The sequence below is a fragment of the Podarcis raffonei genome, chromosome 12 (genome assembly GCF_027172205.1).
Source record: "Podarcis raffonei isolate rPodRaf1 chromosome 12, rPodRaf1.pri, whole genome shotgun sequence".
Classification (NCBI taxonomy): Eukaryota; Metazoa; Chordata; class Lepidosauria; order Squamata; family Lacertidae; genus Podarcis; species Podarcis raffonei.
This window is the reverse complement of record NC_070613.1, coordinates 18,759,899-19,048,256: the sequence shown is the minus strand read 5'-3', so window position 1 is coordinate 19,048,256 and position 288,358 is coordinate 18,759,899. Positions and strand designations below refer to the sequence as shown.

At 41.1% G+C, this 288,358-nt stretch overlaps 3 protein-coding genes and 3 long non-coding RNA genes across 16 annotated transcripts in view; 3 read left to right on the top strand and 3 right to left on the bottom strand.

Annotated features, from left to right (window-relative positions):
- EPC1 (enhancer of polycomb homolog 1) overlaps positions 1–49,543 on the bottom strand; it is a 59,559-nt gene extending 10,016 nt beyond the window's left edge. The window contains exons 1-12 of one of the 4 annotated variants that reach the window (XM_053359762.1): positions 49,243–49,543; positions 48,349–48,540; positions 19,563–19,722; positions 16,949–17,094; positions 16,105–16,311; positions 15,790–15,938; positions 13,972–14,131; positions 13,593–13,769; positions 13,327–13,416; positions 13,087–13,235; positions 10,930–11,282; positions 167–285 (exon numbers count right to left, since the gene is read on the bottom strand). In XM_053359762.1, the coding sequence (XP_053215737.1) occupies positions 167–285; positions 10,930–11,282; positions 13,087–13,235; positions 13,327–13,416; positions 13,593–13,769; positions 13,972–14,131; positions 15,790–15,938; positions 16,105–16,311; positions 16,949–17,094; positions 19,563–19,722; positions 48,349–48,540; positions 49,243–49,302 (1,962 nt within the window). In that variant the 5' untranslated portion in view covers positions 49,303–49,543. Of the gene's footprint in view, positions 87–166; positions 286–10,929; positions 11,283–13,086; positions 13,236–13,326; positions 13,417–13,592; positions 13,770–13,971; positions 14,132–15,789; positions 15,939–16,104; positions 16,312–16,948; positions 17,095–19,562; positions 19,723–33,779; positions 34,503–48,348 lie in introns of those variants that run through there. The other 3 variants (XM_053359764.1, XM_053359761.1, XM_053359763.1) reach the window with 3 other exon arrangements.
- Positions 49,544–57,185: 7,642 nt separating this feature from the next.
- Positions 57,186–206,430, top strand: CCDC7 (coiled-coil domain containing 7). 4 transcript variants are annotated; one of them, XM_053359538.1, is made up of 79 exons: positions 57,187–57,361; positions 59,437–59,498; positions 60,920–61,151; positions 63,153–63,251; positions 65,150–65,236; positions 66,335–66,355; positions 66,464–66,496; positions 68,046–68,206; positions 68,692–68,756; positions 70,594–70,665; positions 71,728–71,803; positions 72,259–72,289; positions 72,811–72,900; positions 74,389–74,492; positions 76,163–76,244; positions 82,417–82,482; positions 84,613–84,939; positions 88,228–88,295; positions 97,688–98,018; positions 99,194–99,251; positions 100,029–100,154; positions 101,918–101,989; positions 103,520–103,627; positions 104,402–104,515; positions 108,574–108,693; positions 111,841–111,963; positions 113,175–113,294; positions 113,581–113,706; positions 116,021–116,140; positions 118,280–118,405; positions 118,940–119,059; positions 120,274–120,408; positions 122,846–122,974; positions 126,616–126,741; positions 128,783–128,902; positions 130,098–130,217; positions 131,153–131,272; positions 133,565–133,693; positions 134,925–135,044; positions 135,449–135,577; positions 136,124–136,243; positions 139,967–140,092; positions 140,813–140,932; positions 141,048–141,173; positions 142,354–142,473; positions 143,038–143,163; positions 143,917–144,036; positions 144,342–144,467; positions 147,668–147,787; positions 148,080–148,205; positions 154,541–154,660; positions 155,968–156,093; positions 157,165–157,272; positions 157,992–158,117; positions 158,835–158,954; positions 160,593–160,715; positions 164,711–164,830; positions 167,620–167,733; positions 168,345–168,464; positions 169,340–169,465; positions 169,705–169,824; positions 170,671–170,790; positions 173,592–173,711; positions 182,271–182,396; positions 183,042–183,143; positions 185,700–185,819; positions 186,333–186,434; positions 186,652–186,750; positions 189,404–189,520; positions 191,049–191,162; positions 192,852–192,959; positions 196,426–196,545; positions 199,441–199,524; positions 200,168–200,287; positions 201,003–201,146; positions 203,307–203,396; positions 204,600–204,686; positions 205,747–205,796; positions 206,170–206,430. In XM_053359538.1, the coding sequence occupies exons 3-79, from the start codon at positions 60,930–60,932 to the stop codon at positions 206,257–206,259; spliced, it is 8,862 nt and encodes a 2,953-aa protein (XP_053215513.1). In that variant the 5' UTR covers positions 57,187–57,361; positions 59,437–59,498; positions 60,920–60,929; the 3' UTR covers positions 206,260–206,430. The 4 variants fall into 4 exon arrangements, with proteins under 4 accessions (XP_053215514.1, XP_053215513.1, XP_053215512.1 ...); XM_053359537.1 differs by having other exon boundaries at positions 65,147–65,236; positions 74,392–74,492; XM_053359536.1 differs by having other exon boundaries at positions 65,147–65,236.
- Positions 206,431–208,443: 2,013 nt separating this feature from the next.
- Positions 208,444–230,685, top strand: LOC128398451 (uncharacterized). 3 transcript variants are annotated; one of them, XR_008327121.1, is made up of 5 exons: positions 208,444–211,169; positions 212,057–212,103; positions 217,648–217,906; positions 222,611–222,723; positions 229,656–230,685. It is a non-coding gene; the product is annotated as an uncharacterized LOC128398451 (long non-coding RNA). The 3 variants fall into 3 exon arrangements; XR_008327119.1 differs by lacking the exon at positions 212,057–212,103; XR_008327120.1 differs by lacking the exons at positions 208,444–211,169; positions 212,057–212,103 and having other exon boundaries at positions 217,456–217,906.
- On the bottom strand, positions 212,107–243,962 carry ITGB1 (integrin subunit beta 1). 2 transcript variants are annotated; one of them, XM_053359540.1, is made up of 17 exons: positions 243,606–243,962; positions 235,217–235,286; positions 234,186–234,271; positions 229,142–229,364; positions 227,917–228,087; positions 226,698–226,936; positions 225,598–225,753; positions 224,532–224,627; positions 223,603–223,692; positions 221,930–222,070; positions 221,632–221,834; positions 219,557–219,795; positions 218,902–219,124; positions 217,224–217,456; positions 216,731–216,897; positions 215,758–215,838; positions 212,107–213,298 (listed from the first exon to the last, which is right to left on the bottom strand). In XM_053359540.1, exons 1-16 carry the CDS (start codon positions 243,612–243,614, stop codon positions 215,764–215,766), a joined length of 2,421 nt encoding a protein of 806 aa, XP_053215515.1. In that variant the 5' UTR covers positions 243,615–243,962; the 3' UTR covers positions 212,107–213,298; positions 215,758–215,763. The 2 variants fall into 2 exon arrangements, with proteins under 2 accessions (XP_053215515.1, XP_053215516.1); XM_053359541.1 differs by lacking the exon at positions 215,758–215,838 and having other exon boundaries at positions 243,606–243,959.
- Positions 243,963–250,412: 6,450 nt separating this feature from the next.
- On the bottom strand, positions 250,413–257,544 carry LOC128398452 (uncharacterized). Of its 2 annotated transcripts, XR_008327124.1 has the most exons (4): positions 256,610–257,544; positions 253,352–253,457; positions 252,088–252,232; positions 250,413–251,425 (listed from the first exon to the last, which is right to left on the bottom strand). It is a non-coding gene; the product is annotated as an uncharacterized LOC128398452 (long non-coding RNA). The 2 variants fall into 2 exon arrangements; XR_008327122.1 differs by lacking the exon at positions 250,413–251,425 and having other exon boundaries at positions 251,603–252,232.
- Positions 257,545–273,290: 15,746 nt separating this feature from the next.
- On the top strand, positions 273,291–282,910 carry LOC128398453 (uncharacterized). The gene is made up of 3 exons (XR_008327125.1): positions 273,291–273,572; positions 279,163–279,245; positions 282,619–282,910. It is a non-coding gene; the product is annotated as an uncharacterized LOC128398453 (long non-coding RNA).
- The last annotated feature ends 5,448 nt before the right edge of the window (positions 282,911–288,358 follow it).

Here is a 288,358-nt window from a genome sequence, read left to right as displayed (position 1 = left end):
TGTAGTGTCCCTTCTAAACATTCTAGAGTATGGCTAAGATGTAGATTCGAGCGAAAGCCACTTTCCTGCTGGTTAGTTGCAAGGTGCTATGGCAACAGTTGGCAATTAGAGATGAACCCTGGTGGGAAAAATGAGGGATAAATCATAATACAGACAACTCCCTCACCTGTGAAGCGTTCGCAGAAGAATTACTATTTGCTTGCTGTTGATGAATTTGTGCAAGCTGCTGTTTCTGCATTAGTGCCAGTTGCTGTTGATGATGCTGGTATTGTTCGGCTGTAAATGCTGAACAAAATATAAAATAAGAGAATACCATATCAAAATACATAAACCTCGTGTGTACAGCCCTTATACTAAAATGGAAATGCAACATGTGCAGCTCCGAATCTCAGTACATATATTCAGTGTTCCTACTTCAGCCGGAGCTGCAATTAGCAGCTCTTACAAAAGGAAGTGTGCTTCTAACACTATGAAGCAATAAAAATGTGGCTTGCCATTCAGTAACAGCTGATTGCCATATTACAACCATCATACTAAGATAGAAAAGTTATCAAATATCCATTTGAATCCCCCTGTTCCTATTTTAGATAATGCCTGCATTCCATCCCATCAAATGAACATTTAATTTTAAAATGAATAAATTACTCCTTAAAAAAAAGCTTTATGAGGTTTTCATTCTGTTTCCCTCAATTAACCCACCTGATGTAGATAGAACGTGGGTCAAGATCTGATCTATAAGAACAGCTAGTTATGTTGATTTACAAAGAAAAACTATGTTATGTCACTTATTCATCTATGAAGAGTTCTAAAAGCAGAAACTGAATAGCATTTTGCTGCAGTTTTCATTTCAGTCCATCTTAATGAAAAACTCTCCACAGCCAACCTTTAAGCAGTTTAGGATAGAGAATAAGGTAATACTGTAAATCTAATCTAGACAGCACATTGGCAGGATTTCTTGATTCCATTTTTTGGTAGAAAACTCAAATCTGAGTATTATGGATGCTTTAGATTTTTGTTTTGAACATCTTAGAATATCAAAATAAACATTCTGCAACAGGAACTGGTTCTACAGAACATGGTCTAGTTTATCAACCCAGACTCCAAACTACAAAGAAATGCTCTGCCACTGTCAAGTTTCCAGAAACAAATTAGTTGTGCACAACTTCGCTCAATGCTAGTTAATACACATATTAAATTAAGAGTATTAATCTGTAAAACTCTTAAAGAGTATTACTACATTCACACTCTTTTTGACCAGCAAATATAATTCACAGCTATAAACACTGCAAGTCTAAACTTTTTTTACAAATTTGTTGCCAATATGCAACAATCACCAAGTTCAAGTATGTTGCTCTTACTACAAACCTGAGGATTGCCTAGGCTTTTGAGTTTCCCCCCCTCCTATTCAAATAGTGACATTTAGACCAGGTTTTTATTTTTTTTTTATTATTATTATTAATTAAATCTGCAGGCCATCCTTCATCCAAAGATCACAATATAAAGGTTGAAGCACAAGGACAGACATTTAAAACATGAAATACTACAAAGACAAGACTTGCCTAGACACTGATCTGTGGGGTTCAACTTCCACCAGTTTTCACGAACTGAATTTGAATCTCACTTGCAACTACACTTTTAAACAAAGGACATTCTTTGCTATCAAGTTAAGGGGTTTTTAGGTAATGTATCAACATATTGCTATGCATATATATAGCCTGCATAATTATATGGCAAGAAGGATATACACAAGCTACTGCTACAGCTCCACAAATAACCTTAAAGGGTACACCAGCAAGTTGGTCCACCCAATTAGTCAACAGTTTTGTTTGATGTTCAGCTTGCATTCCTGCATTCTTAAATTCTACCCAATGCGGAGATTACAGAGGAAAGCAGAAATATTTGGTGGCAATTGCAACATTAATGTAGCAACAACAATGCATCAGTTGGAAGCTCTGCCAGTTTTTTTTAATTGATTTTCTCCAGCAATATATAGGTACACAATGAGTCAGCAAGCAGTGGTGGTGATGATGCCGGCGGACGTTTTTCACATAAAGCCTGGTTCACAATAATATCTCTTCTTCTCTACCTAGTTGTGTAGTTTGAGCTTCACATGACACACTGAAGGAATAAAATAGCAGAAACTGGCATTTATATGGGTTAGGTTCCAATTAGCTTGTTTAGAGTAGTCCAATCAATTCCTCTGCCATGTGGCATGTGAAGCTGCTGATTGAGAAACACAAGCCTAAAACCACCTGCAGCATGAAGAACTTTGGTCCAATTCTTTGGATCCCTGTCCACTAGGTATGTGGTTAGAACTTTGACCGCAATTGTGCATCATTTTAACACTTCAAACAAGAACTCTTCAACTGCCTGAAGGTGCATTTAAGCTTGTTAAAATTATACTGAGCTCTACAGGAGGCAATCTGCAGATATTCTTGGCACTCCCTAGAAACTCTCGTCTATTTGCTCTGTTTTAACTAGGCTACAAGTTGCCTCAAGAACGTTTGTTAGTAAGGTTAATAAATGCATTCAGCTTGTTATAGCAAACACAAGAGAAAGTTATGTGGCATCTTAAAAACAAAGGGCTATAACCAATGTAGTTGTCCTGTTAGCACAAGAACTTCTGCCCCTTAGATACTGTGTTCCAAATTTGTTCCAGAGTAGACGTTTTGTGTGTGTGTGTGTGTGTGTGTGTGTGTGTGTGTAAATGTGGGGAGAGAAAGTCCAATTGCACAGCCAGACATCCTTGCACTAATTGTTGAACTAAATGGATACAGGATACAGTCCCAGAACATTATTTTCCGTAAGGGTAGCCAAGGGCCACTCCACACATGCTGTAAAAATTCTACTTAAAAGTCACATCTTTGCAGAGAGACTGAACAACTCCCCTAGAGTGTTAGCCACAAGTGACACACATTCAATAGATTTAAGAATCATAACATTTTCAAAAGTAAAAGTGAATTCTGTACAGAAAACTAAGTCTTAGTTCAGCTAAAACTGCCAGATATATTTAAATTTGCTTGTGAGGATGAATTTTCATTCACTCTTGCAAGCACACTACCAAGTCCGACTCTGGGGTTGCGGCGCTCATCTTGCTTTATTGGCCGAGGGAGCCGGCGTACAGCTTCCGGGTCATGTGGCCAGCATGACTAAGCCGCTTCTGGTGAACCAGAGCAGCGCACGGAAACGCCGTTTACCTTCCCGCCAGCGGTACTTATTTATCTACTTGCACTTTGACGTGCTTTCAAAGTGCTAGGTTGGCAGGCGCTGGGACTGAACAACGGGAGCTCACCCCGTCGCGGGGATTTGAACCGCCGACCTTCTGATCAGCAAGTCCTAGGCTCTGTGGTTTAACCCACAGCGCCACCTGCGTCCCCCTCAATTTCTTCTAAGTAAATTCTTAATGATAATAACTTACTCTTGTAAAGAGTTGAAAGCCCTGCAAGGCTTGCTTTATATAAGCTGCTGGGGAAATTTCAAGTACAGGACAAAATTCTTGTTTTAACATCATGGGCTGGACTATGAAACTCCTAATAATAAATGACCACTGACTCCGACCCATTGAGCTGTGAGGCGAAAATATGAGACTGCTATCTAAAGCAGCTACCCACATAGCTCAAGAGCAAACCCAAGGGGCTCCTGATAGCCTTCGATTTTTGAGATGGTTGAATTCCAACAAAGTTAGAAGTCCATGACACCAAAAATATATAATTAATACATGCTTAATTCCCACACCTGCATACTTGGATGTGATGCTTTCTCAAGGCAGGAAATGGGAAGATTTCAACTCTTCCCCATGCTCCACAGTTCATTAGTGAGTGGTGAAAATAAATCAAAAGCATGCATAGTGTAAACTGCATAAAACAGAGGATATATTATTTCATTAAACTGCAAAACTTAGGTTTTAATACCCAGGCTTTATGCTTTGATACAGAAAAGAATTATAGTGCAGATTTTATAATCCTTTTTCTGCAGTTCATTTTTAAGAGCCACATAAAAAGGGTAAAATATGTTGTTATGTTTTAAAACTGGATGCACAGTGCACTCATTTCCATATTTAATATAGCCAACCTTTTAGATTTCTATTAGTCAGTCTCCTGTTACGCTGTTGTCACTCTGCATACTTTTGCTGCAACAGATTGCTCTATAAACTGCAATTTATCTAATTGGCAATTACTTATTTTATATATGTTTGAGAACTTTTTTATTTTGTTACTTTATTAAAAGACATTTATGAGTATACAGACCTAATTACCCATATAGTTAAAGTCATTAAATGCAATTAAGAACAATGTTAAATCTATATTGTTTATTCGACTGAGTATTTATTGCGTATTTTATAGTTATATTGTGATTTTGGTGTTACATCTCTTTGCAGGAAATGTATATGCTCAAATTGTTGTTGTTGTTTAATTGTTTTTACTGTATTTTGTCACTGTAATTTTATGAGCCACCTGGAGAACTACATTACTGGGCAGCTAATATATATTCCATAAATAACATAATTTCTTGCAAGAAACCTTCAATAAATCATTAGTAAAGGTAAAGGTACCCCTGCCCAACAGGGCCAGTCGTGACCGACTCTATGGTTGCGCGCTCATCTCGCTCAAGAGGCCGGGAGCCGGCGCTGTCCGAAAACACTTCCGGGTCACGTGGCCCGCGTGACGAAGCTGTATCTGGCGAGCCAGCACCAGCGCCGCACATGGAAACGCCCTTTACCTTCCCGCTATAAAGCGGTCCCTATTTATCTACTTGCACTTAGGGGTGCTTTCGAACTGCTAGGTTGGCAGGAGCTGGGACCGAACGATGGGAGCTCACCCCGCCACGGGGATTCGAACCGCCGACCTTACAATCAGCAAGTCCTAGGCACTGAGGTTTTACCCACAGCGCCACCCGCGTCCCTAAATCATTAGTAGCAAGCCACAAAATCTGCCTTAACTGTGGAAGATTGTAATGCTGCAAGAAGGTATGAGAAGCTTACAGAATCATCTGAAAAACACTGCTAAAGAGATGCAATACATCTCAACGCTATGCTTCATGTGTCCATGTGAATCTCTATTTCATGCAATATCCATGGTTCATGCCTTAACAACTTTTCAAATGATACAAGGAAGAAAAACTCTACACAGGTTGGTCAGTTTAGGTGGCACATGATGTTTAATGAGCAATATTACTAGCAGTATGCCAACTGATACTATCAGTACACAGAGGCCCTTTCATATCAAGCAATCACACCTGTTGACAATGGTTGTTGGAATTGAATCCTGAGAAACAGATCACTTATCTATCATTTTTCCTGCTATACTTTGGGTCACATTTATCTTTTGTATAGTAAAAGGAGCATTTAGAATTGGTTCTCCGTGGCGATCATGTTTAAGAACAATGTTTAAGACCCTCCCCATGATAGTACAATCTGACTGAAATGTGTAAAATGCTCTTGTATGAAATTCACCTTCAACAGAAAAGATTCAGTAAAATAAACGAAAGGTTACAAAACCAGGCAAGTCACTAAACCATACAAAATATAATGCTTCTCAAAGCTCTACACAAGTTTTTACTTTCCTAACATTCCTCTGAAAGGCCACTTACTGGCAAAAACCCCACGTATTAGGCTACCAGACAAATGGGATGGGGGAAGTCATTTAGCCTATACAAAATAGGTTATAAGTGCCTGAAAAACCACTCCAAATTCAAAGATTTTCACTTCTATTCTATCAACCCAGTGAAATGATAAACTTGTTGATGTGTTTGATTTAAAAGGCATGCCAGCCTTATGATATTATCATGCAAATGCTATGGAACAGTTCTCAACAGACACAAGTGCTCGCCACATCAGTGAGCCTTTTCTATGCAAAACTAGCTCTCAGGTATCCAAACTAATGTTATATATTTCTGATTTTTCATCATTCATTGCTTACAATGTAAGAAAAATAGTTAAATAGTTAGTTGTTCTTTATTTGATGGTCACAAATCAAATATAGTCAAACCTCGAATGTAATTCATTCTGGAAGCCTGTTCTGAAATGTTTGACAACCGAGGGGTGGCTTCTGATTGATTGCAAGAACTTCTTGCACTCAAGTAGAAGCTGCATCGGACGTTTGGAAACTGGAATTTACTTCTGGGTTTTGGGCGTTCAGGAACTGAAACGTTCGAAAACAGAGCCGTCCGACAACCGAGGTTTGACTGTAATTATACCATATACTCAATATGGCTTGGGACTTGTGTTTCTGGAACACTTAACCCAACACCCCAACTTTCTAGCTTCTCAAAGCAAGCCACTGTTATAACTGAGTGAATTCTCAGAAGTCTGAAATACACCAATGCTGGTAGAAGACCAAAAAAGAGAAAAAATGGTAACAGTGGACATCCAATAGACACGCCTGATATGGCTTCCAAATTTGAGGCCCCCTCATACACAGCAAATATCGTCAGCATATTACTTTGCACTAATGTGCATGATGGCAGGGCACTATGAAATTTATTTCTGCTTATACTGAACTAGGCATGCCTCTTACAGTAATTATATATAGAAATGACAGTCAATCCACATCTGAGAGGTGTGGGTGTGGGTGTAAAATATGCATGAAAAAGAAACACAGTTAATGAAGTTGTCATCTGTCAGTTGTAAAATACTCTATAAGGCTGCAAACCAGCCCTGTGGAGAGGTTTCTAGGATCAAGAGCCTGGTTTTCATTCTGTATTTTATTTGAAGACATGTTGGATTTTAGGAAAAATAGGAACACTATTAGTAAGGTATGCATATTTTTGTCAAAAGCTTTACAAGTATTCCAACACTGAAGTTGCTGACAGTATTAGAATATCACTTAACATAAATGGATTTATGCCAAGGTCACAAGAGGCACTAACTAGTACAAGACCAGAAGTTTTGACGCAAGTGTTTAATGTCTGATATTGTTATTTCCTGGAAGAATTAAGCATAAATTCAAGATTTTAAAATGAAGAACTTAAAATATTCCTAGTTTGATGCAAAACACAATGAATGCTATAGTCAAAAAGGCACCTGGCCTTCAATGCATAGCTATATAACATGCACATCCTTTTACTTAAAAACTTTCCCTTCAAAGTGCTCTGTTGTCACATGATACATTATTAAAAGGACTATCAGATTATATCCAGAATTTCCATCCAACAGTAGGCTTGCTAAAATGGCCACATCTCAGATTTAAGCTATAATATTATGAAGATTTTATTTTCTTCCTTTCTATATAGTGTACGTAGTCTTTCCATTAGGAATGGACTGAGCAGCCTAATTTTGTTCTGCTTCAGTTTTTCTGGGACTTTAATAATAGGTTTGTCCTATCTCACTTTGTGCGGATATTTTGGAAGGACACTAAAAACTCTGTACAGATTTTTTAGACCCCCCCCCCCGCAAAGTAAGTTTGTGGGCATCAGAACTGTATTTCAAAATCTGGATAAGTACATTATCTGTTTGGGAGTTGTCTTCTGATCTGCAAGCGTGTTGCGTTGCTCTGCTGTGAAAAGTTTAATGAATAAATTATTTCTCCATCCTTACTTTCCATATTACAAAAGTTAAGCAGTTATGAAACTTGGGCTGTACTTCTCAACATACAGCTGATGTTTCTCATTTAAATACAAAATTTCCAAGAGAGTAGTAGTAGTCTGAACTCTAGTCAGAGACAGCTTCTCCTTTTTAGTGATTATAGCTAAACTTCCATTTATTATATGTATTCATAAATTGTCCATTTATTGTACATTTGTAACAATCCATAAAAGTATAATTGACAGATTATTAGGAATTCTGTCTCATTCTGAAGCTAAGCAGATCCACTCTTAAATCCAACATCATCACCGCTACAGAGAACACAGACTCCCACACAATTAGATTAGTAGGAAGTATCCCCAACTCATCATGCTAATTTGTTTTCTACCATGGCAGATTGTCTGGGCAGCAAGTGTGCCACCTTAGGCTGAACTGAAACAAGTCTAGAATGCAACGGTGAAGCTGTCCTTATCTATACAGGTTACTGCAGTGGCCTGACAAGCTTCTTCCCATATTCTACAAAATTTCTATAGTGCTATTTTTTTCTAACCAGCACTCTAAACAAAAATACAACCGAAGTAACTCTTTACTTGTCAACAAATGCTCTCTCCTCAATCAAAGCCTTCGTAGAAAATGATCAAAGCACAACCATGCAGTTGTAAGAGTCAAAGGAGGTTTACCCATCAACCATCATGGTTTTTACTATTAGTCACCGACCATAGTGTTAGCTAAGCTTCAGTTAAGAAGCTAAACTGCAGAGAGCTCAATGCACACCATATTCCCAAAAGGCTGCTCTGAATCTCTTTGCATATTTGGCTACTTCAGAAGGGTTCATGGCTGTGAAAACTAAAGGTAACATAATACGGAGAATATAAACAGAGTTTTTAGGAAGAAAAATAAATGAATACGGCAGGGGGTGGCGTGGCGTGAAGAGTTAACAAGTCTAAGGCTTAGACTCAGTGATCAAACCATGGCTATGGTGCTGCATCCAACTGTACCAACCTCAAAAATCCACCTATGAATCATTCTTAGATAACATTTATCTTAAGACTTCAAAGAACCTCAGACCTTACTATCAACTTTTAGATTTAAAATTTTGCAGCAGTAAATATATGCAACTATTGCTTGGGCAAATCAGAGCCACTTGTTACAACTACAGTCAAAGGTATGGTAAGACTAAATATTTATTCATCTGGGTGCTAACGTTTGGTAAGTAGACAACTATAAAGATTTCCAGCAACTATCCAAGGACACAGTTGATTTCTATGGCTGGAAATCATTTTCTTTTAATACAATATACTTTTGCACCTGGAAACTCTGAAGTTAATGACCACACTTATGATTTGCTCAGTGAACCTTAAAAAGCAAAGGAATGCCACAGCCATAATGCTAAGTATAACAGAGATTGGTATTCCAGGTATGATGAACCTGGTCCTGCACATTGTACAGGCGACAACCATTTTGCACATGAGTTCCGTTCCTGGTCCTGTGCACATCAGCAGAGTGTGCATAAGCATGTCCTGCTCCCGTTCTGCCCTCTTCCAGGTCCAAAAGTACCCACACATCATTTGGACACACCTAAAACAGTTACTGCCTGTACATAATTTGGTTCTCTTAAAGCAGTCCAGTACAATTTGTGACTGACTCATCAAAACTAACATGCACAGCCCACCAAATCCTGATGTTGCTGCTTATGAATAGTAAGACATGGCTGTTGGGGTACATTTGGTTTGGTAGGTCACAAGGTGCTAGCCCAATACTATGCTGCAATGACCACACAAGTACATATTTGGGACCATATTTGCACTACAAACTCTTTTCACTATTAGAATTGATAATACCTTGGCCCTAATGGAATAGGTAAAGGTAAAGGTACCCCTGCCCGTATGGGCCAGTCTTGCCAGACTCTACGGTTGTGCGCTCATCTCACTCTAGAGGCCGGGAGCCAGCGCTGTCCGCAGACACTTCCGGGTCACGTGGCCAGCGTGAAAAGCTGCATCTGGCGAGCCAGCACAGCACACGGAACGCCGTTTACCTTCCCGCTGGTAAGCGGTCCCTATTTATCTACTTGCACCCGGAGGTGCTTTCGAACTGCTAGGTTGGCAGGCGCTGGGACCGAGTGACGGGAGCGCACCCCGCTGCGGGGATTCGAACCGCCGACCATGCGATCGGCAAGTCCTAGGCGCTGAAGTTTTACCCACAGCGCCATCTGCGTCCCTAATGGAATAAGGAAACCACTAATAAAAAATAAAGTTGTTTTTTTTAAAAATGGAATAAGGAAACCACTAATAAAACTTTATCTAGGTCCAACACTACTTTGAATGACTACAGAGATAATAAATATTCATGATAAATGCCATGAATGACTAATGTAACTAGATCATCAAACATCTTAATAAAATTGCTAGGGACAACATTGTTGATATTCTTTTATTCCACAATGGTAGAGTGCTGTTTTTTTCCAAAGAGACAAACATGCATTGCTACTGAAGAGTTCAACAGAAGTTAAATACCGTGGGTGGCTTGTGGGAGTTTTGGATCAGAAAGGGACAAGTATACTATGATCACACCATAAACATTCCATAGCTATTATCTATTTGCAAGTTACATAGTTAATCAGTAAATCTTCAATTCTGGCAACTACTTCCAGAAATCATTCTGTAGGACAGCTATTTGAATAGGATGCAAGCAGTACCCATATCTTCAAGCTGTTCACCTGGTACAAGTGTACATTTTGGAAAAACAATTTTCATTTGACTTACTGATAGTATTGATTTACTTATGTTGTATACCTGTTATTCTAAACAACGGACTTCAAAGTTTAAGCTTCAGTATACCACATGTGTTAATTCAGGGGAGTAATTTTCTTTTTGTACAATTTGATGAGTTGCTTAAGATCTGGTACAGCAGATGTTATGGCATCACTGTCTATTAGGCTAATAGCCACTACCAAATTATTATTTTTCACTGGTGGACTAAAAATATTTGAGAGTGTTGAACTTTTCAGTCAAAGTTAAGAATGTTTGTAGGCAGATCTTTTCATGGTTAGCTGTTTCATGGATAATGCTGGCTCTCTGGTTTTAAACCGCCCCCCATCTTTCAGGTTTTGCTGTTTTCTTATGCTACATTTTAATTCTTAATTTTGTATCCCATCTTGAGAATCCCCACCAAAAAGCAAGCTAAATTGCTGAAATCAATAAAGAACGTCAAATAGTCGTAACAAAATTAATTCTGCATGGAAGGAGAGGTTTGTCAGACTTTATACTGCCGAGAATTTCAGCAACTGCACTTAAGTGCACAATGTAAAATAATATAATTATTAGCTGAGAAAGACATGGAGGAGCTAAAAAGTTGGATCATCTTTGCCAAAGACAATTTTAGTATTAGGTTTGTCAAAATCAACATACCGAAGTGTGCTGAACCACTGCTACTTTTACTTTGTATAGAGGTACTGCATGTCTGGGTCCCGGGTTGTGCTGTGCCAGTTCGATTTACACTCCTGTGTAATTTCCTATAGGAAAGTTCATCATTGTCACTGTCATGTAGGGATGGTGTCCGAGGCCTAAAATGCCGCCATCTACATGATTTGATATTGACTAGTATTTGACTGAGGTCTTTAGAGAAAGATCTGTCCGAGGTATTTGTTTCTGAGGTATTGGCAAATTGATTGATTGACGAGTGTAGCTGTGAAGAAAGCATTTCTGAATCCAGCTGGCAAAATGCACTGTTGTTCTCCGAATAGGCTCGGTCCAGTAGCACCCTAAAAATGGGAAGATTGTTTTTTTTATAGCATACAAGCTGAAGTGACATTTACAACCCAACCCCTTTTTATATCAGCCACGTTGGGGGAAAAGAAGCAGAAACAAAAATCTGAGAATCTTGCCACAAAACTTTCCAAATCAACTGTTAACTCAGAAGACCTCCAACATTTGAAGCATAAAGAATTGTGTTAAGGGCCATATGTGAAAGAGCAAGGCAGCATAAAGATTTAAGTTGTTATTATTAAATAAATAAAGTCAATGTGATAAGATAACTTATTTCAACATTCAACATGTCACTTCTATTTGTAATAAAGTATTTTTAATGTAGTTGCTGGATCACCCTTTTGCTATCAGGTTTTCCACAATGCGTTATATAAATCTTTAAGAAATTACTGTAAAATTGCAATTAAAAGAATTCTACAGAATTCTGAATGGGGAAAGATGAGGATACAGTGTCTTTTAAAGACATATTTACATTTGATTAGGAACTGAACAGGCAAAACAGAAAAGGAAGCAAAAGCACAAATTAAGTTAATAATTTTAGACAGCCTATAGTTGCACTTCAAACCAACAATGAAGAGCTTGTTCAAATACAATGCCAAGCCATGATTTGGCACTATGTGAACAAGCTGGAGAATCTCACTGCACACAATTTTCTGCTTCCTGATAACAGTTTATGGCAAATGAATCTGATTGTTTAGATGCAACGACAGACCATGACTTTCCTCAAACCATGACTGGGGGCAGGGAATAGCAGAATGGGGGAAGGAATAGCCTGTAAGCCTAGTGTTACTCTAGCCTTGTTTATGTAGCACCAAACCATGGTTTAACATTATGGCTTAGGCCTGTGCCAAGAAGAAGAAAAAAACCAAGCATGCTTGAAAATATAGCTGTTTGATCATCATTTTTTATATTAAAGAAAATATGCACATATTTCACCAGTTTTAGATCGAGCTCGACTGCCTGCAGATTAAGTGACTTCACTTCAGGTTTAGCTGATGGTTTAAATATTTTTATCTTCATTGCCTGTGACATGTTGCAAGATTTACAGAGCTTGCCAGCCCACCACTGGTAGAGAATATTTGCATTCACAAATGAGGATCACTTTCCCCCATTCAAGAAACCAATTATTTCTATCAAATGAGAGCCCCCACTCCTTAAACACTTGAAGAGTGGGCTGGTGTTTTCTGCCTGCCTAGGCAAGAGAGACAAAGTCTATTACCCCCCAATATTTGGGTACATGGGAAAAGACTTGAGGAAGGGCGCATCAGCAAGAGACGTACTCCAAGGCAGCAACAATGTCTCAACTCTTAAGTATTGTCCAGTAAAGCACCAGCTGAATTAATTTCCTGAAGAGAATCAGACTCTCATCTCACGCTGTGCTTAGGGACAGCTGGTAGTAGCAAGAAAATTTTCTCATAACTTCTGAGTGTATCCCAAGCTTACTTTAATGAGAGTTGTTGACACACCAGCCCCTTCTCCTGAAGTGCTGAAAGAGGAGCCTAGACTGCTAACCACAGGGTTAGCAATCGAGGCCAGACAGTAACTTGTGGATTCCTCTTTCCCATCTGAATACTTTCATTGCTCAAATGCTTCCAAACTTTCCTGCAGCAGTTGATTTAGAGGATTATCTTAACCAAGGTATATGTAAAGGTAAAAAAATCCTTTAAGGGCTAGTTAGTTTTTCAAGTAAGTACAAAAATCTAAACAAAACTAAAAGAACTTTATTGTACTGCCTTTTCACATTCTCACCGATACATATTGAAACTTTATGTTAACCAAGTTAAAGATAAATAAGCCTACCTTCCACCACGTCCAACCCGTCTACGTGAAAACCCAATGCACCGCTGGGGTATAGTAAGGGTTGTTAAGCAATATCTGTAACGCTCATCTCCTAACGCTCCCCCTTTAGGAGTACTCCACGGCCAGTCACCAGTTTGGTCTACATGAGGCTTGAAGAGAAAATTTTGAGAACAAATATTTTAGAATGTTACTTTCATTGTTAATAACAGTATTATTTGTTTGTAGAAACTCAAAACTTACAGCATAATACTGACAGCCTGCTTTCCTACGGAAAGCAAATGGACCATCAGGATCATTTTCTTCCTCAGCTTCAGAAGAACCAGATAAGACCTTTGAACATACAGGAAGAGAACACAGGTAAGAATCTGAGGGCACAATTTTCTTTCCTCCCCTAACTATAGCACAATTCTAAATCTCTCTATTCAGAATTAAGTCCCACTGAATTCAGTGGGCTTAGTCCCATGTAAGTGGTTATAGGATTACAGTCGAAAATATGGAAGTCATACTTGGGAAAGCGGTTCCTCATCAGAGCTGGGAAAGTCATATTGATTCATATCTTTAGCATTGAAGACTGGCAGTGCAGCAGGAGTTGTCTGTTGAGTAGCAGCAGTAGCCGAGGAAGGTACAACTTTGGGCTTCTTCTCATACTTTCTTTTGGGTCGTATAATGTCCGCTTTCTCTTGCTGCAAGGAGAAAATAGATAACCCATTAAGGCAAAAAAAAATGTCTGGGCAACCAAAATATAATAAAATTGGAATGATAAATTTTTATTAAATTTACTTTACACTTCAGTTATCTAGGATTCTTCTAGACTTGGGACTCTAAACATTTTGGCCTCATTTGAAAAAGCTGAATAAGTACATATATCTTCAAAGATTTAATCACCTTGTTGACTTTGAATTCCTTCAGTTCCATACTTTCTTGGTGTTTAAACTGAGTGCTATTAGGAACAGGAGCAACGGGAATAGCATAGGTTGGCTTCATGGGCTGCCGCTGGGCCATTACCTCAGACACGATCTCGCCATTATAATCGCCCAAATTATATCTGAAAATTATAAAAAAGCTGCTATAATTCTTTTTAAGCATGTAATACTTTAATATTTACACCTACACTTTGTGAAATCCTTTATTATCCAGTAAATACAGATATTATTTCATCTTACACAGACAAAATACTCCTATAGCCTTCCTCAACCTGTTGCTCTCTATATGTTTCGGACAACACCTATTGGCTGACTGAGGCTCATGGGGAATTGTAGGCCAAAACATTACAGGGCGCCAGGTTGGGGAAAGCTTTTATAGAACACTACAACAACTTCCAAAATTCTTAAGTCACAATTTCAGCAAATGGATTAGAAGTGTGGGAATTAGGTGACAAGTACTGATTTTCAGTCAGTATTATCTACACAGCCAACAGCATTGGATTAGTTCAAGAAAAGTAGATTATGACATGGTGGTTTTTCTCAACTGATGCCACAAATTTCTACAACGGATACCATGCAACAAACTGAATCCCTTTAACACTGAGAATAGTCCATTTCAAAATGCTTCCATTACAAAAGTTAATATATTTTCCTGAAGTTTTCAATAAATCACCAATATTTAAGACAGTTACAGAAACATGCCAGACTCAAATCCCCCTTGCCCCTCTTTCTTTTTCACAATACAGTGGTACCTCTAGTTACGAACTTAAATTTGTTCCGCCAGCACACGATTTCCGTTCTCATCCTGGGGCAAACTTCTCAACTCAAGGTAACTCTTCCAGGTTAGCGGAGTTTGTAACCTGAAGCGTTTGTAACCTGAGGCGTTTGTAACTCGTGGTACCACTGTACTGCCTTCACCTTAGCCTCTCATCCATCAACAAATGAATGGGAGCAACTTATGCGGTGATTTTTAAAAGAAGTATTTTTCTAGACACCTGCCTTGTGCTTGCCTCCGTTTCAAACTTACAAAAGGTGTGCTTCAAAAAGATAGGAACCTGCCTTATACAAAGTCTGACTATTGGTCCATCTAGTAATGCTTGTTCTGCCTGGCAGAAGCTTGCGACCGTCTCTTGTTAGGAATCTTTCCTAGCCCTAACTGGAGTTGTCAGGGATTGAATCAGGGTCAGTGACAATTTGTTAAACTTGCCCCCTCAAAGTAGCAAGACTTATCAAAGATATCAAGCTAAAAGCATGTGAACTGGAGCAAGCGATCTAAGAAGGAGCTAAGGAAAAATGCCAGGATGCATGATGCCACAAGTTTATGATTTGTAAGCCCAGTTTATTTCTCAACTTGTAAAAGGCGAGCTCATTAATTTTGACTGGTTTTAGGTAGAAACATCAGCATTCCATCCAAGTGAAATTGTAACCAACTGATGAATACATTTGTCACGCAGTCACTCCAACAAGGCAGGTGGGCTCTCATGAAAATACGGCATTGCTTTGTGACTAGAAGTGATGTTCACTACCAGATGTTCACTACCTACCCTATGACAGTCAGACCTTTACGATATTGCAGTGCGGTCCTAACCATGTCTACTTGAAAGTAAGTCCTCTTGTTTTCAATGGAGCTTACTCCCAAGTAAGTAAAGTTAGGACTACAGTCGGTTAAAAAATCTGAGCAAAAGAAATAGAACATTATCTCTATTATTTCTATTTAATAGTAACATTAACAATACTTTTTTTAAAAAATGAATTATTTCAATAGACATTAATTCTTTACCTCTTTTCCATAATTTCCAGTGTTAAATGCAGTAACTCCCTCTTACTTTTTTCCCGTCTCTTTATCATCTCTAGAATTGTTACTGCACGACTCAAATCCCGTCGCAGCTTAAGCATCTTTTCATATGATGCCTCATCATTTTTCCGATTCTGCAAAATAAATAAATAGTCACACAGACCACACAGACACCTGCATTTTTATAAACATAAACTCTTCTGGGCCATAACACAACCCATTATCCTTATTCCTCTTGCAGAGGCAAGCTCTAAATAGTGTACCTGTTCAAAGAATTCATATAAATATAAATACACTCACTTTACGAGTCTGCATCTTTTCTGTTCGCCTTCTAAATGCAACGTAAGGATCGTTTGTGCTGGAACCATCACGCTTCTCCTGTTTTACTGCTGGGATAAGAGACGGACCTCGACAGTTTTTCCTCTTTTTAATCCAGTACTCATATACTTCTCTAATCAGTTCATCATCTTCTTTCAAGAGTAGCTTGGCCTCCTGCAGGCTGACTGGCTAAAAGTAAAACGCAAGTGTGTCACTTTTGTACATTTATTTATTTTGCAACAGTTGTAACAGTTTCAAACAGTGATGTGGAGACGGCATTTCCCCACTACTTTACTTTTTATATAGAAAACATTTTCATTTCATAGAGTTGCATGCAATGTTAGCTCTACTCCAAGTAAACCCAATGAGATTAAAATTAATGAATCCATCTATTGGATTTCTCTAAGAAGAACTTTGTTGGATACAACCCATATGCTCATTAGTAACCATGAATATATGTCAAATGTAAATGCAGTATTAGGCAAATTTCTCAGATTCAACGTTTTTAGTTATGTTTAATAAATACAAGTAAAACAAATAGGGCAGGGATGGGGAAATTACCCTCCAGAAGCTGTTGGGACTCCAATGCCCAGCAGCCCCAGTCACTAAAGATAATAGTTGGGGATGCTGAGAACTGGCTTAACAACATCTGGAGGGCATCAGGTTTCCCAACCCTGCTCTAGAACACCAGAAAATTTTCTGATGCAAGCTACACATTTTCCGTTGAAAATTAACATATGCAAATGTGCTTAAGATTTTCTTTTAAATTCAAAATTTTCTAGCAAACCCACATAAATGCTTTCAAGTATCTGAAACAATGCTATACCTGCTGACCACTGCCTTTTTCCAGCCGATCTATCATTTCTTCAAATTGCAAAGGAGAAATATCAATCTTTTTCTTCAGCTTATTCACAAAGGCCTCATCTTCTGAATCCAAGTCATAATCTGGCTGCTCTGCATCCAAACTAAAAGCTGGAGGGGGAAAAGTATGTTTTATGCTTTTGTTCTCAGGTGTTCTGGGGAGAAAGAGGTAAGGCAGGGCAGACAGCTATTTGGACACTGGCCAGATTTGGATGTAATGCTCAAGCATAGTTCAGCATCACATGAACAAGCCTTGTTTCCTTCCAGGCCTACACTTCACCCTCACTTCTCCCATATCTAGGTTTAAAATAATTATGATTAGTTTCAAACACTGGCCCACTGAAGCTAATCAGTTAGTGTTAAGTCACAATTCCAGTTTGAATGAAAATGTTTCATGATATACCTGATACCATGGTCAAATCATTATTCCATTTAGCTCTTTACTGTAATCAATGACAGAGTGAATGGCTGCAACTCACAGAGGTTTCAGACAGAAGTCTTTCCCACCTCTGCCTGGAGATGCTACTAACTGATACTGGAACATATTGGAAGCAAAGCCTGTGGTTTCCCATTAAGCTATGGCCCTTCCATACTGAGCTGTGGCCATGAGAGAGGGACCTAGGTTTGCTCATGCAGTTGTTAGCCATCATATTGTTATGTCTGAACATAATGTTACAGCAGCTTTAAAAAGAGATTAGTTCAGTTTAAGTACTGGTTTTTACAGAGACCAAGTTAAAATAAATATCCTCTTTAAAAAGGTCAATTTCAATTTAGAAATATGCATACATGTTCCTGTAACATGGAATACTAACATAATTTTCTTTACAGCATCCTGACAATGTCGACTTAAAATAACTGGCTTACTTGCTTGTCAGGTTATACAAAGTTTTAATTAAAACCGTATCCTGAAATGACTATAGGCAGAAGTCTGGTAATGTGGAATTCACCCACTGAATCAATTAGGCACAAAGAGCTGATTATCTGCATCATCTTAAGTAAGATACTCTGAACTCTAGATACTTTCTCCAAGTCAGAAGCAAAAAAGGAGTTATAGTGCATTCTTGAGATTATAAAGTTATGCTGGAAGCCAAATGGAAAAGTCCCAGCTCACTGGTTGCCTGCCCCTATAGTAGCAGAAGCTAGACAACTAACGACACTTGTGTATGTGTGGTGGTGGTAAACAATCCCAGAAGACAACTTTATTAACCATAGTTGAATCACACACACTCACAGAGGTGGTCAATAGTTTGTTTCCAAGATGAAAAAGCAACACCACATTAGGGTTCCTTAGAAACACAGTGGTAGGTTTAGGCATAACAAACATGCTACTTTTCTGGAAACCACTGTAGTTGTGCTAACAGACAAAACACCCTAATTCCAGATACCTACAGTAAAGTTAAGACAAATATAACAACCATTCACCTGCCCTCAATGACCACCACCCACCCACCCACCCCACAAACCCAAATCTTTTTCCAGTGAAGCCTGGAAATTTATTATTACAGAAGGCACAGGGTGTATCAATCTACAGGAAAACAAGATTTTATATCATTGGTCTGCCCCACAAAGGATTGAAGTCACAACATTCTGTACTAGCTATGGTTGCTGAACAATCATAGGAAACTCCACTGAGCAAAGAACAGCAATTAATCCTAGTTCTCATGCTTTGGGGAAGAGATGCAGTCAGCATGAGAGATATCAATGAAAATGGATTCTCTGGCCAAAAGCACTCCCAGGGAAACAGACTTGCTCTTTCAGAGCAATTCAGTGCATCAATTACAACTATACATCTCTCTTCAAGATCACTTACCCCACCCCCAATACAGCTTTAGTTTTGCCTGGATTCAATACCAGATTATTCACCCCAATCCAAACCAAGGTAAACTTGAGACACCTGTTACAACGCCAACCACTGCACCCAAAATCAAATGGGAATGTAAAACAGAAGTGGGCATAATCAATGCTGGGAACCCTCACCCTAGCCTAGGTTTCTCAACAGTTCATTTATAAGATGCCAATTATGAAGTAGCTCCACTCCTATATGACATTTCTCATTCTCCTGCACTGTCTCCTATGACCAGACATGATAATAGTTTCTTGCAAGTACAGTGGTACCTCGGTTTTCGAATGTCTCCGCTGACAAACATTTTGGTTTTCAAATGCCATAAACCCAGAAGTAAATGCTTCAGTTTTCGAACATGCCTCGGAAGTCAAATGTGCCACATGGCTTCTGCTGAGCACAAGATCCTGAGGCCTAGTTGTTGGCTATTGAGTTTTCAGTTTTCGAATGTTTCAGAACAGATTAAGTTCAAAAACCGAGGTACCACTGTATGAAAATTGTTTACCTTTACTGCAGTCAATATTTAAATTTTCTAGTTTCTGCCAAATTATTTTAGTATGCAATATTATGTAATAAAAAGGTAAAGTATTAACACTGTTTTGAGAAAGTAAATTTCAAGGTGTCACAGCACCTTTTGTCATCTTGAAACTACCAACTCACAAAGTTACTTTTCCAGAAAACAAGAGTAAGGATGGCACTGCCCAAGAAACCCAAACAAGGGATGTAAAGATATACTCACGCTGTATGTGAATAAGCTGCTTTGGCATCTTAAATTCTCCAGGGTATATAGATTCATAATAAGCAATATTACTTTCCGCTTCCGGGACTGGTATAACCATATTATCCCTCTTCTCGCCATATACCTGCTGTGCTGAAATGGCCCGCTGGAGATGATGTTCCTAAAATTAAAAGAGAGGAAAGAGAGAAAAGTTGAAAGCCACAATGCACATTATTATTATGGGGGGGAGGTATTTTAAATGTTTTAAAACTGCCTCTTTGGAAAAAGTCCCCTCAATGTAAGAAAATATAAACATTACTTTCATCAAAAATTCTACCATTAAGATTTACAGGTTATGTGAATTTACAGTAGGTTAAGCTCACAATTACAGGATTAGTAAGTAACTAGGAACAGCACAAAGCAAGTCAAAATCTGTCACTAATAGTAGCACAAGACCACCAGCAACAACAACAACAAAAGAGTTAGCTAATAAGTTGGCCAAGTCCATTTTATTAATATTTTTTATTTTATTTATTGGTTTACTGCGCTTGTTGATATCAATAGTCTTTAAAGAGGAAGGTAAAAATTAATTTTCATCTCTCAAGTGAAACTGTCTTAACAGTTACTAAAGTAACCAAATAATCATAGCATCAACAGGGTGGGTTAGTGCAGATGTATTGATGGCTCTCTACTAAACAAAATAAGGAAACTGGTGGCCAGCCTCTCAAAACTTCTCCTCTCCAACCCTTCTCCTTCCTGGAGCGAAACTGCCCTTCTCTCACCCTTAACTATAATTAAGTAAACTATCAACCTTCATGCCCACTGAAGACAAGGTGGAGATTTGCTCTATAGAGGGAAGGGAAGACACATTCAAAAGGCTGGTTCCCATTTCCTGTAAGCTATAGTTCGAGATCTAGTGTTCAAATGTAGTTCCCAGTTCTTCAGACTATGGCTCAAAGCAGCCTTCCCCAGCCTGACTCTTTCCAATATTTTGGACTACAACTCCAATCAGTCGCAACTGGCATGGCCACACTGACTGAAGCTAATGGGAGTTGTAGTCCAAAATATATTGAGTGCACCAAGTTGGGCAAGGCTAGTGTAGAGAATCTAGAATATCCCTTTCCTGGTTTGTTATTTTTTACCACATGTCGGAATTCAGCAAACTTCACTTACACAACCCAAAAGTTGCCTCCAAACAAAATGGAGGAGGAGTTTACAATTTGAGGAGTTACAAAGCATGGTTTGGAAGCAATTCTTAGTTAACACTAGACAAACTCTGGCCAACCCACACACCACAGTAATGAAGTCTGATGATCACTGGCTTGTGGTAACATTAAGGCAGGCTTTTGGGGGGGGGGGAGAGGCACCAATGTTATGGAATGCCCTTCCTGCTGAAATACAAGAGGCTCCATCCATAGAGACATTCCACCTGCTCTTGAAGACATCTGTTAGGCACAGATACCTCTGACCTTGAACTGCCTGATCCAATTGTTTTCATCATTCTTTTAACTATTTTAATTATTATGATTTCTGACTTGTTTTACTATAAATTTTAATTATGGATGTTTTTAATGTTTTGATGTACTTGTTTTATTGTGTATTTACTTGTGAACCACTTAGAAGCCATTTTGGCATGTAAGCAGTACATAAATTAATAAATAATAACAAGGACAAATGTTATGGTCAGACAAACCAAGAAAAGTAGGAGAGAAGGATCTGTGGGAGAGGAAGCACATAAGCCTGTGGCCAGTATTATATCCATACTAGCTTCAAGTTTTTATTTCTGAACCTTTTTAACATGTTAAAACAGACAGCAAGTCCCTTTGGCAGTTTCCCTTTCCTTTTTGATGGTATAAATGTTGCTCTCATTTCTCAGGGTCTCTAATCAGACTTGCTCACACTGGTTGCAATAATTAGGTGGCTGCTCATCACTCCAATCTGGCAACCACACACACTGGGCATCAGTATTTGGAATCACATTTCTTCTCTTGTTGTATTCAAGATGAATGATCAAGAAACACACATATAAACCTCTGCAGTCAAATGCCACTACACACAACAACAATTAGAGAGCCGCGGTCAAGGTAAAAGTAAAGGGACCCCTGACCATTAGGTCCAGTCGTGACTGACTCTGGGGTTGCGGTGCTCATCTCGCTTTATTGGCCGAGGGAGCTGGCGTACAGCTTCTGAGTCATGTGGCCAGCATGACTAAGCCGCTTCTGGTGAACCAGAGCAGCACACGGAAACACCGTTTACCTTCCCGCCGGAGCGGTACCTATTTATCTACTTGTACTTTTATGTGCTTTCAAACTGCTAGGTTGGCAGGAACAGGGACCGAGCAACGGGAGCTCACCCCATCGCAGGGATTCGAACCGCCGACCTTCTGATCGGCAAGCCCTAGGCTCTGTGGTTTAACCCACAGCGCCACCCGCATCCCTTAGAGAGCCATGGTACTTACTCTTAAAGTTAAGTTTAATTAAGGCATTGTTTGACCTTGATTAGCAGCTGCCCATTTTTAATCTTAGTCAATTCAGAGAATTCATATAATTGCCTTTTATAATAATTATACCTTGGCTAAACAGAGAAAGCTACTAAGTGTAGACAGTGGTTAGCAGCTGCAGGAATGTTTGAACTACTGCTACCTTGCCAATCATGAATGTGATTAAGGCTTTGAGAATCAACTCAGCCAACTGGCACTTCTTAAGTATGATCCCCCACACACTTGGGAACATTTCTTAATCTATATTTTGTAGTGTGGTGTAGATAACCAGTATGAAATACATCCCTGATAAAGTCTGAAAGATTTAAAGAAATATGTGACCAGTGGTACCTCAGGTTAAGAACTTAATTTGTTCCAGAGGTCCGTTCTTAACCTGAAGCACCACTTTAGCTCATGGGGCCTCCTGCTGCCGCGCAATTTCTGTTCTCATCCTGGAGCAAAGTTCTTAACCCGAGGTACTATTTCTGGGTTAGTGGAGTCTGTAACCTGAAGCATCTGCAACCCGAGGTACCACTGTACTCTGAGTTGGTGACTAGGAAATAATTGGGTCCTGTTTACAAGTATTCCAAAGGGAGGATCAGGAACAAGTCATTGTTTCAGAAGACATTAATATGGTTCAAATACCACTTAAAGGCATTTTGAATTGGTGTATCCAGAAACTGGATGCTGAGACAGTTCAAATGTATTTCAGAGTTAATCTACGGCAGAGATTCTTCTGAGGTTAAAGTTTCTAAACAAAAAAAAACTATTAAACACTAACTTTTCCAATATGCCTTCAAAATTTTGGTTTGGGGAAGGCAGAGGTGGAGGAAGAATATAATTGTTAAGTCCATATATATGGAAGAAAATGGTGCTTCAGGTAGGCCTGGGCCTAAGCACTCCAAGCGCCTGCTGAAGCCTGAAATATTTAAGTCAAGAAGGAAGTCCAGAAGTTTCCTGCAAGCCTATTTTTTGAGAAGAGTATAATCTCATCCCTAAAGGGCTAAACTCAAATGCCCTGATCTTTGTTTCTATTGACTACAAGAAGCACTTCTGCAAGAAGTTACTTTGTTCACCCTCAACCAGTCCATTACTTATATCACACACTAATTCAGAATATCAGCCTTGGCTTGTGATGAGGAGGAGATAACAATTTGATGTCGTTCATAAGCTGACAATACTGAACTCCAAAGCAAAGCCCCAGGCAACTTCCCCCTTGGGTTTCAGGCAGACTGGTCAAATAGAATGAAAAAATCAATAGAAACCTGTGGAAAACCATACATTAGTGACCAAGCTGTCTAACAGGAGTTACCCTGCACCACTTCTGATACCAAACCATCACTTAACAGTGCCAGCTGGTCCGTCACAGCTAGGTGTTTCAGAAGGATATAACAGATAATCATACTGAAAGCTAGGCGATCCAGCAGAACCTTGCATTCTCCAAAGGGTCACATACCAGGACCTCACCTGTCCTCAAAAAATTCTCAAAGCTTATAGACAAAGGCTCTGAGATTACAAGCTGCTTTAATATCCTTGGGTGCACCTCATCAGGCCCAGGAATCTGAATTCATGTAGTTAGGTTTCCCTTATCACATATTTTTCTATATTGGACTGAAGCTCCCTACTCGGAGTAGGCCCACTGAAGTAAATAGATATGACCAGCTATCATTAATTTCAATAGGTCTAACTAAAAATTAAAAAGAAAACTCAATTTGTAAATATTGTAAATACTGACTGAATAAATTGAATTTTTAATACTAAATATGATCATTTAATGGCAAATCAAGCTATAGATACATTTTGCATTCTGTAAGAATCCTTAAGTATCAAAGTGGCCGTTGTTCTGTAAAGGATGCTAATGTAGAAATACATAATGGTACAAGAATATAGAAAACTTTGACAGACCCTTCCCTGTGTGAAAACTACAATTCAAAATGTTTCTTACACACCACACTTACACAAGGAGCATTTAGAAAGGGAGAGAAGGGAGGAAGAGCAAAGTCGATATTTAGTAATTCAGAAATAGGTTTCACGTATTTCCACATGCTCATAACCTGCAAGGTGGCGTAATTCTTCAATTCAAGAATTGAGAATTAAATACCAAAGGATTTCAAAACATTCAGGATTCCTGACTAGTAGAGACTTGTATTTTGGCTAGTACCCAAGTACAACAGTTTATTTAAAACAAATAATTTCACATTAAAGAAAAAGGTAAAGGGACACCTGACTATTAGGTCCAGTCGTGGACGACTCTGGGGTTGCGGCGCTCATCTCGCTTTATTGGCCGAGGGAGCCGGTGTACAGCTTCTGAGTCATGGGGCCAGCATGACTAAGCCGCTTCTGGCGAACCAGAGCAGCGCACGGAAACGCCGTTTACCTTCCCCCTGGAGCGGTACCTATTTATCTACTTGCACTTTAATGTGCTTTCGAACTGCTAGGTTGGCAGGAGCAGGGGCCGAGCAACGGGAGCTCACCCCATCGCGGGGATTCGAATCGCCAACCTTCTGATCGGCAAGCCCTTAGGCTCTGTGGCTTTAACCCACAGCACCACCTGCATTCCTCACCATTAAACTAAGAACAACCATATAGAGTAAAAATAGTACCAGTCACAATCAAGGCATCTAATCACCTTAACAGCTAAAAACAATAAGGATTGTTTGTAACGAGAACACTCAAGTGTTGTTACCCTCCCCATCACAGAATAATACCACAGGTGGTTAATACTGCACATGCTCCTAGAGCAGAGGTAGGGAACATTTTTGGCTCTATGGGCCAGGTCCTTATCAGGATCTGTCTTACAGGCCACATTTTACAGGTGAGTGGGGCCACCCACCTGCCAATCACATGGCTTTGCAAGTGAAAAGGGGGTGGATGCTTCAAACAGCACTTTTGAGAAGCCCTTTACAGAAGCTCCTTCAGTCCAATTTCAGCTACAAGAGGAGCATGGGGGCTTTTTAAGTACTTCTCAAAAGTGCTGTCTGAAACAGATCACAGAAATCTCTCCCCATCCTGCCACCCCACCCCACCCCCACATGCAGGAGAAGTGCAGGAGCTGCTTCAAACAGCACTACGGAGGTGCTTTGATCTCCTCTTATCAGGGGAAGGGCAAGGATTAAATCCTGCTGCCTTGACTGTGCAATTCTTTTCTCTACTGGGAACAGGGCACATTGCCAATGCAGGATTAGCCGCTGTCCTCCTGCCCATCAGTTAATGTTGCCAGTGATATTGGCTGGTGGGCAGGTGAGCGTGGTTTGAGGAAAATAGCCCTGTGGTCCAACTTGCCCCCCTCCCCGACAAGGCAAGGTTAGCCTGCAGGTCGAAGGTTCTCCACCCTTGTTCTAGACCAGGGTGGTTCAACTTTTACTATCAAGTGAGCCGCAAGAGTACTTTGTCATAGAGCCTGCGGGCCACACACTGCCTTGTCACATGGGGGGTGGGAAGCAAGGCCAAAATTGACCCCCCCGACCCTTGTGCTACCTTCTCAAAGCCAACTAAGCAAGGCACCAGGCTTTAGGAAGGAGGCACAAGACTCTGGCAGGGTCCTAGAGCCCTCCTACTTCCTTGCCAAAGCTGGGAAAGCAATTCGAGGAAGAGGCCGGAGGACTCTAGGAGCCCCTCAGAGCCTCCTTCCCAATGCTTAGCTGGCTCTGGGAAAGTCTTGCTTAGCTGGCTCTGGGAAAGGCAGCCCAAGGGTTCCAAATGTTGCTGAGGGCTGCCAAAAAAGGCCTTGAGGGCTGCATTGGATCACCCTGTCCTAGACCAACCAAGCAGCCAGCAAGTAATATAACTACAAGTACTGCCATTATGCCATGGAGGGTTATCTGGCACAGCCAACAATTCTACAGCAGAGCTTTACTCATATCACCAGGCCAGTGAAATAAATAATAGTAATAGTAGTAGTAGTAGTAGTAATAATTATTATTATTATTATTATTATTATACCCTGCCCAGCCACTCTGGGCGGCTTCCAACAAAGTATTAAAATACAGTGGTCTATTAAAATACACTGATCCACTACAACATTTGTGTAAACATACACCAAGATAGAATTGCTAGTGTCTCCCTTAACATGACACATGATGAACCTGGTATAAGAAACAATCCCATACTGTTTCTACCAGGAATGAAAATTTTAGATTCCCTTTTAATTCAAACACCCTCAGGAGCTTAACACTGAGTCTCTGTGGTAGCTTCTCAATTTAAAGCAGAACATATTGCAACTGAAGTATTTTCAGAAACAAAACCAAGGCTTCTCCCCCCTCCACGCAATACTGTTAAGATAGTGTGTCAGAGTATTATTATTATTTTACTTTCCAGAAGGAAAATTGGTTGGCAATGTTAATGCCTCCAATGCTTACTCCTAGGAATTATCTTGAAAGGCAGTATTTTTATAGCCAGAGGGACAAATCAGTCTATTTCTGGTCCTTGCCAATTTTACATGTGTTTACTCATAAGTCCATTCAGTTTTGTTTCTGCATTAAGTTGATAGGAGTGCGGTGGGGGAAATGTATTTAAATACAACAGGGTGCAGAACCGTTTTCTGAAGGCCACAGTTCCATCTTAGTAGCCTTCAGAGATGTCACACGTGGGGCAGTGTCAGAGGCAAAAGTGGGTAAAGCAGCAAATGTAACTTTTACCTTTGTACAGTAGGCTACTTTCTTGACACAGACCCTTTATCCAGGCAACCAAGGGGCATTAACAGAGTTCAAGGATACATTTCACCCAGGCTAAACACACAAGGTGGATGTAAAGGAGGGATAGTGAGTAGTTTGGTCTAGGGTGAATACCAAGGGGTCAGACAAAGAGGACTGGAGGGGCAGATTGGGCCCTAGGATTACAATTCCCTGTCCCTGAAGTATGGATAGTTATATATTATGTGCTTTTTTCCACAAAGTATGTATGTTATCCCAAAGTATTAATTTCTAAACAGGTTTTGTCCTAAAATGAGCATTTCTAACACTTTTTGTATTTTTTTGAGCCAAGAAACAATTGCAAAAGAAGTGTAAAATATACAGGTTAATTAGGTTCCAATCTGTGTATTAGTCTGGAAGGTACAAATGAAGACCAAACAAAACTCTCCTCCATACATATATAGCGGGGGTGGGGAACCTCTGGTCCATGGGTCAAATCTGACCCACCAGTCCTCGTCATCTGGCTCACAAGGCCATTTTCCTCCAACCACACTCACCTGTGGACAACTGCCTGTCAAAGTTAGTCCACAGGGTGCAGCAGATAAAAGATCTAGATTCTAGGCTCCTAGGCCTAAAAGGCTCTCCACTCTGCTATACAGCAGGCACGTCCAACTGGTCGATCGCGATCTACCTGTCAATCGTGGAGTGTTCCTGGTCGATCGTGAGCTTATCAATCTCCCCTCCCCCAATAAAAGAAAAAGAAAAAGATCAACAACTTTGGGTCCCCCCAAAAAAGCTTTTTAATAGTGGGTGTAGATCACTGTCGCTAGCGAGTTGGACATGCCTGCTATACAGGATCTATCCAGTTCCACAAGTAAGCATTAACCCCTGCACCCTGGAGCAAGTGGCCTTTACAACTGTACGCCTAAGGCCTACAGAAAGGCTAATGCAAACACATCCCACTAGGCCAGGGGTCAGCAACCCGCGGCTCCGGAGCCACATGTGGCTCTTTTACACCTTTGCCGCGGCTCCGGGGCGGATACTAGCGAGAGGAGGAGGCGCATTGTGTGCCCCGACACTCCCCACTGTGGCGGGCGCTGTACTGGCTGTGACGTCGCATGGGGGTGGTGCGTGCGTTAGTCACGCACCGTCCCGACATCACCTTCCCACCCGCTGTCAGATCGTGGCTCTGGAGATATATTTGTTTTAAATGTCGCAATGGTTTTGCAGCTCCCAGTTTTTTTTCTTTGGAAACGGGTCCAAGTGGCTCTTTTTGTCTTAAAGGTTGCAGACCCCTGCACTAGGCCTTTGAAAGTAGAGAAACAGACATATTTCAAGGGGCATGTTGTCAGTGAATGATGCTTACAAATTTGACCCCCAGGCATTACTAGATAATAGTGTTTCTAATTGTAGCTGTTTGTTTTAGTTAGTATAACTTAGTCTTCATTGTGCAATTTTAGATTTGTAATTGTGAGCCACCACATGAAAACACAGCAAAAATGTATTAAAGAAAAATACGAGGATTAGCTGTTGCTGAGCTCTTGGCACATACACATCTACTGCTTCCACGTATGGAAATTTTAGGTTTGGAGCTCTGTATGGTAGATCTGTCATCTGAAACAGTATCTCTTCATGACAATATAGATGCACACAGTGGAGTCCAAATGAAGCAGTGATTTTTATTTTATTTTAATAAGGTATAGTAGAGGGGGGATGTTTTAGACAGAAATAAGGCTTTGTAAGAATACAGGATGACTGGTGGCTGTGTCCATTGGTTTTAAGCTCTCACAATCACTGCTCTTGAAAATTAATTGTCAGTCTTGAATTATGGCAGTGCAGTGTTGAATTAAAAGTAGGGAAAGGTGGGGTTTAAAGAAATCCATGAGGGCAACTCTCCCCAATTTTAGCCAAGCCATGCCTTCACAGTCTTTTTAAAACAGTAGTGCAACAGCCATCACAGAAGTTAAACAGGAAGATTTCACTGTAATTCAAATATTGATTAGTACTTTGGTATTAAGGAAGATCCTGAATGCAAAACAAGAAGCCAGGTACTCAAAATAAACTGTTCCAATGACATAGCTGCCTAGAGCAATTAAAGCACAGACAGATACAGGGGCCAGCGAGAACTGGAAAAGGGCTCATGACAGAAGTTGGCAGTGTTGGTGATATATCCCGCCTTTCCTCCAAGGAACTCAAGGAGTTCTCCCCCTCCCCAATTTTATGCTCACAACAACCCTGTGAGGTAGGTTAGGCTGAGGATCAGTGGCAGGCTAAAGCTCACCCAGGGAGCTACATGGTTGAGTGTGGGTTCAAACTCTGGTCTCCCATGTCCAGCAGCCCAACCACTATACGACACTGTCCCTTTCAAGCAAATATAGCAAGGACTGAGAATCCACCTCCCTTTTTCTGCACAGCTGGAAGTGGCTCATAGCAGCATAAGACTTGATGCCAAAATACTTAGGAGTCTGTTATACAGCAAGCACTCTTTTCTGCATGGTCAAATAGAATGTTAAGGCAACACCCTTATGCCAATACATTCACAAAAGAGTCATGAGCCTATCAAGACAGAACAAGATCTCCCAACAAGTTTTCCATTAGAAAAACATATATACTTCTATTCTAAACACTGTATTACCAATGGCAACTGAGAGCACTTAATGTCTTGTGTCACTTATGCAAAATTAGCTTGAGTCATCCACCTCTGGACATTACTTGACTTCATTCATTGGCACTTTTCTACTTAAGCAGAAATATTTAACTTGGAAACCTTGAATAGTTACTGAAGTCAATTGACTCTCATTTGTTTAAACTTCTAAGGATGATAAGGAGGAGGAGAGAGATCAATGTGTTAACAGTCCCTAGAACATAACCTATTTTAAGTTGAACCCAGCCAGAATCATACTTTCATGGATCATGGATCTGTGTTAGCCAAGATAAACATTGAAATTATTCTTAGATGCAAGGGAGAAAGATGAATCAACTTCAAGTCAGAACTCAGGCAACAGTTTGAAGACAAAACAGAGCCACTTATATATAAAGTCATGCTTCTACATACTTGGAGCCCCCTGGGAATGCAGAAGTATGTCAATTTCTAAAGTAAAATTGAATTTTTTTTGGCATGCCACTGACAGTGGAGCTTAGATGAAAAAGAAAAAAGGGCTAAAGAAAACTCAGGTATGCAATGGTTGAGATACAGACTATCAGGATGTCAGTTGGGACTCAGCTACATTGGCAAAGGTAAATAGCTTTATATGCGTTGTATATGCATTATAACGGGATGCGGGTGGCACTGTGGGTTAAACCACAGAGCCTAGGACTTGCTGATCAGAAGGTCAGTGGTTCGAATCCCCGTGACAGGGTGAGCTCCTGTTGTTCAGTCCCTGCTCCTGCCAACCTAGCAGTTCAAAAGCACATCAAAGTGCAAGTAGATAAATAGGTACCGCTCCGGCGGGAAGGTAAACGGTGTTTCTGTGCGCTGCTCTGGTTCGCCAGAAGCGGCTTAGTCATGCTGGCCACATGACCCGGAAGTTGTACGCCAGCTCCCTCGGCCAGTAAAGTGAGATGAGTGCCGCAACCCCAGAGTCCTCTGCAACTGGACCTAATGGTCAGGGGTCCCTTTACCTTTATAACACTGTGACACCAGATGGCGCTGTGGAGTTCCTTTTTTTGCCAACCCAATTTCTCATACAAAGTTTAACTGAAACTCTTCTTTGATTTGTCTAGATCCAGCCTTGAAAAGAAATCCCCCACCAAATGGAATATGGAAGGCAGGATGAGAGAGGAAATCAATTTGCTCAGCACTGCACATCTTTTACCTATTGCCTGGGCAGGGAGGGGGAGGATTAGAATTGGGGAGATGCATGCTGATAGATCCTCTCTAGTCCTATAGTATGATGATTCAGTCTCTAGAGCTGATTGCTGCCCCCACTATATAGCTAGAAAACGCTCGGGTTGCAGGTGGTGGCACCCCGACCTATATGACACAGTAAGTCAGGGCTGGCAAAGGAATAGTATAGTGTTGATTATCCTTCCCCAACTCCTGAAACTCCCTCTCGCCACCTGCACTTCTCTTAGGAGTGGGGATGCAATGGAACATTGTTCTGCAGGCCCCACTTGATTCCCCATTTTAGCATCTCGTTCAATTTAGCAGTGTAGCAATTCATATATATCACTCTGGAAACAAATTGTATTATAGCTCATATTTTTAGTTCATTCAGTAAGGTGCAAGAATCCAACTGGACTGCATAATTTGAGACTTGATATAACAGTAGGACTGACACTATTTCATGCATAAGCATTTTGCAGCTAACAAAAGCATATTTTCTTGTAAGCACTTTTACTTGGATTATACAGTAGATTCTGCCCTTGAAGCAATTACGCAGCTGTTGCTGTGCACCACTTCCCTTACTCCAGAGCATTTCTAATGATTCAATGAGCACTTTGGCAGGGTAGCCAATGTGGTGACTTTCAAGTGTTATAGACTCCAACTCCCATTAGCCCCAGCCAGCATGGCCAAGGGTCAAGGTAGTCATACTGCACAAAATCTGGAGGGAACGACACTGGCTACCACTGAGTTATTGGTTACAGGCAAGTGTCCTTAGAAGTCATAATCTGATTCCATGCAGTTAGGTATACATAAGCCCATCTAAGCTTTTAAGCATGCCTAATTCTGCATAAAACCAGGCCTTTTGGTGCAAAAGTAGCAATTTCCATGCACCTGCTACAGAATATCACACAAAGTAGTTTGTCATTGTTTATGCCCCACGTCTTGGATGTCTTTGAAGCTTTTACCATCAGAGTAGCACAAACCTTCCCATAACTGGTCTGAATTAAAAGATTTATGAATGAAGGTATTATGGTCCCTTCCAACTCTACAATTCTATGACTATGTCTTGTTGTCCATTGTAACACTGCCCTCTCACCTCTGCATTAGTTTTTTCTGTTTTTGTTTAATTTGGACCAATGCACCCACAGACTCATTCACCTCCACTTCCCTCACTCATTTAATCTGCTGATTTGTCAGCAGGAGCGCAAACCTTGTGACTTCCTAATCCTCTCTTTTTCAAGTGCAATTACATAAATTCAGCACTAAGAAAGCACAAGCCTAAAATTCAAGGAGGCTGAATTACATAGACTAGTCCCAGGGCATTAAGGCTCAAAAGAGGGAGACAGGACAGAACAGGTCTTGCTGCTTTTTTGTGTCCTATTCATGCTTACTCAGGATTAAGCCCCATTTCTTAGGTTGATTTCATAGGACTGCTATCTTAGCTCTGGTACTTGTTCCATCACATATACCATACAACAGACAATGCCAACAGTTGCTATTTAAATTGATTTGGCATTTTGTTTACATTCACCACACAGTACCATTGGCTGAAGTAAATGCAATGCAGACGAATGTTGAGAGGTTAAAAAAATACTCATTTCACACGAGCTAGCTACCTTTCTACCTCTGTTTTAAAGGTACCTATACCGTGCACTTGTTATAGCTTGAGTTTCTAAGAAGAATTTCAGGAATTCCTACACACTTAAGAACTATTTCCCCAAGTGTCTTGGTATGCCTTAATTCATAAACTCATGACTCAAGAACTCTGAATTCTGTTATTAGAATATTCTTACAACTCTTCAAAATCTGCCACTTGACTGTATCATTATAAGTAACAGCATCCTTTCACATATAAACTTTATTTTGAACAAGCACATACTATTTAGAAACAGCAGGTTTCCTCCCTAGTCCTTTTTCTCTATCTAAACTTAAACCCCCGTCTTTATAGATTCTATCTACTAATATGGTTTGCAACATGCCTTACCAGAAAAGCTACTGCCCTGCATCTGCTTTACACAGGTCTTGTTTTATAAAGCAACAGAACCATCACCCCTTGCTTAAATTACTGTTAGCTCTACTAAAACAAACATTTAGAACACGTGCATTCAGAAAAATCAGGTGTCCAGATAAAGGCTGCAATCATAAGGCTCCTTACTAAGGAATAAGGACCACTGAACTTAGTGGGACTTCCTCCTAGTAAGTACGTATGCACAGGATTGCGAGGAAAGAATAATAGTGTTGTGACTCCTAACCACTGATTTATAAATCTACTAATACTAAAACCTTAGCTGTACTGTCAAGCGTCCCAAACAGACTTCAAAGCATGAATAAATTTATTCGGAGCAAGTAGGGAAGATCGTGCTTCATTCTTAACTGCTATTCTATCAATGAGATGACAGATGGTTCTCCTAGTAGTAATAATCAAATCACTTTTATCTGGAAAGGCCGTACAATCAAAATAGATCTTCACTTAGAAGACACCAACTTCTGTATTGCAGAGCTTGCTTTCTGCACCACTTTTCAATTAACAAATCATGTCACTAAACAAGCAAATGTTATACCTCAGCCTAAAGAAGAATGTGCAGGGGTAAGCTGTTTCTCTTACCCTTCGCTACCGGCTTAAGATTCTGCGCTACGCTGCCAGGACAAGCTAAGCTAAGCTAAACAGAATTCCAACTGAAATAAACTCTCTGGCGCGGTTCTAATGCTTTTACATGCAGCCTCGGCCACGCTACTAGCGAAGCCAGAGAAACACGCTTGGAGCACACATGGGCAGCCGCAACTTCCTCGCACCTTTCCCCGCCCCCGCTTTTGCTATCCCGGCTTATTGCAAACGCAGAGACGCCACCTAGCGACCGGACGGCGGCACTTCCACCTAGCCCTCTCGCGCCGCCGCCGAGGCTCGCGCTCTCTCGCACAGCTGCCTGCTGCACAAGGCCCAGCCCAGCAAAGTCGAAGCACAACAAAATGGCGGCTGGCCGCCGCGTCACGTGACCCCCTTTGTGCCTTTCGGGGGGCTGAAGGGAGCCGAGCCAGAGGCCTCGGCGCTCCAGCCCAGAGCGAAAACGAGCCTCGGCCGGGTGGGATGGGGGCTCCCGGAGGGAAGGCGACAGGGCTGTTGAGGGACTAACATCGCCCTCTTCCCTCCCCCCCCCCCGCACACCCGGGGGGAGGGAAGCGGGAGGAAGCGGGGAGAAAATGGCGGCCATTTTGTGCTTGCGGAGAGGCGATGGTGGGGGCCCGGGTGTGGGGCGATGGCGGGGCCCGGCCGGAGCAGGGATGGGAGGGGGTCTCTCACGTACCGACTCCTCTTCCTTCTCCATGCCCGTGGGCATCTGCGGCACGGCCCGGTTGATGGAGGCATACTCGGCTAGGTCGGGCAAGTCCTCGCAGCGGAAGACGGGAAGCGGCTTAGACGCGTCCAGCGCCCGGGCCCGAAACGACAGTTTGCTCATGTTAGTCGTCGGCGGCTGCGACTGCTATGGCGGCTGCTGCTCCAGCTGAGGGGGGGGAGGCAGCGAGAGCGCTCCGAGCTGAGAGCCGGACCCCGCCGAGCGCTCTCATGGAGGGACCGGGGCTCCCGCGGCGGGGCGGGGCTCGCTCCGAGGCGGGTCCCAGCGGCGCCGGCTGGCGCGGCTAGGCTAGGGCGCCGATTTCTCTCCTCCGCCGCTCCGGCTCTGCTCAATACGCCACGGCCAACATGGCGGACATTAAACCTCGACTGGCCGCCTCTTTCAGCCAACCCCAGCGCCACAGCCATTCCCACACTGCATCGCGCAAAGGCGCGGGCACGGCGCTGCTGGGGGGGGGAGAAGGGGCGCGCGGCGCGGGCACGGAGGCGAACGAGCGGGAGCGCTCGGGTTTCCCCCCCACTTTTTTTTTTACTGCTGCTCGGGGATGATGATGAAGAAGGTGGTCCCGTCTTCGTTCCCCAAAGCTGTCACTGCTCGGGAGTCTCCTTCATTGTGATGTAGCAGCAGCAGCAGCAGCAGCACAGAAGCCGACCCAGCCGCACGCAGTTCCCTCGCACCACGCCGAAGACTGGGGAGAGGGGAGGGACGGCGCCGACGCCTGGAGGAAGGCACGAGGCGGCCGGGGATGCCTCAACCCCAGCGAGGCGTTAAGGAGGCGAAGAGCTTCCCCTCGGCACCGGGCGGGCTGCTCCGCGCTGAGGGCGGCATGGCACACGGCGAGGCACGGGCTCCCGGCCAGGAGCAAAAGGGCACAACACCCAATTTCTCTGTAATTATTTCGGCTACAGGCCCGGGCAAAAAAAAAAAAAACTAACAGCAGCAGGACTCGCCTCCCCTGTATTGTCGCTAAACCATAATTTATCTACACACACTCCACCGAGTCACTTTGTTCTTTACTCTGGAAGACCGGGGCTCTGTGACATCAAAAAATTCTATAGAATTGACTGGGAATTGGGATGGATGTGCATATTATACACAGTTATTTGGAACGTTTCGTCTGAAATTTTCAACTTAAACCATTTCCCTAAATTTTTTGTTCACCACACACAATTTTTAAAGAATGCACCAGGGATGAATGAGATGCATACAACAGAACATGCACCTTGGAAAATTTTGCCACCACCTTCTGTGTTAACAATATTGAAGCCCTTGCTTTGTAATGGCTTGACTGTGATATATATTTTTTTGCTACTAACTGCATCAAATTATACAGCAGCACTTCTTAAGCTTTTTGAATTTGGCTACATTTTAAACTTATCCTTCCTTCGGCCACCCCCAATTGGCTAGCTGTCACAGGTTTTGACAAGTGAGTGCATGGGATTCTCACACAGCTGCCTAGAAGTACCTGCTGCATCCCTCACTTAACAGTAGCATATTTTAAGTAGTTATAGGCTCCACAGTTGAAAAACGTAATTTCCCAAACAGCATGCAAAGGTGCCAATGAGATTTGCTCCCATCTAGTCTTCTCTTCAACATCCTAACTTTCTATGTGAAGGAATATTTGTTATTGGGGACATCTTTAATCATAGTGCACCTAAAACAGTACCAGCCTAGTAGTTGTGAAAACCAAGGACCACCAGCCCTTTCCCCTAAATCAGCCAGCCAGGAAAGGAGGCAAGATGGGGAGAAGCTGTTATGAACAGAACACAGTCTGTGCTTCTTTGCAGCTTTCGTAATTAAAAAGCAGTTTGGATGGCTGTAATAGTAAATATTTGCAGTATCTTCCATTCCCAACTTTTCCAAAACTTTACATTTCCTTCTGAGTGTGGACATTCTGTTAGGGTTGACTGGAGAAGGGAAATCTATCTCATACTGGCCTGAGGAATTTGGTATTTATTGTAACACTAAAAACGACTTTACAACTTAAGCAATAGTCATTGTAGACCCTTAAATGCTGTGAGGGCAAAGGTCAGATACAGTAAATTAACAGAAAAGTAGGTATAAATACTAAATGTTTTAGAAGACACTAGGAAAACATGGCCAGGTGGTATAAAACACAACCACTCACTATCTATCTGTGCAAGGCTACAAATGTACTAATAGCCATGTGATTTCTTCACATGCAAGCTACCAGCTATCGTTCAAAGTGCAATAAATAAAACCCGTTCAACAGGTTGAACAGATTTGGGGGAATGCTTTAGGTGTCAACAGATGGTCACCTATCAGGACCCATTGGTTTGTTTTCAGACCTTACTTGAATACTGTCTTTTTCCACATTTGATCTGGAGCCTCCAATTACATTCTGCAGTCATTTGCACTGAAACACTTTCTGCATGGATTGCAAGACCACAGCAGACAGGAATGAATACAGTTGTACCTTGGTTTTTGAACAGCTTAGTTCTCAAATGTTTTGGCTCCTGAACGCTGCAAATCCGGAAGTGACTGTTCCAGTTTGCGAACTATTTTTGGAAGCTGAACGTCTGACAGGAATTTCAATTGGCTACAGGAGCTTCCTGCAGCCAATCAGAAGCCGTGCTTTGGTTTCTGGACGTTTTGGAAGTTGAAAGGAGTTCCAGAACGGTTTCCGTTTGACTTCCAAGGTACGACTGTACTGCAGACTTGGAGCGTTTGGAGAGCTTTAAGGAGCAGCTGCATGTACAGAATACATATTCTTGGGAGGGGAAGTTGTTCTACTATCACTCTGTGGGGGTGAATTGCGCCAAATGATGCATACAAATTTTCCACGAATAACACCAGTGATGGAAGGGGAGAGGAAATCTCTAACAGGGTTTATCTGGCACATATTTAAGTCATAAATTCAGCAAGTGCTTGATGAAAAAATAAAATGGCATTTCATATGCTTTAATAACATCACAAATATACAAAAGTCATGCCTCCCTCACTTTTTGCTAAATTACAATCTGGCACTATGGATATCTACTTGGGAGTTCAGTCAAATAATATATAAAATTTCTGTCTTAGCAAGCAACAGATTTTTGAGAAATTCGTATTATTTTGCATATTCCACAACATTTTCTCCAGTGGGAGGCTAAACTCTTTCAGCACAATCCTGTGCATGTTTGCTCAAAAGAAGAAATCTAACAGAGTTCAGTGGGATTTGCTTTCAAATAACTGAGCATAGGACTGCAGCTCAAAGTACAGGTAACTCTCCGAGTCTGTTTTGTGGATTATAAGGAAATGCTACATGGCATGGCTTCTCTCTCCAGCTCTTCCTTAGAGTGTTTGTGCTGCTCTTTCTTGGCCTAGGCATATGTACAGGCACTACACATAGCTGTGCAGAGGAAGTGTGCTGAGCAGTTAATGCAGTTATGAGCGAGTGCATAGCTAGGGATAGGACGAGTCTCTGCCATGCTTCTTCCAAGCAGCATTCGGAGGCTACAAACAGCCCCATTCTACACAAAGTTCTAACGGTGCTGGACCCAACAATCTATCGCAACATAGATTATGATATATTGTTGAGTGACCATAAAGAACTTCTAAAGTGCAGCACATAACATTCACGGGACACCACTACAACTTAGGAGACGCATGCCAGGCATGCCTGGAGTCTGGTGTGAAATACCATCACACATAGATAGAAGACATTGGGGGAGGACCATAATGTCACGGTCTTCCATGAGGATCTAGGGAAGAAGCTGGTTGTATCAGCTGAGAATTTGTAGCCATTACAACAAGCTCCCGCATTGGGCGGGGGGCCCTTTTTAAGAGGAGGTATAGATGTGAGAGGGACGCGGGTGGCGCTGTGGGTAAAACCTCAGCACCTAGGACTTGCCGATCGCATGGTCGGCGGTTCGAATCCCCGCAGCGGGGTGCGCTCCAGTCGTTCGGTCCCAGCGCCTGCCAACCTAGCAGTTCGAAAGCACCTCCGGGTGCAAGTAGATAAATAGGGACCGCTTACCAGCGGGAAGGTAAACGGCGTTCCGTGTGCTGCGCTGGCTTGCCAGACGCAGCTTTGTCACACTGGCCACGTGACCCGGAAGTGTCTCCAGACAGCGCTGGCTCCTGGCCTATAGAGTGAGATGAGTGCACAACCCTAGAGTCTGGCAAGACTGGCCCGTACGGGCAGGGGTACCTTTATCTTTTATAGATGTGAGACAACAGAGATTGTTCCAAAGAACATACAACATGGGCCCTCCTTGCTTTCTTTCCCGGCAATATTGCTTTAGGTTGGGCATCCCTATTTGCTTACACTCAAATTCCTTTTGAGCATTACCAGCCACAGCACCCTGGCAGGAAATATGGAATGCCCAAATAACACAGGTACAATCATAGATGCTTGCAGTGTAGAGGACCCTGGTTTGGAGAGTCAAACCAGGGAAAGTAAAGCACTTCAGGACTTGGAAGAAGCCGCCACTTTCTGTGAAGCCAAAGAAGACCTCAAAACTTTTCCTGCTTTTGATAATGATGGCAATGAAGGTGCAGCGGCTCCAGCTCCTGCAAGAGGTTGAATGACAAGGTGATCACCAAGTGCATTCCCCTTTGAAGAGCCAGGTCAGCTTTCCTCCAACGAAGATGAAGAGCAAGGCAATGGAAGATCTAAGCCATGAATCTCCAGATACGTTTAGTCAAGCAGAATCTACTGCAAGCTTTGTTGGGGCAGCTGGTTCATAATCTTCAGAAGTTCCTGTGTACAGCAGCTCCTTGGAGGCTGAAGTGGCCGGTTCAGAAGAATTTCCTCTATAGGGTTACTTCCAGGAGGCTATAGTGAACCCAGCCATCTCAAGCACCATTGTTCACCCTAATGCATCTTTGGCCTTTTCCTCCACTACTGAACATTTAGCTTCAATCAGCAGCCCTGTACCTGCATCACACTTTACAGCCAGCCATCATACCATCTTCTACATCAAGTCCAGATGTATTTATTCCTGTGCAATCCCGGTGCCAACCACCTTCTGTTCTATCTGATTGTGTTGCTGGGTACAGAGAGGGAGTTATTATTCCTCCCTACTCCTGGTCCCCAAACACATGTGACTTGCCCAAGGACCTGAGAGTAGTGCAGTTGTTCTATAATAATCACCAGAACTGCTCGATTCCTGTGATGTGCATCACTCCATCCAACAAGCAGTTTTCATCCAGTTGGTGCATCTGCACCTGGGGCACACACTGAAGCTGCAGTATCCTTCTCAGAACCGTAAGTTCCTGTTCATAGTCAAGTTTTTTTCCGAAGAACCCCAGAAGCCTATTTTTGTACCATAGCATGGAGCCCACTACCAGTTAGTGCATTTGTACCCTGATCCTTCCCCCTTGGAGTATGCTGTGCCGTTCCATGTGGTGAGATCCAGTGCACTGCATGGTTCAGCTAGCTATCTGTAAAAGAAGAATTTTCTAGTTGCCAAGCATTCCTGTGTTTCTTTTTCCTTTTTTCATGTTTCATTTGACACAATGATTTGTTATATAGAGGAGGGAAAAGTCTATATATTGGGGAAAGGGGTTACTACACTGCACATAGCATGCTCTCCACATAAAAAATAGATTTATAAATTTAAAAGCTGTTCTCCTTTGCGTATGATGACAGCAAGATGGAAGAATTTCCAAAGCATTATTTTGGTAGTAGTGAATTATGTCAAAATGGTACTGCCTTGCTTTTTGACTTATGCGTTTTTAAGTTGCAGCAAAAAGCTGCTTTTTGTATACAATTGTATTATGATGTTCCTGGGAAGAAAGACTGGCTGTGAATTGGGTCATACATGCAAATACACTGTCTTGCCGACTAAGACCAACACTTCTTTCTTCAAAAACAGACTGAAAATCTTGACACATACTTAACACATTTTCTAAATGTAAACACTGTACAGACATACAAGCAGACACATCTTGTTTCAATCCCATTTTATAGTAAAAAGGGCATGAAGCTGCCCATATAACCTCTCATTTAGTACATTTCTATCCCACCCTTCTTCCATCAAGGAACTGAAGGTGATGCATGTAGGATCTTGGGTGATCTCTCATCCAAACTGAGTAGACTCAGATCTGCTTTGCTTTAGCAAAGTTCCTGTGCCTAAGACCATGTGCCCTGGAATATACTAGTATTTACACTATGCTAGGCAGAATATGATCAAAATAAGGGAAGAAAGATAAATGAGCTCAGAAACACTGAAATGAAAAGGAACAGGATTTGCAAGGCAGGACCAAAAGACTGAATATATATGCAGAAATTCTAGGAAAGCAAGTTCTAGGGTTATTCAAATGCCGTGGCTGTTACCGAACAGAAAGTTACACATAAGACATATCATATCATATAATCAGAGATGTAGGATATGTGAGGGCTTGTAAAGAATATTACATCTTTTGCAAGATTTGTATTAATTTCACAATTTTACAGCATTAAGTTATTACAACAAGTGGCAATGGCTACTACCTTAGATGGTTTTTAAAAAGGATTAGAGAAAATCAGAGAGGATAGTCTATCAACGTGTATTAACGATAAAAGCTAAATTGACTCCCCATGTTCAAAGGCCGTCTCTCTGAATACAAACTGCTGAGACCAAATAGAGGATAGCTATTAACTTCATGCCCTGCTGTTGAGCTTCCTGGCAGTCTCTGATTGGCTGCTATTGAGAAAATGCCAGATTAGCTGGAGTTCTGGTCTGAGCCAATGGCCTATTTTTATACAAGATGGGGATAAGACCACTGGCTATTATATGGTAAGTTTAGGTTGAACTAAAGAAAGGAAAGTCCTTTGTAGAGTTTGGAAAGGTTTGCAAGGGACTTACAACAACATGCTGCGGCATCTCCATTAGGGTTCCAGACAGCCTGCTATGCCCTCTCCCAGGACACTCCATTCAATTCCTTTGCTTTGCTCACAGAAAAGCAACATTCAGTGGTACTACTGTGTAGGCTCAGTCCTCTTTAGGATGATTTTTTTGAGGAGGGGGGGTCACTTCCTTAGACTACCCCCTTAAAATTATCCCCTGTGGTTCTCCAGAGCCTGCCAATACACCTCTCTTGTTTCTCAGAGGCTCCAACTTTGAGTCACCTCTGATAGCACTTACCCACTGAGTTTACTATTAGAGGGAGTTAAGGAGGTGAGGAAACCAAAAGTGGATAGGGAGGATAGGAAACAAAAATGTGTGGATGTTTTGCATCCATTTTGAACCTTAAAATGAGTTTATGCTATGTCTGAATATCCTTTCTGGACATCTGTTACATAACTGACTCAAACCTTGGTTGAATGAAAATGTATTCATCCAACCAGGAATTGAGAATATCAACACCATAATCAATGTGAGAGGTCAACCCTTCTTCCTCTTACCTTGTCATTTCGTTTTTCTTAAGGTTAGCTGAAATGACATGAAAGAATACTCAATCATTATATTTTTGCTGTCATCTAAGAAGATGGCCATAGATGGAATTAAACCACTTAGGGAAATATTCCTCTGTTTCTAACAAATCAACCAGTACATTAAGGGTTTTTGTAAACAAGTCTTCTGTCTCCGAGCTTTCCCTCATTTACTTCCCAATTAGTTGGCCCAATTTTCACATGAATTCATTATAATGGATGCTCAGTCAGTTTAAAGAATTAGGCCACTTTCATGTATGGCAGGAGCTTGAAAAATGTATTATGTCTTCAAGTATTAACACTCCTGAAAATACATCACAATGGGACACTGCAAACAGAGCTCTGTGGAAAAGGAGGATATCTAGGGCTTTTTATTTTTCTACATCCCATCCTACTCCCAGTTATTTACCCAGGAAGCCTGGTATTATTAATGTCACTTAAAATGATCATTGTGTATAAATATGTTCCTTGCTTTATTCAGAATTTCTACATAACATGGATTTTTAATAGCAAAGAATAGTGTGCTGTCCAGGTGGAATGGTAGGAAGAAGGACAAGAGGGGCTTATGGGCAGGCAACCAATTTCTAAGTCAGAATCAATGGACTAATAGCAGTACAAGTCACAGGCTCCCTGAACCAGCAAGATTTTCTGCAGAATTTGTAAGTCTTGCCGTGGAGATACAAAATTGTCCTTTAAAAAACAATCAGAATGTGCAGTGCATTGATCTACTGTACATTGCTCCACAAGATTCTGTAGTTAATGGAAATATGGAAGAAGAAAATCTAATCAAGCTCCTTACATAGTACTTGATTACCTGCAAGATTACCTGCAATTAAAAATATCAAAGCATTTCATGCTTTTATTTTAACTCATTTAACCTAAAAACACACACAAGCACTTGAGGCCCTTTGAATGTGAACAGATGGGTTATTTTCCTTCTACGTTTGCAGCCATCTTAAAGACTATACAAAATTATTCAAGGTAGTTAAGCAGAAGCTGACTAGAAAGTGTCATAGAATGATCTCACATAACCAAGTGCTTAGAGAATAAAATGTCATATTGCCACACAGTGTTGATAGGTATGAAGTTAAATTTACTGGGGAAACAGTTTCTTACTGCATACAACACTATGGTCACAAAAGCTCCTAGAGTTCAAGAGAGCCCTGTTTCTCTCCTCCATCCACTGCGCTCTCTGTGTGTGTGTGTGTGTGTGTGCGCGCGCACATATAGAGACACCTACCAGGACAGCGTAGAGCAATGGCCTTCAAATGCAAGATCTACCTTTGATTCACAATCTATAACATGGGACCCAATTTCACATTTTCACTTTTTAGTTATAATTAATAATGCACATTATTAATCCTAAAACGGCAATTCACCATAGCAATACTTCCAAATGAAAAGCAGTTTATTTCTGCACTTAATCTTAGCTGAGAAGTGAATTGTAGGAGAAGTCTAGAAAGCCATAAAATAGACTAGAAAGTGAACAGAGTCCCCCTGCTGCTCCATAGAGAGGTCTCTCACTAGAGGCATAGATATAGAAAGGTGGGAGATGTGGTTGGCCGGAAATATGTATCTTATTTAAAAATGGTTCATGCCTTTCTCCTGCCACATTGCAGCCCTCATGAAAAATTATAAAATAAGTGTCTCAACATGTCCTAGCTCAGACCCCACTTGTACTGCTCTCTTTGGTCTAGTCAGCCTTAGATGGAATCCAATATGGCAGCAACAACTTTGCTATGTCCCACCTATGGGTCCTGACCCACTGGCTGAAGACCTACGGCCTAGAGAAGTAGAGGTGAGCCTACAGTATGGATACAGAATAGCCTCTGTGCCTAGAAAGTCTAAGTCTGCAATCCTATGTTTACCTGGAAGTAAATCCCAATGAACACAGTGTGGCTTAGTAGTAAGTAGACAACACGTAGGATTGCACAGCAAGGCTCTTCAGCTTAGAAACATAATAGCACAATGGGTTATAGTAGAGAAACATTAATGAGATGAATGCAAACAGACCTGCAATATATCTTATTCTTGTAACTTAACTATGGGCTACTCAGTTAAATTACCCAGTATCATTAGTCAAGATGACCATGGGATGCAAACCAATGCCCTGGGTACCACCTGATCCTCTGGCTGCTAAATCCTGAGAAAGGGTGAAGCCTCTTGTAATTTACCTTTTGTTCATCTCCTGCAAGTAAGTCTGCACTTACTCTCAAATACCTAGGACTAACCACTGTCAAGCTTAGAATGGGATAAGATATTCTTTTCCTTGCCACTTTCTGTTCCACACCTCAAAACAGGTGCAAAATGTATGTTTTAGCAACACAACCATTACTTGAAAGTAACTTGCATAGATTCAGACCTTACATACTCTCATTATCCAGAACTAGTTCATCTTCAGAAACAGTAGCAAGCGTAAGTTTATCTTTGTACCAGCTGAGCGATGAGCAAAAACAAACAAACTTGGTATCTTAGACCTGGCAGAGGCAAACTCAGCCCTCCAGATGTTCTGGGACTACAATTACCATCAACCCTAGCTAACAGGACCAGTGGTCAGGGATGATGGGAGTTGTAGTCCCAAAACATCTGGAGGGCCAAGTTTGCCTATGCCTGTCTTAGACTAAGCAAACGATCTTCAACTATTCATAGATATCACTCATTCATGTCTTGCTCAGGGCTTATTTTCTAAGAGCTAAAGTAGCAGGGTTCAAATTTATCTCAAAATAGTCGCATCCACTGATCACAAGCTTTACTCCATAATCCTAGATGTGTATAGGCTGTTTTGTGGTTCTTCAAATGGAAAGGCAAAGCCCTGCCACTAAACAAGCAAAAATGCTGAAACTTCTCCTTCCTGGTCTTACCTTCTGCAATATCTCCACATAATTCAGAATATCTTCATTAAGCTAGTATTCTCCATAACTATACACAAGGTCACCTCTTAGCTCAGACCCTTACATCAGCATGCTTTTCTTTAGCTGTCAAGTTTCCTCTAGATTGCCACTTCTCTGTCTTCTGTTATATGGTCTCTATTGTTGATTTGCGCTGCACAAAGTCATTCACTCAGGGATCCTTGCATTATCATTTTGAAGATACCATTCATACTTTCTGTCATGTTTCGTATGCTGAAGAAAGAATGCCCACCTCATCTATTCAGGAAAGTGTTAAACTCCTTAAACTCTTTTTTTCTGAACTGCCCCAGCATCATATCAGCTCTTGCATTGCCTTAGGAATCTCCCTTACCCCAATCTCACTTCTCATTGTCATATTGAAGACTCCCTTCCTTCATTATTGACTTCACTAGCATTAGCACCATGTCCGTTATATTCTGTAAAGAACCTAGCACATGGCCAGTAGTAGACAGAGTCACTGTAAATTTATTGTCTGTGGCAACGAAGAATTGGTAAAAGGCAACCAAGTAAAAATGATTTGTAAACTGTGGCAGTTGGGCTTTCTTCCATCTATACGCCATCAGGGTGCCACAAAACAACCACAAATATTTATTATATATTCTCTGCTTCCTCCCAGAAGGTGAAGAGCACAATTTTAACTTCACAACAACCCTCTGAAGTTAGGCAGAGGAAAGTGGCTCACCTAAGGGCACTCAGTCAGCTTCATAGTTCAACAGTGGTTTGAATCCATGCTTCCCATGGGTTCAACAAAATGGTGCCGGGTGGTAAATTCTGTGGGCTTATTTGCAAGGTTGACTTACAGTAATCTAAATAGATACTATAAAAATGCACAAATGTATAAGCTGCATAAGTAAGAAGATTTCCCTTCCAGCTACAGTGGCAAGAAAATCTAGTTTGGCACCCAGCTCATGCCACTTGGCACCAGCCAACTACACCTAAAAGGGGGTGTAGCAATACATCATAGAATCATAGAGTTTGAAGGGACCCCGAGGGTCATCTAGTCCAACACCCTGCAATGCAAGAATCCTGCCCACAGCTGTCCCTGGGTGGGTTCTAACCACCAAACTTCTGGTTGACAGTCAGATGCACTGACCCATTGCGCCAATATCCGCAGAGGGGCGACTTATTGGAGGATAGTATTTAAGAGGTATACCCATGGATGAACTGGAGAACAACCAGGCAGCATTTGATTTAAATGGCCACTACCACACTAAAGGTAAAGGTACCCCTGCCCGTACGGGCCAGTCGTGTCCGACTCTAGGGTTGTGCGCTCATCTCACTTAAGAGGCCGGGAGCCAGCGCTGTCCGAAGACACTTTCGGGTCACGTGGCTAGCGTGACGAAGCTGCTCTGGTGAGCCAGCACCAGCGCAGCACACGGAAACGCCGTTTACCTTCCCGCTGTAAAGCGGTACCTATTTATCTACTTGCACTTAAGGGTGCTTTTGAACTGCTAGGTGGGCAGGAGCTGGGACTGAAAGACGGGAGCTCACCCCGCCGTGGGGATTCGAACCGCCGACCATGCGATCGGCAAGTCCTAGGCGCTGAGGTTTTACCCACAGCGCCACCCGCGTCCCTTCACTACCACACTAGAGTGACCCAAATCTGCGGTTAAGGTATTTCCTATTCCTTTTAACTGAGAATGTTTAAATGGAAGTAGCAAGGAATGAACCTCAGACCTTTACACATGCAAAGCGTATGTTCTGCCACAAACATGGAGCTTCCCCATATACTGCTCTGAGTTCCTTGGAGGAACATAAGTATAACAAACAGCAAAATTCCACCTTATTACATGTAGTGCAATTGTGAGCAAATGGATGTGGATACTTTCCTATCAGAATGCAGAAAGGACTAAGAAGTCGTCTCTACTTATACACAGATAACAGCTGTTGTACGACTACCAGCCATGGCACATTCATATGCCTCTTATTTCACAGCAGCTGTGCATAGAATGCACCCATGTATCAAGGTGTCTGTAGCACTGTATGGTGCAATCATGTGCTGCACTGCCACATCTTATTGAGATGGAGGCTGCATGAGTTGCATTCCTAGATCTGTAAGAGTACATCCATGATTGGCCTTTTTAGGGAACCATTGTTGTTCCACAGTAGGGCCCATAACTAGTGAAAGCATTTTCTGTTCCTAATCTGCCCATAACTGATAAATTTTTTACTTAAATGCTCAAATGTAGATTTTTAAAAAAGCTATTTACCTAACTAAATTGCCTTCCTCTTCTTTATTAAGCAAATTTACTCAGAAACCTTCAGATACCTTCTGCAGCATCAAACTCCTTGTAAAGAGATTTCTTTCAAGGCTAAGAAAGAACACATTCCCTTGAGGTGTATGTTATAAATATCTGTGGTACAACAGACACATATACAAAAGCAATGTCCTCTAAGATTATTGTGTTTAAATGTGTGTGCCAAAGAATTCCATACCTAAATTTCTAATACAAAGAAGTTCAGAGTACTAGCTTGAAGAATTCCTAAAGAAAGAAAATTAAAACATTCCTTTACAATACTTTAGTAGATTTCCTAACCTGTTGCGTATTCTAATATATTTTTCATCATTTCAAAACCATGCATTTATAAGATAATGCCATTTATTTCATGATTTTGACATGTGGAACTACATCTTCCCAGCCATCTTTGCATCACATTAACCACTTTTTGTTTACATATGAACAATAAAGATTTTTGCAGGGGATGCTAAATATTTGTGTTCTTAATATGTGATATATACACAAACACTTAAAATAGTTTGAAGACTACTTGGAAATTTATAAGAAGCTTTATGCCATATGTGTCTTGCACCAGTTAATTTCCATGTTGATACAAATAAATCTGAATATTCCTAAAATATTTTGCTGGAGTTGAAAGAAATTGGCCAATCCTAATCTGTAGTTCATCTATCAATGCTTTTTTAACCTTCTAAATCAGGGAAAATGAATTAGGGCTTTTAAGGCTGTACCAGCAATTATGAAAAATACTATCGCATAATGAATATATAACACAATAAAATTATATAGGCATATATGAACCTACTACACACACACACACACACACACACACACACTTTTAAGCCACGGAGAAATAATCCTGGCGAAGGGATAAAAATTATTAAAGAATGGCATAATTCTTCACATACCTCAAGAGGATTTTTTTTAAGCAAGGGGGAAAAATCCAAACCCTGGCTCTAGTCTCACAAAACAACAAAGGACTGTGACGACATGTCTGTTATGGTGTACACTGTACTTCACGTATATGGATTTTAATATTTTATCTATCTATATTTTTACACACACACGCACAGTATGGTATAAGGTTGTAGGCTTCATTTCGTTAGAAGAAAAGAGGAAATGATACAATAGATCAAATCTTGCCCCACCTTTCCCCCCACCTTTTCTTGGTGAAACGAACATAAATTGTTTAGGAGCACCACAGCGCCACCAACACAGATCAATACAAAACAAAAAAGATTTCCCACCGTGTGCAAAAAAAAAAATCGCCTAGAAAAATGCCAAAAATTACAAAATGTCTCCCAAATGCACCTTCTCAAAAGAAGAACACGACACCTAGATGAGGTATACTCCTTAGGAACCTTTATATAAAGAATGCTTTGAGATGAGTGACCAAAGAGCAGCTTACTGGCGAATAAAAAAGGCCAATGTTTAGTAACAGGCATAACTTAATAAAAACCCAGTTATGTCAATACCCTCCTTCAATACACGAAGGGCAGTTTCTCTAGTACTTTACACCAAGCCAAACCACCCCCACCCCCTAATTAGTCACAACCACTAATATCTTAAAGGGTATTCCTATTACAAACAATACATTTTCTTTCTTTCTTTCTTTTTCTCTCTCTCTCTCTTTGTATTATATTTTGTTCCGCACGTATTTATTATTAACGTTGGAGAGTCCAACTCCACCTTGAAAATATCCGAGTTCTTGATGGCGCCATAAAATTAAAAAAAAATCAAAGTACAAATATATAGTTAGAATACAGTCACGCCTAGGGAGAAAAGCAAGATAGTTTTATAATACTCAGAAATAATGAGACGACGTTTAGTGTGCTTAATTAGGAGAGCTCAGACCTCGGGGTGGGGGTGGCGCGGGGGGGGGGAGGGAAACAAGCCTACATTGGATTCATCAACATTAAGGAACATGATTATTATTATTCTTTTTGCGCTAGCCGATTGCCGCGAAAAAGAAAATATAAACATACATATTTGAAAGACTGGGGAAAACTTACCTCGAAAGGCAAGCAGACAGCTGCCTCCTCACAACGACGGGAAGAAAATAGGTTGTGTATAGTTTCTCGCTTGCAGATAGCCGCCTCCACGCAGCCAAAGGATCCCCGAACATCTTGAAAAACCTTTGCAAACGACCACGGAGACCCTCTCCCAGGATCGGCGGCGGATCCCGGAGGCTTTTTGCTCGGGATCTGTGGGGGGCGTTTGGGTAAACCAGAGAAATATCCAAAGAAGATTAAAAGCAAGAGGCGGCAGGAGCCAGAAGACTCTGGGGTTAACAACTTTGTAATGGCAAACAGGCGTGTTCTGATTGGTTGGGAGGGCAGTGTCCCTCCACAGTCTGCACTATCCCCCGCTCTCCCCCTTCTGCAGCCTGGAAAAAATGCAGAAATGCAGTGTGCCATTTTATACAGGCTTTAAAAACACACCCCAAACCCAGCCACCGAAAGCATAGGCATCACATTTTTTTGTGTGACACTGCAAAACAAGAGCTCCCACAAAAGCTTTACAAAAAAAAAATTAAAGGTCTCCTTCAGTACATATAAACGTGTCCTTGGGGTGCAGAGAAAAGAGGGAAAGAAAAGAGACGCACAAAAATAATCCACACAGGGGGGCTGGGCCATTTCCCCCTCCCACCTCAATTATTTCTTCTAAAATCACGTCCAACTGTGAAACAAGGCAATTGCCTAGCCGCCCCCACCCCGGTCAAGGAACCTAGAACCATTTTTATTATTATTATTTTAATGTAAAGAAATGAGTTTGCCTGAATGATATCACCTAAAAAAGCCAGTCACGCCTGGAACAAAAATCCATGACTCCTTGATACAGAATTTGAGGGGCTGCTGCAACAGTAGGAAAGATTTCCTTCCCCCCTCACAAATCTGCTTACCTACCGTCATAGGCAGAGAGCCAAGAATATTAATTTCAATAGATACATCCATTGTGGTAGGCATAGTTATTCTACAAAGAATGTTTAAAATCCCCTCCTTATACTGACTGACAGAATTCTACCATGCTGCCCACAAACAAAATGGCTGTGGCACTGAGTTTTTTTGGATCCTCCCACCGTGCTTCTCCCCCCGCGGCCTCCGGGAAGTGGTAGAAATCCAAAATAAATCAGTACTCGAAGTACAATGCCCAATCCAAACTCCCCATGACATCAGGAAAGGCGAGGGGCTCTGAGAAGACGCGGTCCTATCTTGAAGGGATTTTTAAAAATTGTTTAAAAATGTGCATCAATCATTGGAAATTTACATGGCAGTGTAATCCGAACTTCCTGCTTTACATATGTATGAGGTCTTTCACCTATCTTGGCAGGCTTTCAAATTAAGTGGGCTGGGAAATTTGATGCTGTGTATCTTCAGTTGCGAGCTGAGTCAGGTACTCAGTCTCTGTGTGCTGGTAAAAATGAAGGCGAAACGCCTGGCCTAACAAAGAAAAAAAGAGAGAAAAAACAAAATCTGGCAACCCCAACCCTCCATTTCCCGTTTCACTCTTTGGGAGGATATATTTAATTAAACAAGGCAAGTTATTATGAATGTGGACTCTCTACAAAAGTACAAACATGGAACTTTGTGTCTTAAGTGTTTTGTATAATTATTTGTGTATATGCTATATGTATTTATGACTTCAACTAATATTGTTTATTTATTTCAAACCTTGAAACATTAGATATGACACCTTTCAAGTGCCAATTCTCCAGAACCTGCAATGCTCCCAACTGAGTTCTCATGGGTGTTGTTTACTTCAGTGAAAGGTATTTTATTAGAAAGCCTCAAACTACTTATAAAATAGTCCCCATTGAAGACTACTCTTGATCACAAGAATTGTGACTTTTTAATGCAAGCTATAAACTGCTTAAGCCAGAATGTTTTCACTTAAATTAGCTTAACTCCACTGGTGGCACTAATAAACTTCAATAGGACCAAGCTGGTTTAATAGATTTCAATGGAATATACTTACAAACAAGCATTTTATTCAAATTTCAGTTTTGCAACCTAATCTCAAAAGGCTGTTTTAGCTGAAACAGTAATACCCACATTACCCCCCACATTTATACTACTGTAGCATAAACTACATTGTATCCTCTGAGCCCCCACTCTGCTCATGACATTTCAATACACAGAAAGCCTTTTAATTTCTCTTTGTTTGGAAAATTGCTGGTATTGAACAAAAGATACAGAACCTTTTGATTCTGTGATGGGTCATAAGTGGAACCAAATATTTATTGCAAACTAATAAAAAATAATAGTGTTTTAATACTGTTATGAACCACCATGGGATTAGTAACATGAAAGGGAAGGATATAATTTAATAAATATGCAAACTTATTTCACAGCAGTACGGGTGGTGGCTGTGCCAGCTCTCTGGCACTGGTGCTTTCATATGTTAAATCCCATTAGATACTGCTTTAGTATTTCAACACAAAGGACTAGGTCATATGTAACAAAATCAAAAGCTCGAATATACATTTTTGGATTGATTTATGCATGCAGTGCCAACCCAAGACATTTTGGCACATGAGGTGGACCCCAAAATTGCACACACACACACACACACACACACACCCTGCCAGGGAAGAAGGGGTGAGAGAAGATCTACATTATGAACAACCAGAGAAGGAAGATCAACATAGGGATCTGTTGCCCTGGGGAATCCTGCCACCTAAGGCACTCACCTCGCCTTGCCTTTTGGGTGAGCCAGCCCTGAATAAAGATCTACATCAAGATCTGTTGCCCTTGTGGATCCTGCTGCCTTAAGAAGTCGCATCACCTTACCTCATGGGTGGGCTGGTTCTGAATAAAGATCTACTTTGGGATCTGCTACCCAGTGGCAGAGAAACCCTCTCCAGCAGCCGGGGCAGGACACCAAGGGGCAGGGCGAACTGCCCAGTGATGCACAAGCGACATTCGTATGGACTGCGCATGTGCGGCGACAGTACAGGATGCCGCACATGTGCAGTCTGTACGGGGTGCTGCTCACATGCAGCGGCCATACGGGTTGCCACTCGCACGGTGACCATATGGTCGTCGTGCGAGAGGCAGCCCATACGGATGCCCGTATGGACTGTGCGTGCCCTTGGCCGCTCTACAGCTGGGGAGAGGCAGGAGCCAGCTTGTCACCCCCCCCGAGTGGAACCCAGGGCGCTCCGCCCCCTCTGCCCCCCACTTCGTACGCCCCTGCTGCTACCCCTGTGGATTCTGTTGCCTGAGGCAGTAACCTCACCATGCCTCATGGGTGGGCTGGCCCTGCATTCATATTTATATATTTACAAATGTCTCTAAGCAATGTACAAGAAATAAAATAATTTTTTAAAACTTTCTGAAGGAAGGCTGTGATCTGACTGAACAGGGCCTTATACTGTATAAATAAATTATAATGTAGATGGTGTAGTTCTGCCCCAAAGCATTCAACATGCATGACTTCACCGACCAAAATTGTAATACCTTTGGAATATAATTCTTATATGTAATATAAGAATGGTTACCCAAAAGCATTCAAAATTATTCAGTCGGCCTTACCGAATAAATCTCAGAAAGCAATGGGAAGGGGTTTTGTGTATTCTGTGCCACTTTTTCTTCTTCACATTGGATTTTCCTATAAAATTTTAATAGCCATTGGTACCTGAAGGCAGACCTGGGCCAAGACATTTTGGCACCTGAGGTAAACCACAAAATGGCACCCTCCTTCCACCAGGGAAGAAGAGGGGAGTGAAGATCTCCACTGAGAACAAGGGGGGAGAGAGAAAGATCTACATTGGGAAAGGGAGGGAAGGAGGAGAACAACAGTGCTTCCTGTTTGCCAAGAGGCTGCTATAGAGGGGGCATGGCGGGTCATGCCAAGGTGGCGAAAGATCCAGCCTCCAAGGAGTGCACTGCAGCCATCGCTGCCACTTCAGCAGCACCAGCAGCAGTGGGTGATGCGTTCCTTGGAGGCCTGATCTGCTCTCCCTGTGGATCATAGCTGTCAACATTTCCCTTTTTTAAAAGGGAACTTCCTTTATTCCGAATAGGATTCCTCACAAGAAAAGGGAAAAGTTGACAGCTATGCTTTGGATCCTGCCAACTGGGGTTTTTCACCCCAGCTTGCCTGGATTGATTGGCCAGCTGTTTAACCCATAAGGTGAGCTGTTTATTTATTAAACCCTATACCTAGGGTTGCCATATTTCAAAAAGTAAAAAGCAGGACACCCCCAAAGTTGCTGTACTTCTTTCCATTTTTTTACAAAAATGCCAAAAAAAACCCCAACGATTTTTCGATTGACTTGCCTAAAATCTAGGACAAAGTGCCATCTTTCGGAAATTCCCCCCAGATGTCAATTCCGCCTTTGAAATCCCAATAATGTCCGGGAAAATCCAGACGTATGGCAGCCCTACCTATACCTAAAGGTCTCAGGGCGGTTCACAGAATAAGCTGGTCTGGAAGCTCTACTTGCAGCATATTGATGGTCAAGATGACCCCTGGCTAACTGGTAGCAGCTGCAGTGCTGAGCTCATGTGTGTTTCACATGCTTTAAGGTATCCACAGGTCCCAGGCATGGCTAGAGGAGGAGATAATGGTTAATACCAGACACCTGTGTTCCCATGTGACATAGCCTGCCTGGGCTTATAGAGATCTTTACTTGGGTGTGGACAAGCCATCTTCTTGCTGCGTCCATCCCACAGAGTGCTGTGAGCAGGGGCAAGGAGGGAGCCATCAGACCTTTGCTGTAAGTTTGTACCCTTCTTTAATAAATTATTAGACCTGATCAATCTGGTGGTTTAGGCATCTTTCTTTAGAATTCCTGCGTATCCGAAATCCTGTAGGCCCTCCCTTGACTCTGAAGGGCATTTCACCAGCCCTGCCTGAAAAATATGTGGTGATTATCTACTTGGACCTGATATCAATAATGGCACATAGGGCTCTACTTGCATTATTGGTTTGTTAACACGTAAGGACTTCATGCTTTCTTAAGGGAGGCGACCCAGTCTTTTGTAATTATTTCACCTCATGAATACCCAGAAAGTTCATGACTGTGTCAGACACGAATAACCCAGTAATTATGTAGCTGATACCATCTTGGAATCCTTAAGATGCCATCACAAAGAACAATGATAAGCTTACAAGCCCTGTTTAGCACACACAAAAAGCCTTGATAAACAGGGTAGTAAGTGATTTAAAAGTATCTGACTGTTTTGTGCTATGGCAGTATGGCTTGTAAAATGTCACGCTAAGAAGTTATTAGTGTTTGTTTGGGTTGGTTTATTCTAAGTAATTTATGTGAAATAAGGCAGCCTGGCTGCTCCCACCTGTCAGTGTTTTAAACCAATGAGTGAACCCAGAGCTGTGACTGATAAGGGGGAAGGCAAAAGAGAAGCAGCCCAGGCACATAACACCCATCTCCTGAAGGGACCAGCAAGGGAACTGTCGGGGTAGCATAGGAGCCAACTCCTAGGGGCACACAAATGGTGTTAATGCACCACTTCCTGTGACTGATTATGCGGAACAATTCCTGCCCCCCCCATATTTTGTTCAAGTTGGCACCCCTACAGGATAACCCTGCCTCCACCTTCCCTGGGACTACTTAGGAATCTGTGTGCCCTACACAAAGGCAGAAGCTAGGAAACCCTTGTGCAGGGAGCTGGTTTTGACTAGCTTCTGAAGTTGCCCTGATAATATTTTGTACTGTACTGTTTGGGGAAGGGATGTGGCTTAGTAGTAGAGCATCTGCTTTGCATGGAGGAGACCTTGGGTAGGACTGAGTTTCCTGTCTGAAACCCTAGCTAGACCAATGATCCTACTTCATATAAGCAGCTTCTTATGTTCCTATTTTTGTGTTAATAATTTAAACTTTAAATTGCCCTGGGTGTCTTGACAGAAACGTGGTATATATTGTTTAGAGTGGGTTAAAAAAAAATGTAAATGTTTTATAAAGGTGTAAGTAAGTAAGTAAGTAAGTAAGTAAATAGTTGTTCCAGACCACTGATAATGTTGGTTGTATCTTTTTCCAGCTCTACAAAATCATTTTTGAGGTGTGATGAGCAGAAGTACACAGCATTCCAAGTGCAATCAAGTTAGGATTTCATGGCCCCCCCACCCCGGTATGTTTTACTTTACACTTGCACTAAACAGCTTTTGGCATTTTAATGCCTATTCACTCAGAACTATCATTTCGGAACTCATTGCAATTTCATGTTCTTTTTTCTTATTTTTTGTTAGTGTATTTTTAAATCGGCATTGTGCCCTTTCAGTTCCATGCCTATGAGTTACTCAAGGGTTTCTTCTCACTTCTGAGCTCCTATGGAGCATCTCTTACCTACCCAGATAAATCTGTTGCTCCCCATTATTCAGTTCCTCATTCAAATAACTTATCAAAGTGTCCCCCATGCAATGCCTCAAATCCAGTTAACCCCAAAGGATCTATCACACACCCTGCCATTAAAGTTTTCACCCTTTGCCCTTAGTGCCTTTGATAGCTTCCTGATATGCACCAATTCTGTATGAGAAGCTCTGCAATTTATACTTTGAAATGCTACCCCAGTTGAAGGGAGCTGTGGCATTCTACCTCCAATGTGAGCACATCTCAATGTGAGCTGTGTCTGTGGTCAGCAGGGTTGTCACTGTTTTTTCCTGACAGAGATGCTGTTCTTTTAATAGCAACATAGTGGAAAATCTGAAGTGTGGGCGCTCTTGATGACATGGCTCTTTGAAACAATGCAAGAAAAATAAACTTTTGGCCAATGCAGGGATTATATATTCAATACCTAGTCAGATTTCCCCTCACACATGCGCTCTCCATTTAACATTCAACCTGATGAAAAGTTCTGGCTTGCTCACCGTTTTGTGACCTTTCGACTGGACATTATAAAGAGATTTTTGTTTTTGTTTTTCATAATAGAAGTTAGGTTAACATGTTAGCTATGTGTGTTACCATTTCCTAGGCTTGCCTTGATGGCTTCTGAGAACAAAATTATTTTGAACACAGAGAACTGGCAACTAGTGCCTCTAAATACATAATTATCTTTGCTGTGAAAGAAGCAGTAGCACTTTGACCCTGCTCCACTACATCAGTGGCCTTTAAAAGCTGCATGAAACGGGGAATTCATCAGAGGAAGTGTGGTGTAGTGGTTAAGAGCGGTAGACTCCTAATCTGGGGAACCGGGTTCGCGTCTCCGCTCCTCCACATGCAGCTGCTGGGTGACCTTGGGCCAGTCACACTTCTCTGAAGTCTCTCAGCCCCACTCACCTCACAGAGTGTTTGTTGTGGGGGAGGAAGGGAAAGGAGAATGTTAGCCGCTTTGAGACTCCTTAAAGGGAGTGAAAGGCGGGATATCAAATCCAAACTCTTCTTCTTCTTCTTCTTCTTCTTTCCATCATTGTACCTTCATGTACTTGTTGATCTCCAGCTGTTAAAGGCAGAGAACATTGTGTCAAGAAAAAAGATTGCAACCCAAGCAGTTGCCCAGGGACTGCACATGTATGTATTTGTAAAATTGTATCATTTTATGTTTCTAATATAAACACTAGGATACACGTTTGAAAGGTTTGGTTTTGGGTGGCAGCAGCTCCTAATATAGACCTATATTTTAAATAATTAGATAGGCACAATGTTGATAATTTTATTTGGTATGTATTTTATTCGGGTGATTCTACTGTGGTGCTGATTATGTGCTGTTATTCAACACCATATAACCCATGGGATGGGCAAGCTAAAACTGCCGTTTTAGGCTCATTTTGTTGAAAGCCTTCTTAAACTCAGCAATGATTAACTTCTGAATAAGACACAATCCAAACTGAAGGTAAATTGATGAGAACTTCCAGTTATTATTTGTGTGATCCTTGTCCTTCTTTTTTAGACTTGGGGGGAAGGGAAGAAGTCAGACTTGACTAGTGGGTTTTATTTATTGCTAAGAATCTTTTAGAAGCCTTTTGAGAGCCTGTTGGGGCTATGAAGTGGGATACAAATATTCTAAATATGGTAAAGAAAAGAAGTGTCACTGGCTGCAGTGGGAGATGGAGCAAACAGCAAACAGATAAACATTTCAGGTAGCCCTGCTGGTCGGGGGGGGGGGGAGAGGGAATCCAAAGGTTTTATAGGGGCCAAATAAAAAGAAATGAGCAAGCCTTCCAGTTCAACAACATTCTTCATCAGGTTAGATGGTAAGCAAAGGGAGGAAAAATGTGCAGAGGAGAAAAATGACGTTCCTGGGAGGTTGTACTGTATAGGAACATCCTTCTCTTCCCCTCTTCACTCTTCGATGAAGTGTTGAACTCGGAAACTTGCTAATTTCCTTGGTGACTTTTTTTTAGTCAGTCTCCTAATGAACATGCTACTCCCCTACTGCGTTTTCTTTTGAATCTTTTGTCTGGGGAGGGTTGCTTAAGAGGAAGAGAACCCTCATCATCAGGGCCAGATTTAGGTTTGATGGTACTGAAGGTAGTGGGGCCCTTTATATGTCCAACTGTCCTTTGTCAACAGCAAATTGCCCGTTTTTGTTTGTTGAATAAGTATCTACAGCAATTTACAGATAACAAAACACAACACAAAACACTGTTGCTGTATGTAGGTTTAATTTTGTTTTTTAAATCTTATATTTTGGAAATATACATCCAGTGTTTTTTCCCTTTAATTTTTTTGGGGGCTCCCAAGAGAGTGGGACTCATCATTAACCGGTGTCTAGGGCGGGTGTGTGACGGGGGGGTGGGGGTGGGGAGCGAGTCGAGCGAGCGAGAGAACCTCTCACAGCGCGCGCGCCACCAACGGCCCTGGCTCGCGCCCTCCTGAGGAGAACTCGCGGCCCGTTTGAAAAAGAAATGGCAGTTGACGCCTGGGGGGGGGGAGCTCACGCGCGCCCCCTCCCTCCCTCCGACGACGACGACGACGACTCATTCCTCAGAAGAGCAGCAGCAAGAAGCCAGGAACGTGGGCGGGAGGGAGGAAAAGAGCGGATGTGGGAGATGATGAGGTGCCTGGGTAGCTGAACGTCTTTAGGAAACCAGTGATTCAGGACGGGCAGCTCGGCCTTCGCCTAGGTGGGTCTCTGAAAGGGAGGCGAAGAACAGTAACAACCACAAGAGCTCGGTTTCCGTATATTGGGGCGTCTCCAGAGAGCAGCTTTGCCTCACGCCTTTTACTGGGGGTGGGGAGTGGGGCGTGACCCAAACAACAACAACCATCCGCAGCTACACTCCCCCCTCCCCGGGAAGCTCCTTAAACTATAATAATAATAATAATAATTAATAATAATAATAATATTTTTATTTATACCTCGCCCTTCCCAGCCAAGACTGGGCTCAGGGCGGCTAACAACCAATAATAAAAACAAGTTGATTAAAATACAATTTAAAAGATTAAGATACGACATTAGGGTGCAATCTCTTATGGACAACCTCATTATCTCACATTAAGGGTATTGCACTTTTATATCACCAAGAAGCTCAGGGTGGGATGCAAGTTCCCTGTTCTTCCTCGCCATCATCTCCTCACAGCAACCCTGTGAGGTAGGTTAGACGGAAGGAGCTTGTGCCTTTCTTTGCCCAACTGATGGCAGAATGGTATGGGCTGCCCTTGGTACTTAGTACCCTTAAGAAAATGGTGGTGTGTGCACTCCTGAAAGAATTTTCCCTATATGCAGAGATTGTGAACTACTGTACAGTTGCTAGTGTTCCCTTTTTGGGAAAGATGCATAAGAGGGTGGTGGTTCAGCCGAAGGTGCTCTTTAGATCCATGTCAATCTGGGTTTAGGACTGGTTTTGGAACTGAATCAGCCTTGATCGCCTTGATGGATCACCTTTATCAGAAGATGGATGCAAAGTGTGACCCTGTTGCTTTAACTCAGCCTCTCATTGGCTTTTGAGGCCATCAGCCATCATAATTTGCTGGACCAACTCTGTGGGTTTGGAAGGCAGTGTTTTGCAGTGGTTCCACTCCTATCTGTGGAGCTGGTCTTGAAGGGTGGAACCAGGTGACTATACCCTGGCAATTGTGTTGTGGGGTGTCACAAGATGCAGGGGGTGGTCCCTGTCTGCTTGAAGGAGGCAGTGGTGAATCTACTCCTCAAGAAACCCTCCTTAGATTCAGAAAATCTAACTAACTACTGGCCCGTTGCTAATCTCCCCTTCTTGGGCAAGGTTCATGAGCATGGGTTGTGGACCAGATGCAGGCACTCAATTGGGGTTTAGGTCCAGTTTGGGCACAGAAACTGCTTTGGTTGCCCTGTATGATAACCTCCATTGGGAGAGGGATGGGAAATGTGTCCCTGTTAATTCTCCTCACCTCTGCGGCTTTCGATACCATTGACCATGGTATTTTTCTGGAGTGACTGTCCAAGTTAGGTGGATGGCACTGTTTTGCGGTGGTTCCAGTCCTACTTTGATGGACACTTCCTGAGGGTTATGGTTGGGGAGTGTTCTTCAGCCCTATGGAGCCTTCAATGTGGGGTTCCTCAGGGTTCAATTTTATCCCATATGCTGTTTAACATCTACATTAAATGGCTGAGTGAGGTTATCTGGGCAGGTGGGAGTATGTTGTCAGCAATATGCTGATGACGCACAGCTCTGCTTCTCCTTTACATTTGCAGGTGTGGCAGTGGATGTTCTGGACCACTGTCTTGCCTTGGTAATGGACTGGATGAGAGCCAACAAACTGAAGCTCAATCCAGATAAAACTGAGAGACTGTTAGGGGGCAGTTCCCTAGACTGGTTGAATGGGAGGTTGTCTGCTCTTATGCTCCCTCTGAAGCAGTGGGTACACAGCTTGAGGGTACTTAGATCTATGGAGGAAGGGTGATATACTAAATGAATGAATGAATGCAAAATAATAATAATATAATAATGTCCCGCCATTCTTTGTTCTTTCAAATGAAGGAGCAACATATTACTTACCTGGGAAACCCAGCCAGATGAGTGGGGTATGTATGTATGTATTTATGTATAAATAAATAAATAAGCAAGCAAGCAAGCAGGCTGAAAATTGCTGCTTGCCATGCTATTTTAAATTGATTAACAGACAAATGCACAAATTTTCCTTCTCTAAAGTGCCCCCCATCACCCCATTTTCCATACCAGATTTTCTTCTTAAATTCTTTCTGCTTCTATTCCCTTATCAGTTTAGGAACATTAGATCACCTGAGAAGCCACTGAAACACTGAACAGAACTCTTCTGATGCAGGTACATTGAATCAAACAGAATATCGGGGAACATACAAACATATATAATTTGAGCAGAAGGGTCACTGAACAGAATTTGAGCAGTAGCCTCCTTTTGTCCATTATGAAAAAAGATAACTAGGACAAGATTTACTCTTGTGCAGCCTTCACCTCCAGCTTGAACAGAATGGAAGAATCATATAGAGTTGGAGGTAACCTCAAGGGTCATCTAGTTCAATCCCTCCAATATAGGTATCAAAGTTATGTTATCTCCAAGCATTTTATGGCCTTTTAAACGTGTTTGTGGGAGAGGGTTTTGTTGTTGTTGTTGTTGTTGTTGTTGTTGTTGTTTTATTATGTAGTTTGTGTTCTCATTTTGTATTTTTATGTTGTGAACTGCCCTATATAAACTTTTAATCAATCAATCAATCAATCAATCAATCAAATGACTGGGGCTCATCTGCTGCCAGCAAGGTAGGGACCCAGCCTGAAATTTTTTCAAAGGCATTCCCTGGAGACAGACCTGCTGAATTCTCTCCCTGGATACTTGAGTCTTCTGGGTAGTTGCTGTAGGGATAGGGGTCTCTGTTTCCCTTAGTCTCGGCTCTGGGAGGTTTGGACCATCAGCAGAGGATGAGTTATCTGGGTTTGGGTCAGGGGTTAGTATGACACTTCCTTCAATTTAGTACCAGTTTAATACGGACTTGCCATCTTTGTTCATCTGGTTTTTTAATTGAATTCAGGTGATGATTTTACCAACCTAGTTCTGATGTTTTCTGAGTTGTCATTCCATTACCCCACCACATTAGACTTGGGTGTGTGCGTGTGTGTGTGTTATAAAACACAACTGCAATTTCAGTGTCAGATATGGATGGCTAGCCCACCATTTTCAGGGCTATTGTACCATTAATTTGAAGTTTCCTTTTTATAGCTTCTATTCCCGTTATTAGTTCCCATTTGTTCACTTATGGGACCATGGTATTCATTACATGGCCTTTAATAAATCCTATTCCTGAAGGGTCTTAAAATGGCCTTTAATTTGTCCTGTTGATATGGGATTAAAATTTCCTCTAAATAGGTGGAACATTTTTTTTTAAAAAAATTATTTTATGAGTACAATTGTAATGCCTTTTTAAAAAACAGCTCTTGGTCTGACTGCAAAGAGGAAACCAGTAATTTAGCTAGCTCCTACTTTCCAGGACACAGAAACTGACTGCTTAAAAGCCCATTAAATAATGTCATGGATTTTTGAATGGAGAGAAGCAAACCTATTACAGGGCAGAAGCTGAAAATAAGTTTATGTGTGCAATAGTTCTGAAAAGTCCTTATAGTGCTCACATGAAAAATGAAATATTATTTTTTCCCAAAAATGTGTTATTTTGCTATTTTATTTTTTAATGATATGAACCAATATTGTTTTATTTCTTCCTAAAAAAATAACAGAAGAAGAACAATGAAGCCAGCAAAAGTGAGAATTAAGGATCAACCGCTATATTCCTCATTTAATGAAAAGAGGAAAAGTAAACAGGGCTATGAACCTGGGCATATGCTTTTATTGCCTTCAGCTCCAACAGAATCTGTTGCACAGTACTCTTTAGCCCTTCCATCAACAAATAAAGATAGAGTGCTAGATGAAATGGACGTGCTTAAGAATATCACTGTTCATCTAAATGAGGTAGGACAATCACTGAATTTTTGCATGTTCATTCCATCTTGACTGTTGAATTTAGTATGCCAGCATAGTTTGCATCCTAAATTCCTCCGTCCAAATGTTTCCTTTAACTAAATAATTAAAATTGCAAGAATTAATAGGAATTCCTATCTGAGTGGACAATATTAACTACCAAGGAGTTCAGAACCCTGAAAAGCTAAGCAGCTCATTAAAACTCAATCTATTCCTGGTAATATACCAAATCATATGCATCCTAAAAACTTGGTGCTAGTATCATGGCTAGGAAGAATAGCTATTATAAAAATTGTAAAACCTAGAATCAGTTTCTTCTTTTGAAATTACCCTATCATGGTTCTTCTCAGTGTGGAAAGAAACAACTGACCCTAACCACTGCTTTTATCTACAGAAAAGAAATAATTGAATTAAAAAACTTAGTTTCTGCTGTGATTTATTTTGTTGAAATAATTTTTAGAATACATTTTTTATTTGTATTACTTATTATATAATTTCTTATTGTACATATACAGTTTGCTGATACAGTTGTACCTTGGTTTAAGAACAGTCCTGTTTACGAATGATTTGGTTTACAAACTCTGCAAAATTGGAAATAGTGTCCTGGTTTGAGAACTTTAACTCAGTCTAAGAACGGAATCCGACCGGTGGAAGGGCACCAGTGGCGGGAGGCCTCATTAGGGAAAGCGCGCATCGGTGTAAGAACGGTTTCAGTTTAAGAACGGACTTCCAGAACGGATTAAGTTCATAAACCAATCATGTTGTTTGCCAAAGTTTTTGATACCAGAATTCTGAATTGTTTTTATATTATAAAACAGTAGCGGGCAACTTCCAGCCTACATGCCTGTTTAGCCTGGTGAGGCCCTTTAACCTATGAGTCTCTTTTGGCCAAACCACAACCACCTGAAATCATCTATGATTTTTTGTGTGGAACAGGTAAAGTGGCTGGGACAAATGGGTTTCCAGGCACTGCCATTCATCTGACTGGTAGTGCTTGAAAATCCCTGCTCTCGGTGCTTGTGCATCTCTTTGCAAGCAGATTACTGGTGCTTGCAGAGAGCTGTGTACCGTCAACTGATAACTGAATCATAGAATCACAGAATTGTAGAGTTGGAAGGTACACAAAGGGTCATCTAGTCAAAACCTCTGCAATACAGGAATCTCAACTTGATCATACATGATTGATAGCCATCTAGAGTCCACCACTTATTGTGGGAATCTGTTCCACTGTCAAACAGCTCTTACTGTCAGAAAGTTCTTCCTGATGTTTAGTCAGAAGCTTCTTTCTTGTGACTTGAATCCATTGGTTTGGGTCCTAGCCTCTGGAGCAGGAGAAAACAAACTTGCTCTACCCTCCATTTGACAGTCCTTTAGCTATTTGAAGATGGCTATCGATTTTTCAAAATATTTCCCCATGATCCAACTGTTTGTCGGTGTGGACAGAAAACCCTGAGGAGTGCTTTGAAGCTTCCCCCCCATCAGCTGACAGGGCTTCAAAGCACTGCATTGGGCTCCCTGGCAGCAGTCGCAATCAGCTCCTTGGTGATTCTTGCAGGGAGCCCTGCACAGTGCTTTGAAGCCCAGACAATCTGATTGGGGCTTCAAAGCACTTTGTGGGGTTCCCGATGATACTGTGATGTCAGATGATTGAAAGGTGGGCAGTCCTGCCTATCTATCATACTTGGCCTAGGGGGATAGGAAGGTGATAATTGGTTCTGGCTGATGGATCTAGTTCCCACCACTGTTGTAAAGTGTTAGCAATTGATGTTAGATCCCAAGAAGTATACAACTATTTTTCATGTTCCAAACTAACTTATGACACAATATTATTCAGCAACTATTCCACCTGCCTGAAACATAAACATTTGTACAATATACCACTGTCTTTATCATCAGGTAAAACAATGACTTTTGGCACCAGGCATCTAGTATAATACAAGTAGGGGGTATGACTAGTGAGAGATGATAAAAATCATTTGGCACTTTCTGCAGCTTGTACAGACAATGGAAGGTGTGTATGCAAATGAAGAAATGAAAGAAGAAGAGGCAGCGGCAGCGGCGGCAGCAGCGGCAGGGGAACCTACAGTACCTGTATGTTTATTGAATAATTTCACATATTCTTTGAATAGGTTTCGTGTATTTGAATAGGTTTTTTGTGTATACTGTATTGATATACTGTCTTACAATAGTATTTAAATATAATAGTTCTTACAAATAGTTGCTGAAGGATGGATAACTGTTGACTTCCAATTATGCTGTGGTACTTTTTTGTCCTAAACCAAGGATGGGAAATGACATATCTGGGAGCAAGATGTATCCCTCCAAGCCTCTCTTCAGCCTTCACTATTCTTCCCAGGTCATGCCCCCTTCCTTGGTCACACCCCTCACTGGTCCTCTGTGTCATCCTCTTTGGGATTTGGCTGGAATTTGTCCTTGAACTGTGACAATTCATCTTGCTTATTAGGATGGTGGATAGAAACCTATGATTGCAGGTACAAACTTCTGAGTTCTGTGTGAATGTAGCTTACTGAACAAAAGGAAGTCAAATTTGTTTGCATCTAGCCCCACCCACTTTAGTCACTTGTTCTGCAAACCACTGGCCTGTGAACTCCACTCCCATTCTAAACGATGCAATGGTGTTAAATATTTGAACAGCACTTTGTTCAAAAAGTAGATGTTACACAATTTTCCACAATATTTCTCCCCAAATACTAGATTCAGGAAAGGGCAACCAAAATGATCACGATGCTAGAACATTTCCCCTATGAGTAAAGATTACAAAATTTAGGGGCTTTCTAATTTAGGAAAAAAGACATGTAAAAGTTTATATGATATTGATCCCTCTCTAGTGCTAGTATCTGATGCTAAAATCCAGTGTCATCTGATGAAGCTTAATATTAGAACATTCAGGACAGAGAAAAAGAAGTACCGTATTTCTTTTTAATTCAGTACGTGATGGCCATGATGGCCAAACCTGCTGCCAGCACCCACCTCTTACCCTTAATGTTGCAGGTCTGGCCATCATGGCCATCCCTTAATGAATTCTGTAGCTTGGTTATCAGATTTAGGAAGAAATACTGTAAGGTTGCAGTGGTGGCAGAGAATAACTATTTATGCTGCCATATACGGTAATAGGCTCAATAATGCATTTTATTAGTTTTTCAGTGAATGCCACTTCATTCTCTTAACTTGCTTTGTTTGTTTATACCAGGGAGCTCAATTAGCTTTGCTTAGTATAAGGGTGGCACTGTGGGTTAAACCAGAGAGCCTAGGGCTTGCCGATCAGAAGGTTGGCCGTTCGAATCCCCGCAACGGGATGATCTCCCGTTGCTCGGTCCCTACTCCTGCCAACCTAGCAGTTCGAAAGTACGTCAAAGTGCAAGTAGATAAATAGGTACCGCTCTGGCGGGAAGGTAAACGGCAGTTCTGTGCGCTGCTCTGGTTTGCCAGAAGCAGCTTAGTCATGCTGGCCACATGACTCGGAAGCTGTATGCCGGCTCCCTCGGCCAATAAAGCGAGATGAGCGCTGCAACCCCAGTCAGCCATGACTGGACCTAATGGTCAGGGGTCCCTTTACCTTTACCTAGTAGGAGAATTTACATGAGAGTGATTGTCTCCACAGCTAGAGTAATCTTTCAATTCCACAAAGTGACAAGGGAAATTTATGTTTTATCATGCAAATGCAACAGGACCTGGGGAACAGGAGAATAACTTCCTTCCTGGTTTGGGAGCTTGCATTTCACTGAAACTTGCTGCTAAGTAGACCATAGGATTGAAATCTAACTACCGTAATTGCCTCATTCTTTTCATTTTACAGAAAATGCAAATATTTAATTTGAAGCAAAATAGCTGGTTCACTATGTTAAAAAATTAAGAACTGAAACAAAGCAAGTATGGGTTTCAGAAGTATTTTAACCAAATAAAGATTACATTTTAAAGAAATTAAAGTCAGAAAACGCTGTAGAAATGTTTTCCCCTTTTGCTAGAAGGAAGAACATGAAGATATGACTACTTTCCTGATATGTTGTTCACAACTCAGTAACCAGTTAGATTGTGCACTTCGTGAAGAAAAACAAGTATGTACTATGAAATATGAACAATAAATATAAATTTATTTTGCTGTTGGATTTGCTTTCTCTCTGTACTTGGTAGGTTTTTGTCTTATTCTAACACAATATTTAGCCTGTTCTCTTACCAAGTGCATCTGGAACTCAGCACATTTCCCAATACTATGTGTGTAATTTGACTCTTCCCTGAGCAATGTGAACACAGTGCTATTGTGGTAAACAGAAAGAGAGTCTCTCTCTTAAGGTGAACTCACTGTTGATCCTAGTACATACCATTCACAAGCAGGAATTGGTTACATATGTATGATGAAATCCCTGGTTGATGCCATATCCAGTGCAGATGAGACAACACATATATTTCAGCCATTAATCAGCCCTTGAGAGTGAATGGAATGAACAGAATATTCTGTTGTGAATAAGACAAATACCCTCTTTTTCATTTAAGCATGACCCTTATGGCAAGGACAGAATAAGCTTATTAAAATAGAGTAGCCAGCTAATCTTTTAATAGGAACATTTGCTGATATGACTGAGGATGATGCATTAAAATTCATCACTTGTTATTTTGTTATTGCCAGCTCTGTTCCATCCCCTGGTCCCAGCAATTCTCAAAACCCAAGGTGGTCTCAGAGTGCCCCAGATGGGGAACTTACACAAAAGAGTTCAATTGCCCCCTTTCATTATAGTACTGCACTTAAGTTCTCATTTGATCTTGAAGTCATCACAGAATCAGTGGTGTACCTAGGGGTTGGCTAGATTGGTTATTGCCAAGGGCACAGGCCGTGAGATGTGTGTGCAAAATGGCGGCTCTCTGCCTCAGAGTGGCTAGGAGCCCACTGGCCCACTTTTCTGCTCCCTGGATCACTCCTCCACTGCTCTGTGTGGTCAACATTTCCTTGCCAAGGACACAACGGACAGGGAAGGAGGCACCGATGCAGCTCCTTGTAAAGGGGGCAAGGGAGCCTAGGTACACCTCTACACAGAATGAAATGCATGTATGAAAAGGGTAGTTATTTACTGTGAAAACATTGTGTTATATGTACAAAGATAATTTTTTGGTGTTAAATTGTAACAGAAACACCTAGTGATTTTAATTTTCTTTCTTAGATATTAGACTCATTGCTTCAGGTAAGAAATTCATTCATTCATTTATTAATATTTCTAAAACCTGTTGTATTTTTTGAAAAAAAATGTAATTTGTAAATGCCTAATTTTATTTATTTATTTTTCTTCAAGTGGTTTGAAAAGGAGGTCCGTGAGATGGAAGAGGTAAACTAACATTTGGAAAGTTGGTTGATTAGTTTTGATAGGAAATATGTGGAATATATTGTTGCAGTATAAAGCATTGTTACAGTGAAAAGCATTTCTGTATACGCATTGCTGCTGCTTATTTATGACTAACTTTACAACATCCATTTCAGTGGAGTTTACTCCCATGTAAGTTTAAATAGCTTTGCTAATTTAGTGATTGCTATTTAGGTTGCATGCATCTCTTGAGTGTGCTCAAGTACAATATTAGCATTGTAAATATGTTTGCTTGTTATACATATGAAAAAAACAACACAGAAATGTTCAGCTTTTACATAAGCACTCCATGCAGTACTGGGGCTTGGGATGCCTCTCCCCTATCCCATTCCTGCAACCTTTGCTATGTGGTTTAATAGTCTGCTGTAACAGCAGCTGTGCATCAAGTCAAAGATAAGAACATGCAGAATAGAAGGGGAGCTGTTCAATAAGGTTTCACAGGGAGCAGAGCAAGGTTTGTTTGTTGCTTTAGCCTGGGTTAGGCTTCCATTGAGAAGTTTTATAGTTGATCCACCTCTTCCTGACCTGTCATCAGGACTTTGAGCTGGATCATTTGAGGAATGATGCATCCTCCTCATGAGTAGGTCTTAGTGAATGTTGTCCTCATGAGGGCCAGGCAGACCTGAGCTTCTGGTTTTGATTTTCTTATAAAGAAGAGCCTCTGCTCCTGTAGTCCTGGGTTTGAACTTGATGGGTCTGAGCCCAGTCAGGGTGTAACAGTTGCTTTAACCCTGTAGCCACTTTGATTGGGGTATCTTCTAAGATGGTGGTCTCAGGAGAGTTATTGTTCTCAACTGATTCAGAGGTTTTCAACCTTTTTGAGTCCATGGCTCCCTTGACCAACTACCGGTACATTCTTTCTGCGGCATCCCTGTGAGGCTCAGGAGCCCAGTTATGTCACTCCTTGCCTGCAGAGCTGGCAACCTCTAATCCTTTTTTGAACCCCCTTTTGGAGTGTTCCCTTAGTCTCCTCTCCCCTCTCCTTGGGAGTCCTCTGGGCAGCTGCTGTTGCCACGCCCCCATGCCCCAAAGAGAGATGCCTCCTCACACTGCCCCACAGGGGTCTTGGACCTGTCTGTCCATTCCCAACAGCAAGGACTGGCAGACTGGCTGGCTGGCTGGGCTCCCTCACCCGCTTGCTGGCCAGGGGGTGCTGGTTGCCTCAGCTCCTGGCAACCAGCATCCCCTGACCAGCCCCGGAGGCACCATTCGCCTGGGGAGCTTGTAGTCAGGGCTGCTACAGTAAACAGCACACAACCCTTTGGGAAGAAGAAACATGAGAGGGCATCAGAGGAGGGAGGGAAGGAAAGAGGGACAGAGGCTAGTGTTGCCGGCAGCACTACTGACTATCATTCAAGGCACTTCAGGGTTGAAAACCACTGCTCTAACTTTGTCAGTACTGGGGTCAGTACCTCTGAGGACTTGCGTAGCTCAGGTCTGGTCCCCCAGTTAACAAATAACCTAAGTTAATAGGATAATATATTGTGCTAATATGTTGATATCTATATTTCAGATAGGCGAGGAAGAAATGATTCCAGATTGGCAAATTCCAGTAGCTGATAAAAACATATCAAATAACATTACTAAATTACGGAACCGCATCCAAAAGCTTGAAGATTTGAAAGGCCGTATTCAAGAACTGCCCAAGCTTATTCAGCTTTCTGCTCCTAAACAGTAAGAGTGCTGTGAAATAGTTAGGTTTAATAGCAATAAAATATAGATTTGTTATATGGATTATTGAAAAATATTTTATTAGACCTTTCCATTTCCTGAAGCACAATCAAGGTGTTTGCTTAACAATCATGAAAGACTAGAATCACATTATCACCATCTTTGTACCTCCTTAAAGGTCTAACTTAACAGTATGAGGGGCTGAAGAATTCTAAAAAACCCCCCAAAGTATTTGTTGTTTGGTTGGCTGATTATATCTTGTTATGAGTCTGTTTCCAGAACACTAAAGATTAAGCATGAGCTGTTTCCTATGTAATATTATAGTGGATTTTATTAGTAAATATAAGAATGCATTTTTTTTACCAAATGTAACCTAATTATATAAAATTAGAAATTTTATTTTTTTCAAAAACTGACTTTCAGATTATAAAATTAGATTTAATATTTATAATATTTCACATTTTGACAAATACTTCATATTTTGACAGTGAAAAGAAAAAACCATTAAGCCCTGTGGCTCCTGCTCCAAAAGACCCAAAACGTATTATTGAAGGTAAGGATTGTGATTTAATATGGAGACAAAGGAAGCAAAATATATGTTTTGGGTGGAGTATGAGAAATAAGTCGTGGAGCATGCTGGACAGGTCATAAGGGGGCTGAAGGAAGCTAGGCTAACAAGGTAGGAAATTGGGGACATGGAAAATAATAAATAATTTGCCTTTTAAAAAATGGAGTGTAATCTTGATTTATTTGAAACTCTCTGCTTTCTTTAATTAATTATTGTATTTATATTAATTTGTTTCCTTATTTTCATAATGATATTTGTAATTTCTTCATATGTTAGGGATGGAAGAATTTGTCAGTTTTGCTTCTCCTGGTTTTTCCACATTTCTTTAATAATTTGCATATTTGTATTTTAAAAATCTTTACAATTCCCCCCCATGATTTTTGTTTGAATTTCTCTTAATATAACACATTTTTAGCAGTTTTGAATAATGTACACATTTTCAAGCAATTTCTCATAACATAAAGCACATTGTATTTTATTTTCATTAATATACAGTATTGCATTTTCTGAAAGTGATAAACACTGTGCATGGTGTGTGTGGGGTTATATCACTGTCTTATGTGCAGAGAGAAGGCATGCAACAAGGTCTCAGTCAGTTGGCTACTCTTCCTCAGTCTGTTGGCTTTATATGCAAACTGAATTGAATTTATCCCCCATACCTAGTATATATATGTGTGTATGTATTCTTTGTATTAAAAACAAAATTAAGCAAAGAAAACCACTTTGCTAGACTTGGAACTACAATATTTGGTTGAGGCTTGGAGTCAATGAGATTTACTAGGAGTAAGTTTCATAAATGGCTACTGTCATCTAGAGGAGCACTGTTAGTTGTCCCTCATGCTACAGCGGCCCAGCTGGCCTTCGCTAGATATCAGGTATTTAGTGCTGTCAGGCCCATGCTCTGGAAAACACTTTGGTAGGCACCCATGGTTTTGACTTGAAAGCTTTTTATGCTGACAGACCTTTGCACCTGTTTAAACTGATTAGCCATTCGCTTTAATGATTATTTGTATTGCCTTTAATGCTGTTTTGTTTTGTTGATGTACACCACCCTGATACTATGATTTGGCGGTATACCCATCTTATAGCACCAATCCCATTTGAAACAAAACTGCAAAAACTGCATGTCGGCTGAGAAAATCAGAGACATTTCTTCCCTTTCCCCTCTTTTGGTAGCAAGAAAGAAAGGCTCCCAGAAAGGTCCTGATGGCCCTTAGTTTCTCAATGTGCACCAGGGTCATTATTTCTGGTACAGTCTCTGTATGCTGAAGGGTTACAAAATGGAGTCCTTCCTGCTTCCTGTCGCTGGAGCACTGCTGTTGCTGTCCTGGTTGGATAAATGATGTTTAAGGAGAAGGATGTATGTGTTGGGGGTTAGGGAGTTGCAGAGCTGGGTAGGCGCAAGGGAGGGGGTGAGTGCAAGGGAGTGGGGCCGGGCAACTTCCGAACCTGGAAAATAGGTGGTTATTTATTAGTTTTTTTAAAAAATAAATAAATATTGACTTATTTCTAAGTCAGTTTTTCATGAGCTGATGAGAAGTAGCTTGAAATTTAAAAAGGAACATTATAACTACCCATTTCTTCTTTATTTTGTTCCCAAATCATAGCCTATTTGGTAACACTGTTTCAGAGAAAGGTCAGTTGGCACCATCATTTCATTGATTTGTTTTAGGGTTTAAACTTAGCCAGCATGGATAAGAAGAAAAAGCTTTCTATTTTACAAGTTTATTTATTTATTTCACATTTGCTATTGAATTACTGTATATACATTTGAAGAACTGCTACAATAGTTTAAACTGAGTAATGAAATGTTTTGTTTCAGAACTTGCTATGAAACATGCAACTGAGGATGTAATGAATATGGTACAAGTTTTCCAAGATGATACAGGCCAACGTAAGTTCTTTAGAATTTGAAATGGCAGTGGCTGAAATCTCAGGGCATGATCTGGTCAACATTAACCACTTTAATATCCCAGTGGAGGAGTGGAGAATCAGAACCATTGGGGGTGGGAAATTAGAACCAGGAAAAGCCAGTCTGGGGCTGGAACAAATGGTGGGAAGAACCAGAATGAAAAGTGTATGAAGCGACCCCTTTTCTTTCATGTTTTGTGGCACCCCTTTTGTGAGTCTCCCTCTTTCTGTTACTTCCTTTCTCTACTCCTTTCTGCTACCTGCTTCTAGATGCCACCACTTCCTCTGCCCAGGGGTGTCAACTTGAATAAAATATTGGGGAAGGGGGCAAGTCCTGCTCTGCATGATCAATCACATGATGCAGGACAGCATTTGAATGGCAATGCCCATTAACTGGGGGGGTTCCTCTCAAATATTTTACAGGGGGGCTGAAGACCCCTCAGCCCCTAGGAGTTGGCTCCTATACCTCTGCTGCTGGTGAAGACTGCCATTTCATGCACCCCGCAGAGATCCACTGGCCCTACTCATCCCTACATTTGCATGGTCAATATGTTTATACTCTTACGTGACAATGAGCTGCATATTCTGCCCTGAGTAGATGTTGGATTCATCTATTAGAGATGCCTGTGATCCTCCAGTTAGCAATAATAGTTGAGTGAAGGCTAGGATAGATCCTTGGTGGAGAGAGGCAGTGATGGTGGAAGCTTGACTCTGTTTCCACCAGACCTATTTGTGAGTAATTGAACAGGAGTGGCTGATTTTATAAGCCCCCCTTTTCAATTACTAACAATATCACCAGAGTAGGATGTGAAGAATCCTTGCCTGTATGGGTCATGGCACTGGAAGACCTAAAGTTTCTGTTGAATTCTACATTTATATGTGTATGTTTAGATTGCATTAAATAATAGAACAAATCTATGTCCTGCGTAATAAATATTTAAATTGTATTATTAACTGGTGCTGGTCACTTTGGATACCCATTTCTGGGGCAAACTAAAGGCTATAAACTTAACTAAGTAACTAAAATTTTGTTGTTGTTGTTCAGAAACAATGGAATCAATGAATAATCGCATGCTAGAAATAATGAAAGTGTTTGAAAGACAGACAAACAAGTTACACAGGTACATAATCTATTTGATATGTTACATAGAAAAACTGTACAGTATTAATGCATTACAGGAGTACAGGCAAAAACCAGGTTCCCAGAACTTTGAGCTTTTAGCCAAGATGTGCCACAAATTCCAGGTGCATATGCCACTTGTAATCCATGCCCAGGTTGGACAATGATATTATAGCTTGTAGAAACTTACATTTCCAGTTAACTATATTTTGGCACTTTTGTAAGGAAATCATCTTCAGTTCCCAGAGAACTATGGCTATCTGTGGATTGTTAAATAAACCTTAATGTAAACACTGCATATAATGAAATCTCACACTGTGCTAAATTTAGAGGGTGCTTATGTCCCTTATCTATATGGGGTTGTGACATATATGATATGAGCAGGGTCTTTCCTGCCAGATGTTACTGAAGTTTTATAAAGTACAAACTAAGAAACATATATTTCATACTTTTCAGAGTTTCAAATGAACAGGATGTGCTGGAAGGTGTGAGTATAATACTTAAAAAACTGTATGAGTGTTCACAGCAGTTACTGGATGCAAAACACTATAATATAGGAAATAATAGAGCAAGTATTTGTATTTTTAATGTAATAAATGAGATGAATTTTAAATACCTAAAAAGAAATTGCACCAAATTTCAGATAAGTATCTTGAATCCACTGAATTTTAATATCTGACAAAATTTCGGAAATATATCCAGAAATATTGAAGTTAGCCGATGGAAAAGAGAGGTAGAAATGAATGTCATCAGCATGCTGATGATGCCTCACCCCAAACCCCAAGATTACTTAGATCAGCGTCTAATGGGGGATGAGACATTCCCTATCAGAAGACCTCCACTAGAGTAAGCTGTTTGCGTGACATTATGCTGTGTCAATGTTAAAAATGGCTTCACCATTCTTTTTAATTTCTTAATTTTCATTCTTTTCATTTCTGAATTTCAATTTTTAAACATTTCTTCAAATATGTTAAAACTATTTCCCCTCAAAATGTTTATTCTACCTAGAAATTACAGAAGATTCAACAAGAATTTCGAAAGCTTGCAGAAGAGAAGGAGATAATGGAGGATGAACTTCAAAAGATGAAAGGTTCAGAGGTAATTATTTTTCCAAAACTTCTACTTAGAAATTACAGAGGATTCAACAAAAATTTGAAAGCTTATGGAAGAAAAAGAGATAATGAAGGATGAACTTAAAGATGAATTCTTCACAGGTATGATTATATTTTACAGAAGCTGCAATCCTAAACAAACTTATTGGGGAGGAAACCCATTGAACACAGGCTTAATTTCAAGTGAACCTCCATAGAATACATCGCTATCCAAACATTTGTTTATCTGAATATAAATAATTATTCCCAAACTTCACTACATGCACAGCTGATTCAGATATCCAAACAGCTGTGAAGGGGCATATTACAATATTGTTCTATTATTATCCCAAAGGGGGGAGGTTTCTACACCAACCAGAAGGACAGGGTTTTTTCTGTTGCTTAAATGTTACAGTGCAAATGGGCCTCTCGTTGGAATGTCTAGCTTGGGCGGATAGAGATAAAGAACAAGGATTTATTGTAATACCAGGATGAGGGAGGTTGCAGGAAGGAGGGAGTGGAGACCAAGACCTTACATGGTAATAGGAACTTACTATAAGTTTCGATTTCCCAGAAATCAGGTGGCTTACATCAGAGATCAGGTGGTATTGTATTCTGCAAATCTATAAAAAGGGGGGGGGCACACCCTGACTCGGTGTGCAGGTTGCGTACTTATCGCTCTGTACCTTTGTTCTGCATATATGCACTTCAAATAAAATCCTGTTAATAACCTGCAAGGACATTTTGCCGCTTTGTGGGAATCTGTGCTCCTGGGACCCAATAGCAGATGTGGTTGGTCCTTCAGCTGGAGTTTGTTCACTTACTTACTTGTTTGTGATTTGCTGGTCAACGGGAACCGTTTTGGGGCAGAAACCAAAATGGGGTTGAAACCATTTTGAGGCAGGAACGGGGAGAGATTGGACATTTCAGAAAGCAGGGTTTTTCCTTTGTCTCTCTTTTGCTGATTGGCCACAGCCATTTTAGGAAGAAATGGTAGAAGAGGGAAGAAAGCTCACGGATTGGAAATGTTGCTGTTAGCAATAACGGAAATTGCCCAATGAACAATTTCCTGGGAATGTCTGGAAAGTGGGACTTGCATGTAGATGGGTTCTTGCCAGACATTATACAACAGGAAAAAAGGATGAGAAGGGGAAAAGGAAAATGAGCAAATTCAGGAACTGACTTTTATATTGCATTATGTTCTTATTTATTGTAATATTGCTTAATGGATACAAATGACACAGTACAACAGATATTATAGATGCAGTTGTTTTTCCATCCATATATATGATGTTTTGTTGTTTTGTATCCTCATGGTGTCTGTTTTAAGAGTGAAAATGTAACCAAGGGGAAGAGTGGAAATATTCTTCCTCTGTCAAAGGTCTCTGGAAGTTCTGTGCTGTTTCCTGCCCATTGCATCTTCAAATGTGCAACAAGTAATAATTTTCCTATATAACGTATATAACCTATTTGGTGTTTTCTCACATACGTCTAGCAGCAAGAAAAAGGAGTGCAAGATACAAGGAAAAAAATGTTATCAAAACTGGAAAAAGAAAAAGCAAAAGTTGAAGAAAAACCACCTCAAGTAATTGTAGAAAAGTAAGAAAAGTAATTAATAATCTAGATTGTAATCTAAACTCCCTTTCTTGGTTTGTTTGTGGGGTGGAAGTGTCCTCCACCTAGCCCTGACAATCTTCACTGGGTTCCACCCACAGAGTGATGCTAGCATCATTTTGCTCACACAAAACTCCCCATTTGTTTTGCCAAGTGAGTGGGAAACTAGAAGTGCCTCTATTGGTATCCCCACCAGTTGCAGCCTGCCAAAAGCCTCACTGAGAAATTTACTTCTGGCTTCAACTAGATTTGCTTCTTAAAAAATGACTTAAATTACCATTAGGAAGTGATATTCACCAAATTCAAGATAAGTACCGGTAGCTCTGCAACCCCATGCATGACTATTAAGAAATAAGTTCTGTTGGGTTTACTTGGGTAGGATGCTTTGTCTTGATGCTGTGTGTTTATGATATTGGCAGTTTTTCCTTACTTAATTTCACAGCAACTTTATGATCCACTTGACCATGTCTTCCTCCTGAACTGATTTGGTTGGATGGGTATTAGAGGCATTTACAGTGGTTCCAACAGCATTAGGTGATCATCTCTTGCCCCCCTGGCAGTCATGCAATGGGGTGCTGCATGGTACCATTTTGTTCTCACTGCTGTTTAACAGTAGCATAAAGCCAGTGGAAGTGATAATTGGGTCATTTGGGGTGACATGTCATCAGTTGCACTTCTCTGTAACAGCTGAATTCAGCGAGGCTGTTGACTGGTGCCTGGACTTTGTGGTGGGCTTGATGAGGGCCAGTACATGCACTCTGAACTCTGAATCCTGGTAAGACTGGCAGTTCCCAAGTCTGAATAATTGGTCAACTGCCTGCTTTAAACAGGGTTGTGCTCATCCTGAAGGAGCAGTCTGGGATGATTCCAAATTTCTCTCTTTCACTAGGGGCCCAAGTGACGTCACTGATTAGGAGTGCCTTTTACTAACTTTGGCTGATAGGACAGTTGCAACAATTTCTGGACTGGGATAGCTTTATACTACTGCTGGCCATGCACTGGTAAAATCCAGATTACTTTGCAGCAGTTCTATACAGAGCTGCCCATGAGGTTTAGTCAGAAGCTGCAGCTATTGCAAATTGCAGTGGCTTGACTGTTCATTGTCTTAGAGGCAGTGATTGGCCCAATGTTACCCAGTACGCTGCATGGCTGAGAAGAGATTTGAACCCTGGTCTTCCAGGTCTTAGTCCATGGGTAAGCAAACAAAGGCCCAGGGGACGGATCCGCACCAATCGCCTTCTAAATCCGGCCCGTGGACATTTGGGGAGTCAGCGTGTTTTTACATGAGTAGAATGTGTCCTTTTATTTAAAATGCAACTCTGGGTTATTTGTGGGGCCTGCCTGGTGTTTTTATGTGAGTAGAATGTGTGCTTTTATTTAAAATGCATCTCTGGGTCATTTGTGGGGCATAGGAATTCATTAATCCCCCCCAATATAGTCTGCCCCCCCAAGGTCTGAGGGACAGTGGACCGGTCCCCTGCTGAAAAAGTTTGCTGACCCCTGCCTAGTCCAACACTCTAACCAGTACACCACACTGGCTCTCAGTGTGATTAACTACCAAGCTAAGTTAAAGATTTATTTTTAATTGTTTTAATCTATGGAGTTGTTTTTATTGTTGATGTTTCACAGTTTGCCCTATATGTTCTTAATTACAGACCAGCAAGACCAACTCCTATTCCTTTAAAGCACAAAGAAGCTGAAAACCAAAAAATGAAAGAAGACTTAGCTAAAGCTCAGGTAATATGTATTCTAGTTCCCTGCAAATGTCTTGTTCTAATTTTTTTAAAAAAATAAACTTTAACCCAAAAAGGGTTGATAAAACCACCAACATATCACAGAACATATCTGTGGACTATGATTTGATAGTGGGTTTCTTTTGACTGTGGATTTATGCAGCAGTGGCTGCTGCCTACAAAACCTGGTGGGGCTGCTAGGAGGTCACAAGGGCGTTGCCAGCTTGTTTTGGTTTTCTACATATCCTCCTTCAGGGGTATCCGGTATAGGGGGTGAAAGGGACTTCAGCCACCTAAATATTTTGAGGAAGTGGGTAAGGCCCCCCAATATTGAGGGGGCTGCCATCCCCCGCCACCCCAGGTGATTGCCAGAGTGCCGGGCAGGGGCGGGAGGCTTGGAGGGCGATTTTCACCCTCCGCATCCTCTGCTGTGATTGCCAGAATGGCCTAGCAGGCACCTGCATATCCCACAGGCATGGCCCAATGGGTGTGTGTTTGCGTCAGTGTTACATGTGTGACATCATGCACGCACAACAACTCCCCCAATGTTGGGCCCAGTTTGGCGTGCTTGCCTCCTTTGCAAAGATGCTGCAGACATCTAAGCACTGCAGTTTTACAAACAGTTAGCTCCTAACTCAGAGGTCGTCAAACTAAGGTGCGTGGGCCGGATATGGACCGCGAACCTTGTGGACCCTTCCGCCCGCTCAGTCAGTCCCCGCGCTAAACAGGCGCAGCGCAGAGGCCTTGCTGCACAGAAGCTGACTTCTGCGAAGTGGCACGGCTTCTGATTGGCTGCAGGAAGCTCCTGCAGCCAATCAAAAGCCGCAAATGACTCTGGGTGGGCAGTGACGCTGGCACGGCTTCTGGTTGCTGCCCCTTCCTTCCTGCTGTGGCAGCCGAGCAGGAGGAAGCAGCGGTGGCACAGAGGCTGCCCAGGCCAGCAGCATCTGGGTGCCATCCCTTCCTTCCCGCTGAGGAGGCAGAACAGGAAGAAGCGGTGATGTCACGGAGGCATCTGGGCACTGCCCCTTCCTTCCTGTTAAGGTGGCCAAGTGGGAGGAAGCAGCCGCGCAAGAAGGAAGCGGCAGTGGCGTGGAGGCTGCCTTCGCTGCCCAGGCCAGCGGCATGGGCTCTGTGCCCCACTGAGAGAGAGGATGCCGATGCTGCCAGAGATGAGGCAGTGTTGGTGGCTGCGGCGTGAGCGGCATAGGCGGGGGGGGGGCTTTCAGGAGGGGGGGTGCTTTCGGGAGGTGGTTGGTCCTGCCCCTCACAAGGTCTGAGGGACAGTGGACCAGCCCCCTCCTGAAAAAGTTTGCTGACCCCTGTCCTAACTAAATTGAAAAGTGATTTAAAAGGGGTTCCTGCTGTTACATTTGCTTCTCTACTATGACAAAAGTTATGTTCTCCCCCATGCTGGTTCTCTTCCTTATCCTCTTTTTCAAAGAAGCAGTTGACACTCAAAATATTTCAGTTTTATTACTTAGTATCTAAGTGTCTTACTGTGCTTCAGGAGGGTCATTGCAGTCACAAGTTCTAATGTCAGTTTATGGTAGAATAATTGTACTTGACTCTGAAGTAAGCCCCACTGAATTCCATGAGGATTGCTCCAGGCTCTAATTCAGCCCAAAAGAAGCACCTTAGTTCTGCTCCAGAACTGGCAGGGAAGCAGTAATGTGATGGGAAGCGGACAAACCAAGAGAAGGCAGCAAACAGAGTGAAAGGCTTATGGGGCTAATGTAATGATAATATAATAGTACTCCAGGGTACAAGAGAAAATACACAGGGAATAAAGGATCACATGGGGGGGGGGGGTTTAAAAAGCAGAGGTACCAAGCAAAGAAGCTACTCAAGGTTCACAAACTTGTTGAAGGAGGAAACGAAATCATGACTACCACAGTTCAGAGAAGCAGAGGGGAAGGGTATAAACAAGACAACTCACTCACACATGATCCACTCTCAGAAAAAGTAAAAGCTTCTCAGAAAAATAAACTGATCTGATAATCAAAGGCACAATCACCCAAACTGTAAGGGAGGGGAATGAAGTGGAAGGGGAAGAGAGGAAAGATGTGTGAGGAGGAAAAGTAAAATCAAAGCCTGACAGGGGAGAAACAAATTCCAAAGACATTCCAACTCACACAAAACTTACCCAGGGCAGCAAGGAGCAAATGGGGGTGGGCAGGGGGAGAGAAAATACACAATAGTACAAGAAGTGAGGCTAAATGTGATCAAGGAGAAAAAGAATCCCCTGGATGGGAGGCAGGAAATCGACAGCACTATATAATATGAAGCAAACTACTTCCTCAACTCTGCAATCCCTGCCTGTGGGTGATAGATGGCAGTATCGACGTATCTGATGAATTTACCGGTATATCCAGAGAGAAAGTAATCACTGTAACATTAAGGGAATCCACTCAGAGCCTAAAGCAGTTCCAGGTCAGGTTTTACCAAACAAATAAAAATAAACATCCAGAAGCTGATGTTACACTTCAGGCAAGGAAGATGTATCCAAATTTGCTTTTATTTTCTTGCAGAACTATCCCTACAGTTTATGAAAGGACTAAAACAGGATTCAGCAGCTATTGTCCTTCTCAGTTGCCCCAGCAGTTCATGCTTCTCTTTCCCCAGAGTTCTACTCTTATTATTTTTTACTTAAGGGAGTAGTAACATACTAATATAAATTTTCATAAGATTAAGGCAGATCCAGGTGATTCACACCTAAGCACCATTTCCACCATCAAGTTGATGGATTTGCCAGATCAAAAAATAATTGCATGTTCCAGCACTCCCACCCTTCCCTCTCATTATAATTAACTGTCCTATTTAGTCCATTAACTTTAGTAAGTTTGGAAAATATGAAACCTCCCCATCCAAAAAACAAATTGATGTAACTTAAAAAAAAGGAAAAAAGCAACTATTGTACAAAAAGAGATGTGTCCCCTGGTGGTCACTTGCACAAATAACCAGTTCAGTTGTGTGGGGCGGGGGATTACCAAATAAAATAAATAAATAAATAAATAAATAAATAAATAAGCAACCACCTGATCAGTGAAGACAAACATAGTCCTAGGGCCTAGTTAATGCTGTGTGGCTTTCAAGGAAACAGCTCTGAGCATTCTGGGACTGCACTTTAAGGCAACCCTTCCTCATCCTATACAGAAGCTTGAGTTGTGCCCCAGTAGTTGCCAACAAAGGTCCGTATAGTTAAAGCCATGGTTTTCCCAGTAGTGATGTATGGAAGTGAGAGCTGGACCATAAAGAAGGCTGATTGCCGAAGAATTGATGCTTTTGAATTATGGTGCTGGAGAAGACCCTTGAGAGTCCCATGGACTGCAAGAAGATCAAACCTATCCATTCTTAAGGAAATCAGCCCTGAGCGCTCACTGGAAGGACAGATCGTGAAGTTGAGGTGCCAATACTTTGGCCACCTCATGAGAAGAGAAGACACCCTGGAAAAGACCCTGATGTTGGGAAAGATTGAGGGCACAAGGAGAAGGGGACGACAGAGGACAAGATGGTTGGACAGTGTTCTTGAAGCTACGAACATGAGTATGACCGAACTTTCTTCATACTCCTTAATGCCAAGTAGCAGATCTCGATGAAATTCCATCCTAATATTATGGTTGTATCTTCTGAGCAATCCAGCCAGATTTCCATGGCTAAAACTAGAGTCATATTTCAAAATACCTCCAAATCCAAGAGCCCTCAAACCTTCAACCTCCTCCAAAACCAAGTCCATATTCCAACAGTCTGTAGATCCCTGTATAATGGAATCTTTCCAACTTTCCATCTTCAATCCCAACCGGAATCCGGTTCTCAAAATCTGGCTTTTACCAATTTCAATCATAGACACCCTCAGTTTATAATCCTCAGTTTGCTTCTGTAAGACTAGGGATCCTGCTTGTGTTGTTTTGGGTTCTGAAGCAACGGCTGCTGCCAGAGTAGGTTCCTGTGACAAACCAGCATTGGTGCTCATTTCTTGTCTGTGGTTAGGCATTTCCTGTTCCCAGTTGTCAATTTTTTTAGGAGTCATGTCTTTCACCTTCTTATGGAGTTCTTCCAGCAAATAGTTTATCTTAAACAGTGAGTTCACAATTGCTTCAGTAAGCAACATTTTGAGTAGTCAAGGTCAGTCCCTGAATTCTCAGGTTCTTATCTGCAGCTGGCACCCACTCCTGCAACAGTTTCAAAAATCTCCCACTAGAGGGACACAATCTCCATTTGTATCAATTTTTCCCTTTCTTTCAAGCACAAGTTCAAACACCAAGACAAAGTTTCCAATTTAAGTTACTTTCCTCCATCTTAAAAGCAGAAGAGGACGGAAGAAACTATGTATTTTAACTAACCGTCAAATCCATTCTGTCAAAGATCTTTCAGTGTAATTCTCCAAACGTCAAAGGCAGCCCGTTCCCAGGCTCAGAGCTGTGGTCTTTTAATTTCCTAAAACTTGCTGAATTCAAAGTTTCCCCCTACTTCTTCAAAGGGGGTTTGCGTTTTAAACGATGAATATTTAAACCTTTGTCAAAAGCTTTCAAGATTTTAGCTTGTAGGGTCTTTGCTTCAATCTATATACAAAAGCGGAAGGCGGACTTCCTATTTGAGCCTCCCCGCGTAGCTGCCAAATGAACTCTTTCCCTTTTAGTGTCCTCCAATTGAAATTAAAGTTCTTTTTGACCCTTTTTCTTTTTAAAATCTTCTGATTTGTTCTACTCACGGGTAGTTACTTTTAGGATCAAATTGTCCAGAGGAAAAAGTCAGCGCTCTCCGACAACAGCTGTGCGGCTTCACTCCATGGAAGGAGCAGTTGGTTCGCAGCACCGCGCCGCTCACCCTACCTCGCTCCGGAGCCCGAAAATCGGGTTTCCCCGCGAGTAGGGGAGGCACAAAAGGTGGCAGCCAAATCCCACGGTCACAGACTTCTCCCGCCTGTGATTTTTAACGGGTCTCCGCTTTCGCCGCAGCGGCCAGACCCAAATTCCACGGAGCGGGTTCCTCTGCATCAGAGGAATTCCGCCATTGCCGATGGCGCTGACCCGGAAGTCCCATCTTTCCAACCAGATTTCCTTGTATGCAGTTTGCAATATGTTTAACTGAAACGCTTCTTTTATGTCTCTAGATCCAGCTTAGGTCTATGGATACAGTAGTACCTCATATTATGTAACCCACTGGTTACGTAAATTTCATAACAACAACAACAACAACAACAACAACAACAACAACAACAACAACATATTTATACCCCGCCCATCTGGCTGGGTTTCCCCAGCCACTCTGGGTGGCTTCCAACAAAACACTAAAATACAATAAAAACACTTTCATGTTACGAAAGTGACAAACCTGGTTTTGGACCAAGTATTGGACCGGGTTTTGCCGCATGCGCAGAAGCATTCTACCGCCCTGCGCGCATGCGCAGAAGCAGGTCCTCCGGTTGCAAAAACCTTGGGATCCGGCCGGACCTCCAGAACGGATCCCGTTCGCAACATGTGGTACCACTGTATATATCTTAGTTCCATGTTTTGCAACATAGCTGTGCTTGAAACTACTAGAAACTACTAGTCCCCTTTCCTTCATTCCTACCTTACCACCCAACCCTTTCCTCCTATCCTTTCTGGTCAGTCCTCTTTCTGTTTTGCTCCTCAGGTTCTGATTTGAGCCTTGAAAAGCACATAGAGCTGAAAGAGGAAGTGTCAGAGAGTGCCGAACTTCCTACTTCCTCTTTCATCTTTATCTACAGGACCTTAGGGATAAAATATTTTCTGGACATATTTCAATTTGGCAATGATTAAGCTGTTACTTGATCTTTACTATACAATATCACACAGCTGTGACACCATTATCAGTAATGTTGTTTGATTTAGAATTACATGCTTTATTATAGCTTCAAAAGAGAAGGATTCTTTTATTTCACAAAAAACATATCCCCCTCACTTATTACTTAAAATAACCAGGCCTCATTGCCTGTCCTTTCAACTCAATTAATGCATTGGTAATTAGTTTCTTTTGGAACAGATCCTCTGGGACATATTTGGAAAACCAAATATGTTTGCATATCATTATGTAATAGGTGCAGTGTGTGTTTGTGGAATGGTAGAGCATATTCTAGAATGTTGCTGTATGGATATTTTGATAAGAAACCCAAATTGTGAATTTAAATGTCTAAACATATTTTGACATTGTAGGCAAATATTCAGACTCTTGAACAAGAGAAGAAAATGCTTGAAGAGAAACTACAGAAAGCCTTAGAGGTATTGCTTGCACAGTTTTGATGTTGTTAAAAGGTAAAGGTAAAGGACCCCTGACAGTTAATTTCAGTCGTGAATGACTCTGGGGTTGCAGCGCTCATCTTGCTTTACTGGCCGAGGGAGCTGACATTTGTCTGCAGACAGTTTTTCTGGGTCATATGGCCAGCATGACTAAGCAGCTTCTTGCAAAACCAGAGCAGCGCATGGAAACGCTGTTTACCTTCCCGCCGGAGCGGTACCTATTTATCTACTTTAATGTGCTTTCGAACTGCTAGGTTGGCAGGAGCTGGGACCGAACAATGGGAGTTCACCCCGTCGCAGGGATTCGAACCGCCAACCTTCCGATCGACAAGCCCAAGGGTCAATGGTTTATACCATAGCACCACCCACGTTGATGTTGTTAAGAAACATTAAAAGGAGAAACAGTTACAAGTTGAGGTTTCATAAATTGTTACTAGAACTAGGGGTTGTTTTAAACCACCATGTGTATTCAACCTTCATGCCCACTCAACTGCTGTAGATTTCTCAGATCACAAAGCACAGTAGAAGGAATAAGTGAAATTGGTCTAGACTTTAGTCCTACAGCTTCATATTCCATTGTTTCTCATGCCCACAATAACAAGACCTGCAAACTGTCCTTGCTTGTCCACTTCCTTCCTGTCAATAGTGGTTAGCCACACTTCTCCCTAGCTATTTTGTGAGATTTTGCCTCCTCTCTCTTTGACTCTTTTCTTCAAAATGCTTCTACCTTTCCAATGCTCTGGTTTTCATTCCATCTTTTACTTTAGCCTTCAGTTTAGGCAACGTCTCTCACACTCCTGTCTCCAGTCCCTCCTCAGTCACAGCAGTAGGTCCTTTGTTCATAAGCTCTGTATATTTCCCCCCCAAAGATCTCTTCTTCGTTCATGTCTCTGCTTAGTCAACCTTTTTTCTTGATCTGCCTTTTCCTCTCTTCTTCTTTCTCTTTCCACTGCTTATGCTGTACCCTTATGCTGCACCATTCTTTCAGTCATTCAGATTCCGGGCTTCCTGCTATTTAGCTTCCTTTTTGGTGAGACATTGAATCATTAAATTAGAAGGACTATCAAAGATAATCTAGCCCAACCTTATGATAGTGTAGAAAATGCACTTCTACAGCATCTTCAAGATATGGATGGCACTGTGGTCTAAACCACTGAGCCCCTTGTGCTTTCTGATTGGAAAGTTGGCGGTTTGAATCTACACGACGGGGTGAGCTCTCGTTGCTCTGTCCCAGCTCCTGCCAATCTAGCAGTTCGAAAGCATACCAGTGCAAGTAGATAAATAGGTATCGCTGTGGCGGGAAGGTAAACTGTTTCTGTGCTCTCTGGCACTCGTCATGGTTCTGTGTGTGCCAGTAACAATTTAGTCATGCTAGCCACATGATCTGGAAAGCTGTCTGTGAACAAACGCCGGCTCTCTCAGTCCAAAAAGCGAAATGAGCGAGATGAGAGCCACATCCCATAGTCACCTTTGACTGGACTTAAATGTCCAGGGGTCCTTTACCTTTATGGCATCTTCGATAGGTAGCAGCTCACCCTCCACTTCAAAGCTAATGAAGAAGAATCCACCACTATCTATCGCAGTTTGTGTCACTGTTGAGCAGCCTGTACTATCAAGAGGTTCTTCCTAATGTTTAGTTTAAACTATTTTTATTTTTATTTGAATTTGTTTGATTCTTAGCCACTGGAGGAACAGAAAACAAATCGCTCCATTGTCTATGAGCTTCTTCCTAACCTTCAGTCTGCTGTCTTCCCCAGCTGCTGCTATTCTTAATATTCGTGTGAGCTTTGTTACAGCCCCACAGAAACTCAACTGTAAACTGTGCTGGCAGTTTGATTCCCTGAGCAGCTGGAATGTTTGTCGGCATTCTATGCTATTATGCCAATTTGTCCAATTGGTGATAGAAACTTTATCTCTAGGCAAGTAGAATATAATACAGATAATATTGTTGCTTCTGAGCTGAAACTGTTTAAATTACTGTATTATGGTTTCATTTTTCTTTTAGTCTTGTCTGGGTTTCTCCAGATATTGTTGACTCTAGGACCCCCTCCTCACAAACTGTACATTTCACATTAAATGAATGTAAATGTTGTATTTATTTTTTAAAAATAGGAAGCTGAGATGGCTAAGGTTCATCTTGCTGAAGTACCTCCAACTATTCCAGATTGGCAGTTCCCTTATACAGAAATTGAAGATGAAAAAGATGTGCAGAAGAAAGGCAAAAAAGGAACAAAACCTAAAGGAACAGATGTACAAAAATTGGCTGTCAGTGCACCTGAAACAGGAAAAGCAGGAGAAACATTTCCAGCAAAAGATGTGAAACAGAAGAAAAAGGGGTCATTTATAGACATGGATAAAGCACTGAGCGAAGGTCAGGAAAAAGAACCTGAAAAAAGGATGGAAGAATCACGGAAAACAAAAGCAGGGAAATCAGAGGGAGTAAGTAATGCTTCCTATTTTGGTTACTAAAATATAGATAAATTTTGAATGAAGCATTAGTTACAAGTTTATACTCCTTCCTCTGATAACATTATGGCTATATCTTTTTAATTTGAATGGCTAGGCATAACATTGGCAATATATGTATGCAGCATGCAGCTTGAGCCTTTTGTTAAGCAGAGGAAATAATAATGGAGGAGATAGGATACTGACTCACTGAAAATAAAATCAACCATTCTGGTTTAGACCAGTGATCCATCTCTAGACCAATATCTTGACAATGGCCAAGTGGCCAGATGTAGGTATCTTACAAAGTTATAACTGCATAGGATTTGAAGAACATCACTGCAATTCCTTTGGATTTACCTTAGGTATTTACATTTAGATAATGTTTTATTTGAACTCTATATTTTTATTTCTTTCAACAATTTATGTGCTGTTTAATTACAAAGTTCAAGAGAACCCATACAGTGAAACTAAAAATGAGTTAAAACTGTAAAATTAAAATTCAGTTACAAAACCTATTTGAATAATAGCCAGGTGTTCAGCAGGGAAGGGGGCCTGGCTGACCTTAATTGGAAGGGAATTTCATAAAATTGGACACAGTACAGAATTCATGACTCCTGGTGGTTATGACCAGTATTTCTGAGCCATGGGGGTCAACTAACAACATCTCCTCCAAATAGTTCAGTGATTGAGGAGAGTTGTATGATATCATGTGGTCCCTAAGCAAACATAGGAGCAGACCCTTTGTAATGCTCCTGTCTATGTGCTTGCACAGAACAGACCTTCCTGCCTTCTATGTGGAGATTTTAAACAATAAATGCAAGCAGAAGAATTTCTTACTGTAAAACTGGCTCTTGTTTACAAATAAATTGCTCCAGTCCAGAAAATGGTTAAAAAAGCTTTACTAACAGAACTTAGCTTCAAACATTACAAAAACAAGGAAAACATGTTGTCTCATACACAGACAAGCATATTCTGCTCCCAGTATAAAGTTTGTAGGCTTAATTTAGCAAAAATCCAATATTTGAGCTTTCCAGCCTATCTGCCTCAGGCTATTTAGAACAAGGGGAATATAGATTTAACATGGAGGAATTTAGTCAATTGACATATGTAAACATCTTGTAACCCAATGTCAGTCTCATGACTCCAGAAAGATAGAATAATAGAATTGTGGAGTTGGAAGGGACCTTGATAGTCATCTAGTCCCCTACAATGCAGGAAAGACTACCACACTCTTGTAATGGAAATTTACAGCTATCCTCCACTTCAGTCCCCATGGAAAAACACTGGCTTCCCTTCCCAGTTAACTTCAATACTAATACATTCATTCAGCATTTTTATGTAACATTAAATATCTTAACTCTCTGAACTCTCCCACTGTCCCTCCTGTTAAACAGCAGCAACTCAGCTGCTTGGAAGTCAGGTCAGCCCTGCTGCCACTACTGGTAGGCTGAGCCAGGGATAACAATAGGCAGAGCTCTACAAGACTCTAATCAGATGCAGATGCAAGTAAGCCCTGTTGAATGTAGTAGACATATTTCTGTGTAATATGCATTGGATTGTATTAGTAGTGCAATAGGACTTGGTCCAAAGAATATATATTTGATTGCAGCATTAGGATCCCCTTCTGTTTTTACTCTCCTTCACCTTTAACATCAGCCTGACATACGGAAATTAAACAGGTAAAGCTCTTTGTAGCATGGTAATGAGGAAAGCAGTCTCCAGCTTCAGATTCTGCTTATATAGTTAGAGGGGAGGACTTAGAAATGCATAGGATTGCAGCTTTCATGAATTTTTTTGTCTGCCTAACAGGCAACTGCAAAACTCAGAGGAGCAGAGCCTTTTTTTAAAAAAAGTTGGCAGTCCTGATGATAGTGTGTGGTTGAGAAAGATGCTCATAATACATTTGCAAATTTCATGTGTCAAATAGAGTTATCATGTTTTCTTCTCAGAGGTATCATGGGCTGCAAGAGAGACTAATGATCAACAGTTGTAGCTTTTCCAGGAACTGAAATTCGACAAAATTTTGTAGCCCGCTTCACTCCAGGCACTGAAATAAATATGCCCTAAATTTTTCAGCTGGCACAAATCAGTTATGCCTCACTCCATGCTATTTCATAGTAGGCAAACCTCAACATTAGATATGGCATGTGAACATCAGACCCCTCTCTCAAAGTGCAGCCCCCATTTCACAGCAGCCAAAGCTCAACTGTAGTTAAAATACACAAACAGTGCATATCAAGAAAGAAAAAGAAAAAGTAACACATCATTTTATACCTGCCAAAGCTCTCAGACCCCCATCGTGTGCAAGTCAAGCAACATTTTTTAAAAAAATAAATAGTAACTGGGATTTATTTATTTACAGTGCAACCCTACACATGTCTACTCAGACCCCCCCCATTGAATTAAATAGGATTTACTCCCAAGGAAGTCCATATAGGACTGCAGCCTTAACATTCAAGTACAGAAGAAGATTGTAATGACACAGCATTTCAGTAATTTCAAACTGCTTTATATTTTGCTGTAGTGACAAATGTGGCTTAGTGAAGGTTATGAAAACAGCATTTTAATGGGAGTAAGGAGAGAATTGAAGTATATACAGTGCTATCTTGGTTCACGAACATAATCCGTTCTGGAAGTCCATTCAACTACCGAAATGTAAAAAAAAAATGGCACAGCTTCCGATTGGCACAGGCACCCTGGAAACAATAGCCAACAGCCGCATCGGATGTATGGCTTCCAAAAAAGTTTGAAAACCGAAACACTTCTGGGTTTCGGTGCTTGGGAGCCAAAATGTTTGAGTACCAAGGCATTAGAGAACCAAGGTTCCACTGTACTCCTCGTAGCACTGAGCTGGAAACATATTACATTCATTTTGCTCAACAAATGATCAGTATGCTATTTTTCAGAATTCAAAATTCTTTTCTAAAGATACGATGCAACACCAACCTAAATCTTCCTGTTGTATGAATGTTTCTTTGTGATTGTAAATAAGTGAGATTTCAGGCATGATACTTACGATAAAAAGCAGTATGTTTGCTGGGATCAGGGCCACAGTGAGTAGATCCACCTCTTGGCACCCATGAGTACAGTGTGAAGGCTTCCTCCCTATAGGTGTTCGTGCTGTGTATGTGGGTGCCAGGAGCTACTTGGCGGGCATAGTGTAGGGGTCTGGCTACTTGACACAATCGTCACTCATGTATTAAATGCTGAATAGGGGTATAATTTCCATTCCATTTGTTCTACAGTTCTGTATAGTCTTATATAATTTTGTCTCCATAGGCTGATTCCAAAAGTGCGAAAACCAAAGATTCTGCAGAAATAAGAAAACGACGTCAAACAACAAAAGGGTAGGCATACTTGAAAGTTTATATCTTATTGGTAAGATAATGCAGTGCAGTGCTGGAACTTTATATACTGCTTGGCTGTAAAAACAAACAAACCTCAAAGCAGCTCACAAAAAGGATACAACAATCTTTACATAGGGCCATTTGTTAACACACATTCATGAATATGCTTAACATATGGCTGTTACAAAAAAGTAGTGGGATTGCATGATTGGGAAGCTTTGATTTCTGTCTTTCCAGAGTAGCATTACAAAAACAGTTATAAACAGTGACTTTGACTACAAGCCACTGTAAAATAAAAATGTGATTCCCCTCCCCAGTCATATTTTTTAAAATTTATAGCTTGCTTTCTAACGTGCTTTTTGTCCCATGCTAAGAGAATGTAATACATCAAGAGATGTGAGATTGTGGTGCATACATACTATTTTGTTTTGCTTTGCTGTTACGGTGCACAATTACACTTTTTAGCTGCTACTGAAATTTTAGATACTCTTGATGGCTAAGATATAGGCATTAGGGATAGATGAATCTGTCAGTTTCAGTTTCTCTTGGTTTCTCACTTTTCCAATCTTAAGTTTAGTTAGTTCAACATTTCCACTTGAGGTTATTAATTATTAATTAATTAATTAAAGACCCTCATGAAAATTCACCAGCAATTTAATGTGCATTTCTCATTCACAAATTTGTGGGTTATTTTCACTAGCATATGCATTTGTGTGCACATTCCTCCCTAATACACACATATATTGGTTTTCCTGTGGCACAGTGGTTCAGTGTGTCTGGCAGTTAACCAGAAGGTTGGTGGTTTGAGCCCTACCAGGGACAGCTGTGGGCAGGATTCCTGCATTGCAGGGGATTGAACCAGATGACTTTCAAGGTCCCTTCCAACTCTATAGTTCTAAGATCCTATTAAATATTTTGCATATTTTACTAAATATTTTAATATAGGAATGTATAAAAATAACCTTTCATTGAATAATTGAATAATCTTGTGGCACCAAATGTATTATGGTATGAGCTTTTGTGGGCTCAAGCCCACTTTGTCAGAAGCATGAAGTGATATATTAGTTGGCAAGTATGTAAAGGAGCTACTCTCACATAGCTATGCTATCATTCACAATGTGATTTGAAAGACCTTTAAATTAATAGAAAAACTTCTATTGAGAAGAACAGACTTTAGCTCACAGCAAGGTTTTCTGGTCATGGGCAGCCCATCCTATTTTGCTGCCTGAGGTGAAAGAGGAAGGTGCTGTCACCCAGCTGAAGCTTCACTTACTGGAGTTGTGCAGTTGCAGCTTCTGTGTTCCAGTGAGATCTTGTGAGGAGTCTGTGAGATCTTGGGGGAACATAAGAGCCACAGTTGCTTCTCCTTACTTCTCCACTAGCAGCAGTGGGGGGCAGGCAGCAGGCAGGGCACCCCACTGCCATGGAATAAGTGAGAAGCAGCAGCAATGGCAGCAAGATCTCATGAGAGCTGCACAAGATCTTGTCAGAAGCTGCAGCTTCTCTTGATTTTTGGGCAGGGGTGGGTGGGATTCCTTCCTCCTAAGGCTGTTGCTGCAGTCCGCCTCAAGAGTAGGCTGGCCCTGCTTCTGCTGTTCATCTATGATCCCATTCTTGTTTTGAAGAATATGACAGAAATCAAAGAAACTTTATATTGGAGGGTAGTATGTGTATATATGTAGGTTAAGCATAAAATATCAGGAAAATCATAAAACACAACAGGAATACATTGAATTGCAATTGGGTATAACAGAGACAATCCAGATATAGCGGCAGTTAAAAATATATATTAAATCTTGATCATTAAAATATAACCTAAAATTGTCATTTAAAGCCTTAGTCATTTGAAATATTTGCTAATGATAATAATATTTTAAATATCTGCTTATAAAGTTATAGAATCTCCTTCCTTGACGGTTTTCACATAAATTTTAAACAGGTTTTTGTAATGAATCCTATCCTTCCTTCTCAAACCATTCTGCATGTACTCAGAATGAACCTTCGCTAAGACTGGATCACTTGGTCACTTGAGTTTCATATTGGCCTAAAATACACATGTATATGGAATCCAGAGTGGTAGAGCAGATGTTTTACATGCAGAAGGTTCCAAGTTCAATCCCATCTTCAGCTGGAGTTTGGGATGTCCCTTGCTTGAAATCCTGAAGAGCCAGTCTTTCCAGTCAGTGTAGACCATACTGAGGTGGATGGATCAATGGCCTGACTCAGTATAAGGCAGCTTCCTATGTTCCCCTTTCACACCTCCCAAGTTTAGTGGTTCACTAACTCTGATTCAGCTATATTTATGACAGCTATACTGGTGAGCAATATAAATGAAATCTCTCTGTAGTAAAGATTTAATCCAATATTACAGCCTCCAGTACAGATTACTAATATTTTTTCTGAAGCATTTTTTTTCTGGCAGCGTACCTGCCCTGAGAACTACTATTCTTTTACTTTAACTTCATCATATAGAAAGCCTGACACAGTTATTGCACATCATTGTAGCTGTGTGCTCCGAAGCGTGTTGTATTCCTTCCTGGACTGCTTTTGTGTCTATTTCATGTCATTACCTTAAAAGGCAAATTCTATGACAGCTAATATATATAAGGCAAAAACCAAAATATCTTTTCATATATTTTGCTAGCAGCCTGCTGATTCTTTGCCTTTGCCTTGAACTCTGCTTGTAACTGTTAATTATCATAAATTTATTTTATAAAATTTATACGCTGCTTGATTGTTTAAAAACCCTCAAGCAGTTTTCCTGATTTTTTCTGATTTGTGTATTTTGTGCACTTCCAAATATGGGAATACACTAACATAGATAACAAGTGAAGCCTTCTATTTGGAAGTAAGGAGGCACCAGCTCTCCTCCCTTGCACCCATGGAATGAATGCCTTGGGAGCTCAGGGAGATGGCATAATCATACTTATGATACTCATTGGGGTTCTGTTTTTCTGCCATGCTGTTAAACACCTATATGAAATTACTGAGGCAGGTAGTCTGAAGATTTGAATTGTGATGCTGTCAGTATGTTACCCATAACCAGCTCTCATTCTCAGTTGCATATGAGCCCAGGGTTAGATCAGGGGAAATAAGCTGAAGTTCAATGCTGTTAAGATGGAAGCTCAATTTTGGAGGATTCAGGACAGGCAAAGGAAATACTTTCACACAGTGCATAACTCTGGAATTTGCATCTACTGGAGGTAGTGATGTCCACCAGCTTGCATTGCTTTAAAAGAAAATTAGATAAATCAATGAAAGATAAGATTGTTATTGGGTGCCAGCCACAATTGCTATGTTATACCGCTGTGGTTGGAGGCAGCATCCTTCTGAATACTAGTTGCTGGAAACTAAATAAGAGGAGAATGCTTTTGCACTCGGGTCCTGCTGCAGGCTTCCCAGAGGCATCAAGTTGGCCATTATGAGACCAGTATGCTGAACTAGATGGGCCATTGGCCTGGTTATGCAGGCTCTTACTATGTTCTTAGTTACTGTTGGTAGATGTTTCAATGGTTCTGAGAAGTGGTGTTGATCATTTCTGTTGCAGTTAGTTAATAGGTTTATAGTTCAGGCCCAAGGTATAAACCTGTCCAGCATTTAAGATTAGGTATTCAGAGACCTCTCTCCAGAGAGAGAGAATTTTTAAAGTGATGCTATTCTGTTTCAGGAATACCATCCTGAGAAGTTGGGAAGTACTTTGATTATCATTGTTTCAGTACAAAGTTGTTTCCATTATATTTATCAAGCTTTTAACTGAGTTTTAGTAGTGTCCTTGCTGCTTTGTTTTCAGCAATTGATTTTATTGTGATTTTATTATGTGATTTCTTTCTGATTTCAGTCTCCTACTTGTGACTGTTGTTTCTGTATGTGTATTTTAATGTGGCCACCATTTTTAAAAAAGTAGTATTAACTCCCCCCCCCTTTCGATTATCTATTGCTTTGGAAAGTATTAATGGAAAAGCAACTTATAAACATGTAAAATAAATAGTTATCACAGCTATCACAGTTCAAGGACACATTCCAGCCAGTCAAAAGCAGTTGAGGAGAGCATGGAGTAAGGCCACTGAGAAGTGTGGCCCAGAAGGAGGCATGATCTCAGGAAAGTCCTGAAGATCAGGTAGAAAGGCTTGGAGGGTTGCATTTAGCCTCTGGGCCTAAGGTTCCCAGCCCCTGATGTTCAGCTTACTACTTACAAAGGTAAAAAAGGATGAAGTCAATCTGAACTACGAAACAGTGAGATAAAGGACGGAGTCACATATTCAGTTATCATATTTACAGGGTTAATTTTCCTTACGCATATGAGGTAAACCTGTGCTGCTACCATGAATATTAAGATTAATGTATGGCACATATACAATGTTACAATTTCCAGAGAGGTAGCCGTGCCGGTTTGTGGAAGTAAAAATCCACCCTTTAATTTATCATGGTATAAACTGTTGAGGACTACAGCTCATCTCATCAGGTGCAGGCCTGTTATCCTGAGTTATCAGTATTATTACACATAGGATTCTTTTTGGAAGGTGGAGGGTTTGCAAACAGTGCTTATCCAAATCTACTGTCAGTTTTAACACAATTTTTAGGAATTATAAATACGTAACTGTTAAAGAGCACTGACAGAATTTTTTATTAAAATTAATCCCGGGTTGCTCTTTAGGTCTTAAAAGAATTCCTGAAAATCTTTGAAGAATCCTTCCCCCAATTCCACGAGGAGTGAAATAAAACCAAAACAAGGATGCTGGGTCTTGCTGCTGAATAAATAAGACGGTTTGAGCTTCAATATGTTCTGCAATCTTATTAAACTTCAAGGAAAAACACCAATAGAAAAGTTTTGATGCCCACCTTAGCCACTTGTCCATTAGTCTTCGTCTGTTAGTTCATTCATACGTATTGGCCACATTCCTCAAATTTAAGTGCCCCAAATGGCTTATGTAACTCCAATACAGAATAACAAAAGTCAGATGTAAAGCATTTAGCATGACTGTGAAGACAAAAGGTAGTGTTTTTTTCTGGGCGGACACAGGGGGACGCATATCCCTAAACATTTTATGAATCTAAGTTTTGCCTCATTGAGGGGCAGTATTTCAATATGAGTAGGAAAATGAGAGTACCCCTAAACATATTTTTAGAAAAAAGCACTGCAAAAGGGTAACAGAAAATGAATTCCAAGGTAACCATGGGTCTGATCTTGAGTGGCGCCCAGGACCTGCTGTGAGATGTAAGTGTCATTGAGCCAATTGGGAGCAGTGACTATAATGCTATTAAATTAAATATACCTATACAGTCAAGAAAATCCAACATGGTCAGGCTGATTTCAACTTCCCCCAGATAAGATTTGTAAAAAGGAAGCTGAGAGGAAAAGTCAAGAGGGTCAAATCACTGCAATGACACTGCAGATCAGTCAAGGTACCACGATTGCCAATAAGATGCCAGCATGAATATTGAGCAGAGTCAAAGAAGCTATTGTAGACAAGAAGGATTCTTTCCAAAAGTGGAAGTGTTGTCCAAATGAAGACAACAAAAAGGAACACAAACTTTGACAAATTTGTAAGCGAGAGTAAGGGATGCTAAAAATGAATTTGAGGAACACTTTGCTCAAAACATTAAGACCAACAATAAGTTCTTTAAATATATTGGTAGCAGGAAACCATCTAGGTAGGCGCTTGGGCCTTTGGATGACCAGGGAGTCATAGGTGTGCAAAAGGAGGATAAGTAGATTGTGAACAATTGAATGAATTTGTGTCATCGGTCTTCATGACAGAAGATATAGGCAGATCCCAGTGCCTGAACTAACTTTTATGGGAGGTGAGCCTGGGGAAATTAAGGCAGATAGTGGTAATGAGAGATGAAGTATTGGGCATAATAGACAATGTGAGTAATATTATTATTTTTTTGTAGAGTCAGCAGCCATCCTCTACCCATCCATCCACTTTTGGTAAATTCTCTCAGATGTTTTACAGTATTGGGCAACTTCTGCTCTGGCAATCACAAGTTACAGTAGTACTTAGTCTAGGCCTCAGATCCAGGCTGGTGAACTGGACTACTTGCTCTTAAAGGATGGCATTGATATAGTGGACATAACAGAAACCTGGTGGAATGGAGAGAACAAATGGGACATATATTTTTCTGGATATAAACTCTATAGGAGAGAGGGAAATACATACTGAAGGTGGTGTATCTCTGTATGTCAAAGAGTCCAGCAAGATAAAAATCCCCAAAGGGGCAGACTCCTGCACAGAATTTTGTGTGTAGTGGAACTGGGCACATGAAGAATTCAGTGCTAGGAATGTGCTATTGTTCCCCTCATCCAAATGCTCAGGGAGATATTGAGATGAGGAATCAAATCAAGGAAGCATTGTAAAGAGTAAATGTTGTAGTTATGGGTGACTTCAACTACCCTCACATAGACTGGCTACGTATGTGTTCCATTCATGACAAAAAGGTAGAATTTCTAGATACCATAAATGACTGTGTCCTAGAAAAGTCATGGAAACAACCAGAGGGGTTATTGACCCTGGACCCGGGTCAAAGACCCAGTTTGGCACCCCATCCCTGGATGCGTGTTTGCGTACATACAAACAAACACTTCAACAAATTTATTCATAAAGGTCAAAAAAGTAGACAATATATTATTTGAATGCAAAGGAATCCTAAGAAGTATTATGACTGTATGACCAAAGGGAAAATGAGCATCCCTTCCAGTAAAAGCAAATTGTGCAGCAATTGTTTATTTGAGTTCAGGTTTTGAATTGGATTTATTTGGCCACAGGATCATTAAAATACTGCATTTCCATAAGATCAGCCAAGACCCTCTAGTTTCCTTTTTAAATGCTTTTCTCTCTCTCTTTGGGGCTTTTTGTCACCCACCCCTCTTCTTGGTTCTGAGCAAACCCTTTCAATGAGTTTTGATGTGTAAATTTACTCCCAAATAAGCTTTAACAGGGACGCGGGTGGCGTTGTGGGTTAAACCACAGAGCCTAGGGCTTGCTGATCAGAAGGTCGGTGGTTCGAATTCTTGTGACAGAGTGAGCTCCCATTGCTTGGTCTCAGTTCCTGCCAACCTAGCAGTTCGAAAGCACGTCAAAGTGCAAGTAGATAAATAGGTACCGCTCCGGTGGGAAGGTAAACGGCATTTCCATGCGCTGCTCTGGTTCTCCAGAAGCGGCTTAGTCATGCTGGCCACATGACCCGGAAACTGTACGCCGGCTCCCTCGGCCAATAAAGCGAGATGAGCGCCACAACCCCAGAGTCGTCCACAACTGGACCTAATGGTCAGGGGTCCCTTTACAAGATTCCTTTCAATTTTATTTTTATTTGATTACTCATTTTAGGAAATGATAATTTTGTAGTCATTTTAGGTTCCATGTATAGTGAAGAAATGCTTTTTGTGAGTCTAAAGTAGAAAGTGCCCTTCCATTACAATCCTAATGCAGAGCTTGTCAGGGAAATGCATCAGGCACGAAAAATGCTCACATACTCCTTACTTTCCTATATGTAGATCATGTATAGTCTATAAAATGACTCATCTTTAGCTATTTAAACTCATTAAAAGTTCTGAAGGAGTCATAGAATCATAGAATTGTAGAGTTGGAAGGGACCTCAAGACTTATCTAGTCCAACTGTTTCTCTTCCTCAGTTTCCTGCCCCTCCCTCCACCCCTCCAGAATTTCTTTTTCACACAGTAGCAAACCCACAGAGGATCCTATTTAATCTATTTAAGTTCCTAAGGCTGCTTGAAGTGTAGCAAGACCAGTACCTGGAACCCTAATGCTCTGTATTCTGACTTTTGAATATTTGTTGTAAACTGCTCTGGGCATAGCTCACTGTGACAAGGTGGCATCTAAATAAACTCAGTCAATGAGAGGTAGAGTTGATATGAAATGGCAAACTGGAGAAACGGTAGTACCCAAAATGTGTATTAGATGCATATAAACATGAGTTCCTATTGTCCAGGGGTAATTACCAGAATTGCCAGGGAAGTATTTTGCTCCTGCTACATTTTTAAAAAATGTGCTGTCTAATTGGGAGGGAGAAATGTTCCCATCTAATGTACTTTTAAAGCTGATTTGGCTCCAGACATAACCCAAGTGATGCATCTTCCTTCTCTATTAGTACATAAATAATGAACTGCTTTTGAGGGATTTTCTACTTTTTCAATTATTTTTCAAAACTCCAGCCATTTGAATTTTTGCCTAAATATCTGTTAAGGAACTTTGCAAGGGATTCCACTGCTTTATTTGGCTTTATTACTTACATTTTATACCCTGTATCTACCTTGCATATACTCTCAAAGAAATCAACCTATTTTGTATCAATGTGCGGACCTTTTGCCTTGCTTACTAGATCCAGTCTTTTAGTTTAGTCCAGAGCATGCCACATTTATGGTCCTAGAACTGACTCTGTGTTTTCCTATGGTATCACAAATAGAATGATACCGGCTTCATTTTAGGATATAATCTCCAACTCACAGACATCTCTGTGTGGGATTGTTACCCCATTGTAAGCCTTATTTTTAAATAACCATGCCAGTTAAAAAGATAATAAACAATTTTGCTCAAAGATCACATTTATCTGAGTTCAAGTATCCAATTTGTATTGCACCACAGTTTCACCGTAACATTCTCTGTGACATAGCTGAGAGAGCTGAGTGGAGAGACAAAAATCACTGGAATAAATACTGTTGTTGTGAACTGAATCACTTTCATTAAATGAAAGAAATGACCACCAATTATATATATTTTGTGAGTGGGGAGGTGCCTGCACATTTATTTATTATACATCTGTTAAAACTAAGAACATTGTTAGCTCTTCAGCTTATTCTTTCACAATATACAACTCTGTGCCCTTGTTCTCACATCGCCAAGTCTTGGCTTAGCATGAATGTGAAAATGTGTAGGCTGCAAGAAAGGAATTGGCAGCCACTTTGCTACACCCTGGTCTTTTTTGCTACCACACTGCACTGAGCTGAAGTAAGGTTTGGCTTGGCCTGTCATTCATACCTGAGCTTGTAGTTAAGCTCTTTCTCTCTAGACTAACCACCAGATGTAACCAAGGTTTGTTGTTGGTTACAACTAATGGTTGGTCTGGACAGAGCTGAACCATGAGCCTTTGTTTGGATGACTGGTTAAGCGAAATCTTGGCTTAGCTTGGCATGCCAGCAAAAAAGGACTGTGGAGGAGAAGAATGGCAGCAAACTCTTTTCCAGGACACTGCACATTCACTCAAAGGCAAGGTTTGTTTTAGCATGATATGTGGACCAGGCCTGTAGTTGACGAATAAAGACATACAAGTTTACTGGTTCCATTTAACTTTATTTGGGTGGCGGCAGAGGGGAATAAGTAACAGCTGTTTTTAAGCTTTCTTAGCTGACAATCCCTATGTTTTAAATCTTAAAGTGCGGAGAAAAAAACATATGGCAGTCCTGTTTCAGAATCCTCACCATCGCCTCCAATTGAAGAAAAGCAGTTGCCTGCTTTAACAAAAGTTGTGGAAGAAACTGTGTCAGGAACCTTAGATAAGTCTCCTGAGGAAGTGCTTCCACCTGACTTAAAAAAAAGAAAAACCACCTCTCCTGAACTTAATGTCCCAGAAGAGACAAGAAGTTTGCCCACCAGTGAGCAGGAAGCTTCATCGCTTCTTCCAGAAATCGAAATGGAAGATGCAGCTCAACCTAAGACAATTATGAGAGATACTAAAAGGATATCAGCAGCTATCAGTCCAGAACAGGTACAAACAGCTGCTACTACAGCAAATGAGAAGAATACTTGATGTCAAAGAGGACGTGGTGTAGTATTATTATTTACTGAAAAAATTTAATATAGTTGGCTGTATTCATATATTGGTAAAAATAGCTATATATGAGCAGCAGATACTGTTATTATGTACATAAAATATTAGAATATAAACAATACATTTAATTATAGTTCTGAGAATATTACATGTTATCATTTCAGAATGCCTGTGTACTAATGGAATGTTAATACATTCATGTTTATTATTTGATAATTGAAACAACAGTAAGATCTTAAATCTGTGAAATACCGATGACTGATTAGAAATTATAGAAAAACGTTCATATCACCAGACATTAAAACACATAATGAAAAGTGCACATGAATTGGTGAGTGTTGAGTAAATTAGCAATGAGACACTAACAGTCCAGTCCAAACCCAAGATTCTCCAGGATTAGAGAGTTTGGATCTGGGTCTGCTGGGGCTATGCTGGAGTTAGGTTCCTCACTCCAGCTCAGCCAGGACTCAGTTGATGTAAGTTATGTTGGTGTAAGTCCCCCAAAAGTTGTGGGACATGCAAACAAAGACTTACAGCTATTGCAAATTCCTCTCAACTTGCTCACGTGACTTGGTAACCTGTTGAAATGACATTGGCAAAAAGGGGACGTCAAATTCTTCCATAGAAGTCACTGGAGGGGGCCCAATCTCCAAAACTCACCCCAACACTCACCTACTGGTTACACCCAAACTTAGGTTTGCCATACATTGAAGAGCAAAAAAGAGGACAGCCCGAGCCACTGCCAGCCCAAGCTGGGGAAAGAGGCATGTGGGGGCGCCCACACACCTTTCCTAGCTCAGGCTGGCAGGGGCCATGACATGCAGAGCAGCCTGCACCCAAGCCACCCAAGCCAGAGCTAACCTCCCCCCCCAAAAAAACTTGAACATTTTCTTTTAAATGTAAAAATCTGCCCGGATGGGCATGTTGGCCTCCAAAAAGAGTACAGGTTTTTCTGGACACATGGCAACCCTACCCAAACTGAGAGTGTTCTCTGAAATAGATGTAACAACAATCCCTTCTTCTCATAAAATTAACATATCTCAGAGGCATTCCAAGAAAGTAGAAAAATGAGATGTTTTCTCCTTTCTATTTTCCCCCATTGTTTTCCATAGGCTTCCACTTTACAAAAAGAAATCCCACAAATGTACATGGATTCTTCAGGACTTGAAGGTAATTCTTCTCTTCTGTAATTAAAAATAATAATGGTTAAGACATGCAATAACATTATATCGGGAATTTTTGGAGAACAGGAGAATTTGTGTAGAAAAAAATATTTTGGTACAGACATTCCTAAATTAGTTTTTATAAAGTTTAATTTATATAGGACATTTTATAACACCCATCATAGTATATATCCTAGGATGGTACATAGCTGTGCTACAGCTCAAACCTAGGCATGTTTACTCAGAGATAAATTCTACTGTGCTAGTTCCAATGTAAACAGGATCTTAGTGTTTCATTTGTTATTCCATTTAGAATTTTGTAACTTTATACAAGTGGTGCCTGAATTTATTTTCCTGTCCTCTTCCTTCCTCTGCAGTCATGTCTTTTAGATCATGTGTACATTTACAGACTACTTATATTGCAGCTCCTATATAAAACACTCAGGGAATCTTTTTAGCTGAAGAGTGGGATAAAATAATGCTTTTTTTAAAAAAAAAAACCTTTTAAATGAGATTCTGCAGGACAATGGAACTTCTCCCCTCCTTCATTTGCACCATCTTCAAATCTGCTTCTGGAGAACCCCCAGAACAGTGTGTGAGGAGAGGGGAGATAATACTGTCAGGCAAGCTATGTTGAATACAATCCCTTATGTTTCTGAATGCATGGATAACACTGTTTTATTAGAAACTGTAACTGTTCCTGCCCTGTAGAGACATAATATTGCCAATATTTCTCCTTGCCCTTACATACACAACAACAAAACCCCTTTGTTTTACTTTATAGAGGGTGGAACTAAGAATTTGATTACTAAAAAAATGGATCAGCTTGCAAACAATTTGGCAGAGCTGGAAGGAGTTCCTGAAGCAGAAACTTTAGCCAAACTTTTGCTAGAGCCTAGCAAAGGCATGGGTAAGTACATTCAGATTCCTGAGAATTTAAGGGTACAGGATGTGCTTGTACAGATTCAGGCTGTAGATTCAGCCTTGTAGACATCGCTGGAGGTCTGCAACTTTATTAGGCTATATCTAAAGGATTAAGTGGGAGTCAGAAGGCATCAGGTACATTACATTCTTTCATCTGCACACGGAACCCTGAAATTAGACCTGTGGTTCCAAGTTTTGGAGGGCCCAGGAGTGCATTTGGAAATGTAAGAAACTGTTGTAGGCATCTCAACATACAAATTTCACAGAAGGAAAATTGGCAATGCTCAGGTGTTCTCCAAGCAAACAAAACACAGACAAAATAAAAGGCAACGCCTTGCAGAAAAAACCAAAACAAAACCGAAACCCCCCTACCTCCTAACCAAACAATAAACAAAATAATATAGCTTCAGTTTTTTAAAAAATAATAATACAGGGGTCTTTGGTGGATTGAAAAGGAGGATGCACCACATTGGGCACCATAGCTGGATTATTCTTCCCATCCACTCTAGTAGGCAAGGCCAAAGTTCACAGTTTAGTGGTGTGGAAGGCACCCTTCTAGTTCTGGTTTTGCCTAGCTCCAGACATCAGGGATTCAGTTTCTATCTTCTGTTGTTTTTTGTTGTTGTTTTTTGCAGTTCCCCTCTACTTTCTTAATATCTGTACATTTTCTTGTGTATCCTGTCTTTCCTTTTGCTCAGCTTTAGAAAGCAGCAGGGGTCAGGAAAAGCTTGTTCCCCATGCTATGGGAAGGTGACAGCCCCAGCCAGGACTGTTGCTGGATTTCTCAGAAGACGTTACATCTAGGGTACACAAAAATGGAGGATATCCCTTCCAGTGCCCAGTGCCAAGTGGCCCCAACCCACTCATAGCAATGGTAACATCCCTCTCATCACTGTAGAGCCAACTTCCCTGAATAACCACCCTGAAGAGTACAAGTCTTCACAATGCTAGGCATCATGGAATCAAACAGGTGTTCATCAAAGAGCTAGGACTAGTGACAATGATGCAGTGTCTGATGCATTTCTGGATGCATTACAATGAATCCAGTACAATGGATCCAGGCCTATGATGCCCATTACTATAATACTCTATAATATGGTTACCACAGTGGGGGGTAGATCCAGGTTGCCAGGTCAGACCAACAAGTCCTCCTCCACTGTAGAAGAATTTACTTACTGTGAGGGTGGCTGCGTTACAGTGAATGGAGGGCATCCTATTCACCCAACAGAGATTATGGCTAGCTACGGAAGGATTAGCACAGTGGTAATGCAGTATGCTAGTTAGTTTGCTTACCAAAGGCATATGTTTAGTTAAACATAATTTTAAGGAGATACAAAAATGAGATGCATCCATCTGATCTCTTTAAAAGCAAGTTATATGAGTTCTGTCTGCAAAAGTTGGATATATGTCTATGTGGGTATTGCACAAGCAATACGATTATTGTAAAGAGAGATTACATTAGAAAAAATTAAGTCGCAAGATTCAGTAATGTGCAAATATAATGTAAATAAAGCAAGCCTTTACATATTTCTCCCTACAAACTGTAGATAGTATAGCCTTCTGTAACTGTCTCTGTCTTATTTGCAACAGATAAGGATGTCACTATAGCAACTGGTACGGGAAGGGTTAAGAATGCCTGTTTTCTAAGACTTGTTTTATAATTATATAATTAGCCGATCACAAAAAAGTAGTACTTCATTCTGTCACATTTCCTAATTATTCTGTAACTTGCTTTTGCCAACAAAATAGAATTATTATCAGATGAACAAAAACTTCAGTTACTAAATCAGCTGATACCTCCAGATGGACTCCAGCAACTTGGTAAGTGGAAACTCAGTAATGTAAGGAGCTAATGATTGATTGACAGTTTTTTAAAAAAATAATTTCATTTATTGATATTATTTATTAAATGTGTATACTGCCCTTCATCTATAGATCTCAGGGCAGATCACAGCATAAAAATACAATATAAAGTACACAAAACACATAATAAAAATAAGAATAAAAACTAACCAATAATCCCCTCTCCTACAACACATTTAAAAGGGTATCAGATGTTAATCAGCCAAAGGCCTGGTTGCATTTTTATTTGTTATCACTGTGCTGGATTCACACTTATTTTAATCACCTTAAGATTGTCATTATTTTGTGGGAGGGGTGTAATTGTATACTGGATGTTTAGGTTTGCACAATTAAGTGGATTAAAGCTCTTTGTCACAGCAGTGCAACAAATCCACTTTTTAACAATGTTTTTTAAAAAAACAGTTAATAACAACAATTATTATTTTATTATTTATTATTTATTGAATTTAAAAATTCACTGAATTTATAACAACAACAACAAATTAATTTCTATACTGCCCTTCATCCAAAGATCATAGGTCAGGTTATAATAGAAAAAACACAAAAATATATACCATAATGGCAAACAGAAACAATAACACCTGCCCCCTGTTTAAAAGGCCATAGATTAATTAATCAAAGGCTAGTTGATGGAGAAAACTTTTCACCTGGCACCTAATGTTACATAGCAAATGCACCAGGTGAACCTCCCTGGGGAGAGCATTCCATAAGCAGAGAGTCACTCCAGAAAAGGCTCATTCTCGAGTTGCTGTGCTCTGGACCTCTTGTGGAGGAGGCACACATAGAAGGGCCTCAGATGATGATTGCAGAGTCCAGGTCAATTCATTGGGGAGAGGCAGTCTTTGAGGTATAGGTTTTGACCTATAAAGACTTAAATGGTTCAGGAGCACAATACCTCAAGGACTGTCTCTTTGCATATGAACTGACCTGGATCCTGCAATCATCATATGAGAAAATGGTACTTTCATGAGGGTGCGCTACCTACAGTAGGCACTCCTTGGGTCGGGTCCCCCCCACACTTTGTGGCCAGAAACAGCTTTGTCTTTCTCTTTCCATTTTCTTTTAAATAACTGTGTGTAAAATGAATGCTACTCCAGGGGGTAATTTTACCTTCAAAAGCAATTTTTCAGTAGGGAGAATAAGCTGCAAAGGGAAAGGTGGAGAACTGGAAAAGACCTGATAATTCACATAGGATGCCACATGCAGTACTTTGGCTGCTAAGAAATACAAACAATACTAAAATACAAGTCTTACCAACCTGACATCCTAGGCTACATACCACATGTCAGTCATGTTTGCTAAATCCCCATTTTTGAAAATTACAGTGGTTGCATTTCCCCTTCCTCCAAGGATGTGATAAACCAGAATATATAAATTGCATTCTGCATGTTGTTTGGGCAGGTTTGGTAAGTAATTGGAAAATACAGTAATTGGAAGTGTGGGGAGAACATTTTCCCTATATTACACAAAACCTTTTACTACATGTAGGTAAACCAGAAGAAGAGCAAACAGAACAGACAAGGCAGCTACTGTCAAATGTAGTATCAACTCTCCAGCTTCTACAGCAAGCACATGTTCCTGAAGATGGCTTATCAGGTAGATTCTACAAGCTACATACAGCAAATAAATGTTTAGCTTAGGGCAGACTAATGGCTCAGTAGTGTCAAAGAATATAATGATAGAATGGTGACTCCAGAATTTGCATGCATAAAATGCTTAGTATTGTTATAGGATTGGAGGGTTAGATGATGCTTGTGGGTCGCAATCATGCCTTTGGTCTTGGAACTATAAGATTGTAATCTACAGTAGAAGGAACTGCTGAGCTGCCCAGTTTCTTTGTTAAGTTAGTGGCCCTAGCTGGGCCTGTAAACACCTTTTTTTACATGTCTAAAGAGTTGGTCAAGAACACATATATTGCTATAGAGACAAATGACTAGTAGTGCTTTCAGGAGAGGGTAAGGTTCCTCCCCACTCATCTGGCTGGTTGTCATGCTAGGGGTAGGAGAATAATAGGCCAAGAACTAGTCTTTATTTTAGTCTCATCTGAAGGTGGGAGCTTGAAATGCACAGCGGATTGACTTGTATGCTGGAACCAAATCTATGCCTTTGTGGGTCCCCCCTTCAGAAGCCTAATGGGAAAGCAATATCTGTTATAGCGTTAATGCTATTAGTCCAATCTTATTCTCAGATTGTAAATATGTGGAAAGAAAACCATATATCCTAGATACCACAGTTTCCAATAGCTTCATTCCAAAGAATTGGAACCCTGGATATTGCTGGCACTTCTAGAGTCTCTCACCACTCAGCAACATGCATGAATATTCTCATTACTGTGGTTAAATAAGCTGTAAAACTTTATTTCTTCCACAGAGGAGGAAATGAATGAGATGACAGAGAAAAGAAGAGCCTTACTTGCAAATCTGGACACTAATCTTAAGGTTCTTCAACCAGCAGAAGCTGTTAGACCAGGGCAACAAGACATTGGTGAGTATCAAAACCTATTACCTTGATTATAAAACATATTCAAAAATCTCCTAAATGAAAATTATTACTATTGATATTAATTAATAACTTTTAATCCAGTTGGAAAAGCCTGTTGAAAACATAAAACTGCATGTTGGAAACAGTTTTGGTGCAAGACACTGTTAAGCATGTGAACTTAAACTAACAATTGATCCTAAATATATAAATAAATAAAAAGCTAGGGTGTGTGCTCACAAAAAGCTTTATGCCACCTAGGATCATACACCACACCTCTACAAGATGGCTTAAATTTGCAGCCAGACCAATCTTTTTTAAGGAATGCAAACAATGTTGAGTATTTTGGCTGGCCAATTCCTTATTTTGGGGTGCACTGGGTGGACTGGGTGTCCTCTACATAAAGTTATATTTTATAGCAAACAAGTTAAGATATATCATAGATGGGATAACAGAACAAGGAGCACTAGAATGGTTAGAGAGTGATACACAGGAAATGAGGGAGAAGTTGGTGAATGTCAGGGAGGAGTTAGAAGTTTTCAGTTTATCAGAGGGAGAAAGCATTCCCCAAGGGGGGAAGGAGAGCAGTGAACCTAATAGAATGGAGCAAGAGGAACAACAGGGAGGGACCGGCTGTTCACAGGAAAGGCAAGGGTTAAGTTCTAGCTGAGATTCGGAGGAGGGGAGATACAAGCCAGCTCTAGCCAGGAGGTTAGAAAAAAGAGCAGGAAAACGAAGGGAAAGGCGCCTTCGCCATTTTGAGAGTGGCTGGTCACGGAGAAGCAGAGCTCAGAAGGTATCTGAAATAAGTGACTCTGAGGAATAATAGTTAAGAACTGTTTATAAGATTATTTTGTTAATACGCAATAAAAAGTTATAAAAGAACATGAAGCGTTTGTGTGGTGATCTGAAGAGGACAACGACCAGTCCTGACAGTGAATATATTTTTTATCAAACCAAACAGGCAATGGTGGCAGAATATTGAAAATCTCTTATTGAGAAACATCATTGAGATATGGGCGAAATATAAAGGTTGGATAGTTACAATGGAATGGTCTTGGGAGTGGGGTGCACATTTTTATTCTTATTTATTTATTTATTCTTATTACTTTGTCAAAAAAATATTTTAAAAAGATATAAATGACTATCAAATGCTTGGAAAGCTTAAAAAGGGGGGGGAACCAATTTGATCCCATAGAACTTGAGATATTACAATGTCAATTGACTTAATTTTCAGCCAGTTCTAGTTCCAGTTAGTGATAATTAATACTATTGCTACTATTTTTTAATTTTTGCACTCAGCCGTTCCTGGCAACTGCTACCATTTTTGTTTTATGCTAATCTGATTGTTGAATCTTCTTTTTACTGTTCTAGTGGGAAAGCGTTAAATTTCCTTCCTGGCATAATGCAGTCCACACACACACACGTGTTACTTAAGTTATAAAAAATCGACATAGTGGGTGGTAACCAGGGCTTTACGGGCGCGGGTGGCGCTGTGGTCTTAAACCACTGAGCCTAGGAGGCTATTTTGGGAGTAAATTAGCCTCCCAAAAACCCACTCAAGATTGTGAGTGGGGCCGTATGCCTGCTGTGCCCGATACAACCCCCGAATTTTTGAGGGGGATGGGGGCATTAGGCACAAAACCCTCCTGTGGGTTTTCGGCACTCCTGGACGCTGTCTCTGATCTGCACCACTAGCTGCAAGAACTTCAAAAGAAACAATCTGGCACGAAGGAAATGCACATACTTCAGGAAATGAGGAGTGAATACTGCAACAGAAGAGGTCTCTGGAAAAACAAGATTTAAATTATGAGAAGATACGTCAAGATACGGTATGGCAAATGACTGATGGGGGAGGGGGAAAAGCGTTTTATTTTACTCATGTGATTAACCCCAAGAATCCCCTCCCTTCAAGAGTCAAAAGCCAGAAATGAGTAAGGACTTAAGTTGTGAATCTAAGGCTGTGTGGAGATAAACTTTCGAACCAAAGCATGTTTTTAGAAGTCTGTGGAATGTATAAGAGCTTTGTTCTGATGCAGTCAAAAATGCAGTCGTCGCCATCTTGGGAAGCTCTGTCGGAGGAATAAGCCTGGAAGGAGGACAGTGAAAGAGGCGTGTTTATATCGTGGGAGAGACTCCTCAAAGAGGCTTTAAGAACGACAGAGCTATCAATTTACAAGGGAAAAAGTGATCTTATCTCCGAAGGTGACGATTTATGGGAACTATCTGGATTGAGGTCCACGACGGGAAATCTACGCAGGAGTATTATCGGTGTATATCGGCTTAAGGAGACCATCAGGAGAGACCATAAAGGACAAAGAGAAAATATTTGATTAAGAAGTGATGTGGAAACAGCAAGATAAGATTGGAAAGATCTATGAATATGTGTTTGGACTGTTTGAACATCTATTTGGACTTATTTGGACTGATTTGGACATTAATGCAGAAGTAATGATTAGATCAGAATCCTTCCTCGGATCTGGAAGTATGGGACCCCCCAACAAAATTTAAAAATTCGGCACTGTAATTTGGAATTTATGTGATGTGGTTTGATTCGATGTGATTGGCCGGTTAATAAAAATTTATTAAAAAAAACCAACAACCACTGAGCCTAGGGCTTGCCGATCAGAAGGTTGGTGGTTCAAATCCCCACGACAGGGTGAGCTCCCATTGTTCAGTTCCTGCTCCTGCCAACCTAGCAGTTCGAAAGCACTTCAAAGTGCAAGTACATAAATAGGTACTGCTCTGGCGGGAAGGTAAATGGCGTTTCCGTGCACTGCTCTGGTTTGCCAGAAGCGGCTTTGTCATGCTGGCCACATGTCCTGGAAGCTGTACGTCGGCTCCCTCGGCCAGTAAAGTGAGAGGAGCACCACAACCCCAGAGTCGTCCGCAACTGGACCTAATGGTCAGGGGTCCCTTTACCTTTACTTTAACCAGGGCTTTATTTTGAGGGCAGCACCTGACTAGCCTCAGCAAAGCCCTGCTGTGCCTCTGCCTGGCAAGAGACTCTCCCTGGAGTTTGAAGTGGACATCCTTTACGGGAGAGGGTAAATCCTCCCTCAACCTCTGGAGAGGGTCCTTGATTTTTTATATTAGGCAACTGTAACAAAATTGGACCTAGTTGCTATCTACTGGTGAAGATGAAATTAAATAAGATTAACATGCTGCAAATGCGGAGAAGAAGAAGAAGAAGAAGAAGAAGAAGAAGAAGAGGAGGAGGAGTAGTAGTTTGGACTTGATATCCCGCCTTTCACTCCCCTTAAGGAGTCTCAAAGCGGCTAACAATCTCCTTTCCCTTCCTCCCCCACGACAAACACTGACTTCTTTGGTGACTTCTGTTTCAGTGTATATGAAGAAGTGTGCATGCACACGAAAGCTTATACCAAGAACAAACTTACCGGTAGTTGATCTCTAAGGTGCTACTGGACAATATATATATAGACTGTGAGGTGAGTGGGGTTGAGAGACTTCAGAGAAGTGTGACTAGCCCAAGGTCACCCAGCAGCTGCATGTGGAGGAGCGGGGACACGAGCCCGGTTCACCAGATTACGAGTCCGCCGCTCTTAACCACTACACCACGCTGGCTCTGTACATACTATAATGTATATAGTAATTTGATACACTTCAGTATAGATGAAATTCAGTGAATAATGGCATTACATGACTCAGAACATAGTGGCATACTTTGTAGTAGCGGTTTCTGGGATGGTGAAGGCAGGGCGACACTGCACACCAGTCTTCAAAATGGCTAGTGTCACTGCTGCTTACCAAGAGGGCAAGGGGCAAGGCGCAAGAGCCTCAGATGCTCCTGCTGCCCCTGTGTGCCTATGCTGCATTAAGTTCCCTGTGCCTCAGTCCTCCCCCTCCCTTTTGGTAAGCAGCAGCAACATTTGCTGTTTTGAAGCTAGGTGCACAAAGCTGCCATGACCCACTGATTGCTACTGATAGGGCAGGGAAATACCCCTATTTGAGATCCTGAAGAGTCACTACTAGTCGCAGTTGGCAATACTGGATGGGCCAATGTTCTAATATCAGGGAATTTCATGGTCATGTGTTGCTTTTAGACAATGAAATTAACATGCTGACAGAAAAAGGAAGCCATTTGCGTGCAAACTTGGAATCAAATATGAGAGATTTGGAAGAAGCTCAAGCTCTCGCAGCTACCCAGCCATCAGAAATGAGTGGTAAGTACTGTCAGGTAATTATGTTTTCTTTACATGTAACATTCTATAATTTTTGCCCCAGTCTTCTTTTGCCTTCTTTTGCCTTGTCCCATTTGTCAACCTGGACTAGGTTTCTAAGGGCCTTTGGTGTAATGTGTGTCTGTGGGAACCACTAAAATGACAATTACTCATGGTGGGTGACTTGTTGTTGCTGCTGTTGTCATTAGGGATTAAAGGGCTCTGCCCTTAAGGATACTGTATAATCAAAGACAAGACATTAGGAAGGAAAGTAAAAGAGATAAGGGAGGCCTACAATTTGGATAAAAAAATTGGCTTCCAGGTGGAAAAATCAAAATTGGAAACAGAACTGTTAGATCCCAAAACAAAGATACTTTCGAGAATGTATAACTTGCTGTTGAAATGGAATACCCAAGATGAAACGGTTAAATCTGCTATGATTAAATGGGCACAAGATGTTGGACATAACATTATGTTTGCTGACTGGGAACAGTTGTGGATCACAGGTATGAAATTTACGGCATGCAATGGCTTAAGAGAGAATATTATGAAAATGATATACAGGTGGTACATAACACCAGTCAAGCTAGCAAAAATTTACCATTTGCCCGATAATAAATGCTGGAAATGTAAAGAATCTGAAGGTACATTCTTTCACCTTTGGTGGACATGGCCAAAGATCAAGACCTTCTGGGAAATGATCTATAATGAAATAAAAAAGGTATTTAAAGATACCTTTCTGAAGAAACCAGAGGCCTTCCTCTTGGGCATGGTCGGCCAATCGGTGCCAAAGAAGGATAGAACTTTCTTTATGTACGCTACAACAGCAGCAAGAATACTCATCGCAAGGTATTGGAAGACACAAGATTTACCCACCCTGGAAGAATGGCAGGTGAAAGTGATGGACTATATGGAGTTGGCGGAAATGACTGGCAGAATCCGAGACCAGGGAGAAGAGTTGGTGGAAGAAGACTGGAAGAAATTTAAAGACTATTTGCAGAAATATTGTAAAATTAATGAATGTTAAATGATGTTGGTTAGAAATTAAGTGATCTTAGTAACAAGGTTAACAAGAATATGTAAAAAAGGGACTGATAACGGATGAAAATATAAGGTTATAACATGTTGAGATATTGAGTTAAGATAAAAGAAAGAGGGTAAGGATTTGCTGATTTAATTATGTGAATGGGAATACAAAAAAGGGAGATGTGAGGAGGTCAAGGAAATAAGCAAAGGAAATTTAAAATTTGAAAAACTGATTCGTTTTTAATTACTTTTTTTGTCTTTTTATTTTTTTCTGTATTTTAATTTTTGTGTATCTTTGCATTTTATGTACTTTCTTATTTGTTTTTCTGTATTTTTTCTATTTTGTAATTTTCTCTTTTTTATAAAACTTTAATAAATATCTTTTTTTTTAAAAAAAGGAGAGTAAAAGAGAGAGGAGGGTCAGTTGGCAGAGGGAAAAGGTATTTAGCGGATCTGAAAACTGGTGGGTGGTCCATCCTTGTTGCTGGGCAGAGACCAGCTAATAATTAGAACTCATTTTAGCAGTTTGTGAGTGCTTTCCTAAGCAAATAATTATGGCGAGGAAAGTGATGATGGGGGAAGGAAATTCATGTGTGTTTTAGAAACCGGGTGAATTTAAAGAGAGTTATATCAATTAGTCAGTGAGAGAAATCATAAACACATCCATATGTATGTGTGACCAAATGATTACATATACAGTGGTACCTCTGGTTACAGACGCTTAAGGTTATAGATGCTTCAGGTTACAGACTCCGCTAACCCAGAAATAGTACCTCGGGTTAAGAACTTTGCTTCAGGATGAGAACAGAAATCACATGGCGGCAGTGCGGCAGGCCCCATTAAAGTGGTACCTCAGGTTAAGAACAGTTTCAGGTTAAGAATGGACCTCCAGAACAAATTAAGTTCTTAACCAGAGGTAACACTGTATAAGCATCATTTAGCAAGAGGTCCAAAGACCAATTAAAAGTGGCAGTTTAGGCCTCAGAACTAAAAAAACTCCCCAAGTTTCTTCACCATAGAACATGATTGATTATAGAAAGGTTTCCTTGTATATAATTCAAGTTACCTTTTTGTGTAATACATTGTTACATGCCACTCCAATCTCTGCCAAATAGCTGCATGAGATTCCAGGGGTACTAGGCACTCATCCAGGGTAGCACGTCAGTTGGGAAATCAAGGTACAGCAGAGACTAGTGTATTTAAGAAATATGGTTTAAAGGTTAAGGTAAAGGTACCTCTGATCATTAGGTTTAGTCGCGGATGACTCTGGGGTTGCGCGCTCATCTCACTCTATAGGCCGAGGGAGCCGGCGTTTGTCTGCAGACAGCTTCTGGGTCATGCGGCCAGCATGACTAAGCTGCTTCTGGTGAACTAGAGCCACGCACGGAAACGCCATTTACCTTCCCGCCAGAGCGATACCTATTTATCTACTTGCACTTGACGTGCTTTTGAACTGCTAGGTGGGCAGGAGCTGGGACTGAACAACGGGAGCTCACCCCGTTGCAGGGATTCGAACTGCCGACCTTCCGATCGGCAAGCCCTAGGCTCTGTGGTTTATTGTACACATATTTACACCTGGGTCTACTTTGGAGAGAGTTCAGAGGATTACGGTACATCTTAAGAGGAGCTTGCTCCCCATGGCAATGCAGCGATGGAGTCCAAGGCAGCCTGCATGCCATCTCTGTCCTGCTGCCCTAGCCTGCCAAGATGGTTCTGCCCCAAATGGCCTCTGCCTGAAGTTCTGCCCACTTCCTTCTTTCCAAGAACCCCTCCTCCTAGCAACTCCTCCCCACCTGTCTGTTGCTCCTCCTCCAGACCTCTGTTTTTTAAAGGACAACTTTTCCTTTCATCCTCCTTCCCTCACTGGCAGAGCCTGGTTGATGGTTTCCATTGATGACTTTCTTCCAGAACCTTTTGTCATTCTTAACAACTTCTGTCTCAGTTGAGGTGCTGACATCTTCCCTTCAGTACTCCAAATATTATCTAAATTCTACCATTTATTAATTTCTAACATTCACTAACTCTAGCAGTTATAGGTTCCCTTGCACATTCAAACTCTGTTACCCCAGATGTGTAACAACATTAAAAGGTGTTACAAGCATAAAAATGTCTCTTTTTCTACAGAGAACAAAGTGAAGGAGTTACTACAACAAAGAGAACTGTTGACAGCAGATTTAGAGCAGAATATGCAGGACCTGCAAACTACAAAAGCTCTTGCAGCTGTCTTGGAAGAAAAAGCTAAGCCTGGTAAATGCAGAATAATTGGGATAGGTACAGAAAGATCACATAGGCATGTGACACAGGGCCTGTTGTTATAGGGGTAAAACTTACTTTTTTCAGTGAGGGATCTTAAAAATATGTTTTGGGGTGTGAGGAATTTGAATCTGCTGTTTTTGTGACTGGATAGCTATTAGCTTGGTAAGTCTTCATTTGATGAAGACACACATAAACTACTTTTGGAAAACCAAAGAATTTTAATTCTACCTTCTGAAATAATAATATAATGTAATAATAACTGCAAGTACTTGGCAATCATTTTTAATGATCTCTGTGCAGTTTTACACATATTTTACTTACTAAGCAAAGCTAAATTATATTAATTTAACCAAAATATATTTTGAATTCCCAAGTCACATTACAACTTATTAGCACATTTTTGAAACTTGAAAGTTTAAAAATTCAACATCCCCTAATGTGACAGAGTGTTTATACATACATCAGCAATACTTGTCATTAGTCATCTAGCAGTTAACCCTCTATGAAATGAGGTAAAGAAAAAGCACAGGTCTGGACATTTGTAGACATATAACAGAACAAGGGCTTTAAGATGTTTCAATGAAGTGATGGTGATTGTTTCAGTAGATACAACTTTTGAAATCTAAGGGGCTCCCCAAAACAAATTGTTAGTAAATAATAGCAGGTGGACATAGGCACGGGGTGAAATGGAGAACTATATGTGGCTGTGTATATGCCATACATTTAAAACACGTTCAAAGCATGCTTCTTTCCTACCCACTCGCAATCATAGAAACTGCCAACACTACTTCCTTTTTAGTTTGTGGGGAGTCGTATCCAATGTAATGGGTGTTCCTTACATTTCAGATACTTAGCAATTAAGGGATTTTATTATAGAAATTTCCAGAGCCAAGGTATGGGGAAGTAGGCAGGTGTTTTTTCTCTTTACTGACTCAGTTAGCACTTTCTGATTGGCGAATCCAGAAAACTGAGGGAGTCCGTCCTACTTCCCACAAATCTTTGCTCCCGTCTAGTTTCTCGCAACAAAGTGAACAGCCATTCCATTGCATATGACAGCTCACTCTCAAAACTACACTTTAGGTCAGACCAATTATTCTTTCTTTGGATTGTAGCTCTGTAAGGGGAAGACTTTAGTTCCTCGGATTCTTAGGGAGTGAGGGAAGGAACGTTTTGACTTTCTTCTTACATTTTTCACTTTGCAGAGAAGGGAATTGATGAACTCTCAAAAGAAAGAAAAGTTTTGCTTGCAAGTTTGAAATCAAATATGAAGGAGTTAGAAGAAGCAGAAACTCTTGCTGCTGCCCAACCAGGAAGTGTGAGTGGTAAGTACAATCTCCACATAAAACTCATTTTGAAGGTTGAAGCACATTCTAATATTTTAAACATTTGATGTGATTTCATCATTTTATTCTATTTTACAAAAATAAATAAATCATTGCTGCTTGCTTTATGAGCTTAGAACAAGCAAGTGGATATGCATATGACTCACTGATAATACATAGCTGCTTGTTGACACATTTACTTAAAGAAGATTATTAGCAAAAATGTACTATTTAGTTTGAAATATATATCTTACACTAAATGTACTAAGTGTTTGTGTATCCACAGATAAAAAGATAAAGGAGCTTAAAGAACAAAGAAAGGTACTAGCTGCACATCTAGAAGCAAATCAACAGGATCTGCAAATGGCGCAAGCTTCTGCTCCAGAACCTGCTGAAGCAAGCAAACTTCAGAGTAAGTGCATTCACTGTATGTATGCTCTGTTGTCATTAGACTGGTAACCGATGAAAATTCATGTTCTCCACTATTAAGCCCTCCCACAAACCCAACTTTCAAAATGCAGAATTCAATCCACGTAAATAACATGAGCAATGCATCTTTAAAAAATATATATACAGTATTCCTTGAAATTTCCTCGAGTCAGTCCAAATGGATTTATTGGCTTGAAGAAATCCTTCCCGATGATGAAGTCCATGATTTCAAGAGATCTTTTTTCTTTTTTTAAGGAAACTCCCGAAAGAGGACACATTTTTCAATTTCAGCTTTGTTTGTTTGTTTGTTTGTTTGTTTAATCTTCCTCTTTCTGGGGTTGGCTAGGCACCAGGCGGCAGGCATATTTCAGTTCTGCACAGCTGGGCTCTCCCAAAGGGAGAGATTTTAGATTTAGATTTGCAGAGTTGGAATGTATTCTTAGGATCATCTAGTCCAACCTCCTGCAATGCAGGAATCTTTTCCCAACACATGGGACTCAAACCTACAACCCTGAGATTAAGAGTCTCATGCTGAGCTATCCTGAGAGAGAGAGACAGAGAGCGCTCAGAGGTGGCTGTGGCTGCCGGCCCCCAGCCGACGGAGTGCGCTGTCCCATTTTACTGGGAGGCAACAGCCTTGCATTCTTCACCTCCTTCCCTGGCTGCAGCTGCCCTCGCCCACCCACGCATGCCTAGACTGTCAGCTCTGAACCTCCAGACATCTTTTAAAATTCAAAAATTCTCCTCAGATGCCATTTTAGGCATCCAATTTCTGAATATGTCCAGAATTTTCCAGATGTATGACAAGCCTAAACTTGCTGAATGAGCGTGGGTGGTGTTGGTATCTTCTCCATACTGTTAGTCACCATCTGGAACCTAACTGCTTTTCCTTGGGTTTAGAGTGCCTAGAAGCACAGCCAGGTGTTGTTTTTGGCTTTGCTCAAACTTTTAACTGATCAGAGTTCTTGTTCTGGTTTTGCAAATGTGGTGTTGGAAAAGAGGGTGTTTTTGTGTGTGAGAGAGAGGGAAGGGCAAAACTGAATCAACTTAGCATTATAAACTCCAGAAGACTTGCCCCCTCCCCCAGACTGGTGTTTTGCTGCAATTAAGAACATAAGAAGAGGCTGCTGGATCAGGCCAATGGCCCATCTAGTCCAGCATCCTTATCTCACAGCGGACAACCAGATGACTCTGAGAAACCAGCAAATAGGATTTGAGCACAAGGGCACTTTCCCTTCGTGTGGTTTCCTGTTGTATTCTGCTCTTCCAGTTGTACTTAGCAACATGCTCTTGGCATGATACTAGTGTATCAATGGTGTGTTTATTTTGCTTTATATGTTTTCTTGCAATGCTTGCCTAATGCTACCACATTCCGGATGGGCAAGAGTGCAACAGAAGCAGGAATCTGCCCTTCACACCTACCCCAAGAATGTTTATGATATGAAAAGTTAAACAATTTCAGCAGGAAGTTATAGAATATGCACTGACTGGAAGAGAAGCATCAGGACTACCCCAAAATTTTTGCAGGTGTAAACAATATTTAAGGCAATGCATATAATACCCCCAATAACACTGCGAACACAAATCATGATGAATTCTCTGCAAAAAAGATGACTGGAGGGGCCCTTAGTGTTGAGCAGACCATTAAGGGATTGTAGTGTAAGCTATTTACCAAACGTGTACTCTTGCTGAATCCCCGGGAGCAAGGCACCAACCCACAGAGATAAAAGTTGCATAAAGCACTTTGTAAACAAAAGAGAAAGAAATGATAAACAGCAACGATAGTGATTGTATCATTCCTATAGCCCAAGTGGTGGCCAACCCTTTTTAAGACCCATAAGCACATTTGCAAACCAGAGCAATGTGTTGTGGGTACCACATGTCAGACGAGCATTGATGTAATGCTGGGCAGAATTTTGACATGGCTTCAGCAAGAAGCAAACTGAGCCTGAGCCTTGTATAGTGACAGCAGCTGCTGCCTCCTAACTCATCCCCACTAACATTGTAAGGTCCTGCTTTGCAGCAGTTCCCCACTGTGACAGAGCAGGAGAGCCTCTAGTTTCACTGGGTCTCCTGCTCTGGAATTTTGCAAGGATGACAACATACTTCATGCTCCCTTTAATGTGCCATGAGACAAAAACTCTGATTATCATCAATCAGCATTTGCTGATACAGCTCCTTTTCAAGGGTGCAAGGAACCCTAAATATGCTTCTGTCTGCACACTTATCTGCTCCCTGTATTATTTTTATCTCCATGAGAACATTCTCACTTAGTTCTCACGTGTTTCACTTCACAGAGAAGGAAATAGATGAGCTCTCAAAAGAAAGAAAAGTTTTGCTTGCAAGTTTGAAATCAAATATGAAGGAGTTAGAAGAAGCTGAAACTCTTGCCAGTACCCAACCAGGAAGTGTGAGTGGTAAGTACAAAGTTATGCTATATTCTAATGTCAAACTAAAACATGGAAACCTTAGATCTTTCTTTACCAGGTTCACGTAGGCTTGTATCACTTTAAAACAAGCAAACAAAAAGTGGCAAAAATAGATTTCTGTAACTTTTAAAACACACAAAAAGAAAGCATGTAAATTACTTTTGGCACACTTCTTGATTATTTTGTAGGGAAGATCAAGATCTAATGTTAATTCAAGTTCAAATAATACTAGCTAAAACACGAAGTACTATGTAAGAAAACTTACAAATATTAAGCTGGTTGCTATAGAATTACACTGTAATATAAACTCTGGCTAGGGACAAAGCTTCCTTGGTTACACTGATAGATCATAATCTGAGGAGGTTGTAGACAGTGCTTCTGAGGGATTACCGATCTACTGTCCTTTACTGGGGTGCTGATGAGTTCTTTCTTACTTCCCATGCAAGTGTTGATGTTAACACTGAACACTGTTAGTGACCTGTGATCAGGATATCCAAAGGGGCATGTCTTCCAGTGTAATTTCCTTCATGCATTAAAATCTGTTGGTAAGGCCTTGCTGTGTGTTTGTTCACCCTGGGACATCTAGATTGTGGGGCCAAGGTCTAGAATTTTCTCAGCTGTGACAGCTGCTTTTTGGAATTTTCCTTAATTTAGGATTACTCTTCCAATTTTAAAATATAAACTTTTCATATAACCTTTCTCCAGGGAACACCAGGACACCACCAGCTCCAATATCATTTTGCTCAACTCACTTCTTACGAGTGATTTGCTCACTTGTTTTGAGAAGTTTTACTGCACCAGGTTGGTTTGGTGCAGTTTCCCCAAACTATTTCCCCCGTGACGTGCTTAATTACTTCCTATACAGTGCTTTGAGTGCTTAATTAATTATTCTGTGGAGAGTACAATTGATTCTTTCCCTAGTGATTTTTCTCCTTCTTTGTCTTTAGTTGATTCACTTCCCCCAAAGCTGTTTTTAACACCACACTAAATTGATTGTGTTCACCAAGAAGCTCTCATTAACTACTTGTTCTAACTTGATTCTAATTGATTCTAACGCTAGTAAATTAATTTCACCCTTTTAAAGTTGGTTTTTCTATGACCTACTGCTATCAATTCATTAAAAAGCTGTTCAGCTGCTGTACTGTTCTGATACACTAAAAGAAACTATCACTCAAGCCCAAACATTAACAAACAGAAGAGAATAAACAAATAGAACAGAATTGGCTCTATTAGGGTTGCCATATTTAAGTTGAGCTTTAAAAATTGACGTTTTTGAGCTATTTTTATGGAAAATCTGAGAAAATAGCCTTTTGGGTTTTATTGGACATTTTGACGATTTCCACCCGAACACTGCAGTCAGCAAGTATTCCGGATAGGCCTGAGAAACTCCACTCTATGAATTGCTTACCAGAAGACATGGAAATGCTAGCATAGGGGAGGCCTTAGTGCCCCTTTAAGAGGAGTACCCATGGTACCTTTCAGGAAGCTTCAGCTGTAGTCCATATAAAACCAAGGCTCAGATAACTATCCACATATTGTCAACAAACTTTCTTTTTGGGAGGTTTGGTTAGGCCTGCTGCTGGTGTCAAACAAGTCTTTTCCAGCAACTCTGTTCAAACAGTGATTCTGGATCACAACTAGGATTGTCTTTGGTATCACTTGGTGCTCTTTCTCTCAATTTGAAAATGTATCTATGCACATTCTGCAAATAAAAAAACCCACATTTAGATACTATTCTATACTATGCTATGCTACTCTACACTAAGATGTTTAAATGTTCATTTGATTATCCTTGACTCTTTCTGCCACTCTTGTCATCCTCTCCTGCCACACCAGTGTGGCTTGTCACAGCCCATTACCATATGGATATTGTTAACTATGTCCTTTGCTTTAAACATTTATTATGGTTTTTGTGTTTTCATAAGTTTGTTTTGTAATTTTATAGCATTGCAATTTGCTTCATAAACCTGTGATAATCAAGTGTGATATACATATGAATGATTGATATTACATAGCTGTTCATTGGTACATTTGCTAAAAGCAGATTATTATCTAAAAGCAGAAAGTACTATTTAGTTTCAAATATATATAGTCCAATAAATGTACAAAGTGTTTGTGTTTCCACAGATAAAAAGATAAAAGAGCTTAAAGAACAAAGAAAGGTGCTGGCTGCTCATCTAGAAGCAAACCTGCAGGATCTGCAAATGGCGCAACCTTCTGCTTCAAGCATTGTTGGAAAAAGTCAACTTCAGGGTAATTGCATCCACTGTATACTCTTTTGTCATTAGATTGGTAACTAAGGAAAATTAATGTTCTTCATTATTAAGCACTCACACAAACCTAACTTTCAAAATGCATAGTAAGCAAATCCATCCAGTTAAATAACTACATATAAGCAATGGATAATATATTCAACAAGTAGGAAAAAGTGAGTGATGTATTATTGAGTGATAATTAAGGTTGTGTTTTTGCTGGCTGGAATTAAGAGTCTGGGTTGTCATGTTTCTGTGTGTTTGAAAGTCAACGAGCTGCAATTCTCTGGAGAGGAAGCAAAATCCTTGAGAGGACTTTTCCTGAATCCATGAATAGGTGGCATCATCCCTCTGAATAGGCCTGATTTGGCCCAGGACTCCATCAAATCCATTGCACAACTCTTTCCATGTTACACAGAAGTAAAGAGAACTGATTTCAACAGAACTTACTTTGAAAAGTAATCAAAACTGTTTCAAATTTTAAATACAACTTTGGAATAGTCATTTATAATAATTCTGAGGCATTTCCTTGTAGAAATGAAACGTTCTGCATTATCTGAGAAGAAAAAACTTTTGCAAGAAAAACTAGAAGCAAATCTAAAAGATCTACAAGAAGCAGAAACGCTTGCACCTCTCCAGTCAGACAGTGCGAATGGTAAAAAAGGCACAAAACTTCAAATGTTTTTTTACCTAGAAATAATAAATGACAGATTTATGCCTAATTAAGATTTCATAAACAAATATGTTCATTGAGGAAGGAGGGATAGTGATTTTATTTATTTATATTACTAGTGGTAGCTTGCTAATCAGAAATATTTTTGAATTTTGAATTTGAACAGAGTCATGATTACACTTTTAGGCTTATACTTTACAAGCTTATACCCTAGTGTGTCTCATCTTTTTCACAGCAGCCAATCTGCACCTATTATCTGAAGGAATGGAGACTTGGGCTAGATCTACACTGATCTGTTTAACGTTGTTAGAATGATGTTAGATATGTCATTTTAAAACGTCACAAGGCATACTTATTAATTAAAGTGTTTTTCACCTTGGGTTTTGTTCATCAAAACTGCTGCTGGTTGCTCTGCTGCGTCCTCTGGTGTCACATTTTAATAACGCATTATGAATCTTAAAAGTAGGATGTCATGTGTCCATATATGTTATTGAAACCATTCCTTAATCCTTCCTTAATGTTAAAAACCATGAGTGTAGATCTGCACTTGTTCCTCTTTCTGTGGGTCTGTTAAGCTAGGGTCTTATACTTTAGGAAGTGGGGAAACTGCTAAGCACTGCAGATTCTGCTGGTCAAAATGTATATTTTACCAACAACTTAAATTGGTTTTCCTGTAATGTACTTTTAAAAATGTTTCCTTTTAACTCATGTCTTTGCCCGTGAGTCTTCGGTTTTTAGGGCCATACCCACAGAACAGCAATGGCAGCTTTTCTAGTGTGTATTTTCCTCTGGTTATACTGCACAGCTAGTAGTTCATTTAAGGAACCATTTTCAAATGTGCTCCTTGTAACCATTTTAATCATCAAAACTAGTCCTAAGTCGCTTGCTGTTTTCTGTTGTAGCTTTTCCTACTTTTCACTCAAAATTAGAGAAGTGGAATGTTATTTGCTTTATGAGAGAAGGCTTTTCCCCTTTAGTAGAATCTCCCCCTGCCATCGGAAAAATGAGGATGACCATACAGTGATAAACCCTATAGGGTTGTTGAGGTCATATATATAGTTATTTTAGCTTTCAACAAGTGCTTTTACTATTAACCATTTCCTATGGATATTGTGTATCCATTGCAAATTTGTACTGAATGTAGTTATTTCAAATATATTGGTTCTTTTATGAAGTGACCTGAAATAATTTTGTAGAGCAAAGACTTCAGGAACTTTCTGAGCTAAGACAACATTTGACCAAAGAGCTAAAGGATCTAGAGGAAAGTATGCATGATATGCAAGAAATGGAGCTTCAGGCTTTACAAAGAACTTTATTTCTAATACCCAGTGGTGAGTAATGAATAAATAACCTTGAGGTGTTTTTATTTTTATGTTTAATGACACATAATGGGCATACAGTGGTACCTCGGGTTACATATGCTTCAGGTTACAGACTCCGCTAACCCAGAAATAGTACCTCAGGTTAAGAACTTTGCTTCAGGATGAGAACAGAAATTGTGCTCCGGTGGCGCGGCGGCAGCAGGAGGCCTCATTAGCTAAAGTGGTGCTTCAGGTTAAGAACAGTTTCAGGTTAAGAACGGACCTCCGGAACGAATTAAGTACTTAACCCGAGGTACCACTATATTTGTCAGTGTTACAAATGCAATGACAGAGATCTTCTATAGTCTAGTCATAGCCCAGAAATGTGGACCAGGGTGTCTTCGCTCCCTATCTCTGCTGTGCCACCATCTACTACATGTATTGAATCTAGGATTGATACATCTGTGGGGCCTATTGGCTTAAAAAGGCATCCAGGCACTTGTGCACCCAAACACTGCACCACAGAGTTGAAGAAGTAGGCATGCCTTGGTGCTCCTCAACCCTATTCTGTTTCATTTCTTTGTCCTAGCTCTTGCTTGACCCCCTTCATAAGTTTTTTGCACTTTCTTTCTTCTCCCCTTCTCTGCTAAGGTCCCTTTCATCTCTGTGTTGCCTTATTCCTCTGTGTAAAAAAGAAAGAAAAAAGAAAGGTCCTTTTATTCCTCCAATTCTCCTCCTACCACCCCAGGCCTGTTGCCACCTGTTGCTCCCCCCCTTGTTCATCCTTAGGATTTCCTCTCTTAGGTATGTGAGTTCTTCCCTCACAACCACCTGCCCTTGTCTTCTACTGCCTTCAAACCTGTCAGATGATCTGGATCCCTGTGATCCTTTATTGAACCCTAAATTCTTAGATGGGAAGGGGAGTGGTGATTCAGATATAGAGGAAAGCTCATTGCACCATCTCTTTGAGCCTGTCAACTTCTTGCCTCTGAGGCTTCATAAGACCCTAGATGTCAGGATTTTCTTAGTCTTCAACAGATGTAGCTCTTGCTCCTTCCAAGGGTTTAGCATTGCTAAAGGAGAAAATATTCCATCAGTTCCATTCCAGCACCCATTCCCTTCAAAAATACTGTCAAGCCTCTCAGGCTAACAAATGCTACTCACCAGAGCCTTACTTCATGAACATGCTAAAGGTCGCAGGTGTGGATGCTACTATATATGTGTTCATTGGTCTCTCCTTCCTAAAGAAGGGGATGTCAAATTCAAAGACCTTTCTGAGCACAGACTTTACCCTGCTCAAGACTGACAGCACTATTTCCTACTTCCATCCATGGCCTTCTGTGATGCCTTAGTTCTTTCCTGAGTACCTGTGCTCTGGCTGGTTAAACTTTTAGATAACCCTCACCAAGATCCAGAGAGGCTTAGGAAAACCCTGTTGAAATTGCATAGAGCAGTTGCTTTTGTGTCTGATGTCACCTTCAGTGTTACCCAGTTTGCCACTCTTTCAATGGCTGTGGTGGGTGGTAAGCACATAGACATCTGTGGCTCTGACACTGGGGCACTGACAGGGTCTGTTTGGTCATTGCTGCATATGTGGGTACAATGCCTTTCGTCTAGAAGGCATTGAAGGAGATTCTGTAAACCAGTCTAGCCACCATGAAATAGTAGGACAGATCGCCCATATTCCCCTTCTCAGCCTTTCCAACCCTTTTGAGTAGGCCAGCCCTTCAGGAAGGACCACAACTTCAACATTTTCCAGCACTCCTTGACCCAATCATTCTTTCAGAGGCTAAGTCAGCTGCCTCTTCCTCTTTAGTTCAGGCAGCACGCCACCAACAACATAAAGAGGAGCATCAATGCTCTGAAAGACCACATGCTCATAGTCAACAAAGAAAAAACCCAGCTTGTAGCTTCTCAGGGCTTGCAGCACTTGGGCACAATGCTTTGTCTCCTACTCCTCTTTATGTTGCTTGACCTGTCTTGAATCAATCCATGGTCTCATCATGAAATGAATTGAGGCTGAGGCTAAGCCATGTCTACTTCCTTCAACCTTGGAGTGCATGGAACAATGAGATGGCCTGTCATCCTGGATAAATGTTCTTCAGGTAAGGACCAGTGTTCTTTACCTCCCAAGAAAAAATATGTCTGAACATCTAATCTCAGCATAGCAGCAAAAGATAAACACACAGGGAGACCACAGATGACAGAGTACAGTGCACAGGGTGATCTCTTTCTGGCTTCATGTTAGGAACACTTAGAGCTCAAAGGAGGAACTTAGAGTTGAGAAACAGAAAAAATGGGATTTTACACAGCAAACAAACTGTTTGCCGTGTCTTAAGATCTGCATTGACAGATAACATTATATATTTTAAATGGCATCAGTAAGTTTGTGGGTGACTGAAAACTGAGTTTTTGTGCAATATAAAACATTTCCCCAAAAGGTGATTCAAAATATTTTTGCTCGCAGAAAAGGGATTAAATGAATTGTATGAGCTAACTGAAAAGAAGCAACTGTTACTAGAGAAGTTGGCATCTACTAAGAAAGAACTACAAGAAACTCAGGAACTTGCAGCTACTCAACCAGGGAGTGTTAGTGGTATGTATACTGTGATTTCTCTTGCTTCAACTACAAATATATGTTCACTGAATTAAGGTACTTACCTGCCAAGCAGTTTCACAAAGGCCAGAAGATATGCCTCCAGAATGGGCATTGAGCGCTCTCTAGTAACAGAATTGCTCTACAACTGTCTGTAGGCAGCCAGCAAGACCAGGGGGTAGATTGGGTCTGAAAGCATCACTTTCCTACCTTTGAAATCTTCATTACAGTTGGGTACCAAGTAGTCTTTTTTGCTAAAGGGGGTATATTCATGTAATAATAAAAGGAAACGAATGTGGCCTATTTGTTTCATATGTTACTAATAAAGAAACAAATTTGTCATATCACTTGTCGTATAATCATTTTTTGGCCATTCACTACCCATTTGGAACTAATAGTTTCCCTCTTCTAGCCATAACTGGTTAGATGGATGTTGGTAGGGATATAAATACAATAAAATGAATGAATAAATAATCACATTGACTCTGCCACTATACCCAGTCAGCATCACCATTCCAATCCAATCCTGCCTTGCTGGCTGCCACTGATTCACATAGTTCCAGAAAGCTGAGGAAAGGGCATTGAGCACCAGCAGCCCTAGCCTACTAGTCCTAGTGGTGGCACTAGAATAATGCAGTGTGCATTTTTAGCAGGCGAAACCACAAGTACAGCTGCTTCTCAGACTGAGGAGGTGGTGTTGCCAGTCTTTGCATCATCATACTCAATTTTGGCAGAACACATTTTACAAGGGGACTTTGGGTGGACCAAGCTCATAAGAGGGGTTTGGGGAGAGAATCACACATTTAAGCCTAGGAAGCTGTGCACAATATTCCCAAGGAGCTATTTGCTTACCCCATTCTCAGTTGCAAAGACAGCCATTAGTCTCTAGCAACATTTGTCATTTGTACTGCAATTGTATTGCAATTTCTGATAGATATGTCAGCAAAGTTCAATTCTGAGCTACAAAGACAGCCACAGCACTTTCCCAGAAAGGATCATGGGAGCTTTTAAACACTCATTATTTCTGACTGATAGGGATTAACTCAATTAAGCCTGAGGCAATGGGTGTGTGCACAGGGGCCAAACTTGAGTTTTTTATATCTCAGTTTGGAGCCCACAATAATAATAATAATAATAATAATAATAATAATTTATTATTTATACCCCGCCCATCTGGCTGAGTTTCCCCAGCCACTCTGGGCGGCTCCCAATCAGTGTTAAAAACAGTACAGCGTTACATATTAAAAACTTCCCTGAACAGGGCTGCCTTAAGATGTCTTCTGAATGTCAGGTAATTATTTATCTCTTTGACATCTGATGGGAGGGCGTTCCACAGGGCGGGCGCCACTACCGAGAAGGCCCTCTGTCTGGTTCCCTGTAACCTCACTTCTCGCAATGAGGGAACCGCCAGAAGGCCCTCGGCGCTGGATCTCAGTGTCCGGGCTGAACGATGGGGGTGGAGACGCTCCTTCAGGTATACAGGACCGAGGCCGTTTAGGGCTTTAAAGGTCAACACCAACACTTTGAATCGTGCTCGGAAACGTACTGGGAGCCAATGCAGATCTCTCAGAACCGGTGTTATGTGGTCCCGGCGGCCACTCCCAGTCACCAGTCTAGCTGCCGCATTCTGGATTAATTGCAGTTTCCGGGTCACCTTCAAAGGTAGCCCCACGTAGAGCGCGTTGCAGTAGTCCAAGCGTGAGATAACCAGAGCATGCACCACTCTGGCGAGACAGTTTGCGGGCAGGTAGGGTCTTAGCCTGCGTACCAGGTGGAGCTGGTAGACAGCTGCCCTGGACACAGAGTTAACCTGCGCCTCCATGGACAGCTGTGAGTCCAAAATGACTCCCAGGCTGCGCACCTGGTCCTTCAGGGGCACAGTTACCCCATTCAAGACCAGGGAATCCCCCACACCAACCCGCTCCCTGTCCCCCAAAAACAGTACTTCTGTCTTGTCAGGATTCAACCTCAATCTGTTAGCCGCCATCCATCCTCCAACCGCCTCCAGGCACTCACACAGGACCTTCACTGCCTTCACTGGTTCTGATTTAAAGGAGAGGTAGAGCTGGGTGTCATCTGCATACTGATGAACACCCAGTCCAAACCCCCTGATGATCTCTCCCAGCGGCTTCATATAGATATTAAAAAGCATGGGGGAGAGGACAGAACCCTGAGGCACCCCACAAGTGAGAGCCCAGGGGTCTGAACACTCATCCCCCACCACCACTTTCTGGACACGGCCCAGGAGGAAGGAGCGGAACCACTGTATGACAGTGCCCCCAGCTCCCAGCCCCTCTAGACGGTCCAGAAGGATGTTATGGTCGATGGTGTCAAAGGCCGCTGAGAGATCCAGCAGAACTAGGAAACAGCTCTCACCTTTGTCCCTAGCCCGCCGGAGATCATCAACCAGCGCGACCAAGGCAGTTTCAGTCCCATGGTGAGGCCTGAATCCTGATTGGAAGGGATCCAAATGGTCCGTTTCCTCCAGGCGTGCTTGGAGTTGTTCAGCAACCACCCGCTCAATCACCTTGCCCAAGAATGGCAGATTTGAGACCGGGCGATAGTTGGCCAAATTGGCCGGGTCTAAAGATGTTTTTTTAAGAAGCGGTTTAATGACCGCCTCTTTCAGCGGGTCTGGGAAGGCTCCCTCACAGAGGGAAGCATTCACCACCCCGCAGAGCCCATCGCCCAGCCCTTCCCGGCTTGCTTTTATCAGCCAGGATGGGCAAGGATCAAGGAGACAGGTGGTCGGTTTCACTTGTCCAAGCAGCCTGTCCACATCCTCGGAGGTAACAGATTGGAATTGATCCCATGTAACAGGACCAGACAGAACTCTAGCACTCTCCCGCCCTGGCCCTGCTCCCACGGTGGAGTCTACCTCCTTCTGAATCTGAGCGATTTTATCTGCAAAAAACTTGGCAAAAGCATTGCAGGAGATCTTGGGGTCCCTACCAGGCCCCGGTGGTACAGGTGGTTCCAATAGATTGCGAACCACCTGAAAAAGTCTCCTGCTGCTGTTTTCTGCAGATGCAATGGAGGCGGCGAAGAAGGCCCTCTTCGCCGTCGCCATTGCCACTTGGTAGGCTCGACGTTGAGCTCTAACCCGTGTCCGGTCTGATTCAGAATGAGTTTTCCGCCACCGGCGCTCTAGCCGTCTCAACGATTGTTTCATCACCCTCAGCTCCGGGGAAAACCACGGGGCTGTCCGGGCTCCATGCAATCGGAGAGGGCGCTTCGGAGCCAGACAGTCAATAGCCCTGGTTAACTCCGCATTCCAGCGTGCCACAAGTTAAAACTCTGAGTTGGAAAAGTATGGGAGCTTATTAGATTTCATGTGAGCATTCTCAACAACATCCTTAGTACACAAAGTCCAAACCTGGCTGAATGTCTTTGATTGGCTCCAAAGTAATCAGGTGCAGAGCATGCACCCGCCCATGCAAAAAAAATGCCCTCATTGATGAAATATTCCTCCTAACTTGACCATGTATGAATGTGGTAACTGATGGGAGGAGGGGGCATTTCATTCAGCTCAGTGAAGTAGCACAAGAAACACCTGATAAATGCTAAGTATTCATATTAAATATATTCTTTCCATATATATTAATATTTTTGTTACGAATTAGCCTGAAATTTTTTTGTAGAGCATAAGCTGCAGGAGTTAGCTGAGCAAAAAAGACACCTGACTGCAGATCTTGAGGCAACTTTGGATGGTATACAAAATGTATATCGTCGTGCTTCAGAAAGAACTGTGTTTGTACGACCTACTGGTAAGTAGAGAATAAGTACTCTTAAAAAGGGGTGGGGAGACATTCAGTTTGCTTCACATTTTAATGCAAACCTACCTAATTTGCACTTCCTGAAACAATAGGTGAAATGTGGCTATCCTTCAAAATATGTCCTGTTTTGATTTTTCCTATGCAGTTCTCCAGTCAAATAATGTTCACAAAAATGTGTATAATGAGAGAGTGAACAAAATTCATATATTAGAGAAGATGACATTAAAAATGCAATATTAAGAAAAATGCTTGCAGAAATGTGCATGTTAGGGGAAATTCATACCAAAATGTTTGTATTAGAAGTTAGCACTAAAGTGCTGAAGAATTTTCATGAAGTCTTAAAATAAAATACACATACAGATGTAGTAATGTGTGGAACATGGGTGTAGCCAAGGGGGGCAGGGAGGGAAACAGCTCCTCTAAATCAATAAAAATACATAGTGAAATGAGGTTCTGCCTACCCCCAACAAAAGACCTGCTGCCTCCAAATCTTGGCTATGCCCATGGTGCAGAACTGAATTTAAGACTGGAAAAATGATTGAAACTGAAATTACCACACCAGGATATCACTATGAAGGTTGATCTGAAGCCACATCTCCTTTGTTTCTTCTTGTTGCTGCTTTTGGTTCTCTTATAGGGCCAGCTGACATAGCATAAGACAAAGTTTGAAATTTTAAAAGACAGTTTGAAGCTGTGCCTCCTTTCCCCCTCACTGTAAATTGGCTCCATAGGGTTAACTGAGGAAGGGAAAGTTCTGAGAAACTATGGCCAGTTGAGAGATCTTCTTTGCATCTCACAAAGGCGCTGCAAAGAATGCAAGTCTCTCTGATGACAGCAACATGGAGGGACAGTCTATTGAGAAACTTGAGGCACTTATTAATTTTAGTAGGTATCTCTGTTGGATTTTGAGTATGTGTAGCTTGAGGTAAGTGAAGCTCATGGCAGCAGTATGCCCTGTGCTATGCTTCTAGGGCAGTGCTACCCTGAGATAGTTCTCCTGAAAAATCATGTACTTGGACACACTTTCTGCGGCTTCCAGCAACAGATACATTGCAAAATGGAGGGTCACTATATTTATTGCCCCCAATAACTGACAATCAATGTGAGATTATTTATGCATAGCATTTTCATTTTATATACAGTGGTACCTCGGGTTACATACGCTTCAGGTTATATACGCTTCAGGTTACAGACTCCACTAACCCAGAAATATTACCTTGGGTTAAGAACTTTGCTTCAGGATGAGAACAGAAATTGTGCAGCGGTGGCGCAGCGGCAGCAGGAGGCCCCATTAGCTAAAGTGGTGCTTCAGGTTAAGAACAGTTTCAGGTTAAGAACAGACCTCCAGAACGAATTAAGTTCTTAACCCGAGGTACCACTGTGTTTAAAACTTACTTTAAGACACTTTTTCTGTCTTAATCAAAACATTTATTTAGAGAGGACCTTCGTAGAATCATATAGTAGGGACCCCAAGGGTAATCTAGTCCAATCCCCTGCAATGCAGATGGTCATCCAACCTATTCTTAAAAATCTCCAATGAATGAGAGTCCATCACCCTCCAAGGAAGTCTGTTCTACTGTCAAATAGTTCTTACCATCAGAAAGTTCTTCCTGATGTTTTGTTGGAATCTCCTTTCATGTAACTTGAAGCCATTTGTTTGGGGCCTCTGGAGCAGATTAAAACATTCTTGCTCCATTGTCCATGTGACAGCCCTTTGGATATTTGAAGATGACTATCATATCTCCTCTCAGCCTCAGCATTGCCTGTCTCCAAATAGCTTGAGGGGCCCCAGATTTTCACACTTCAGTGTACATTATCACAATGGATCTCTTGGATTGTCAGGGAATTTCCTCTTTAAGTTACATTGCTACATTCCCTAAAGCACCCATTTGACATCTTTTAAAGCTTTGCTTTAGCAAAAGAAGATATATTAATGAGTCAATTAAAAAAAAATCATTCTACATGATGTTGAGAACAAGGATGACTTTTGACAGTATTTTTCAAGAATTGATTGAAGCACATTTTTCCCCAGAAAGAAAAGTATATGAACTATCAGAGAAGAAACAAGAGTTATTGGAAATGTTGGAATCTAATCGGAAGCAGCTAGAAGCAGCTCAGGCTCTTGCCATTGCTCAACCTGGCAGTATCAGTGGTATGTATGATCTGGCTTCCCATGTTGTCAGCTTACAGTCTGAAACACCTCTACTTGGAATTAGGATCCTTCTGTTTCAGTTTAACTTTTGGGCACTGCCCAATGACCTTTGCATAGCTATAGACAGTGCTTTTTTTGAGGTGGTACCTGCCGGTATGCTGTACCACCACAGCTTTTTCCCCAGCCACCATCTTGCTGCTACTGCTTGCCTGCCTGCTTGCTCACCTGCTCATTTCCTCCCCTCCCCCACCTTTGCCACTTCCTCCACTGCCATTGCTATTTCCTCCACTGCCACCACCACTTCCTGTGACTGCAGGCGCAGCCTCCCAGAGGCACTTGGGCGCGACCCTTACGATTGCCAGAACACCTTCCAGGAAGGTGCCTGATGATTGTAGAAAGGTCATGCCACCCTTTTGCAATCGTCAGGCACCTTCCTAGAAGGCACTTTGGCAATTGTAAAGGTTGTGGCAAATTGCCTCTGGGAAGCTGTGCCTTTAGCTGCAGGAAGTGACATTAGAAGCAGCAAAGGAAGGAGCGAACAAGCGGGTGAGTGGGCAGTTGAGGCGCAACCTATTTTCTTGAAAAAAACCACTAGCTATAGAGTATTATTTTTGTATTTTCATAAGTACAAACTAATTGACTTGTGTGGGAGATGTTTTCCTCCATTTTTTAAAAAATGTATTTTTATTAAAGATTTTCTTGATTTACAAAAGTATGTGCAATGTCTTTCTCGTATTCCCCCCCCCCATGTAACATTTTTACAAATCAGTTTCATTTGTTGAGACATTAGGAAGAAAAGGGGGAAAGAGGTGGGGGGGGGAAGATGGGTGGGGGTGGGGTCGGGTGATGATGTTTCTATTTTACTTAATATATGTAGGGTTTAGTGTCAGCATTGCTTGTGCTGTTTTCCTCCATTTTAACAGCAATTTCAATGGAAATGGTTTCCCCACCCCACCCCACCCCATCCCACTGCCCATCAGCTGATGAGTGATGGGAGCACATGGTTTCTTTAAAATAAGTGACTAATTTAAGCACACATAAAAAGACCACATATAATATGTGTAGTACTTCCTCAACTGATGCTTTGAGCACATAACAGGAATTATTTTTAAAAGCTTGATGTTATTTTAAATAATGCAATTATTTAACAGTGTATTAATACTTTGTTACAAACTGATGTAACATATCTTTGTAGATCATAAGCTGCAAGAGCTAATTGAACAAAGAAGATGCTTAGCTGCAGAACTAGATTCAACTGTGCATGAGATGCAAAAAGCACAGGATAGTGCCTCAGAAGGATTTGTATTTACTGCTGGTAAGTTTAAAATGAAATTACCTTAAATTGTACAAAAACACATAATGTGCATATTACAAACCTTATTATCACTTTCATTACTGAGACCATCAAAAAGAGATGATATGTTTTATCATTCTTAGATGTAGTTCCAGTTGAGAACTATGGAGGTCATAGGAGGGGATCAGGAATGCTAAGAAATCCAAGCTTAATCCATCAGTTTATACTATAAATGTGCAACAATAGTGGATTTTAAGTGTTGTAAGCTGGCTTGAGAGGTATTGTTGCTGGACAAAACTCAACAAATAAATGTGAGAGAACAAAATGTGTGGCAGAGGTGTCTTAGCACGGTGGGTCAATACTTTGCGAACTTCATCTGAATACCAGTACTGGTGAGAGAGAGATGGTGGGAAGGTTGATGCAGTGCAAGTGCAGTATCAGAGGCAATTTGCTGCTTCTACTTGCAGTCCTGGCATAGGGAAGCCAGGCAAACAGCACAGCCCCACTCTGCCACTCTGCCACACTGACTTCTACTACCTAGCAGTACCAACTCTTCTTTGGGGCTGAAAAGGAAGAAAAATGATAATTAGACTGACCCTCCAGCCCTGATGATCAGTGCAAGATGATTTATAGCCTCCAACAACTGGGAGGACAGGGAATTAGCACATTTTTTGCTGTGGTAATTTAGAGCAGTGACAGGGAACACTAGGCACAACACAAATGTTGTTTGACTACAATTTGCATCATCCTGGCCATAACTAGTGCCATATTGATGTTACTTTGCCACATTCCCAAAGGGTTTCATTTGGCTCTTTTGCCCTTTTATAAGATTTGCAATGACAGATAAAGAGTTTGCAACTTCTGTGAAATAATTCCATTTAAAAAATAACCTTATTTTATGTGAGCAATTCTGAGTTTAGAATTTGTTTTGAAAACATTCATTCATTCATTTACAGAAAGGGAATTATATGAGCTGTCTGCAAAGAAGCAAGAGTTACAGCAAAAGTTGGAATCCAATCAGAAGGAGCTACTAGAAGCTCAGGCTCTTGCAGTTGCTGAGCCAGGCAGTATCAGTGGTATGTATGATGTGATTTCTCATGCTGTTATCTATAGCCTTAACTGTTTCTTGTTTTTTAGTTGTTTAGTCATGTCCGACTCTTCGTGACCCCATGGACCAGAGCACGCCAGGCACTCCTGTCTTCCACTGCCTCCCACAGTTTGGTCAAACTCATGTTGGTAGCTTCAAGAACACTGTCCAACCATCTCGTCCTCTGTCGTCCCCTTCTCCTTGTGCCCTCCATCTTTCCCAACATCAGGGTCTTTTCCAAGGAGTCTTCTCTTCTCATGAGGTGGCCAAAGTATTGGAGCCTCAGCTTCAGGATCTGTCCTTCTAGTGAGCACTCAGGGCTGATTTCCTTAAGTATGGATAGGTTTGATCTTCTTGCAGTCCATGGGACTCTCAAGAGTCTCCTCCAGCACCATAATTCAAAAGCATCAATTATTCAGTGATCAGCCTTCTTTATGGTCCAGCTCTCACTTCCACACATCACTACTGGGAAAACCATAGCTTTAACTATACGGACCTTTCTTGGCAAGGTGATGTCTCTGCTTTTTAAGATGCTGTCTAGGTTTGTCATTGCTTTTCTCCCAAGAAGCAGGCGTCTTTTAATTTCGTGACTGCTGTAGCCATCTGCAGTGATTATAGAACCCATGAAGTAAAATCTCTCACTGCCTCCGTTTCTTCCCCTTCTATTTGCCAGGAGGTGATGGGACCAGTGGCCATGATCTTAGTTTTTTGATGTTGCGCTTCAGGCCATATTTTGCGCTCTCTTCTTTTACCCTCATTAAAAGGTTCTTTAATTCCTCCTCAATTTCTGCCATCAAGGTTGTGTCATCTGCATACCTGAGGTTGTTGATATTTCTTCTGGCAATCTTAATTCCAGTTTGGGATTGATCTAGTCCAGCCTTTCACATGATGAATTCTGCATATAAGTTAAATAAGCAGGGAGACAATATACAACTTTGTCATATCCCTTTCCCAATTTTGAACCAATCAGTTATTCCATATCCAGTTCTAACTGTAGCTTCTTGTCCCACATAGAGATTTCTCAGGTGACAGATGAGGTGATCAGGCTCTCCCATTTCTTTAAGAACTTGCCATAGTTTGCTGTGGTCAATACAGTCAAATGCTTTTGCGTAGTCAATGAAGCAGAAGTAGATGTTTTTCTGGAATTCTCTAGCTTTCTTCATAATCCAGGGCATGTTTGCAATTTGGTCTCTGTTAGTAGAATATAATTCAACCAGTGGATAATTAGGAAAATGGACTTCATGCGGAAAGTTACTTACTGTTTTTGGTCAATTTCTCCCCCTGTAGAGTTTATATTCTGCAGCTAATGTACAATGGAAACATGAAAAAGTATCAGGGTAGGGAGAAATAGGTTCTAAATGGCGGAAACATCATTTAAAATGCTGTCCAGTATCATTGTCTGGAATCAAAATCCCCTCAATAAATTTCCTGAGGAAGTAACACATTTGTAACTCAAGGTAAAAAGACTTTATGGCATGCACCACCACAAAAGCTGCCTTGGAAGGTTGGGGCAGACCCCAGTACAGATTTAAGGTGATTGTCGGGGGGAAGTCCAAGTCCTTGCACAAATGGGACATCATTGAATATAAAACCAAAGCATTTAAGCATGCATATATACTTGGCATGAAAGACCTTCTGTCTGAATAAAGTTGATAGTCCTTGCCAGGAGCCTTTGCATAGAACAGGAGTGGGAAAACTCTGGCCTGGGGGTCAGTTGTGCTCCTCCAGGCCTCACTGGCTCTTGGGAATCTACCCGGGCAACAGCTATTATCAGTCCTTCTTTGTAGCTTCCTTGAGGGTTTTGCCTGATTGTCTTTGAACTCTCTGGTAATGCTTCCTGCTTGTCTAGTTGGAGGATAGGGTCAAAGTGTGTTAGTAGAAATTAGCCTTCTGTGTTCATATTTTTTGTTGCATCCACTTTGCCACTGGGCCTGTCCACCAATGGCCTGTGGCTTCTGGAAGGTTGACCAGAAAGGAATCCAGTTCTCTGTCCAGAAAAGCTTTGCTCCCCTTCCTACTGTAGAGGATTGTTCCTTCAGTGGTATAATATGCTGTCATGTTAATAAGGGTCTTAAAAACAAAATAAAAAACAAAGATACTCTATCGTTAATCAGCCTGAAAGTCAGGGTTTGTAGGATGTACAGGTAGCTACTATTATCAGTGCACATACAGTACACATTTAAACTTTCTAGGTAATAATGGAAATTGCATTATTTTATGTAGCACAGTTATTTCAGCATATATTCATTTTTTTATTGACTTGTGTAAAATTGTTTTGCAGAGACTAAACTACAGGAGCTAGCTAACCAAAATGAACTCTTGACTAAAGAACTAGAGGAAACAGTAAATGATATCGCAAAAGTAAAGCATCGTGTTTCAGAAAGAGCAACTCTAGCTGGAAAATCTCCTGGTGAGTAGGGACTGGGGGCCAAAGCAGATGCTTCCAAGAAAAGTGGCATTCAACTAGGTTTCCCCCCCTTACTTGCAATTGGGGGTGGAGATGACAGCAGTTCTTATTGGGAAGGCTCTCCCCTCTCCTGCTTGCTTGGGACAACCCCCTTTTCCAGGGCCAACCCACCCATGAGACAGACTGAACAACTGCCTTGGGTGGGTGGTAGAACCCCACTGATAGAGTGCCTGAGTGGGTGCTTCCTCTGCTCCTAGTGCTACCAGAGAAGTGAGGAGCTTCAGCTTCAGCAGATGGTTCTGGCAAGCTCTCATGAGCTCTTTTGACAGTATGTATAAAAAAGAACTAATAAATATGAAAGAAAAAGGATGTGCAGAAAAGTTTTAGCTTGGTGGATCATTACTTTCTAAACTTAATCATAATGAGAGGGTTCACCCAGAAACAGTAGCAGTCAGCAGTGCAAAAGTGCTCTACTTACCAGGCTTCCTAATGCCAGTGCTGGTGAGAAGGTTGGTGTGGTCCAAGTGCAGCAGCAGGATCAATCTGCTGCTTCTGCTGGTGCAGCCACACTGACCTCTCCACTCCCCCATGCCTCTCCATAATCAGCAGCCATTTGGGCATTGGAGAGCCAGGTAAGCAGCATAGTACCATCCTGTCCACTGACTACTACTGCCTAGCTGTGCCATCTCTTCTTTTGGCTTGAAAAGGAAGAAAAATGATAACTTGGCTGACTCAGCAGCACTGATGATCAGTACAAGAGAATTTATACATAGCCTCAAGTTTGCAACAACTGGGAGGACAGGGAATTAGCATATTTTTTACTGTTGTAATTTAGAGCACTGATGGGGAACTTGTGGCCCTCCAAATGTTTGACTACAATTTCCATCATCCTGGCCATAGGTCATGCTGGCTTGGGGTTAATGAGAATTGTGGCTCCAAACACCTGGAAGGTACCATGTTGGGCAAGGCCCAAACTTGATCTGTGTGATACTGTCATACTCGATCTGTGTGATACTGTCAGGGACTTATGCCATATTGAGGTTACTTTGCCACATTCCCACAAGGGTTTCATTATGCTCCTTGCCTTTTTATAAGATCTGCAATGACAGATAAAGAGTTTGTTATTTCTGTGAAATAATTCCATGTTTAAGTCCTTTTATTTTACGTGAGCAATTATGTGAGCAATTATGAGTTTAGAAATTATTCTTCAAATATATGTATAATATTTCTGCAGAAAGGGAATTATATGAGCTGTCTGCAAAGAAGCAAGAGTTACAGCAAAAGTTGGAATCCAATCAGAAGGAGCTACTAGAAGCTCAGGCTCTTGCAATTGCTGAGCCAGGCAGTATCAGTGGTATGTATGATGTGATTTCTCATGCTGTTATCTATAGCATGACTTGAATTTATCCTTGAGCTCTCTGATAATGCTTCTTGCTTGCCTAGTTGGAGGAGTTTGTTTGTGTGTGTAGAAACTAGTCTGGCCTACTGTATTCTTATTTGTTGTTCTGCCCACTGGGCCCACCCACCAATGTGTTAGTAAGGGGCTTTTAAAAAACAAAAACAAAAATATTATAGTTAAAAGAAAATTTACTCAGCCTGAAAGTCAAGGTTTGTAGGAAGTAAAGTGCAACTAGTAATATAAATGCATATACAGTACACATTTAAAGTTTCCAGGTAATAAAGGAATTTGCACTAATGCGTGTAGCAAGTTATTTCAGCCTATATTTTGTTATCATCTGGTGTGAAATTATTTTGCAGAGACTAAACTACAGGAGCTAGCTGAGCAAAAAGAACTATTGTCTAAAGAACTAGAGGAAACAGTATGTGATATAGAAGAAGCAAAGGATCGTGTTTCAGAAAGAGCAACTCTAGCTGGAAAACCTCCTGGTGAGTGGAAATGGAGGGCCAAAGCAGAAACTTGCTAGAAATGTAGCATACAACTAGTTATTTTCTTACAGTCAGGGAGACAGCAGTTCGTATTGGAAATGCAGTACAGTATGTGAGGAGGGAAGATATGTATGTTCCCTTTCTGGCTTGTTTGGGATAACCCTTGCAGCTAGAAGTCTTAGGGGGAAACCCCCATTTGCACCTGTGGAAACTTTCTCCCTAAGGCTTCGGCCGTGTGTTGGGGTGAAGCTAGAGAGGATTCATTCTGATCTTACTGCATATGTAGCAAACATCTAGGATTGCTGTTAATTATTTTTTTTTTAAGGCATTTGTGCTATTTTATCCAACCCTTTTGGGTTTTATCAAACCCGATAAGAATCACAGACTCATAGAATTGTAAAGTTGAAAGGAACTAATGTGTGTCATCTAATCCAACCCCCTGCAATTCAAAAATCTTTTGCCCAACATGGGGCTCAAACCCACATCCCTGAGATTAAGGGTATTATTCGTTTTCAAGAGATGATTCCAAGCCATTTCTTTCTGCAGATATGGAATTGCAACAACTACTGATGAAGAAGGAAGGATTAAAGGAAAAGTTGGAATTGAACCAGAGAGAGTTGGAAGAAGCCCAAGCCCTTGCAGCTGCTGAACCTGGCAGTATCAGTGGTAGGTTTGCTATGATTCTTCATTTTGCCAACTAAAGTTTTGACATTAAGCTAAACTGAAAACCTTATGTTCAACGCTAAGCATCCATTGAATGGCTGTAGATTATTTTTGCATTAAGACCTGCACAGGTTTAAGATGCTGCACGGTTTGAAAAAAGGACCAATGCTTATTTTTATGTAAGTGCACTACAGCTGAAAAGAACTTGAACCATGTGAAAAACCTTATGAGCCATATCTGTCCTTAGAATAGTGATGCCAGAGTTCAGTTTTCCACCAAGGCTGGTGCTGTTTTTATGTTTTATTTTATTTATTACATTTCTATACTACCCTTCATCTGAGGATCACAGGGTTGTTTACAGTATAAAAACACAAAAATACCTAACATTGGTGGCATCTGTCTGTCTCAGGAGACTTTGGAGTGTGCCTCCAGGGATGAAGTCAAACCACTGCATTAGCAGCACCAAAGTGACCTTTCCAGTGCTCAAGCCTGGGCAGTGTGTATGGAAATCCTGGACTGCCAAGATGACAAGACCCACCTCTTGGCCTCACTGTGGTCCAATGGAAAGCAGAGCAATATGTTTGGCACCAACTTGGCTGCATTAGTTTCTGGGAGGAAGCATACAAGATGCCATCCAACCATCTTAGGGACTCCACTCTGGATTTGTGTAGGGTTTATTCCGTAGCCTTTTCTTCTTCCAAAGATATCCCACAAGGCAGCTGAGATTTAGGATCAGAGATTTCCTTCTTGTAGATGGGGTACCTTCCCAGGTTCACAATCCCCACCTACTCCTCACTTCCCTCTACAGCACATGCATTCTGAACTGTTGGACCCACTATTGGTCTTGCCCAGTCAATCTGTCGGAGCCTGTCTTTGCATGCAGGGGAAGTCTCTAACACACTGAGCACTTGAGACCCATTGGCCACCCTCACCTGGTTTAACCAGCCAGTCAAATCCATTCACAGGGTATGGCCGCTGTTACGTGTTGACAGATTGTAGAAGCCACAAGTGAGAAATGAATGCAGGGTTGGGGACCAAAGGCGGGCAAACTACCTCATAAGGAGAACTACTTCATAAGGAGAACAACGTGTCCACCACCAGAGGTGCTACCCCTTCTCTAACACTCCATACACCCCTACATTACATAATAACAAAGAAAAACAATAACCCCCTCCACAGTTTAAAAGGCTAGAGATAAACCATCTAGCCAAAGGCCTGGGAGAAGAGGAATGCTTTTGCCTGGCACATAAATATATTTAACTAAGATGCCAGGCATCTCCCTGGGGAGAGCATTCCACAAGCAGGGAGCCACCACAGAAAAGGCCTGTTATCATGTAGCTGCTCTTCAGACGCCTAGTGGAATAGGACAATGAAGAAGTGCCTCAGATGATTATTGCAGGGTCTGGGTCGGTTCACGGGTGGGTGGGGGGGACAGGTTGTTGAATACTTCAGTCCTGAGTCATTTATGTATTGATTTGTTAAATTTTGATGATGTTTTTAACTTTGATGGTACAGACTGTCCTCTTGTTAGACAACTAACAAGTGAAATAAATATTTACCAGGTATACAGATTGCAGACTGTTTTATGGCCATGACCCCTAAACAGGCATTTTCTGCCATTCTGCCTTTTATTTGGAACATCCTGTTCTTTGCTATATGGGCAGCTTCATCTCTTACATGTTCTAGGCATTCTTCAAAACATTCTTTTTTGGACTTTTCTGGATCGTTAACACTAGACACTGTACCTTTTTTTTTAATGCTGCTTTTATGGTTTAGGTTTTTATATTGCTATTCTATTGGATGTTTTATGTTTATGTTTTTACGTTGTTCACATTGCTTCATGATTACTTTTAATAATAAACAGTTAATAAATATTTTAAAATAAATAACAATTAAATAAATACCCCCATTGGTAATGAAGATCATTAGACTGGGATCTTGCTCCACCCTGTGGCCAAATGTGGGAAAGATGAACTGAGGAAAGCAGACTGATGTCTCTCAGTGTTGTTTTGGGTGGCACTTACATCTACCCACAGGGTGTCTGAATTGAATGCACATTCTGTAGTTAAACCTCTTTGTGCATTTCATACAGAGAATAGTTTGAGGACAGATACATCTTTCATTCCAAAAGTAATGCCATGCTTTCATACACAAGAGGAGTTGATTTTGCTAACCCTTTGTCCTGTGCCATCAAATCAGTCAGAAAGAGCATGGCACACTTTAGTTGTCTGCCAGGCAGTAAAGGTATATAAAGGTAAAGGTACCCCTGACTGTTAGGTCCAGTCGCGGAGGACTCTGGGGTTGCGCGCTCATCTCGCTCTATAGGCTGAGGGAGCCGGCGTTTGTCCGCAGACAGCGTCCAGGTCATGTGGCCAGCATGACTAAACTACTTCTGGTGAACCAGAGCAGGGCACAGAAACCTGGTTGACCTTCCTGCCGGAGCGGTACCTATTTGTCTACTTGCACTTGACGTGCTTTCGAACTGCTAAGTGGGCAGGAGCAGGGACCAAACAATGGGAGCTCACCCCGTCTCGGGGATTCGAACTGCCGGCCTTCCAATCAGTCAGCCCTAGGCTCTGTGGTTTAGACCACAGCACCATCCGCGTCCCACTGTAAAGGTATATAGAGAGAACAAAATAAATTAAGGGAGATTGCCTTTTTGTATCCTTTCACAACTTTAGGGAGGAAGATGATAAATACAAGATTATCATGTTGGATTAGAGCACATACTATTAAGGTTTATAAGTACATTCCACCAATGACAGTACATTCCACAAGGGTAGCAGCTACATCTGCAATATTTGCAATGAGTGCACCATTAGTTGAGGTATGGTAGGCAGCAACCTGGACATCTCCCAGCACATTTGTAAATCATTATAAGTATGCTTCTGCAGAAGCTGCATTTAGAAGTAAAGTACTATGGCAAGTTCTTCTATCTTAAGCAGCCATTTAGATGGCCCACACTGGTTGTTGATAGTTGTAGTACATCCCAGGCTAATGACCTTCATTACCAATGGGAGAAAGAATTATACTTAGCTTAAGGATATTTCTATCATTTTTACATTCATTTCAGTTGTTGTGGGTTTACATTTATTTACATTTGTTCAATGTAGTATTACATGTTTGTATTAGTGTAGAAGTAGAATGCTGTTGTTTTCTTTATATTCTGTGATGGACGTATGAATGTATGTGTGAATGTAGGTCTTATTTGAGCTTGGTGAGGATGCAAACTAGTGCATTCTTTGAGAGCCAACCTATTTCCCTAAGTTCATCTTTCCTGTCTTTGACCAGAAGGAGAAGCAAGATCCCAGCCTAAGATCCATTGTCCATTAGCAATGGAGAAATATCATTTATATAAATGGTTCTCAGTTAGCTAACTACTGTGGACTCCCCCTTTCCCCCCAAAAGTCAAGCCATGGACCCCCTACTTTTGAAAATTCCAATGTCCCTATGGTAGTTCTTGTTATGTTAAGGGTCTGTGGACCCCCTGGGTGGTTTAGGATCCATGGACCACCAATTGGGAACCATTGCTTTAGATAATTACAATTCTTTGATTACTGAGGTAATGTATATAAAGTAATTTGAACAACTAGCATTATAAATGCAAATTTTAATTTTTAAAATTTCCAGATAGTGTTAACATATCAATTGCATCGTTGTATTTTGAGAAGTTTTTTCAACATATATTATTACTTTATTATGAATTGGCCTGTAATTATTTTTTAGAACATAAACTGCAGCTGCTCACTGAGCAAAGAAAGCACTTGATTGCAGATCTAAGGGAAACTGTGCATGATGTTAAAAAAGCTGAACGTCGTGCTGCAGAAAGGACTCAGCAGGAACCACCTATTGGTAGGCAAATAATTGTTTTGTTGCAAGACAGTTGTGCTGCTGTCATCAATGTGGAGATACAATGAGACATAAATTTAGCATCTTTCCACTGTTCCCGGAAGAATTGTTAGCCACTTTGAAGCTTAAGGAGAGTTCAGGTGAGGAATACAAGAGAAGAATAGTTTGGATTTGATATCCTGCTTTATCATTACCCGAAGGAGTCTCAAAGCGCCTAACATTCTCCTTTTCCTTCCTCCCCCACAACAAACACTCTGTGAGGTGAGTGGGGCTGAGAGACTTCAAAGAAGTGTGACTAGCCCAAGGTCACCCAGCAGCTGCATGTGGAGGAGCGGAGACGTGAACCCGGTTCACCAAATTACGAGTCTACTGCTCTTAACCCCTACACCACACTGGCTCTCAAAGAAGATTTGTGCACAGCCTCGTCTATCTTATTGAAAGAAATATGACAGATAAACAAAGCATTAACTGCAGGGGGCAGAGGAGCACATTGTGCTCAACTGGGACTTTGGGGTCCATCTTTTCAGATATATGTCATAGATCATAGTGGATTCTCAGAAAGCTAAAACTTCTTACAGTTACTTTGCTATAGTCCCAGAACACAGGGAATATGAAGATGTTATTTATAATTTTGTAGTAAAAATATAATTTATGAATACTTTTTGCCTTTTAAACTGTTTTCAAAAAATGATTCCAAGAATGATTCCAAATTTCTTTCTGCAGAAATGGAATTGTACAGTTTATCAATTAAGAAGGAAATGTTGCAGGAAATGTTGGAAGCCAACCAGAAAGAGCTAGAAGAAGCCCAGGCTCTTGCAGCTGCTGAACCAGGCAGTGTCAGTGGTAGGTTTGCTATGATTTATCAAACTTGCAAGCAACCATTATACACTTTTAGATACTTAATGCTTCATTAATGTATATCAAAGTTTGGTCTGATATAGTGTGAAATTATTTTTAGAGCATAAACTACAGGAGCTTGCTGAGCAAAGAAAAAAACTGACTGCAGAACTAAAAGCAACAGTATACAATATTAAAAAAACACAACGCCGTGCTTCACAAAGAGCTGCACTTGAAGCACCTGCAGGTATGTATGGTATGAAAGATAAATAGTTTTTGAAATGCACCTGCTTCAGTGTTGCAAGCCCGATTGTCACTGTGGCTGTCAGAGAGAGGAGACACCTTTCCATCCTGCATGGATTGCACTACAGCGGAGAATTAAGAAATCATCGGTGAAATAGTTCCAATCTAAAAAACAACTAAAAATTAAGCTAAACTTCACAATTATAGCAAAATACATATTATATGATTAACAAATCTATATGGCATTTATAATCTATAAAACAATGATAACATTATAAAAAGGGCAACTAAAAAAAATAAGCTAAGCACTGTTAAGTTCATACACACACTCCCTACGCCCCCATGACTCACATTCTTTCACTCTGTTCAGTTCATAATTCCCATGGTTAAGCCAGTTCAATCTGATGCTGAACTGGGTAGTAGGCACTGGTGGAGATGGCGGGGCTTTCGGGCCTACTGCCAATGGTAAGGTAGATGTTGACTCCTAATAGCCGGACCAGGTGCTGTTTATGAGGAACTCTTCCACGTCACTCTCAATTTTTAGGAAGTCCATTCCCACTCAAAGTCTGAGGTGAGCCTTTTCCTCTGGAGCAATGAGTCATGGCTGCACTCAGTGTAGAGGCCGACCAGGAGGTCTAGCAGTGCTTCCATTCTCAGGCTGCTTTCACTGCACTGCAGCCTGTCCACCAACTGCTGCTTTAGCTTCTTTACTGACATGGTGGAGGAAAAGGCAGGCACATATGTGACTTACAATTTTATGCTGGATTTGAGGGGCTCCCTTGTGGGTGGGGTGAAGAGGATCAATAAATATTCATATGATGAAAAAGTTGATTTATCATTTTTATGAAATAAGGCAGCTTTTGAGAATCTTTCTTTGTACAGTGGTGCCTCGGGTTACATACACTTCAGGTTACAGACTCCGCTAACCCAGAAATATTACCTCAGGTTAAGAACTTTGCTTCAGGATGAGAACAACAATCGTGCAGTGGTGGCGCAGCGGCAGCAGGAGGCCCCATTAGCGAAAGTGGTGTTTCAGGTTAAGAACAGTTTCAGGTTAAGAACAGACCTCCAGAACGAATTAAGTTCTTAACCCGAGGTACCACTGTATTACAAGCTTTTGTGACTAAATAAGGATGCTTGAATTTTTTCCCCAAAAGATCACTCAAAAACATTTCTGTTCACAGAAAGAGAATTATTTGAACTAGCTGTTAAGAAGCAGCTTTTACAGGCCAACTTGGAATCCAATTGGAAAGAGCTACAGGAAGCTCAGGCTCTTGCAGTTGCTGAACCAGGCAGTATCAGCGGTACGTTTGCTGTGGTTTCTCATGTTATCAGCTAAATGTGGATTAAAATGTGGATTTAAGGTATTTCTTACAGTTAAGATTATGTTCAATTTTAATGGGGCTTTGTGTGAGTGTAGAGGATTATTTTTTCCTATAAGACTTTCATATTCTAATATGCTACACCATGTCAATAAGGGCCATTGCTTGTTTGTATACAAATGTATTGTGGTTCAAAATAAAAGTTTAATCATCATAAAAGCCAGGTTTTAGAAACCATATTTATCGATACTTATCAGAATAGGTTTCTTGTTAAGAATAATGATGTTACAATTCAGTCTCTCTGAAACAGTTTCTTCATATACATCTTACCATGTAATATTGTTTAATATTGATGAGTCTTTGAAAGCTGCTCTTATTACTGAGATAAGGTGTATGACTTAATTTGAGTAGCTAGCACTATAAATGCAAATACTGATATTTAAGATTTCCTGTTAATACTGCATACCAATTGCATAGTAATATTTTGTGTAGTTTTTAAAGCATACGTTATTATTTGCAATGTGTTGTTCTTTAATTATTTTGTAGAACATAAACTACAGCAGCTCATTGAGCATAGAAGACACTTGACTGCAGATCTAAATGAAACTATACATGATATGCAAAATGCTGAACGACGTGTTTCAGAAGGGGCTCAGCTGAAACCACTCCCTGGTAGTTAATGATTAATATTATATAGTTTATATCACCATATTCATATTGCCTCAAGTGTTGCAAGACAGTTGCATCCCCTGTCACCAATGTAAACATCAGAGGAAGAGGAGACATAAACCATGTATCCTCCCATTGTTCCTGATTCAGTTTTAAATCTTGTTAATAACTTTGCAGTTTGCAAATGGCATATAAACAATTATTAATGATTAGTTAATAAATTCACTAAATCAGAGGTGTGACAGAGGTGGTCTAAACCCTCAGGTCTGTTCAAATTTTATCTTCTGGCAGATAATTTACTAGGAAGTGCTCACTTTCTCCCCATCCTCCTTCATTTCAGTAATAAATATGTATGTGAAGTACACTATGTACATTAACCATCCTGATTCCATTCTGCTGCTGCTGTAACAAAACATTAACTTGAAAGAAAGAGGGTGGGCTTTGTGCTCCCCTCAGACTTCCTAAGGAGCCTATCTTTTCACACTTCTCTCACAGGTCATCATGGTGGATTCTCAGAGATTTAAAACCTCTTGAAGTTATTTTGCTACATTCCCAAATCAATTTTGTTTAACTCCTTCACTTTGTCTTGCAATAGTCATTGACAAATGAAGAAGTCATTTGTAATTTTTAAAGAAAATTACCATTTATGAATACTTCTGCATGTTATCCAACCCTTTTGGATTTTATCAAACCTGATAAGGAATGATCACATTAAACTGTTTTCAATAGATGATTGCAAACCATTTCTTTTTGCAGAGATTGAATTGTATGAACTGTCAGCAAAAAAGGAATTGTTGCAGGAAAAGTTGGAATCCAACCAGAAAGAGCTAGAAGCAGCCCAGGCTCTTGCAGCTGCTGAACCAGGCAGTGTTAATGGTAGGTTTTCTGTGATTTTTCATACTATGAATGGCTTGACTTATACCTCCTTCTTTATAAATTATTTTATTTATTAGATTTTAAAAATATATTATAAAAACATAAAATTTTAAAAAATTTAAAATTAGAAGTGACACACTGTGTTTATGAATATGAAGTAATTTGATCATTCAACTAGCATATAAAATTAAATATTACTATTTAAAATTTGCTTGTAATGTTACATACTAATTGCACTGTTGTTGTTTTTAGTAATTTCAGAATATATTTAAATTGAGTATGAAATTATCTGAAATTATTTTTAGAGCATAAATTACAGGAGCTTGTTGAGCAAAGAAGAAATTTGACTGCAGACCTAAATGCAACAGTTTCAAGTATACAAAAAGCACAGCGTCGTACCTCTGAAGCACTTCGATTTGAACCACCTGTTGGTATGTATGGAATGAAATACATACAGTATTTGAAATGCACCTAGCATGCATATTGCTGCAGTATTGCAAGCCCAATCATGACTGCGTAACATGAAGTAACACTGGTCACGGCTTTTTCCCAGCCAGAACTCATCGAAACTCAGTTCCAGCACCTCTCAGGTAGACACAGTTGCCATTATAAGAGGACAAGGGAGGTGTTCATGGTGAATTCCGGCACCACTTTTTCTAGAAAAATAGCACTAACTATTTTTCTATTTAACTAAACTTAATTTAACTTTAGTTAACTATTTAACTAAAGGAACAGTATTACACTTTAGAAAGAGCTCAGTTTGAACAATTTGATGGTATGAAGACAATAAAAGATGTATAGTTTTTGAAAAAACACCAGACATTTAATCAAGAGTGGGCAGCACAATGGCAGCTGCTGCAACACTGTATCAGGATAGGCAGGATGATAACCAGACTGTGGCTTTATGGATGCATTGGCAGAGCCAATCTGATGCTCCTACCAGAATATTCATGCAACTTCAACCTTACTATATCCTTGTCCTATCATCACACTATCAGAGTAAACAGCAGTGACTACCTTACCACACCACTATACCACCCTGGGTACTCCTGTCCTGATGTATGTTGACAAAAATACAACAACTAAAGCAAAAGAGTGATGTTCCTGCCACAAATGTCCTGGACCTCTATGCCAGTTTATTTATGTACCATAAGTAAGGTAAAGGTAAAGGTACCCCTGCCCGTATGGGCCAGTCGTGTCCGACTCTAGGGTTGTGCGCCCATCTCACTTAAGAGGCCGGGGGCCAGCGCTGTCCGGAGACACTTCCGGGTCATGTGGCCAGCGTGACGAAGCTGCTCTGGCGAGCCAGCACCAGCGCAGTACACGGAAACGCCGTTTACCTTCCTGCTATAAAGCGGTACCTATTTATCTACTTGCACTTTGACGTGCTTTCGAACTGCTAGGTGGGCAGGAGCTGGGACCGAAAGACAGGAGCTCACCGCCCGCCGCGGGGATTCGAACCACCGACCATGTGATCGGCAAGTCCTAGGCACTGAGGTTTTACCCACAGCACCACCCGCGTCCCCTATTTATGTACCATATTTCCCACAAAAAATCTGTGCTCCAAGTGATTTACATAAAAACAAACATTTTAAATACAGTAGTATTGTTGAATTGCCTAATAAGCAATATAACTTTTTTTAAAAAACCAACAATTATCATTCCCCCCCCATGGCAAATATAGTCCCTCTCCCCTCACAGTTCCTCTAGAAGCTGTTCCCCTATGAAGGCTCCTATGACTGGAGGGTGAGGTAGGTGGAAACAGTCTTATTCTGGTGGCAAAGTCTCCCTCTCTCCCTTCACTTTTCATTTTCATTTAGAAAATATTTGTTGCTTTCCCAATCCCGCTTCTGCACTACCAAGATCTAAACCATAGTTTGGCTTTACAATCACGTGTGAATCTAGCCTTGGAGTTTGACTCCCCCAAATAAACCTTGAGCAGCAAACCATAAACAGTAAATCATGAGCAGTAAGCCAAGTACAAACCATGGTTACTGTTTATGGTTTGTCTAAAGTGAAACAAACTATGAGCCCAGGTTTGCACAGAACATTAAACCAAACCATAGCTTAGCTCCTGGTAGCACAGCAGGAAGAGGACCAGGGGAGCACCAAAGTGGCTGCCATTTTCTGAATGTGCACCAGCATGCTTGCTTGTTCCTACTGAAGTGTAATTTGGCTTAGCATTACCAGTGAACAGATATGAGAGGATCAGAAATCACCTAGTACCATGGCTGGCAAGTTCTCTTGTGTGTTTTAGGAGTGAAGTGATGGTGGCATATGTAGGAATAACGAAGGATGATGGGAGGTTGGATGCAAGTCACCTGTGCAGGAGCAAGCTGAAAAGCAAGCCTCGCAGAGCCTCTTTATATTAGCAGAAGTCAACAATTGGAAACAGTAGTGAAACCACTCTGAACATGACGTGTTTCCATCTAAGCACATTTCCAGCGTTATCAAATACACGTGTTAGCAGGTGTTTCCCTAAAATGTTCCCCGATACTTGATTACATCTGCATCCCCGGTCATGCTCCAGCCAAGCGTTATGTCTAGTAACCAAATATGTGAGAGGACAAATGGTCAGGGGGAAAACCCTGTTTACTAGCCAAGAGGCCACAAGTTCATGGAGAGTGGGCGCAAGGCTCCTTGGCACGCTGTGGCATGCCGGGTGCAAGGTGTGCCTCAGCACAAGTGGAGCGTTATCTCCATATCTCCAAAAGGTCAGGGGGAAACCCTGTCTTCTAGCCAAGAGGCAAAAGTCTGGGGAGTGTGGGTGCGAGGCTTCTTGGCACGCTGTGGCATGCCGGGTGCGAGGTGTGCCTCAGCACAGGTGGAGCCACACCTCCATAGGCACATTTGCAGATCTATGCCCTAGATTCTAGAGCACGGGTGTCAAACACAAGGTCCGCGGGCCGAATCCGGCCCGCCAGACCTCGTCATGTGGCCCGTGTAGCCGCCGCCGGCCGCCAGCCTTCACCTTTTATTCTCCCTTTTTTTTTTTGGACACAAGAAAGCCGCCTCTTCAGCGCATGCACGGCAGCCTACAAGCCAGAGAACGTCTGCTCTCTAGCGGCGCCGGCCGTTCTACACAGGAAACCTCCACTTTACATGCATTCAGGAAACCTCCACTTGTTTTTATATTGAGCGCATGCCATCTTGTGATGTGACAGATCTACTTGCCATTTTTCTGACTATGTCTCTGCTTTCAGAGCTAGTTATTACTTATATTATTACAAAAAACAGTAATAATTGAATGCAGTGACAATAATTTATGATAATAAAGAGTGGACACATAGTCCTACAGATACAACTGGCCCTTTGAGGGTGACCAAACTGCTGATGCGGCCCCCGATGAATTTGAGTTTGACACCCCTGTTCTAGAGCATACGTCTGTCAATATAGTAGACATTTTCACAGGCTTAAGTTCATACGAAGTTTCTTTGCTATATTTCACTATCATTTCCTTTAGCCTTTCCCCCTTAAAATGTCTACTCTGCAATGAGAGATGGAAAGTTTTTTTTTCATTTCTTTGAAATAGTTAAGTTTTTGAGTATATTTTTCTTGTGTGACTTTGTGACCAATAAGGACACTTGAAATTGTTTTTGAAGACATAACTCAAAAACATTTCTGTTCACAGAAAAAGAATTATTTGAATTAGCTGTTAAGAAGCAGCGTTTACAGGCCAACTTGGAATCCAATTGGAAAGAGCTACAGGAAGCTCAGACACTTGCAGCTACTGAACCAGGCAGTATCAGTGGTACGTTTGCTGTAATATTTCATGTTGTTAGATATACTTTTAAAACATATCTACTTTGGATTTCAGGTCATTTCAATACAATTGAGCTTAAATGCCAACATGGCTTATTCATACTGATGAGTCTTAGAAGGCTGCTGTTCTGATTACTGAGATAAGATGTATGATGGAATTTGAGCAACTAGCATTATAAATGTAAATGTTTATTTTTAAAATACCCAGTTAATGCTACATACGTGTTGCATAATAATATTTTGTGTAGTTTTTTCAGCATACATTAATTATTATTTTGTAGAACATAAACTACAGCAGCTCACTGAGGAAAGAAGACTCATGACTCAAGATCTAAAGGAAACTATGAACAATATGCGAAATGCTGAACGCCGTGCTTCAGAAAGGGCTCTGATTGAAACACCCACTGGTAGGTAGATAATAATGAATGATGTATAATACTATGGTGTTTCAGTGTTTCAAGACCCCTGTTATCAATGTGAAGAGCAGGAGTAGAAGTTAATCAAGTGAGTCCCTTTTCATTGTTCTTGGATAAGTTTTAGGTCTGTGAGCACTTAAAAAGTGAAGCTGTGATTACTAAGATCCAGCATGGGGTTCTCAAAAACAAGTTGTGCCAGATTAATCTCACTTATTCTTTTCCTTAGTTACAAGCTTGATAGATTAGAGGACTACTATGGACGTAGTGTATCTTTATTTCAGTAAGGCTTTTGATGAAGTCCCCCAAGATACTTGTGCAGAGAAGCTGGCAAAATGTGGACTGGGCAAGATAACAGTTAGGTGGATTTGTAGCTGGTTGACTGACTGAACTTAAAGAGTACTCACTAACGATTCCTCATCAGCCTGGAAAAAAGTGACAAGTGGGGTCCTGCAGGGTCCTATCCTGGGACTGTTTTTGTTCAACATCTTTATAAATGACTTGGACGAAGGAATTGAGGGGATGCGAATCAAATTTGCAGATGAGACCAAACTGGGAGGACTAGCTAATGCCACAGAAGACAGAATGGGGTTCAAAATGACCTTAACAGATTGGAGAACTGGGCCAAAACTAACAAAATGAATTTCAATTGGAACAAATGTAACATTCTACACAGGCAGGAATAACCAGCTGCACCAATATAAGATGGGGGATACCTGGCTTGCCAGTAGTACATGTGAAAAGGATCTAGGGCTCTTAGTAAACCCCAAGGGTAACATGAGTCAAAAGTGTGATGCAGCAGCAAGAAAACTTAATGCTATTCTAGGCTCCATCAACAGAGGTATAGTGTTCCAATCAAGGCAAGTAATAGTCCCGCTCTGTTCTGCCTTAGTCAGATCACACCTGAAGTTCTCTGTCCAGTTCTGGGCACCACAATTTAAGAAGGATCTTGACAAGCTGGAACTCGTACAGAGAAGGATGACCAAGATGCTGAATGGTCTGTTAACCAAGCCTTATGAAGAATGGTTGAAGGAATTGCATATGTTTGGCCTGGTAAAGATGAGACTGAGAGAAGATATGATAGCCATCTTCAAATATCTAAATGGCTGTCACATGGAAGATGGAGCTAGCTTGTTTTTTCCTGCTCCAGTAGATAGGGCCCAAACCAATGACTTCTAGCTACAAGAAATGAGATTCTGACTAAACATCAGGAAGAATGTTCTGACAGTAAGATTTGTTTCACAGTGGAACACACTCCAAGGAGAAGTAATGGACTCTCTTTCCTTGGAGGTTTTAAAGCAGAGGTTTGATGGCCCTCTGTCATGTATGATCAAGTTGAGATTCCTGCATGCAGGTGGTTGGACTAGATGACCCTTGGGGTCCATTCCAACTCTACAATTCTATGATTTCTTTGCAATATAAAAACAGAATAAAATACAACTAATAATGATTGATTGATTAAAACACCACTCATTTTGTAGCAAAAGTGTTCTTCACTTCAGGTCAGTACTTCTCAAATTTTATCACTTTCCACAGCCTTTATGAGGAAATGTTCACTTTTTTGGTCTCAAAAATTAAATTCTGCACACCCTCAAACAAAAAAGAGTTACTGGTAGTTGCACAATTAGGCAATTTTATACCTTGAAATTAATGCTCTTACAGCCATCTTCACTTTTGATAGTTCACTGTGTGCATTACATTCATATCACATTCAGTAACTTTCATTTCAGTTTCCCATCTGTTTTCCATGCTTTTTCTCTGACACATTGGGAGGCAATCCTTATAGATTAAAAAGAATGAGAAACTCCAGAGTTTCATGTTTTTAATTTATGAAGCTACAGAAGATAGATTATTCATTATTTATTTAAAAGAAATTTTAGCTTACTTTTCAGCCAGAAAAGTCTTTACAATCTAAAAGATACAGTTTACAATGAAGAGGGATTGGAAGGAAGGAGGAAAAACTGTGGTAATGAGGATTGGTTTAGTTGTCCAGATGGATTATTTTATCTTGTTTTATTACATTTATATATTGCCTTTATTTCCTCATCTAAGCGGAGATGGTGTCGGAATTCAAGCGAGCAGAGCACAGCTTAGTCCAAAGGAATTTGGCCACCCTCCAGGTGCCCGGCTTGAATCCTTATGACCTCCTGTCTGCGACTCCCGGCAAGATCAAGGGAGGTCTCCAATCGGCGATTCTCCTCAACGTGAAGAAGAACACACCACTCCTCCCCCAGGGAGGGGGAAAGAGACAGACAGAAATATATCTACATGTCTTTATTTCTGTCTTTCAGCAGTACAGAGAAACACGTCTGTACACTCTGATTCCAACTGCAGAGAGAGAACAAACTCCACCCATGTACTTCCAGTACAGGGTCATGTGTCACTCTGAGCTAACATCCGGCGCTCAGAGCAGTGATTAGACTGTCCCTGGTTCCCACGGTACAATCCAATAACATCCACATCCTGTTTACCATTCCAGCCACTTGGTGCTTGCTTCTGCATTGCTCCTTTTTCGTAACATCCTCCCCCAAAAGAATCAATGCGTGTTGCAGCAAGCAAAGCATGATCCAGAGAAGAAAACAAACAGTTGTTATACACATAACACTCCCCTGTTGTTTCAGTTCCACCCTTGGAACTCCCCGCCACTGGTTTCCCCAGTGTACCTCTCTGGTTGTCTGGTTTCCAAGGAATGAATGCATCTGCATTACCTTGGCTAGCAACTCTCTGTTGTGTCTTTGTCTCTGACTTAGACACAGCTCCAACCTGTCCTCGGTTGTTTACAACAGCAACACATGCAACAGCTAAGTCAGCAAACTCTTTTGAGTACCTCTTGGGTGGTTGACCCTTTGTAACTCTCTCAGACCTACGTATGAGGTGCTGATCCTCTCTGCTCACTGGTCCAGTCTCAGGACTCTTTGGAGAACTAGTTCCAATGGTAAACAGTGGTTCATCCTTCAGTTGTGAAGGCCTATCTATTGTGTGAGACTTCCTCTCAATGACTGTGACAACTGAGCTCTCCGAGCTATCAGTGTCATCACTTTCATTACAGCTGTAATCAGTAAAATCATCATCATCTGAATCGTCCTCAGTGGGAAATGTGTGTACTATCACTCTCTCCTGTTCAGGAGCACTCTCTAGAAATTTTGTGAGAATCACCTGACCAGATTCAGACAAAATTACTCTGTAGAGACCCTTTTCATACCCCACAAAAATGCCTCTGGCATTCTTTACTCCACCTGGAGCTTCTGTTCTCACATGAGACCCAAAAACCTTGAAATGGGCAACAGAAGGTTTTCTGTGGAACAGTTTCTCAAAAGGAGAACTTCCCAACTCTTTTGAAACCTTTCTCATTTTCGTATAACAGAACGACATTAGAGACTCGGCCCAGTACTCATGTGGCAGATGTGAACTTAGCAATTGCGCTTCCATCCCCTTTTGCAATTCTTTGTTCACCCGTACACAGACACCCCTGTTCCACGCTTCCGCTGAAACAGCAATCTTGTGTCTGATCCCCTTCTTCTGCAGGAACCTTTGGAAATCCTGTAAAAGAAAAATCTGCTTCTCATCTGTGAATAGACAATCAATGTTAGCATCATGCATACTCTTAACTTTGTCACAAAACTCCTGAAACCTCTCCAAGGCTTTCTGTGGCTTTCTCAACACATAAACCCAGACATAGTTAGAGAAATGATCCACACACACAAGATAATATCTTGCATTGCCTCTAGATGGTTCTAGAGGACCAATCACATCAGCATACACCCGCTGAAATGCTCTGTTGACTCCGGTCACCTTCTTGCTCACACCTGCAAGAGAAACTAGGTTAGACACATATGAATTACATTCCATGTAATCACTTTGTGCAAAAGTCAACAAATATAGTCCATCCTTCTCTCTGGCCGAAAGAAATAACTCTCCATCTTTGTAGATCTTGCAGCTCTCAGCATCGTAGGACAATCTCAGTCCTCTCTTTGCAATCTGCGAAACACTCAGCAGATTGAACTTCAATTCAGGAACCAAGTAAACATTGTTTATTGTCAAGTCCAGACTCTTAAGATAGACAGTCCCCACGCCGGCCGCTTCCAGCTCCTGACCGTTGGCCTGTTTCACAGCGAAGCTTTGCTTCTTAAACGATGAAAAGAGTTCTTTGTGTGGAGACATATGAACTGTCGCACCCGTGTCAATAACAAACGAGTTCCCAACGTTTGGCGTGGTTCCTGTCGCCATCAAAGCTTTTCCAGGTTTCACCGAAGTCTTGGTGTGACCTTTGCCTGACGCCTCAGGCTTTGCTGAGCGGCCCTTCGCTCCTTTAGGCTGACGTGGCTTCTTGCAGTTCCGCTGAAGATGCCCAGCCTGTCCACAATTGTAACATCGGACAGCGTTCAAAGCTAGAGCTTTTTCTCCAGTAGCTTCATCTGCGGGTGAATTAGAACTCCGTTCCTCCCTCCCCCTGTCCTTTTCTTCCAGTGCAGCAAGTCTGTCATGTTCATTCAACACGACGGCAGTCACCCTTTCCGCGGTCAAATCCTGAGCCGGGAGGGAACCAAGCTGACTGGCAACCGTTTTGTAAGTCCGATTTAGGCTGTTGATCATCATGAAGCAAAACACTTCCTCCTGCAGACGGAAATTGCGTTCCACCATCTGCTGGCGCAGATATTTCATCTCCGTCAGGTGCGCTTGAACATCTCCATCAGGCGCAAGCCTCAGATTGGTCAGCTTCTCAAAATACAGCAACGCTGAAGAACCAGCATCCCTCTGATGTGTTCTTCGCAGCATTTCCCAAATTTCCCGTGCATATTCCAAACCCTGAATATGCACCAATTGGTCATCTGACACACACAGAATTATAGCCATTCTGGCTTTCAGATTCTGTGACTCCCAACCTCGGGTTGGTGCTGCTGGGATGGGGTTCTCAATCACGTCAAAGACCCTCTGATTCTGCAGCAGGGCCTTCATCTTTATAGACCAAGATGAATAATTGTCATTAGTGAGGGGAGGGGGATAGGGCAAACCTCCCGCCTTCTTGGAATCCATGCTGAATCCAAGGGTCAGTTTTCTCAAGCCAGCTTTCACTTTCACGCCAGTATACTCCAAAAGTCTCTGTTTACTGCTTCACTGGCAGGCAAACCTTTGGGCTGTTTTTTCAAAACCCTTGCACAGCTGCGTAGATACACTTTCGATTTCCCAGGCTCTTTTTAGCCATTCTTTAACTTTCTAAGTACTTGCGGTAGTTGCCTAGCAACCTGCTCAGGACGGGATTCCTTATCTCACCACAGGAATTCCTGGTATGCAAGCTTGCCCTCAGAGCTTGCTTTTTTCAAACGCAGCTCTTTCTTGTGAACCAGAAAATAAGCCTTTCTGCGTTCATTCTTTCTAGCCCGAAATGCAGCATACCTTTTGAGCATACACTCCTCTCGGTGTCCAGCTGTCTGTTCTGTTCAGCTTCTGGCTGCAGGCAGACGCTTTTCTTTATCTCCTTAGGTGCAGAGGATGGCAACGATTCATCGACCTCTCACCTCTCATGCAGATTCTCATAGATCAGATAACCATCGGTCTGCTACCAGATGTCGGAATTCAAGCGAGCAGAGCACAGCTTAGTCCAAAGGAATTTGGCCACCCTCCAGGTGCCCGGCTTGAATCCTTATGACCTCCTGTCTGCGACTCCCGGCAAGATCAAGGGAGGTCTCCAATCGGCGATTCTCCTCAACGTGAAGAAGAACACACCACTCCTCCCCCAGGGAGGGGGAAAGAGACAGACAGAAATATATCTACATGTCTTTATTTCTGTCTTTCAGCAGTACAGAGAAACATGTCTGTACACTCTGATTCCAACTGCAGAGAGAGAACAAACTCCACCCATGTACTTCCAGTACAGGGTCATGTGTCACTCTGAGCTAACATCCGGCGCTCAGAGCAGTGAATAGACTGTCCCTGGTTCCCACGGTACAATCCAATAACATCCACATCCTGTTTACCATTCCAGCCACTTGGTGCTTGCTTCTGCATTGCTCCTTTTTCGTAAGTTTTGTGGATGGGAATATAAATATTCAGTAACTTCAGGATTAGTCTGTTTCTTATCCCTTTATATCAGGACAAGATGATTTCTCATAAGCTCCTGTAGTGAATGTTGTGGTGGGGGCCACTTTGGTATACTTCCAGAATGATTTCAGTTAGCTTCTTCATCCTTTCATATATGCAATCTGTAATGTATTTATATGAAATAATCAAGTTTTTAAAATGATTTTTATTTATTTTATGCTAATATGCTAGAAATAAGGACATTTGAAATAGTTTTTCAAGGGGCAATTCTGAAATATTTCTGTTCACAGGAAGGAAGTTCTATGATCTCTTGGAGAAGAAGCAACAGTTGCAGGCAGATTTGGAATCCAACTGGGAAAAGCTACAAGAAGCTGAGGCTCTTGTAGCTACCCAGCCAGGAATTATCAGTGGTAAGTGGGCTGTGATCACTAATGCTTTTAATTACAATCTTAAATATATTTTGTTGAAGAGGCAAGCCATTGCCTTAGCTGCCTTGCCAATACGTTTGTCCAGCTCAGCATTGATGGAGAGATTACTGAAGTTATAGTGGAACCCAATTAAACAAAATAGTCTGCCACCTCAAGTGTGTGGTCACCAATGCTGATTCATAGAGTGCTGGTGAGGTCCTGACCCAAGATGTTGGTCTTCATCAGGCTGATGGTAAGGCCAAACTTTATGCAGGCTTGGGCAAAATGGTTGATGAGTCACTGTAGAGCATCTTTGGACTGTGCTGTCAAGGTTGCAAACAACATCTCTCAGATAAGGATCTGCTGCACTTTTGTTTTGGTGTGGAGATGTGCCAGGTCGCTTCATATGGATGTACACACCATCTTCAGTTGAGCTGAAGGCATATGAGAGCAATAGGGAGAAGAATATGTCAAAGAGGGTTGGGGTGGGTATTCAGCCCTGTTTCACACTGCTCATTATAGGGAAGGCATCTGGGGATGAGCCGTCATATTGGACGGTGCCACACATGTTGTTGTGGAAGGACACAATCATCTTGAGAAGCTTAGGTTGGCATCCTATCTTGTTGAGCTTTGTGAAGTGTCATTTTCAGCTGACAAGGTCAAAGGCCTTCATCAGGTCTGTGAAGGTGATATACAAGGGGCTCTTAGCATTTCTCCTGCAGCTGGTGCAGTGAGAAAATCATACTCTCTCACTGGCTGGGAGAGCAGAGCAGATCAGGCAGGGACTAGGATGGTGCCAGCCAGTCTCTCTGATCCCTCTGTGCTTAGTTCTCCTAATCCATGCAAAGATGCATTGTTACAGTTCAAGAGCACATTCTGGCCATGCAAAACTACTTGAGAAGAGCACAAATTAGAGCTGGTGGCAGGTGTGGCCCTGGGAGAATCTCAAGAGCTTGAAGAGGATTGGAAGGCAGCATTTAGCTCTAGGGCAGTGGTGGCCAAACTTGGCCCTCCAGCTATTTTTGGACTACAACTCCTACCATCCCTAGCTAACAAGACCAGTGGTCAGGGATGATGGGAATTGTAGTTCCAAAACAGCTGGAGGGCCAAGTTTGGCCACCACTGCTCATGGGCCTAACATTCACCACCTCCAATGTAATGTACATGGAATGATAGAAGTGCTCTATAAATGTTAAGCATTAGTCTCTAAAATTTTGAGATATTAAATACTAATTGCACTATTATATTTAGTGTAGTTATTTTAGCACATATTAAATATTTTATTATGAATTGATGTGAATTTTTAATAGAGCATAAACTAGAGGAACTGACTGAAGAAAGAAAGCGTTTGACTAAAGAACTAGATGCAACTGCAGAAGATATATTGGAAGCCCATCGCCAGGCTTCAGAAAAAGCTCTGTTTAGGAAACCTGCTGGTAAGTAGGGAATAAATGGCCTTGAATATTAAAAGGGAATTTAACATGCATACTGTTTCAAAGTTCAAAGCCCAGTTATCCCATCACTGTTAAAACTGAAACCGTTGACACTGAGGTATAGAAGACATCAGTCTGACAGCCTTCTTCTGTGCCTGGATTGAGCCCCAGTGGGAATGTCACCTTCCTCCAACTACAGGAAACAAAGCAGAGTCCATTAGATGCAGCAGCCGGATAGGTTAACATCACTGTAATTTCTTTATTGAATTTATATCCCACCCTTTCTCCTGAAGGAGCCTGGAGTAGCATGCCTGTATGAAATTTCAGTGGAGAGCCCCGCATCCATCCCAGCCAGCTTGCAGCTCGATAAATTGGATGAGCTTTTAGCCAATGCTAAAAAATAAGAAAGAAAGTGGGGAGGTGTTACTGGGTGGTGGTGATTATCAGACTGAGAGGTTTTATGTTTGTATTGATTTGGAAGCATTGAGGATGGACACTGTTTTTGCTAATCAAAGTAATCTCAGGGTTTACTTAGAGCAGAGAGGAGCTTGTACTGTCTGGAAATGTTCTATATGTTCCTACGGAGCCCATATTTACAGACCTCTGTTCATTATAGTGGATGTGAGTGGTATTACGTATCAGAGCTTTAAGCCTACTTGATATTCTTTGCTATTTTCCTGAATAATTAGTTTTAACTTCTTAAATCTTAAGATAAAGGTAAAGGGACCCCTGACCATTAGGTCCAGTCGTGGCCGACTCTGGGGTTGCGGTGCTCATCTCGCTTTATTGGCCGAGGGAGCCAGCGTACAGTTTCTGGGTCATGTGGCCAGCATGACTAATCCACTTCTGGCAAACCAGAGCAGCGCACGGAAATGCCGTTTACCTTCCCACCTGGAGCAGTACCTATTTATCTACTTGCACTTTATGCATTGCCAAATGAAGAAGGCATTTGCCATTTTTATGAAACGATGCATTTTTAATACATTTATTCATTTATGTAACTTTATCAGCAGTGAGGACATTGGAAACTGTTTTTCAAGATATGACTCAAAAACTTTTTACTTTTTTCCCCAGAAAAAGAGTTATATGCACTGTCAGAGAAGAAACAAATGTTACTGCAAAATTTGAAAGGCCTGCAGGAAGCTCAGGCTCTTGCAGCAACCCAATCTGGCATTGTTGGTGGTATGTATGCTGTCATTTTTCCTTTTTTCAACTATAATATTAAACACATGCATTTGGAATTAAGGTGTTTCAATTGCCAAGTATGTTTTTAATGCCTATAGCTGTTTGTTTCTATATCTGTATACATGTGGGATCTGCAACAAAATGTTACAGTGTGGGCTGTTCATTATGCCAGCCAGACAGCTATGCTTTCTTTCAGGAGACTCCATTCCCTCCCCTCCCCTCCTTGGGTTTCCATTCTCCTCCAACACACAGTCAGTATTCTGTGGCTAGTGAACATGTTCAGTCCTCATTGGCCAGTTTATGATTCCCCTCCCCATATGATTCTTTACTGCTTCTATGAATTTTGGAGTTTCACAGAGCATTCTCATTCTTACATTTTGTTTCTTAGTAGTTCTGTTTTCACATAATAGCCATCATAACTCAATTCTTATCTCCCTATTAATATATATGTTTAATATGCTACATCAGTAAGAATCATTGCATGTTTTTATACAATATTATATGTCAAGACAAACCATGGTTTAGTGTTACATCTGAATCAGGCAATTAATATTTGAACATTCAGTGAGCAATATATAATACACTCATTTATATTAAATATTTTAGATACTGAATGCTAATTGTGCTATTATATATAGTGCAGTAAATTAATTAAGGTACTAAATGAAGGCAAATTAATATTTTGTCACAAAATTTGGTCTGAAATTATTTTTTAGAGGAGAAACGGAAACAGCTTGCTGAGCAAAAACAACGTTTGGCTGCCGATCTAGAGGCAACTATGCATGATATACAAAAGGCACAGCGTCATGTTTCAGTGGCGCCTATAACTGTGTCACTTAGTGGTAAGTTGAGAATAAATGACCTTCTGTCTACAGTCACTTTTTGTTGTTTCAATAAAAAGTTCTCCGAAAAGAGGTAGAAAGGGCCTTGGGTCTTGCCTGCACTTCTGTGTCATTTCTGGGGCAGGGCTGCTGTCAAGTTTGAGAGAGCTGTAGGCAACCTGTCCTGTCTCCCTACCTGTACCCCCTGGCATAAATTAATATAGTAGTGGCTTCTGTAGAAGCTGCTTAGCTGCTCTCTGGAGAGCACCAGAAAGATTGCCCCTGCCTGCCCCTACTTGAAACATGTCCTCATAATTTTACCCAGGAGCAGCAAAGAGAGCTGACAGTGCTCAGCCCAGTGCTCACTATAGAAGGCTGGAAGAAAATGACTGCAGCCACCACCATCATATTTATTGCCTCAGAAGATGGTAATTGCAGTAGTAAAATGATGGGTGCGGTAGCCATTTCTATAGTGAGTGCTGAGCTTGGTGGGGGGAACTACTTTTTAAATTGAAGAGGGGGAGGGGACAGCATTGACCCTGGGAAATTACTTTGTTACCTTTCCACAAGGTTTTCATTTGTCTCACTTACCATGTCTTAAGATCTGTACTGACGGATTAAGTTTTTATTTTTAATTAAAGATTTCATTTTTGCACAAGTTTCTTCATCTTTTGCACGTATGATATTTTTCAAGTGATTTAACCATGATTTAAATTTTAAAAACATTTCATTTTCCAGAAAATGAATTATATGAACTATCGGAGAAGAAATCTCTGATACTGGAAAGTTTGGCATTCAATCGGAAACAGCTACAGGAAGCTCAGGCGCTTGCTGCTCTGCATCCAGGCACTGACAGTGGTATGTTTTAGGAGCGTGCAGCAGCACAAGACTTGCTACATACCCAAATTTGGCATTTTGTAAAACAGATTCCCTTGGTCCAAGGTGCTTTGTGGGTTGCTTGATTCAACTTATTTCTCAAAGTCCACTTTTTCCTCTTCTTCATTCACTTTTTGGAGGATAAAAAACTATAACCTTTTCCTTTTGACAGAGGTAAATGAAGTTTATAAGCATAAGCCCCTCCAAAGTGGATTAAGCCTATCAAACTACAAACAAATGAACCCAGGGACTTTTGTTGTGGATACCTCTGAAATGTGATCTTTTCCATAAAAATACTGTCTCTTTAACTTTTAAAATATTTGGGTGGACTGGAAGTAGATGAAATTTACTGGCATGTTTGCCCCTTCTGAGGTCATGACTCCTGCCAAATGTCTGAAGGGATAGCTGCTGTGGTTCTTTTGCAAGAACAACCTTATCTTGTGTGTGTGATTTAATAAGGATTCACTTGTGTATTGAGCAATGACATAAGAGAGGTGCCTCTGGGTAAGAAACTGGAAACAATTCTAGGAGATTTTTGCTAGGCACTTACAAACTTACCCTATCACTCACAATGTAGTTTTGGAATCATGAAAAATATATAATATAATATAAAAATTAAAGGAAAATAGAATCTGGGACACAAGATATTAAGGCCTAGAAGCATTAGACTTTATATGTAAGTCCTCAGCAAATCCAGTGTGTGGCTTTCTGCTGGGACAGGCTTACTTGGGTGGGGTTTCTGTTCTGTGTATAGGCTTTGATCGTCATCTGCACCATCTTCCTTTTTTGTAATAGCATTTTAAGTTTGCCAAAATATTTTTAGCCCTTTATCATCATAACAACCCTGTGAAGTAGATCATAATGCTTTCTAGCAAAACAACAAAAAGAACGTAGTAGCACCTTAAAGACTAATACATTTATTATGACATAATATTTATTGGGCTGCACTTTACTTCAGCAGATGCATTCTATGAAAGCAGATGTAATAATACATTTGCTAACTTTTAAAGTGCTACTTGATTATTGTTTCGCTTTGGCTGTAAGCCATGCCTGTTGACTAACTGACTGAAAGTGCACCAGAGTAATATACTGTACTCAATGCCACACAATGACCCTGTGTCAAGAGAAGGAATTTTAAATTAGGTCTCCAGATCTTCTGGTGGGCTGACTTTAAAAAATACAAAGAAAAAAGACAATGCTCTTGCTGATTGACTTACTGAGAAGAAAGTGCAGGTCTGGTTATAAATTATGAGCCTCATAAATAAATGGCATGATCATGCACAGAGTGCACCTATCTCACCAATGAGGAATTTATGTTAGCATGATGATTTCACAACACCCACTGCTGTCCAAACAGAAATACATGTCCAAGCATGTATTTGAAGAAGGCCCCCCTCCCCTCGGCATTAGGCTTTGTTGCCTCAGGATTAGCAAATACATTTTTAAAAAACAGTAATTGTTAGTCTTTAAATATCCCTGCCGGTAAAAGAAAATGGTATAAGTAAAGTTGTTGTAGAGAACAAACCCAGCCATTTAATGCACTCATTTAGTGCACTTATTTTATTCTGTAGCCATATAGCACACTTATTGTATTATAAATTGCCCCAAATTTCTTTATAGACCATAAATTAGAAGAATTAGCTCAAGAAAGAAAGCGTTTGACTGAAGATCTAAGAGAAGCTGTGCATAGTCTACATGAAATACAGCGGCGTTCTTCACAAAAAGGACAGATTGATTCTGCTGGTAGGTGGACAATATATGACCTTCAGGGTCCCCCCCCCTAAGGGTTTCTAGTGTTGTAAGCCCAATTATCAGGCTATTGAGAAAAAGAAGGTAGAAGCAAGTTAACCTATTAGTATGTGCCCTCAATCACATGTGCACGCATACATGGAGGTAATGCATGTGTCACCAATAGCAATGTATTTCTAGGGTCATAGTGTGCCGTTTTCCTGTACATTTACATCAGGAGAAAATTAATTATAGGCTATGAAATATAGCTTTGAGTGGAAATAATACTATATTATAAACACAAGGCAGTTGATAGATATGCATAGAAGACTTTGTCAAAAGCCTTACTGAAATTAAGATACACTACATCCACAGCATTACCCTTGTAATTCTATCAAACGAAGAAATGAGATTCGTCTGTCATGATTTGAGAAACCCATGCTGGGTCTTAGTAATCACAGCATCCTTTTCTAAGTGCTCACAGATGGACTGTTAAATTATCTGTTCAAGGACCTTTCCTAGTATCAATGTCAAGCTCACCGGTCGGTAGTTCCCTAGGTCTTCTTTTTTGCCCTTTTTGAAGATGGGGACAACATTTGCCTGCCTCCAATCTGCAGGGACCTCACCCATTCTCCAAGAATTCTCAAAGATTATAGACAGATGATCTGTCTATAACTAATTTGCTGCTAGTGCAGTTTGGGAGGCAGTGGAAGACAGGAGTGCCTGGCGTGCTCTGGTCCATGGGGTCACGAAGAGTCGGACACGACTAAACGACTAAACAACATCAAGTGCAGTTTGATGGTGATATTCTACCCTAGTGAACAGTTGAGTCACCATATTTTGCACTAGCTGCACCTGCGGATACAGAGGAGGAGGAAGAGAAGTAAAGGTTTAAAAGAAGAGGGCTCCAGGATGCACTTGAAAGTGCTCTCATGGAATGTAAATAGATTTAACAATAAAACCAAAAGAAACCAAATAGCACATGCCCTGTATAAGCAAAAAATGGACATCATATGTTTACAGGAAACACATATAAAAAGACTTCATCGAAGAATACTATGAAACAAAAGATTGGGACAAGATTTAACCTCCTCAGATAAAACAAAGAAAGGGGGAGTAGTTTTGTATGTTAATCCCAAATCAGATCCTAAACAAATATTCAGGGATGAAGAAGGTAGAATAATGGGGTGGAGGTCAAATGGGCAGGGAAACGATGGATACTTGTGGGAATGTATGCTCCAAATGAACGAAAATTGGAATTTTATGAAGACCTAGAGGAGAAATCATTTGAGGTATATGAGGGGAAAGTTGTGTTAATGGGCGATCTAAATGGGGTTGTTTCTTTACATTATGATATGACAATACGAAACAGATTGGTTAAGTTACCATCAGTTGAGTGCAATATTTAAGCTAGCTAAAAAATATGGTGAAAAGGTGCTATTAGGATCCAGGGTCAAAATATTATCCAAAATGTATAACTTATTACTTGAGTGGGAGACAATGGAGGAAATGGTAAAGTCTTCAATGGTAAGTTGGGCTAGGGACATTGGACACAATATTGATTTTGCATTATGGGAACAACTGTTGAAAGTACATTCAAGGTTTACAGCATGCTACATGTTAAGAGAAATTTTTATGAAGATGCAGCATAGATTGTATTTGACACCAAATAAACTAGTGAAAATGTCAAAATCATTAAAGGGTAATTGTTGGAAATGTAGGACAGTAGATGAAACCTTCTATCACCTGTGGTGGTCATGTAACATAGTTAAAAATTACTGAGAAATGATCTATAATGAACTAAAAATGTTTTCAAAATCCTTTTCTAAAAACCGAGAAGAATTTTTGCTGGGGTTAATAACAACAGAAGTCACTAAAAAACAGAGAAATCTGTTCCTATACACTACAACAGCCACCCATGTGTTACTAACCCCAAAATGGACAAGGTATCAACAAAAGAAGAATGACACATTAAACTGTTAGAATATGCAGAGCTTGAAGGAATGACCACCAGAATAAGAAATCAAAATGATGTAAGATATAAGGACTGGATATTTTTTATTGAATACAGTATATGAAAAATTTTTATAAGCAAACAATCTACCTAGCAGGATGGTAAGATTTTCAGCAGTGTAAGAAATACCGTATTTTTCCCTCTATTACACGCAGATTTTTTCTCCTAATAAGTAAGGGGAAATGTCTGTGCGTGTTATTGAGCGAATGTGTGGTCCCTGGAGATGACAAGCGCGAGTGAAGGCAAAAATCAGGCAAATATCAAATCGTCAGGAGAAGGGAAGCCTTGAAAGGAGGAAGCTCTGCCTCAGGGTCTTACTGCCCACCTGCTTCTGTTTCCTTACTGTGTTTGCTCAAACGGAACAAAGAGCAGAGAAAACCCCTCCCCTCCAGGCAAGCAGAGTGGAAAGCAGAGCGTCTCTCCGTGCGTCTGGGACTCGCAGGCAACATGCAGGTTGGGGAGAGAGAGAGAGAGCTGGCTGGCTTGTGTGTGTGTGTGGGGGGAATTTTGCCTTCCTTTCCTCCCTCCGGTAAAACCCCTCTCCTGCATTCTTAGCCAGCTGCCTCTCTGCACACCCCTTTCGGCGCTCCTTATCCTTTCTATGTTTTTCCTTCCCTCCCTACTTAAAACGTGGTTCCAATCACGGATCCACATGGATCCTCAGGATCTTTGCATTGAGTCACCCCAAATTCACCATCAGATCACATAGCAATGATCTGATGCAAAAACAGGGCTGCAATGGTGCAAAAACATGGTTACAAAGCACGGATCCACATGGATCCTCAGGATCTTTGCATTGGGTCACCCCAAATTCACCATCAGATCACATAGCAATGATCTGATGCAAAAACAGGGCTGCAATGGTGCAAAAACGTGGTTACAAAGCATGGATCCACATGGATCCTCAGGATCTTTGCATTGGGTCACCCCAAATTCACCATCAGATCACATAGCATGTCCATGGCTACAGCCTGCACCAAAAAAATCATGCACCCACTGTTGCCTGGGGCTGCAATGGTACAAAAACGTGGTTACAAAGCATGGATCCACATGGATCCTCAGGATCTTTGCATTGGGTCACCCCAAATTCACCATCAGATCACATAGCATGTCCATGGCTACAGCCTGCACCAAAAAAATCACGCACCCACTGTTGCCTGGGGCTGCAATGGTACAAAAACGTGGTTACAAAGCATGGATCCACATGGATCCTCAGGATCTTTGCATTGGGCTACCCCAAACTCACCGTCAAATCACATGTCTGTGGCCGCAGCATGAAGCACAAAAATGATACATCCACTGTTTCATTCAGAATTTTTTTTTTCTTGTTTTCCTCCTCTAAAAACTATGTGCGTGTTATGGTCAGGTGCGTGTTATCGAGCGAAAAATACGGTAACTAAAGTTCATAAAAGTAGCTACAACAGCTGGGGTGAACCAAGGAAACGCGGGAAAAAGAGATAAAAGGAACCATGGAAGGAGAGGAGAGGAAGTGGGTTATGGATTTTTTTTTTTTGTCTAGGAAATCTTAAATTGCAACCTCTTTTTTATTTTAGAGATTCTTTTCTTACTGTATTTTTTGTCCATATTTTGTTGACATGGAATTATATCAGAAACTCAAATAAATAAAATTATTTTAAAAACTCAAAAACAAAACACATATTAGGTATAATATAGTTATAGATATATTGGTGTACATTAGTGCCACTGGTAGCTGATGATACATTCCAGGATCCAGACTCTTTTCCCAGAGGCACAGGGCATAAGGAACTACAGATGGATGCATAATCTTCCTGATGGAAAAATATGCTAACCCATGATCTGCAGAGCCCCAGCCAGTTAGTGAAATAGTCTATATTCTAGGCTTTCTTCACCACAGGGGCAGGGGTGGGGGCAGATAAATTCAGATGGGCTGGCTTTTGTTCTGTGATGCTATTAGCTACAAGGACATTTGAAACCATTTTTCAATAGGTTATTATGTGTGTGTGTGTGTTTGCAGAAGAAGAATTAGAAGAATTGGCTATGAAGAAGACACAGTTGCTGCAAAAGCTGGAATCCAATCAGAGACTACTAGAAGAAGCTGAAGTTCTTGAAGCTGCTCAGCCAGGCACAATCAATAGTATGTATACAGTGATTTCTCATGATTTCTGTTAGTCTAAAACATATATAAGTCAGGATTACAGCTAACCCAGGCCCTGTAGACATGGAGATACCCACACCAGTCCAAAGAGGTGCTTGGCCACCCAAATGACCTTATTCCAAGCCCTGCCTTGATCTGTCCCCCATTGCCCCTTCAGGAGCAAAGGTTCCAGTGGGCCAGATGCTCCGAAACGGCTGTCCTTCCTCAGAGCAAGGCATTTTGGTTGAGGTAGGCATAGAGTCCTGTGACTTTGCTGTAACAGCAGCAAACAATGTTTAAACTGTCAATCTTTTGGGACTCGTGGGCACATTTCCAAATCTGTGTAAACTGTTGTGGGCACAACCACAGAATGATTGCTGTGCAAGCCTGCCTAGTCACAAAGTACAATAATAAAGGCATGTATTACCGGTAATTATTTGGCCAAAATTATTTTTTAAGCAAGCAAGTTTGATCAGATAGATCTTGTAATTCTTGCATATTATACATTTCCTGATTCACACTGCAAATCCATATGTTACTCATCTCAACCTAAACAAGACTACCACTTTGTTCCTCCAAATAGCTCTCACACACATACGGAATCCTTCCATTGGTTCCATCCTCTCCATCACTCCTCACAGAAGTATTCTCCCAAAAGCAACTACAGTGGTACCTCGGGTTACATACGCTTCAGGTTACATACGCTTCAGGTTACAGACTCTGCTAAACCAGAAATAGTGCTTCAGGTTAAGAACTTTGCTTCAGGATGAGAACAGAAATTGGGCTCTGGTGGCGCGGCGGCAGCAGGAGGCCCCATTAGCTAAAGTGGTGCTTCAGGTTAAAAACAGTTTCAGGTTAAGTACGGACCTCTGGAATGAATTAAGTACTTAACCCGAGGTACCACTGTATTGCCTGCTCACCCTCTCACCATCTCTTTTTTCAAACCAATTGAGGTTTTGCAGAGCTGGAGAAGGGAGAGGTGAATGCATATGCTGGATAAAAATTAACAGTTTGGGAAGGGATGTTGGAAGATCAGCTGTGCGCTGCAGGCTTTTGAGTTGTTTTCCTCCTGCCTTGCTGTTTTTTATTGATTGCCTCTCCATTTGGTGTTTTCACTTTGTGCACCATTATGAAGCTTGACAACAGTAGTGCTATTGTTTGCTTTTAAAAAAACCCTAATAAGTATAGGCACTGCAAAGCAGGGTGGGGAACGGCTGAGACAGGGCTGGCCCTGGATGTTTTGTTGCTGCAGGGAAACTTGAAAATGCCTCCCACCCACTGCCTCTTCCACTGCAGCCTAGAGATAGCCTGGAAAGTAAAGGGAAGCTGGAGAGGAGCAGGTGGTGGCAGCAAGTGCCTGACAATGGCCAGCAGTGTGCACCTGGCAGCAGCAAGGGCCACAGCAGTGGCCAGATGTAAGCACCTTGTGGCAATGAGCAGCAAGTGTGCTGTGTGCTTCCCTGAGGTGACTGCCTCACTGTGCCTCATGGGTGGGCCGGCCCTGGATCAAGACATTTGCTTTCTTCTCTAGAGTGTGTGCATGTTACAATATCAGTTGCTACACTTGAATCCAAGGGTGGGGGGGGGGGATCAGGACACAGGGTGGAAATTTTGTGCTTTGATTTCCCACCAGAAACTCAATATTCCAAAACCTATGCTGGTTAATTACAAATAGCTGCCACTGCCAAGCAGCAAAGTCTGCAGTTCCATGCCTCTGTGACTTTGCCTTCATGGCTTCCTTCCTCCAGTCCTTTCACATGTTCACTTGTCGTCTGAGTGAGAGATACCAGCTACTCACCTCCCGCTTGCTCTGTGCAGCCACACCCCGACCATCACAATTGGTTGAGGTCAACCATAAGCAACACTCCACCAAGTCCCAAATATGTGTCCTGCTGGGTAAAAAATGGAGCATTGGGCCTTGCCTGAAGCAACACCTTGCCTGAAGCACTTTTACACAGGAAAAAAATACCCTTTCCCTGGGAGAAAGATGGGCTTGCTCAGGGATGGAGGCAACTGGCAGAACTGATTGGGGGAAGAAAAGTGTGCATTCTTAGCACAGAGGTCAAACTGACCTCTGGTGGGAGGCAAGTATGCCTTGCACAGGCAGTGACCATTTTAGGCACGTCCAATATGTGTGCAACCATACACGTATGCATCGCACTGAGCCTGAAAGTGACCCAAAAAATCACAAAAAGGTGTGGGGCGGGGGTGGAATGAGGTATTTGCAGGCTTTTTCAATGGTGTTCCAAATTTCAAACACACAGTTCCTTGGAATGTAACCCCCATGTAAACTGGGAGTTGCCTATACTGCAGGTTGCGACTGGAGGGTGCGGTGGGCTCTGGAAGGATGCTGCCTCTGCCCTCATTGAGGAGCTTCCACTGCTTAAACAATCAGGACTTAAAGCCTTCTAGACTGCACCAGAACCTAATCACCAAGCTCTAATATGCTACATGATATCAATAAATGCCATTGCTTGTTTTTGTATGTCATTATAAAGAAAAAGAAAAAAGAAAAAGAAAAAGCAAGCTCCCTGTCAGGTTTTGCATGATATCTGCACTTTCCAGGATATGTTCCAGGATATGTTCTATGTAAGACTTAGCTCTCTGTGCAATATGATGAAAAAAAATGCTGCACTGTGTTATAGAATTTCTGTCTGCATTACTGTGATAGTGCTAAGCATCCCTATTTAAAATGGTTAGATAATTTTGTATACTAATTGCACTTTGTAAGGTTTTTATTTCAATTGCATTAATAGTGTGTTATGAATTGGCCTGAAATTTTTTTGTAGAGCATAAACTAAAGGAGGTAGCTGAGGAAAGAAAACGTTTGACTGCAGAACTAGAAGAAATTCTACACAAGATGGTACTAAAAGATGTACAGCTTCAGGTTTCAAAACCACCTGGTAAATAATGATTAAATTACACTTGTAGGTGCTTAAGTCTGCATACTATTCCAGGAGTTGCAAGCTTAATTAAAGTGAATAAAGAATGTGTCAGACCACAAACTAAATATATAGCATAATGTGTTTCCAAATTTTCTTAGAAATTTGTTATAATTATATATTTTTTTAGATTTTACATTGTATTTTATGTTGATTTAATCCACGATATTAACTTTTAAAGATATTTACGTACTTAAGATACTTAGGTGGACAATTGGCATACAAATATTGTAAATAGATAAAAGGTCAACTTTTGTATTTTCACCCTAGGCGCCCTACAATTTTTGACACTTTCAGAAGAATTTCAGTTGGCTTTTACCCCTTGCTTTAAAAGCTGCAAGGATGAATGAAATTTGTCTTGTTACAAAAGAAGCAAGTTTTTACATTTGAATATGTTTCTTCATTTTATGTGAAAATGGGTGATATCCAAGTTCATCATACTCTGAGTAGATCCATTGAAATGAAGGGACTTCGGTGAGTCTACTTTGAGTATACCTTAGTTGGATATCATCCTCACTTAGCAGTTAGGACATATTTTTCAAGAGATAATTCTAAAATATTCCTATTCATAGAGAAGGAATTATATAAACTGTCAGAGTGGAAGCAACATTTATTGGACAATTTGGAATCCAACCTGAAAGAGCTAGAAGAAGCTTGGGCTCTTGCAGCTACCCAACCAGGCCCTAGCAGTGGTATGTATATGATTATTTTTGCTGCTAGTTCTGTTAATATCTTAAAGATACAAACCTGAAATGCAATGTTCTTCTATTTCAGTAGATATTATCTACTGATACAGATATTCAGTACTCTGCTGTTCTACAACTCAGAACATCTATGATGAACAGTCAAATATTTTAGAAAGTTCAAGAATCTAGTTGGCTTTGTAAGTCTCTAGGAATAGAACCTATTGTTTTCCATCCTGACAGGGACATTAGAATGTAGAAATCTGTGTCTTCAAAAGGTAATACTGACCATCGTGACCTTTGAGTTCTTTCTCCTTCTGTTGAACATTAGACATTCACATTCCTTTATTATATGGAAAGCACATAACATATTAAGTACAAAAAGACATGACAACAACAGTGAAAATGGTGCTTACTTGAGTGGGTAGGTAATGAGATTAATCTACAGCTGGGCAAAAAGAAGAGCACAGTTTCAGCCAAAATTAAACCATTCTTAGTCCAATTGGCAATTCTACTCCAGTTGTCCTTTCTTATGAATACATAAAATCACTGCTGATTAATGATAGAGGTTTTTTTTACTCACTATCTTTCAGCTTGGGTTTGCAACACTGCTTGTGTTATTTCATATTTAACAGAGTTGAATGGTAACTTGAGACATTTTAAACATTCAAATGATTTTTGTTGAGGAAAAATGAGGTAACAGTCAAACACAGAAAAAATACTTAATGCAGCAACTTCAGAAAGACAAATGGTCGTTAGGTTTAAATGTATTGCATTTATGTAATATAATATTAATTGTATTATCTAATGTTAAAGTTCATGCCAACATCCTTAGTAATATCCTTAAAGTGTTTCTAAACAAATTGTGGAAAATTGTCATGTAGATAATCTATTAAAGAAGTTAAATGAGGAAAGAAAGACTTTGATTGAAAACCTGGAAAGAGTTGTGGAAGATTCACAGAAAATGAAATCTCGTCTTTCTGAGACAGGTGGAGTAATAAGACCCATTGGTGAGTACATAATAAATGTGTTTGTACATAATCACAAGTATTATAACTATAGTAATCAAAACAATCTAGAGATTATTATGTATTGAAATATTGCCAAGAACATAATATTATGTACTGTCATTGTACTCTATATATAGTCTCAGAAACTACTTTTCACAATTTATGATCTCCTATGATTCTAGCTGTAAAAATAACATTTAAAACTATGTTTTAATTTTTAAAAACATCTTCATTTCTAGAAAGGGATTTAAGTCATCTTTTACAGAAGAAAAAACTGTTTTTGGAACGCTTGGACTCAAATCTCAAAAACTGGCTAGAAGCACAAACACTTGCAGCTACTCAACCAAGCAGTATCAATGGTAGGTATATCATATGTTTAAATATCATCATAACCTTGTGTGTATGCCGTCTTTCCATAGTTAAAACCATGCTCAAGGTTGCTTACACAAATGTTGCAAAAGTACTCAAAACAATAAATAGAACATATCAAAAAGTACACAAACAAATGGAACCATTTTGGTTCAACCTGTGCATGAGCCTGCTGTTGGTTCTGGTTACTGTTGTTTCTGATCTAGGAGGCAGAGAGTGGCTTCTCTCCCAGAAGAAAGCTCTAGGGGATCTGGCTCATAGGCAGCTGTTGTAGGAGGTGTAATCCCAATTGTCTGCAATGCCCTCAGGAATGCCCAGTGAAGAGACATTCACGAAATAATAAACTTCTGTTTCCACCCCCAGCATATGCCTATTGACCAAATGTATTTAAAATATATATTTATAAACATTTTTTTACAATAAAAGTTGTCATTTTATCCGGGACTGTTATTTAAAACTGAGGTTGTAAATGAATTATTCTACCTTTCTCAGTTTTATATGCAACAGCTAACATGTTCCTTTTTAGATATGGCTGTCTTTATTCTAGAACAAATGAGAATGAAGAGAAAGCATCACTGACAGTACAAGAGAAACAAGCAACACAAAAATCACCCACCCCAACTTCGAATTTGGTTGCTAACTTCTTTCCCCTTGAGGAATATTTGTGCCTCAGTTGTACTTGCTTGCAACAGTATTGCTATTGCACGGTAGAGAAGAATTATTTATTCCAAAAGACAAATGACACCTTGCAGGATAATCATCTTGCAGTTTGAAGGCTATGTTAAGAAATACATTTCTATTGTTGCTAAAACCTTCTTCCCCCCCGTTTTTTGTAGAGAAAAAATTTCAACACCTCACTGAACAAAGAAGGCTTTTGGCTGCAGGCCTGGAAGCAATTATTCAAGATATACAAAATATACAGGATACTGATTCAGAAAAACAAATGAAAGACAGAGGTGAATATAGAATATGTGACATATTTAATTGCAGAATCCATTCTTTCATTGGTGGAGGTAATTATTGAAGGTTACAGTGTCACTTTGTGATTAAAGGCAGGTGAAGTGGGCAGCTCCTAGAATCCAGTTCAATTTCCTGCTTTTGTTGAAATGGTTGCATTTATATCTAGCTCCCTCTTTACTTAGGCTATTTCTATTTCCTTTTCAAATTTTTCCTTAGCTTGTTCCTCTTGTTCTTCCATTTTCCCACCACACTACTCTTTCTCTAGAACTGCTTGTGGTTTGCCTCAGTGTATCTTCTCCACCCTTACCCCTCTGGTCTTCCTCTTTTCTCTGAGAAGCCCTCTGATTTCTGTTTTTCCATGGCTCTCTTGCCCCGTTTCTTTCAAAACTCAGAATCAAGAATAAAGAAATCTCTCTCTCCCTCCCTCCCTCTCTCTCTCTCTGGCCCTCCTTCCTACCTTAGCCATTTTAGCAGAAGGAAGGATAGCATGTGTGATGGTTTTTTCCGCTGTACCTAACCTCTCTCTTATCTGTGAATCCTGAATGTGAGAGTAGGGAGTGGAGTGAAGGTTCATAAGTAGAAGAGCAAATCTCTCATCCATTATTCCTACTTTGTTCCTTTAGTATGCAGAGTTTGGGGGGCAGTTGGTATTAACAACAACCTTGCTGAGCCCCCTTCTGCACCTTCTAAGGGAGCAGCAGTAATAGTTGAACCAAAGCCTTCTGTGAAATCACTTCCAGTTCCCAGTCCTTTCAAAACCGTAACCAAGGCTGAATAGTACTCCCCTTTATTAGTCTGTTTCTATGGCTGACAAATTTGGTAATTTAGAGTTCGAATTTATGGACATGCTGAAGCTTCCGGCCATTGACACACTTGTTTCTTAATTCATTGCCTAAAGGAATTTCTCCTGCCTAAATATGAGGATGCCCAACTTCTACTGAGAGGAGGCTGGACTTGCTCTCTGCAGGTTTCATGAGACAGCAGCCCTAACCATGTATACTTCTTGCTTTGCTTCTATGTTAACTTGAGCTTCCCTAATATGGCTGGATGACCTCCTTGGCAATCCTCATCAGGACCAGCCCATCCTCAAGATATACAGAGCAACAGCTTTTATGGATGATGCCACACTTGGCAGCACACAATTTGCAGTTCACTCTCTGGTGTCAGAAGGAGAACCTATGGTTGAAGCACTGGGATGCTGATACCACAGCTAGAGTTGACTTATGGGGCAAATTTTCAGGGAATATGCCCTTAAAGATGGCTTAGTTAAATCTTGCAACAGAAGGAGGTTCTTGTCTTTTCTTGCCTGGAGAGCTATTTCTTTTGTTGTTTTCCTTCATATGACGTTCATGGCTTTTGTCCACAGGGCATGGATTCCATACCCAACCACTCTTGCTGAAACTAATCTTACTGCTCTGCAAGGCCCCAGCAAGATCCTAACACTGGTAGAGGGTAGACCCCCTCTAAAGGGGGTCACAGCAATGATGCTAGTCTGCGTCCAGTGGGAGGTAGTCTTCAGTCTTCAAATGTCTGGCAAGCCCAAGACCTCAGACAGATGGGTACTCAACTTCAGGGCTACAGGATTTATTTTCTAGCCCATCGCCAGCACCTTGCTTTGTACAATCTCTGGTTTCCAAATGACCAAAGAAGGAATGCCACCCAGCACCTTCGGAACATGGCAGAAATTGCGCCTGTTACTTCAGGAGGAGTCCTTCTTCAACATCTAATGGTGCTGAAGTCTCTAAGGCAGCTACATAAGCATCACCTAGCTCCTTTACTAGAAACTACAGAATTGACCCAGAAATCGTAGATCCTGCCCAACATAGGGAAGCTTAATATCACCCCTAAATCTCATAAATAACTACATAAATAAAAATAAAGATGACCTTCTACAGCAACACGAGAAAGAATTGCTGGTTCCTATCTGAATGGTAATTCTGTGTTGCTTGCAAAGGTCACGAGACCTCACCCTAGTTTCTTGACCGCTTCATTTAAGTTACCTAGTTTTTAAGTTTTCTAAAAAAAATATGTAAAATGTTTAGAATTCTAAACATTTTTATTAGGGAGGGAGGTATTTTCTTCCTCTTTTCTGTGTTTTGTCTTGTGCAGCTGATTTGTTTGAGCTTGATAAGGATGCAAATAGGATTCTGGAAGCTGCCTACTTCTATCAAATTCTCTTTCCTGCCTTCAACTACAAGGTGGTGCCTACAGAACTGCCATTCAGATAAGAACTAACGGTTCTTTATCACAGCTAAATGTCACTCTGCATCTCATATAATTCAAGTAGCAGAGAAGCATGTAAAACAATTTTTTTAGCTATTAATTGCTTTTTTGTGTTAAATTTTTTTTATTGATTCATTTCAAAAGAAAAGTGCAAATATAACCAAAATAAAGAAAACATAGAATCAAAAATGTAAACCATAAAGTATCACAGCCTATAAGGACAAACGTACAAAGATATAACACATATCCAAAGGGATAAAAAAGTATTAACTCATACACAGGTTCCCATTGCAAATAATAAAAATATATAAAAGTATTCTCCACCATTGAGTTCTATAATTATTAAGCATAAAGGTTCTATATAGTCTTACGTGAGCCAGACATTTGCATATCCTCATGGTACTGAGTGACCATGTGCCTTAATAGTTGTATAAGAAATAAAATAATGTCATATATTCTAAAGAAACCATTCATTTGAGGTCTGTCCTTTAGATATTTTTAGTTTGTGAGAGATGTTTTCAAGAAAGGCAATTTGCCAAACTTCAGCTAATATTTGTAAAATATTTCTTTGTAGAAATGGCTTTGAAACAACTACATGAAAAAAAGAAAGTGTTTTTGGAAAATTTGAGAACAAATTTTAGACAACTGCAAGAAGCCAGGGCTCTTGCAGCTGCCGAGCCAGGTGGTATCAGTGGTAAGTATTTTACTGGGCAATCCAAGTCATGGGAATGTGTCAAACAGCTCAGCCACCAGTGATCCACCAACATAATAACCACAGCATCCAAACAGTATTTGGTGGAGTAGTCACTAGCACAACATGCCTATGACTGTATGATATCCACATGCTGCTCTGTGTTGCTTCTGCTCAGCCTCCAGCCAACTCTGCCCCTCCAGTCCACCCTTTCATTACTGCTGTAACTTTCCATTTCTTCTCTGCACACTTCCTTCCTGCCCAGTATACTGCCAAAACACTCCTCTCTCTACCACTACTATGTCCTGGCAACCACTACTGCACACAGGCACTGTTGTCGGAGTCCATTATCACCCTTGTCACCTCTTGAACTTTGACTCCTACTTGTTTGCTGTCTGGTTCCCCACCCTTTGGTTACCCCAAGGTTGAGCTACCCTTCCACTGGTGTTGTGCCAGGTAGCCTAACCGCAACTGCTGAGCCAGGGTTTCTCTCCCTCCCTTGCTGCCTGTGAACTTTGCCTCTGTGCTTTGCTGAGGGTCTTCCTTCCCTGTGCTGAGCCTGTCTCTTCCTGTGACCCTTTGCCTGTGTGTTTGTTTCGAGTCCTCCATCTTTGGCTGGAGTGCACTTTTTATCCCACTGGGCTATGTGCTCCTGCAGCAGGGGATGCTGGGAGCCAAGTCTGCCAGGGCTGTTGCAGGAGTACTGTAGGGGGAACCCAAGTTGTGCAAAAGTGAACTTGTCAAAGAATAAAATAGGCATAATGTGAACAGTTTTTTAAATTGAATATCGTTTGCAGTATGTCTTGATTTGTGTGTGAAGAGTAGTAGTGGCAGTTGGGGGTCTCCATCCCAGTGGGGCAGTGTTGGGCCACATCAAAACCACTGGATTCTTGGTGGGACAGCATTTGTTGCAAAGCAGTCTGTGAACACGAGTTGAGGGAGGCAACTGCACAGTGGCTAGAATCACAGTGGGGAGGATTGCATGGGGAGCCAGAGCAGTTGTAGCTCATCTGGGGTATTTGCCAGTGCTGCCAGCTCTCCATGTGAGGGGTTATTGTCTATTATTTATCTATTAAATTTGTATATGGCTCTTCATCTGAGGATCACAGGGTGGTTTACAACAAAAAATGTATACCATAGCAACAAACAATATTCCACACCCTTGCCCCCCAATATTATTTATCCTGGGTTATGGGTGGCTCAGGAGACTGATCTTGTGGATCAGCTCTGTGACAGCCTGTGAGTGTACCATGAGAGTGTTTGAAAGGTGCTCTTTGTTGTCCAGAGAGCTGCTGCCACGTGCTTGCCTGGGATTGAGGCTTGGGAGATTTGTATTAGTGATAGTTGTCTTCCCTCTTGTATGCTAGTGAGGTGAACTCTGCTCAAAGTGTGACATCTCTTTTGCAAAGTGCCATATATTTGTGCCCAGTGCTCCTGAGAGTGCACAGTGCCCTTCCACTGTAGTGATCACGTCCTGGAGCCCATGCTGAAAGTCCTCACAAAGTTCTTCTCTGTGTTCACAAGTCATGTGAGTTGTGCTTGATACATGCAAGATTTACATCCTTCTGGTGCTATGATTGGCTGCAGGGTTCTGCAGCATCTGATGTGCTCCCATAACATCATAGGCATGGCCCGCAAGCGGAGGAACCCTTTTTCTTCTAAATTAGGGTTTCCCAAACTTGGGTCTCCAGCTGTTTTTAGATTTCAGTTCCCATCATCCCTGAACACTGGTCCGGCTAGCTAGGGATGATGGGAGTTATAGTCCAAAAACAGCTGGAGGGACAAGTTTGGGAAATCCTGTTCTACATCATACCCATGTAGGTTCTGAGTATCATGCTTCACATTTTTCATATGTGAAATGGGTATTTTGTGGTGCCTGGCAACCAGCTGGTTATTGGGAACCTTTGAAGTAGTAAGCAAAGTACAAACCCAGCACTAAGCATGACTGATCTCTCTTCACCTCACCTGATGCAAAGGGAGAGCAATCCTGTTTGCTTCAGTTGCTCCATAACGATATGACATGTGGAACCAAAAAGTTTCCCCATCCCTGGGTTAAGCCGTGAGAACAAGTGATTGATGTTTTGGTATTTTTTCAAATTGAACTGAATAAAGGTTGCAACACAAGTATTGTGCAACAACCACCTCCCATGTTCACTTACTCCACAAAGAGAAGCAGATACTAGTGTGCTCCCAATTGTACATTGGCAACAGAAAGTAGGTTTCCATTCTACTATCCAGCGCTTAATGGCGGATTTCTCCCGGAGCTCCCGAGGGAGATCTGCTTCGTGGGTTCGGGTCCTGCAGCTACGGCGGAGCGGGGACCCTCAAAAATCACAGGCGCGAAGCCTGTGAACCGGAGACTCGGCGGGCACCTTTGCGCCCCCCCGACGCTGTGAAGGAGCCTTTTTAAAGGCTACGGAACAGCTGAGGGTGTGTGGAGCGGTGCTGAGAGTCGCTTTCACCCAGCCTGCGAAGTGAAGCCGCGTCGCCATTAGCGGAGAGCGCTGATTTCTTCCTGAGAATTGGACTAATAAGAAACAACTTTCCGTGAGTAGGATTAAACTTTAAAGATTAATTGGACGCTAAAATCAAAGAAATTGGGCACCGAGACGGACAAGCACTAAAAAGGAAGTCTGCTTTCCGTTCTGCAGTAAGATCAAAGCAAAAGACATTCAAGCTGTAACTTGTGAAAGGAGATTGGTGGGAATTAAGGAATCCATCACCAAAGTAAAGAGAGCTCCCTCCCCGAAGGCAGGAGGGGGGGAAAGAAAATTTTACAGTATCTTTCTGCCTGTTTAAAAAAGAATTTGGACTGTTTACCGCTGCTCTTAAACCTGGGATCGGACTGCTGGAGAAAAGAAAACCGGCTAAGGACTGTTGCTACATGAAGGTAAAAAAGTAACTGAGATATTGACCTTGGTTACTCTCAACTTAGAAACATTCTACTTTGTTGCATTGTAAAGTCTTATGCAGGACACGATTGCTTTGGATCTCTTAAAAATTATTTGAAAGGGACTTTAAGGACTCGGAGGGCTTTTGTTTTTTTTCTTTTGGAAAGTGTGGGATTGATTTGAAGGCAAAGAATTTGCTCTGCGCCCTCTAGAGGACTTGTGAATAGTTTCAGCAACAAGTGGACTTTAAAACTTGAGAACTTTTGCTTGACAGCTTAAGAGTGTGGGAATGACCTTGATTGAAAGATTTTGTTATGGCAGATGGTAAAGAGAAAGAGGATTCACAAGAAACAACTTTGAGATCTGGCAGACAATACAAAATTGATCTCTCTATGCAAAGAAGGGCTTCTGTATCAGGAGCTTCTGGAACTGCAGCTGTCCCAAAGACAAAAGTGAAAACTATGTTTTCAGAAGAAGCACTTGCTAAAGTACTGGGGAAAATAAATGACTCTCTGGAGGAACTAAAAAAGCAAGGAGCAGAAACTAAAGTACAAGTTGCTGAAACAAATAAGAAAATTGAAGAAATCTCGGGGAAAATTGATTTAAATACAAAAAGTATAACTGACCTTGGAAATAAAGTGAACTCTAATGCAGAAGCAATTGGGAAATTATTGGAGGAATCATCTATTACACGACAGATAGCTGAGGAAGCTAAAGAAATTGCAACTGCTGCTGAGGAAAAGTTTCCACCGGTGTTTAAGAAACTAGATGAGCATGATTTGGCACTCTCTATGCAGGATATGCAACGGAAGGAGAGGAACTTAAGGATCAGACTTGTGCCGGAAAAGGAAGGAGATAACTTGGTGGACTTTTTGACAAAAGAATTTTCTGACTTTTGGAAGCAGGAGTTGGACAAGGAAGAATTTAAGATAGAGAGCGCATTCAGATTGGGAACAAGGCAGAGGAAGAACAGAGCCAGAGATTGTTTAATAACTTTGAGATCAAAGGAGGAGAGAGATAAAATATTGAACCTGCACTACCAAAGAACCCTTCAAATTGAAGACTTTCACATTGAGATTTTTAAAGATATTCCCAAAAACATTTTAGACGCAAGAGGCCTCTATAAGGACTTGGTGATACTGCTGAAAAGGAACTACATACCATTCAGGTGGGAGTTTCCTCAAGGCTTGTCTTTTAAATATAAGGGGAAGAAAAGAAGAATAAAGACAATGAGTGATAAAGACAAGTTTTTAGGAGAACACGAAGAAGATCTACAGAAGGAGGTGTTTCCGGGACAAGGGCATCCTTCAAGCAAGGGACCATTAGACACGGATACGGAATCACCGACAAAAGAGGAACAACAACTAGGAGCTGTAGGAGGAAAGAGCAAATAGCCCCATCATGGCTCTGCAACTTCTAACCTGGAATTGTAATGGACTAAATATCCCCAGAAAAAGGAAAAATATATTTCATGCCTTAAGGAAAGACCAATTGGACTTGATTTGTTTACAAGAGACGCACGTGACAAGAGCACATTGGGACAAGAATTTATATCCTCAGATAGAGTAAAAAAGAGAGGAGTGGTGATCTATGTAAAGGAAAGATTGCAACCGAAATTAATTTTTAAAGATGATCAAGGAAGATATTTGGCAATTGAAATTCAATCTCAAGGAGAAAAGTTTTTGATAGTGGGAATCTATGCACCAAATGAGGGGAAAGCTGAGTTTTTTAAGAAGTTGCATGAGACTTTGATGGATTATATGGATTACAATTTAATTGTGATGGGAGACATGAATGGAGTAGTTTCAACAAATATGGACAAATCGCAAAGACAGGTAGTTACAAAAGACGGAAGACTACCAAAAACTTTCTTTGAAATGACTGACAATATGGATTTGATAGACATCTGGAGAACAAAACACCCATTAGAAAGAGAGGGAACCTTCTTTTCTGAAGCCAAAATGACATGGACAAGGATTGACCAAATCTGGGTGACTAGCGGTATGGCATGGAGTATAAAGAAAGTGGAAATCTGCCCAAAAACCTTCTCCGACCATAACGCAGTAAAGATGGTGATGAAGCAAACAACAACTGGTTCCTTCAGATGGAGAATGAATGACACCTTACTCGGAGATGAAGAGATCTGCAAGAGGGCCCAAAAAACTTTGAAAGATTATTTTGAAATCAACTTGAGGACTAAAGTAGAAAAAAGAATAATATGGGACGCAAGTAAAGCCGTGATGAGAGGATTTTTGATACAACAAAATACACTAAAGAAAAGAAGTCAAAATGAGAGGAGAGAGAAAATCTTGGAAAAGATAAAAGAGGGGGAAAGGAAACTAAGATCGAAACCAAAATCGCAAGAGATTTTAAGAGAAATTAAATTATACCAAACACAATTTATGGAATTGATGAATCAAGAAATAGAATGGAAAATTAAACAAATGAGACAAAAGACCTTTGAATCTGCAGATAAATGTGGCAAGTTATTGGCCTGGCAAATAAAGAAGAGACAAAAACTCAACACGGTAACAAACTTAGAAGTGGATGGAAAGAACATATTTAACCCAGCGGAGATTAGGAACTGTTTTCAGAGCTACTTTAGACAACTGTATACACAAGGGCTGCAGAAAGAAATGGATATACAACAATTCCTCGAGAAAAATGGGCTGAAAAAGATCTCCCAGGAAAGTAAGACAATTTTGAATCAGGAAATATCAGCACAAGAAATAGAAGGTGCCATCCAAAGTATGACGCTGGGCAAATCTCCCGGACCGGACGGACTGACTTCCAAATACTACAAAGTTTTGAAGGAAGGGTTATTACAACCCCTGAAGGAAGTCTGTAATGAGATTATGGAGGGGAGAAGGGCACCCGACACGTGGAGGGAGGCCTATATCACACTTATACCAAAGACAGAGACTGAAAAGACCCAACTTAAGAACTACCGACCCATCTCGCTACTAAATGTGGATTATAAAATCTTTGCTGATATTTTAGCAAAGAGACTGAAAAGAGTTTTGATGGAGGAGATTCACGGGGACCAAGCGGGCTTTCTCCCGAAAAGGCACTTGTCGGACAACGTAAGGAATATAATTGACATTTTGGAAAAGTTGGAAGTGAATATAAACACTAAGGCAGTTTTGATATTTGTGGATGCCGAGAAAGCCTTTGACAATATATCTTGGAGTTTTATGTTGAAGAACCTCCGGGGGATGGGGGTAGGCCAAGGGTTTGAAAATGGTATAGGTGCAATATATTCTGAACAGAAAGCAAAATTAATTGTAAATAATGTGGTTACAGAAGAGTTCAAGATTGAAAAAGGGACACGTCAGGGGTGCCCTATCTCCCCACTACTCTTTATATCGGTCCTGGAGGTTTTGCTAAATATGATTAGGAAGGACCAGTCGGTTAAAGGGGTTCAGGTCGGAGCTAAACAATATAAATTGAGAGCATTTGCAGATGACCTGGTACTTACATTACAAGAGCCAGAAGCTAGCACGAAAAGAGTTTTGGAAATAATTCAAGAGTTTGGTCAAGTGGCAGGATTTAAATTGAATAAGTTAAAGACTAAGGTATTGGAGAAAAATCTAACACAGTTTGAAAAAGAAAGGTTTCAGAATGTGACAGGGTTGACTGTGGTTAAAAAAGTGAAATATTTGGGGATAAATATGACAGCTAAGAATGTGAATTTATTTAAAGACAACTATGAAAAAACTTGGACAGAAGTGAAAAAAGATTTGGAGATTTGGTCAAATTTGAAGCTTTCCTTGTTAGGTCGAATTGCAGTTATAAAAATGAATGTATTGCCAAGAATGCTGTTTTTGTTCCAAGCATTGCAAATAATGGATAAGACGGATTGTTTCAAGAAGTGGCAAAAAGATATATCTAAATTTGTCTGGCAGGGCAAGAAGCCCAGAATAAAATTTAAGATACTAACGGATGCAAAGGAAAGAGGGGGATTCGCCCTGCCAGACTTTAAACTGTACTATGAAGCGGCAGCTTTCTGCTGGCTAAGAGATTGGCTACTTCTTGAAAATACGGATATTTTGGATTTAGAAGGTTTTAATAACATCTTTGGGTGGCATGCATATTTGTGGTATGACAAGGTTAAAGCACACAAAGGTTTTAAAAACCATATTGTCAGAAAAGCACTATTAAATGTCTGGACTAGATATAAAGATTTGTTGGAAAACAAAACCCCAAGGTGGCTGTCGCCAATGGAAGCTAAGGCGGTTAAAAAGTTAAATATGGAGTCTAAATGGCCAAGATATTGGGAAATTCTGGAAAAGGAAGGGGACAGATTGAGATTGCAGAGTTTTGAGAAACTAAAAGGGAAAGTGAGAGATTGGTTGCACTATCATCAAATAAATGAAGTGTTTAAAATGGACAGTAAAATAGGCTTCCAGGTGGAAAAATCAAAATTGGAGACTGAACTGTTAGAATCCAGCACTAGAAATTTGTCAAAAATGTATAATTTGCTGCTGAAATGGAATACACAGGATGAAACGGTTAAATCAAGTATGATTAAATGGGCTCAGGACATTGGTCATAACATTATGTTTGCTGACTGGGAGAAGTTGTGGACCACCGGGATGAAATTTACGGCATGTAATGCCTTAAGAGAAAATATTATGAAGATGATCTATAGGTGGTACATAACCCCAGTCAAGCTTGCAAAGATTTACCATTTGCCTGATAATAAATGTTGGAAATGTAAGGAAAAGGAAGGCATATTCTTTCACCTCTGGTGGACGTGCCCGAAGATTAAAGCATTCTGGGAAATGATCTATAATGAACTGAAAAAGGTATTTAAATATACCTTCCCTAAGAAACCAGAGGCCTTTCTCTTGGGTATTGTCGGCCAAGGGGTGTTAAAGACGGATATAACTTTTTTCATGTATGCTACAACAGCAGCAAGAATACTCATTGCGAAGTACTGGAAGACACAAGAGCTACCCACTCTGGAAGAATGGCAGATGAAGGTGATTGACTACATGGGCCTGGCAGAAATGACGAGCAGAATCCGAAACCAGGGAAGAGAAGCAGCGGAAGAAGAATGGAAAAAATTTAAGGACTATTTAAAGAAATATTACAAAATTAATGAAAGCTAGAATGATGTTGGACTAGAAAATAAATGGTTACTATTAGTAATGGATAAGATAAGGAGAATAAGGAAGATTAAACTAAATTAAAATAAGGGAAGATTTGCTGAATAATTGATTAGAAATTGGAATACAGAAAAGGGAGGCATGAGGAAGTCGGAGAAGAAAGGTATAAGAAAATAAGATCTGAAATTGTACTTGTTTTTGTTTTTGTTTGTTTGTTTGTTGTGTTTATTGTATTGTAGTGTTATGTTTTTGTGGTTATAAAAAATTCTTTAATAAAAATTATTATAAAAAAAAATAAGTAATCCATTCTGGCAACAGTCCAATAATCCTCTATTTGTGTGGCTTACAGTTCCTTTTACTGCACAGTTACCACTATACCACTTTTCTCATCTGTTATGCCTAATGCCTAAATTGTTCAATCTTTTCAAAAAATACTGTGTAATGGTTAAAGTGTAAAACTACTTATATTCAAAAGGCAAAACCTACATTTTGGTATATCTCATCTTTTATGTTAGTGTAAAATAAATACATTTTGAGTTATGTTATATTCCTTTTTGTAGAGCTAAAGGTACAAGAGCTCATTCAGCAAAGAAGACTTTTGACTGCAGGTTTAGATGCAATTATGCAAAGCATGCAAGAGATAGAAAATCTTATTGCAGGCAATGTGAAGGTAGCAAAACCCAGTGGTGAGTATGAAATTTAAAAAGTTATCAGACATGCAATTCTTCAGAATCCTATTTTCACCTAAGTAGTGTGTGATAGAATGATGTGCTCAAAAATGTTCATCTCAGCTCCATACTGGCAAAGCTCCCTGATATGGACAGGGCCAGTTGCACTCCACAAGGGCTGTTGCTTCTTTCACTGCATTCCTCCATGGAATCCTGTTGCCAGACTTCTGACATAGTTACAGCCCTTGACATCTGCCCACCATTACCAGTGGACACTTCCAACAAAACTGTGCTCAGCTCTGTAGTCTTAACACCAGTGCTGATTCCTGTAAGTTTGCTACTCTATCTATATGTATGAATGTATAGAGACCATGAATAAGAACAGGGTGATTGCCTGCAGTTGTAGTTCTGCAGTTGTTTGTGCAAACACACAACTCCTTCCTTCCTTCCCCACTGCAGATATTTAGTGTGCTTGAAGTTTATCATATGACTATTTTATAGGGCCACTATATTGGTCAAGAATTTGAGCCGTACCCCTGCTGCATCTGCGTGGAAGGGCATCTACCAAAAATCTAGTTTAGTTTTGGAATCTTTCCAAATGTACAGTGTGTGTGTGTGTGTGTGTGTATACAAATGACAACCTGTTAATATTTATCTTTGTAGAAATTGAATTTGACAAAATATATGAGAAAAGAACATTGCTTTTGGAAAACATGGAATTAAATCTGCAAGAGCTGAAAGACCTTGCAAAAGGTGGTGTAAGTGGTAAGTAAAGTGTTAAATTTTAGTATGTTGGGCATTCCTGCCCATGGACATAGCTTGGGCATCTGCCCCCCAATCAATAAAAATCAATACAAATCTGAGGTTCTGGCTCCCCTAACAAAAGCCAGCCCCCACAACAAAAATCCTGGCTATGCCCATGTTTTGAGAGTTATAACCAGAGCAAATGTGAGACAGAAGCTGTGTATTCCTGCTCCGTAGAACTCTTTGTGTTTGAAGCCATATACACGTGACATTAGCTACAATTCATATCTATCCTGTAGAGTCTTTAGAAATACTGCTGTTTAATGCATTTTCCTTTAAACCAGTTTTCATAAAATGCACTTCTCAGTTATACTGAGGTGTGTACATTTAAGACAGTCTGTTGAGTAGGCAATCTGGTACTGTGGTATTGATGCTATTGAGTACCACTACCTAAGATAATGTTATTTTTTATTAATAATCTTTATTAATTTTCATTTTGTGTGTCCAAACAAATGCTGTAAAGAAAGGAAAATATGACAAATAACAGAAAAAGGACGATTGATCTTACTTGAATAGTAGATTTATTAGGTGGATGATGGGGTATTTGGATTGGGCTGTTCCTCTTGCACGAGACTCAGGCAGGAGCAAAGAATTGTGGGAGGTAGACCATTTCTCTTCACTTTTTCGGACTCGCCAAGCAGGAGCATTTTCACAAGAATCTCAAAACCAATTAAACATATGGCCTACATGGGTAGATCTTACTGATAACCCTTGAAAACCATGGCTCTTAGAACGGGAGGAATGACTTGAAAGATTGTGACAAGCAATAGAGGACCCTGCTGGGTTTAGATGCTTTGTCTTTTCTTTTACTTTCTTATGCATAGAACTACTCAAGCCTTGCAGAAACTCTGAGGAAACCATGAAGATTTTCCCTTTGCCGTTAAAGCAGACTGCGGGAGGGAAATAAGCAGCTGAAGGGAACTGTTGATTTCAATATTACTGCAGGCAAGATGTGCCGCAATAGCCCTTTGTGCCCCTGAAGTGGACAGGACTCACTGACATCTCACTGATCAAGGGAAGTAATAGTGCCACTGTATTCTGCTCTGGTCAGACCTCACCTGGAGTACTGTGTCCAGTTCTGGGCACCACAGTTCAAGAAGGACACTGACAAACTGGAACGTGTCCAGAGGAGAGCAACCAAAATGGTCAAAGGCCTGGAAACGATGCCTTATGAGGAACGGCTAAGGGAGCTGGGCATGTTTAGCCTGGAGAAGAGGAGGTTAAGGGGTGATATGATAGCCATGTTCAAATATATAAAAGGATGTCACATAGAGGAGGGAGAAAGGTTGTTTTCTGCTGCTCCAGAGAAGCGGACACGGAGCAATGGATCCAAACTACAAGAAAGAAGATTCCACCTAAACATTCGGAAGAACTTCCTGACAGTAAGAGCTGTTTGACAGTGGAATTTGCTGCCAAGGAGTGTGGTGGAGTCTCCTTCTTTGGAGGTCTTTAAGCAGAGGCTTGACAACCATATGTCAGGAGTGCTCTGATGGTGTTTCCTGCTTGGCAGGGGGTTGGACTCGATGGCCCTTGTGGTCTCTTCCAACTCTATGATTCTATGATTCTATGATTCTATGACATCTCTCCTTTGCGCCTCTGCCGCAGACAGGAGGAAGATGATTTTACGCTGTGTTTTCTGTTGACTTCTTTTTTCCCCAACCAGCAAAACCACAATTGTTGAAGTAAAGCCAGTGTGCTGAGTAAAAGGTCCAAAGGATGCTGAGGCAAACATGCAGAGCGGCTGTTAGTTGACAAAGCGCATGGTTGCTGCATCAGGCAGCCCACGCCGCAAAAACCATTAACAAAAATGATCCAACCACTGAAACAGCAACTGCCAGCAACAAGAACATAAAAAACAAGAAAGGAACGAAGTAAAAAATAGAAGTAAAGCAACTGAACACAGACTAGCGAAAGACCTGTAGCAAGGAGAAAGAGTGTTTTGTTTTAACCTTGGCGGAGGACACGTAAAAATTGTGGGACGTCTACCTCCCACAGTTCTTTGCTCCTGTCTGAGTCTCGTGCAAGAGGAACAGCCCAGTCTGAATACTTCATCGCCCACTGTCATAAATGGAACAAATCAAGACAATGTTATTTTAAATTGTGTTTTGTTACATTTTTATTGATTTTTCTATGTACGCTTCATAAAGTCTCACATATAGCATGTACAGGACAACATTGCATAACCTTTAGAGGTTTAGATAGCACTCTAGCCTGTGTCTTCAAGCAGCTCATATATATTTATTTATATGGGCTTACCGCATGCAATTGCTTTTGATGCATAAAATCTTTGCCAATCTGTCACTTGGGTACTAATGATTTCTGTCCACCTCTTCTATTAGACACTAAAATGAATTTGTACAATGTGGCTGGTAAAACTGTTTTGCAGCTATCTGGGCACATGGTATTAAAATTTAGGCTCCTTCAATGCAACGTGCCCTCTGTAACAGCACCATTTTTTTAGTTTGCTTTTGTAGAGAACAGTTCTAAAAATGTAATTAGTGACTATCTTTTATCCAGAGAAGAAAATACAGGCGATAAGTGAGAAAAGAAACCGTTTGGTTTCTAGTTTTGAGGCAATTCTTCAAAATATGGAAGAAGCACTTAGTTTACACCAAGGAGCAAGGACAAGACCTGATGGTAAGTCCAAAACAAAATCCCATGGAAATGGTGCTTCAGAGACATTGTCACAATAACTTCTGATTGCAGTTTGCTTAAAACCTAGAGCATCTGTTCTACAATACCTTTTCTGAGGATAATGTTTATTGACAGTAAATGCTGTTGTCTCTTGTTTTTACTGTTTTATCTTTTGTAAATCATTTCGAGGTGTTTTTTTTACAAGCAAGCAGGGTATAATTCTTTATTAAATATATAAATAAATACATAAATAAATATCTCTATCCTCACAATGAGAACACAATCCTGTTTTCATGGAAGACCAACTGAAAGGATTACAGGTTGCATTTTCTGCTGTTCTTTCCTATAGCTCTGAAAAATGCCAAATAGGAACTGCCACTTTATTCCATCCTGCTATTTCAGAATTCTCTTTGCTACAGAATCTCAATGTTATATGATTTCAGTTTTAAAGGAAATAATAAATATTAATAAATATTGCTTTCTGTTATTGAATATAACCATTTTTACATTTCCTAGAGAGAAATATAAGTGATCTCATAGAACTTTCCAATCTAGAATCAAAATTGGATGAGATGGAAAATTTAGGAGTTTTTTCAGGCTTTCAACTGGATACTATAAGTGAGTAAAGAATTAACACCTTGTCTATACAGTAGCATGTATTCCAAACTGGATTTAGGCTGAGGTTTGCCTTTTTTAAAAACAACTGGTCTATAAAGAACACAATATAATTTCCTTAGTAGATAAATGCAAAAACCACTATTATATATAACAAAACATCTTTAAAGACATTTTTTTTCCTTCATTTAGTTCATTAACATCTATTTTATTTTGTTAGGGAAAAAAATGTGCAAACTAAAAGAACAAAAAAAGAAATTGATTAGTAAATGGGAAAAATATTTTCTAAAAGAGTATCCAGAAGGATATATACCTGAACGTAAGTACAAATATGATTATATTATTGGGTTATTGGCAATTTTAATGTCTTATAATTAATTCCTGTCAAGTATTTTTGTTCACCTGTGAATGTTAGTCAAGAAACAGAATTTTAAATGCATTATAAACATGCAACACCAAATGACGCCAAAGGGTAATTGAATTTTTTGACTTATTTATAGTGTTTTTTCCTGTGTGTAGATCCACCTCTGGTCAATAATATTCTGCTTCTTCAGGTGTATCTGAAGAAGTGTGCATGCACACGAAAGCTCATACCAAATTCTGCTTCTTGTAAGCCAAGGATGGGGAATCTCCAACCCATCAGGTATTTCTGGACTGCAGATCCCCATCATCCATGACAATTGGCTATGCTGATTAGGGCTGATGGGAGATATAATCCTACCACATTTGGAGGGCCACAGGTTTTCTCATTCTTGTTGTAATCCTTCTTTTCCATCCCCTTTCCTACCTAGTTTACTGTAACTGTACTAAAAATGTTCAGTGCTATTTTTCTAGAAAAAGAGCTTCTGGAACTCACCATGAACACATCCCTTGTTCTGTTATAATGACAATGGCACCCATCTGAGAGGTGCCGAAACTGAAGTCCAATGAGTTCTAGCTGAAAAAAGCCCTGAGAATGTTCAACACAACTACACGTGTCTGCAACTTTGGGGCATTGCCTTTTTTAATTCCCTGCTACCAGCTTGCAGATATAACATGTAAATGTATTGTGATAGAAGGTGAACTAGCATGATTTACTAATCATTATTACCTGATAGTTTTTCTTCCCTTCCTTACCATGCTTCCAGCTCCCTACTACCTCCTTCCTGCCATGGGGAAGCCCCACCCCATAGCTCCTCATAGTAACTGTATCTTGGAATTCCTTTGAAGCAACTCTCTCCAGCATTCCCTCTCCCACCTCCTTGTGCTGACTTACCTGATGGAATGCACACATTCACCATAACTTCTGTAAGTTAACAGGTGCCAGGTGAAAGCACTCCTCTTCTCCCAGGCCTTTGGGCAAATTAAACTATCTGTGGCTTTTAAACGTGTGTGTATTGTTTGGTTTGCATTTTTGTGGTTTTACACTGTACACCAGGGTGTATGGGATGTTAGGGGAGGGGTAGTACCTTTGGTGGGGGACTCATCGTGCTCCTTCTGGGGTAGTTTGACCACCTTTGTCCCCCACCCTGCACTCAGCTCTCACCTGTGGCTCATAGAAGCTGTCAGCATGCAACAGCAGCCACACCCTGGGAAGGGCTTTGACTGGCTGGCTAAACCAGATGAGAGTAGTAGATGGCCTCAAACCACCGTTGAGTTAGGGACTTCCCATGCATGTGAAGGCAGGCTCTGGTGGATTGAGTAGATGAGACCAATTGTGGATACAACAGTCAAGAAAGCAGTTTCTGCACAAGCTGTAGAGGGAAGTGAGGAGCAGGTGGGGCTCATCAACTTGGGAAAGTAGCCCATCTAGGAGAAGGAAAATTCTGACCCTAAACTTCTACTGCCTTCCAGGATATCTTTGGGAGAAGAAACAGCTAAGGAGTAAACCTTACACAAATCAGGAGTGTAGGCTCTAAGATGGTTGGATGGTGCCTTGTATGCCTTCTTCTGGCAGCTCCTGCTGCCCAGCTGGTGCCAAACACATTGCTCTGCTTTCCTTTAGACCACATCAGTGAGGATGAGAGGGAGGTTTTGTCACCTGGGCAGCCTAGGACCTCCATGCACGCTGCCCAGGTTTGAGCATTGGGGAGGTCACTTCAGAGCTGCTTATGCAGCAATTTGACTTCACCTCTGGAGATGCACTCCACTCTCTCTTGAGACAAATGGGTGCCAGCAATACTGTAAGCCACTGTGTGATCCTTGGACAAATGATTGTATGTAAATTTAATAAATAAAATAATAAATAAAAATACTTACCTTACACAAAAGTACTGTGCCTTCCCCCAAAAGCTATATCCTTCCTGATGTTCAAAACCTCTTCATTCTTTTATCTTTATTTTCAAAGGCCCAGTCTACATATTACATCTATCACAGAGAAATGTCAACAGATGATGGTGATAAGTTGTTATTGTATACAAAACACCTAATGTTGAAGGTGTTTTACAGAGTACAAAAGGTCACATGCCTACCACAATGGCATCACAATCTAAAATTCAACATGGGATACAAATGAAGAAGGGAGGAGGGAGTGGAGATGGGAGAAACATGGGAAGAATGTGTGATTATAGTAGTTACATGTAATTAGACTTAGTTACAGCATGGTATGTGAACTAGGGCAACCTCATGGATACAGTGGCAGTTGAGGATAGGTTTTAGGTCAAAAGATTGTTCTGGGAGGCAATTCTAGACATATGGCACAGCATTTGAGAAAAGTCAAAATTGTTTAAGAGAGCAGGGAACCTTTGGATAATTGAGAGTGGAGAAGCTCTGTAGCACTGGTAAACATGTACTGCTTTCTCATCACATGGAGTGCCTCTGTGGCAGTGCCTTATGCTTTTGGATGGGATGGCACTGGCACAAAGTTTTATTTATTTATGATTAGTATTTGTTTAATTTATATCCCACTCTTCCTCCCCAAAGGAGCCCAGGGCTCTTGCCTCATGTGAAGTTAAATTAAATTTTTCACTAAAGGTTTGCTTTTGTTTTTGAAGCCACAAAAAAAGACAAAACACCCAAAGAATTAGCTAGAAAAGGTTTGTTCTCATATTTGCGATCAAGTATCAAAGATCTGCAAGAACAAGGCATTATTCGGCAAGATAGCATGTCTGGTAAGTATTGTAGTCAAACTTTCTGTGTTTCTTTGAGTTTTCTGAACAGATAGACTAGGGCAGTCCATGGGTTGCATTAAAGCTCCAAAGAGCTTTTGTGGTCCTTCTATAATGCCGACAAAATTTGTCATTTTAAATAATAAAAATAGTTGTTGCAGTTGTTAATTAAAAATCTTCTTATTGCGTCTACGGGATCCCAGCTGTGATGCCAGCCTTCAGAGGGCTCTCAGCACCAATAGGCCACTCTACTATCACATGGCCACATGCAAGCCACCTCATTATGGGGGCAGTGCTGCTTTCTTCCTCTTTCCTCTGCTGCCTCCATTCTCCTCCTTTCCCTCTGCCCCCTCTTAATTTTTTTAAAAAATGTTCATTACCACCATGTCAGCCCCATTTGCTAGACACTTTGACTTTGAGACAAGGCCAAAGGCAGGGGTGGCACGTTCCATTTCACTGCTCTGAAAATGTATAAAACATTTATTTTCTGCCTCCTTGGTCTCCCTTTCTTTCTGCTGTTCTTCTAGTTTTATTTTAACCTGCTATTACAACAAAGGTGTGCAAGCTAGTTTTTGCTTTTTTGTGGGGGGGAGGGTTCAGGCTGGTGAGCAGGTATTTGGTGAGGCTAGGTAAGAAAGTTTTTTTTTAATGTGTGTGTTATTTTCTGTACTCCATATGGTCTTAAATTGCTGCTTTTTTTGTTAACTTACATCCTATTGGGTTTTAGGATCTTCTTGGTGTTCTTATTTCAAATATTTATTTATTTATTTCTGCTTTAAAGTATTTGTGTGCGTTTTTTGGGGGGAAGTCCAATGCCCAGACAGTTGTAGCAGGGTGGGGTGGGGGAGTTTGTTTTGTGCTAGTTAAGGAAGATGCAGGCACAGAGTTCTGTGCTTAGGCATGTATATGAAAGGTAAAAGCAGGAGGGGTGGTATTATAGCTAGGAGGGTCTTAGAAACCCTTCACTTAGGCACCCTTCTTCCTAACAGTTATATTTGGTGTTCTTCAAGACACACAAAAGGTAAAGGAAGTTGAGTTAGTCTGTAAAAACAAAAAAACCCAAACAAAATCCATAGTCAGGAAGCCATGACTGAAGTTTCAATCATCCCAGTCCCATTTAAAGGATGCAAGGGGCTTGAGTTTGATTTATTGGGTCACTTAAGTTTGTGTGTGTTGGTGCTTTATTGTACACCTGTACATCTTTCTGTACATCTTTTCTGTACACCTGAGTGAAATTTGAGCTAGGTACAATTAGTAAGTTGTTATTTATTTATTACCCACCCTTAATTCCATAAAGTAAGTATATTTTTCAATAAAAACTGAAAAGTAGACTGCTCAGAAGTTTTCTAAACTTAAAATCACAAAACCATAGAATGGAAGAGTTGGAAGGTACCTGAGGATCATCTAGTCCAACCCCCTGCAATGCATGAATATGCAGCTTTCCCTATGGGGATCGAACCTGCAACCCTGGTGTTATCAGCAACGTGCTCTAACAGGCTATCCAGGAATAAATTCAAATTATTTTTCTTAGAGGTAGAATTGGATCAGCTAGCAAAAGAAGAAAGAATTGTGGACAGATATTTTGAAGAAGTTCCAATAGAATTCCTGCCTTCAGAGGTTGCTGCTTTAAGTACACAATATGAGGGTGAGTGGGAAGAATATAATAAAGTAGGATTAACATATCTGATGGTCTTGTTTAACAAAATCCAAGAACTTATACAGAATTGTTTGACCCAAGGATATAACTGGGGTTTTTTTTCTGAATGATGAGCAGTCACAGGAATAAGACTTGTAATATATTGTAATATTACAGTATATTGTGTATACTTTGCAGAACAAAACCCCCAGAAAAGGGTTGTTAATATATTCCACAAAATGTGGTAAAGATCACTGGCTTAGAGCTTAGATAGTTTTAAAGGATAGAGGAAAGAATGAATAAATATATTCACCTACATATTCCTGAGCTCCTAATTATTAATATGTAACAAGTAGCAAACTCTTTCATTAGCCCATGGAATTCATTGGTTGTCAGACTCAGAACCAGATGTATCATTAGGCAGAAAAAGACAACCATTTCAGGTGACAGATACTTTTGGGGGCGGGGTGAGAACACGGATGCAGCAATGCCCTAGCTGTCCTCTTCTGTTGGTGCGTGGCATTTGGAATGACCTGCTGCATCATTGTGTAACCAAAAATCATGGTGAGATAAATTGCTGTTTTATCAAGGAACTAATGCTTGATTCTTATTACATCTGAGTATTTTGAGCTGAACAAATTTATATTCCAAACCAGGTTATGTTGTCATCATGTCTAATTTGGCTTTCGAAGAAAAGACAGTTGTACCTTGCAAGTCAAACGGAATCCGTTCCGGAAGTCCGTTCGACTTCTGAAACGTTTGGAAACCAAAGTGTGGCTTCTGATTGGCTGCAGGAAGCTCCTACAGCCAATTGGAAGCCGCAGAGGCCCCGTCGGATGTTCAGCTTCCAAAAGAACGTTAGAAAACTGGAACATTCACTTCCGGTTTTTGATCGTTTGGGAGCCGGAACGTTTGACTCCCAAGGTGTTTGGGAGCTGAGGTACGTCTGTACTGGAGGCTAGCAACCCAATGATTCTTTGCAGTTTTCTACTTTTATGAATAATAGAGCTAGTGAATAGGTTTTACGGTGCAGTTGACTCTCATCTTTTGTGCAGGTTATGTTCTAGGGATAGCAGTTTTCTACTTTTATGAATAATAGAGCTAGTGAATAGGTTTTACGGTGCAGTTGACTCTCATCTTTTGTGCAGGTTATGTTCTAGGGATAGCATGTAAAGCCAAAATAACATATAGTCAAAACAACCCTTTAAACACCAGAAAATGGCTTGTAAAAAGCACAGTGCAGCATTTACTGGTGCCTGACGACTGCATTACGTAGTCTGTACACTCTCTAACTGCACTGCTAAACACTCTCTCTGCACCTCTGAACACTCCCAAGGTGAGTTCAATGAAGGGTGGGATTATCGATGTTTTCCCTGCAATACCCACCCACCCCCTTTTCCCCAGTCAAGCACTTAAAGCTGAATTCACACAAGTTTAATGTGCATAAGTTGAGAGTCAGCTATGTAAGAAATCTAACATTCTCTATCTGTTGGAATTGCATACAGAATGTGTTTGACATGTACTGTTTCCAGCTTCAGAAAATTTTCAAAACTTGTTGTACACTTTTTTGTTTTGTGTAATTGCAATTTACTCTACTACTTCTGGCTGTGGCTTTCAGAGACTCTGAAATATAAATAAGCCCCTGTGATCCTATATAGTTCCTGTGATTAAGTATATTTTATTTGTTTTATCTTATAGATGAGAAATCATTAAAACGAAGGGCTTTGGCTGCAAAATTGGAGGCAAATGTAAGAGATCTTCAATCTGCTCTTCAAGTAGATAAACTAGAAAAACCTAAATTTGAGAGTGAGTGCAAAGGCAAATTATATAGCAGACACATCTTTTGCTCAGAAAATAGTTAATTACACAGTCTTTTGTCCAGGGCTTTTTTTTCAGCTGGAACTCTCTGGAACCCTTCTGGCCCCTCCCAGTTCTGGCCCCTCCCAGGTTTGTGCCATTGCCTTTATAAGAGAACCAGGAAAGCACTTCTTTTTGTAGAAAAAACAGCACTGCTTTTGTCAACCAATAGATAAAACTATAAAACATGGTTAAACAATGTCCCACAGTCACCAGAGAGTTGGATCAGTTGCAACAGGAAACCATCTATGTCAGCTCTTAAATGCCTGCTGAAAAATTTCGGTTCCACCAGTTATAGCTTTCCACAATGGTTAATTGTTGTCTGCTGTTATCTTTGTTATATTATTTTTATTATGCTTTATGTATTATTGCTATAAACCACTTTGATATTTTTTCTTTTTATGATATAAGCAGTATATAAATATTTTATAAACAACTAAATAGAAATACTTAACTACAAGAATGAGTTGCAGCAAGCCTCTTGCTTGTGCATACTGCCCTTCCCCTTTCACACTCACAAGGTGGAACTGCTCATGGGTGTGAAGCACAGTGATATCAGAACTCAGGGAACTGTAAACGTATCTTTACATATGTTTCCTAAGCATGGTTAAATTCAAGTGTTCTCATCTGTGGATGCTGACTTGAGTAGAAAAATTATGTAGAATGTGTACATACATTTATGAGGGTCACTCATTAAAGATTTCCCCTGACCCACTTCCGGTTATCGTAGGAGGATGAAATTGCACTTGTATAATGATACATCTCTCCGCCGGTGAGGTGGTAATTTGTAGCTCTGAACTCCTAACAGTTGCTCTGCTACAGGTGCTAACGTGGAGTAATGTCTGATAATGGAACCAGTTGAATGCAGAGCGGTCATCAGCTTCCTGTACTTGAAAAGGCGCACACCACGGGAGATGTTTGATGAGATGAAAGGGACTTATGGGGAGGACGCCCCATCGTATGATGCAGTCAAGCACTGGCATCCCCAGTTCAAGTGTTGTTGGACTTCGGTGGAAACTGCTCCTATTCCTGAGCAACCACAGTCTCCCTTTGATGAAGACACCATCTGGCAAGTGGAGGCCACCATTTTAGAGGATCGCCACATAACTGTTCGCCAACTAGCTGCAGATGTCAAGATCAGTGTGGGCTCTGTAGAAAAGAAACCATCCATAACCATTTACACATGGGAAAAGTGTCCCCACGGTGGATTCCCCAGCTGCTGACACCTTTCCAGAAGCAGAAACGAGTCACATGCTCACAGGCTCTTTTGGCCACATGTCACGAAACCCATGATGACTTCTTTGCCAGACTAATTACTCAGGATGAAACATGGGGCCATCATTATGACCCAGAGACTAAATCCCAGTCCAAGCAATGGAAGCACTCTGTTTCACCACCTCCAAATAAGGCACGTGTCCTACCGTCAGCGGGCAAGGTCATGCTCACGGTCTTTTGGGACTTTTCCATTCCACCTTTAGTTGCAGACATGGAACTGTTGCATGTCACATGTCTGTTTACGTTCCAGCACAGCTTGCTGGGAACTTCCGTTGTGTGTATAGCTTTGGCTTTTCACTGTCTCTCTGAGGAGAAGAAAGGGAGACAACCTGTTTTCTTTGTCCTGATTTATGCTTAATAAATCTGCAGCTTGTTAGTAGGTTTCCACAAGCCTCACGCCTGTTCTGTTTGCGCAGTATGCATCTGCTAATATAGCGTGCTCAGGCTTTTGAAGTCTGAGTCGCTGATTTACGTCGCACCAGAGATCGGGGGATCGTCATGGCTGGAAAGGCATGATCCAGCTGGGGGCTAGCCAGCTGGCATCTCAACCCCCGAAGGATGCCAACACACGGAGTAGTGGTGATGGATTTCCTGGTAAAGGGTGCCACAATTACCAGGACATACTATGCTTCACTGCTGCAGAAATTGAGAAAGGCCATCAAAATTGAGGGGCATGGTATGCTGACCAAAGTTGTCCACTTCCTGCAGGATAATGCCCCGGTTCACAACTCACACGTTTCTCAGACGGAAGCACGGTCCTGTGGCTATGAAGTCCTTCCTCACCCCCCTTATTCTCCTGACCTCACACCATCGGACTTCCACCTCTTTCCAACCATGAAGTTATTTTTGAAGGGCAAGCATTTTCCAGACGACGAAATGCTGATTTCTGAGGTCATGTTATGGCTTCTAACGCAACCTGCCAACTTCTACAGACAAGGTCTCCACAGCTGCATAAAACAAGGGGGGAAGTGTGTGAATCTTGCTGGTAGCTACATAGAGAAGGACTAATTAAGTCCCAGTTAAGTTTGTCTCAGTCCAAGGGAAGTACATCAGGGGAAATCTTTAATGAGCGCTCCTCATATATACACACATCTAAAAGGTTATGGAATGTCCTCTGGGAACCAAAGGAGAAAGGAAAGGTTTTTTACCATGAATTCCTGTTATCATTTTATCTTGGAGGGCATTCCACCCACCACTGTGTATTCCAGCAGACTATGGTTATCCTCCTCAGGCTTATACCATTATATACATTTCAATGAAGTAGGGAGGGATTCCTGGGAGAGTTTCTTTCTGGCTTGTTTCATCTCCTGTCTCCTGTTTCTTCAGTTGTTCAGTATTGTGCTTCAGTTATGACCTCTCCTTCAGGTGTTGTTGTTTTTTTATAAAAAAAGATATTATGGCTTCTTTTGTTCTTCTATTCTGGTAGCCCTTCCCAGATTGGGAAGATGATCCACATGTTTGGATCCTGTCTGCTGTCCACAGGGAAATACTATCCTGAAGGTTCTGGAGTGTGCTCCAGGAGTCACAATGAACAGGAATTTACAGGAAAGCCTCCCTTTCTCTACTTCCTCAGCCGCAGGTTTATTTTATACTTTGCATTGATGAAGCAGATGTATGTTCTATTGTAGCAAAAGGAAGAACAAAATAAAAAAAGTTGAAATGTAATAGTAGAGAGGTATTAAGTGGCTAGCTGTTTTTAGTCAAGGTTTAATGGGTCTATCTTGATTGAACACCACTAGTGACTTCCTCCTGCCTCTCAACTCTTTCATTTTCAGCATCTTATTTACTTTGTCTTTTCTTTTGGGAAGGATTCCAGGTCCTGGGGATTGGATGGGGGATCAGTTAATCTCTTCAGTGCTACAATGAAGCAACTGGAGGTCACATGCAGCAGCCCAAACCCAAGATGTAAACTTCAGTGTGGTATCCTGTGGCCACAATGGCTCCCACCATATGAATCTGTATTGCTATGATATCAAGTATTTAAATTCTCCACAGCAGGGTTAATCTACAAGTGGAATATTCAACTGCTGCAAGCAACTGCAAGTTTTGCAACATGGTTGTGTTTTTTAGGGGGACGGGAATTGTATATTGGACCTATTTCATCTTATTCTCTCCATAACATGTAAATAATCTCTCTCAGTACCAAAAAGCGTTTTACGGACAACAGGCAAACGGAGACTTAGTTCACTTGAGCCATCAGATCAGTTCGCATTGAGACCACAACTTTCAGGGCTGCAGATACACATAAGTAAAGTACCTGGTAAGTACAAAACGTGTTATCTAAAGTATCGTGTGTGCTTCCAAGGATGCTCCTTATACTGTGCATTATTTGATATGGTTACTGAGGACCCGAATGGGTTGGGTTATGACCCTCATCACGTGACGGTGGCAGGAGAGCAAAGAACTCTGGGAACTCTAATCTTCTCTGTCAGCTAAGTGTTTTTATCTTCAACAACACTTTATTTCTACTTCTTTACTGTTCCCTCCTATATCCTTTCACTTTCTAGTATTGTGTGTATGTCCATTTTCAAACTTTACTCCTTTGTTTTCTTTCCTCCGCTGAGGTTAAATAAATTAAAACACACACACACACACACACACACACACACACACACACACACACAAAAAAACAAACCCTCCTGCTTCCCGTTTTGCTTTCGCTTTCCCTTCTCATTTCCTTGTTTCCACTATTTTATTACTGATTATTTTGGATCCTTGAAGTGCCAATGGTTTTTCTATCATGCAACCATTGGCCTTCTCAACTGTCCTCTTCCATCACCGGCTCCTTAGCAACGGTTGCCGCCTCGTTCCAGTTGTGCGATTCCTCAGCAGTGTGTTCTGCTTTGCACACAGTTGCCTGTTTATAACAGCTGGTGCTTGGCAAAACATTATATTTCACAAAAGGGTGGGATATAATGCAGTTGCAACAAAAGAATAAGGAGAATGTTGTTTGTGATGATATTATACTCTCAGATTTTTTTCTCTAGAACAAACATTGAAGGCAGGTTGAAAGATTAATAATGAGACAGGGAATGCATCATCAAATTTCTTGCTTCATTTGGTTCTAATTGTCCATTTGAAATATATATATATTAGACAGAATGCGTTAGTAGGTGTGTTTTTAAGTTTACTTTATTTGCTATGTATAAATATTATTATGTTGCCTTGAATGTCTATTTTGATATGAGTGGAGGAATATAAATGTGAAAAGTTTATTTACACATTAAAAAATATAACATATTCAGAAAATTAGCATGATCTTACGGAAAGTGGTTAAAAGTGTCTTGTATAAAAATAATATGAAATTGCAAGGCTGCAGTCAAGGATTTTTGTTGTTTTTGTTTTTATCTTTCACTTAGTGATTAGTTTGATTGAAGCTGGACATTTAGGTTCATGAAACAGAGTGCATGTTTGTAATATGCCTGTTCACTCTGAACTCACACTTATGAAATCTATGCTTGGGCACAGCTAGCTTCAGAAATTTCTAGAATGTAGGCAAAGTTATTGATGTTTACCCTTCTCACACACAAAGGAGAGGTAAAGGTAAAGGTACCCCTGCCTGTACGGGCCAGTCTTGACAGACTCTAGGGTTGTGCGCTCATCTCACTCTAGAGGCCGGGAGCCAGCGCTGTCCGCAGACACTTCCGGGTCATGTGGCCAGCGTGACGATGCTGCTCCGGCAAACCGGCACCAGAGCAGCACATGGAAACGCCGTTTACCTTCCCGCTATAAAGCGGTACCTATTTATCTACTTGCACTTAAGGGTGCTTTCGAACTGCTAGGTGGGCAGGAGCTGGGACCGAACGACAGGAGCTCACCCCGCTGCGGGGATTCAAACCGCTGACCATGCGATCGGCAAGTCCTAGGCGCTGAGGTTTTACCCACAGCGCCACCCGCGTCCCCAAAGGAGAGGTACTTGTGCCTTAAGAGGTGGGGTTTCTGCCTTCCTTCTTCTCAGGCCTCTTCAAGCCACTGTGTGGACAGATACCATAGAGTATTGCAGTTATTGAGGTCACTGGCAACTATGTCACAGCCACTAAATGTCAGATAGGAGACCAGATGGATCTAGTCGAGAAAACTATCAAAGGGGGAGGAACCTGGTAGAGAAAATAAGAAGAGACAATGGCTGCAGCAGTGGTTCAGTTCAGAATGACCATTTTGCAGACATGGAGCAATCTATCCCATGTTCTCTCCTCTCTGGATAAATTATCCTGCTATCAGCATTATGAACAGTGTAGACTATCATCTTGGGACAAACTTGATATGGTGCAGTAGACCAATTCATCCTACACAGATTATTCAAAGTGCCTATATCATGATAGTAGAAATTATTCAGATGTCCAGGAGAATAAGCCCTCTGGTGGAGATTGTAGTTAATTGAACAGCAAAATTGTTGCTCCGTACGTTTAGTCAGAATTTCCTTTCTTGTAACTTGAATCCATTGATTCAGGACTTATCCTCCAGAGCAGGAGAAAACAAGCTTGCTCCATCTGCGATATGACAGCCCTTTAGATATTTGAGGATGGCTATCATATCTCCTCTCAGTCTCCCCTTTAACTGGCTATATTGCTTTGATATATTCCAATAATCTTGTCACAGTGGATAATCTAGAGAAGAACCTTGCCTATAATTTGTATAATGTAATTCCAACCCCCACCTGTGGAGCCAAAAATGAAAGCCTATACAGGTAGAGAGATAACAGAGACTGAACTGAGGAAGAAGATTTGAAGATGTTTGTTTAATATTTGTAGGCTGGTAGATCTTTTGTGAATATAGTTCACTGGAGAGATCCCCTCTGCTATCATGTTGGTTTTTCAAATTACTTGAGCAATTTTCTATTTTTAATGCAGTTCCATTAGTTAAGGTTCTGTTTGGCGTCTGCTGCTTTGAAAGTTATCAGCTGGATGATTGCCTGAGGGAGCAGAACAGTCTTCACTGCTTTTTGTATACACATCTGTAAATTACACTGAGCTATGGGTTACAACTCAGTTGCTTTGGACTGGTACTATAAATAAGTCAAAGGACAGCTTACCTATCAGGATCCAGCTGACTATAGTAGAAAATCATTTTTCATGTATGGAGAAAACTTATTTGTGTCAAAAGTTAACTTTATGTATGAATATTTTTCTCCCCATTGTGCAATGGGAACATATAGTGGCTAACAGAATCAAGCGTGATAGCAAAACAGTAGATGCAGGATATGATACGACAGTCCAGGAGGAGCAAGACCAACTTCTAAGTAAGTCTTATACATGCTTAGCATGCTCCCATGTAAAATGGGACACTGTTGAAAATCAACTTTAAGGAGGTAATGCACATTTAACCATAGCCTTTATTTTGACAAGGTATTAACTCCACCCTTTAAAACATTTATATCATTAGGATAATATTGGGGTGAGGAATTTTTGAATCTGATGGGTGGTGGTTGAACCTTTTAGATAAACCACCATGTGCAGTCCCTTCTACAACATGCACAAGATCAGTGGGTATAAGAAAATCTACTGCATCCTGCTGCTAAAATTATGTGTGCACATGGTGCTTACTCCAGCCAACAGAATCTCAAGCACATAGAAGGCACATAGTCCTGATATCACCTGGTGGGGATTTGGTACTGACAGCACTGTGGGAAACTTAAATATTTCCAAGGTAAATTATTAACTGTGCTGCTGAAGGACCACATATTTTGACAGAGAACAAATATACAAGAAAATATGAAATAACATATCCATTAGTCATGCAAATATTACTGTGCAGTTTAAACCTTATTTTATAGATTAAAAACAAATTACTTGGTATCTTGTATTCTTTGTAATTTATTGGTTGTGTTCTGTCAGTTGTTAGGCTTTATATTAATAAGCCCTTTTCTGTGTCTGTCTTTGCAGAGAGGGACATAGAACTGGCATTAAAAGGACGGCTTCTGGAAGAATTTCCAGAGAGCAAAGTATCTTTGCCACAATTGGATAGTTCTTCTTACCTTCATGCAAATTCACACAGACTTGCTTGTAAGTAATGATTAGTATACGTGTTGGGATATGGGCTTGATGAGTGAGTAAAATATGGGGTCCTGATTTAGGTAGAGAACAATAGAGTATTAAGACCAGTCAACACACAACCTGCCAGACAAGTGTAGATTAAAGCATTTTATTATTTAGCAAGAAAAATTTGACAAACATTCTCCTCACACTTAAGCTTAAACATTTAAAAGGAGAATACATTTTTACAACTCTGGAGGTGGAACCTCTCAGTCAGAAGAGCTTAAGACATACATTTCATAGTTTCAAAGCTTCTCTAGACCTTGGCTTGATGATGCCAAACTTTTAGTTTTCAAGTTTGGATCTCACCTCAACCAATCAGATTCTGCTGATGGTGCAGAACTGGCTAACCTCTCCTATTTTTATGTCTTAGCCTGCTTGTTAAGACCCTTGCCTCCATCTGATTACTTAACATACCATATTTCATATCCTGTCCAGAAAAATATAACAAACACTTCTAACTTCACTAGATCAATTTGAAATTCAGCCTTCCCCCTTTCCAGAAGCATTTAATCACCAGACAAGCTGAATCTTTCAATACCATTCACAAATTTGGTAAATGTAAAAGCCTAAAAGGAGTTAGCAAAGATTACCCACCTGCAGTTTTGGATAGTGGATATGGAGGAAAAAAATAAATGTTTTTAGAATGTTTTTTGAATTAAGTAAACAATTTGTTTTGTTTCAGTGGAGGCTGCAATGCAAGAAATATTAGAGTTTAACAAGAATTTACTTCCAAGCCATAGAACAAATCTGCAACAAGCATTGCATCTTGCAAGTTATCAGTTACAACAAAAACAGCTACAACAACAACATCAAGCCAATGCGCTTGGTAAGGAATGGGTTAATTGTGTACAAATATGGCATTCAGACTCTTTGTTACATTTCCAGTTACCCTGTGAGTATGCTGTTATCATGAATTATTTGATTATTTTAATCAAATTTCTATGCAAATATTTTAAATTACTTACATCTTTTTTCAAAAAAACCACTTTAAAGTAACTTTTTTCTGATTATTTGAACTGGTGTCTTCCTGAATACACCCTTGCATCTCCTTGCAATGTGATTTTTAAAATTTCTAAGTTATTTTTTAAAACAGAGATGAAAAAGTCTTGATTTCTCACTGTATTTTATTCCTCCCATCTCCATTTAAATATTGTCCTATGTCTTAGAATGCTTTACTTTAAAAGACCACCCAGTGCATTCATAATCATAATGATACCTCCCTCTAGATCAGTAAGCTTTTCATGGGAGGGGGTGGGGGTACCCTGTTCTCCAGACTGAATCTGCCTAGTGCGCAGTAGAGTCTTTTCAAGCTCCCAAGAGCTTGATTTTTCTGAGCTTCTTATCCCTCACCAGCCCAACACATCCTTAACACGGATGAGAGGCCATTTACATAGGGAAGGGAGGGGGCAACTGTTGATCCACAGCTTGAGTGAAAGCTTTGTATTTTCATGGCTTGGGGCAGATACATGGATTGGGCTGTGTGTGACAGCATAGTTACAGAAAGACAAACTGTGGCAAGATGCTCAGGCCTGCTGCAGCCTTCTCAAGTACTGCTACCATAATAAAGACAAGACACAGCAACACTGAATAGAAGAGCTGTTTCAGTGTTCGTCCAATTCACTCCTATCCATATAGGGAAGGCAAGGGCCAGGGCCAGAGAGACACCATCTCCCCAAGGAACAAGTTCTCGGATGGCACACTTTCTAGCATTCACGGAAAGACCAAAAACCTGCAATGAGATGAGCCAGAGGTGCAGATCTTTGGGGCACTAAACTCATGTGAATAACAAGTGGGGGACACGAGACACAATTTCATTCTGCCAACACTACTTCCTTTTTAGTTTATGGGGTGTCGTATCCAATGGAATGGGTGTTCACCCTGTCGTGAGAAACTAGACAGGAGCAAAGACTTGTGGCAAGTAGGCTGCACTCCCTCAGTTTTTCCTCCTGTCTAGACACAGACACTACATTCCTCCTGGCTTTCCTGACTCAGCTAAGTTTTTTACTAATTTCTCAACCCCCTTTTTTTCTTTAGGTTTTCCTTATCGTCATTTTTGTTTTACAGTTCTTTGTCCGCACGTTGTGGTTTCTTCGACACAAAAAACTTTCTGTTGCGCTGTACGTTTGGTTGTTCTGCTTATTTGCCACCCTTCTTTTATTCCTTAGTTGTTTACTTACATTACTTATAGATAAATTTTCCAGAATGGTTGCCCTTGCCGTGGCGCCAATGGTCATTCAGGCATGGCAGCCCTCTTTCGGTGCACTCTATTTCTTTCCCTCAGCAGTCTCAATGGCTACCGCCATTTATCTCGGGTCATAACTGTATTTATTTATTTCGTTGGTGTGTGTGTGTGTGGTTGTGTCCTACTTGTGTGACTGGTAGTGTGGCGTTTGCGTTCTCCTGCCCTGATTTAAAAATGGCTTGGCCACCTCCTCCTGGTTTGCTTTTTTTTACACCGGCAATTGAGTGAGTGTTCCTATTATGTCCCTGCCTGACTGCTTCTATTTGCCTTTGATATTGAGCCCTGACTGCCTCCTGGTTCACTTTGGAGGCGACAGAGTGCCTGCCCCTCATCCTTATCCTCCTGGTTGGCAGCTGTGACAAGGAGAGTGTGTGTAGCTGCTTTTTTCCTCCACTCTCAGTCCACGGTGTGGCAAACAGTGTGTGGTTTGGCATAAGGCTTTTGCCTGCCTCTTTTCTCCTGATCCATGGAGTGCAAACCTTTGGGGCTGAATTTCTATAATCTTCCTCTTAACGATAAGAACAACAAACATTATCTTCCCAAAACAGGAGATGTAGAACACCATTGCTGTTCATTACTGTAGCTGGAAACCTGAAATGCTAACCAGAATATATGGCTAGATGTCACACATTTTTTTTTTCATTTAAAAAAGCTATTATTTTTTACTTTCTTAGGCTTGCTTTTCATTAGAATTATTGGATTGTTCTGTCTCTCATACAAACTGTTTTGTATTTTAATTTTCAGTTGACAAGTTCAGAAATATGCCATTATTTCCCCCACCACCACCTGGGACAGCTAGGTTCCAGGACTATACTATACCTGTTCAAAAATCAGGTAACCTATAAAGTTGGCTGTATAAAAAAAATATTCCTAATTTGGGGGGGGGAGTGTATCTCATTCATACTGTAGGTTGCATTTGTTCTAGTAAAAACTATGTTTGATAGTAATGTTCCAAGGGAAGGGCATGTTCAAGGTGTTATACAAACAATTACAACAGAACTTAATTCATAAAATCTCTGAACAAAATCCTAGCATTCCTAGCTAAAAATATACTCCTCAAGTGTCAAAAGTCAGGGTAAAGTAGTGGATCATGGCATGCTGTACAATTAAGGTACCAGACACATCTCTGTGGGGACGGAGTCCCGCAATTTGTGGACCACCACAGAGAATGCCTTCTCCTGGGCAAGCACCTCATGAGGGTTTATAGGGAAAGAAGCGGCCTTTCAACTACTATTTGGGGCCTGAGTCATTTAGGGCTTTAAACACTAATGTGAGCACTTTAAATCAACCCAGGAAACAAGCTGGTTCACAATGCAGCTGTTTTAATACATGGGCTATACGAGATCTAAATGAAACCAGTCAGTAATTTTGCTGCTACATTTTAGACCACTTAAAGTTTCCAAGTCATATTCAAGGGCAACCTCATGTAGAATGCTTTGCAATAATCCAATCTGCAAGTTACCGTGTTAGCCAATTGCCCTTTATTGTCCCATGCTGCCTCAGAAACAAATAAGGGAGGGAAATCATTTGACTCGATAAAGAAGATTCTCTTTGCTTTCGATCAGTGGTTCCCAGCTTTTTTTGGCCATGCCCCACCTAAGCATCTCTAAAATCCTGATTCCCACCCCACCCCGTGACACATACCGGTAATTCTTATTATTCCAAAAGTATACTCCTATTCACATGGAGGAAGCCTAAAAGGCCATTAGCTTGGTCTAAACAAGCTTCAAAATTGCCCCACTTAAAAATCAAATTGCCCCCCTGTGAGGCGTGTGCGCCACTTTGGGAACCACAGCTTTAGATTTATTAGGGAATGGCAGGCTGTATCTCTGTAGTCTACTTTATACATTTATGCATTCATAGTCTCTCTCACCCTGTAGTCACCAAAAAACGTTAAGTATTGTTATATAAACTTTTTCCATAAAAGTGATTATAATTATTTTTGATCAGTTACAAAGACATTCCTGTATTCAAAACAACAATGTATTTTAAGTCAAACACAGTATTATATTATGTTTTTATATATTTCCTATGCAGGGTGGGAAACAAACCAGTTACCACAAAAAGACTACTTCCAAAAGCTTGCATTATTAAAACGAAGGATTTTGGGGCCAGAGATGAAAGGTAACGAATCTCAGTGGAAAAGGGTTCTATATTCACTTTGGATTTAAGAGGGCAGGTTATCTTCTAAAATTCCTACAAAATGTCAGGGGAGGAGAAAATGTCTTTGTGTGGGTTGGCAGAATGGAAACCTCAACCCACTGAAAGGCAAGGAATTTATGGCTGCTGCAATTTCTATACCACACTTTGCAGGACAGTTTACAATATAAAAACACCAAAATACATAACATAGTAAGAAACAGAAACAATACCTCCACCTACTTTAAAAGGCCATAGAGTGTTTAGTTAGCTAAAGGCTGTGCAAAATGCCTGTGCAAAATGAAGGCTCCTCAGATGATGATCCTGTTAGATTTGTAAGTCAGTTGGCCCATAACCTGTTAGACTTAGACCACCTCACACTCCTGCCAAACTGCTGCTGAATCTACTACACATACATATATTCCTTAGAGAAAGGTAGGGTGGATGAGGCATGCTTTAGGCTTGGACTGTCTCTAACCACCCACTTGCAGCTGATGCCATATCTAAATAAAATCCAGACATGGGGGATGGGCTGCTCAATACATGGCCCAAGCACATTTTTCTCCTAATTACATGAACTGATTGCAGGATCCAGGCCAGTTCATATGGGGAGAGGTGATCCTTGAGGCATTGCAGTCCTGAGCCATTTAATACTTTATAGGTCAAAACCAGCATCTTGAATTTAGAAACTAATTGGTAGCCAGTGCAGTCAGGCCAGGATTGGCACTATATACTCAACCTGCCTTGCCCTGGTGAGCAACCTGGCCATTGAATTCTGCACCAGCTGAAGTTTCTCCTCTGTCTTCAGAGGCGGCCCCATATATAACACATTGCAATAATCTAACCTAGATGTTACCAGAACATAGATGACAAGTGGCACTGCATTGGCAACATATCAAAATATTAGTTTTCATGTTATGGCAAGTCAATTTAATACTATAAAAACTAACCCTTTCAAGTATACAGATAAAATTAATAAATAGGTAGACTTTCAAATGGTATGATAAAGTAATGTGGCTTTTATTTTATTTTTTTGTTTTACTAGGGGGAGGTCCTTCATCAGTCACTCAGGGAGACGTTCAAGATCAAGTGGAGGTAAATAACTATAGCTTACCCTAGAAAACTTAACATTTGTGAGATTAAGCCGGAGGACATTCCTTGATAGGGATGACTCTTCCCATTGGGTCCTTAGAGCCTTTTCATCTTCTCTCCAAGAGGAGGAGTCCTTCCCATCAGACTGACCCTGCCTGCAGTCAATGAATCTGACACTGATGAAACACAGATATTTTAGAGTTATCCTGTTAACAGAGCATTCAATTCACAACTTCAGCAGAGCATTCAGTTCACAACTGCAGCAGGCAACAGATAGCAAAATGAGATTTGCATATAGTAATCTAAAATGTAATCTTAAATATAGGTGGATTAACTCAGTTGTAAGTACCCTGAATAATTGTGTTTCGTTTTTTAGGACCCAATTGTTATTTCTGGAAAAGGATGCAACCCCTACAGAAAAGAAACCACCTTCCCAGTCATAAAGCAAAGTTCAAAACATAAATGACCTAATTATTGTGTTTTTAGAGACTGAGTCAGTGATGCAGCCATCTTATAAAATTCATCTTTGCTGAACTGTGAAAAGGAAACATGAAAACCTATGCTGTTGTATGAATTTGTTCTGAGAACTTAATTGTACTGGAACAGCAGTTAAAATATATGATACCTGAACCACCAATGCTCTAATAGTAGTAATTTTTAAAAATTGTTTAGCAGATCATAACTAGGTTATTTGTGACCAAAGCTACGTACATTTTTATCTGGCTATGGTAGAACCAACCCCATAATCAGATGTTTGAAACCAATCAGATCCTTCGCCCTAGAATTGATCACAAAACACAACTAGATGTTAGAAGTCATATGACACCAACAGGGAGTGAGTATTGCTGTAATTCATGTTAGCTAAAGTACAGAAATTTGCACTATACACATGGTTAGGTAGCCTAGTTATCAATCAGTTTCAAGTATGCTAAGTAGTAGTCTTGGTTCTTTGGATATGGGGGATAGCATCAGCAATATTGGATTTTATGTTCCTGAAAAATAAAGATAGCTTCTCCTCCACCCCATAACAGTGGTGGGAAACCTCTGGTGCATAGGCCTAATTAGGTCTGCCAGACCATTTTGTGCATACTACACCCAACTTTCCCTGGCTTGACATCAAATATGGTGTCAGATGTGATAAAGTTCAAGGTACAGTTAAAAGGAAAAATCAGGACTACACTCTTAAGTATGCTCCCAGATTTTCCTTTATATCAAATAGCTATGCTTGACTCCCTGGCATTTGAATGCTCAGTTTCAACTCAGTGATTATTTCTACCTTCAACGCTCACAAAGATCATCTACAATTCAAATATATCAGGCTACTTGGTCAGCCTTTTCCAGTTGGCGCACCGACAGTCACTTACCAGTACATACAGCGACAGTGCCTGACTTGCTCACCTTGCTGCAAAGCGAACTACATAGATGTCTCAAACCAAACACTTTAAAGAGACAGGCCTCTGGCACATCCTCTGTTTTATCTTCCTCGGGCCACCCGCCACTTTGGTCTCACCCCCTTGTGAAATGTTTCTAAAGGGAGTTATTCTTCAATGTCCTTCAGTGGCTAATCATTTCCCCTCCTGCCTGCAGGAGTTTCCCTTCAAACCACTATAACAAGTCTCCCTCAAAGTTATGTATTTTAAAGTTCTTTCTCTTATGGCAGTTAGCTCAGCTCAAAGATTTTTCTGACCTGGGAGCCTTATCATATGAGCACATTTCATAAAGATAGGGCAGTTCTGAGGATGGACCCATCACTTTTGTCTAAGGTTTGTCAAAGCTGCATGTTCAGCAGGAGGTGATCCTACCTTTCTTCTGCCCAAATCCTAGGCATCCGTTAGAAAAGGCTTGGCTCTCATTAGATGTTCACAGAACAGTGAATGTATACCGTACATAAACAGAACAAAGGGCATTAAGTCCACTGAATCCCAGTTCAAATCCTTTCACCCTTCCACAATGGGTAAAAAGTGTCTGCAGCCACACTCTCTAGAGATGGATCAGGGCATACATTGATATGGCCTATGAGTTGCTTAAGCCTCCCAGATCAACAAATCTGGCAGCGCATTCCACAAGATCAGTGGCAACAGTGGCCGCCTTTTCTTCTAATGTCTCTTAAGTAGAAATCATTAGAGCAGCAACTGGTCTGTTCCTAGCACTATTATGAGGCACTATAAGATGGGCATTTTTGCTTCAGCAGAGAGCACCTTTGGTCCTGCATCAGGTCCTGCCTCATTAATTCTGTTGCAGCTGGGACCCACCCTAATTGGGAAAGCCATGGTATGTCCCAACCCAGTGATTGCACGATGACCGACTAGTATGAGTGGTACTCACCTGAAGAGTAGATTTGTGAGGTCATCACTAGGGCCTCTCACTAATATGGGCTGCAACTGAAATTCTTCCTATAGAGCACAATGTTATGGTTATTATATTTTGAGTTAAGCTATGGTTGATATTATTAATATTGTTGGGAAGTGTGCTCTTTTGCTTGTTTTTTCCTTACTTGTAATGTGAGAGTCCGATGACGGTAAAAGCTTGGCAAACTGGGAGCCCGCCCACTTCCCAAAGAGCTGTTCATTCCTGACTTCGACACCAGAGGGAGCCATAGCCCAACACAGTGAACACATGGTGACCTCACAAATCTACTCTTCATGTGAGTATCAATCATACATTTTCTTTCACTATGCTTAGAATGCACTCCTGACTTTTCTTTAAAAATTGTTTTATGCTATTATGGTTGGTATTTTTATTATTCTTATTGTTATTACTTTTTTTAACCACCCCTCATCTGAAGAGCACAGGGCAGTTCACTACATAATTATGAACTGCTTTGGGACGCAAGAGCCCACAGATATGCTATTTATTCAGAATAAATACTTGCCCCAAAGCAAGTCCAAGTTCTATAGTGATTACTCCCAGCATTAATTCTGCAGCATTAATTCACCAAGTAAATAAATATGGCTTCAATCTTAAGCCCTGTCTGGGAGTAGCAGGGATGAGTAGGCGTACTCGGGGTAACCAGGATGGAAGGTGGAGGCAGAGACAGATTTTGCTGTAGCAGCTCTAGGCCATCACAGGACAGAGGCCCAGAATGGGTTCACTGCCAGTAGCCAGACTAGTTTAGGAACCAGCAGGTCCCTGAGTGGTCCATTTCCACCCCCACCCCCCAAAACACCCTGCTACAGGGCTTTACTGGCTAATAAGAGCACTAGTGGTAGGTTCCACTTGCCCTGCCTTTGGCAGGTGCAGTGAGGATCTCAGGATTCACATCCAATGTCACACACCCCAGCATGGTGGATCAGGGCGTAGGATTGCACTTCAAATGTCAGTTTCCTGCAGCAGTTGGAAAGAAGTATGGCGTAGCAGTTTCCAGCAGCTCGAGTCTTCTTTGGTAGGAGATAACCACATTCAAACCTCAGCCATTTAGCTCCCTCTCAGCCAATAGCTACTTTGTAAGTGAGTGTGAGGTTAACCTCTTTCTGAGCTAATTTTAAGTGTTAGAAGAAAAGGAAACCACATAGAGAATTATTAACAGTTTAAATGCAATATGTTACTCAGAAGTTGTGGGTGATGGGAAGAAGGGGGATGGGGAGGAAACCAGTAGAAAGTCCCTGTAAGAGTATGTTTGAACACAGCTGGTTCAAACTGCAGTTAATTACATTGGACTGAAAACATCAAATCCAGGCTTGTGATGTGAATGTCTTAACCCACATGTGTGTCTACCACTCATGTATTTCCTCGACATTCAGCTCTGAGAGGGGTAGGACCCTTTGCATGGTAACACTACATGTGTATGTTAAAAATGTGTGTGGCTTTAATTCTTATGCTAAATAACTTGCACACCAGGAATTAGAAAAAGATTGGTTTATTACACTGAACTAAAGAGACTGTGTGTTTGGATGCTGCTTCAGAAATCAGTATGACTATTCCTTTGGGGTTTAAGTACAGTTTGTCTCACACTATGTTCTATGAAGGGATGCGGGTGCCGCTGTGGGTTAAACCAGAGCCTAGGACTTGCCAATCAGAAGGTCGGCGGTTCGAATCCCTGTGACAGGGTGAGCTCCCATTGCTTGGTCCCAGCTCCTGCCAACCTAGCAGTTTGAAAGCACGTCAAAGTGCAAGTAGATAAATAGGTACCGCTCCGGCGGGAAGGTAAACGGCGTTTCCGTGCACTGCTCTGGTTCACCAGAAGCGGCTTAGTCATGCTGGCCACATGACCCGGAAGCTGTACGCCGGCTCCCTCGGCCAATAAAGCGAGATGAGCGCTGCAACCCCAGAGTCGGTCACGACTGGACCTAATGGTCAAGAGTCCCTTTACCTTTACGTTCTATGAAGAGGACTTCCCGAGTGAGGTAATAATGTAACACTCAAGTCTTTTGTACCATTGTTTACTTATTCCTGCTAGTTTTTCCTTTCCGAGATGACTTTGATATGACCTTAATTTTGGGGGAAACACAACTTTATATCTACAGTTCCTGAAAGCAATCTTCATTGTCTATTTGAAGTCTGCCTCCTGCCAGGAGGAGGTTGTTTACCAATCCTTGTATTGCCAGGTAGATCTAGGTTTCTGATATTTTCTACAACTCATAGGGGTCAGGCTGTTAGCTGCTCACTTAGAGGTCACCTTTGAGATAAGAGCTTGTAACAGGGTCACCGCTAGTAACAAGTCTAGACTGGGCCCCATTGTTACACAAGAAACTCTTGCCACAGAAGATATTGCAAGAGTGAAATTTGGTATCACTTTTCCAGGACACAACAATGCACATAGACACCATGGGGCTATAGTTATGTCAAAAAAGTAACATGGACATCATCACGCACAGGTCGGGGCTGCAAACTCTAATGCTAAACATTGCATTTACTTGGAAGTAATCCCTGTGAAAATTAATGGGAGTCACTTCCAAAGGGTGATGCAGCCTCTAAGCATGTTCATTCAGAAGCTTCTGAGATTAACCTTTTCAATGCATGTACTGCCAGGGTTGTAGGCAGCCATTAATACCCTCCCCTTCTGTAGCCAGTTTTGGCATGTCCAACCTTGAGAGCACCTTCACTCAAAGAACCATTGGGCTTGTAAGTTATTTTTCTTTTGAGTGCAGAGATGCTCTCCAGGCCTCACTATGATTGCTTGACAAGTTTCTGATTTGATCTGATTAGGGCCATTGATAAATTGCCTCATATGTCCAGAGTACTCAGGTGTGGTTTTTTTGTCCCACTTCTTGTCATTCTTATGTTGATTGTGGGTGGCTGCCTATTAGTCATGTAAACAGGTGGAGGGGGTGTGCCTGGCTGAGAGCAAAATGCCCTAATCCAGCTGCAATCCTGCCTTCAAGCTTAGAGAAATCTCACCCAAGAACATATACACTCCAAGAAAAATACCCTTTACAGGTAAGCCCAATTTTTCTCTCTCTAGTGTTACATGAAGATTAGATTATTGTTACTGTATAACTAAAACCAGAATGTTTCTCCTCAACATTTTGATTGTAGCATTTATTTGCAAGACTTTCTCTTTTAGAGATTCTTAGGTCCAGTTAGTATGTTTAGGATTAAATTTCAAAGCTGCTTCTCAATAAAAAACTTTTGTATTATGTACAGTAGTGCCTCGCAAGACAAAATTAATTCGTTCCGCAAGTTTTTTCTTCTTGCGAGTTTTTCGTCTTGCAAAGCACGGTTTCCCATAGGAATGCATTGAAAATCAATTAATGTGTTCCTATGGAGACCGCTTGCCAGGCTGGCGGTGCGGAGAAGGGCTTTTCTCCCCACCGCAAGCCTTCAGGACAGGTACTGGAACAGAGGGGAAGGCGCGCAGCGCTTCTCCTCTGTTCCCGGGGCTTGCGGTGGGAGGAGGGTTTTTCCTCCCCACCGCCAACATTCAGAACAGCATTCTGAATGTTGGCGGTGGGGAGGAAAACCCTCCTCCCACCGCAAGTCTTCAGGACAGCCATCCGAAGGCTGGCGGCGGGAGGAGGTCTCTCCGCCCCACCGCCAGCCTTCGGAGGAGGTCCGAGGACAGTGGGGAAGACGCGCTGCACTTCCCCGCTGTCCCAGAGATTTCCCTATGGGCTTTCGTCTTGCGAAGGAAGCCCATAGGGAAATTAGTTTTGCGAAGCGCCTCCAAAACGGAAAACCCTTTCATCTAGTGGGTTTTTCGTCTTGTGAGGCGTTCGTCTTGCGGGGCACCACTGTACATAATAATTGTTAGGGCTGATATATTTTGTGTTCAGGTAAGTTATTTGTAGTAGATAACTCAAATAGTTTTTACCTCAGTCTGACAGGTTTCTTCAAGGGGTACTAAGTTACAAAGCGCAGAAAGAAAATTCAGGTGTGATGTTTTAAAAGATTTTTTATTTAATAAATAACTTCCATGATAGCACTGTAAAAAGTGAACATTTGTTAAAATAAAAGGCACTTAAAATAAGAATGTGGATAGTATAGAACACATGACAGAATGGGCAGCGGCAAATATACATGGCACATCAAACAATGTTATCTCAGAACTGAAAGTCATGTTACATGACAATTGTGCAGTCTTAGCTACAATATGAAGGTAAATTTACAGCCAAGACTGCAAAAAAGTTGTTTTTACAACAATCATCTTACACAAAATGAAATCAAATACATTAAAGAAAAAGGTGACAAAGCACCAGGCTTTAACCTAAGCAAAAACATTAGAAAAACCACCACCACCGATGAATTAAGGCCCTTATGCATTCAGATGATGTATTGGCAGACTTTTTTTCTGTACCAAAGTCAGGATTTGAGTTTACAAAGTAATATTCTTTTTCGGTCACCATGCAGCAATGTCATAAAAAAAGAATGGCACAGTATTAAAGCTATTATTCTGAATCTATTTTTTCTTCCTATTTCTTATACATCACCCCTGACAGTTTAAAATGCATCTGTACATATTAAATTGTCTTTTACATCATGATTTCTGTCTCATTAAACTTACTGCATCAAGTAAGGTTAAATCTTGCGAAAAGTCCATTATTCACAAGCTAAAGTTAATTTTGTAATTTACAAAGAATTATTTGGCTTGCATTTTAACTGTGCAAACCAAAGCCCTGATGTGCCTATAAAGAAAAAGAAAAACTGATCTAATATTAATACTTAATGGCTAGGCAGAACCTTTATACTGGTTACTTTAGCCATTTCACTCCAGATACAGGTCAGAAAGGCACCATGTGACCTTAGTTAAGGAGGCTATGCAGTGTCAAGTTTTCTTACCAATCTCCTGGCACTATTTGCAAAAAGAAAAAAAACCCTTCAAAAAATAAAAACATACTGTACAGTTTTAAAACCTGCATAGAAAACAAACCTATATGTAATGTATTGAATTAGTAAATTCATTGCGATATTGCTCTAAAGCTATGTTACCGTGACTACAAAACTGCTACATTGCATACAGTGTTGTGGAGTTAGAAAGCAGTTGTAGAATTAGAAAGCAGTTTTCATTTCCCCTCATATTTAGGATTCACCACGGTTGTCACTGCACTCTTGTAGATAGGATTCTCGCCCTAGAAGAAAAAGAATTATTAATATCACAAATGACATAAGAAATTTTACTGTAAAAGTATTTGAAAAAGCTCATTTACTGGAAGCAATTCCACACACCGTCAAACCAATCCAGAAATCCATGTGCATGTTTGACCCTCAACTCTTGCAAAGGATTACTGGATTGCAACAGGCAAGTACATGAAAAAATAGCTAAAGATCATCTAGCAGCTTTAGCTTTTATGAAGCATCATGCCTTGTATACTTTTTTTAAAGAATATGTAAGAGGGTTAACACATATGGATGGCAAATCAATAGAAACCTACACCTGCTACTGTAGTGAAAGCTATGAAGGCTTTAGGCACATGCTTTTTAAGGACAGGTGCTTTAAGCGTTTCTTATCTTTCCTCTACAAAAAAGGTACCACAAAATTGTGGTATCAAGATACTCACAAACTGATTGCAACCTTATTATTCACAGAGCCTTAAGAGAATGGCCAAACAGAGGCTATGATAATAAGACATACAGAAACCTGTAGCTAATAAAAGTCAATGTTTGTCATAATTTTCATTTATAACAAGAATTGTTCATACATTTTATTCTATGAGACACACAAAAACATAGCTCAATCGTGACCATAGCCATTCACATCTTTAGTTACTCAAGGACAGTGCTATCGAAGTGAGTGAACTGGGTGGGCTTACAGCTGGCAACCCCTGTGCTACGGATAATGTTTCCACACCATTAGAAAGCCTATTATAAGCAGCTTTGAATTGAATTCATAATTTCTGCATGTCTTGGTGTGCCTGCCAAATGGTCCTTTATATAAGCATGCAACACATCCATACACATGCACGCTCTGGAATTATTGTTTATGCAGTATTCAGAATGTTTTAAACTTGGTGGAGGGGGGGCACATAATAAAATAGAAAAAAACAAGAGTAAAACTATTATGTGCTTCCAATGTAGCAGTTTATATGCCACACTTAACTATACCAAAGCTTAGTGCAAGCACATAAGTGTGTGAGCTTCTGGAGAGGACATGATGGGCAAAGCAGGCCAACAAGCAACCTAACTAAACATTCCATTTGCAAGGACAAGATAGAGGCAATTCTGTTGTCTGCCTGCTTTGCTGCCTTCAAAAGGGACCTCAAAAAGGCAAAGCAAGAACTCATGGCCATTTTTAGAGCTCTTGTAACAACAATTCATGCCTCTTAACTAGCATTTTTTTTCCTGTGAAGTGAAAATATACAAGAGGAAGGAAAGACTGTCCAAGGAAAATTAGCAGGAATTTGATAGCAGAGCATTCAGAAATATCTTAGCTGGTTTCCTGGGAGCTATTATGCCTCTGGTACCCACTTGTGCAGATACTGGAAGAGTGGCAAACAGCATACGGGTGGAAATACATGACAAAGCCAGCACAGCCTCATGATGGCTTCATATTACACAGGAAAAGAGAGAGAGAGATCGAAAGCACCACTTCTACAGTCTCGTGTGAAGAGGGAACTACAAGGTCCTCTAGTGGAGAGATCCGTGGTGCTACATGACAAGACTGAAGTACTCTACAGTATGGGTTCCCCTTTGCATATACTTGGAAGCCTCTAACTTCTCTTTCACAGCTTTCTAGGCAAAATTCACTGCCTGTAAAAATTGGCCTTCCTTTACTAAGCTGGAAGGATGGCTGAAAGATTTCTACTTCTTGGTTTATAAAGTGAGTTAGAAGCTGAGGAGTCACAAGTTTTAAGTGTGAGATTACCAACAGAAAAAGTAGGGGGAAAGGAAAAGGAAGATGTTGTATAAGTCAAAGCCAACAGCAGGATCACTCAACATGGTATTTAACTTAAAAATCCAGCTAAAACTGGGCAAATTTAGTCTTTATGGAGCTGCATTCAATGAACTTTTACTCCGAGTGGGCCCAAGTTAGTCAGGGCCATTAATTTCAATGGGTATACTCTTGAGCAGAATTTAGCTGAGTACAATCCATGGATTTTAATGAAAATGCATTAAGCAGGGTGGTTAACTAAGTCCTAATACTTCTTGTATTTGACTATAATATGCCCATATGTCAATTTGGCCAGCTCCAGAGGGCACTAATCCTGGTCATTTGGCCCATCCCAAAGCCCTCAATAGTACTGCTATTCTCAATTTTCAAGGGAACAGAGGCCTGCAGGCAGTGCAAGAGAATTCTATTTACCTGGCCCACTTTTTTCAGTGCACCTTGCCTGAGAGCCACCAACATCCTGGAGCTGGCACTGCACATATGCTGAGGCAAGTTGTTCAGATCTAACTAAGAAGGGGACAGGGCCCTAAAGCGCAACCCTAACTATAGTTTGGTCATTATTTCCCCTCATTTAAGCTCCACTGCATAATTCATAAAAAAGCAGCTGGCAAGATTGGTAAGAGTGATTAGTTAATGGCACATACAGCAGACTTTGAAGAAAGTGACATGCACAGAGAAAGAAATGGAAAGGAAAATACGAACGGAAACTTAGAGACCAGCTTTACGTCCATAGTTTGGATTCTTGAAATTATTAATAGGACTCTTGTATATAGGATTTTCTTGCTGAAGGTAGAAAAATGGTCAATGTGGAATGCAGAATTTCAGTGTACCAGTTTCCAAATAAGGTTTTCAACAATTCTTTCAAATATGACATTTCAATAATATATAGTATTGTGCTGTTTTCTGTACCAACTATATATAGTGGTACCTCGAGTTACAAATGCCTCAGCTTACAAACTCTGCTAACCCGGAAGAGTTACCTCGAGTTGAGAACTTTGCCCCAGGATGAGAACGGAAATTGTGTGCTGGTGGTGAGGTGGCAACAAGAGACCCCATTAGCGAAAGCACGCCTCTAGTTAAGCACAGTTTCAGGTTAAGAACGGACCTCCGGAACGAATTAAGTTTGTAACTAGAGGTACCACTGTATACACAATGTATTGACTCTTAACAGAAACTGTATAGCTCAATTACATTGTAGCTAAGATCCAGGGAATACTTGTAAATATCAAGAGTAACTTAATGTGACCATTGTTAGTTCAAATGCTTGGTCTCCATCTAAAATTCCTGGGTGGCACAATGAAAGCCTCAAAGCCAGCCACGAGATGATACATCTATCTGTCAAAGTTATCCAGTCCAAAGACCACTAGTTTTTATTGCATAGTTTAGGTAGAAGATCCAGAGAAACACTAACCCAGGCTGTCTGGGCTTTATTCTAGAGCAGTGGTTCCCAATTAGCTAAGTACTGCAGACCTCCCGTTTTTCAAAAGCCAAGCCATGGACCCCGTAATTTTGATTTCTCTATGGTAATTTTTGTTATGTGAATTGTGCTGTGAACCCCTTGGGTGGATTACATGGACAACTAACTGGGAACCACTGTCCTAGAGGGATGGATGTCTAAAATATACAAAAGAACATTTGCTGTATTCTCCAGCTGTTGTGTATAGCTATCACTCACCGTATCCCACTTTGCATTCATCTTTTCCTTCTCAAATTTTGCAAATTCTCTCCTGTCATGAATGATCATAAGTAGCTTCCAAATCAGCAATAAAGCAAGACCAATAAGAACAATTCCAGCCACCACACCAGCAACGATGGGAATGATATCGGGACCTGTCGGGCATTCTGGGGAGCAAAGCAATCGAAGCACAGTCAAGCATGATGTAAATCAACAATGTGGAAACAGGAAATAGATGTCTGGCCAAAACAAATTCTGAATTCCTGCTGCCTTTAAGAGTTTAATTTTTACAGATAGAACAGTTTTTAAATTAATTTATCTAGAAACGTAAAGCTTAATACTTTGTATTTTGATAGTAATAAAATAAATGTTTGATAATATATTGTTAAGCACTTTCTTATTTTTGCTTTGTTTTACTTTACCTTTTCTCCACCCTTTTCACTTTATTTCTCTGCTGAAAGCCAACAATATCCATGTTAGAAACAAAACATACCTGGGGTCTTTACCACGTGGACAATGGCATTGTTGTTTGAATCAACTGAGTAGGTGAAATAGAACCAGCAGTCATCAATATCCTTCTCTTTGCAATGAGACTGTGCTTTATATTGTCCAGGCTGTGGCAACTTCTCTCTATGGTCTACTGGTATCAAGCTAAAATGTGAACACTCTTCTTCACAGGTGTCCTTCTTTCCTCCTCTGTTAAAAGCTCTGCACTGCACACAGTCCCTAATGCAAGTCAGATACAAGATACATCAGTATAAAATTAGTGTGGCAGTTTTGTGTTCTTCCTGCATGCTAAAGTTAAACAGAGGTTGAGTTCCAGTCCTCTTTAATTTTCAAACACAGCTGAAATGGAACTGCAGACACATTTCCCTACCACTGCATTGGCTGCATCTTCCTCTTTCTTTTCAATACAGCCTCTTTGATCCATTAAGAGAGCATCCAGAAGCCTGCTTCGCAGGGCCTACATCACACTGCACTCAGTGGAATAAGAGAGAAAGGGAGGTGGACAAGGATCATCCCTGAGCCTGCTCCAGCTGGACTTTCCCCACAGAACCATCTTCCATCATGCAGCCTACTGAAATAATTTCAGGAGAGGCAGGCGAACAGGAAAATATCAACGCCTGCTCCAACTGGACTGTCACCTCCCCCACATCCTGGGTTTTCTGCCACCAAGTAAGTACTATATGGAAAGGATCCTGATGAACTATTATATTTTAATGCTGTTGTGATTTTATTAATATATTTTCATGCTATTTCCAAGCCAACTTGGAAGAAGGAGGACTGCATCCTGAAAGGCAGCATATTAAAAAAGAAAGGAAGAAATTTAGCATATTTAAAATGAGTTGCTAATACATTCTAGTAATAGGTATTCAGCAACTGAACTACAATGCTGTGAAATAACTGGGTGCACTCAAGTGCAGTTTTTGCACAGATATAAAAAGGTAAAGGTACCCCTGCCCGTAGGGGCCAGTCGTGCCCGACTCTAGGGTTGTGCGCTCATCTCACTTAAGAGGCCGGGAGCCAGCGCTGTCCGAAGACACTTCCGGGTCACGTGGCCAGCATGACTAAGCCGCTTCTGGCGAACCAGAGCAGCGCACGGAAACGCCGTTTACCTTCTTGCCAGAGCAGTACCTATTTATCTACTTGCACTTTGACGTGCTTTCGAACTTCTAGGTTGGCAAAAGCAGGGACCGAGCAATGGGAGCTCACCTGGTCACGGGGATTCGAACCGCCAACCTTCTGATCCCCAAGGCCTAAGCTCTGTGGTTTAACCCACAGCGCCACCCCCATCCCCTTAAGATATACTAGTTGGCTTTAAATGGTATCTGCAAGTGCAGGTACTATTTATTTTTTAAACTGAAAAGTTACACACTTCAGTATACCCAAGAAAAAAACCCCAAGGCAGTTTACAATAAGAAAACCAATATAATAAAACACTAAAACACTAATTACCAATAATTTTTGCTCCAGCTTAAGAATTTTTTGTTTGGGGGGGGGAGGGGGAGAGGGGGAGAGAGGGAGAGAGAGAGAGAAAGCAAAGCAAAGCAAAAACATGGGCCACAAGAAACAGCTCCTTGTACAAAGGGGAACACAAAAATTCCTCAGGAGCAATTTGCAAATATCCCAGCAGGAAGTTATTTTATTATTTAAAAATCCAAAAGCCTTACTTGTGCTCTGCACAAACTCCAGGGCAGGTTGGGCACAATTCACATGTTGGCCCCGTAAATTTGGGATCTGTGCAGTTACAGACTCCACACTTGCAGATTCCTCTGCCATTACAGATTTGCCCATTTCCAGCTACGCATGGGGTGGTATCCATGTAACAATCACAAGCAGAGCCTGTATAATTTTCTGCACATTCACACTCACGACATTTACATTCACCATGTCCTGCAATAAAAAGATAGGTATTTAGTTTCTATAAAGCACATGAAATTGAACATCAACAATTGCCATAACAATTGCCCACAAAAAAGGGCCAAAGGAAGTACACACTGTAGATAGAGGAGCTGTAGCTGAACAACTTGGCCTGGGTAAGATAGGACCAGATCTGGTGGTTGAATTCTAGGCCACATAACCCCTGCCTTTTACTTGATGTTTCTTGTAAATTTATAAATTAAAGTCTTGTGAAGGCATACAATAAGGGCTACAGTGTATGATTCTCTTCAGAAAAAGCCTCTCTCCTTTTACTAATAGTATTACTGTGTACTGTACTGCACAGCAGTATCACGCTTAGAAATAAGTACAGGACTGCACCCAAGCATTCCCCTTCCTCCAGAGGAACTTCTGAATCCTCACAATTTAAAAGGGTCTGTTCATTACCTCCACAAATCAAGCCATCAGATCGATCACAGTTGAAGTTATCACATTCGCAAAACCGGCCAGAGTAGATCTCATTTGCATTCTCTCTCTTCCTGCACACACACTGTCCACAAATACATTCTCCATTGTTACTACATATTTCTGAACTGTTTGCTGGTCTACAGGTGCCTGACATATCTTCACTGTTTACTTCATCCATGCTGCATTCACAGAGCTTTCCAATACGTCCTGGTTTACACCTAAAAGAGAAAATGGTTCTCATTACTAAACTGTTAACTAAAATCAATGCAAAACTTTCTTTTCCCTTATATACATATTGAGAAGGGGGTGGGATGAGATACTGGTGCATAGATACAGGAAACAGTCTCTTTCACGAGAGCATGATTCATCCTAGAGGCAGACGTTCCAAAACTCAAGAGCAGCAGTTTGGGGAAGCTGCTGAATGACTCTTCTACTAAGTTCATTAATATAGCAGCTGCTACTAATTGCTGTAAAAATAATATAAATGCTAATTTATTCCAAAGGTGAAATGAGGCACATGCCTGCTTGACACACCAGACATTCATTTTTCTATGCTAGAAAGGTCTTGAAGAATTGTCTGCTACAATTGCACTTAAGAACAGGTCCAATCAGCCTGCAACAGTATTAATATTCACCACTTAAAGAAGAAGAAGAAGAAGAAGAAGAAGAAGAAGAAGAAGAAGAAGAAGAAGAAGAAGAAGAAGAAGTAGTAGTAGTAGTAGTAGTAGTAGTAGTAGTAGTAGTAGTTATATATTTGTTTATTGCCCACTTTATTCCCCACAGGACTCAAACAGATAAAAACAACACCCATAAAGTAACTAGCATTTTCAAAACGCTATTTTCTAAGTTAAAACAGGAAAGGTAGTCCATGCCCAGCAGGCTCACAATACAGGATACAAGAGGAAAAAGAACTGGGAGCAGAGGAGGAAGTGAGCATTGTAGCACCGTCCTTTCTCGCAGGGAGGAGAAAGGAAGCTCCTCACAACCATTTCTTCTCTGCCTGATGGGTGGGGGCCATGTTCCTCTTCTCCCTGACATGATCATCATCTGGGTGTGTGGGTGTGTTGTAGCCTCCCTGTCACCCTCAGATCTCTACTTAGTGGCAGAGGCCACAGAATGCTCCCCTCCAGTTTTACCAGTCTGTTTTCAGTGCCTCTCTCTCTCTGAATGTTTTTGAGGGCCCAAAGGCAGGAAAGTTCACTTTAAAAAACAAAAACAAAACAGTGTGGTCAAAATTACTTTTTCCAAAACATGGGAATTTAAAGACCCTGGTAGGAATAAGCAGCCGGTGTTCATGGGGGAAAGGAAGGCAGGAGGGGCCAGTATGATATGACTGAAGGTACCTGAAGGCCCAGCATTAAAATACAAATTTCATGCTTGCTTAAGGAGATGACTTGGGTTCCCTTCCCTTTATTCATACATTTTTTCCTATATGAGGAGAAAGGACACACAACATCTCTTTATGTAAGGATTATGTGGCACAGGAAGGAAAGAGGTTAAGAAAGAAACAAGGACGGGAAATGGTCCAAGCTAAGCAAACAATGAAGTAGCGGGGGGTAGTGAGAGAAAAATGAAATAATGATTACATTGACCTGCCAAGCAAGGGGAAGTGGGTGAAGACGCAGTGCAGAAAGAGCAGGAGATGTGAAAATGAGAAGGAAAATGAGATACGTGCTAGGAATTGGGGGAAACCTGAGGTTTGGAGAAAGAGAGGCAGATTGTGGATAGAAATGATGAATGAAAAAAATGAGTGAAGGGCCATTTAAAGTAGGAGGAAAAGGGGAGTGGCAGAGAATAGGGACTCTTGTGAGTTCTCCAAAGCATCTATTTTCAGTGTCGAGACTCAACCCTGAAGCATGTGAGGAATACATGGAGGTTCTCCTGAGCTGGTGGACAGCACATTGCTGATTCCACCCAAGAAGAATCAGGGAAAGGTCTTCCAACTACATTTCTGTCAAGTCGGGGATATTTTTGGAGGCCATTTACAGTCAAGGGATACTTTATTTCCTAGCAGATTTATCTGAGGGAGAGAGAAAACATTAATATTTATCTACCTGCAGGCACCACACTCAAATGTTCCATTTCCAAAGAAGCAAATAGGGCTGTCTGGAATTCCGTCCTTGTGACATTCACATTCACAGATGAACTCCAGATTAATTTCTACCTCTTCAGTGAAACCTAGTGGCTTGATTTTAATGGTTTCACCCTGCCCTTTTTCTGGACACTGGTTGGCTGTTACTTTAATCTCAAAGCTAACCTGTAAGCAAAATAAAGAGTACACAGGTAAATTGTTTGACACTGATTAGAGGGGGTGAAGCAATAGCACACCGATTCCAGAATGCAGAAAGTTACCTCATCTCCAATTGAAATGTTGGAGCACTTTCTTCCTTCATCTCCTGTACCATTCACTCCATTCTTGCAGAAAGATTTATATTCAATTGTGACTTCTTTTGGTAGTTTGTTGTTTTCCAGAATGACTTCTGAAGACAATGACTAACACAAAAGTCAAGTAGTTTAGTGAAGGATAATGGAACATGCAGCCCAACTTCATCTGGAAAGCCACAGGTTTTTCCTACTCTGTGGTCTCCCAAATTGTCCAAACAGTTCCTTAAAAACACTTGGAAAATACTCTTTTGCAAGATATACATGTTCAACAGATTCTAACTAGTCCTTTTACAACGTGCATTTCTGAAGGGACTACAGTGGTACCTTGGTTCTCAGACACCTTGGTACTCAAACAACTTGGAATCCAAGCACTGCAAACCCGGAAGTAAGCGTCCCTGTTCGTAAACTTTTTCCGGAAGCCGAACTTGCTCCGTTTTGAGTGCCACACTTAGGTTTTGAGAGTTATGCTGAGTTCTGTCTGTTTTTGTTATTTATTTTGCATTTTTGTGGCTCTTTTTTGTTTTGTTTTTGTTATTGCGTGGAACCAAGTTTAGCTACTGATTGACTGTGTGACATTGTTTATTGCTTTCATTTTATGGTTCAATGTTCTCGTTAGATAATAAAATTCATGTTAAATTGCTGTTTTAGGGGTTGTTTTTTAACGACTGGAACGGATGAATCCATTTTGCATTACTTTCTATAGGAAAGCACGTCTTGATTTTGGAACCGACTTCCAGAACGGATTAAATTTGAGAACCAAGGTACCACTGTATTAGTTTTCTCTGTATCTTGACACAGCAAGTTTTGAACTAGTGTTACTGTTTTCTTGTGGGTTTTGTGCAGCCAGCGTCATTGTAGCTTACAAAACGGATAAAAGAGATTGATAAAATTGTAGTTCTGATAAGATCAGCACTGCTATTTTCCTCTCCCGACTCCTCCCCCGATAAACCACACACAAACATATTGAAAAGGACTGCAGACTGTTTAAGGCTTTATAGGTTAAAATCAGCACTTTGAACTGGGTCTGGAAACTAACTGACAGCCACTGCAGTGAAGCCAGGACCAGTGTAATCTGCTCAAACCTGTCTTGCCCTGTGAGCAAGGTCTCTGGGTGGCTAGAATGGGAAGCTACCAACTCTTTTTATACTACATATACAACCCAGAACCTCATCTGCTTAAATAAGGGATGGGGATAGGGAACAAGAGTCCAAGCCATGGCTACCTGCCCTACACCTGATGATGTATGTGACAAGTGTGGGGCAAGTAAAGGCAGGGCTTGGCAAAAGGTTCTTTGAAGCCACCACCAAATCAGCTGATCATCAGTGCTGGAGAAGCACTGCACAAAGGGTTTCTTCAGTGCTGACAATCAGCTGACTGATGGCAATAGAGAAATACTGCACACATTTTTTGCTTATACATTTGATTTCAAACCATGCAAGTGAAGATTGCCATTGCAACATCAGGTCAATCGACAAGGGGGTGGCCCTGTCCACCTGTCAAACTTGACTTGTGTGTATATGTATATGTATATTTGGCCAGGTCCGGATCCCCCATACATCCTTTATTTTATGCAAAACATGTTGTCTTTGGGTGTATGTATGCAAAACACGTTGTCTTTGGGTGAAAACTGGTGAACTCACATTGTAGGCATCAATTATCAGTTGAATCACGTTACTGGAGTTTGAAGAGAGTGTTCCCACTGCAGATTTTGGAATCAAATTCTTGAGCTCCTTTACATGAGAAGAGTGAGAAAAATATTCAGTTAAAATCATAAGCAGCAGATAGATTAATTCTATACACAAAATGCCATTTATAGAAAACCATAAAAAAGGTAAAGGACCCCTGACAGTTAAGTCCACTTGTGAATGACTCTGGGGTTGCGGCGCTCATTTCGCTTTACTGGCCGAGGGAGCCGACATTTGTCCGCAGACAGTTTTTCCAGATTATGTGGCCAGCATGACTAAGCCGCTTCTGGTGAAACCAGAGCAGTGCATGGAAACGCTGTTTACCTTCCCACCAGATCGGTACCTATTTATTTTAAAAGACAGCTGAAGGTGGCCCTGTTTAGGGAAGTTTTTAATGTCTGATGCTGTATATTGTTTTTAATATTTGGTTGGAAGCTGCCCAGAGTGGCTGGGGAAACCAGCCAGATGGGTGGGGTATAAATAATATATTATTATTATTATCATCTACTTGCACTCTGACGTGCTTTCGAACTGCTAGGTTGGCAGGAGCTGGGACCGAGCAACGGGAGCTTACCCCGTTGTGGGGATTCAAATCGCCAACCTTCCGATCAGCAAGCCCTAGGCTCAGTGCCACCCGTGTCCCATATAGAAAACCATAGTTATACAGAATTCAATTTCTCAAGTTTCTAATACATGCATAGAACAGGGGTGGGGCAACTGCAACCCATCAACTCTCTCTACATTCCCACCTAGGGTGGGTGGGGGTAAATACCATTATTGCCTAGGGAGCACCATTGGTCGTGTGGGTGGAGGCATTTTCAGGCTGGGAAATCTCAGCTGGTGAGGGAAGGGACTCTATAGAAGCTTTTGTCACTTGCTCTTACCTTGTAAACTGGTTGAAATTCTTGTGTAACAGCAAATATTATCTGAATATTATTGTCACTTAGCTTCTGAACAAGGTGTGCAATGGAGGGATAATCCTGAAGAATGAAGTTTACATTTTATATATACTTGAATTTCACACACAATAACATTCTTATATACAAATAGAAGCAAGAGCAAACATAAGAGTCAAAAACATTTTTTTTAAAAGCAATCCATCAACTCTCATTAACAGAAGCCTGTATCTGAAGAAGTGTGCATGCACACGAAAGCTCATACCAAGAACTAACTTAGTTGGTCTTTAAGGTGCTACTGGAAGGGAAAAAAAATTTTTTTTTTTTAACAGAAGCCTCTAATTCTCCGATTCTTCATTCTTATCAAAGCATTACTTAGGCTTTTTCTTGTATTTTGCCAGTTAAATAAATGTTCTCCAGTTCTTGGGTTTCTCTCTGGATTCAGAAAAGGAGTTTTAGCAAAGTAGGATAACTTGGTTTTAAAACAGGCAAACCAAACTTGGCATTCTTCCTCCATGAAGAAAAATGTGAGGGCTACTAAGAGAAGACTCCCTGGAAAAGACCCTGATGCTGGGAAAGATGGAGGGCACAAGGAGAAGGGGACGACAGAGGACGAGATGGTTGGACAGTGTTCTCGAAGCTACAAACATGAGTTTGACCAAACTGCGGGAGGCAGTGGAAGACAGGAGTACCTGGTGTGCTCTGGTCCACGGGGTCACGAAGAGTCGGACACGACTAAACGACTAAACAACAACAACTATAACAAAATTAAAAATCTCTACATGTTTTTACATACAAGCTCTGCTAGCACTGGTCCATGAAAGCTTACAGACCTTGCTATTTTAAAAGTTTAAATTATAAGCTAAACTTTTAACGGGTGTTCTTCTCAAAGCATTCTTCTACATTGGGGGGGGGGAGTATACTGGGATTGTCTCCCATTTCTACACGTGTGTATATTTGCGTGTGTGTGTGTGTGAGAGAGAGAGAGAGAGAGAGAGAGGGAGGCTAACATACATGTAAACACAAAATTAAACATTCTCTTAAACATACTTACATAATAATGGCTCATTGTGTACATATTGTTATCTAAATGACATCGCCCGTCATTTGGCAAGACAATTCCTCCAAGTTTTCCATCTCCAGCAAAATGAAATCCAGCATCCGTAGAAAATACCAACAACCGAGTGACATTTCTCCATCCAAGTTTTGACTTGAAAAGAAATTATATATATATATATATATATATATAAAAGCATAGATCATTGTGAAAGAATATGGTAGCAGAGAAAACTGAAAAATGAGTGATCAGTATCCCCATGGAGTTTTAGCAAATGGAAAGATATAAATAACCTCTCTTCCCGTCACTACTGTACAGTTTTGATAGTAGCTTCAAGAACATGTGCATGACATAAAAACGTAATGTGGGAAGAAGCCACCTGAACACACCCGGAAGTGACAGCTGGGATGTGTTGGCACTAGGATACAGTTACTCCAGCTTATGGTCAAGAGGCATGAAGAAATTACCATGCAACCTTTGCAACTGGAGATTGACTCAGAAAGCTTCAAAGCAAGAGAGGGGGAGGATTCCATTTGTACACTGAAGTCGCCTTCCCAATTCCCTCTGAAAATTGCTGGCACCAGTCATCACGGTACTTGGGCATCCAGATCAGAGTTCTGGTCCAGGGTTTTACTCTATATCTTTACTAGCAAAGTGTGTCTGGGGCGAGGTGGAGTGGGGGACATGAGCAGGGTTCTCTCAAAATACACTGCTGGCTAACAACTACTAGAACTGAAAATCAGCAGCTAGACTTTATAGGAGCAAGACCAGAAGCAGTAGGAGAGAGGGTCTGCAAATCATAGACTGGTGACTGAAACCTTTTGTTGCTGTTGAACAGAGAGAGAGAGTACACAGTGACTACGCCTTTTGTTTCCTGTGCCAGAGCTGCAACAAACAAACCCTTATGAGTACACATGTGGTTGTATGCCTTTTAAGGATCCTCACTGGCTTTTAGCTACTTATCACTGTACCTTTTCAACATTTGTGTCCAGGAAGTTAAATTAACACTTTTGATCCATTAAATCTGAATAACAGCCAAGGGTCTACAAGTCAATTGCATTTATAGTAATATCCAAAAGAAATGAAAATACACTTACACCACAAACAGCAACCTGCATTATTGCATCAAATCCACCTTCAGGAGAATCCAGATTGCCAGAAATCTGTTGATCACCTACAAGCTGGTTGAACAGATTTCCATCGCTGGTAAAGTTGAGTACATTCCTGTAGCTAAAAGGGCTTGTACAGTTAAGGTCAACGGTGCATGGGTTCTTGAGTTTGGCTGGCGTAGTACTAATATAAGGCATTACAGTTTTTTCAACAAAAGAGCCAAAACCTGAGAGAGAGAGAGAGAGAGAGAGAGAGAGAGAGAGAGAGAGAGAGAGAAAGAGAGAGGACGTACAATGGAACTCTTATTAGTTCTGAGATCAATAGAAAGCCCTATAGAGAAGCCACCAAGTTGCAGGGCAGGTTGCATTCCCACAAAAGACCTTCTTTTTCATCAGGAAACAATGGGAAGCTTGGTCTACCAGGTAATGAAGTGTCCAGGAGGAAGTGGTTCTGAAGGGTCAGAACTCACCCTTAGCAAGGGTTATACTGAATGTCTTCTACACATTAGACATGTTTGGAAACCCGGAGAGGCTATCTGGTTGTCATGTGGGTTTCTTTTGTGCATGTGTTCATCCCAAAAGGAAGGATATATTGCATGGAAGGAGTGCTATGAACTGGGACCATGTAGACACTTTACTTTCTCAAGAGGCTGTATATGAAACCCAGTAGGAATTCCAATGTTTACATAGAAACCAATCAACTTTGGGTTGTATTCAACAAAGTCCTACTTAAGAGTAGATCCATTCAAACTACTCATTGGGTATGTCCAGAAGCTTTAGTGGGTCTATTCTGAGGACCAGCTTTAAATACTATGTGTTAAGTTTGTATATGACTTAAGTGATCTTTAGAACAAAAGCAGTGACAATAAACTTGATTAACTTAAGTCTACTGATCCCAAATAGTCTACTGTGAGTATGCCTTAGATTTGATGCAACCTATTATAATCCTTGCTTCCACTAGCTTGCATATAGGCTCTCAGGTTTGCTCTATCCAAAACTGTTTTTATCCAGCAGCAATCTAATACAGAATCTATGTTATAAAAGTATGCATTTTCTTCTCCTAGCACAAACTTACTAAATCATGTTTATATTTCTGAGCACATGCATATTACACATGTATATTTCTCTTTACATTTTGACATGATAAACAGAACTTTGTAAAGAAAAGCTAGCCCTAATTTATAATGATCTTAAACAAAATTATTACCAATTCGAAAATCTGAAGTTATATTCTTCATTTTACTCATGAGAGAAGTTCCAAGGCTTTTCACATTCTCCAAGTCATCTTTCATAGAGTAGGAGAGATCCATAAGGTAATAAAGATCAATGGGATAATCTTCAGCTCTCTTAAATTTTAATGAAAATGTCTGTGGTTCCCCTAATCCCAGAAAAAGAAATAAAGGTTTTAAATCAAAAATTCCATAATGACACTAGACAGTAAGTACGCTAAACATATAAGTGCACTGACACTTCCACCCTATGCTTAGTGCCTCTGTCTTGCTAGAATATATCCTTGAGCTGTGAGGCCGCCTCTTCCTTGCCTGGATGGAGGGCAGAGATCTGTGTGTGAGGTGTCAGTTTATTTTAAAACCTCTTTGGCATAAGTGGAAAATAGTCCACTGTACGAAGTCACACCTGTTGCTCCACCCACATTTGCCTTTGGCCCTGCACACCACTGGCACGTGGCCCCAAGAAGTTGGCCCTTTATTCCAACATAAGGGGAGGGTTCGTGGCCTTGCCACACAAGTATAGCTAGAGGGACATTGGGATCTCCTAACAAGGATACTTTGGGAGAAGCCATGACTGCTTCAAGTGGTATGATCATGAATTCAACGTGCAGTGCAGATGGGGCCCAAATCTACTTAGAAGGATACTTCCAATAGGATAATCCATTTGCTGTTTCCAATGGTAAACACATATTTTGGTACATTTCCAGTTCCTGCTCGCTAAACACTCCAAAATATGTATCGCGGTTGTCAATGCCTGGGGCACATTCTGTGTTTCCTCTGAGCAGTTCCAAAGCACTTTCAGGGTGAAGAAAAGCATTTTTGACCCCAAATGAATCTTAAACCATTTATGCATGTACCAAAATTGTTTAGAAAGCCCCAATATTCTGGAAATTATCCCACACCATGTTTCATGAAGACTGGTCATTTAAGAGCTTCAGATGCGTTTCCTGAATAGGGTAAGTTGAATGTCCATGTCCAAGTGTCTGTCGAAAGGCATTTGAGTTGCCATTCTGACCAATGCTGCTCAAGGCAATATACTTAAGGTGGGGAAACTACTAGAACGTCAAGGTACAATGTTCCCACCTCAGTTGAAGCTAGATTGATCTATCTATCTATCTCAATGTTTTGACAGTTCTAGTCAATTTCTTGAATAATGCTGAGAACATAAAGAATAAGACATCACTGTTAATCTGACATCCTTACCTATTCGCAGCTTTAATTGCACTTGCTGTGGTTGAATCTGAGTAATGTCTTCCGGTTTAAGATTCTCAGCAGCCCCTTTGACACGATTGGTTACTTCCTTGTTTTTTGGCATAGCTTGTGAGCCTCTGGGATTTTCTATTTCATCTGGAGGGCAGCCCTTAGTTTTTAAAACTTCCAAATCATCACATTGTGCTGAAGTAGATTCTCCTTCTTGTAAGAAGGTCTAGTAAACATAAACAAAATCAGGTTCTCAGTAGGTTCATCTCCAACTATACTACCACCGTGGTTCATTCCGCATACAATTCAAAACACCATTGACATTTTAAAAACCAAATCTGATTTTCATTTTGTATTGCTATATTAGTTGCAAGAGGGGATCACCTTCAGTAAATGTATGTTTTCAGAAATGCAAAGATACACACAACAGGGTACAGCAAAGTCTAATTATTAAATTTTGTGCTAAACTGTAATATTGTTCCAAATGTTATCTTAGCCTTTTTACTATTTTTAATAGCTCCTTGGAAGACGATTGAAAGCAGCATAAAAATGGAATGGAATTCAGCAATGTTCTAGTGATGAGCAGTTCAGAGTAAACTAGCTTGACAGTAGTTTTCAAGAAAGATGCTGTAAGCGGGCTTGGTAGGTTTCAAAGCTATCACCTGTCCCTGCAAGGAAGTCCTGGGGGAAGGGTCGAGATGCAAGGGCCTAGCAGAGCTAGCAAAAACAGGAGACAGCTGCAGGATGGGCAGGGCAGACTGTAAGGGCACAGACTCAGAAAAGGAGTCATGACACCGGTGTGGGCGTGGGTCACGGTTGCAACCACAAGCTACGAGGAGAGGAGGAGAATGAAAGAGATGTGAGGCAGACTCAGAGAGGAAGAAGTCCTCCCATTTGAAAGAACAGGCTCTTGCTTCCAGCAGAGGGGTGTGTGATGGAGCAGTAAAGCCAAAACCAGCTGGCCTCTTGCCAGGAGCCAAGTGCCGGAGAGGCAGAGGAGACAGGGCAGGAACTGAACTCGAGAGACAACACAGCCAGAAAAACTGCTCAGTTGTGGGACATAATTAAGTGTTTAGTCCAGGCACAGAAAGAAAGAGCCAACAACAAATCTGATGGGGGGCCTGCACATTGTCATTGTTAGTGTGCCTGCAACCGTGAGGAAGACACCAAAACCAGGAAGGCTTTATACATAATTTTAGCGAGATCACTTCTGAAGGGAGTGAGGGAGTAATGTATTCGTTTGATGAAGAGTTACCCCATCATAGCTCTCAGTCCTGGAGGACCTGCCCCCTGCCTTGCAAGCCTTTTTTCACCTGGCCTGAGAGCTACAAAAGCTGAACAGAATCTTGGGTTGGGGTGGTTTTGGACGGGGGCAGCAAGGAGTTGTTGCTGTTGATTTATTGTATCTTTATTTTAGATATTGTGATATATGTGGAAACTGTTCTGTTTGGTTGTGTTTTTTAAAAAACGATTTATTCATTGTTTTTGACTCCTTTTGTTATAATGTTGTTATGTATTTTTTCATGCTGTAAACTGCCTTGAGCATGGTTAGATGTATGTATGTATGTATGTATGTATGTGTACCTTCAAGTGTGGAGGATGCCAAAGTTAAATTCTTTCCTCTTAGAAATAAGTACACAATACACATGTGTAGCATCTTGATAAGAACGTACAATAGTGGCCAAAATTGTATTTTCATTTATATATAATTTTATGGTATTACTCCAAAAAAAAAAGTGGTGTTATTAGCCATCATTGCCAAAACAAGATGACACCTGACTGGCTCTCTAAAAATTCCTTTTTCTGGTTATTTGGCTATAACTTTTGACAGAATACAGATAATTGAACAATCTTTGTTGCATTACATTCTCCATTAAATTATCTTTCCATTGATATATAATTTTAAGGTATTACAACCAACCCTCGAAAATACACTTTCTCCAAAAGGTTTCCACAATTTTCGTCACTAGTATAAGAAGCTGAATGCCCCACCCCCGTCAGAATCATTGTCCATCTAGCCCAGAGTTCTCTGCTTTGGCTGACAGCATTTCTCTGGGGTTTAAGGAAGAGGTGTTTCACATCAGCTACTGCTTGACCTTTTTAAACTAGAGATCCCAGGGGCTGGGCCTGGGACCCTTTCCGTGCAAAGCGTAGGACTCTGCCACTCAGCTATGGCTCGTTCCCCCTATTTTAAATATATAGGAGCCCCAGAGGAAGAAGCCAGACAGGTTCCTGAGGAAGTATAATCAAAGCAGCCCATCCGAGACCCAGAATGGAACAGTGAGTCATTGCTGTCTGCTGGTTTACATGACCACATGACCACACGACCAAACAGCCAATACCTGACACTTTGCATGTAAAATCCAATGAAGTACCATTATTATATGCTACAGCACAAAAGCAATTTGTGTTTTATCACTTTCACACACACGGATGTGTCTGGAAGCAATTTCTGTAAAAGGATGACCAGGAGGATAGGAACTGCTCTTTGCTGTATCTGTCAGACAGCCCAGTTCATACATTGTATTTATCCCCTAAAGTTTAGTGGGAAAACACCAGTGAACAAAACAGCAAACCAAGTACAAATTGTGCAAACTAGCAATGGCCCTAGAAAGGAACTATTAAAATTAACAAGCAGTGGAAAAACAAAAAGGGACCAAGTTAAGTTTTGCCTTTTCTGGCTTCAACATACCATACTACTGTAATTTATTTGACTTCTTCACTGTAAGGTTCCAAGGCAGGTTGCTGAAATTTACTATTTAACAGTTTAAAACAATTTATGCTCACAGCAGTAGAGTGGGTCCTGAAAATATACACCTTGGGTGTCAAAGGCCAGGGCAAAGTTGCAAAGCAGAATACAGTTATTTTATTTTGGAGGTTAGAAACACAGGAAGCTATTCACTGTTAGTGGAAACTGTATCTGTCAGAAGCAGGGCTCTAGTCTAGTCTTCTCTTCAACATTTTGCTTTTATCATTAAAAAAAAATTATATCCCACTCTTTGTCTGTAGACTTTAGGATAGGGTACGGCAATCAAAAACAAAACTATTAATCACAATTTAAAAAAACAAGTTATGTATATTATGTCTTCTCTGTATCTCATGAATTAAAAGGCCTGTAAAAGATAGGCATTTTCAGTTATCTCTGTGCATGGATTTTTGTTATTTTTGCGGCCGTTGTTTTGGAGAAGTATTCAAGCATGCAAGTCCCGATCTGCAGTCTGAAATAGTACATTCCATACAGAGGTTTAACCACCTCTGTGAAACTAGGCCTAAGGATTGTATCAGAACTTAGGACTCAGGACATTCCAGAAGTCAAACTAGATTTAAAACGCACAGAAAATTCTGTTTCCCTGTCCACCTGCTTTGTCTGCAGCTAAAGTTACTGCCCTTCTAATATCACCAGGAGAATATAATTAAATCCAGACAGAGAGACTCCGGAGTGGAATGATTTTAAATAACTATGAGGGAGAACTTGGGAGGGGGCAGAGTCCTTGCTACTGGCAAAAGGAAGAGGACAAAGCCTAAGGAGACTGCATTCTTAAAATAAAAAAAGATTTTAGTAACAGAGTGAAGAATTTACCCATTCGCCTGGTTCCAACTGCAGATAGCAAGTGCTTCTAGCTAATCAGGGCAACGTGGATCATTTCAGAGAATTCGCCTCTCTACCCCCTTCACCTGGCATTCAAGAGACCTCGGACTATTTCATGCATACAAGTCAACTACTTATGTCCACATGACAAACACCCCTGTCCCTGTGTAGGGAAGGGGGCATGGAAAAAGAGCAGTGTGAACTAAGCTATATATGGATACAGCTAGTAGTGCCAATCTGATCATTACAGTTGGAAAGCAGAACAGTCACAGCATGCTATTTGATAGATAACTTGTAAATAAGTCAAAATATTTCAACTGATGCATAAGGGACACACTTATTTCTTTTCCCAATGGAGTATTAATTGAGAGAAATGGCAAGGAATCTTTCCTTGCAAATCTGCCTGTTTCTTTTCTGCTGGTCACGGGTGAGGTGGAATCCCTTCCCTGCAAATTGAATTTGTGGACAAAGCACCTCAAATTGCACCAGGGTCTTTTTATCCTGCTGTGTGAAACAAACAGATCCATTCCATCTCCAAATCCTCTGGCACATGCGGAGGAGTTGGGAAATAAGGCAAAGGTGTTTCACCCAGATACAAAAAGGGAAACTCAAATGCACTAAGAGAAGGTCTTGCTTTTGCTACTCCCTGTTGTGTATTCCAGTCCAGGTTAACAGATTATTCTTTCAAGCAGGGGAAACACAGGGTCATTTGTTGACCTACTGGTGGGCTGGAGCAAAGATAAATTTTGAGGACCGCCCAGCCCAGCCCAGGTGAGTAAATGGCCCTGCCAAGTCTTTCACCTTGCACCTTACAGGAACTTCAAAGCAGCACAGGAGTCCTGCTACCCATTTAATTGTCACAACAACCCTGAGAGGTAATTAGGTTGAGACTGTGTAACATAACCAAGGTCGCCCACAGAGCTTTATGGTCTGAGTAGTGATTAGAACCAGAGTGTCTGCATTCTTATTCCAGCACTAACTATACTGGCTCTCAAAAACCTCTCCATGTGCACAAAAACATCTTCCAAAGGCACCAAGGGCTCATTAAAACAAGGAAGGTTATTTCTGACAAAAAAGTCTTTGCTGGTCTTGATGCTGCTGCCAGCACTGTTTCCTACCAGTTCCAGAATAACAGTGACGACGACAACAACAACAACAATAAAAACTTAACCCCCAAGCTAGGAATTGTTATTCACAAAGCCAATCTTAAACATACATGACAGCCTCCACATCTCCACCACCAAAATTTTAACCGCAGCAGACTTATTGTTCACATCTGCTCTGCACTTTGTAGAGTCTAACACTGACCAAAGAAACCTGTAGCTTTCATTTGCAGCTTATTTATCAATGCAAAGGAGTGTATCATAAAAAGTTATTGAATGTATAAGAATAGCTACAGATGAAATGAAATAGGAAGCAAAATATTGCAAATGAAATATATTTTTAAAAAATACGTACTGCATTTTTGCACCATCCACAATTTGGTCCAGCTTGTATACAATCAGCACATGATTTAGCATTAGCTTTTATACAATTGCTCCCGCCTATAAGAAAATGCAAAGGGTTTTTTTAAACAAATGATAACACATACCTAACTTAATGTACTGTATAAGTAAATGTCTTACTAGCCATAAACTGAGGTTCAAACTAATCATTATATCTATAATTAACACGATTGCAACTGTTGCTTAACAATCAATTCCACAAATGCTCAGAGCCTAGAGGGAAAGTTGGAGCACCAATGCACATTTCTTCTGTGCCAATCATAACTCATTAATTAGGACTGCTTCAATCCTAATTAGGACTGCTTCAAATGCCATGGAACAATCCTCCACATAAGTAAAACCATGAAAACCACAACAGTCATGCATGACAAATTGCACATGCATTCATTGCACTGCACACACATTATGAAAAGGTGACGCTAATCTAGAGTTTCCAATGTATGTACAAACAGTAAAATAGATGCAGGTGAATTCCAAACATAAAGGATGAAACGGCGGAACGTAAAGACGTTCTGCAAGAGAAATTGCACCTGCATCTATTTCACTGCATGTTCGGAAAGGCTGTTTGGTTTTTCTTACTTGGAAGAATAAGAGGTGCATAACATTTCAAATGACCTGACGTGGGACAAGAGTACAATTTCAAGCTGTAGATGCAATTCAGCATCCTTCAGATGTGGCTACACTAGAGAAACAAGAGTGTGGTTCTGAAGATACAGCTCAATCTCTTCTCCAGGGCAAACACTTCCTCCTCCTACCTCCTGTTCATATGTCCTCTTTGCCAACAGTTTCAGAGACATGAGCAAAGAGGTTAAACCAATATGGATTAATGTTGTATGAAAGTGAAACAGGCAGCATTTGTCCTTGAATCAATTCAAAACAAGCATAGCAAGCTTACATTGGATAGCTCTGGAATTAAAAGGTCACCTGCACTGTAGAATAGAAAAACAGTCTATGCTTTCTAAACCTGTACATATTTCCATTTACCTTGTTGGGCAGATCCGCAGACCACAAAGCAGCTTAATAATCCAATCCAGATGAGAAACATGAAATTTGCCTGTAAAATAAAATATAAATAATTGAACTAGTTAACTATTTCTATTCCTTTGTTACAAGCACTTATGTCAAAAGTATATACATAGCACTGTCAACTGCATTGTAAAAAGACATATACAGTCACTCTTTAAAATGTTGCAGTAAAAGCAGAATGAATACTGTATTTTGTCCTTCTGGAAGCAAAGCTCTACAGATCATAAATAGGCATGAAAAACACAGCATATAAAAACAGAGACAAACACACAGATCTCATGTAACAGCATTTTTTCTTTAATTGCATTTGCATGTTTGCATATGAATTACTACTTTGAGCTTTATTCATGTTTGTAGTACAGTGATCCGTCTGGGAGGCACATTTGCAACCCACAGTGTTTGCAACACACAACGCTGCGTGTACGCGGGTCTGTAACCCGAGGTATGACTGCATTGTATAGTTTAATTGTGGAAAGGTATTCAATATACTTAGAAAAAAAACTAGAAAAGAATTCGCGACATCCCCACATCATTACAGTGATTCCAACTATAAACTTAAATACAGTGTACAGTTGTAAAAAACTAACTAATACCTCTTTTATCACAAGTACATGAAGCACAGAGGAAATGTGGGTGTGACCTTTTTTTAAAAAAAAGAACTTGTTATGGGTCAATATTGGGGGCTCTTACATGAGAAAACAAATCTCAATTTCTCCCAACTAGGCTTGCTTTTATTAACATCTTAATTCCATGCATTTCTGATTTCTGATCAGAGAACCACGACAAAAGATCAGGGGGATGCTGGAGACATAGTGTATCTTGATTTCAGTAAGGCTTTTGACATAGTCCACCACCATAGTCTTGTGGTAAAAACAGCTGGTAAAATGTGGACTGCAGAAGGTAACTGTTAGGTGGATTTGTAGCTGGTTGACTGACTGAACCCAAAGAGTTCCTCATCATCCTGCAACTAATGTTTCTTCATCATCCTGGGGGGGAAAGGGACAAGTGGGGTGCCGCAGGGTTCCCTCCTGAGCCTGTTGCTGTTCATCTTTAGATGATGGAATTGAGGGGATGCTCAACAAATTTGCAGATGACACCAAACTGCCACAGAAGACAGGGTCTGGAAACCAAGCCTTATGAGGAATGGTTGAGGAAGTTGGGCATGTTTAGCCTGGAATAGAAGAGACTGAGAAGAGATATGATAGCCATCTTCAAATATTGAAAGGGCTGTCACATGGAAAATAGAGAAAGCTTGTTTTCTCCTGCTCGGGGTGGGGTGGGGTGGGGTAGGCCTCAAATCAACAGCTTTGAGTTACTAGAAAGGAGATCCCAACTAAATATTAGGAAGAACTTTCTGACAGTAAAAGTTGTTTGACAGTGGAACTGTCCCCCTTGGAAGGTGATGGGCTCTGCTTCCTTGGAGGTTTTTAAGCAGAGGTTGAATGGGCATCTGTCATGGATGCTTTAGTTGAGATTCCTGCATTGCAAGAGGTTGGACTAGATGACCCTCAGTGTACCTTCCAACTCTACAATTCTATGATCTTATGGGAATATATATAGTTTTAGCAGACTGCAAAGCACTTTGGACTGAGATGGCCTGTTTTCCAAAGCACCCTAATGCATTTCAAACCAAGTATTGTAGTTGAGGCAGATCTCTAACAAGAATCAGCCTTTACTTTTTCAAATGTCTGGGAACTATTTATTTCCTACAAATAAAGACATCTAGTTAGCAAATGCAGTTTTAGTTATGTAGCTGATGCTGACTAGCATTTTGTTATCATGTTAGTTCATTTTGATAGTTTGAAAACCCTTACCTTACATTTATCCAAAAATCTCACTCCCACTCCCCCCGCAACCGGAAATCAAATTAGAGGCAATGACTGTTTTATGCTCGTCCAATAGGCGTGTGACCATGCATGTGCGCATCACTGCAACCAGGAAGTGGCCAGGAAAGTGGGCAGGGTGTAACAGGGTGAGCAGGATTATGCATGCTCTGCTGACATGTGCAGGGATCAAGAACGTAACCCCTGTGCAGAACCATTGTTACCTGTACAACAATTCACCAGACCCTTCTTATTGCAGTTTCTGGTGGAAGCAAAGTTAGTGCCTAATTCTTTGAGCAAACTCAGCACCATAGATGCTTCCCACCCACAACTCCTTCAAGAAGAGATTATTCAGCTGGGTGTAACTTAAAAACCCATATTTAGCTACACAAAATCGATTTTGTTTAGAATATAAATAGTTCTTACACAGCTTACCACAGCCTGTATGTATTACACAGCAGTATTTCCACATCATACCTTAGCCTTCATAAAGGCCTGACTTGCTTAAAAAAATCCCAACTATCATTAAGAGGCAGCACCCTATGATGACTACAATCTTACCGAGAGAAAAAAAAGATAAGTAGAAAACTAAGCTTCTTTGTTCATCCATATTAAACCTGGAAACACTTATCTCATTATTCATGTAATAGGAAGATCAGTCAAGAGACAGAAAAGAATCATACAGTTTAAGCCCTATAATGACAGGCTATTCTTGGGAGTTTTCTCCAAATCACCAGCACCAACCAGGACAGCTGTTACAGGGTTTGACTTTTTTGCCATGTGGCATTGCTCTCCTAAAAGCAGCATGTTCACTACATATTTATGGTGAAGTAAAAAGGAAATTTCTGCCTAGTACATGCATAACCCAATGTCTGTCTACCTTCAGTAAAAGGAAGTTCACCATTTCCTTTAGAACGCAGACTTTTAGATGCTCCCACCCAAGAAAGCCAACAGATGCTCAGTGATAGAGCTTTAAGCATCTGTGATGTTCCGAATATTCTCAGTCAACCATAAAGTATTTAACATTTGTACATTTCTTATAGATAGTAAGTAGGTATTCAGCACCTAATCATGCAGCAAAAGTGAGGCTTCCCATGCCCTCATTTTTAGACTCCTACCAGTAACAAAAAGAAGAAACAATTCAGACAATTTGTGACTCCCCCCACTTCCCCAACTCAAAAGCAAGGATGGGGGGCCTGTGGCCCTTCAGCTGCTGTCGGACACCGACTCCCATCAGCCACAGCCAGGATGGCCAATGATCTGGGGTTATGGGAGTTATTGTGCAACAACACTTGGAAGGCCAGAAGGTCCCCATCTTGCTTTAATGGCTTCAAAATGTGTAAAAAAAATGAGATCTGAGATTTAGAAATAGGGAGGCTTTGTGTTAATCACAATTCCATGAAATTCCACAACAATTCCACAAGTACACAACAAGTAGAAAGTTTTTTTACAGGCCTCTTTTCAGCTCTAAAAAGGGTCCTAAAGCAGCTCACATAAAAATGTTAGAATGATAATAATACTACCTAGGGCTAAGCCATGGTTTGGCTTTGCACTGCGTCAGAACCCTAAACCTTGGTATGTCTCCCCCAAACTACAGCCAGTAAATCAAGAAACTTAAGTTTGTTTTTGCTAAGCCATTGTTTGGATTATTATGTTCATAAGTACTAGAAATTCACATTTTGAGCCATCCCACTATCATACATACATACAAACCACACAAGTTGCAGCAGCAATTATGGTTCCTAGAACCATTGGCAAAGTGACTACCACAATGTGGAAAAATCCATATATCTGTAAAACGCTCTCGCAAATTCCATTCCCCTGTCCCCCAAAAATCACTACCCTGAGAAAGGGTGGGTTAAATGGGTTGGCTGAAATTTAGTTTTTTTAAAACCCCATTGTTGGTACTGAGCCATTTTAAAAAATCCAGAATAAGCCCTTAATCACATGTTTTGGGTGTTCTGGAAATTCTGCATTTCAATAAACAAAAATACTTGCTTTGAAATAATTAGTGTTAAAGCTTGGTACAGATTTACATTCTTCTCTGTAAAAGAGAAAGACAAATACAAAATGCAAATAAGAAATCAGGATCTGAAATCTTATTTTGTTACTGCTTTCACAAGAGTTTAAACAAACCAAAGCTCTAAGTTCAGACATTATGAGAAAATGTGGTTTGTTTAAAAAGCAAGCGCTTCTTATCTCCGCGCCTGTTGGTAGTCTGAGAACTCACATACACAGGAGAACATGGTTTGCTATTAGTGAGTTAAAGTCCTTTTCAGATGTATCTTTTAAAGATCTCATTATTGCTCACTGCTTCTATTTAGTACCTTTTGATACGTAATCATTTACTGCCTAGAAAAGGCTGCTTAATCATTTCCTTGGGATACATTTTTTGGTGACACAATAATTAGTCATGTTCTGTCATCATTTGGGTAGATGCTTACAGCCTATGCCTCATTGCCTTTAAAAACGTTAAAGGTAAGACGGTATCTCTGATTGTACTCGCTAAGTTATATTAAAGAACAGCCAATCTATTCATTCTTCTTCCTAGTTATTTTGGCTACAATCCAAACTACATGCACAGAAAGGTTCCACAGCAAGCTGTAAAAGCCATAAAGGCTTTTTGGTTTACGTTATTCTTCAACCGATGAGAGGAAAATCTTGGGAGGGGAGGGCTGCAGCATTTCCTTGCTGGGTTCCAACCAATATTATCAGAACTATTGTGATACTAAATTTTTACTTTCATAAACTTCATTTCATGCAATTCCACCGGCTTCCATGCCATATACCAACGTGACTAAATTGCCATTTGCATGTCAGTACAATACAACACGTAGCATCAGAGTGTGCCCTGCAGTCCCAATTTTAAATCTCACTTCAACAAGGCAGCCTCAGCTCTTCTTACATGGCTACTGTAAGGATTACATATGAAGTTCTTCAAACACTCTAGAGCACTATATAAATAGCAATTAGCACACACTTTTAAACTATCATAATTCCAAACAATCACTAACAGATGAATACTTAATAGAGCAGCGTAATGCCCAAATACATACAATATTACTTATACCAAGAAATGTTTTGGTATTTTTATAGTTACCAGTAACATTCTTAATCTGAGTTTTGTCAACAATGTTAGGAGCTGTGTAAATTCATCCTTAAAACTGGGTAATGCCACGTCCCAATACAGTCGTACCTTGGTTCTCAAACGGAATCCATTCTGGAAGTCCATTTGACTTCCAAAAACATTCGAAAACCAAGGCGTGGCTTCCAATTGGCTGCAGGAGCTTCCTGCACTCAATCGGAAGCTGTGTCGGACATTCGGCTTCCAAAATATGTTCGCAAACCGGTAGACTCACTTCCGGGTTTGCGGCATTCAGGAGCCAAAACACTGGAGTTTCAAGGCATTTGAGAACCAAGGTACGACTGTAGAGTCCTTGAAAAATTCCTATTATTATTATTAAACCTGAAATGTCTTCCATTTATACATGTTTGGAAGCCTACTTGGCCGGTGTTGGAAGAGATGTACTATACTATACGTACCCACTGCCATTTTTCAACTTGGGCAATGAAAAACTCTTGAAAGCGTAGGTGACAATGACAAATAAACCTCAAACTGTAATGCAATTTATAGTGCACAGAACTGGGTTAAACACAACATAGTTAATAGGATTAAACAGTGTGAGAGTTTTTCAATAGTTAACTAAAAATAAATAAATAAATCACATGTTAAACTCAAGGGGATTAAGAATCAATGTGCCTTTTCCCTTAGAACAATCCACACATGTTCTGAATACACAATAACTGTCCTTGCTCATTTCACCTCATTGCCAGCATCACATCTAAAATAATAAAATGATCTCATAGGGCTTTGACTTTTATATTCTATGCATGGAATTGGTTCTTGTCTATAAAACCAAATGTCATAACAAATAAATATTTAAGGCACACAAAAAATCTATGCCCTGTGCTACTTATACGGCTTGATTTCAGGAGCACAAATAGGGTAGCAGTACCCAGAAAAATAAAAATAAGGAAGTATTATTTATTTCCAATATTCACATACCAGTTTTCACTACTAATGGTGACAATAGTTTATAAAACAATGAATACACCATTTTTTTTGTCAGAAGCACAGGGGGCAGATGCACCACTAAACCATGGTTATGAGAACAGACAAGCCATAGGCTTGTGCACACTATTCTCACCTTTCCTTATGCACAGCACTTCACAGATTCCAATTCTGCTTAAGAAGGAAAACATAGTTTACTGTTCTATCCAAGCCTGCCATGCTGGTTTGTGCAAATTGTACCTTGCTTGCAAAAGGGGATCATACCCTAGGTTACAATCCTGGGTTGCTGGCAAACTATAGTTTGTTGAAACCATCAATTGCTGCTCTTTTAACTGCCTAGTTTTTTGCTATTGTGATTGCTATTTAAAAATAAAAATAAAAAATTAGCTGACTTTGAACTCAAGAGGCCAAAGGTATGCTATAAGTATTCAGAATAAATAAATGGTTATCCAAAAGTAAGTCCAGGCTCTGTAATGTTCCTCCAAAGTAAGCATGTCTAGGATTTAAATAACAATTCATTGAACAATAGAAAACAACTGCAAACTTAACTCCCATGGGGGAGTAGCAGGGGTGAACAGAGCTACTGTATCCAAAGCCTTGCAGCTAAAGCTAAGGCGTGGTGGTGGTAGCGATGAACTTTGCTGCAGTTGCTCTAGTAGTCTATGAACCAGGAGATCCTTGAATGGCCTATTTCTGCCTCTGGCTAACGTACAGGGAGTGGTGGATTTCCATTGCCCATTGTTTTGGCAGGTGTAGTGGAGATCTCTGCAGTGCTACATCCTCTCTAACACTCTCCAGCATGGTGGATCAGGGCTTAGGACTGCACTTCAAGTGACAGCGTCAATTTCCAGAAGCAGCTGAAAAGAAGAACCCTCCAGCGTAGGCCTACTTTGCAGGTGTGTGAGAAGCTAACCTCTTTCTGAGTTAATTCAAGGTGTCAGAATTAACAGAAACCAGATAGGGATTTATTAGCAGTGAAAACATAACATAAAATGGTACTCAGGCATGGCTGACAGAAAGAGAAGAAAGTCCCTATAAGGGCACGTTAACATGCACACATGGACATAACTGATGCAAACTGCAATTCACTGTATTGGACTGAAAATCACGCATGCAAGTAAGAACAGTCCCAAAACTGTTACCACAAAATATATTATGAGAGTGAAATCCAGTATCACTTCTCCAGGAAACAACAACACATGAAGGCACCATGAGGCTTGAGCTGCATGCCAAAAAAGCCACACTTAAGTCATTAAACTTTGAGGTAAGCGTGCACTGCAACTTTTACTTGAAAGCAAACTCTGTGAAAGGTAATGGGAGTAGCTTCAGGATGCTAGACTACAGTCCTAAGGCTATGCAAACATGGAGTCCCTTTCTAAGCATGCACAGTCAGAAAAAGTTCAGCTGCGCTTAATGGAGCAGACTCCCAGGTAAATGTACATAGGAATATGGCCCAGTTCCAATGCAGTTCACAAAATGTACTTGCAAATTTGGTAGACACTGTTCATTTTTAAGCTTTGTAAAGTCTATCAGGAAATGGCATGACAGGCATTTCCTGTCTCTTATGTTGGCATTCTCCTTCAGCTGGGGCATGATTAACACCATCAACTTACAGACACTATTGGGGGAGGGGGGAGAGAGAAAGCAAGGGCCATAAATCTCCTGAGCCCTTCCAGATGTTGGCACTCCGACTCCCATCAGCCCCAACCAGAACAGCCAGTGGTGAGGGATGATGGGAGTTGCAGCCCAACAACATCTGGAGAGTCACAACTTCACCACCCCTGCTCTAAAACCACCGACGTCCAACCAAAACAGCCCATCCAACACCACCACCACACCCACCCACAGGGAACGAGGCTTGTGGCACATTTAAGGCTAACACAACGATTGTGGCAAAGGTTTAGTGAACTAAAGCCCACGTCGTCTGAGGTGGCCAACAAATCCGTTAACCTTGTATGGTGCTACAAGATTCTTTTGTTGTGCTGCTGGCTGCAACATCTGTGCCTGCCTGGAACTTGCAATTAAAAAGTCATTTAGGGAGGGGAGGACATATATAATAAAAAATAATAATAATATCCTCCGACGCAAGTGCAGTCCGTCCCGTCCCCGTCCCCCCGCAGCACCTTCGGTTATTCTCTCCCCCTCGTTCCCGCCCGGCGAACACGCCCTTATAAAGGCACGCTTTGGCTTTTTCTGAAAAAGGGCACAAGGCGCTCCTTCCTCCCAGCCCCACAGAAAGGCCGGGGGGGGGGAGGGCAGCGCTCTCCCTCCTTCTCCCTATAAGCCCCCCCCCCCGCCTTTCTCTTTCTCACTCGGCCACACTTTCATATCCCACAAAATAGGGAGAGGCTGGAAACAAAAACCAAAAAAAATTAGAGGGATACAGATACACTTGCAACGCCCAGGCTCAGTTTTGTCCCCCCCCTTGCCTGCCCCTCCTTTCCGCCGCTACCTGTGCCATGGCCGCGGCTGAGCTCGGGCGCCTCCCCGACCCTTGTCCGGGGGCTTCGAGAAGTTGGTGGCGGGGCTGAGCCTGCTTCCTCCGCCTCGACGCTCCTCTCCCTCGTCTCCTCAGCTCCGGGGCCTGGCCCGGCCTCCTCAGGGCGACGCCTCGGGGGTGCTGAGGGTGGCGGCGGCGGCGACTGCTATCCCCTCTCGCCTACCAGAGCCGCGCCTTCTTCCCTTCCTTCCTTCCTTCCAACCATACGGCAGGGCCGGGTGAAAGGGACGGCCAGGCCTTGCAACCGCCGCCGCCGCCGCTCCTTGTGCGCCTGCGGAAGCGCATTCCTCCCCGCTGCCGTCAGGCTGGGCGGAGCATGAAAGGCGCGGAATTGGGGCCCTCAGGCTTGTCTGCGTCGGAGCAAAGCGGGGTTTTCCCTCCCTGGCCCTCGTCACGGAGCGCAGGGGAGCTCACCTTTGCCTTGAAACTCGGCTTTTAGGATCGACAAAGGTTCACAAACTCACACGCGTTGCCTTCATCCCCCTGCTGCAAGTGTAGATTGGCCAAAGGTTTGGTCCTCCGTAAGGACACTCCTGGGATATACCAGATATATATTTTTTACTCGGAAGTAAAGCTTGCGTTCAGAGGGTGTAGACTTGCAGCCTGAGGCACACTCTTTCTCTTCACTCCTACAGGTTTCATTTCACATCAGGCTGAAAAACAGCGTGTACATTGGAATTTCTGGGTGATCTGAAGTAGATGAGGAAAGGTTCCTTCCTGACTCCCAGTTGTTTGCCCTAGGAAAGACTCCCGAGTAAGCAGGTAGTCGTGTAACAAAGGGAGATGCTGCCCTTCTGCGGATTGGTAAAGAGTTCTAGCAATGGAGGAATTTAGAAAGTGGAGTCTCTAAGGTTGTTTCTTGTCATAGGGAAAAGGAACCGAACCATATCCCTAGATCCACTTTGTAAAGACAAAATTTGATTCTATTCACATTGAATAGGCACTTTGCACATACTCACAACTCTCTTTTAAAAAGCCACATGTAAGTCCATGATATTGAACAGGCCCTACTAGTGTTGAACTACAACTTTCATCATCCCTGGCCATTGACGTACTATTTCAGAACCAAACTTCCCCTTGACCTCTCTCATCTCTGGTTAGCTTAGTCATTTGTCTCATCCTGCCAAGTGACAGTTGATACAGAATTTTAAACACCCTTATATTGAGTCAAATCACTGGTATATCTAGCCTAGTAGTGTATAATCTGAACTTCCAGTGACTCTCTAGGGTCTCACTACAATAACACACTAACCTGGAAGACAAATTCCCACAAGAACAAAGTGCTCTTTTCGGTTTTTTACTGGTGGTGGTGGGGAACTTTACATAAATCTTTAATGAAAGAGGAGCACCCCTCAGAAGACATATGTTCCAACAGCACCACACTATTAACAGCAATGAGCATTTTTGCTAATGTGGTATCTCCAAAGAACCTAGAAAGACGTATCTGAAAGTCTGCTATTACGCACATCTGGATGTCTACAGGGGGCAAGACACTCAATTAGGATTGCCATATTTTAAAAAAGTGAAAACTAGGACACCCTAAAGTTGTGTAATATCCGGGGTGTGTGTGTTGGTTTCTAGCACTTGTTGAACCTGAGAAATTAATCAAAATGTACAGGCACTTGCTTTGTTTACCATCTAGTTTTATGAAGAGTTCTGGAGAACTCAAATGTTTGCATGCAGTTTTCTGATATTTTGGTTGGCCTAATAAAGGTATTGCCCTAATCAGTGCTATTTTTTCTAGAAAAAGAGGTGTCAGAAATCTCCATGAACCCCTCCCTCATTCTCTTAGTTCCAGTACCTCTCAGGTAGGTACCATTGCCATTCTGAGTTCTGGCAAGTTCCAGCTGAAAAAAAAGCCCTGGCCCTAATATTTATTTTTTTTCTTATGGCTTAAGACAGGCATTTCTACATATTGTGTAACAACTGATTAATCTTTAATACTTTAGTTAGTCTATAAGACTTTAGCAGCAACAGTAACAACAGCTACAATATTAAATTAGGTGGTGATTCCATGCACAATGCTTTTAGAAATATACCCTTGTCCAGCTTTCCTCTCTACTTTAAAATAATAATTTGCCTTTCCTTGTAACTGCAATAGCAAACATATTCCTCCCTTATATATCTTTTCCGGCATTGCCTGCACAGTTATTTGTATAAATTTAGATTATGGTTTCTTAGGAGCATTCAGATTTCCCCTGATTTATAGTCACACATTACAATGTTAGTAAGGGAAATGGTGTGTCTTTCAGAGAACACAAAGGTAAGTTCAAAAGGAGCTGTCAGATGTGTAGATGGGGCTCTATAGAAAGCAGAACTGCTTAATTGCCAGCTCCCAATTCAAAACCACAAGTTCAGCAACCTGTGAAATTGATTTAAAATCTGTCAGGAATAATATATAAAATATTGTCAGTTTCTGAGCCTCTGGAATACACTGTAGTCACTGTAAAAGTTTGGTTGTTGTGATCAATTATGTTTTAACAATTAATAGCTAAATTCAGTAATATTGCACTTTAACATATATTCAACCTGAATGAAACTCCCCCTTAGTTTTAAAATAACCTGCCAGATGGGCGGAGTATAAATAATAAAATTGTTGTTGCTGCTGCTAATGTTTAAACCTAGATCTACCATTTGTTCATGACCCATTGAACATCCACCAGCCTATCTACACTTGCACTATTCCTTTTGTTACAAAAAGCCCTGTGAGGGCATGTGAAAAGCTCAGTGGAGCAGCAATGAAACTATTATCAAAACGCCCTACCATCAGCCTGCAAAAGTCATACACCAGAGATCATTGTATTCCCCGCTATCAGTTTCCTAGCTGTAGCTGGGCCTGGGGACATCCTATTCCATAATAATAATTTTACTATTTATCCTCTGCCCATCTGACTGGGTCACCCGAGCCACTCTCAGCAGCTTTCAACATAGCATATAAAAACATAATAAAACATTAAATATTTAAAAGCTTCCATATACAGGGCTGCCTTCAGATGTCTTCCAAAGGTTGTACAGTGGTACCTCAGGTTACATACGCTTCAGGTTACATACGCTTCAGGTTACAGACTCCGCTAACCCAGAAATAGTACCTCGGGTTAAGAACTTTGCTTCAGGATGAGAACAGAAATCATGCTCTGGAGGCGCGGTGGCAGCAGGAAGCCCCATTAGCTAAAGTGGTGCTTCAGGTTAAGAACGGTTTCAGGTTAAGTACGAACGAATTAAGTACATAACCAGAGGTACCACTGTATAGTTATTTACTGTATTTAGGTGAATCCAATGCGCCATTGAATCTAATGTGACCTCAATTTTTAAAACCTTGGAACCAAAAAAGGTTTTTGCTGACGAATGTAAATACACCATCAAATCTAATGTGCACCCTAATTTGGCCAAAAAAGGTGGGCATTACATTTGAGTAAATACGGCATCTCCTTGGCTTGGGTGTTGCATATATTGTAGTAACTTTGTTATTAACTGCCATATGCAACTATTTCTGTGATTTTTAAGATCTGTTGATGATGCCAGGAAATCCTCCCAAGCACTTAATATACTGCAGCAGTTTGTGGCCTGGTGTTTTCATTCCTTTCTTGAAAACACACCAGAAAGTTTGGCACTGATACATAGTGAAATGCCAAACATATTTGCCTAGGATGCTAGGCAAAAATAGATGATTTTGGCTGGCAAAACACAATGGAATTTTATGTCATGCTGCCATAAGAGTTTGGTCAAGAGCTTGCCATCATCAAGATCTATCAGGGTCCATATCTGTTCATCTTTTGAAACTGATGGGTAATATGTCATGCATTTTCTAAGAAGAAAGCTGTTCTGAATTACCATTTCCACTAGAATATTTCAAAAATTTGACAACTTGGAAGAATAATTATAAATCAGATTCACGTCAGACATTCACCAAGCTCCTTGGCAATCGAGTTATGAAAAGCAATATTTTGGTTAAAAGGAAAGGGTCATCAGAAAAAGTACATGAAGAATTTTCTAAAAAATGAGCACTTCCAATGACAGTCCAATGCTGAGTCCAAGCTGTAGTGGTATAATGTTCAGTGGCTGTAATGAGGCCAGTGATTTGCTGTATTCCACCAGTATTTGAAAAGAGCTGTTTTGGAGATCAAATGTACCCTTAGGTGAGGGGTGGGGAACCTCTTTGGCCCATACCTGTCAAAGAAGTGGAATCTGAGCATAAGCTGTCTCTTAACCGAAGCCCAGTCACCAATAAGATATCTTCTTTTTAGAGTAAACAGTTCATTTTAAACTCTATACATCCCGTATCCATTGGAACACTGAGAAACCCATGTTTTGTCCTCTATTTCAGTTCCACAGACACCCATCTGACGGAAGCAGGGTGGAGTACATTGACTTAGTCATTGGTACCACCCATTAGCGTTCAGCTAAAACAGAGGGTGGATTACTGGGGGACTTTGGAAACTCACTATAGATCTCAGCCTAACTCATCTTGCAGAATGCCTCTAAGGAGAAAATTTAGAAAATGTATAGAGGTCCAGTTTAACCCATTATTAACCTTAGGGTATTGTGGGGGGGGGAATCCACACATGGTGTAGTGTAGTGGTAAAAAATGATGGATTCTGCCACTCTCAGCACATTTAAGCTTTCCTCATGAAAAAAACCCCCAAGACCTTCTAGACATAGGATCCCTTTAAAACAATTTCTTAGCCAAATTCACCCTGAATGTTCCTATAATTTTCACTGTGGGTTAGGATTTCCACTTCATCCTTTACACACACTCTTAATGAGAAAAAGTAGGGAGGGAGGGAGGATGAATTAATTTACCATGCCCAAATAACCAAAGCTTATTAAAGGCTCAATAATCCAAGGGGATTTATTTTGTGATTGTCCCATTATAGGTAAAAAGCATGTACTCAAGTCAAGCCGTGGAATTAGCTAAATCTGCCTGTTCTGAAGGCGAGACAAAGTATTATAGCTTGCAGCTATGGTAAAAACTTTGCCTTTTGATATATTTACCGTATTTTTCGCTCTATAACACACACCTGACCATAACACGCACGTAGTTTTTAGAGGAGGAAAATCCGTAGGCATGCCACCCGTAGGCATTCCCTCCATAACACGCACAGACATTTCCCCTTACTTTTTAGGAGGAAAAAAGTGAGTGTTATGGTGCAAAAAATACGGTTGCAGCTATGGTAAAGACTTTGCCTTTTGATATATTTAGTTTGTGGTTACACACACTCTTTTCCATTCCAGATCACACAATACATTTGGGGTTATTTTAAACAATACACTATTTTTAAAAATCTATTTCTTTTGTCTCGTTTATGATCATATCAGATGTTCCCAGGACAGTTGCTAATGCTGAATGGAAAGATGACTGTGTTAGATTTCCAGTGATTCATAAAGCCACCTCCTTCTCTGTTCTCCTTTCAGAAGCCTTGCAAATTTCCCTCTGTCAGTTAAATTACGGGTGGAGAACCTGAAGTCCTCCAGATATTGCTGAACTTCAAGTCTCATGGCCTCTAATAATGGGCCGAGCTGTGTGGAACTGATGGGGTTCAGAATCCAACAATATCTGGAAGACCACAGCTTCCGTACCTAAATTCTAAATTGTTGCTCATGAAGAACATGTATTCTGAGCATAATGACAGTTTTGTTTAACTGAGCTTGTGGGTCATCATAGTGAACTTGCTATATTTATTACAAAGGAAATGGGGCACATGGTTAATGTTTTCACAAATACCGGTACTCACACCACAGAGAAGTATATAAAAGTTGACAAAAATGAGCCTGGTTTTAATCATGCCCATAAAAGTTAATGCAAAGAAGTCCTTAAGACATACTTCCTCTTGATACGACCTCTTCTCCTTGTGGGATATATTCAGGGTGGTACAATACACAGAGTTGGGCTTTATTGGGGGGAAAAACCTCCCCTTTCAGCCATTTACTGCAACAAGGGTTTTGCAATGAAAGTATTTTGTTATGATTAGGTCCTCCTCGCCTTTTTAAACAGTTGACATATATCTGTAACAGTGTTACTTTCAGTTTAAAGGTAAAGGTACCCCTGCCTGTACGGGCCAGTCGTGTCCAACTCTAGGGTTGCGCACTCATCTCGCTTAAGAGGCTGGGAGCCAGCGCTGTCCGAAGACACTTCTGGGTCACGTGGCCAGCGTGACGAAGCTGCTCTGGCGAGCCAGCACCAGCGCAGCACACGGAAACACCGTTTACCTTCCCGCTATAAAGCGGTACCTATTTATCTACTTGCACTTAGGGGTGCTTTTGAACTGCTAGGTGGGTAGGAGCTAGGACTGAACGACGGGAGCTCACCCCGCCACGGGGATTTGAACCGCCGACCATACGATCGGCAAGTCCTAGGCACTGAGGTTTTACCCACAGCGCCACCCGCGTCCCCTACTTTCAGTTTATATCTCCATTATTCCAGTTTAACAGCATCACACAAAAGGAAATAGCTACTTATCTACCATTTCTTGTTGATTATAAACTATATTGCATAAAATGCAGTAGTAAATAATCTGGGAGAATTGTTTATTACATTTATTCATTGCTTTTTACATAAATGTCTCAAAGTGACTTAAAGAGTATTTAAAAATACTACCTGCCAAACATTTAAAAACTGTGATACCCATATGTTGAGAGAATATCTGAAGACAGGTACTTGCCACTTCATATTCTTTATATGCCTTTGAAACAAGGTAAATATAGTAGGTGAAGCATTTTATAGACATATTATCCTTAATTCTGCATTAAACCAGCATATTTTGTTAAGTACAAATTTAAAAATAGTTCATGACCATCTTAGAATCAGCATAAGCCCAAGGCGTTTTAGGACTTTTTTTATGTTATCACTTTATCTCCTGAGATGTGAGTAAGCCAAAAGCAGGGTCTTGCTCACACAGCACTGTTTGCACTTAGCAACACAAATAGTTCATCAAGCAGGATTAATCAGCAATGCTGCTATGAGATGGCTTGCTTCTTATCACCAAATCTGTAGTATAAACATGCTGGCTGTGTTGGCCAAAATATGTTGTATGCTGTGGGATAGACATCAAGGGAATATCTGGGAGCATCCCATTTTCCGTATGAATATGATATGAATTTTGAGCTTGCTGCTTGGAACACTGATTTGGAAACGAATGTGTCATTTTAAAGCATCCTTCCCCAAACTGGTGCCTCCCCCCGATATTTTGGAGTACATCTCCTATCATCCCTGATCATTGGTCATGCTAGGGCTGATAGGAGTTGTAGTTCAACAACATCTGGCAGGAATCAGGTTGAGGAAAGGTGCTTAAAAGAAAGTTATTCAACAAGGTTTTCTAAGTGGATTGCCTTGATTGCAGGTTTGGTTTGCGCACAGATTTCCACATCACAATTAGGAACCCTATCTAACAGCTGCTCAAGCTTTGAAAACTAGACAGATGGTGTTACAAAATGTGTTGTGATGCTTCCCATTTCTCTAAGCAGTAGGAAACTCCAGCTGCTACAGAGTTGAGTTCCCTTTTGAGAAGCTTGTGTATTTTTTGTAAGCATAAAAATATACAAGTTGAGCAGGGGGCATCAGATAAGAACTTTGGCAATTATGCATGCTGGTCTTTAAAGCAGTATCAGTTCTCCCAAAAGCTGAAAGCATAGCCTTAGAAACTCACAGCTGTGGCCAGGAAGAGTCAATTTCCCATGAAAAGACATCTCGATTGCCTTCTAAAGCTTGATTCCATGTGGATTCCCAAAGATATAAATATATAGATTTGGTTCCTCAACAGGGATTTTGAAGAATTCTGATGGAAACATGAGTGAAAATTGCTCATGTTTGCTTATTTAACCCACTTATGGAATGGAAATCAATCCTCCAATAACAATTCCATAGTTTCCTCTAATTCCGCCACCTGCAATCTCCTGCATCATATCCCATATCATGCCCAAAGGCCCCCCAACTGCTAGGAGAACATGTGAAGTCTGAAAGCCCCATTCTGAACTTTCCTCTATTCAAAAAAGGAAAGTTAGGATCTTAAAACACAACAATTAACAATCCATAAATTTAGTTTATACATACAGTTTAATGTGGATTATAAAAGCAAGCTATATAACAAATCTAACACACAATGTCCTTGTTATTGTGGCTTACATTATTCCATCTTGTTTGGGGGGGCCTGGACTTCAATCCCAATAAGTCCTTCCCTGAATACACCATGGTTTGTGGTGGTGGGAAGTGCAGAATATGAATTGCAGGATAAGATTACAGATTTGATTACATCTATTCATTTTCAACTCTTTATGAAAACAATTTAGTAAACTGGTTTGTTGTTAGTGCATTCCATGCTGCGTATGTTTCTGTTGCAGGACTCAGTGTTGGGTTTGTCCTAATCTATAATCTATAATAGCTCCCTAGCAGTAAACTTAGATGATTCACTATGATTCACTATGAGGTATAGATTTATACCTCCAGTTCAGCAGCATCCAGATAAAATCACTGGCTGTTTACACAAGAAAGACCATCCCAAGGCTTTAAAATGGCACATATATATTTTCTCCCTTGAACATTTCACTTCTTACTTTCAGTTGCAAATCAGCAACACAATCCTTGCCTGCAGTTTTGAATGGAAGGAAATCAGTAAGTACTGCTATAAATTAAATTTCAAGTGCCAAGTGAATGTCCTCCTTTTGTGGAGGTAATTGGTAAGAAGAGATCCTCTTTGTTACTGTAAGTTCAGTATAGAAACCGATAGAAGTGATGATTACAACTTTATTGCTGTTAGGAGTAGCTGAGACTTCAAAGTGAAAGCAAGATATGGAATTGTGCTAAGAGAGAAGGCTCTTGTTAATGGGGGTTCAGTCTTATGGAGTGTATTCCTGTTGCCTCCTTAGAACACAGTGAAGTTGCTTCCCCATCTCCATGTGCTTCACAGCTCTTCCCTTCCCCCCAGCTGTTCACATCAGCACAGCTTCATTAGTGTCAGATTCGTTTCTGTTTGTATATACACCAGGGGACATTGACAGGGTGGGAAAATGCCTTTTACCCTATGCAAAGGTATTCATAAGTACTTAATTCACTCCGGAGGTCCGTTCTTAACCTGAAACTGTTCTTAAACTGAAGCACCACTTTAGCTAATGGGGCCTCCTGCTGCTGCCGTGCCGCCGGAGCACGATTTCTGTTCTCATCCTGAAGCAAAGTTCTTAACCTGAGGTACTATTTCTGGGTTAGCGGAGTCTGTAACCTGAAGCGTATGTAACATGAAGCGTCTGTAACCTGAGGTACCACTGTATTTTGTTAGGATACACATGCATTTTGGATAACATCATTTGATGTATGAAAACGCAGCAAATGCACAGCAAACAGCTGTGTTGTCCATAGGGCAAGTGAGCAGAAAACCTGTAACTAGCACAATCCTGACCATGTCTGCTCAGAAGTAAGCCCTTTCTAGACCACTTTTACATTAGAAGCCAGAAGGCATTCTCCACTACTTCCACCATTGCTTGTTTTGCTTACTAGTTCTGAAAACCCCTTCATTTAGCCAATATGTGCCTGACAGCACAACCTACGCAGAAGTGATCCCCATTCAGTTCAGTGGGGACTTATTCTCAGGTCAATGTATGTAGGCTTAGCTCTAATGTTTATCTTTCTACCCAATAAAAATGAATAAGTTTTTTGGGGGCTCTTGAGATCAGTTTCCTCAAATGTTGGAGAAAGGTTAGCGATGACTTACGAGTTTCAGTCCTTCCAGATGTTTTACTTCCTTAATGTTGGTTAGACATACAAATATGAGGTTCCTGGTTTTCTGCTTTACTGTAATGGAAGAGGACGTCCAGGAACTGAAAGGAACAAGAATCAGAAAATGCACCACCATTCTAAATCTATTTTAGAGGAAACTATTAAATGGATACTGTACTAACTTCAGCTATCATGTCCCTGTTACCAATTTTTAAACCATTGAATCCATTGTTTCTGGTTTTCTTTTAAAAATAACGGTGTTTCTGCAATATAGAAGTGTGCAGATAGGGAACAAAAAGAATAGCCCAAGGGCATTCTCTGTCCAATGGGTGTGTCATCGTGACCTTGCAAGCCAGGGCAGCACTACTGAATGTGCTGCCAAAGAATAAAGTAAGCTGTAGCAGGGTCTTTGTTTAAAATCTTAATAAAAAATGAATCATCGAAAAGAGCATGTCCCTTCATGGCTTCTCTTTTAAACCTCTTTGAGATTTTTTTCTACAATCAAGTGACATGCATATTTTATTAAACAAACAAACAAACAAACAAACAAACAAACAATAGGAGTCCAAATTTCCTGCCCCATGTTTGCCTTCTGCAACCATATCCTACTTCTCAGTGGTTTAATAGTGAATTTCAAAGTGCAGGAGACTCATCATGGCTGCCCCCTAAGCCACATACCAAAAATGCAGGCGATTATAAAGGTAAAGGTACCCCTGACCATTAGGTCCAGTCATGGCCAACTCTGGGGTTGCGGCGTTCATCTTGCTTTATTGGCCGACGGAGCGGGCGTACAGCTTCCGGGTCATGTGGCCAGCATGACTAAGCCGCTTCTGGCGAACCAGAGCAGCTCACGGAAACACCGTTTACCTTCCCGCCGGAGCGGTACCTATTTATCTACTTGCACTTTTATGTGTTTTTGAACTGCTAGGTTGGCAGGAGCAGGGACCGAGCAACGGGAGCTCACCCCGTCTCGGGGATTCAAACCGCCAACCTTCTGATCGGCAAGTCCTAGGCTCTGTGGTTTAACCCACAGCGCCACAGGCGGCTGTACAGATCCATTATTATTCACAAACACAGACACAGCCATGGGCGTAGCCAGGATTTTTGTTAGTGGGGACAGGCCTTTTGTTAGGGAGGGGGCAGAACCTCAGTTTGCTATCTATTTATTTTTTATTTTTTTGATGGGGCCCATGGACACAGCCAGAATGACTTAGCTCCCTCACCCCCATGAGCTGCATAGCTTAGAGAAGAATTTGACTTGAACTTGTATAAACTGCAAAGAAAACAAACCAAATCACTTTGGACTCTAGCTCGCAAAACAGTGACACTGACTGCCAGGCAAGGAAGGTTAATTCTAAATCCACATTTCACTTCCCAGAGTAAAAGCAAGGCCTGTGAGTTACTGTGCTGCTCCTTCCATTAGCAAAACAAGAGGAGGGATGAATGAGCTAGATATCTCAGATGCTAGGTTGGGAAACATGTAGATGGACAAAAGGAATGTCAAAAGGAGGAAATTGGAGGCTCCAGTGTGAAAGGGTAGTGCAGATAAGGCTCGCTGAGCAATTAATTCATTGCTTTCCCACTCAGCTTTTATCTTGCCCTTCATCTGACAAATTCTGAGTAGAGTTCATGGTTCTCCTCCCAATTCTTTGCTTATGACAACCCTGCAAGGTACCCTAGGCTGAAAGATAGTGACTAGCTGAAGGTTACACACCCAGCTTTGGGGCTGAGTGGTGATTTGAACCTGAGGATCCCTGGTCCTATTCCAAGTAGGGCCTTTTAGCATACAAAATGGTAATAAAAACTTTCAAGTCACACTGAAATCTTCAGGTATGGATAATCTCACGTGTGGGTGATAATGTACAGTACCAGTAAAATTGAGGGCTCTTTAAATTGAAGTTTAGGCAGGGAACAGATCAGAAATCTATCTGTTATACAGTTTATTTATCTGGGGTGGGGAAAGAGACACCCAACAAGGATTTCCAGCAGAATTGGTGGTGGTTGTGTGGAGAATTCAGCAAGAAGATACAGTACAATGAAATTAGAGTGCACTGAGTTTTTACTCTCCAGTGCTAGTCTATGGGCAATAGAATCTCTGCATGAAGCAGCACTCCGGATTATGTCTGTATATGGAATTTGACACGGGTGGAAAGAGAATCAAACTCCTGACGCAAAGCCTTTGGTGTGCTAGAAACTCAGGGCCAAACTATGTGTTTTGCCAGAAGAGATCTGTGACTGATCTCTTGATGTTTTGTTCTGGTTTTTTGTTTTAGCTAAATATATCCGTGGGGGAGGCCCCCTGCTTATTGGACTGGGGAAGGAGCAATGAGGATGGAGCTTTTTAACGTTCCCTGAAGTTTTTTGCTGCTCAGAATTGATGCCTGCTAGTTTATATTTCTTCCTGTATTTTTTTTCCTCCCAGGAAGCACTAGGAAAAGAGAGCAGGGAGGATTAAACACACCCAGCCCTTATGCACCACTTCCTTGACCAAATTAGGACCTCTCTCTTCTCCCCGCAGCAGTGTTTAGCTGAAAAAGAAAGTTGGAAGATAATTCAAGGGTTTCCCAATATTACACGTACCTTGGCACTAATTTTCCTGTTATTTCAGAAGCACAGACATGCCAGCTTGTTGCAGCTTGGGCACAGCAGGTACAGCAGCTGATTGTGGCATGAGCTCCTTTATGCTATAGCCTTCTTCCTCAGCTGCATCTGACGAAGCAGGCTGTTGCCTAGGGAAAATGTGGGCTATCATAAATTTCTTAGCCTTTAAGGCACCATATTTGCCCCTCTTGAGCTATACTAAATCCATGGGTTAACAAATGTGGGTGGGGATGGTTTAGCCCCACATGTATTCACTAGAAGTTTCATAGCATCCAGCTGTACACATCTACAGCTCTCTGCACATGATCAGGAACCCTGCCTCTCTCTATATATTCTAATGAGCATCTGTATTCTAATGAGGGAAGGGGAGGTCAGAGCTTCAATGCATCCCCTGCAAAAGTTTATTATTCACAGATTCTTAGTGCCTGAAAACAACTATTGTTACCATTCTGGCAAGGAAACCTGGATGTGCATTTGGTGTGATTTGCTCCTTTATCCCTGTGGCAATTATGTAAGTAGAAAAGGGAAAGTTACACTCTGTCTAATGCCTCTAAGTTCCACCATTAGGGTGAAGAAGGGCCTGCTAATTTAAAGAGAATAACTTCCAGGGTTTGTTTTTTTTATTACAATATATAAAAAAATTCTTCTTTACCCTCAACATTCTTTGATTCTGATAAATGCTGAATCACTTTCTTGCCTCTGTCCATTTCCTGTTGCTTCCTGTCACTGCATGTAGGTAGGGCTGTGAGATCTTTTTGAAGCAAAGACTCATCTCTTTGCTTGGCAGCTGCGAAGCAAAGGGATTGAAATAGGTGAGCGGCATTCACAACATTCGCACCTCCACTCTACTTTTCAAGTGTTTGTTTATCATCTCTTAAGAGCCTTTCTCTTAAGAATATTACATAGCTGGAAAAGGGGCAGAAAATGGCAACCAAAGTGACCTAGGATTTTAGGGAACAGAGTGACTCCCCTGGGAGGAATGGGCGAGGAAAAGGTGGAGAGGAAAAGGGGAAATAGAAGCTGGTGAAATGATGCATGTTTCTCCCTCTCTCAAATCACTAGAATTCATGGATGCTGAAATTTGGAAAATTCAGGACAGATAAAAGAAAGCACTTATTTGTGCAATGCATAGTTAAAACTATGGAAATCAGTTCCACAGGAGGCAATGGATAGGTTTAAAAGAGGGTCGGACAAATTCATGCAGGATAGGGCTATCAATGGCTATTAGCTTGTTCTGACTCCACCATTGAAGCAAGTAATGCTTCTGCATACCAGTACAATAGTTGGAATCCAAAGACAAGGGGGAGAGTGCTCTTGCAGTTTGATCCTGCTTCCATGTTTCCTGCTGGCATCTGGTTGGCCACTCTAAGAACAGGATGCTGGGTTTAATGGAAAATTGTCCCGATTCAGGCTCTTCTTATGTTCTCCCTCCAAAGCCTCAGCTGCCAATTCTATTGGCAATAATATCTGCCTATTTATTACTACATGTATAGCCAACCTTTCCTGCAAGGAACTCAACATGACATGCACAGCACCCAGCCATGGATCTTTTGTTTAATCTGTAGTTCAGCCCTAAGAGGGAAGCTTTTAATCTTACTGTTGGAACTGGCATTTTTGACATAGGTTTCAGATTAAAAACAAAAGAGAACATGTTACTACTGTCCAGTATCATGGCTATGTCACAAAACTGCCTTAAAAAAGTTGTAAAACAGGAATTCACACTGTCATTTAGTCTGCCTTCAGATGGCTGCACATTAACTGTTTGCTTTACAATGGTGTGCTTTCTGGTGCAGTCTGCTAACATCCCAAAATGTACTTTCGTAACGGCAGTGGGTCAGCAGCGGAAGGACATCTCAGCTTGCAGACATAAACCGTTTTGCATGGCAGATTAGTCAGGCCAGCAAGTCTGTTCTCGTAAAAGGTGAAATTGCCTTGACATGTTGTGCTGATAAGAACAGCTAATGGTATTACATTGAAATATTTTCTCCCTGAAAGTAAGCAACACACATATTTTGAAGGAAAGAAAAAATATGAAGCAAAGGGGACTTTCGTTGTGACAGCTGGCTTGACAGCTGTGGTGTATAACTGTGCCACAGCTATACCTTCAGTCAGCCAGCATGCTCTGACGCCACAGTGTGGTTTTACAAAGACCAAATGGACAGCCACTGCCCTAATCTATACTTGCCTAAGCTTTAGTTGGATTTTGAACACAGCACGGTGATGCAATGGCAGTAAATACAACATACCAACCACCTAAACCATTTTGCATCAACTGGTGAGTCATGTGACCCACAACAGGGTGTTAACTAAGGTGGGCTGCTCCAGTAGTACCATAATTCATTTTCTTTTTATTTAAGTTTTGTAATAAGCCTCATGTATGTGCTAAAATTAAGTCACAAAAAGGTCAAGGGAAATTGCTATCAACCTGGGGCCCACAATGTGGTGCCTGCAAGCACCACAACACACTCAGACATGCTCCTTGGAAGCCACTAAGGTCTAGTTTTTTATTTTAAAAACTGAGTATTTTTGACATTCTTGTTGTTTGATTGGGGTTGTATTTTTTGGATGGGTGTGTTGGTGTTTTGTCTGTTAGGAAGCAGTTCTGAGCATCACCAGTTTTTCTTTTGTGAAATTGGCATCTTGTGGTGCCCTCAATAGCTCTTTAAATTTCCCACTGGGCCCCTGGGCCCAAAAAGATTGGGTACCTCTGCTATAAACCATTACACTGAGGCATTTGCAGCACTCATTCACAATTCAACGGGCAAAAAATTCTCAGCCGTGGTGGAGTTTTTCCAGTCATGTAAATGTTTACATTTTCCATTGGACCTGTTTAGGAACACAAGACCATTAAATCACTGGTCCACTGGACCAGTAATAAATCTGCAACTGATGCCTCTGTCAGAGTCAAAGGTTTACTACTCTTGAACATGAAGTTTTTTCCAACTTGTGCTGCATTGCCCAGGATACTGTTTTAGCAGAAGTAGTGCCGTCAGAGTTTGACCAAACTGCGGGAGGCAGTGGTAGACAGGAATGCCTGGCGTGCTTTGGTCCACGGGGTCACGAAGAGTCGGACATGACTAAACAACAACAACAGTGCCGTCAGACTGCTGTCCATAATATCGGGCTGTAACTCCTTCAATTCTGTTGCTCTGAATAATCCTGGCATTGATATGACAGGTTACATAGGGGAAAGACTCTTTCCAGCTCTCTAGAAAAGCCAGGTAGTGAGATTTAGGCTTAATGGGACAACCTCAAATCACTAACTCAAGAGCAGTTCTACAGAAGGCAGCAGAACAGTTTTCAGAGTATGCAGCTTGACATTGCAGCCTTAAATGGTAAGCATTTATACAGCACATAATTTTTCCATCCCTGGGCAGAATGCAACAGACGTCTTGAGTGCTTTGCAATAATACAGCATAATTCATTTCTCTCTTTGGTACTTTGAATCCTGAGCATTAGGTCATCTTTTCCATACGTTTGCCAGAGCAGGATTATTGCACAGAGAAGACTCTCTCCAGGGCTTTGTTCTAAATGACCCAACAGATGAGACACATCATTTTTCTTGAATGTGTTCCACAGTCTGATAATTTTAAGGTTTCCTCTGTCTTTGGTAGTTGTCCCAAATTTCCCTGTTAAGTCCAAATGATTTAAAATCCTGCATTTTTGTCCTTGTGGCAAATACATTCCAGAGCTGATTAATCCTATCACTTTGTACAGTTAATGGAATACTGTAACTTTGCTCCAGAGGAAATAGATCAACTTCTGTTTCACCACTGTTATATAAAAACAGTGAGGGAATGTGAGCCTGGGCAAACACTGGAGAGGGGAAAACATGTAGCCAGTTTTAACAATTACATTTTTAAAAAGCAAAAGAAATGCCTACAAAAACATAAAGCATTCCTGTGTTGGGAGTGGGCAACCTTGCTAGTTTTCGACCTTTTAAAAAAAGCCGTAGGAGTGCTCTCATTCATGAGTGATACAATGTGGAAAACTTGCTTTAAAAAGGTTCACATAATAGCACACGTGTGGAAGGAATTAGCATCACATGATGCATGTTTTAGCACATGGATGAGTGTGGAAGTCATAAAGCCACATTCAATGCAGCATTCACAATAGCAGTGGAGAGAAGGGAAATAGCATTTCCCGATTCACAACTACAAAACAATGTAGTTTGAGTACTGTGAAAACAGCAGCACAACCAGTCCTTTGAGGAAAGTTCTTCGGGGTCTTGGAAACAGACGAGCAACAGCTGTACATTTCATAGAATCAAAGAATTAAAGAGTTGGAGGGAACTCCGAGCATCATCTAGTCCAACCCCTGCAATGTGGGAATCACATGGGTGGCGAAGAACAGTGTGGAAATCATTCTAAACTGCTGGATCCCTAGCCTGGAGATTCCTACCCCCTTATGATTGCATATGCCATTTACGGTCTCCAATACTTGGTACATTCCCTCCTTCATTAGCATCTTTCTTGGATTTGTACAGCCCAGTTCTAAATGTGCAAACATGGAAGGAAGTCCCATTGAGTAGTCCTAAGTAGTCCTAATCTACTTAGGACTGCATTCTTTTTCCTTGTCTCTGACTCCTTCTGATTAAATTCCAGAACCATATGTGGCAAGAGTACTGTTAGCCCAGAAATGGAAACAAGAAGAAATTCTGATGAAAGAAGAATGGCAGACGAAATTAATGGACTATGCAGAATTGGACAAAATGACAGGAAGGATTCGAAACCTGCGGGATCAGAGATTTACAGAAAATTGGAAGAAGTATATGAATTATTTGAAGAGCAACTGTAATCAACAAATTACGCTAGTAGGACTACAAGTAGTTTTGTACAGAGAAATATACAAAGTGTTACAAAGTAGAAAAAGATAGAGATATTGGTTATGAGTTTGAAATGTAATAGGGAAGATAAGAAATGCATACTGAGAGATTAGACTGGAAAATTTTCAGACAGGATTGATGGAAGTCAAAAATTTGAATAAGATGTAAAAGTATGTTTAATTACTGTTGAAAAATGATATGTTAAAAAAACTAATAAAAATGTATATATGAAAAAAAATTCCAGAACCATATGCACATAAACTAAAACATAACAAAAAAGTCATAAACAATAAAGAAAACATTAAAAAATACACAACCAAACTGAACAATTTCCACATAAATCACGAGATCTAACATAAAGATACAAAAAACTGAACAGCAATCCTTCCCCCACAACAAAACCCCCTAAACAGTACCCTAGCCCCAGAATCTGTTCAGCAGCTTCAGCTTTTGTAGCTGGAGTCAGTCAGTGCCCCAACCTCCCAGGCCAGGTGGGAAAAGACCTGCAAGGCACAGAGCAGGTCTTCCAGGATTTGCAGCCAAGATGGCATAGGGGCATAGAAAAGAACTGATCAATTTTCCAAGAATGAATATAAGGGCTGTTTCCCCCGCCCCCCTTTTAATTTTTTTACCTGATTGGTGAAAGGTAGACAATCAGTGCTAATTTGTACGTGATACTCCACAGCAAAAACTGCTGACATTATGATGATCATAATCTGCATGTTTTAGTACAGTGCCATTGCTAAATGTAAAATTAATATGATATGCATGGAAATAAAAGCATATGAAGGGAAACATTGTTAATTGTCTTTATGAAACGTTAAGAAATGGGGGGGGGGAGAAATTTCACAGCAATAAAACCGATAAAGGAAAGAAACAGTACAATTTTTAAAAGGCATTATTGGCTGCAATCAAGCAAAGTGTAGGGAGCGCCACAGGTACAGGCGGCTTCACAGCTCTCACTGATGTGTAAAGAAAACTCTGCACTTTTTCTCCAAGGAGTGCAAAATGGTGCACGTGGTTCTCTCCCACCTCATTTAATCCCTGCGACAACCATGTGAGGTAGGTTAGGCTGAGAGATAGTGACTGGCCCAAGGTCACCCAGTGATATTCATGGCTGAGTGCGGATTTGAACCCTAGTCTCCCAACACTTAACACCACACTGGTACGCGATGTCTTTGCTACATACTCTCAGCTACTTTACTATTAAATGCTGCCTTAGAATTCCTTTCACGGATTCCTTTCTGGCTTTTAAATAGCTACTGATGTTTTTTAAAAATAAAAAATGTACATTTATGAGGAACTACAGCACATGAAATCCGATATAAGCATAGGACTGGCCAAATGAAACAAATAGAAAAGATGCAGAGTTAGGAAGTACAAGGCCCAGTTTGAATCCCTGCCTAGCCTTTGGGTGACTCTGGGCCATCAGTCTACTTCTTTCTCCCTCAGGATCAACTTGTTTTCTTCAAGTGACATTGTTTTTAACCAAAAGCAGCTGTGCAGAACTGCAATCTAGATCGGAAGTTGAGGAGTGTGGGGAGAGGAGCTTATCTCTTCCTTTACAGGTCATTTTTCTCTCAGAATAGCCCTCTCTAAGTTTAGCCCTGCCACACGGGGCATTTCTTATCCAGACTTTGGTTAAAGCAAACTTTGTTTTTTTAGAAATCCCTCATAAGAAATTAGGCTATGTATACACATTTTATTTTAAAATCATTGGGGACAGAATACTTGGTGTGTCCCACCCCCTATATAGTCCACGTACAATCTAGTTCTATTGAATATCCCCACCCCCTGCGGAAAAGGACTTCTTGGGAACATAACAACTCATTGCCGACTGATTCTGCATTACCCCACAGTATGTCCATTTGAAAACAGAAGAAAACAGCAGCCTGGGCAATGGGTGTGTTTGTATCCACACCTGGCCAGGGACATTGTAAGAGGGCGTAGCATCCTTGTAAATACCCTTAAAGTATTCCTGGTTTTGCACCTGTTGGTTATTGAACAAAGTGAGATTCAGAAATGAGATAAGAACTAGAGGCTCCTAAGGAGAAACCGCCACTGTTACAGGGGATAAGGAACAAAGGACGCTTTGTGTTTGTCCTGCCTTTATTTTTTTAGTGTGAGCTGTCTGATAGGGAGTTTGTGCAGTTGGAGTTTGTGCTTTGAAACTCTCCTGCAGATGAGGCCTTTTTATTTTGGTCTTGCTCAGTGGCGGCAGCAGCACCCGCCCCGTTTATGATTAAGACGGCTGACAAATCTGGAAGCTTGCTCACTTCTTTGTGACCTTTCAGTTGATTCCAACAGCACCACACTGCTGTTACTAAGGATTCCCCATTCCCTCAATGGACCAACACAGCTACTTCCAATTTTTCTCCACTTAAAGTGCAACGCAAAATCAACCATGATTTAGTCTAAGTGTGAGAGAGAAATCAATCAGGCAGGCAGGAGGGGCTGGGGAGCAGCTTAAATGTGGAAGCCCATTTAAAGAAAAAAAATCCTTAGAATTCCTCTAGATTTGGCCTGATTCCTACTGAGGAGCTGGCTGCTGTCTCCTTTTCTCTTTGATTTAATGACAGAAGTATCCAGGAGGCCTCCAAAGCCAAAGGCCCCATATGTTTGACATTCTTTTTCTTCTGGGAAACTGGAAATGACCTCGGACCTCAATGCTTATAGTCAGCCAATTTGTGTGTTTACTGAATTGTTGTTACTATCCCCCCCACCCCAAGGGAATCTAAAGGGAATATACTTTTGCCTGAGACGGAATTTTGAAACTCCAAAAATAACTTTTTGGCTCCTTTGTAATACTTTCTGTGAGTGCTGTTGAGCTTCCCCTTTTTATTCTCTGACCTTTTCGCTCTTGCAGTCTCTCTCTTGACCTCTTGACTTTTCTGCTGATTCTGGTGAGGCCATTGGCTCATTTGCTCTGATGTCATGGCGACCCTGTGTGAAAATGAGAGGCGACAGGGTCTCTTGTGGATCTTTTGCTTAGCTGAATGCTAATGGGAAGTGCAGAATCTGAATTCTAAGACTGGTCACATGAAACCTCTGGTACATTCAAGCACATGCATATTGCCTACAAGACTTGGGTTACATATGCTTCAGGTTACAGACTCCGCTAACCCAGAAATAGTACCTCGGGTTAAGAACTTTGCTTCAGGATGAGAACAGAAATCCTGCTCCGGCGGCGCAGCAGCAGCAGGAGGCCCCATTAGCTAAAGTGGTACCTCAGGTTAAGAACAGTTTCAGGTTAAGAACGGACCTCCAGAACGAATTAAGTACTTAACCCGAGGTACCACTGTCTTTGAATGACTGAATTCCTCATGCAAATGGAATGATTCTAGAGCCTTATAATGCACTGACAAGCCATAGGCAATTGATACTTGCTGTTTATAAGGTCACATCTTGGAATGCATCAGAACTGTGTGCAGTAAAATATGCACAGTATTATGAGAAACTGTGATTCTCTTAATGCGGATGTACCAAAACAACCAGCTGTGTGTGAGAGCATATGTGTCCACATTAATGTGTTAGAATGCAGCCTGTATACCTCTTAATATGGATGTTACAGAACAATGCAGCTCTGAGGTGCTGTCCGCTTTTTGACATAGACATCAGGATGTGTTTAGATAAGAAGAATTGCTTACTTGGAATTTGTACCTTTATTACTTCTAAATTAGTATGTTTAGGATTACAAACTAAGGCTGTTATCACGTGCCACTTAAAAAGCACTCTGTATCTGATACTGGACTAAACTACCTACGTTGGCTAATGTGATTTTTAAAAGTAGACTTCTGCTGCTGCCTGCTGCTGTTGCCTGCCTGCTGCTGCCTGAACATCACCCACACATATGCACAAAATAGTACATGCCTGCTGCTGCCTGAACATCACCCACACATATGCACAAAATAGTACATGAAGAGACAATTATAGTGTCATGAAAGAACAGCCAACTTTTGTAGGTCTCCAACAGACAATTCTGTATTCTGTTCAATTTATTACAGTGCCATACGTACAGTAATTCTTTGCAGTCCTTTATCTGAGACACTACATTTATTGACGTTAAATCTGATTAATGTTGCAAGGTTTAAATTCTGTAGCCTTTATCACAAATGCACTTCCTGAATCAAATTATTCTTCATTGAAGCTTTTGTACTGCTTTCTTCCACTATATTTGTAATATGAGTTTTTTCATTCATCTGATTGCTAAGAAACCATTCTTTTTCTGTGAACCTCATGCTAGCAAAATCTCTTATGCACTCATTTGGTCCACTATAAATCATAATATTCACAAGTTATTTCTTAAACATTTGTCCTTTACTTATTTGCCTTCACCCACAGCATGCAGTTGGCTTGGCTCACTTTCTTAAGCTATCTTTCTACAGCCGTTTGTTGTCCAGGTACATTTTTGGGATGCAGCTGCTCTGAGTTTGCAGCATTTTTTTCTGCCAGTGAGACCTTATCTTAGATAAGGAGTTCAAGTCATGTACAAATGATGTGTTTATGGAGCAAGATTTTGAATTTTAACTCGGTAAAGATGTCCTCTTGCCTCATATGTATAATTTACTTAAATATAAACCAGGCCGTTCTGTCTGAGGAAGGAGTTCACTCCTGCTTCTTGGTTTCAGCTAAGGCCTTCAGCAGTTCTTGAGTGCAGATTCGCAAGGAATACAAGCAACTCTTCTGTCACTGTGATTTAAATGAGGTTAGGATCTAGCTCATTATCTGTTTAACAGTTCATTGACACAAGGCACTGGAGGCAGAAAAATCTCAATCTCAATGGTACCTGTTAGGGTTAGTGTGTCAGAAGATAGCTTTCCTGCTTTTTAAACAAGGATATTAATATACTTTTAATGGCAAAAGCCTAGGCAAAAGTCAAAGGTTACAATTCAAATGTATAAAAGATACTATTAAAGAAACTTGACTTGACTCAATTATCTTCATCTTATTTTTATAAGTTTCATTATGGCCAATTGTTGCCTACAATTGGCCAATTGTTGAGCTGGTTGATTGCATATACTCAAATGCTTACATTAGCAGTGGACAACCTCCAGCCCATGTGCCTAATTTGGCTTGGCACCCCCAATTTGGCCCATAAGGCCAATTGACACAAGCTATACGAGCTTGCCCTAAAGCTGACATATTGCTCCAGGACAGCAAAATGAACCTCTGTGCCTCCAAGTGTAAGAAGAAAGTGACAACAAAGTTAACAATAGGATACAAGCACGCAGAAAGTGGGTACGACATAAGGGCTGCAGTTTTACAATTCACTAAATATGAAATAGTTTTTTTTAAAAAAATGGATGATTAGGATATTTCCAGTATAGTTCATGTAACAATTCACAGAGAACAAAAAACACAAATCCTGTGCAACTTGCAACCTCAAACCTCAATTTCTTCTCCTGCCAACCCCATCCCTTCCTGCTTACTCAAGTTTAGCCCTAGCATTTTATTAACTGTGTTAATTTGCAACTTTCTACTAAAAGGTCTCAAAGCGACATAATAATAAACAAAAGGCTAAAAATACAATTAAAAATCAGATACAAAGAAAGCAAATTGCAATAAACAGAATATTTAAAGTGCATATCCCAGAAACCCTATCCCATCCCGCTAAAAGATGAACACCACCAGAGTAGCCAGAATCAAAGCAGATGGTCCAAATTCACCAGAAGCCTGGAGACACAGGAATGTCTCTTAGCCTGACACCTAAAAGCTGGCAATGATGGTTGCTGTCCTGTCACTCATTTTTTACTTAGTCATAATTTAGTATGATCCAACTAAATTGCATTAATGCTATAAATCAACAACAAGGAACTTTCCGAAGGGAGTACTTAAAATAAAAAAAGAACCACACTCTCTCCAAGGTGTGATGATTCGAGAATTTTATTGGCTTTCACTAGGATCATATCATATATCTAAAGGCTCTGATACATTGCCAAGGATAGTAAGTGATTCATATACCGCATTAGAGCAAATGCACTGTAGCTCTTCACTCAATGCTGGGTTTGTATCTCCTTGAACGACTTAATGTTGTCTTGAAAGAGCTCTTTCATATACTCATTAGCTATTGTGCATGGAAGGGGTATTTATACCAGTGGGAGCATTTTTACACAATGCTCAGATTGTACCAGACACGTTAGCATCATATTGAATTCAAAATCACTGCAGTATTGAGCCACTCAGTGCTACTGTTCAGAGCAGCCGCTATTAAAAATATCAGACTCTTTGTCATTTTAATTGTTATGAACTTTCAGCACTTTCACAGAGCACATTGTTTGAGCTAAATAAAAGGTTAAATATGAATATTAACAGTATAGTTTTAATACAGCAGTGTCGTGAAATTGAGAGAAATTGAATGCAGTTTTATTTTATTTGAATGGTCTAGCTGATGCATATTTTCTCATTTCTGTGTGAATGCTGTCTAAAAGGTGTGCATTACTGGTGCACAACTCTAATTTTTGCCAAAGGTAAACTTAGTATCTGGTCTGTCGACCACAGGACAGGAAGAACAGAATGCAATCATTTGTGTTTCAAACAGATGAGTGTACAGCCAGATCAACTTGTGCACAACCACAAATATGCGCAGCACTGGGAAATAATTAAATAATTGAATTCATACCAGGAAATGTCAGGAGAGAGGTGTATTTCTAAAGCTGTATTTCTAAAGATGTCTGTTTTTCTAAAGGTACGAAAACATTAATGGCTGGGCATACCTGATGCAAATAACTTACACTGATAAAAACCCAACAATCTCTAACTACACATTATATGCAAACATGTCACAAAAGCCAAGACAGTGCAGAGCATAGTGACTAGGTTGCTTGGGAAGGCAAAATATCACCAGCATATAACACTTTGCTTGTGGGATTTCCACTAGCTACCAATCTGCTATTGGGCCAACTTCAAGGTTTTGGTATTAACATATAAGGCTCTATACAGCTCAGGACCAGGTTACTCGAGAGTCTGCCTTATACCTTATCCATCCAGTAGGTATATACACCTCCACTGTAGGCTGCAAGATAAATTCTTCTGCAAGTAACAAAGATACTGCTTCACATTAACTCAGAGCAGGGCTTTCACTGTAGCTGCCCCTGTTCTGTTGGACAGCAATCCTGTCAAAATGCCACAGGCACCCACTATTTGCATTTCCCCGAAACAATTTATTATAGCATAAACTCTCCTAAATATATTATGCTGTACAATACTGCAAAGCTCTTCGCTGTTTTGTTGCAACACACTAAATGTACAAACTTATGCATGTTTACTCAAAAGTGTATCCCACAGAATTCAATGATACCTTTCACTCTCATTCTCTGAAATCACCCATTTTTCTAGCAAATTACTTTGGCTAGTGAAGGCTGGCCAAAGGTTGAGTTGTAAGCGAACATGCTCATGAACATGAACAAGAATTTCTAAAATCAATATAGCTTAAAACTTTCCCATAGACATCCTCACTAGGATTGGATATTTGTGACTTTCTGAGTCAAAGAGCTACCGTAGCTATTGTGTGCCATCTAGTGTTAAGCATGGGAAAGAGAGGGTGCCAAAATAACGTCTGGTATAAAATACTGCAAACATTTATTAGGACCAACTACAGTGGTACTTTGTGGACGCGGGTGGCGCTGTGGGTAAAACCTCAGCTCCTAGGACTTGCCGATCGCATGGTCAGCAGTTCGAATCCCCGCAGCGGGGTGCGCTCCTGTTGCTCGGTCCCAGCGCCTGCCAACCTAGCAGTTTGAAAGCACCCCCGGGTGCAAGTAGATAAATAGGGACCGCTTAATAGCGGGAAGGTAAACGGCGTTTCCGTGTGCAGCTCTGCCTCGCCAGGGTAGCTTCGTCACGCTGGCCACGTGACCCGGAAGTGTCTGCGGACAGCGCTGGCTCCTGGCCTATAGAGTGAGATGAGCGCACAACCCTAGAGTCTGTCAAGACTGGCCCGTACGGGCAGGGGTACCTTTACCTTTACCTTTTTACAGTGGTACTTTGGGTTACGAACTTAATTTGTTCCGGAGGTCCGTTCTTAACCAGAAACTGTTCTTAACCTGAGGCGCGCTTTCACTAATGGGGCCTCCCGCTGCCACCGGGACTACTTCTGGGTTAGTGGAGTTTGTAACCTGAAGCGTTTGTAACCTGAGGTACCACTTTGAAGTTGTTTCCTCATGGACTAACACAAAGGCTTGCAAATTTGGTGTAAAGCCAACCAGTTACTTACTGTGCAATCCTATATATAGAAGTAAGTCCACTTGGCAATTATTCCCAGTTAAGTTGCTATGTGTCTGCAGTCACAAAATACATTTTTAAAACTAGCATGTCAGGAATTAAAATAAGCTAAATAAAAATAAATGGACGCGGGTGGCGCTGTGGATAAAAGCCTCAGCACCTAGGGCTTGCCGATCGAAAGGTCAGCGGTTCGAATCCCCGCGGCGGGGTGCGCTCCCGCTGCTCGGTCCCAGCGCCTGCCAACCTAGCAGTTCGAAAGCACCCCCGGGTGCAAGTAGATAAATAGGGACCGCTTACCAGCGGGAAGGTAAACGGCGTTCCGTGTGCTGCGCTGGCTCGCCAGATGCAGCTTGTCACGCTGGCCACGTGACCCGGAAGTGTCTGCGGACAGCGTTGGCCCCCGGCCTCTTGAGTGAGATGGGCGCACAACCCCAGAGTCTGTCAAGACTGGCCCGTACGGGCAGGGGTACCTTTACCTTTACCTTTTTAAATAAAAATAAAAGTGGCCAGGGTTCAAATAATTCCTTGATGGCCAAGGTACGTTTAAACCAACCATGTGAAATTCAGTAGGCTGCTTCATTATCCCTTCAGAGAGCTCTTCATAGTATGGTTATTTCCACAAGAAAAAAAAAGCTCTTTGTAGAAGCAGCCAACCTGCAGGCATGATGAAGGGGATAATCTCACAGAACTGTGTAATGTAATGGAACACACACTGAGAGAAGAAAAGTTTGCTTCCCCCATTTTTACCTGGACTAATTTCCTGTTTGGGTTTTCCTATATTCTGAATCAGCCACAGTTGGTAGGGCAGGGCTGCTTACCTGATCTCCCATCTCCCATTTCACATTTGTGCTGTGCTGACTTACTGCTGCCTCCCCATCCCTGTCTGATATGGTGCAGTGATTAAATAAATAAATAAAAGTGGTGGCACATGAAGCTTCTCCAATTGGAAGTGTATAGATGTGAGAAGGAGCTCCCCAAATTTTACTGGAACCATAGCTGTCAACCTTCCCATTTTTTGCGGGAAATTCCTTTATTCCACGCCGTTTCCCGCTGCTTCCTGCTGCTATCCCGGATTGTTAGCTATCCCGTAGACTGTCCCCGGGACAGGTAAGGCTGCTGATCCCTTATTTTCGAGGCTGCTGATCCCTTATTTTCAAATCTGAAAGTTGACAGCTATGACTGGAACCAGTTTAGGAATTTAAAGATAAAAAGTCGAACCTTGCAAAGCAAAACACCTGCTTATTAACTGAGATCGAGGGATATTAGTGCTGTCAGTTCCTGACGGAAGCCAAGATGCCATACTCATAACCAGTTTTCAAGGGCAACCCTACAGATAGTCAGATTGGGAGGTTACCAGGAAAATCTACTTTGCAGGGTTGACTTTTTCCCACGTTTGGCCACTGTGTGGCTCCCTCCACCTACAAATGTGGACATATGTTGTTTATTCTCTGCTTTATTTATCTAGAATATATTTGAGTGCTGGTTTTTTTAATTTAAAAAGTAAGGAAGAAAAAAGTAGAGCTGAATATGTACAAGACAATTTATAGAAATATATAGAGTATCATTCCCTTAAGGCATAGTACACGTGTGTGTGTGTGTGCAGGTGTGTCTGTAAAAACACACTAAACAGCCTTGAAGTTCTTTTAAAGGCATCCCACATAGGTGGCCATCATTGCCTCCACTGTGGGAGCAAGTTCCATAACCTAATTATGCACTGCATGAAGAAGTACTTTAATTTAATTGTCCTGAATCTGCGATCTACACATTGCAGCCCTAAATTAACCCAATTTTTCTGCATAATTGGGAAGAAAGACCCAGGAAGAATCCAATGGTGGCTAATCCATGGACCTCCACTTATTGATGGAATTCAAGTCCCATTTACTTCCTTCCTTCCTTCCTTCCTTCCTTCCTTCCTTACACACACACACACACGTTTAGCCTCTCCTTTATCAGATAATATCAGACAATATCAGAGGTACAATAAAAGAAAAATGTTAAAAGCATTCCTATCAACATACGAAAAAGGAGAAAATAAAATAATAACCCATTTGCTATGCTGGCTGGGTCTGATGGGAGTTGTAGTCCAATATCTTCTATATGGCCACAGGTAGGTAGGTAGGTTAGTTATGCTTTTAATTATGTTTATGTATTTTTATTCCTGTATTCATTTTCTGTTTTGTTTTTAATAGCTTTGGAAATTTTTGTAGTGAGAAGTGATACATAGATAAACTAATAGTTGTTGGGTTTACAGTATTCCCTTTTATGGCCATCTTAAGATGTGCTTGCTAACACTGATGTACAATATGTGGAATGCCTATACATATAGGGAAAAGACTGGACTTCCAGAAGTAAATTCTACAGGTTTCAGTGCAGTTTACTTCGCCCACTACTCACATGGTGAAAAGCTTGTTGAGACCTGAATGGTGGTGATGGAACAGCCACATTTCTCATTTCCATATCTGTCCCATTCGCGTTAAGATAGACACCAAGGTCTACTTTTAATATCAAAAGAATCACATGAGCGAATGAGCCGAATCACACCTTACCTCCCTTCGTCATCTTCTTATCTCCATTCATCTTCCTCCCAGTTTCATCTTTTTCCAACAAGGCAAGCTGGGGAGAAAAGTACCTGGAGGAGGAAGAGGGAGAATGTGAATACTAGGTTAAGTGACAGTTGTTCACCTCCACTCATTTGTTAAGGCACTCTCACTCACCCTTCAAAAGTAAAAAAAAAAATTACTTTGAATATGAAATAGCTTACACAAGATGTTACCCTATATAGATATCTCTTGCCTTAAGATATTCTAAAACAGACCAGATTTCTAGAAGTGGTAAATAGTAAAAATGTAGAGACATTTCCTTGCAAGAAGCATTGGGATGGGATTATAGAGATGATCCCTGGAGAGCAGAATGAGGAAGCTGGTCCATTTTTCTCTGCCTTATTTTCACTTCTGTCTTCTGACTTCATAGTATTGGCAAGATTATAAATGTCCCACAAAGATTGAAGGAGCAGCAAAATTCACTTAGTGCTACTGCAAATACATACAGTATACAGTGGTACCTTGGGTTACATACGCTTCAGGTTACATACGCTTCAGGTTACACACTCCGCTAACCCAGAAATAGTGCTTCAGGTTAAGAACTTTGCTTCAGGATGTAGCCTTTCAGGCCTTTCCCATGGGTAGGATGAGCATTGCTCCCGGGGCCTAGTTGGGGTGACTACACAGTCAGGTTTGGGTATCCTGTCCCTTCATTGATAAGAACAGAAATCGTGCTCTGGCAGCGCGGCGGCAGCAGGAGGCCCCATTAGCTAAAGTGGTGCTTCAGGTTAAGAACAGTTTCAGGTTAAGTACGGACCTCTGGAACGAATTAAGTACTTAACCCGAGGTACCACTGTACAAGACTATACAAGGGCCTAGTTACACTTACCTTTTGCCCCACTTTCCAGCTAGAGACCTGTGCTTTAATGCTCTGTATCAGAGGAGCCCTTTTTTTCTTTCCCCACAAAAACCAACTCTTTAAAGCTGAATCAGAGCAAACGTCAGTTTGGGTTTTCTGCAGATTGACATTTGGTCTGATTGAGATTTAAAGAGTGGGTTTTCACAGGGAAAGCTCTGAAGCAATAAAACCCCCCAAACCCGGCGCTTGGACAGGGAGCTTTAAATCACCAACTATGCCTGGAAAGAGCAAAGAAAAATGTGAATAAGCCCCAAAACTAGTCAGATACTCCTTCTTTTTCTTTCCCGGCCCACAACTGATTCCCCCCAATGCAAACATTTCTAAAAATCTTTAGTTCCTACTCACACGAGGAGCCTGACTGACTGAAGTTGCTTCAGCAGAAAATATTGTCATAACTGCTAATTCATTCAAAGGCTATGTTAATGCTTGTCCTGATATATTAAACTCGGACTTATTATATGCTTTCAGAAGTGGTAGTAGTAGTAGCAAAGTGTTTCTTCTGTTTTTGTCTCGAGAGGCCTACAGGAAATCTAGGTAGCAGAACCAATGCAAATATCATAAAATACAGTATGTAAGATATGTTTATGTGGTTGCCACCTAGTGACCAAATGGCAAAAGTGTTTCTTTGAGGAAAAAAGTTGGAACTGCACATCCTCAAGGCTTGTTTCTTTTCTGGGGAATGGTTCCAAGATGGATGCTAGACTGATAGTGGTACCTCAGAAGCCAAGAAATAAAACCAGTTATTGTTCATTTTTAGTGTATTTCTTAATCTTCATCTATTTAGTGTAGCCTAAATACATTAAAGTACAAATAGTTAAAAGAACCAAAAAGCACTAATACAAAACGTCAAATGCAATGACATTTAAAGGAGCAGTAGTCAGGGGGTGGGGTGGGAGAGAAATCAATTTAAAGGCCACCGAAAGAATTGTCTTCAGTTTCTGGCGAGAGGCACTGAAGATGGCGACTGATGGATCTTGATCAGGAGGAAATGGAGGCATTAAACCTTTCCCTTGACAAATACAAACACCCTGTACTTACAGGAATGCACACCCCATTCTTTAAATTCTGAGAAAATTAAATCTCATTCCTCACACTTTACAGAGAGATACAGGTGCAAACAGGCACTAGGCCTAATACATTTTAATTCACTACGGCCTTTGGTAACTTAGCTGGCCTCTGTAAAATGGTGCCCACCATTATCTGGGGTAGGGACTTGCGATAATTGAACATTTTTGGGATTTTGTATTATTATTATTAGGTAGTGGGTGGACATAGCAGACGACACAGAGATTTCTCCAAGTACAGTGGTACCTCGGGTTACATACGCTTCAGGTTACATATGCTTCAGGTTACAGACTCCGCTAACCCAGAAATATTACCTCGGGTTAAGAACTTTACCTCAGGATGAGAACAGAAATCGTGCTCCGGCGGCACAGTGGGAGGCCCCATTAGCTAAAGTGGTGCTTCAGGTTAAGAACAGTTTCAGGTTAAGAACGGACCTCCGGAACGAATTAAGTTCTTAACCCGACGTACCACTGTATTTCTTTATAAGTAAGCTGGAACTGAACTGAACAGCAAACAGCTCAGCCGGCCTGCTTTTATAGGCAGCCGGCTGTCAACACTGTAACAACAACAGCTCAGGGTTTCCCGCCTAAATTAATGTACATGGACCTGAGTGAAAACTATATACACAATACCCCCTGGTGGCCAGGGTGAGAACTTCAATACATAACAATTATTATTTTTAACTTCTCAGCTGTTGTATTTTCTTGTCATTTTGAGGCGTTTTCATTTTGTAAAAAGTGATAATGATGATGATGGTGATGAAGAAGAAGAAGAAGAAAGGAAAAACAAAACAAAAAACAACAACAATGCTGCCCCAGTCACATCTAGTTTGTGACTGACATTCAATGATGTTTTGGACCCAGGACCCACTTTAACCCAAACATACATTTAGGAACTGTTTCTTAACCTTTTGCCATATATTTGTGTGGTGGTAGTATTCCTGTTGCAACCTACCTTGGATCAGGCTACAACCCAGTAGTAGGTCCTGATTTACCAGTCAGTGACCTAAAAACATATTTTCTGGCCTTTGACATATCAGATGTATGGTTTCAGGGCCCACCATATTCCCAAAGACTGCACTCTGTTTTCAACTCTGTATTTTAAATTGTTGTAACCCACCCTGGGGCCTGCTGGTGAAGGGCAGGTCATATTTTTAAAACAGCAACAATAATATTCAATTCTTCCTTGGGTTGTTGTCATTACTGATGCTTTCTTTGACGTACTCCCAATAAGTTTTTGAGAAACACCAGGGTTCTCCAGAATACAGTCAAATGTTACTCTACTAAGAGATTTCAGTGAGATGTCCAATTATAATCTCCCTGTGTTTCTCCATACCAGAAGACTAACTAAGTGATGGGAACCTCAGACTTGTAGAATGTGGCCTCCGAATGAAGGACTTCATAAATCTGCCAACTGAAAGTGCTTAAAAGTTTTTAATAACGATTGAACCATAATCCTAAGGAATAACATGCGATCTGGTATAGATTTTACCATAATTGCATGTATAATTCAGAACAGATGACATTCAAGATCAGGTTGCTTCTTGCATATGTGACATATAAAAAAATATTTCATGGGGATTTGAGCGGTTACAGAAGTCAGTTTTCCACTGTCCAGTTCTCACTCATTCCAAACGTGTGATATCAATTATGTATTTATTTGATTAAGATTATTCCTCTGTTTAAACAACAACAAAATATTCATAATTCCATTAAATATGAGTATATGGCATGAAAAGGCATGCAGGTGTTTAGTTTTGGTGCAATGCACGAGTGGAAGATGTCAGCATGTGAACTTGGATTTGCCTTATTGCTCCCTGCCATAGTTCTCAGCCTTTCTTTTAATGAAAAAGAAAGAAAGAAAAGGAAATAGTTTTGGTGTAGGGAGCTGCTGTGTGAGAAACTGAAGAGGCCAGACGTCGAAGTGGGTTTTCTGAGTGTTCACACTTGGCTCCTCTGTATTAATGCCCATTTCCCCCCATATATTACTAGTTCCATTTTGGGAATCATTTGTAAGAATGATCCTCAGCCCCTGACTGGATATATAGGAATGTAGGAAGCTGTCTTTGCAAAACAAATGCTCTATCACTGAGCTATGGCCCTTCCTCAAAATGTAACGTGATCATAAAATGTCACAGCAGTTTGAAGAATAAAAACAATATCCAATAAAAGAGCACAAATCAATTCCAATCACAAGACAATTTCAATAAAACAGCAATGATAGTAAAACAGCAGTAAAGACAGCTCAGTCAATGGAACAAGAACAAGAAGCAATCAGAACAAAAAAGAATGCACCTCCACTCTGCAAAAAACATTAAGAGGGAGGCAGAATGAACCTCTCTTGAAAGGAAGTGCCAGAGTATTAAAGGCCACCACAGAGAAGGCTGCGCTCCTTATAGAGACTGCCCTGGTCTCTACATAAAATGGAACCTTGGGCAGGGCCACCTCAAGGGATTTAGGGCTGGGATCTTATATGAGATGAAATGTCCCATGAAAAAACCAAAACCCAAGATACTGAGCGGGTTTAAAGATTGAAACAGCAATTTTGGACCAGTTGCTGGGAAGCATAAAGAGAGACAGAGTGCTTTGTACTCATTTCCTGCTTGTGGAATTCTTGTAGGCACCTGGTTGGTTGCTATGGAAAGACCAGGTGGGCATTCAGTCCTGTCCAGTAGAGCTCTTCTTATGGCCCAGTAGTGCAGCTGCTTCAAGAGAAGCAAGATATGAGAACATAAGAAGATGAGGCCGATTGCTCTTCTAGTCCAGCATCCCCTTCTCACAGTGACCAACCAGATGCCTGTGGGAAATTGACAAACAGGACCAATCATGGCTGGTATACATTGATATGAATATGTCTGTTCATCCAACCTGGTTGCCATCACTCCCTCCTTCTTTGAGAGCCAGTTCCATAGTGGAAAATCCATTTGGACTAATCAACACATGGGTTACTGCCTTCGGCACTAGATAAAGCTTCTCAACCATTTTCAACGGTTGCCCAACACAGAGAGCTTGTGCACTAGCCTGGATGTCACCAAAGCATGAATAAGCCATCCCTGGATATCTAGTTAAAGGATCCGAGTAGAATTGGGGTGAGGGGAGTCCTCTGGCTGAGACACTGAAAGCTATAGACCAATGCAGACAGTCCTAGGCTAGTTGGACCAGTAATCTGACCCAGTTAAGACAACGTTATATGTTAAGGCAGAACATGTAAATTGTGGTTGTGACTCTGTCCTACCTCTCTTGCATCAAATTATTCCATTTAAGAGGCTGCCTCCAGCTTAAATTCTGGGTGACAGAGATGGTAGCTTGTTCAGTGTGGTGGGTTGCTCATAGGAAAATGTTTTATACTGAGTCAGATCACTGGTCTATCTAGCCCAATATTGCCAGCACTGAGTGGCAGCAAATTTCCAGTATTTCAGAGCAATTTCAGACAGCAGATATTCTCAGCCCTATTGGGAGACCCTGGGGATTGAACCTGGGACCTTCTGCATGCAAGACAGATGCACTACCACTGAGCTACAGTCTTCCTTATGGATTCCTCTAGCCCTGGCACCCCATATTCTTGTCTCTTTCCTGCCTTCCCATGGATATTTAATTGTGTGTGAATATTTTAGCAAGGAAGGTAGCATATGCTAAACTAGGTCAAAAGGAAGATTTATGATGCTGTCTTGTGTAGCTTACAGGGTGGGGGAGAGAAACCTTATGCTTCAGGCATCAGTTCAAATTTTTCCTGCCACTGTTCTTGAAGTGTGTTTTCTGCTTCTGTTTTATTCAGCACGTTTATGGAATATGTTTATTTATTAATGAAAAAACAAAAACAAATTAAAAGCAAACATCACTGATATATTCATCTTTCCCCCCTTTCTTTTTAATAAACCCTTATAGAAAGTATGTCTCTTAAGCCTTTTGGGTGTTTGGGTTTATAAATGGGTATTTGAAGAGATTGGCTAGTTAGCAGAACACAGTCACACCTTCTGGGTTCTTATAAATAAATTAATTGAGGCTGAGATATTCCAAACTATTTCAGCTCCAAATGGAATCAGGTTTGCATACCTAACTCCCTTATTAAGCAGCATTTGAAAGTCTCACCCTAAAGCAATGTTCTGCAGAGGTGACGAAAAAGGGATGAGGACCGTGGAAGTGTTCATTCTTTTCATATTCATCTGGGCTTGCTTTCCCCTCTGTTCTGAGAAAAGCAGTGTGTCCTTGGACGGGCTTCCTTAGGGTGATACCAGCAGCACTTTACAATTCCAGGAAGACAGAGGCAAGGGAGCTCTAATGAATATGTTAGCATGAAATTTATACTTGCAGCCACCTGCTATCCAGTCAGCTGTGTTAATCCCTGGCACAACCTCAATCCCAGAGAGACTTCCTGTCTCTTCCCCCCCTGCAGAAGTCAAGTCACTTTCTCTAATGCATTTTGAGCCACCTGTAGACCTGTCCAGCTGTGTAAATTGCATTGCAATAAACCTTCTAAGCCAGCCTGAAAAGAAGTCGCTTCCAAATATATTTTCCCACCTTCACAGAGATTAAAAAGACAGGGTCTTTTTTTATTTTGTCCCAAATTGTAAACAAGGGTGATTCAGTTGTCCAGTTTGTTGTTTAGTACCTTACGAAGGTTATACTAGACTGAATTAAAATAAACCACAGCCAGATCCTAAATTTGTTCCGTGGTACATAGTTAAGGTCAGTGCAGAGCAATTCTGACCTTGTTCACACAAAACTCCCCAGTGAGTTACCCCATAGGTGGATTTAGGGCAGCGTGACTGGTTCCACTGCACTGGGTGCTGACCCTAGGGGGCGCCACAGGGCATTGCAACCAGGACATAGTGAATTGAGCAGAATAGAAGGCGGTGTGTGTGTGTGTGTGTGTGTGTGTGTGTGCGCGCGTGCGCGCGCATGCCAAATTCCAGCCTTGCACAGGGTGCTGCTGAAATCTGAAAAACCAAAGTCCACCTCTTGCAATCCTAACTCAGAAGTAGGTCCTAGTAAATTCAGTGGTGTGTATTCCCAGGTAATTTAATGAATACCAGTCATGGTGGAGCCCAACTGGATCAGGACTGCAGTGTTCCTCAGAGAGGGGGTCTGACTCTTTCCTCTGCACAATTTCCCACTGAACATTACTCCACGCTCCCATTTGCCTTTGAAACAGCAGTGTGTGCCATGGTCCCAGACCCAGGTTTCCCCTTCCACAACTTCTTTTACACATACACACACGTTAGGAGATAAGCAGGTTGTGACTGAATAGACTACCAATATTTATTAACTGAATTACTTCAGTTCAATAGATGCACAGTTAAACTATGAAATAAATGCAGGTATAGTTAAACAGATTTGAAGATGAGTATGATATTTGATTACGCTACATTAATCTATATATAAAGCACTTGCAAGTCTCACAATCAGAATTCACTCCAAAAGATGTAGAAATCTAGCTGAGAATTAAAAAATTAATAATCAGGTAAAATAAATATAAGACTATATATAACTACAGACTGGCTATTAGCATGAGATTAGTAAACCAAATGAGATAAAATTTATAATTTAATCTATTATTGAAATATAGCAAAGCAGTCTGAATGACTCGAGCAACTCTTTTCTCTAAAGTTCACTGCCTTTTTTCCTTTCCCCTTTCAGCGCAAATTCAGTAAGTTGCAGGATGATGAATGGAAGCATCCCACGGAGAAATATTTAAATTGTCACATTAGAAAAGTCATAAAGTAAGTAGTAAAATGCAGATGAAAAACAGCCAAGTAAAAGGGAGTAAATTGAAAATGGCTTGCTTGATGGTGCAATTGAAAGACATTGCCAAATCACTGTTTATTTGTAACATGTTTTGTTCAGCAATTGGAACCACCTTTGGTTACAAACAAGAACGTTTTCAGTGATTTAATATTCTAGTCCTATTTAGTATGAATATCTCTCCACTTTGAACAAGAGTTATTAGTACTTTTGCATCTGGTTATCCAGTCCACAACATCAGGATAGAACAGGCTGCCCATTAAGTTAAATTTTAAGAAACAGGGGGGACAGGGATGGACCCTCTTATTTCTCCCCCCCCGGCTTATGTTTCAGCATATTTAACTACTTATTAACTATCCTTAGGCAATAACCATGCCCCCTGAAGAGCTTCTCATATGCAAGTTCTTTAGAAATGAAGGGGTGATGTTTAAAAGCACAGCTGTTCTCTCTGGTTTATTACAACAGAGCCCAGGCAGAAATTCCAGCTCCATTGCATCTGGTACCTGTCAAGCAGGTATTGTGGCATGTGGAAACAGGAGCTGAAAAGAGGCTGGCACTGGCAGGGGGGCAAGTATGCGTTGTGCAACCCACACATTGCTTTGGAATTTGCTTTGTTCTAGCAGACCCTCCAAGTGTCCCTATTTTCCAGGGACACCCCTGATTTAGAGAAGTCATGCTGGTTTCTGATTTGATCCCAGAATGTCCCACTTTTCCTTAGGATGTCCCTATTTTAATTGGGGAAATGTTGGAGGGTATGGAGTTATCCAACCCCTGAGCCATCTGAAGGCAATCCTGTACAGGGAAGTTTTTTAAATGTTTAATGTTTTAATCTGTTTTTATATATGTTGGAAAATGCCCAGAGTGGCTGGGGCAACCCAGTAAGATGTGTGGGGCATAAATGGTAAAATTATCATTATGGAATGTGATGTCCCTCTTTTCATCAGAGCAATGTCAGAAGGTTTGTTCTAGTCCAGGGGTCAGCAAACTTTTTCAGCAGGGGGCCGGTCCACTGTCCCTCAGACCTTTTGGGGGGCTGGACTATATTTTGAAAAACAAAACAAAACAAATTCCTATTCCCCACAAATAACCCAGAGATGCATTTTAAATAAAAGAATACACATTCTACTCATGTAAAAACACGCTGATTCCTGGACCATCCGCGGGCTGGATTTAGAAGGCAATTGGGCCGCATCCGGCCCCCGGGCCTTAGTTTGCCTACCCATGTTCTAGTCCTTTTGCCATGATAAGCAGGGCCAGCCCAATACATTTTGGCACCTGAGGTGGATCTCCAAATGGCAACCTTCCTCTCCTTGCCTCATGGGTGGGCCGGCCCTGCAGAAGGCTCATGTGATGGACTGTCAGTTAAAGGGACTTAGGAGGTCACAATTCATTCTAAGAGGGAAGTGGACAGCGGAGAAGGATAAGTCAAGTAAGGGACTGCCTTGCCCCTCAGAATGTGCTGTTTTTCAATAGTTGCCATAGAACTTAGGGGACATGCGTGTGTACGTGAGGGTGAGCCACCTATATCTTTCATTGCTTGTGACCTGCACACGATGGAAAATCATGGCTGATTATTGTTCAAGGATATGTCATTGGGGCAAGCTGGAGTACATGCTGCAAGCACATTTAGGGCTAAGCTTGCTTCATGTTTTGTACCAGCGGCATTGAATTGGACAGACAGACAAGAGTTTTGGAGATAGTGTATTTGAAGCACATAAAGGTAAAGGTAAAGGGACCCCTGACCATTAGGTCCAGTCGTGACTGACTCTGGGGTTGCAGCGCTCATCTTGCTTTATTGGCCGAGGGAGCCGGCGTACAGCTTCCGGGTCATGTGGCCAGCATGACTAAGCTGCTTCTGGCGAACCAGAGCAGTGCGCGGAAATGCCGTTTACCTTCTTGCCGGAGCGGTTCCTATTTATCTATTTGCACTTTGACGTGCTTTCGAACTGCTAGGTTGGCAGGAGCAGGGACCGAGCAACGGGAGCTCACCCCGTCATGGGGATTCGAACTGCCGACCTTCTGATCAGCAAGCCCTAGGCTTTGTGGTTTAACCCACAGTGCCACCTGCACATACAATGCATCATATAGATAGAACCCATTGTAGCGGTGCACTTTTCTCACCTGTTATATTGGTTGAAGAGAGGCATACACTTATAGGGAACTTGTGGCCCTCCAGGCTGGCTTTCAAGGTTCAACAGCTAATACAATAATTCCCTGACTATCTTAGCTGCTGCCCTTCCTGTGACCTTTATGTGACCCACTTACGCTCTGCCGCAAAGCCTTTGGTTTCTTTAGCCAATTGGTAGCCAGAAGCAGGAAACGGGTCACTGTATGAGTTAGGCCTTCCTGTAGAGATGCCTTTGATGCTCCTATGTGGGTTTGCTGATTGTTCCCTGATGACAAAACATGAAAAGGTGATGGCGTGCAAGTTGCAGTCAAAATACAACTGACAGTAAAGGATGGCCTCCTAGGCAGGAGCGTCGGGAAGGAAGGAAGGCAAACAAATCCAAAATTAGTATCAAAGAGAGTGTGGTGTTTCTGCACCTTCCTGTGCTTATGCTCAAAGTAGCTTAGATTTATATAGCCAGTTGCGGCTCTCTCTCTAACTATGAAGCCCTGCAGATGTAAGCTTTGGGAGAGCATAAAAATGTCACACAAACATCCGTTTCTGAAACGATACATGTGAAACCTTAATAATTTAAATGTTCTGGCAAGCAAGGAAGATGTGAGTTAAGGGAATATATTCCAGGCCAAAACAAAAATTAGGATGATTGTGTTTTGCTGGAGGGAAAACTGCATTTATTTTATTTTTTTAAAAAGAAGCTGGATGGAAAAGAAGGATGTGCTCTTGCACTTTTAACAGTTGGGTAAAAGATGGGGTTTAAGCAGGTGTCATGGAAGCTGCACCTGCTGAAATTCTTCTCTCCTATGCAACAAGAAAAGACACAATAGGTTCTTGATATTTTCCATCTGGTGACCTCACCTCACTTGCATAGCATACTGTTTGAACATGAAATATTGCTACCTTACTTTCCATATGGATGTATAGGAAGGACTGGGGGTGGTATGAGGATTTTCTGACAGCTGGATTGATAAGGGTTAGGCAAATGCCAGAGAGGAGGGGGCCTTAGAAACATGGCCAAAAATGGAGGAAAATATGGCGGTATTACCAGCAAGACCCCCTGACATTCAAGCAACTGTAATCCTGTTAGTGGCCCATATATTTCAAAGCTGTGTTGAATCTGGCACGTTAAGGTTAACTTGAAAGTAGCTGTTGAGTAAAAGAAGCTAATCTTGATTCTTGAAATTCAGTTCTCATATCTGAGTCTTTCATTTGACCTTCCTTTAAAGAAATAAAAATAAAAATGCGTCAGCCCAGGAGAGAAGTTGCTTTTTAAGAAGCCTAAGAAATAATGGCCACAACTGGTGATTGGATGAACACAATGAGAATGAAGATAAAGAACTGGAAGTCTGATCTTTTCTTTTGCCCTCATAAAGAAGCTCGGAACACCACAGTGGTGCCTGAACTCATAAATAAAGCACAAAAGAGACTTGAACCTTGGTCTTCAACTGCGCAAGGTAAAATGTCATTGCATGAGATATTTTTACATGATTGGTTATTGCAAATGTCTAACCAGCTTTCCCCCCCTCTTTAAAGGTTTCACTCTTGGACACTGTAGGGAATTTGGATTTTCCTTATGCAGAGTTTCTCCAGCTGCCCTTGAGTGACTCGTTTATATCATATTTTTTTTAAAAAAGGAGATTATAATCCTGATAAATAGTTTTTGTCACATTCAAGTGCAAGAGGGCTTCCTTTGTAAAAGATTCTTTCAAATATGTTTGCTCAAATCTGAGATCTAAGAAGCACAATGAAATATATTTAACTGTAGTAATTCTAATGCCTGACAAGCATTAGAATGTGTTTGTATAACTGTATAAATAAGTGTTGTATAAAGACTAAACAGTATTTTCCAATCAGGCATAAATTACTTTTAATTACAAAGTTGTTTACATGCCTTGTTCACTCTTACAACACTGGTGTGTGTGTGTGTGTGTGTGTGTGTGTGTGTGTGAGAGAGAGAGAGAGAGAGAGAGAGAGATGAGATGAGATCAATTTTTGCATTTTGTAGGTCAGAAACAGCCCATGAGTCCTGACTGAAGTGGGATGTGAACTCTGCTTTGTGCGCTGCAGTTATAGTTGCTTCAAAGTGCTGCCTTGTGCTTTTTTGGGGGGGAAAGTGCATAATCACTGAATCGGAGAAATTGCAATTTAAAGATTTAATCAGGCAAAGAATTACACCTGAGCAGAACAAATTTAACAGTAAATGTTTAGTAGGTATGGCTTTTAATTTAACAGATCTATTTGGAGGCTGCAGGTGGGCAGGCGATTCATCTCTTTGAATTCTACCGCCATGTAAAAACTCAAGCAACCACTCTGCATGTAGTAAGTAGTACACCAGGGAGAAGGTTTTAGCATAGTTTCCCTTGCTCCAATATTTACCCCATGCAGTTTACCCTATGCAGGGAGCTTTAGTTTTAAGATGAAGAGCATTCAAAGGACAACTTTGTGTTCCTGCAATCTGACATGGCATATTTCACAATGGGATCACTTCAGTCTACTGCTTCACTGGTGGACTTCTTCACATCCATCAGTTACCCATCATGCAAGAAACCAAGTGATGCTGTGCCTTAGGAGAAGTCAACCCTAGGAGAGTTTGTCAAGGTTCCTCAAAGGCCTGCAAGCATCAGGAATGCTCAATCAATGAGCCCAAAGCGTGGGGGTGGGGAATAAAAATAAATACTTAGAACTGTGATGTGGAGTCATTGACCTTCCAGGTGACCCAATGGGCCTGATGCAAGTGGAGCCCAAAATCTGGAGATCCACAGGTTTCCCATCCCTGGATGGGAAACTCAAATGGTGGATTCTTTGCAGATCTCAGAAGAAACAAACAGAGGTTTGGAAACACACAGATGGAAATACATCCATATTTTGGTTTAATGTGGCTTGTGAGCCCCTTGTGCCTCCTTTAATTTCCCCTTGTTCCTTCAGCATAGTCTGCCAACTACTGCTGTCCCACAAGTCTGCTTACCTTCCCCGGTGGTTGGTGTTGCGGCTGGGCATCCGGGACCTCTTAGTGATCCGGCTGGGAGGTGGAGGAATGCCGCCCTCATTGCACTGACTCCCGGCCCTGTCACATGCCCGGCTGTTGAATTGTCACAGCCGGGGGCATGGTCGTGGGCTGTTTAAACCATGGCACGGCTGGGGGGCTTCCTCCTTTCGTCTTCTCACCAGATCTCCCAGCCCACCCGTCCCCTTTTCATGCATTGCTATAACAGCGACTTTGCTATGGACAAATGCCAGCCGCCATATTGGTGGGGCCGGGTAGGAATTTTTCCACTTGGCAGATTGGCACCAGCCATTTGGTTTTCACCTACCTTGTAGCAATCAGCACAACTTTGTAATGTTAGGCATTGGGTAAGCCTTTGTTTATGGTTGTAGTCTCTGCCTGCTCCTCCTCGATAAGGGTATCCTGTTAAAGGGATCCGGGGGTGTCGATCCTGTCCAAAACCTGGACCCCTCATGGTGCCCTGATTTTACGTATGTCATAGGGCTCCCCCTACTGGTGGTTTACCATTAGTGAGACTCCCTGCAGATGGGCAGGAGTCGGGATATAGCCTGGTTTCACCCAATGCCTAAGCCAAACCGCTCACATTTGTAACCAATCAAGTTGTGGCCTAATTTATCGCATAAACCTAAATATTCCTATGAAAGAGCCCTACAAAAGAGGCTCCTGTAATTGTTTTATTGATTTAATATGCTGTCAACCTCTTTGAGATTTTTATTAAAAATATAAAGTGGTATAGATATTTTAAAAATATTTTTTGTGTGTGTCTGTGTTTATTATCTAAAGCTGGGGTGCCCAAACTTTTTTCAAAGAGGGCAAGATTTGATGAACATGCATGAGGGCTGACCAAAGTTGTTGACCTTTTTTTAGGATTGAAGTTGAGCTTCATTTTATTATTCAAAACATAGGGAACCTCTGGGGAATTAAAGGAGGATTCACAATCCACATTAAGATGGGGTATTGACAGGCTCTTAGGGTTATGGCTATTACTAGTTCTACTCAGAGTGAAAATGTAAAGGTTGCGCACTCATCTTGCTTTAGTGGCCAAGGGAGCTGGCGTTTGTTCGCAGACAGCTTCCAGGTCATGTGGTCAGCATGACTAAGCCGCTTCTGGTGAACCAGAGCAGTGCACGGAAACGTCGGTTACCTTCCCACCAGAGCAGTACCTATTTATCTACTTTCACTTTGACATGCTTTCGAATTGCTAGGTGGGCAGGAGCTGGGACCGAACAACGGGAGCTCACCCAGTCGTGGGGATTCGAACCGCTGACCTCCTGATCGGCAAGCCCTAGGCTCTGTGGTTTAGACCACAGTGCCATGCGCATCCCATTTTACTCAGAGAAGACCCATTTAAATTAATGGGCATGACTAACTCAGGGTCATTGATTTCCAGAGGTTTAGGACTTAGTTGCATATATGCCTTAAAATCTGAAGACTAGGTTAAAGATTTGATGTAAACTGTTCTTCAGCAGCGCTCTGATCCAGTTGCTTGCATTTATGTGCATATTTTTCAGATCTGTGGCATGGCATGGGGTTATTTTTTTTTTTTGCAGGCGAATCAATGGCTTAAAGAGTCTTAAAAGCCCTTTCAGCATCTAACATCAGGAACAGAGCTGTATACTTTCAAATGACAACAGTGCTTGATTGCCTTTTTTTTCCTGGGGAAAAAGGGGGCAATTGTGTTCTTGTTAACACAACTGCTTACAGCTTTCTTTTGGGCTGTCTGGCTGACGACAAAAAGAGACGGATTGTGCTGCCAGGTCTGATGCTTTTGTGCTGTTAAATAGATTTGTGAAGCTTTTTTCTAGTATCAGGGGAGGTCAGGAAATTAAAATTAGCAGGGTTAAACTAGAAAATAGCTTCTTGGAGAAATGTAGAAGAGGAGAGGATGGCATAAGATCAGGAAATTCCAGATAAGAGCTCATTTTGATCTGCGGTGGCAAAAGAGAAGTACTGCAACTTCTTAGAGACTCACAGGCTGGATTTGGGAGTTCACACAATTATAATGGCTTGAAGAATCCCTGATTGTGTTGCATCTTCATCATCTGGCCTCAACACCTTTCATGCGTTGGAAGAGGAGGAGGATGTGAAGCTGGGAACCTGCTGTATATGTGCAGCCTTCCTGCATGATTTAGACCTCTGTGTGACATTAGAACCCTGTGTGGTCAGGGTTCAAAATCAAACAGTGTGCCTTCATGAATGGAGTAGGCGTCCCTCTTTAGAAGAACTTCTGCCCCAGTGAGTGGATGAGTTGATGTGGTTGCTGACTCCACACTCCCATGATTCTAGTTGTATATGAATGCCTGAACAGAGCAGCTTGATGAATGCATGTTTGTTGCTCATTGATTGTGACACCCAATAGTTACTCTTCAAATGTGAGTTAACCCTCACAGAGTAATCACCATAGACTGAACACAATGACAAAGACCTTTCTGTTTCACCCGGCATCTTAAGAAAGTTGTACTACGCCTATTTATGGAACTTAGATTTTTTGTTTTGAACACCATATCAATTTATGGTTTTATTGGTCTGGCCTATGGGCAAAATTTGATCTGTTTCAATTTGGACTGCAAAGCCATTTTCTCCATGTGACATGCTCCTGTGCCACACCTGTTGTCATATGGAAAACTCAGTCATGCAGCTGATCCCTGCAGAAAGTCTGAGAAGAAAGGAAGGAAGGAAGGAAGGAAGGAAGGAAGGAAGGAAGGAAGGAAGGAAGGAAGGAGCAAGCAAGCAAGCAAGCAACCATTGATTAATCCCACCTCAGGCTCACATTTTAAAATCTTGCTTCTCTTCTAAGGTGTGCAAGGCGGTGTGCATAGCTTCACAATAGCTCTGTGAGATAAATTGGGCTAGCAGATGGCAAATTGGTTTTAAGGGCATCTTGAATTGGTTTCATGGCAGGAGCTTTTGCAGGCAAAAATATGCTTTGTCACGTACGCGAGGTGATGGGTTTATGCACACACACACACACATTTGGATCATGACATGCAGGAAGAGAGGCAAACTTAACACGCTGAAACATAAAGATAACAGCAAAGTCTACAATCTGAGGCAGGCGTGCTAAGCAGGATTGCAGTGCACAACAAAAAAAGTCGGATGGTGCTTTCTATTTCATTCCTAAAATCACCAACAGCCCTCAAGTTCCATCTGTAAGTATTACCTGAAGGCAGTTAGATAACCACGACAGAAGAACACTGCCTATTTGACAACAGATAATGCGAACACTGACGATTATGCATTACTGTTATTGATCGGCCGCTGAAAGGCAGGGGCTGCGCCTTGAGTTTGGATAATCAGCTCCGCAGCGGCTTTTATCTCTGAAGACGCCATAAGGTCTGTCAATCCTCGGAGCTTGGGTTCCTAACAGCTGTCTGGTGGCTTGAAGCAACAGGAATTGACAAGGCAGGAGGTGATGGGCTCGTTCTTGCAACCAAGGTTCCCAGTTATTTCAGAGTTGTTATTCCCAGGGTTCTTATCTGAAGATAACCCGTAGGCATCCACTGAAAGTATTCCAGGATGTTTCTGTCACACTGCTGGCTATCACGGCTCCTATACTGGGCACTTGGAATGGACGCAGATGGGCTATTTCATCACACATTGAATTTTTCATTTATTTCTGGAATGTGAGCTGCCTTCCTAATGCAAGTTGCTCAAATCTGTTTTCAGCAATACCCTCCATGAATTGCAATGTTTTTCTTACTACTTAGCACCCAGGTTAGGGAGCCTATGTCCCTCCAGAGGATGCTAGACTCCACCTCTGATTATTCATGACCATTGGCCATGGTTGCTGAGGCTTATGGGAGTTGGAATCCAACAACTTCTGCACTTGATATGTGTTGAAATTCTTGACTGTGCTGGACAGCATTAACTTTGTAAGTGGTTCTCTGACTCCATCTTCTTTATTTTTATTTTTTACAGAACAGATCCACTAATGATCAGAGATTGGAGAGAAATTCAATTCA

What these genes read in the sequence shown, in the direction of transcription:
- CCDC7 (XM_053359536.1), top strand. Translation starts at nt 60,930, where the DNA reads ATGAAGCCAGCAAAAGTGAGAATTAAGGATCAACCGCTATATTCCTCA. An exon ending in TCGATTTGAACCACCTGTTG is followed by an intron (nt 144,468 to 147,667) that starts GTATGTATGGAA and finishes TTCTGTTCACAG; the next exon opens with AAAAAGAATTATTTGAATTA. An exon ending in TTTGGGGCCAGAGATGAAAG is followed by an intron (nt 204,687 to 205,746) that starts GTAACGAATCTC and finishes TTGTTTTACTAG; the next exon opens with GGGGAGGTCCTTCATCAGTC.
- ITGB1 (XM_053359540.1), bottom strand. An exon ending in GTGGATGGTGCAAAAATGCA is followed by an intron (nt 229,365 to 234,185) that starts GTACGTATTTTT and finishes TATGTTTACTAG; the next exon opens with ACCTTCTTACAAGAAGGAGA. An exon ending in CCACGTGGTAAAGACCCCAG is followed by an intron (nt 216,898 to 217,223) that starts GTATGTTTTGTT and finishes TTTGCTCCCCAG; the next exon opens with AATGCCCGACAGGTCCCGAT.